The 229,113-nt window shown below is 40.5% G+C and overlaps 8 protein-coding genes across 18 annotated transcripts; 5 read left to right on the top strand and 3 right to left on the bottom strand.

The window, feature by feature from the left end:
- The first annotated feature begins 22,983 nt into the window (after nucleotides 1-22,983).
- On the top strand, nucleotides 22,984-25,412 carry socs1a (suppressor of cytokine signaling 1a). The gene is made up of 2 exons (XM_041061612.1): nucleotides 22,984-23,212; nucleotides 24,501-25,412. The coding sequence occupies exon 2, from the start codon at nucleotides 24,558-24,560 to the stop codon at nucleotides 25,266-25,268; it is 711 nt and encodes a 236-aa protein (XP_040917546.1). The 5' UTR covers nucleotides 22,984-23,212; nucleotides 24,501-24,557; the 3' UTR covers nucleotides 25,269-25,412.
- Nucleotides 25,413-30,848: 5,436 nt separating this feature from the next.
- Nucleotides 30,849-66,207, bottom strand: clec16a (C-type lectin domain containing 16A). 5 transcript variants are annotated; one of them, XM_041061606.1, is made up of 24 exons: nucleotides 65,989-66,206; nucleotides 65,053-65,181; nucleotides 63,962-64,095; nucleotides 63,342-63,490; nucleotides 60,789-60,894; nucleotides 58,199-58,204; nucleotides 56,763-56,886; nucleotides 56,271-56,445; nucleotides 55,004-55,054; nucleotides 54,669-54,785; nucleotides 49,939-50,257; nucleotides 48,492-48,603; nucleotides 48,288-48,388; nucleotides 47,497-47,616; nucleotides 47,276-47,385; nucleotides 46,163-46,207; nucleotides 44,714-44,764; nucleotides 44,403-44,531; nucleotides 43,698-43,818; nucleotides 38,578-38,729; nucleotides 37,526-37,730; nucleotides 36,011-36,181; nucleotides 35,095-35,232; nucleotides 30,849-33,367 (listed from the first exon to the last, which is right to left on the bottom strand). In XM_041061606.1, exons 1-24 carry the CDS (start codon nucleotides 66,060-66,062, stop codon nucleotides 32,730-32,732), a joined length of 3,477 nt encoding a protein of 1,158 aa, XP_040917540.1. In that variant the 5' UTR covers nucleotides 66,063-66,206; the 3' UTR covers nucleotides 30,849-32,729. The 5 variants fall into 5 exon arrangements, with proteins under 5 accessions (XP_040917540.1, XP_040917543.1, XP_040917544.1 ...); XM_041061609.1 differs by having other exon boundaries at nucleotides 50,008-50,257; nucleotides 65,989-66,205; XM_041061610.1 differs by lacking the exon at nucleotides 35,095-35,232 and having other exon boundaries at nucleotides 65,989-66,207.
- A 276-nt stretch (nucleotides 66,208-66,483) lies between these two features.
- On the top strand, nucleotides 66,484-70,310 carry dexi (Dexi homolog (mouse)). The gene is made up of 2 exons (XM_041063398.1): nucleotides 66,484-67,444; nucleotides 67,628-70,310. Exon 1 carries the CDS (start codon nucleotides 67,002-67,004, stop codon nucleotides 67,269-67,271), a length of 270 nt encoding a protein of 89 aa, XP_040919332.1. The 5' UTR covers nucleotides 66,484-67,001; the 3' UTR covers nucleotides 67,272-67,444; nucleotides 67,628-70,310.
- Nucleotides 70,311-71,115: 805 nt separating this feature from the next.
- ciita (class II, major histocompatibility complex, transactivator) lies at nucleotides 71,116-87,619 on the bottom strand. 2 transcript variants are annotated; one of them, XM_041063053.1, is made up of 23 exons: nucleotides 86,204-87,619; nucleotides 80,762-80,824; nucleotides 80,130-80,192; nucleotides 79,648-79,686; nucleotides 79,452-79,508; nucleotides 78,783-78,887; nucleotides 78,524-78,589; nucleotides 78,146-78,193; nucleotides 77,193-77,399; nucleotides 76,621-76,671; nucleotides 76,382-76,495; nucleotides 76,234-76,293; nucleotides 75,935-76,152; nucleotides 74,432-75,807; nucleotides 73,688-74,224; nucleotides 73,309-73,488; nucleotides 73,130-73,201; nucleotides 72,951-73,031; nucleotides 72,764-72,847; nucleotides 72,539-72,622; nucleotides 72,361-72,444; nucleotides 71,915-71,998; nucleotides 71,116-71,744 (listed from the first exon to the last, which is right to left on the bottom strand). In XM_041063053.1, exons 1-23 carry the CDS (start codon nucleotides 87,564-87,566, stop codon nucleotides 71,669-71,671), a joined length of 5,112 nt encoding a protein of 1,703 aa, XP_040918987.1. In that variant the 5' UTR covers nucleotides 87,567-87,619; the 3' UTR covers nucleotides 71,116-71,668. The 2 variants fall into 2 exon arrangements, with proteins under 2 accessions (XP_040918987.1, XP_040918988.1); XM_041063054.1 differs by lacking the exon at nucleotides 86,204-87,619 and adding an exon at nucleotides 83,986-84,156.
- A 2,109-nt stretch (nucleotides 87,620-89,728) lies between these two features.
- Nucleotides 89,729-99,303, bottom strand: nubp1 (nucleotide binding protein 1 (MinD homolog, E. coli)). The gene is made up of 10 exons (XM_041062975.1): nucleotides 99,223-99,303; nucleotides 98,151-98,255; nucleotides 97,867-98,000; nucleotides 95,941-96,009; nucleotides 95,654-95,686; nucleotides 95,470-95,560; nucleotides 95,202-95,356; nucleotides 92,286-92,396; nucleotides 91,385-91,571; nucleotides 89,729-90,893 (listed from the first exon to the last, which is right to left on the bottom strand). Exons 1-10 carry the CDS (start codon nucleotides 99,251-99,253, stop codon nucleotides 90,841-90,843), a joined length of 969 nt encoding a protein of 322 aa, XP_040918909.1. The 5' UTR covers nucleotides 99,254-99,303; the 3' UTR covers nucleotides 89,729-90,840.
- Nucleotides 99,304-109,527: 10,224 nt separating this feature from the next.
- emp2 (epithelial membrane protein 2) lies at nucleotides 109,528-122,831 on the top strand. Of its 3 annotated transcripts, none has more exons than XM_041063408.1 (5): nucleotides 109,528-109,723; nucleotides 117,702-118,009; nucleotides 118,100-118,208; nucleotides 118,295-118,435; nucleotides 119,612-122,831. In XM_041063408.1, exons 2-5 carry the CDS (start codon nucleotides 117,932-117,934, stop codon nucleotides 119,779-119,781), a joined length of 498 nt encoding a protein of 165 aa, XP_040919342.1. In that variant the 5' UTR covers nucleotides 109,528-109,723; nucleotides 117,702-117,931; the 3' UTR covers nucleotides 119,782-122,831. The 3 variants fall into 3 exon arrangements, with proteins under 3 accessions (XP_040919342.1, XP_040919344.1, XP_040919343.1); XM_041063410.1 differs by lacking the exon at nucleotides 109,528-109,723 and adding an exon at nucleotides 110,233-110,352; XM_041063409.1 differs by lacking the exon at nucleotides 109,528-109,723 and adding an exon at nucleotides 115,135-115,204.
- Nucleotides 122,832-123,263: 432 nt separating this feature from the next.
- atf7ip2 (activating transcription factor 7 interacting protein 2) lies at nucleotides 123,264-128,257 on the top strand. Of its 2 annotated transcripts, XM_041061678.1 has the most exons (13): nucleotides 123,264-123,320; nucleotides 123,951-124,297; nucleotides 124,508-124,580; nucleotides 124,812-124,943; nucleotides 125,346-125,414; nucleotides 125,702-125,739; nucleotides 125,868-125,908; nucleotides 125,996-126,051; nucleotides 126,253-126,298; nucleotides 126,516-126,595; nucleotides 126,814-126,972; nucleotides 127,063-127,250; nucleotides 127,575-128,257. In XM_041061678.1, the coding sequence occupies exons 2-13, from the start codon at nucleotides 124,077-124,079 to the stop codon at nucleotides 127,783-127,785; spliced, it is 1,314 nt and encodes a 437-aa protein (XP_040917612.1). In that variant the 5' UTR covers nucleotides 123,264-123,320; nucleotides 123,951-124,076; the 3' UTR covers nucleotides 127,786-128,257. The 2 variants fall into 2 exon arrangements, with proteins under 2 accessions (XP_040917612.1, XP_040917613.1); XM_041061679.1 differs by lacking the exon at nucleotides 124,812-124,943.
- Nucleotides 128,258-131,059: 2,802 nt separating this feature from the next.
- LOC121198759 (NACHT, LRR and PYD domains-containing protein 12-like) lies at nucleotides 131,060-139,591 on the top strand. Of its 3 annotated transcripts, none has more exons than XM_041063074.1 (12): nucleotides 131,060-131,146; nucleotides 131,236-131,532; nucleotides 131,661-131,713; nucleotides 131,896-132,129; nucleotides 132,683-134,573; nucleotides 134,737-134,910; nucleotides 135,050-135,217; nucleotides 135,366-135,539; nucleotides 135,628-135,801; nucleotides 136,282-136,455; nucleotides 136,576-136,625; nucleotides 137,663-139,591. In XM_041063074.1, the coding sequence occupies exons 2-12, from the start codon at nucleotides 131,270-131,272 to the stop codon at nucleotides 138,181-138,183; spliced, it is 3,876 nt and encodes a 1,291-aa protein (XP_040919008.1). In that variant the 5' UTR covers nucleotides 131,060-131,146; nucleotides 131,236-131,269; the 3' UTR covers nucleotides 138,184-139,591. The 3 variants fall into 3 exon arrangements, with proteins under 3 accessions (XP_040919008.1, XP_040919006.1, XP_040919007.1); XM_041063072.1 differs by having other exon boundaries at nucleotides 131,893-132,129; XM_041063073.1 differs by having other exon boundaries at nucleotides 131,101-131,146; nucleotides 131,241-131,532; nucleotides 131,893-132,129.
- Nucleotides 139,592-229,113: the final 89,522 nt, after the last annotated feature.

The raw sequence follows: 229,113 nt of genomic DNA, 5'->3' as shown, positions 1-229,113 counted from the left end.
TACTAATAATATTCACAATGGCTCTGTTCCATGTAGTTATCAAACCCAGACATGCCGGCAAACAGTTAGGTACACATACCTGGCACTGGCACACCTAAATGTGCCACCTGAGTTACACCTGTGTTTGAATCAAAATGTCTGTCGTGGGAAAGGCCTGCCTATTCTCTGGTGTTTGTTGAAAAGCATTCTGGGAAAGGTAGTCCTGGAGGTCTGAGTGAGAAATGCAGGTGTATCTCTCCCTCCTCTCTCTCTCTCTCTCTCTCTCTCTCTCTCTCTCTCTCTCTCTCTCTCTCTCTCTCTCTTTGTCCTTTCGTCCCTCTTCAACATTCCTTTCAGCACTATCCTCCAAAAGATCACCTCTGTCTTCTCTGTCTCTTTCTCAGCTGATTTCCATCTCCTCATTTTCTGTCTTAATACTCTCTCTGTCTCTGAGCATCTTTCCTCTCCAATCCTGTGGTCCTTTTTATTCCTCATCTTTTCCTTCCACAAAGGGAGGGAGTTGTTACATAAACCTGTTGTTTTCTTCGTCATCCACTGACTACAGCACAGAATATACTGTGACGCACTGAAGCAGTTACACAAATACATGCACATACACTCACACGCTAGGTATACTGCTTTAGGCTCACTGTTGCATTGAGTTTTGATCGCTCGACTTAAATCTTTGATTTTTTTTACATTCATGTACCACATAATTGAATTGTGCACTGCAGTACAGTTCATAAAAACACACACATGCTCACACATGCGGCCAGTCATTAGCATGCGTACTGCACTTTGAAGGCATAACCTTATACACATAAGCATAAATTACCAACTACCCATGCCTACACACTCCTTGTGGCCTATACCAGTCAGTCTGTGGAGGGATAAGTTCTGTCAATGTCCACCCTCTCCCACCTACTTAGCTTTTATACATTACAAAACTAACTTACCTTAGTTTTGCGTTATGTTGTGAACGTTGTGCTGAGTGAAGAGTTTTGAAAAAGTGAACTCAGTAGTGAAAAATGTGTGCTACCAATTAAAAAAAAAAGGAAAGCTACTTTGGATGTTGAATGAACTCATTTAACAATTAAAATGGTTTAACCTGACACCTAACTGAGTGTTGGACAGTACTCATGTTTAAAGTTCTCAGCCAACACACAGATTTTAACCATTTGAATATGAGTGTTATTTTAAGGAAATAATATCTTTTTTTGAACTTTGGAGACAAATTATTTCGCGAATTAGGTACATTTCCACTTAATCTCCTAACACACACACACACACACACACACACACACGGGTATGCTTAGCAAAAGGTAAGCAAGCAAATGAACAATTACGGGCACAGTTACTAATGTAACTTTGGTGTTCTAATGATTTACCAGGTTCCTCTATTGATTTCTGTCCGTCTCCCACTCTCTCTGCTCTTCTCTCTCTCTATCTCTCTCTCTCTCTCTCTGCACCCCTCACCCCCTCTCTCTCATTTTAAGAGCGGTTAAATATGGCTCAGACAAAATTGATCTGAAACCACAGAGAGCTCATTCTTCTGCTTTCACATTGCATTTGCATATCAGCACTTTTCTCTCTCTTTCTCTTTGGCTGCATGCATGAGTGTGTGTGTGTGTCTGTGTGTGGTTGCATGAATGTGTTAATTTTGCCTAACTGCTTGTATGTTTGAAGTTGTGTCTGCACGTTTGCTGTTTTTTAACACCTCCAGCAGCACAGACAGCATAGGGGTGGATGGTGTGTGTTCCAGTAAACATTGTCTAACCATGTACAAGGCTGCAGTGTAATAGACTTTTTACACTGTGTGTGTTTACAGCAAGTTAATGGTTTAAAACTCCCATACAAGGAACTTGGATTTCATCTCTGGCTGCTGTACTGATCATTTTTTTTGCAATCTTACTGGATAAGATAACATGCTACCCAGTTAAAGCAAGAGTCATTTTTTGCTGAGCAGGGGCAGCAGCTACCTGCCGGGGGTGTTTGAGTTGATGGCCAGTACAGCACTGAGCTAGGTTCTTCTTATAACCAGCTGAAAACCCATAGTTGGTGGTGTGTGACGCAGTGCTGTAAAATGTTACGCACTTCTCACAGGAGATCATGCCCACTCAACCCAAGTTACATTGTGCAAGAACAGCCATTTGGGAATAAAAGAGGCACCATTCTTCCTGTTTAAAGTCAGTGTCCCATGAAAATGATTTTGAAGCTGTTATTTTATGGTATAATAGTTGCATAATGTTGCTTTAAGGCAATTTATTGTGCCCTCTAAAAGCAGAGGGTCATGATGAGGGCAGATGATTTGGTGACTTATGGTTAACAAAAATGACAACTGTGGTTCCTTCAGCTCGGATTAGCTGGCGAAGGATGACATCTTCATTACTAATGAGGTCAAAAAAAGTGCCAGAGATCTTGTTTATTGCCCCTGAGCAGCACAAACAGGTCAGCTCTGGATCTGTGCACAAGACTGAAATTTCTTTATGTTTCTGTGTCAAACAAGGTAAAACATGCGGGCTGGTCACACACACCCAAACGTGCTTGCTTGCATGCACACACCAAACCCAAAATAAAAGCTCCCGAGGTGAAAAGCTCTGCATTAAGGACAGGTTTTGTATTTTTCCAGTTTGGCTACATCAGCGTGCAGAGCATAAAACTTATAATTGTGTAAAATGACAATCTAAATTCAAATTCAATAAAGATCTTAAAAACAAAATTTGAAATAAAAAAGACTGTTAAACTTACAATTAAAGTTATGCACATTTGGCTTATTTAAGTCATGAGTCATCATAAGACCTTTGCTTACATACCAGCTGTCTTCATGAGGGTAAGATCCATCTGTTTTCAGATACTGAGTGATGAATCTCAGGTGTTTTTTTTCCAAACAGGTTGCACTATATGGTGTTTTGAAATGAAACTTTCAAATGTTAATACTAATGACAATCTGCTAGTATCGCTGTTGTGAATGTGTGTGTCTTCATGTCTGAGCACACCTGTGTTAAAGCTGAAAGCACACAAGGCAGTGCTAAAGGACATCTTGCATTTATTACTGTATTTTTCAGCATGATTTCCCGTTTTCTCCCACATCGGAGCAGCCAGTTCCCCTCACACTGCGGTTCTTGTTACTGCTAACTCCCACTGTTGGCCTGGGGAGGGTGTAAACAATGTTTCTCTTCTGATGCACATGGACTTCAGCCAGCTGCTTTGTTTCACCTGTCGAAGAGAAGCTTCAGAAGGAGAAAAATAAAACAGGCACATAGGTTCAGACTAAACCCCTTCACATCCAGCTGCCCTCAGCACAGTGCACTCCAGCCAACTTTTAGGAGTCGCTAGAGCAATGACAAGAACATGATCCCTCAAAAAGCGTGATGCATTTTGTTCCCAGACATGTGCTCAGATTAAATTTTCAACACCCATCTATTATGTTAAATCTGCAAATACAGCTTTTACATTATTACCAACAAAATGCAGGTTATTTCGCTGCAGAGGACGACAATGTGATGGTTACACACGAGCTGCTTATTTCACAGCTTATCTAGATGGAGGCTATTGTACAGTAGTAGAAAGCAAATTTTCCATTGCATCCGCTGCCCACTCAAGAATATACACGTGCGCGCTAACAGTAATTGCTACACTGAAGAAATCCTTGATCCCTGAACATCAAATAAGCGATGAGAAACCAGGAAAAAAACAAGAAAACAAAAGACTGATTACACTGCACACAGCACTGCTATTTATATATGAAAGACTGGATCTCATGGGAGAGACAGGAGATGTAGATGGAGGCAAAGAAAGTGGGGGCGGGGGGAGGGGGGCATTGGGAGAAAATAGTGAGAGACTTTCTACCTCCAGCCTGGTGGCGATCTCCATCTCTCATCTAGCAAAATACACCCACACAGCACCTCATTATGACCTCTCTCTCTCTCTCTCTCTCTCTCTCTCTCTCTCTCTCTCTCTCTCTCTCTTCATACTTGCTGTCTCTCACTCATCTACAGTGAGTCTCTCTGTTTTCTCTCTCTCTGCTGAAGCACAGAGAGACTGAACCAAAATGACAAAATGATGCACTCTAGTGGTTGCCAGTTGTGGCTTTGAGGTTATTCAGTATGCTGTAATTTCTCATACACTGTAGATTTTTGTACTGTTCCAACCTCTTTCTTCTCCTTTTCTCTCAGTTTCACACTCCACCATGCACCTACCACTTCATCTTATTCTTTCCCAGTGTTTGTTGTATTACAGTCAGAAAAAAAGAGGAAAACTTTTTGACTACTGTGCGTACAAGTATGTATTGTAATAAAATCTCACATATTAAAAAACAATGCTACATGAGGAAATTTTACATGTGGTGATTTCTTTGTTTCTTGTATCCATATGTTTTTACATGGCAATGAAATTGGCAAGAAAATTAGCACAAGCTACACCTCTTGTCGGGCACATTTTCACTGTTGTAGTTTGTTTTGTTTTTCTTTGTGTCCCTGAAATAAAGTAGGGGAAACAAAGGTTATGAAACTGGTGCAAGCATTCTTGCCGACCACTAGAGGGAGACAGAGCTACGCTGTTATCATTCATGATGCTTTAGGTGAGCTGTTATTGTCTGTGCTCACTGACCTGACAACAGAACTGTAGTTTATAAAGTTGAATTTCTCAGCCTTGAAGTTTGGGCCCAACATAATGAGCAAACTGAGATAAAGGAGATATAAAAGACTGACAATATAGGATTCAGCTCTTCCATTCCCATCCAGGCCCCCCCAGTTATCTTTAACAATCATAAATTCATTTTAACATGAGAACTTGACAGCTCCATATATGCTTCATAGAGACTAGCAGTAATGCAACTTAGCCATGTAAACTGCTTTTATCTCTAGGCCTGCGTACACTTTCTTTCAGGAGTGCTGTTCCTCCCCTGAAAATCTATTTCTTGTGTTCTCCGTTGTTTTGATTCTCATCAGTCCCCAAAATATACCAGCCCACAGTCTTTCCAGTTTAAATATGATAGTGATAGCACACTTACATATTGATAAATAATATTAAAGTATGATTCTGTCTTATGTTTGAATGTCAGTGGTTCCTCCAGCTTTTCCCAGCAGAAGAGCCAGTTTTTTCAGCAACACCAGCAAAACCACTTTGACAGTTTTTACAGTAGCTCCACCCAGACTGTTGGGAATTGAGTGCGACTTATTAGTAGGAATCATGTACCCTTTCTTCTGCCCATATTCAACTGATGTGACTGACAGGAGCAGGTAACGCTCCCTCCAGGCACGCGAGGGATTTTCTAGTGGGAGGGTTGGTTGTGAAGGCTGTGAAGTTAATAATATTACATAGCTTGTTTTGTTTTGTTGGGCGGTAATTTTTTCTTTCTCTCAACGTGTTTGTCTACATTCTACTGTACCTGATTTTGGGATTCCGAGCATTTCTCAGGCTGCCTTAGCTCAATGTACATCTCAGCATTAATGTAAATATTGTTCCCATTTTTGTTTTTTACAAGCAAATAAATCTTTCTTTTACTATAGAGAAAGGTTTACAGACACATACATGCTATGTGTAAACTGAAAACACACGATTGTTTAACTAATCCCTGAGTACGGGACTGTGCTGGCAATGTCTGTGAAAACACAAAGGTAAAGCTGTTGTTCACACCGGACAGCAGCACCGCCATGTGACCGCACGTGAACCAAAGATGGAAAACCTGTCAGTGATTATAATGACAGGCTTTGTGCTGTCATTACAATCAAGTTGTGACATGGCTTTGTTGAGGGGCACTCACAAAAAGAAACCAAAGAAAAATCTTCATAAAATGTTACTAATGTTGATGCTCATTTCACCAAGAAAGGGAGGGAAAGGAAAAAGAAAACCAAATAAAGTTGAGGCCAAGCAAAAGATGATTTATTGTGCTCGGTGACTCTGTGACAGAGACTTCCTGTCCAGATAGTTTCCAAAGAAGCAGCTGGATGTTTACTTGCCATTTGCTTGAGGAACCACAAATGACGTGTAGCTACTTGTGAAGATGAAGAGGAAGAGAGGTGAGTCTTGTTTGTCCATTTTAACTGTGTATTCATTCACAGGTGTTTCTTCCTTTCTCTGGCCAGCCAAAGTGGTGACCTCTACTATGTACAGCCGCTAAAGCACGAGCAGAGACATGCATTCAATAACACAAACTATAAAATTAGTGTTTTTTAAAGTGTTTTTTTTTCTGTTGTAATACACACTTTAAAGTCACAGTGACTCATTGTGTGAATGATCCCTTCAGATGATTACCTCAGGGTTAACCTATTTTTACATTGCCAAACAGTTTGCCGAACTTTGACATTTTAGGAAATACACTTTCTTGCTGTAAGTTAGATGAAAAAATTGATATCATTCATGTCTGCTAAGCAAACAACTACAGCCAGTTAGCTTAGCTTAGCACAAAGACTAGCTAGGCTGGCCCAACATTGTGGCCAGGCAACGTGACCTCCTGGTGACCTCCTCCTACTGTACATACAAGTCAACCATTAAGGAAACAGGTGGTGCAAGGAGTAGGAGAGTGTAAGGACTACTAAATAAGTGGGTGGTGTGTGTTACTTTAAATACCTACAATAGGTGGTTACGTACAATATGTGCATGTATACACACACATGCACAGTATAGACAACCTGCTTGTATTTATATATAAAGGTGATGGATGATATATTCATGTTGGTGCACAATGTGAGTTTTATACTAATATAAATATTATTTGTAGGTAAGTGGACGTTTCAGTATTACATGGTTATTGCACAGCGATTGTCTCTGATATTACTGATTAACTGTTCATGGGAGTGATGGCATGTGGGAAGAAACTGTTCTTGTGTCTGGCTGTTTGGGTGTGAAGGGCTTGCAGTGATTTTCCCTACCCGCTTCCTGACTCTGGAGGTGTGCAAGTCCTGGATGGTGGGCAGGCCGGCAACAGGACCAGGATGATTGTAGACTTCACACTGCTCCAGAGATCTGCTGAAGGTCTGGGTAAAAATGGGGGCCAGCTGGTCAGCACAAACTTTCAGAGAGGAGGGTGACACACCGTCTGGGCCTGGTGCCTTCCTGCAGGTGGGGAGTCATTGGTGAGGGGTGAGATGATCACAGGATGTGCAGCTGGTTGTGTGATTTCTGAGATGGGGTGGGTGAAGGGTGTGAATGTGGGTTTGTCAAACCTTCTGTGAAACACCTACAGGTTGTCAACCAGTTGATGGTTCTCCACAGCGTTGGGGGATGGTTTCTTGTAGCTCGTGATGTCCTGCAGGCCTCTCCACACTGATGCAGGGTTGTTTGCTCAGAACCTGTTTTTCTGCTTTTCAGTGTAGCTTCTCTTTGCTATTCTGATCTCCTTGGTCATGTGTGTCTGGTCTGGTTGTACAGGATCCTGTCCTCACTTCTATAGGCCTCCTCCTTGGCCTGACAGAGCTGCCTGAGCTCCAGGGCTTGTTGTTGTCAGAAGCGGAGGAAGCCAAAGAGGGCGTACACATCTCCACAAAAACTGATAGACCTAGTGTGAAAGAACATAAAAACAGATGTCATTAAAGATTCATCCAAATGCTTTTACTAGTTACTTGATTTTCGTTTCCATCTTTCCAATCTAATTATTAGAAAACATTCTTTTTTATGTGTATGTTTGTATTATTCAAGTGGCACAGTCCAAATGCTAACATTTATGATTTAATGAACATAAAAATTAAAAACTGTGTCAAATAATTACACAGCCCCCTGTAGGCTCAGCTGAGGAAAAAATGGCCCTGTGTAAATCAGTGCTCTCTGATTTGTACTCCGTCCCCACAGATTTGAAAATTTGCAAATTACGTCTTTCTTCAGAGAACAAGAAACTGATTGTTTTTTCAATTTATCTAGATTAAAATGCTGTATTGTGTTTTGCATTATTTGTTTCACAGCTTTCATTATGCAACGCTGTATTGGTTGTACTTTTCACTCCAAAACCAAAGACAGAAGTCGTTTGCAAATCTGTGGTTTACAAAAGACATTTCAAAAGTCTTGTGTCAAAGGCCTCTGGAAATGTGTGTTTCTAGCACACCCCTTGGAACAACTGAAGAAAAAAAATGGATGACCTTTTAAGCAATACCTCATGAGAGGGACCGTTGTTGCATCATAAGGCCGTGATTCATTCGTAGGCCCAAGACCAGAGGCAGAGAGCTGAAGATAATCAAACACTTTGAAGCCATTGAAACAAGTCTGAACCAATTCTGTGTCAGCAGATCTTGCAGTGATATGGGAATCCTAAAAATGCTTTGCTGAATCAGGAGACTTTGCGCTTAGATTAAATATATAATTCAAATAAAATTTGTCACAGTTATGTGAAGATTGTTGATTGTAAAGACGACCTACCAAGACCAAAGTGTACTTTAAATGGTCAAATGTTTCTACCTTTACACTACAGAATATACACTAATGAAGGGTGAAGGACCTGTTCTAATCAATTGTCCCAGTAAGCCATGACAGTGTGACAGGGAGCCAGCATGCACAATACCAGGACATCCAAACTGAAGCTGATAAATGGAATTCTATTGTTACAGCAGCAAGTATAGCAGGAAGGTGCAAGGACCCCAAATGCAGACACACAGGCGGACCAATAATGAAGATATTTTAATAGCAAGAGAACTGGTTTTCAGAGTCCATTCAGCCAGGAAACAAAACTCAGAGAAACATGCACGTAGGGAAATACATTCAGAACATAAACTCAAAGAAAACTAAGGAAGTCTTTCGAAAAACACAGAAACAAATGCTTAAAGGAAACTCAGGAACTCTTAAGTGAGAAAAGAACCAGTGAAAGAAGCAAATTCAAAGAAACATGAGGAAGCAAACACAGACAAACTTAAAGAGCGCAGAGACTTAAATACACAAGAGCTTATTGGGAACAAGTGACACACATCAGGGCGGGGCAAACAATCGCCATTCATGACACCTATTTGTTGTTGTCCACTTTTGACGGCCTTAAACGGACTGTGAAGGTTCAACAATTTTGACAAGCTCAAATTCAGGGCCTCATGAAAAGACACAGCCCTGTCCCCTTGAAACACTTTGCTTTGGAAAATGTTAAGTGAACTTTACGTTGCGTGAACTTTATTATTGTTTGCCCCTCCCAACATCATCATGTCTTTTTATACACTCTGTACCACACTGTATCGTATTAGCCAATCCACAGGTAACATTTCTACATCATAGTTTCTGGTGTGTGTGTGTGTGTATGTTTGTGTGCGTGTGTGACTGTACTTACTGTAAATGGTTTACATAGATCCTCTTCTTCTGAAATACTGAATTACTATAGAGAAGTCCCATTTCCTTCTTTTCATGGCTTTGCACACCCAAACAAACTCAGAAACACATACACAGTCTACAGTGCGGACCAACACAAGCGTCACCTATTAACCACCTTAAAGAATCATTGTTTTGGTAACAGTAAGTACTTATTCCTGTTTTTGTTAAATGACCAGCAGTATGACACTGACTTCACTTTCATTTCATCATTTTGTTTCTTTGAAAGAAGGAAAGGTGTAATTCCAGGAGTATCAAACATACATTTCTGTGCAGACACTATTTTTAGCACATGAGGTCAAGTAGCCTTAACAAGATAAAACCTTAAGTGGGTGTGAAGCCTGACACCTCTTTTAAAATAGATGCACCCCACAGTCAGTAACAGTGCTACAATGGATGACATGAGCTAAAGGTTAAAGCAAAGAAAAAGAAACAAAAAACTGCTGTGAGTCACTTTTGTATATGCAGACGTGTGTGTGCGCATGTGTGTTTCCTTTAATAGGTTTTAGTGCAGAAACATAGATGCACTCGCTCTCTCTCTCTCTCTCTCTCTCTCACACACACACACACACACTGACATGGATGCCTGGGTTATTGGGTAAATAACACCAAGTACAAAATACTACCAAGTTGACAGGAGGTCACATGACTGTCAGCGAGCAACCACAGAGCTGTGGTGTTTTGGTGCATCTGAGTGCATGTCTTTCTATGGTTGTGTGGACAAATTTTGTTTCGAAAACCATCATTGTGAGGACATTCTGGTCAGTCCTCACAACTTTAAAGGACTCTTTGCGGGTGAGGACTTTGTTTTAGGGTTCAGGTTAGAATTGGGTTTAGGCTAAGGTTATTGTAATGGGCTAAGGAATGGATTATGTCAAAGAAGTGTCCTCACAAAGACAGTAAGTGAGACAGAGTGTGTGTAGGTGTGTGTGTGTGTGTTGGGGTGGGAGGTTATTTGTGTGTGGTATTTCTCTGTGAAGGTTATTTTAGAGGAAAGATTAAAATCACAAATAGGACTATGTACGGTAAGCGTATAACTGTGTGTGTGTGCGTGCGTGTGTGCGTGTTCCTGTAAGTCACTGTTTTTGCCAGTCATGAGCAGAGGCAAAGCAAAGCAAAGATGTGGATGCTGCAACATACATCTGTGACACATATGATGAATAAAGAATGTCTGTGCGGACTCTCAGTCATCCAAGTCATGGTATTTCCAAAAGCTACAGAAAGGCAACTGGACTTACTTGAGGTTCTTGAAGATGTTTCACCTCTCATTCCAAAGGCTTCTTAAGTTCTGAAGAAGCCTTTTGGATACACAGTGGTAAGCAGTGCTGTAGTATGCAAGCAATTTTTTATCTAGTGATAAAAGCAGCAGTCAGAGGGGTAATGTAGCACAGTAATAACTGAAGTACTAGCAGAGGATTTGCTCCTAGTGATAGCAACTCCTCCTGTCACTGATAATGTGCCACTGATAATGTGTCCCCGATGGTGCTCTGGGACGCATCATGACTGTGGCTCAAACTAATATTCAGACTTCAGATAGACATCTAAATGTATCTCTTACGCAAAGCTGTCTATCTCTCTTATGTAGAGATAATTTGTCATGAATTCTGGGTAAAGTAAGACTTATTTTCAAACTGTGAAACAAGGCTGATCGAGGAAACCACACCATTCTGCTCAGCTCTGTTCTCTTGGACAGAGAATTTGCCTTCTGGAAAAAATTAAGATGTTTTACTGGAAAATCAGAAACCCCTGATCAGGCCACTCAGCTGGCGTTTGCCAGCTTTTGCCCCAGCAGAGAACACAAGTTGGGAGCTGACATAATATACAGAGGCAGGAAAATATATGTGAACCCTTTGGAATAACCAGATTTTCTCCATTAATGGGTCATAAAATCTGATCTAAGTACAGTCAAACACAATGTGCTTCAGGACTGTTAAGGTTATTAGCTGAACCTTAGTTTTATGAGTTCATAAAACATTTTCCCAGTAGAGCTTTTCAGTGTTGGGGTGCTTTAAGGCATACTTCAGCTGCACAGTGATTTTTTTTTTTTTTAGGAGATTAGCAGTTGCTTCCTCTGTGGTGTCCTACCACAAACACCATGCACCTAAACTCTTGAAGATGACTCTGTAACACTTTCCAGCTTCATACAAAGCAGCAGTTCTTAATTTGAGATTCAGTTTTTGAGGCATGGTTCACATCAGCAGGCTGCCATGGTATTTATTATAGTAGCAATAGTAGCACACTTGTAATGCTAGTAGTGGTAGTATGCTATTGGTAGTAAGTATAGTATAGTATAGTATAGTATAGTATAAGAGTAAAATAAGTGGGGCTGTAATGCTGTAATACAAATGAAATGGTAAGAGAATATATATCACAAAACACTAAAAGCTGAATATTTAACATTCTTTCTGTGTCTCAGCGTGCATAACTCTGGGCCACAGGCTGCAACAAATCATCTGTGACATCTCCAAATACAGTGTGTGTTTCTTTCCAAGGCACACTAAGTATGAGAATGTAATGTGAGCCATTCAACAATCCCAAAACAAAAGCTGGGAAAATGTGAGGAAACTAACGTCAGCATCTGAGAAGTTCAGCACATATCATGAATCATGTGACACAGTGATGTGAAAACAAACTACAGTCTGATCAAAGCCCAGGTGAAAGGAATTATGGAGCAGATCAGTCTGGGTTAGCTGAATTCACAAGAACTGAGGCCACATTTGGTCTGACTCTCCTGCTATAAATATTTCTACTCCCCATGGGATGGTGGTAGTCTTTGTTTCCTTGAGCAAACCTGAATGAGCCAAAGAAAAAATCTGCGACCGTGAATGCGACCACTCCCTCAGACAGCAGAAGTACTTCTCTTTCACGCACTTGCATGGCCTTGTTATGATGGATAATCAGAGGAGGAGTTTCAGATTAAATCCACAGAGAGTGGGAGCCACAAAAAGCAGCCAGACTTTGTGCTTGTGTGTTTGCAAGTTAAGAATGCTAACCAGTCAAACAAAGCAATGCAGATGGGGACGGGATGAAATCAGGATCCTGGTGTGTCTGTTTTAAATAAGCAGGACATTGCATTGACGTCTGCAAGGGATAGTCAGAACAGTGGAGAATATAGTGCTGCATGCAAGTTTGGACTTGAGAAAGAAAGAAATGTTTATTTTTAAATGTGCAGTCAGAGACGCGTATCAAATAACAGAGATGTTGGCAGGTTGATTCTTTTCTTTTTTTTTTTTATTTTGACAATCATTCAACAGTTTCTTTTGCTTTCTCTTTCAGCAGCTACCACTTGACACACATCTGTTAGGCCTTTTCAATGATGTTGTGTATTAATGAGTTGAAATTTCCGCTCCAGAGGGACTACTCTGTGTTTCTGCCTCACTTTTCATACAAAAAAGAAAAAAATGAAGAAGAGGACTGATTCAAAGAATTCCACAGCAGAGCAAAAGAGAAACAAAGCCAAAAAACAACTGATCATTTTACAGATAATGAATGATAGTGGGAATATTCTTCCTCAGAAATCAGATATGATGACTTATATTGAAAATGAGCTGTTTCATGCACAGTGGCAATAAAAGCGGGGCTGTTCAAGACGACATGTTGTTAAATTAACCAACGTGTAGATTTAGACAGGATTACTGTGTGGGGTGGAAAAGCTAATTGGCAAATGCGGGCATGTGGGCATATGACTGTTGAATCAGATAACCATCTTTACACATTTACCTTCTCCTGAGTGATAAATCTACATGATAGGATAACATGATAAATCCCCCGAAAACTACCTCAATGTCATATCATTATTCCAAGGAAGACAGAAAAATGGTGACAACATTGTTTTTTAGGAACTTGAGCGCAAAGGTATTTCCCTTTGAGTGTTTCTTATTCTTATTTTTCAGTGTATGAGTTAAGACGACATTGTAGAGCTCAAGGAGCAAAATCAACAACACTGCATTGGCAAATGAGAAGGCTAACATCTCACTCTTGATCATTGCTTTAGGTAATTTATCATCAAGTAAGCCTTCTTTGTATATTTTGAACAAAATACAAAAAATACAAATACAAAAAAATGAAGTTTTACATAGATGTAAAAAACTCACAAACCTGCCTAAAACAGTTGCTTAGCTTAGGAGTTAAAAGTGGCATTAAATAAAAACAGCCAATCAGAAATCTACATGCCACGTGACATCATCTGTTGCCATGTGGGCAACAGATGTTGCACAGCTTTCACTTTCACATTCCGAGAAACGGAGCATTTCTAGCACAGTGTAGCTGCTAAAAACTGGATACAGATCACAGCCTGGAATCAGAGCTGCGCCTGCAGCTGTTTAGGTGAGATGCTCTGATAACTGCTTGTCCTTCAGCTGTCTAATTAAAATGTATTTGTCTGTTTGCATGTTTACACTGATTAACTGTCAGATAGCTGTAGACAACAAGATGTTTTCTGTACACTGCAGCCCTTGTCCTTGCCTCAGCACTTAACTGTACCTGTTTTTAAACCCTGATATTTTTCTGTAGGGAAAAAGTGTTTTTATGTAGAGAAAAATGTCAGGGTGAGAAAATTATTTGTGTGTTATCCTCTTGTCACTGGGGGGGGGGGGGGGGGGGGGGGGGGGCGGTGGGAGCCGATTCCAGCTGACTTTAGGCGAGAGGTGAAGTTTGCAGACGACACCACCGTGGTGGGTCTCATATCCAACAATGATGAGACCCACTACAGAGAAGAAGTCCAGAATCTGACACAGTGGTGTAACAGAAATAACCTCATCCTGAACATCAGCAAGACCAAGGAGGTCATAGTGGACTATAGGAGGTCCAGGAAGACTGAACACGCTCCTGTCTGCGTACATGGGGAGGCGGTGGAGCATGTGGACAGCGTAAAGTTCCTGGGCATCCACATTTCCTCTGACCTCTCCTGGTCTGTGAACACTTCACACCTGGTGAAAAAGGCTAACACAATCGAAAGCATCCTGTGTCTCAGTGTGACAGTGTGGTATGGCAGCTGCACAGCACAGAACAGGAAGGACTTAACCCGGGTAGTGAAGACAGCACAGGGGATTGTAAGCTGTCGTCAACCAGATCTGGACTCAGTTTACGCTGCCCGAGTCCAGAAAAGGGCCAGACACATTGCAACAGATCCCACCTACCCAGGCAACGCACTGTTTGTAACGCTTCCATCAGGAAAGTGGTACAGGAACATTAAAGCAAGCACAAACAGACTCGGGGACAGCTTCTTCCCCAGAGCTTTATATGTGTGCCCTAAAGCTGGGAATCTCTGCAAAATTTTGTTATGTTCGCATAATTACAATAAAGACTCTTGAATCTTAAATCTTGAATCTTGTGGTGTGGTACACCCTGAACAGGTTGGCTGACATATAGACAAACAACCATTCATGCTCAAATACACAATTTAATACAATATTTAGAGTCACCAGCCAATCTAATCTGCATGTCTTTGGACTGTGGGAGGAAGTTGGAGGGAACCCTACGTAAGCACGGAGAGAACATGCCAACGCCGCACAGAAAAGCCCCAGCCGGCAGATTCAAAATCCAGAACACTCTTGCTGTGAGGCAAAAGTGCTAACCCTTACATTTGGTTTAGGATTCATTGCTACACTATTGGCCAAAAATAACTGAGAGAGGATTAACTGTTAATGCAGTGGAGCTGAGTACAGGATTTTGTCTTTCATAAGCAGTGCAAAGAGTGTGATCTTCCCACAGAGCCCGATAACACATTTCACCTTTCCTTACAACAATCGTGGGAAACGTGTAGCAATAGATTGTTATTGTGTAATGTGGGACAAGTTTTTTTTTCCACATCTGGGACACTGCAGATCCACATAACACATTATACTAACTGTTCTCATTTTCAAGAAATCATACTGTATAGCTAACACAATACGGATACCAAGAATATTTCCTGGAATAATCCCAAATCTACACATAAGATAAACAACCAAATGTTTTTCATGTACTGTAGTTTTACTATTGCTTGAGTGAGTATCGATCGGGGAACTGGAGACTAAAACTAGAGGAGGATAGAATTCACGAGTCCTCAAAAGGTGCTGGCAAACTGCAGAAATGGAGGAGAGGAGATAACTCTTAGCTGGGTGATTGCTGCCAGGATACTACAGGAATAGTACAGTAGGAAACTTGACCAACTAACAGGAAGTGCCAAGAGGTCATGTCATCATTGGCCACTTATCTGGGTCCAGGCCGAGTCTGACCCGGAGTTGGGGTCAAACCCACAACCCCGAGAGATTGAGGTGCCAAGAGGTTTGGCTTTAAAATGGAATAATGTTTACAACAGGACTGAGAGGATAGTGTTATCTTTCAGGAATTTTAAACAATTTCTTCCCTGTATTATGAGCAAAATGCTGTTTTTGGCATGAACTCTTGGTACTAGTCATCAGGTCAAGCCAAGCCAGGTGGGGTTAAGGAGAGCCAGAAAATCTCATCAGCTCTAAGCTCAAAGGCCTCAGCCATGACTGTACCCCACCCACTGAGAACCAAGGGTCAAAGATCACCAGATCTGTTGTTAATCAAAAGCACAAAGGCAATGAAATAATCACTCTGATAAACAGAAAACTACCATTAAATTGTCAAGAGCACCTGTGGGTGTGGCTTTCACTTCTTACCAATCTTCATTAAGGTTTAAAAAATAAAGTCAGAGCAGGTATCATACACCTTTCAAAGACAGTGTGACTCCAGTAACAGTATGACGTAATGTTAGAAAAATGTGATCAGTCATTATGAGTCTGAGGTGTAGTATATGATCTCATCAAGGACATCTTTACCAAACACAGACTCAGCCACATAAGTTACTGCCTAAGAACATACTTTGTTAGTGTTCCAGTTCATCAGCATAGAGAAAACATCATCTCACGTCATTCCTCAGTACTGCACATTTTAGCCCATGGAGAAATATAAACAAACAAAAGTTCTTTACTCCAGTACAACTTAGTGGGTGTTTGTACCTTACTTCTATTTCTATTTTGTATCTGTTGAGTGAGCTTTTCAGAGGTATTAGCAGTTCTACCATAAAGAAACTTGTCCATCAAACTTCTTAGATGGATTTATTTAATACTGTTGAGCAAAGACAAGACGAAAACCTTTTCTGTTTTATGACCCTCTGGATGGAGGGGCCTGATCCCGACAGTAGCTTAAGAATCACAGAACTAAACTATCTAAATGTTAATAAAGTAGTTAAAACCAGCTCCACCTTGACCAACTATAGCATTCAAATGCTGCTTTTGCATCGATGCATCAGTACTAACAGTCATACATCATAATATATCAGTCATGGGGATTGTTTTTGTCTATTTTACTTTTCTTTTTGTACATTTACTTTTTAAACATTAAGTATATTTTGCTGATAATACTTCCGTACTAAGTAAAGTTTAAGAGACAAAAGACACAAATAAACCATTCATTGATTTTACTAATCAATATTTACCTTTCTTTGCCAGTTGTATAGGCTTGTATCACATATCTGCAGTCAGCAAACACTGCCACATCATGGGCAACAATGAGGTTCGGATATTCAAATTAGTCTAACGCTAATCTTGAACCTTGTAAGCAAACTGATGCATGTTTCTGGTGCAGTGTGTGTGCACCACATTAATAAGAAATGAACTTCTTCCTCAGAGCAAAGACGGGCTGTGAGTTTTCTTCAGAAGATGTTTAGTCAGAAGCCTCATATCATGATGGGAAAGCTCACTGTAGACTGTAATCAGTACAGCTGTCAGACTGGTTCTGCAGAGTTGATCTGGCTCTTCAAATAAACTTGTTGCTTCAATAGCTGCTACCTTTTCACAATAAATGGTTTCACGTGTTGAATGACCTGAATGTCTTGAATGACATGGCCAGAAGGGGCAAGTTCAGCCACTCGGATTTTACTGCTTTAAAATGAAAGTGAATTAATAGTTAGTTAATGTGATTTTTTGACATCAAATTCGACACTGTTCTGCTGCTGTGGGACAGAGCGAGTTGAGAACAATAAAAGGCCATTGTTTTGCCAGAGTACACAGGAAACAAAGACCCTTCAGTTACCACAACAAGGGAAAACCAGCAGAATGAGCAAATGAGAGCTCTGTATATATGCATCTGAAATATATTTGAATATTTTTTTGAGTGAAGTATTTTCCAGATCTTGAAGTACATTTGTTTTTATACAGGATGAACATATATTTAGAGAAAAGTGTCCAGAAAAAGCAAGGGAATGATGGACTAAATGAGGAGGAAAAGAAGAAGTAGAGCAGCAGAGTGATTATTTTTGAAGATGTCCTCTGATGAACAAAATATGAAAAAAATAACAGAGTGAAAATGTTTTAAGAGGAAATGATTTAGGCAGAGGTTTTTCTGTTAACATGCAGAGCTGGAAATAATTAAGTCCTAAGGGATTTTATTGGTCTGTATTAAGGCTGAAGTGCTTCCCATAAATTTCAGGAATTCAAGGAAGACAGTTGTACTTTCACATTTAGCGGAGCTATCTTTATTGGCAGAGCTTATTTACTATACACCTATTGTCCAGATTGCAAAACAGACGTGGCAAGTTTACTTGACTGTTTTGCTTTGTGAATTAGAAAGTAATAAATGACCACATGAATTTCTATAACCTCCTTCTCATAAGTGGTAAAAATTCAATGAAACACAGCTTCTCATTTCACAGCAACTCTACTTCCACTTTCATCCCAACTCAATTACGTTTTGACAGAGGAATACAGGAACCACTGGATCAGGTTTTCTGTGACTGGAAATAAGTCAGCTGCTGCAAAGTTTCTGCTGGTTCTCCCTCCCACAGTCTCATAATCTAGCCACAGAGGTTTCCAGCCAGTGACCTCTGTGCCGGTCCCAAGCCCGGATAAAATAGAGGGAAGGTCAGGAAGGGCATCTGGAGCAAAACAACATGCCAAACTTGAAACGTGAATCGTCATTTTCCAGTGATTCGAAGTGGCAACCCTCAGACAGGGAACAGCCAAAAGTGGAAGACCAAGATGGTAGCTGGCTGTGTCCAAAAACAGACAGATAACAAAGTAGGCAATAATTTCCCAGAATGCAAGAAAACTTCCTTGAAAAGTTCACACATCATACCCTCTTCACAAAACTTTCCTTTCTTGTTTTTTTTTAGTCTGATTAACTTTTTACATCATTTTTGTTTTATTATCCTTTGTCTTTTTTGCCACTTTTATTGTTGTTTCCTCCTTGTAAAGCATGACATAAATGGTTGAAAAACAAAAACAACAAGGATCATACAGCACATTTTAAGAGGATTTAGTTACTACAATTTCCGCTGCCCACCAGGACACTGCCGTAACATCTAAAGCACAAAATGTACAGTACATGGCAAGTGTGTGTACTTTGTAATGTTTACAAGAAGTTGACTCCTAAGTGTTTACTGTAGTTGCCATTCATACCTCAACAATTCAGCAGTAGAGTAAATACCAGTCATCCGTATTAGAAGAACGGCAAACTGAAAGTGAAGACTGTGCATATAACAACCCAGGTTTTGCTTCTTTGGTATCTCATAGCTGTCATCATATTGAAAGTAAATTCTGCTATGGAGCAAGGTCTCATGACCACATGTGGACTTCAGGGAGCTGAAGTCGCCCTTACTGTAAGACCAGTGAGTGTTAACAAGAGTTTTCAAAAGAACTGATGAGACAGTCATTGAAAATGAAGACAATCTCGGTGAGACAGCATACTGAGAACCCAGTGAGGACTGAAAGGAGGACAAACCAACAGAAAACACTGGCAGCAAAGGGGAAGTAAGAGCCTATCCCATTACTGTGAAAGACAGAATTTACTATCAGAGGAAGATGAGGTGTACAGCATGAATGATCAAAAGTCACACACACACACGCACGCACGCACGCACGCACGCACACAGACACACACACACACTAATTTCCCCTCAGCACCTCTCTGTGTCACTGATAGCAACTCTGAAAGGTGAACATCTCACGAAAAGAACACATCGTTCCTGTTTTTCAGACAGGGAGTTGCAGACTGGCAGAATGACACAGGGAGGCACAACAAGCAAATACCTCAGGGATGCAAAAGTTTCAGTTTACCTGACACAAAGCCCAACATGAAGATAAACCCACAGACACACAGCCACCTAATAGCTATCTGCACTGTTTCAAGGTGTGGCAGGCAGAACTGCATGAAACACTATCTGATCGTTTTGTTAGCTGAAAATTGCAGGTCCACAGCACAAGTTGAAACTTTAGCAGTTACACATATCTCTGCAGATTACAGAAGATTAAAAAAAAAAAAAAAAAAAAAAAAAGATAGAAAGCACCAGCTCGCTCCTGCAGAAACTTCCAGAATGCATTTTCCATGACGTTTGTCTCACACAATGGTGATCAGCAGTCGTGTCTTAGTTGGATGTTCTACAGTACTAAACATGCAAATATAACAAAGTTCAGACAGACTCTGATTAAGCTCGTACGGTTGACCGCGAAGGGCCGCTGCAGGAATAGGAGCAACAAAAACAGATTTTTCCCTGCTCTGCATTTTTCATCCGTCACGCATAGAAGAACCGTGCAACACTTCATGCTTGCATGCAGAGGCAAACAGAAACAACAAGAAGGAATGGTTACCAAAGTTTCATGTGGTCACAGCAACAACTGTCTTTTAAGAAGTAAAACTGATCCCAGATCATTCTGACTTCATGTTGTGGCATATATTTTATTATATCATGTTAATGCATGTGTTGAATGGATTTTCTGTCGTGTCCGCCAAATGAATCACTGTATTCAAACTATCAGCAGCCCGTGAGGGTCTGTAATTAGACACAACATGCACTCTGTTAAGCTGGCTACGATTCAGTCTCTCTCCCTGTTTCATAGAAGTGAAACTTATGGAGCATAAGCGTGTGTGCACATAAACACTGAGTGCATCACAAATTGCAAAACAACAGCCATGTGCACGCAGTTACACTGTTTCAAACTGCATTACACGGTATGAGATGATGGTGATTTAGAAAATATCTGCAATGCATGAAGGAAACCCTAAACATAAGAATGCAACACAAAGCAGAAACAGCAGTGGCAGAAATCCAGTGTTACAATCAGTATGTGCTGAGCACGCTGTTCCCCATCCCATCCCCACTGTGTGTAAACATCATGTTCAACACCACTGATACAATAGATTAGATTGCATTTCAGCGATCAGCAGTTGTTCTCAAAGCCACCTTGAAAATACGCAGTTACAAGGTATAGGCAAAACGTTTATGCATTAAGAAGTGAGGCATTTAAATAGGTTTCAGTCTAAGAAACTCAGACATATCACGATATCTCTAAAAGTAACTGAGAGCAAAGGTTAACACATGTTGATAGTTTAGAACAACAAAAGACGCCTGACTCCCTGCACATTTCTATATGCTATTACTTAAGGATATACTTCAAGTCCTGACTTTTTTGTCAGTTATTACAAATGAAAGCAACTCACACATGCACACAACAAAGCAGGCCCACAACAGTGTTTACAAGCTGTGGGGGAGCATGCACAAAATGGGTTGTAAACCTGGTTCTCCAGCAAAAAGAGATGGAGGAACAACAACATTTCAGCAGTCAGCTGATGAATAAGATGAGGGTTACATGATGAGGATGCTGAGAATAATCAGCACCATCAGATACACAGAGAGCTAGCAAGCTATTCTGAGTACTAGCTGAGTAAGACTAGTCCTGATAAAATGAAACTATCATTACACAGTAATGCACACTTCTCTGCCTGCCTGTCTGTCTGCTTCTGCCTCTTTAAGCCACTGGACCATGAGTTAATCCTTAACTTTCTGTTTCCCCTCACTTGCTCTTCTGTAACCTGACTGCATGGCAGAGGTGCTCATGCAGTCAGGTCACAGATGATGTCCTTATTTACATGAACTGTGTGGTTCATGTTTGCCAGCAGCAGACTTCCTGTGATTTGCATCACAGGACTTTATGAGTGGAAGCATAATGCTGAAGCACAAATGAGCTGATTAACAGCAGAAGGTGAGAACTTTATCCAGACTTTCTCCAAACGTTGTCATGCTCATGCACTGCTATGATGTGACATCAACATATGAAGTTAACGTGGATTATATAGGAATTATTGGATATAAGGATTGACTTGTAATGTTGTCATTCTATATTACCATAGTCATTGCACAGCTGTGTGCCAAGCGCTTCAAACATTTGGCACGAAACTCTGATGAAGTAATGTACAATTGCATGCCAAAACATCAGCCACACTGCAAGCAGAGACACTGTGTGCATTATGCATACAGCCAGTGTCCAAACACTGCAAGCACAACAAGTCTGGAAAGATTTCTGTTCAATCTTTGATTCGATTAAATTCAATTAAATAAAACCGTATTCCTCTGAAATGTGTCTTTCATCACAAACCCACTGTGTTTCACATATGCTGCAAGAAAAAAAAAAAAAAGAAGAAGCTGAAGTGAGATTTGAAAATTTCCAATATGAATTGAGTGTGCTATATGTTTGTCTTCTGTGATTTCTGTACCAACTGGTTCCACTTGATAAAATTAGACGTCATCAGAATAGACTGGAGTTTTTGACTGCTATTCAATTTTGAATAAAATAGTCATGTAATGATCACTACATTACCACATCTAAAGAGGATTATGATGTGTCATCTTAATGCCATTAATGCTACATACTATATATGTATATATAACAAAAGATTTACAGTGGAAATGTCCCAGTGTGGTTGTGATGAAATAAAGTGGTCAAAGCCAAAACAGTGAAATGACTGTTAGGATGTCACAATATGAACATCTCTGAAATGAATCACTCACATGTGAGGGCCCCATGAAAGCTTTATTTCTGCAGAAAAGCAGACTATTAACAACAAATGAAGAAGTGCTGCAGCACTGGTTTGATTTCGTTCTGATGTGTTCCCTACTGCTTTTGTTTACTGTAAATAGAACGATTTCAATTTGCCTCCTTATGTGATTTGACATTATGCACCACTGCTATCTGACTGCAACTTCTATGTAACTGTTCACATTCATCATTGATGGAATGAAGATCATTATCTCAACGGGCCTTTTCTGGCTTAGCAAAGGTTAAGAGAAAAAAAAAAAGAATGTGATGAGCCTGATTTTTATCAGGAACTTTATCTGCATGCACATTTCCCTAAACTGACAAGAGAGACTAATGCCAAAACCAGAAATGGAAAACATTAAGCTTAATTTCTCATTTGATACAAACTACTTCTGGCAAGGTCATCCCACATGATAAACTGAGCACATCCTGTGCTCTTTTGGAATGACTGGTGTTTAAAAGCACCCATGTTTAATTTACATACATTTGGAATTAATAAATAAAAGAATGGCTCTAATAAAAAAAATACATGGAGACAAGGAGGGTATTAGCTACCCCCTAAAAAACAAAAACTAAAAAAAATTAAAAAAAAAAAAAAAAAAAAACACCACTCAAAATACCTATACCAAGAATATTTACTAGGTGAGTGCTGCCATTACTCGTATCTGTCACCTGTCTTTCTGTAAATGTCCTACTGTCATGTGGCTTTGCGGTTTTCTTGAAATTCTCCAAATAATAACAGAGTTCAAACGAACTGAAAGAGCGAAGGGGCTGCTCTGAGCTCAGTGGAGCTCAGTTTCACTTTCGGTTCTGTTTCAAGAGAAACTGCCTGCCTGCCGCTAAAAGCTGTTCAAGGAAGCAAGCAGACCCGAGGCGGGGCCAACAAGATATATAAAGTCTGATGAAGTGTTTACCATGCTTCACACACATTAGGGGATGATCTGACGGGTGGAAATCACAGCCAGCAGGTCGAAACGTTACCTCCGAGCTGCGAGCGGCTACAACCCCCTTTCTCCAGATCTGCGCCGCGTCAAGGATTTAACCTGCAGGATATTTACTGGTACCAACGCAGGATTTGCACTTTGGGATTACAGGCCCACGGATCTTTAAAACAGCGCTGTTGTTAGAGCAAAACGGTAAGAGTTTTCAAAACTGTGCCGAGTTATGCCGTGCGGTTGGGTGTTTTAGGTAATAAATAAATAAATAAATAAATGGATTTTAAAAATGGTGCTTTGCAGTGCTCATGGCTGCTTTTTTTTTCTTTTTTCTTTTTTTTTCTGGGGGCTTATGCAGACGAAAAATTCTGCACAAATGGGTAGTAGTAAGTTTCTCTGAATATGTGGCCCCCTTTTTTTTTCTTCTTTACACAAAAATGCATCAAGGTCAAGGGTTTGACTTAGCTGGTTCTAAAGTGTTTGGTTACCACTGTCCAGCTGATAACAGCGGCTTAGCTGTCTCAGGCTGGAACTTAATGAATCCATCAAATCAAATCAAACACAATGTGGTAATAATAAACACTTTAAAATTGCATCTATTGAATTTGTCAGAAATAGGATTAGAATTTGAATTTTAACCATCTCCGTGGCATGTGAGTGTGATCACTGGTCATGAGCCAAAAACTACAGCACAAGTAATCACTTGTTAATCATTACTTTTTTTCCAGTCCAACCTTTTCCTTGAATTAGAAGCAGTTGTAATCAACGTGTAGCGCAAATGTTAGGTACTTCACATTGAACTACACAGTTGGTTAATCACAACGACAGCCCTGATGGTATTTGAAAATGCCTTTTGTAAGATCACCACTCATACTGTCCAGCAGGCTCAGTTTAGGCCCGAGGGATCGTATCGGTTTAGTATTTCAAACCATTTCTATTCTTAAAACAGTCATATGGAGCAGGAGATGTTTTAAATTTACAGAGTTTGTGACTGGCTTCTAAGGTTTGATTAGAACCTGATGTGTCAGTCATTATGTCAGAAGTCATAAAGAAAGCATACAGCCCTTGGTGTGTGTGTGTGTTGGTGGTGGGGGGTGTGTCTACAGACAGTGTACAGTAATTTGGCTGTGGGTGACATCAGTGAGTGGATTCTAGCCAAACCGCAGTCATTTCAAACACAGTGTCGCTCAATGGAATTTCTAACCTACGCTCACAGACATTCACTGAATGGCACACAGACACACACACACACACACACACACACTTCTTTCAGAGCAATGTGGCCTTACATGATCCATTTCTGAGACTTGATTTTAACATTGTGTGGTATTGAGAATGATAACGTTCATCGTCTTCAGGAAGATGTTACTCTCAACTGACTTTGCTTTGTTCAAGCTGTTTTAAAAGTGATGCCAGCAGTTTTAATGATAATAAATGTTGGCTGTGTTTCAGATAATAACCTTTCTCTCTTCTTGTTTGCCTCTCTCAGGATGACAGTGCGGTGGTTAGAGATGGGAGAGGGTTTGGAGCCTCTCTCCCCTGTAGGATGGTAGCCGACAGCACAGTGGAAGGCCATGACAAGACTCACTTGTCAAGCTCATCGTCATCGTCATCATCATCATCATCATCCTCATCCTCATCCTCATCCTCATCATCCTTTTCCTCATCCTCGTCCTTCTCTTCAACATCTTCCTTATCCTCATCATCGTCACTCCATACAGAGTCAGAGCAGCTTCAGCATCGTGCTCCAGAGCCAACCCGTAGGGCTAACTATCTGACCCACTTCCCCACTTTCTCCTGCAAGGAGGACTGCAAGATCATCACAGACACAGCGGCCAAGCTCGAGCGCAGCGGCTTCTACTGGGGACCTCTAGGAGTGGAGGAAGCCCATCGCATGCTGAGGGACGCTCCGCTGGGCAGCTTCCTCATCCGTGACAGCCGGCAAAAAGACATCTTCTTCACACTGTCCTACCACGCCGAGGGCGGGCCGGTCAGCGTGCGCATCGAGTACAAGCAGCAAAAGTTCTCACTGGCAGGCAACAAGCACTCCTTCCCAACGCTTTTTGCCCTGTTGGAGCATTACACCAACTCTCCCAAGAAAAGTCTGAGCATCCCATACAGGAAATGGGAGCCATCGCTGCAGGAACTGTGCAGGAAGCGCATTATGGAGCTCTGTGGCGGAGGAAGCCGGGTTTCAGAGCTGCCAGTCACCCATGTTGTCCAAGACTTCTTGTTGGAATTCCCTTACAAACTATGAGCAGCTTACCATGTAAAATCTTGACAGTATTGTTTTTTATTTCAAGGCCAGTTGTACCAACTAACAGTACGCTGGAGGAGTTTGTAAAGCCTGTCCACCATGTGTTGAAGTTTAAGACTGCATTTCCATGGTTACATATCAAGTCAGCTCCCTGTTTTGAGCTGAAAAGCTGCAAAATGTCTCTTACAAGACATTATCAACACAGTAAAGGAGGGGCTGTCTCCAGTTGGACTTGGTCCAATCATGACATGTCAACATACATTACCTCTAGAGATTCAACTTCCACTTGCACATGGACAGAGTGCCTTTTGGTCTTGAGGAAGCACAGAAAGTTGGAAAACGCTGCATTAAGAGAAAACTACAGAAAAAATGGAGCTATAGTGAATTGTGGAAGGGCTTTAAGAGCATCAGCAGAGTGGACTTTTAGAAATACAAAGACATGGTGGAAGGTACGGTTGAAACCATCACAGGCAACGGTACCAGTAGGATTTATTTTGTAGCAGATTTGAATACTCTAATGTTGTTTAAAGTTTACATCACACATGAATGTTTGCCAGCACTGATGGCTCAAAAACCACTTCATATCTTCAAAATGTGACTAAGTCATGCAGTCTGGTGTTGTTGTACTGTACTATTTGGCCAATTAGTTTGTATAGGTTTCTATCATTATATTTGAAATAAAAAGGTATTTTAACTGATCTTGCTGGATTTGTATTTAGTTACTTTTTAACTGTTGCATTTCTGTTCCCCAAGCCATGTCATGTGGAGGAGTGGTAGGAGTTTGTAGGGGTGGAGCAAGAGGGCGGGACAAACACACAACCTCACAGTCACACACTTTGTCCACATCATTTCACAGACAATAGGACACAGAGACAGACAGACAGGAAGTGTGAGAAGGTAGGGTACAGTATCGTCACCACAGTGACTCATCTCTGTAGGGTAAAGTGACAGGTGGGTGGGGTTACTTTGGTTGTAAATGGACTATTACGCTTAGAAACACACACACTTACCAGAAACAGGGGCAGAGGTGACACATAATGAAGCGTGTGATTGTGTCTGTGTGAATGTGTGTGTGTAGTACACTTATCTTAATGAGGACCCAGCACAGATTAAAATTTCCTAAAGAGGAAGTGGGAAATTTTTTGGGTTAGTGGTTAGACAGAGAGACATGTTAGATCAAGGTCAGGGTTAGAGTCACATATTTAATTATAGAGTCAGGAACAATAAGCTTAATCTATGTAGCATATGAATAAAAAGTAATGAAGAATTTGAGACAAGAAACAAAAAGAAGGAGAAAAAAAACCGAAACATCTTCTGCACATAAAAGCCAGTCTATAAAAGTGGGACAGTGCATGAAGGAGAGATTTAAAAGATTGTCATTGTTCATCATACACTGACTGAAAGATCACGTTTCTGTAATGGACGTGGTGACACTGAAGCAGATACACATACCTGGTTTTGAGTGTGTGACTCATACATGAGAAAGTTGTGAGAAACACTGAAGACAGTGATTCAACAGGAACCTTTTACATAGTCTTACAAAGAGACATCCATTTATCCAAACTGTAGTTTGGAGTTGCAGCACAAACTGTTTCCAGTCTTCTTGTATTAGTAAAAATGAAAATGCTTTAAAAAAAAAAAAAAAAGACGATTAAAGAAAAATTATAACAGGTATTACAGAATGTGCAGGAACTAGATGGAGATAGCCAAAGTAAGCTGTGACTATCTTTAGTAGGCATCATAATTTGGTGTAATTTTGCAGTTTCATGACATTTGTGAGAGTATGTGTCACTTTTTCAGACAGTGTATAGTACACTTCATTTCTCATTTGAGATTGTAACCTGAACTAGCCTCCAACCCTTTCCTCATACCTAACCAGAACTCCAACGCTAAAACCAAACCTTACCATAAGGCTTTGTGATCTTTCTGGGGATTTTTTTTTTAAGTCACTTGGGTCTAGACACACACACACACACACACACACACACACACACACACAAACAAACACACACACACATACAATGAGTCATAGTGAATATAATACTCAGCTTGATTCAAGTAAAGCCTGACTAGTTTGAGGATATAATTATCTCAGCTTGAGGAAGAGGCTGAGCAAGGGTGGAACGAACACACACACACCGCAGTGGAACATGAGTCAGTGATATAGACACTATCACTGTAATATCTTCATTTTTATAGGCGTTATCAATCCACACTTTTTGAAGCTTTACCTAGAAATTGAGATCAGACATTTAGTGTGTGTATGAGTGTGTTCTTATGGCGTAGGGTGAATAATACATAGCAGTTTCATTCATAGACTTTCAGTTATCAGGACATTCCCGACTATTTTGAGAAGTGAAAGGTGAAGTGAGGTGTTTAGTGACTGCGTGTGCTTATCAGCTGATTTCTGTGGAATCCTCCACTGGGAGTTTTCTGTCCTTTAAACACACACATACACACACACACATTCTATGGAAATCAATCAAATTAAAAAATTAGTGTCCCCTCAAGAAGACAAAAAAGGTCTGAGGACAAAGTGAGAAAGGATAGCTTGTGTTTTTTGACATTTGATGTGAACAAGATGCTCTGTTATCAGCATGGTGATTTTGTTTTGCTCTTCAGTGAATTCAAACGAAACAGATCATAACAGCCATATGAGACTTCATTACTCCCACGGCGGAGGATATTTGCCTATACATAGATTATTAGCCTGTCTGGCAGCCTAACTGGTTGCTCGTGTTGTCTTGGTACAATGCTGTCTTGTGACCAAACACCAAATCCCAAGTTTCCTGTAAAACAGTTGTCAGAGCCATACAAATGCACTTCCCTTAAGTCTATTAGTCACCCGTTTTCTTTGTTTCTTCAAGCTTCCTCACTGGAATTCTTTTCCCAACAATTCCTGTTGCTGTGATTTCTCAGAATTTACAATTTGATGATTACTGATTTTCAAGAAACTGGTGAAAAATTGCTCATGGCATGAGAAGAATAGGAGTGACTGTTCACCAAAAGACAAAGAACTCTCAAGGAATTTAATGGAACACCATCACACTGTTTCCCTGTCTGCACAGAGCATACAATGCCCTCTTGTTATTTATTTATTTAACTCCCACAACATGACTATGTGGTAAATGATGTGGGAAAAGCTTATTTCTGCTTTTTCTGGCTAAGCTTCAACTAAAGCCAGTTCTTCTAAAAGCTGCTAGATCATCTCTCCATGAATTCCCCAACTTCTATTTTAAACCTTTCTCATGTCAGTAACATCCTTTTGCTGTAAGTGCAGGGTGTCCTTAACAAATGCGAAAAAATAATAAAGGTATCCTATTGCTCCACAGTGACACAGTGCGCATTCGCCCACTGTGTCACTGTGGAGCAATGTTTTGATCTGCGAGCCTTGTTGTGCTTTGTTTGCATCTCTGTTCTCACGTGGACCAGAATGCACATGTACATGCACGAGCGTTTGAGCGAAGTGACACACACTCCTTATGGTGGTTTCACACAGTTGGCAAAGTCTACACAACAATGAAAACATGACCTTGTACCAGCAAAAGGTAAAAAGGAAGGCGTCTGGCCAATGTGAACATGAATGTAAAAAGTGCAGGTTACAAAATATTCAAAAACATGTGCGTGTGTTAATTTTTCGGTCAACAGTTAATATTTAAAAGCGGTATACGTAAATGAGTGCCATCTAATTTTAAAACCCTCATCAGTGATTGTAACTTAAACAGCACAACTGCAGAGAGAAATCCATCCAAGATCTTTGCTGTCAAACCTTCAATATGGAGCTGTGACTGTGGTTTGGTACAGAAAAAACACACTGAAACACACACACACTAAACCACTTCGGCATCGTTGCAGTACCAGGAACCCATTCACATGTTTACGCACACATAACCAGACTTCCCTGAAGAGAGGAACCGCGATAAAAGAAACACGTACCGACCACAAGATGACTGAGGGCTCCTGCAGCAGCCACAGGAACACAACGCAAAGGTAGAAAGTGTAAAGGAAACGTCATAATCTTAACCTTCAGACCGTCTGACACACACAGTTTTGAATTCAGGCCAGAAGCAAATACGTGCATCACTTTTACACTTAAGAAACTCTTTCAAAGTCAAGTTTACACCTGACTATAGAGCTGCAGAGCAGGAAGTAACACATTCTCCTTCACAGAAATGCTTTATGCTGCAGTTTGAAGGTCACCATGTGGGTGTTCATTTACCTGAACATCCACAGATCAGGGTCTTACAGCCTTTTTTTGACCCATGACTGTTTCGTGCTCCCAACTTTTTTAAGGACCATGGAAATTTGAGAGATTGACTAAATAGAAATTGGAATATTTCCATCCCATTTCTGTTTTTAATAAAACAGCATCAAGCAACATCAATATCAGCCTTGCAGATCTTCTACGAAACCTTCTACGTATTTAGTTACCCTAAAACTGTCACTTCAGCCATGAAACACAACCAGTGGAAGCCTGCACACACTCAGTAATGTAGTAAACAAGGGGGTGTGTGCTCATGGGGCTAGCAGTTCTTTTCTAATGTCTCCTGTGGTTTTCTTGTTCAAACGCTGAGGAGAACCTCCTCTGCTGTTGCTACTGGAGTGTAATTCTGTGAAGAAGGGAGGAAAAAAAAAAGAAAAAAGCGAGAAAGAAAAAAAACCCTCTTCTGCCTGCAAACACAATAACAAGGCTCATGCAGCCGTCTCACTGTTGTTAAGTAGAATAATTTATTGCAGTTCTTCATTTATTCCTCTGTTTTAGTTCATTAACAATAATTACAGGTTTAAAAGCCCAAAGCATTTACAGAGCATACAAACATATTACACACACACACACACTACAATCAGAGACTTAATAGTCAAAGCTTGTCGAAGCATGTTTTGGTAGAGGTTGCCATGGTTACAGGCAACACGGCCCCTTGTCGGAAGACAACATGGCTGCCTGTTCCTCCAAACCATCAGCAGCAGCTCTATAAACTGTGCCAAGCCTCTTCAGCATATCAGTGATCATCACTATCATTCCTCTGCTATTTACAGTAGCAAGATGGAAATACTAAGAGAGAGACTCAAAAAAGAAAGAGTATTGCTCTGAATTTCTCGTTTATAAACTTGATGACTGTACAGAGTTAAAAAATAAGAATGATACTGCTTTAAGACTTCCGCTGTACAACGATGGCACAGAAAAGGAGAGAGTGAGCTGGAAGGAAAAGGCAGAAGAGAAAAGCAGCGAGAATAAAAGGATTAAAAAAACGATTAGGACATGTGGACAAGATTTGTGTCAAACAATGTGCTTTGTTCCTAAGAGTTACAAATCAAGTCATGAATTAAGGTTAAAATGCATTGATTCTATTTTCCCCAAACTGATCATATATAACCCCTCTTTGGAGAGATAAGCTGTTTCTTACATTCATCTCTCCACTCATTGGTTAGCTCTTCAGATTATTGCAGTAGTAAAGCTTTATTCAGCTGATTACAGGGGGGAGGGTGGGGAGGGGGTTGCCCCTAGAGGCTGACCTCAGGACTGCACCTGGTTTCAAAAAACCAAAATACATCCTAATGTTGGTTTTTCAAGAGTTTGTCTTTTAATTAGGGAAATTAAAATTACTTCAATAATTCCAGGTTTTAAACACAGCTGTGGGCCCACTTTTAGACAAAAATGATCCAAACTTCATGTTTTATTTATTTATTTAATTTTTTTTCGGGGCTGTCAACCTCATTATTCTCTTTTTTTCTTTCCTGGAGAGTCTAGAATTGATGTCACCAGCTGCTGAATGGGGGGAAAAAATAACAACAATAACAGCTTATCAAGTTTCAGAGAGGATGCTCCAACAGTCTCTGACTCATGGAGAATAAAACTGAGCACGGGTCAGTGCTTGAGGCGCAGCCAGCAGATACATTCAACCCAGTGCTTGTTGTGGCAATGTGCAGACCAGAAAGACACTGATTATTGTTATTTTCAAATGGTTTCTCATGAGTCTTTTAAGTTTATGCATCTAACATCACACATTGCTATAACACTGCATCGCCCTATGAGGCTGCCAGTTTCATTTAATCAGGCATGTTAACTTTTTAATCTATTTTTCTAAATATATCAAAGAAACTGAAATACCTTAGTTTTTCAAGCAGTAAAACAGCGTGGTACATTTGAGTACACCTGCACTGCTGCTGGCTGAATTGCTCCATGTATATTATGAATGAATGAATCAATGCATGGACTGACTCAAGAGATCCTCAGTCACTCACTACTACTACTACTCAGTGAACACCACTCAGCTCTTTCAAACCATTTATTCTTCCAGTCAGGCTGCGACAGCTGAATTAAATCTGTGAATGAACGCACATTATCTGATCCCCGCAGGCTGTAAATCATGGATTTTGGAAAGTAGTTAATGATCTGTAATGACAGTTGACATAAAAGCCAATCAAACTAAGCTCAGAGTGAACTGATTTCTGTTGCATATCTGAAAAAAACAAAAACAAAAGAAAACATGCTTCTCCACACTGCATTCAAGCAACCAGAGGATCCAACTATCCTACACTGTCAGTCCAGGACATTTACAGTGATGGAAACCAACTGTGTGCTGGCTCACACTCCTCCTGGTGAATTCCCACATGAAGAAATCCAAATGTTCACTAGCAGAGCACAAAAAAAAGATTAGGTTAACATTAAATTAATGTTTACAGTTTCATACCTGCTCCCGCCTTTCTCGAGATGTTGCAGATAATTTAATACATATTATATATTAGACACCAATTGGAAAATGGGAAATGAATGGATCATTAGCTTACATGTGGAAGAATGAGAACCAAAGGCGGCACACGCACACACCTACCCACTGGCAGTTGTAGGTGGCAGTAACTGCTAACAGGTCAGACATGCAGTGGCTGAAAGGCTAGTGCAGCTGACTCTGTGTGTACTAAATGTGTAATGTGTGTGTGTGTGTTAGCATAGTAGTGAGCACCACCACAAAAGATTAGTGGTGAACATAAGATACAAAAACAGAACAGGTTTTCTAAAACCTCCCAAGTGGATTAAAAGCTCACAGCAGCAGCGCGAGAGACAGAGTGTGTGTGTGTGTGTGTGTGTGTGTCTTCGAGCTGATAAACAATTGATCAGAATGAGTAAAAAACGTTGCTGGTTGTGTGCATTGACACACACGTGCTAAAAACACTTTAGCATACACATGACCGGACACACTAGAGTGCGCAAAAAACCCAAATGTGCTTTGAGTTTTCCTTGAGCTCGACCAGTGTTTGTCTCGATCTCTGTTCTCTGTGCGTAAAAAGAGTCTTTCTTCATGTGTTGAAATGCCTCCAAAAGCCTCTTGGACTATTCACATCAAACACTACCTACAGGTTGCAACACGAAAATATACTGCAGCCAAGCTGGATAGTTTTAACTATCACACTGCACTGTCCTCTGTGTGTTTAAGTGCATGAATGTGTGTGTGTGTGTGTTGCTTAATCCAGTTCAGGTGACTCTGGTGTTTCCGTGTTCGTCTCTGCGTCTCCTGTGTTCTCTACCGAGTCGTCTTGTTCTTGCAGCCCTGAAGCAGAGAGATGGTCTCTATTCACCTCTAGAGGTGTGTCTTCACCTTCTGGCACATCTCCTCCCTTCGGCTCCTCTGGTGCCTCATCAGTGGGTGTGACCAACTCCGTTGTCGTGGTTTCCTCTTTTACCGTCGCATCTGTCTCCGTCTCATCCATCGGCGACTCCTCCTCCTCTTGCAGCTCCTCTTCTTCTCTTTGCTCTCCTTTCCTATGGCCCTCTTTCTCTTCCTCATCCTCTTCCTCCTCTGCGATGGAAGAACCGGGTCTGTGGAGGGAGTGCATCGCGGGAATGTGGCTGGCGCATGGGTGCAGGTGTGGTGAGTCAGCAGGGGGCAGCAGCGTGAGCGACTCCACGCTGAGGGTGTCGGCGCTGTCATCTGTGAGGAGGGAGATGGTGGGCTGGGAGGCTGGGGTGAGGCTCGGGGCCAGGGCTGGAGCTGGCACTGGGGTCGAAGGAGTAGAGGAGACTCGTGTTACTTCTCCACCACCTCCTTCCCCTTCTCCTCCTGAGGAGGAGGGCGGGGTGTGCTCCAAAAACGTACCATCATCTAGTGGAGAGGAGAGGACAGAGCAAGGCAGATGAACTCAGAGGAACATTAATTTTTAAGGATTCCCATTTAAGCTTTTCTTTAATAAAACCTTAAAAAATAAAGTTTGTCCTGCTTTGTTCATTTTGTTTGGAAAAAAGTATGGTTTCCTATTGAATTTACTGTGACAAAAAAACCATTAAACGGACCATCTAGGTCAATCATTTTTCCCGGGCAGTGAAATTCCACAATATTCCACAAGGATTTCAGTTCAGGGAAGTTCAGACGATTACTACAAAGATCTATGCAGAAAGTGAAACACACATGTTTGGACAGGCACAGGCAGACAACTGAGTAACACAGCACACTGTGTTCACCAAGTACCTCCCTTTGTTTTCCTTGTTTAGTGTATAGCAAACAGATCGCTTCTAACAAAGGCTGACCTTGCCTCAGATTTAGTAGATGTAGTAGATGTAGAAAAGCTAAAAAGAAGAGGGGAAAAAAAGAGGCAGAGGGTGGACACACTGCACAGGAATGAGACACAAGTAGCAGTAGCTACAGTAGAGGTGCTAATGATCTAACAGTATGGTTTGTGTGGGAGGAACTACAACACAAACTATGCACTGCGATGTCAGTAACTATGGAAACATACTTACATTGTAAGAGTGTTAGGGTGCAGTGCGAAAGACACAACAAAACTGTTTTTCAACAATCATTGTCTGATGTACAAAATTAGAACAAAGCCCTTACTGTTTTCTTTAGCTGTGTGACTCAGAGCACGAATGCTTTTCAATGCATTTTGAGTCTAACAAGATATAAACTGAAGGAAGCGTATAAAACAATCCAGACTATTTTACTTCTGTGAGCAACACCATATGAAAAGCATTTTTTAGTGGAATTCAATCTACACAAAATTCAATTCAATTAAATATACTTTCTTTTTGTGATGAGATTTATACACGGTGGAGTAATAGCTGCAGTAATGAAGCTATGAGATATCGGATATCAGCCAACACTCACTGTCTGTACACATAGACTCAGTTATGAAAATCTTAGCCTATGTAGATAAAACACTTGACTCTTCTGTTTGACTGAGTTTCTGGGAAGTAATGAGTCTTACAATCTTAGGGCAGCTTATGTGCAGCATTCAATCATATATTTATGTAATTATGAAACTATAAGGAGCCCTTTTCGTTTTCGCAACCCAATCACACAGTGTACTTCCTGAATTCCTCATTCTTCTTACTATTGCTTATACCTGCTCTGGTATACAGTTCAGTTCAGCTGAGTTAAGGTGAAAGTGACAGCTTCGAACTAAGCTTGCTGTCGTTATGTCCATAACCATCTATTGAAGGAATCCTTACAGAGGTACGGTGTTCCTCTATAACTGGTTTAACAGGTGCTCTGAAGGGTACAAAAGGATGATTTGATTTACGAACAAACATCATCTGCAGAAGTAGCACAGGTATACATATATGTCCTGCATGCCAATATGCTCAACTGACACCACTGCAAGCCACTGTGGTTTCTGTGGTGTGTGTATAGCACGTATGTGTGTGTGGTAAAGTACATATAGTGCATCCCATTGGTCATATAGTCTCTTTTATGAGATTTCACTTTCCCCAAATTACTGATTTAGATTATGGTCCAGAATTTGTGAATTAAAATGTTCTCTATGTGCGTCTTTGTGTATGTTTCTGTATGTGGGGACTGTACATCTAGTATGTGTGTGTGCTTGTGTGTGCTACCTGTGGGGCTCTGAGCTGATATAGTGCTTGCAGTAACAGAGTCACATCTTCCTGTACTGCCACTCCCACTTGAGGGAGGCGAGGGGGAGGAGAGGGGCGAGGGACTGTGCTGCGACACACAGTGAGCCACCGCAAAACCTGGAATGGCGCGACACATACATAAACACACACATACCTAATGAAAACAGTGGTTTAAATTAAGGGTTTAGTGGACGAATCAACCTAATTAAACCACCTTATGTAAACCATTTAAATGTCACTGTAATTAACGGGCCCATTAGGTAGAAACAAGCAAATGCATGCTAACTTTTTATTGGCTATAAATACATTTCAATAAATACTGACTCAATAAAATATCATTATCATAATCATTTTCACAGCGCTGGAACCTGGATTTGACGACTTTCGCACTTCAAAGTCATTTCCAAGGGAGCAGCTTTCCTTTCTGAGACAAACAAGGAGTCCTGTTCAGGAACTGCAGCGGGTATTATAAACCAGTGGGAGGGATTTAGCCAGAACAGACAGGTCAGCAAAAGTGAATTAGTAAAGTAATGTAGAACTATAGAAAACACTGGTATTTAACAAAAAAAGAAAAGCACGGTCAGGGGAGTTTTCGGCTGTATTCTCAAAGCCAGTTAATCAATATTTCCTGGTAGAAATGAGACAAACTTTCTGTTATACCTCTACACTAAAGATCAAATGATAAACTCATTTCCATTGCTAGACTCTATCACACATTGGTCTGAAGGGCAACCTTCTATCATCTTCTATATTCAGATGGAGACGCTGGGTCTACTATGCCTACATTTAAAGCCAAGAAAAAAAAATGTAAAAAGATGAGTTTCCAGATCTTTGAAGCAGTGTATGCGCTAAAGCAGCACTTGCAGGTGGTGGACTCTTAGTATCTGCATGTTACCTGGCACTTTATCGACGGAGGCAAAGACAGATCTATTTGCCGTGGGGTCGTTGGGGGCCCGTCTCGACTGCTCGTAGAATCGGAAAGGCAAGCCACTCGGTGAAGCGTTGGCTGTCTGTCCAAAACCCAAAACCTCTGTCGCACTGGGCTGCACTGGCAGGTCCAACAGAGCTGTATACACAAGAAGTACAGGGATATAAATAAAGTACCTGCAGTGAATTTGCTTTGGGATTCAAACTTAAATTAGTCTGCGGCGTCAGAGTCACAGTAAAAGACTGAATTCAGACTTCAGTGAGAGAATGACTAACTGGGAAAAATGCTGCCCCTCGTATTCAGTTTTACTATGACTGAATTCAGCGTAACTAGGAAATATTTTTGTATGTGTGACTGTGTTGCCAATGAGAGAATCTGAAACACAGTTTGACATGTAACTGGCTATTTTAGTAGGATTCACATCCTCCTTGACTTTGCTGAATTGGCAAGATCGCAGATATCTGTTATTACTTACTACTGTAATTCTAAAGAATCGGACCACTGAGAGGGGAAGTACGAGTGACTGATGGGTAAATCCGTCAGAATCTACATTACAGAAGGATTCTCTGTTGTATTTTTGTGCAAATATACACTTTGGCCAGTGTAAGATGAAATACCCATGGGTACATATTATATACATTTTAAACAGATTTTAGACATTTAGGATTTTGCATAAAGCTTTTTAAAAGCACCTCACAAAGATTAGGAACTGTAAGAAGGAAAGAAGAGATGTAACTTTCAGATCCCCAGAATTCAATTTGGTCAAAAAAAGGATCTGAACTGTGGTACCCAAACAACATTTCTGTGAATTATGACAGAACTGCAAAAAAATATTAAAGACAAGTAATTTTTTTAAATGAATAACAAGGGGAGAAAAACTGTCTGATTCAGGGAAATACTGAATACTATTTATTATGTATATAAATAGAAAAAGACGTAGTCTTGATTGGAAATTTGTTTTCACAGCCTGTAGAATTGCCACAGGAACACACAGATAACCACACCACAGTGTACAGATGACGTTTATTTCCAGTCGGCCTTCAAGCACATATACACTCATCACACTCACAGACAAATCTCTATACAAGCTTGTCAAGGCTATTTGCTTAGTAAAGCTATGGCAGAAGAGAAAAAAAACATATCTACAGCCTGATGACAGTAGAGTGAATAAAGAGATTATCTTTCACTTCTTTGGACAGCAGTTTCAGTTTTACTACGTTTAGTAAAGTGACTAATAATTAAATGAAATAGAGGAGGATGTTTCTGCTACAGATTTGCTTTAAGTAATATGAGCTGTTAAGCCCTTTTTATGAAACACCTCAAGCGATTTCTGCTAAAAGTACTATACTTTCAAAGCAGCTTCGGAAACACTACCAGACAGAGTGATAAGGGGCAGCCACAGTTCTGTCGTGTGCAAAGACATAATGTCATTTTGACCATTTGAGCGAAGACAAAGGCTCAAAAGGCTTCATACTGACTCACCAGCGATCCTCTGCATCTTCATGCGTCGGGCCTGGATGCGACCTTTGGCCAGCCTCTGCTTGGCGATGATGCAGCGGATGTGGTCGGCGAAGATGAAGTTGGCCTGCAGGATGGGCAGGGGCTTGGCGTGGGGGTTGGAGCTGGGCTTATGGATGACGATGTTCAGTGCTCGGCTGTCGTCCTCAACACCAGACACCTGCATGTCCTGTTGAGGGAGGGAGGGAGGGCCAGAGATGGGGAGAGAGGGTGACAAGGCGAGAAAGATAGGGTTGGAGAGTTAAAACAGAGTGAGTGAGAGAGATGGAAAAAGGTACAGAAAATGGGAAAGAAAAAAGAGAAGGAAAAAAAGGGGGAAAATGGAATGGGAGATACAAATGGGTAGAAAGTGAGTTGAAGGACACATAAATGAGACATTAACTTTGACCTTAGCTACATTAACAAATTGCGACCCAACAACACAAGTTAACATGGCATTCATAAAGCAGAAAAAGGAAGGAATTATTATATTTTCTATAATAGGCTCAAAACAAACATACTGTAATAACACTTTCGCAATATCAGTTGCACAAGAGCATATTGTATATATTCTGCAATTCAGATTTCAACAACTTCTTAGAAAAATGACATTCTATTTCACTTGAACTTAGCTGCGGTGACACTGACATTGCAGAATACACAGCATGACTAAACATGGTCATACTCATCAAAAGACCAAGAAGTGACAGCCAAGTATGTTACTTCATTCTCTGTCATGATATGTACAGTATATGTGTGTATGTATATCTTCAACGAAAATGAGACGAAGAACTCAGAGAACAACAAACCAACATCTGCAGGATGTCACAAAGAACAAGACAAAAGGAGGGAAACTGAAAGGACAAACTGGTGGCACTGTGAGGTGGCAATGGTGAACTGTAAATACTGACACTGAGTGAGGAATGTCAAAGGAAATTAAAAGACAAACCAAAGGTTAGAATAAAAAAAGGAGGAAGACACATGAATCCATGTTTTGTTTTGTTTTTTAAATTTAACTCACACCGCGTTTCTCTTACTTGCAAGAGTCCAGCAAATTTGACTACACCCCATCCAAGGCGTTTTGTTTCTGGTTCGACCAGACTCATCTGGTACACATCTACGGCGAGGAACCTCTGGGCCTGACCGCCATCTTTACTGACCACCATACAGGCTATTAGGTCACTGTTATCTGAAAAAGAAGACAGGCAATGAGGGTAAATGTACTGCTACACAACTCCAGTCAATGTATGTAATTATTTTAAAAGCAGATGTCAGTGTATACACAGACATACACATCCCATATGCATAATGCAATACAGTTCAAAAGAACCACAAACTACAGTCTCCAGAATGATCATATAGATGAATCAACATCTCAATTCAACACAAAATGAACATCATAACATTCAGGAAAGTGGGATTTATTTCAGGACTGTTGCGTTAGACTGCATTGGTTTTTTTTGTGTGTGACAGACACATGCCCACAGAAAGTCAGAACAGATAGACTGCTACACACACTTAAAAGGACAGAGAAGACCACAGAAGACACTTTTCTCCCACATGGGTAGGACACTGATGAAGAAATGATAAGGTCACATCTCAGCATTTTCACTTTAGTTTACCACAAAACCTACTGCAAAGCAAACATGAAATACAGAACTGATAATGACCTGATTTGACACCACTGGTTTTGGTTTAAATATCACCCACCCTGACTGGCTTAAATGGAAAGTAGCAATGACACCCTGACGTACACCACCCTGATGAGTTCATCTCTCTCTTACAGAGTCTCACACATGTCCCTTCCTCTTTATGATATTTACATTCTTTGGTTCCTTGATTTCTGTTCAACTGTCCTGACCAGTCCGGCTTTAAACTCACATGACCAATGTCACACATGTGAAACTGGTTGGATCCAGTTGGTGAACCCGAGTACATGCTGACAACACGGTAGCCGTAGTTTGATTTGGGGGAACACTATTTTCGGTTTTTCCTCAATGTCAGGTAGCTGTTAGTGTAAAGCAAACACAGGGCTTTCTTTTTATGACTCTCTGTCTCACAAATATTAAAAGATCAATGGGGGTTGCCAAGAACTTGACTTTACACACTGAAACAGTGAACAGTGAAAAGTACCCGCAGCTGGAAAGGTAGTCCCCGATTTACTGCGGCAGCAAAGGGACGCTAAAAGCTAAATGGTCAGAGAAACTAGGGGAAGTTTTATGAATGAATCCCCACACTAGCTGGGAAAAAACCCTCTCACCCCCCCCCCCAATCTATACTTAACTTCTGACTACAGAAGGCAGGGGCGGGTCAACCAGCTACGGTAAAATGTGTTAACACATGGCAAGCTGATTTTATCCAGTAGTCTTTTTTTGTGATCACTGAGAAAGTGAGTTTTCAGTGGTCTTCTTTCTATGAATGATCTGGTTTCAGAAAACAGAATATAACTATTCAGGTGTTCGGTCTCAGACTTATCTTTAAGCAGACGAAAGAGGACAGGTTTGTCCAGCTTTCATCATGAATCATTCAGCAACTACATTACAAATGTTACTTATTGCACAAGTTCTTCAAAGTGTGGTTCCTGTATTCGACTTTTCTGACTTGGATGACAGCCTGACTAAAAGTAAGACAAAGCAGAAGTAACAAGCACAGCCTTAAGTATGCCCTTGGCACTCCCTGTCACTGAAAGTATTCTTTTGCGCTATCAAGTCTCATTAATCAACCTGCGAGGCTGCACAGACCTCAGTGAGGGAAGACAATGGAGTGACTGTTTTCACTGGTGTGACTCCAGTTCAGTCTCAAGCCTCAGATTTCTTGAGCATTTCACCCTCAAGAGATGCTGAACAGCATCATTGTCAATTAGCGTCTTTTCATGCTACCTGGTCTGGGTTATATACATGCAACATGTATATAATCCAGACCAGGTAGCCTTGCACAGGCAAGCTCTTTCACACATGATGCAAAGGTCCCGCTGACGGCAACATGACCTTTCAGTTGAGAGACCACCTCTGCAACCACAAATTAATCCACTGGTGATGTCTGTACGGGTAAAGAGACTGGTACGGAGTTTGTGGGTGGAAAGAAACAGGTTTAAATCCCCCAACCCATGAGGAAAAACCCTCCCTCTCCCCACAATTACTCTGTAAGGGTGTGTTCTTAGTCAGCTACCTTGCTTAAATGAAAGTGACAGTGACTCTGTATAAAAATAAAAAAAACACACAGAAGCATAAATCCCACAAAGGAGACTTTTTTAACCACATGACTTAAATGCAAGACAGACAGTTATAACTATGAAACTGATTGTTTAAAATGACCTTTTCAAGTGGCAAAAAATTACTGGAAGTCGTGCCACACCTGATATGGCCGCTCTTCAAAATATCATTACCTAAATCTGCCACACATTCTTTCGACTGGCATTTGGAGTCATGAACACAGTCCCAGTTTCAACCACTGAATCACATTTGAAAGTAAAGCTGCAGTGAGACAACTAGTTTCAACAGGGATGTTTCCATCTGCTTGTCAAAAATTGTTTTTTTTTTTTTTCATGAGACCCACTGCCCCCACTCGAAAAAGAGAGAGACAATCTGGTGTGATTCCATCACCTGGGTTTGGGAAAATAAAATAGGATTCATTAAAGCTGAGTTTAAAAAAAACAAAACAAAAACACATCAATCACAAAAAAAAAACAGTGGCAAGGGACACAAACAGGTTCTGGGAACAGTATTTCAGCATCTTAAAGCATGTGCACGCTGGCGTGTGATTGGGTTTGATCGGTTCATCAACCACATAAGTCAAGTTTACATCTTTAATTGTTCAGGAACTGGGTTTCCAAAGAGTAACGAAACTGCAGATCAGTCATCACAGATAATATAACTCCACTACCTAAATTTACCACAGACCGGTACAGTCATCACTGCTACGTAAACAACCCAGTGGAATTTACAACGAACTCTTCTCTTCGTGTATAATTCTAAGAAATGATTTTAATGATATATTACCACATTTTAAACATTTGAAATCACCAAGAAGATCAGATAGAGATAGAGAAATAAAATCAAATCATAAAAAAGTGTGTGATTTTCCAAGATATTCATCCTGTCGCGTTACCGGATCAGTACAGTAAAAGACGAGATGGTGCGAAATAAAAAGCATCATGAGGAGAGCAAAGACAGTGTGAAAGAGGAAAAGAAAACAGAGACTTTCTTTTCTTGCATCATAGGATACACCTAATATATATACTGTATGGCACTTTCTGCTGTGGGGAATTTGTAGTCAACCTCACTTTCCTTCTGAGATGTTCTGCTAATTAACATGAACTTAAAATAAAAGTGAGGGAATTGGCTCATTTCAAATAAGAGAAGTGGAGTTACTGTCCACTCACCACCTCTCTTGGATTTTAGAGTCACCAGTGCAGCCACCCTGCGTGACTCCGGGTAACTACAATCATTTTATTCCAGAGATCCAGAGACGAAGCAGAAGACACTGTGGCTGCTAATTTCATTATTTTTGATTGGTCAACACTGTTATGCTGAGTCACACGATAACTGAGCACTATGACAGCAGCACATTAAGTGTATGTTATTCTTCTTTCCTGTGTTCCAGGAAAACATTATCTTAATATTTGACTTGAGATGTTATTTGAGAGAGCCATAAAAACAATCACTTCCCAGTAAATAATCAAAACTGGTTACGATGACATTTTCTCATGGCCAGTAGACATTTTTGTCCCTCTAATCTCGCACAAAGACAGTTTTGCTGCTGCTCTGCATCATTCTTCAATGACCCCAAACATACAGCAAGAGTCATAGAGAACTACTGCTATCGACAAGTAGAGGAACGACTTCTGTAACAGATGGTCTGGACCCCACAGAACCCTGATCTCAACATCATGGAAGACAGTCTGAGATCACATGACGAGACAGAAGGCACCGAGACGGCCGAAATCCACAGAAGAACTGTCAATCACCCTGTAAATCTGTGAGCAGGTGTACCGAGGAGAGGTGCTGCTGTTTTACGGGCAAAGGGTGGTCACACCAAATATTGATTTGTTTTAGCTTTTTTATCTGTTTACTGCAATTTGCATGAAGGCATTACACTCCAACCCAGCCCTGAAAGCATCCTCTCTTTACTTTTACTGCCCAAAACTTTTTCTCAGTTCTGCATTTCAGCACATCTTTCATTGTGTTGGTGGCTGTGGTTGTGCCAGTTGTTTTCTTTCAAAGCTTTCTTCACCCAGCCTTTGGGTGAAGCCCAAATGCTTTGGCATGATGGCGTAAGACACATCAGGGCTTTGCAACACAGGCAATATTTGCTAACAGGATAAATTCAGTATTAGTGTTGTTCTTTTCATGGGATCTGTTTGTAATAATACCAGCACGTAAAAATGAAACCACTCTTTCCGTGTAATATACCTGGGCAAGCCGCCCAAGAAGAGCCCGTATGTCAGTAACACTGATTCTGATGAAGGGTAGCATATGCACGCACATGGAAAAAAAAAAAGAAGAAAAAAAGACAGATTTGCAATATATGAGCAATGCAAGTATCAGACAGTGCTATCGCTCCTTTTCACATTACTGTGCAGTTGTACTTGTGATATCTTGCACGACAGCCCTAACCACGTGTAAGTTTCCAAAAGCACTAACACACCTGTGTACATTAAGTGAAGACTGTTTAGGTTATCTGCGTGTGTGGGAAGCTGCGTGCATAAATGCTTGTGAGTGTGTCCGTGTGCTCGTCTCGCTGCCGTTGTGGTTGTCAGCACTTGCATGTGCATGTGTCTTGGTGTTGTTAAGACTGTGCTCGTATACTTGTGTCTCACACAGTGTGTGAGTGTGTGAGAAAGGGAGCAAGAATTCCTGATGTGCGTCAGATATCTACGCTGTAATTGTAGATTAATGGAAGTTCTGTTTGGAGAATTGTAGGGATGGCTGTTATTGTTTTCTCTTGCTGTTGAAGTTAGGGAGGCAATTATCTGTAATTTTCTATCCTTAACCTTCTCAGGTCATACTTTCACTGCACTAATTGGACTCAAGGTTTTCCCAGAAGTGTAAAAAATGATAAATAAGCTGTAGTCTGCTTTTTATCTGAAGAAAGACTGCTTTTATGATTGGATGACTGAAGTGTATAGTAAGCCTCTGTTTCTCTGTATGTGCCTTACTGAGGTCTAAGACGTCATCTGTCTTGATAAGGTCTTCAGGTCTGGTCAGAGGAAGCTGTGTCTCAGGTTCTCCCTGAAGCTGAAGCGACAGTGACCGCAGCATGAAGAACACACGGATTGCCTGTGCAGAGATTGGAGAGGTCCCACACCAACACACACACACACACACACACACACCAACACACACACACACACACACACACACACACACAGAAACATTGTGCTAAATCAAATTTCCTGTCTGAAACTGACAGTTACAACAAATCACTGAAAAAGATAAACAAATGACAGCCATCTAAAAAATCCTGTAAGCAAACACAGGACACAGGTGAGAGTTTGACATCAACTACCTGACGCTCTTATCATGTTAGAATCAGGTTAATTCACTTTATCTTTCATGGGAGCTATGCAGCGCTGCTACTCTGGTGGCATTTATTTACTGCTATGTTGTTTTTGGCAGAGCAAGGAACCAAAAGAATGTAACAAGGTACACCTGCTATGATTGTTGCAGGGTAATTACACGGGTGTTTGAAAATAGCAACTACCATTCATTTAAAATTATTGGGCTTGGTTGACTGCATGCGCCCATAGCCTCAAGAAGAAAGCAAGACCTGCAAAGACCTGATTTCCCAGGTACTTGTAAATCTATCAGACATTAGCGATGCACTGAACATGGACCGAGTTTGACTGCACGAGTGGACCCACCCTACGTGTCTTCTCCACGTCTCCACAGGGCAGTCGCTTGACAAAGTCGATGCCAGTCAAAGGGGTGCCGGTGGGTGGTAGCAGTATTGAGGCATCCATCATTAGATACTCCACATTCAGCGGTTTACTCTGCAAAGCACACGCACGCGCACACACACACACATGCATGCATGAGCACAGACACGCCCACGTATCTTCATCCACCCACTAAATAACAGCAACAACTAATGTATTCGCAAGCTCACGTTCACCATGTTTCATTTTTAAAGGAGGAGAGAAATAATAAAGTCATCAAATGAAGACCAACTCACCGTCATGCTCCTGTATTCATCTTCAAACATGTCCAGAAAGATCTCCTCTCCCTGTGGTGACATAGAAAATTGGAAGTCAGAGAATTGAGTTCATTCATTAAGCACATCTCAGCAGCCAACAAATGAGTAAGACATATTTACACACATCGAAAGATGTTAATGCGCACAGCTACTGTTGTCTCCTGAACAGATTATTATTTACCCAGATTCCCACTTTCATGCTTTCCCTCTCTTTTGTCATATACTACTATGAAATACTCATACTGACTCATCTGTGTGTAAAACTAACGTATGGAAATATACACACTCACAACGCTTTCTGATGACTTTCATTTTCTGTGGACAATGATTTACATGCTCTTTTTGTTTGTGTTCACGGTCATGTTATCACATTCCTCTGTTGTTACCAGAGAACTGCTAAACTAGGAGCATATCTTATCTGGAAATACAAACCGAAACTGCTGCTGGACACAATCCTACCAGCACTGTGTACATAGGGGGGAATTCTTAAATGTCCCCACCATTGACACAATGTTGTGAACCAAAACAGGAAATGCTGCATAGATAAGGTGAATTATTTGGACATGCTGAGTCGAGTATCTAAGTGTAAGAACAGTAATTGTTTATGTATACACGTACATAACCAGTCTGCTTTGTCTAAGCTAAAACATTCCACTTGTCACTGAAATGATAGAAATAAGAAAAGAATAATTCTGCCAATCTAAACATCCAGTGTTTTCTTATGTTTGATGTCAAAGGAACTTTAAAGCAGGATTTGAAAATTATTTTAACCTGCTGGTATTTATTTATTTTTTTTAATAGCAACGTTTGGTCAGTCAGTAAATTGATTGTGGTGATATTTTCCCAAATGTTGTAAGAGAACTCTAGCATCAGTCTACACTGTTAGGCCATAGAGAGTCATCCAAACCTAACCCCAGTGACCTGTGACTGATTCCAAAACTGATATCCCCAGACACTCAAAGAGAAACCAAAAGCACTGGATTCAAGGCATTTGCCTACATTTATATGTCAAATGTTGTATGGTATCTACTGGAAACACTTTCAGTTTTACCTTTTACATCTTCAGGGAAATTGCATCAGTTATAATCAGTAGATGCATACACACATGGTACAATACAATACAGTGTTATTGTATCCAATTCAGGGGATCTGTATTCAGTTATTAGGTTTGAATGTCAGCCAAAACAGACCTGATAGGCAACTGCGACTGGCTTTATGACTTTTTTATTGGCTTTATGACAGGACACTTTATATGAACAACTGTTTGCGTGTCTGGCTTCTTTCTTCTTGTCCCTAAATTATTAACTCTATGCTGTACCTGCCTCAGTGGCTGCCTGCCAGTCTCTGTGTATGTGTGTGTGTACACGCACTGGTTAAATAAGCCATGTTAAGGAGTGTGTGTAAGTGTGTATTATAGTGTGCACTCACCTTGTAGAATCTCCGCAGCAAATGCAGGCTTTCTTCTCTTGCACCCTTCATGAAATATAAACAGAATGCCATAATGGCAAAGACACATTAAGGCGCATCATTCACATGACACACATGAAGAAATAAAGCCATCCTTATCTTCATTACACATATATTATTACATTACATTGATTGATTCGCTAAGTAATGTGTTGTATCTCTAACGTTTGCTCCATACAAAAACCAAAGCGTAAAAAAAAAACACAATTTGCCATTTTATGATGGACTATTTCTTGGTTCTCAGCAACTGGCACCAGGCAATAAAAGGATTCATGGAAATTACTACAGTAGTGGTATCAGTCTTCTCATCTAACTCTGCCAGAATTTGAACAAGCACACTTCCCAATACAGGGGAAATTCAGAGGTGAGAAATTCTCAAAGCAGAAAGCCTGAGTAATGTTACTGACTGAGAGCAACAGTAGGTAAGACCTCGCCTGACCAAGGGGAGGACCCAGTTCACATTTAAAGTGTGAATTTTTTTCAAAAATTAAATCCTGAAAAATCCTTCAGTCGCACAACTACTTCTTGTAACAATATGAAGAAAGAAAACAGGAGTGCAGAGAAAGAGAAGGTGGGGAGAATTACCCTGAAGTGACAGAAGAGGAAATCAAAAATTTTGCAGAAGGATGAGGAAGAAAAAACAAGGGCTGTGAAAGCCAAGGCGTGTAGCGGGAGAGAGAGAGGGAGAAAGGAAGAGGAGTCAGAGAAGGCAGTTAGCGAGATGCAATCTGTGGTTTGGACAAAGTGATGGAGGAGAGGAAAAGGGAGGTCTGACTTGTCAACGTTTTTTTACACCAACCAGTTTTTACAGCAACTGTGCACCATCTGCTGAAAAATGTCGTGGTTCATAACCACAAATGAGCACTCATTGAGAAACCCTGCTGCTAAGGATTCTGAGGAAGTGACAATGTTAAGTGGAAAGGAGCTGCTCCTACGGGTAGATCAGGAAGATCCAACTTTTCACCTGCAGGCTATAACCTTTTGTTTGTGCATTTACTGGGTGTGTCTGTGATATGTTCACCCTACTGTTCTGTATGTATGGGAGAATCGTAGACATATTTGTGTGGGTTGTACCTCCAGGCAGGCCAGATGAACGTCTTTGATTATACAGTGGTTTCCAGACAACACTGACTGCTTTAACAAAAGGCAGCTCAGCTCCAGCGTAGCGAGACGCACTTTACCATCTATGTACATATGTCAGAGAAATACATAGGTTAGTAGTAATGAGGATAACTTACTGTGGATTCATAGTGGCTTAAGAAAGCAAGGTTTTTGTTTGTGTGTGTGTGTGTTACCTGGTTGCGCTGCCTGGCTCATAACTCTGATTAATCTCTCTACCAGCACCAGGCTGTAGGAGCTCCTCTCCTGGTCAGGAACCGGCAGCTGCAGCCGCTCCAGAAGATCACGGTTTATACCTACACACAGGACAGGCAGACTAAGTATGGTAAATGATGCATATAAATCTGTTGGTACATACATGAACAATGTGATGTTGTAGATTTGTCCGAAATTCATGTTAGTGAAATACAGCAGACTTGTCTTTCTTTAACCTGGTGTCTAACCTAAAATAATCTGAGATCTAGCTTCACTATCATTTCAGTTAACCTGGACTCTAAGAGTTGGATAGCCTCGCTTGCTGGCTAATTCAGTAAATCAATTAAATATTAATATTCCAGTTCCTTTTGCAGATATAATGTTCGCAACACTCAACAACAGCATTACAGAGTGGTCACATAAAAAACTGGGTGTTACCTGCAAACGGATGTGAGCATAGGTAAGCTGCAATATATGTTACACTTTCATCCAAAGCGTTTTACAGTTTGCTTCTCCTTCATCCATTCACACACACACACACACTCTCACTCCGATGGTAGCAAGCCTCCATGCAAAGTGCCTTGCCTGGCCTGACCCACATGATGGATTTACTGATTACTGGAACCACAGCAGGTCTGGTAAAAGTACATTAGGCTACACAGTGCTTTATCAGTACTTTGGTCAGCTGCATGCACCTTAATCAAAGGAATACATACTACAGTGCAGAGTGCTGCTGTTTTACATATAATATGAATGAGCAAAAAAGTCCAACCTTTGCTGTGTGAGACAGCATAAAGCAGGCAGAGGACAAACAGGGCGTGGTAGTCATCGTTGGTGCAGTCCAGGGCACTGTACACCATGTCTAAGAACGGTCTGCAGAGACAGGGAAAAGACATCATCAATTGAATACTCAGTCTTTCCATCTCCACACCAATCTAACATTTTCAAGCGTGTGCAGATGTGTGCGTACACGTACCTGCTCCTCTGTGAGTGTGAGCGGGTGGCTGCAGCGGTCTTCTCCTCATCAGTGATGTTCTGCTCCGTCAGCTCAGACACCTTACACTTCTCCATCACCACCATCTCTATCTCTGTGCACAAGATGGCCACAGATGTGAAGTTTTGTTGGCTTTTTATTTTAAATACATGCTGTTCACATCACACACTCGTCACAAAAACACACACATCACAGCTATGAAGTCAAAAATTGGCTCTTTTGACCAGTGATTATGAACATTCAGTCTTAAGTGCTTCCTTCTCAACTTTCACTGATTCATAAAGTTGATGAAGTGCACTGAAGCAGCAAAGGTGTGCCGATCAGTGTATGATTACTATTGATTAGAGAACACACTGATTTTCAGTGCATAAAATTTGCTTTTAAAGTTTATTAGTAGAGGAACCATATAATGCTGGTAATGTTTTAACCAACAGCTCCTCTTAAGTTAGAAGTTACCATCTATCCTCCAAAAAGTTTCTTATTTTATCACCTTTCTTATCAATCAGTTGAAAATGGTAGGTGTCATTTTTCCACCACAAATGGTAGAGGTCTCATTGTGAAACTGTTCCTCTGCAGCCCACGATGGTAAGTGGTAAGTATCAGTTTGTGAAGATCGTGTAGCCCTGTTCTCTACAAAAAGAGTCTATTCGGTCAAAGTAGAGAAGGAAACATTTCAGGTGAGTGAAATACTCACATTTTTACTGTACACACACGTGTGGACACTAACAAACACACACATGCACACAGAGCAAGAGTGAGAGACAGGCGGAGAGGTGAGGAGCACAGGATGGATGGTGGTTCACCGTGGAAATAAACAGTCAGCTGCCATGGAGATTGTGCTGGACATGTGATCAGTGGTAGCCGTGGTAACCATGGGGAAATTAAAAGGTGCCAAACACGGGAAGCAGCAAAAAGAGGGAGGCCTCATCTCAAAACGAGTCAAAGAGGAATTTTTAATTACACTAACTTTCTCTCTGCTTTCGCAATTTTCTTATCCACTTAGCTTTTAACCTCAACTTTACCATGTTCTAACGACAGACAATTGTTTTTTTTAACACTCTTCTGATGAAGAGGCAACATGGTCTAATTTGAATTTGGCAATAAACTATAAATGCGTTGAGATGCAATAAACAGTACAACAGTCATGTGCGCCGAAAATGAAAAGCCAAAAAAAAAAAAAAACACACAAAAAAGAAAAAGCAGAGCACATTTATGGTACAGTAAAAGTTAAACATCATCTAATCATCTTTCATATTCTGTCTTTGTTAGATTTACAGTCTCTCTTTTCTGTTTGGAGAAGAGGGCTGCTGCTGTAGTGGTTGTTGGGTAACCAGGGTGCATCATGGGAGACTGTGTCTGATTGATGGGAGTAAAGAAGCACTCACAAACACAGCCCTGTACTGCTGTGTCCAATGAGACACACACTCACCTTCCGCCGTCTCCCCACTCGCTCTGCTTCCCTTAGAACTCCCACCTCCTCCTCCTACTCCCTCTGTACCTTTTCCCTTCTCCCTCTCCCGGCCTCCCTCCCTCTCTCCTCCTCTGCCGTTGTCATCCCAGCTCTCCTCTCCTCCAAGTCCGCCGCTTCCTCCCCCTCCCCCAGCCCTTTCATCGTCCTCCTCCTCGCCCAGGTTCTTGTAGTTTGGTCTCTTCTGGGTCCTCTTACGGCCACGGTGGCGAGACAGCTCCAGGGAGCGCTCCAGAGACTCCGGGGGCTTGGTGAACCGACGCACGCCTCCTGCACTGGCCTGGGGGGGTTGACAGAGAAGAATCAGACAACTAAGGGTATGAGACATGCGGACACACAGAGTAATTATTTCATTAGCTTATCACAAAATTGTGACATTGTTCTGTTATTGTGTGCTTTATGTTTTTGATTAAAATAAAGCAGCAGCTGCTCTGCTACTTTTGGTTTTTCACATCTACCATGGTAACACAGCACCATACCTCCCAGTTTCTGCTGAAAAAGATAGGAAGGAAGAAAGAAGTGTGAAAAAGAGAAAATGGGAGGGGTGTATTAAGTCAGGTAACGATATGGTGACGTATGTGCACTCAGGGTAAATACTCAGAAGGCAGAAACTGTCCTGTTTCCAGAAAGCAGTAGCACCATTTACTGGTAGATGTGCATGCAAAAACAGACACATGTGAGCTAGCAGGAGGCACATGCATTCACAAAAACACATCTTCTCACAAACAGGCACAAACACAGTGCCTTACAGTAAATCCTTCGTGCACTATCATGTTGATCAAAGTCTGTTAAAACACACAAGTCACTTCCTCCCTGATTCACTTTATCAGAGTAGAGGAGATAATGACCACTTGACACACAACCACACATACATACACGCACACATGCACGCACACACAGCTGATCACTGGCTTTGAGGCCATTTCTGTGAGGCCTAGAAGCAACACACACACAGGAAACAGCTGGTAAATGATAAGATGCTGAGTAAAGATGTTAACACACTGACTTACAGTAAAACTGAGTATTCATACTGACAATACTCCATACTACTACAACCAATTCTAAATGACTGTAAGAATGATACAAAAAAATACATAAAACTTCAAAAAGAAAGAAGTGAGTGTGTGCTCAGGTTTATATGGAGATCAGCAAAAGGTCCAAGCCCCCAGCTGAGGCAAGGTTGTACAAGAATTTGTAGTAAGCCACACAGAAAGAAATAAAACTGCGGATAATAAAAAATAAAAACAGTTAAAACCAGTTAGCAAGTCACAAGGTAAACAGAAAGCAAACTGAACAACTGAGTAAATATAAAGATAAACAGAAATAGGGGAACAAGGAAACAAGCGTGTCCTGTTGGAGACAGACACACTTTAATTATTTGACTCACTATGTGCATGCACATATTTGTCTGCATGTGCATATTGACAGTATATACACATATATGTAATAACTGTATTCACAATGCACTTGTTAAGACTGACTTGTTTGTTTATAGGTGATTGCTTTAATTAGACAGAGAGGTTACTGAGGATATAAGTAAAAGTATTAAAGCTGTAAAAATAAGGGGCCATTGAATACCTGGATGATCCTGCTCCTGTGGTTTCAGTTTGTATCAAAAGCTTGAACTTTGTTACAGACCAGAAAGAGGAAGAGGATAAGGTATCTCACACTGAAACTAGGTGGCCCTATTTCTCTGAACTTCATATGCTGACACAAACCACCAAACACAGAAATACACATGTGAACACACAGGTGTACGTGTGTACAGATATGCACATGTACACCTGATGTACAGATTCGGAAGGTATAGAACCAGACCATGTGACCCTGTGTGCCACACGAATCACAACCGAAAGCTATATTGTATTTTTAGTCAGAGTAAGTTTCTCTGGCTAAAAAGACTTATTGGTTGATGATAGTGAAGCTAAAAAGTATTTTTACCCTCTCTTTATTCCTCTCTCGTACCTTATCCCTCTCCCCTCCATCCCCTTTTGTCCTCCTCTCTGGCTTTAGGACTGTGAATAATAAGACAATACAGGAAAGTGGTAGTCAAATACTAAAATATTTTTAATGGTTTGTGTTTTGGATTAAGTTGGCCATATTTTTAGAATATTACCTTGAAGCCTAATAAAGTTAAAAGCCTTAGCTACTCATTTCCACAGAATAATTACAGAAGTCCTTTTCATCCTTCCTGTGGCCGGAGCCACACTTTAAAAATGCTGACATCCATATCACCTCTCTGTATCACTGGGTGCGTAACTTTACTATAGCTGCTGCTGGTATATAACAATGTATATGCTGTTAGGCATAAACCACAGACTACATATCAGCGCGTGTCGCACCTGTTAGCTGACTATGTTCTGGTAAACCGCTCAAACTCTGAGCCAATGCTGAGAAATTAATGGAGGTCAGGGAGCATGTAAGACAAACCTCCACACATGCGCGTGCTCAGGCAAACTGCACGAACACACCTGGCAGCACATCAAAGTAAGGCACCATTTGCAGGTCAAAGAGGTACTTGCAAATGCACACAACTGAAGTTGCTGCATTTGATTTGGGGAAAAAAGGATGCTGGTACACACATGCAAATGTTGACATCATGTTAGTAACTGGTGCACCTACAAGTTACCGTGTGTGCAAAATAGAGAGAGAGAGAGAGAGAGAGAGAGAGAGAGAGAGAGAGAGAGAGAGAGAGAGAGAGGGAGGGAGACAGACAGAAAGAGAGAGGGGAAGAGAGGCAGAGAAAGAGAGAAAGAGAAAACATACTTCTTCCAGGAAAGAGATCTGGGTTAGGTGAGCCAGCTCAGTGTTCCATCATGTGACCTAATTTCCTGCCACATCACAGACAAACAGGAAGTACCATTTGACCACCTGCGCAGAAACATCGCCCATGCCTTGCGTGTTTCATCTACAATAAATCAAACAATAACAGAACAGCAGTTCTATCTGATGTGGTGAACATAGTCCAGCATGCATGCAGACAAAAAAAAAAAAAAATCTTCAGTACAACTTCTTATTATCTCGCCAGTAATTAGAAGGAGCTGTCATGGGCTTTTACCAGAAAAAAGAAATTATGGAGTAGTGCAAATGAACTTGCCTGCAAACACGCAGAATGACCAATGCATGGAAGTAAACACAGGTACGAGCACATGTAAACAATGAACAAGAACACAAAGACTGATATGCCAGCAAATATCCCCATCCGAATTAGAAACAAGATTTCAAGTTAACTTGTGGTTCATGTTTAAGACTTGTGGTTTATGTTAAAGGATGTTGTTCCTTTAACTATCAAAGTCCCTGTGTGGGCTGCTCAGTAGCAAAGCAGCAAAGAGCAACTAACGTGAAAAAACACAGGAACTAATACAGAGAAATGAGCAGGATTAGCGATCACAAAAAAAAAAAAAAAAAAAGCACAACCATGAAACCATCTCAAGTCTCTCAGGACCATGTCAGTGCCTTCTCTATATAACTGTCCTCTAATCTTTTGAAAATTGCTGTGCTAATGCTTATAAATGCAACGTGCCACCTTCACAATGCACAAACTGCAGAAACAGAGAGAGGCTCAATGAAGAGCTGGCACACACTAGCTTGGGTTTGGCTGTCTCCTGTTGTGGTAGGCCAACACTGCTAAGATATCACGCCTCAACTCACATTCACTGAAAAGGTAGGCTGATTCTTACAACAGCCACAGAGCTGAGACACACACATACACACACGCGCACACACTCACAGCACAGAGAATAACCACAGCGATTCTCAGAAACGCACACCCACCTGGCTTTACAAACAGATGGTCAAAAAAAAAAAATCAAGAAGTGTGGGGGGGGGGGGGGGGGGGGGTAAGGGAAGAGAAACTGAATCAAAGGAGGAGAAAAAAAATGGGAGGAGAGAATTAGAAAATGAGAGGTGAGGGGACTCACATGGGGAAGGTAAGGGGGAGAAAAGGGGAGAGAAAAATACAAAGAGGAGAGGGAAATAACATGAAGATAAAAAGGGAGGTTCAGAGAAAGACGTTAGAAAACTGAGAGAAGAAAAAGCAGACACAATGTTTCAATTCAAGGCCTCGACAGAAGAAAAGGTGGACATGAGGAAGAGAGAGAAAAATGGAAAGACAAAAAAAACAAACAAAAAAAACAGTGTAGGTAATTTGCATGTTGCTGCCTTGATGTGAGTGAATCATGGAGAAAACCATGACCCTGCGATCTCAAAACCACCTACATGCACTTCTCCACGGTGTGTGTGTGTGTGTGTGAACGTACTTGTTGATCTATCTTTGTGAGGACCAATTTGAGCAAAGACCTTAAGGAGTGAGGACATTTTGGGAGAGTGAGGACATTTTGGTCAGTCCTCACAACTTTATAAGGCTGTTTGAGGGTTAAGGTTTTAGGGTTCAGGTCAGAGTTGGGTTTTGGTTATGGTTAGGGTTTGGCATTCTGTTCAGACAGTTATGGTTAGGGTAAGGGGCTAGGGAATGCATTATGTCAATGAGTGTCCTCACAAAGCTATAATTATATGTGTGTGTGTGTTCATTGTATGTTGGTGGTTTTTCATCATGTTTCTGCGAGTGCCGTCTATGTCAGATATGATGTGTTTCTGGTTTGCATGTCGGCCTGTACAGTGTGTTATTAAACACGTTGGAAGTTATTGTAAATGTTTTTCTGACTGTGTACGTGTGTGTGAGTGTGTTTTACCGTGTTTTTATGTGTGCTGTGTATATCGGTCTGGGCCGTGAAGACAGACAAGTCTCCGTTTAGAATGACGTCGGCCAGAGCGTTGACCAGTGGCTGATAGTGGATGATCAGAAACACCTGGAAAGCACACAGACAGGCTCTAATTATTTTCTTAACTGTCAAACATGTCCCTGTCAGAAAAAGCATTTTGAACAGTGTAAAAGGTTTTCCTCTGTACAAACCTTCACAAAATATCACAAAAAATATCTCTCTCTTTAAAACTCTACTAGAAGGCAATGGTCTGCTGGAACAGCCTTCTATTAAAAGCACCTAATCTATTTGTGTGTGTTGCTTACTTGAGACAGCAAGTAGAGGGACACCTGAGGGTTAATTTTTCGCTCCTCGGACTGAAAAACAGAAAAGATAAAAGGCAAAGTCAAGGGTGCCTATCTAGCAGTTTCATAGTCATTACATGATCTGAGTTATAAAATGCATAATGAGCTGAAACTGGGGAGAGTGAAGAGAAACAAACCCTAGAGCTGCAATAATTTAATAGTTGAAAGGACCCACAGGTGGTTTGGCATGTTCAAGCTAAATGCTGAAACGTTCTCAGTGATACGCCCACCTTAAAATGTAGTGCTATGCCTGCCAAAGCACACATCCAAATTTACAGCTCTTTATGAGACTTTATCATTTGATTTGTAAAACAACCTTTTGTTGTGAAAGTTTGTGAAACAACAAAAGGCTGTGAAGGGAGGGGTGAACAACTTTGTTGATTTAACTGTGTGCTTGGCGCAAGAGAGCACTGAAAGTGGGATAGCTTGTCACACATACATTCAATGCATCATCAGGACAGATCCATGAATCGCTCTATGGTTTTGCCACCACTACAACTCCAAAATTGAGCAACCAATGAAAATCAGAGTGGACATGTGTTTCATTATGATGCATTTGCTCTGTTGAGCAAGTTTCAAGGCGCTGCCAGGTGATTCTGATAGTGTGCTAAAATGAACTGAAACCAATGGGCCCATGGACGGTTGGAAAACTGCATTTAAGCATAACAGTGCCACTTCCATGAACTGGGAAATGGCTATCAGCAAGGTACAGTAAGTCATAAGCACATAATGGAGTGATTGTGCAAAACTACTGGTGGAGTCCTTCAAGTTATTAATCAGGCAAAATGCCAAACATTCACTGGGCCCACTTTCTCAAATGTAATTCACTGCCTTTGTTTTATTATCATTGTAAAATTAATATCTTTGGGATTTTGATAAAGCAACAATCAAAGTCCCAAAGATATTTCATTTACCATGACCTTAGACTGTGATAGGCCTTTTTCACTTCCACTCACTTGTCTGACATTTAACAGACTACACAATTCACTGAATAATTTCACACAAGCACACACAGTTTCCCTGACGTGTGTGTCTTTAACACACTGGCTTAGGGAAAAACACATACAGGCCAAGGTGTTATAACAAGCCATGTACTAAGAATTTGGTGCTATAGTGGTTGAGAAATGAATGGAGGCAGACGCTTTGATACAACAAAGGCATTCTACTATTAACCTTTTAATGTCAGCGTAACCTACTTCATGTAGTCATGCACATGAGGGTGACGTACCGTCTCGGGGCTGACCAAAGAGTACACATAGAGGGGCAGGAACAGGCGGTTGAGGAGATGATCTGTCAATACATCATTAAGGAATTCACAGTTGATAATGAGGATGTCATTCAGGTAGTGGAGGTGGTCAAGGTGCTCCGCTACCAGGTCACTTAACTTCCCCCTGTTCTTATGTCTGGAACACAACAAAGATAGGCAGACAGAGAGAGAGAGAGAGAGAGAGAGAGAGAGAGAGAGAGAGAGAGAGAGAGAGAGAGAGAGAGAGAGAGAGAGAGAGAAAGAGAGAGAGAGAGAGAAAGAGACAAAATACATGACCAACAATACAGGAAAAACTATTTCATAAAACAGTTTATACAATGCATCATGCCCTTGTGTAGAAATGCCATGTATTGAGCACCAAAGTAATGGTTAAAAACCAAAGGCAGCCCTGACCCCTACAGGCCACAGGCAGAACTGCACTGAGAAACATTGAGAAAGATGGATGGCACTCACTCTTCGTCTGTCTGCACACACTTGTCCAATTCGATGACGTGGCTGCCGATAAACCACACCAAGTTGCTGAAATATGGGACCGCTGTCTTATCTCGGATGTAGTGCAGCATGTGCTGGTTGTCCACTGGAAAGATTAGGGTCAGGAAGTCGTTACCAAGGCTGCCCACGGCGTTGAATGCAAACACACTCACACACACGCACACACACTTTGTGATCCCGGAGAATTACCAGAATGTGACAGTTAAATATGATTTAAAACAAAAGAAAACATCAAAAATCATTTAAATTAAGAGACAAATTAACAACCACATGAAGTCAAATTAGGTTCAGGAAACTCCAAAGGGAATACCACTGGAGTGGGATTAAGAGGAAAGCCAGTCCGGTTTTACACTGAAACAACAGCGTTGCCAGAGCAGCAGGGGTTTCTCATGCTGTAATTAGACAAGTAAAAACAGATTTTCTGTCTGTTTAATCTGAGTCTGTGATCTGAGCCAGGATGTCAAATCCACTGCTGCTTTCTTAAGCAGATACAAGAAATTTGTTTTTATGTAAACAGGTCAGTAGAAGTAATCCCTGTGTCCTCAATGCACACTGCAAAAACAGCTATGAAAAGGAAAATTACAGAGCAGAAAAATCAGAGACATGTTTACTTCAATGAATGTCTTTGAGCTGACTGCAGCTTAACTTCTGTTCTGTGATCGACAGCTTATCTGACTTGAAATGTGAACAGCCGCGGCGTAGCGACACTTTCAAATGTAAATAAGAGCTGGCCGTTATTTCACAATGCCTATCCACACTGGCCAAACTGAGACAAGTAACGAATGAGCAGTTAAATTCAGTTAATGAATTGCCAAAGAGCAGGAAGAAAATGGACAAATCACAAGGTGCCACTACTCAGAGCCACAGTGTCATTCCAGCTTCATCCAATAGGGGGTGAACTGAGAATTAACACAGAGGGAGATACTGACTCAATAACCCCAGTGCCCAAAACTGTCAACAACCCATCAACATAAATAACAAGCAACGTGAGGCTCAGCTGAAATTAAGTCTGTGGAACAACTAACCCAAGAAAAACCAAATTAAAAAAAGGAATGCAGGTTTTTCTCCATGTATGAAGGTGGGTGATACAGAATGGTATACGAGAACCAGATTCACAAGGATATTCATACCAGTACATTTATAACAAATACACCATTAGGAACAAATAGGGCTGGGTATCAACAAACAGACATGTGATGTCTAATGTCACTCATTTTAAAACAACTTTTAATAATAGTAATAAATTGGAGTCATCAAAGTCAGTCCATATGACAATTCTCCTATTAAAGACAACTGATACTGATGGAACTGGCAAAAGTATAAAGACATGAACAACAATACATGTTCTTACAATACCCAGCCCTAAGAAAAAGACTGAATGAATGGAACCAACTTACATGAAACTGGAGTTAGGCAGATGGGGCGCGCAGAGGGAGGAGGGAGGAGAGAGACAAGGAGAGGAAGAGTAGGAGGAGTGGTTGTTGAAGAGGAGGAGGGAGAGGGGGAAACAGACACAGGGTTAATGTGACTAAAGGGGTGGCTGTGGAGGGAGGGGGGGCTAGAGGTTGGGAAGGACCCTGCAGGTATCTTAACAAATAATCTACAATCAATGACACACCTGGAAAAGGAATATTTTTATTTATATATATATAATTACTGCATCATGTAATTGTCATTGTCATTAAACAAGTAGCAATGCCCCCCCCCCCCTCCCCCCCACCGCAAAAAAAAAATTGTGTAGTACAATAATTGGACTAAAACCGAGACTAACTTGATTAGCTACAATCCTGAGTAAAATCCTTTTCCAGCTTGTCATGTGCTGCAGTGCATGTTCCCAAGGAATCAGTAGGAAGCATCAAACAGTGACATGTTCAACATCATGATGTTGAAAAACCCTACATTTACAGTAGTTTTCACTGCAACATATTACTTCATTGTTTTAACATTTGTGCCTAAAATTTAATTTGCAGGGGATTTCAAGTGTGATTTTTTTTCCTCACAATAAATCAGTTTTCTTACATCGTCTGTACAGCACTTCAATTGCATTGTTGTTCAAAAGTGCGATACAAATAAACTAGCCTTGCCTTTCACTGCATAAAATCACAATGTAATTAATAGTCTGCATTACAGCAGAGTCCTGAACCACCAGGAACAGCTGTCACACTGAGTTGATGCTTCCTTCTCAGTCAGATTCCTTACTATAGAGTAGCCCACGGCCAGCCCAGCAATGGTTTATTTCCCACACCACTAAGTTACTTCATTAATGACTTGTATTTCTACTGTGGTTAAAGTCAGTTGTGTCAACTGTGATGTCAAAAGAAACTGAGGTTGGAGGGCGCAAAGTGTCACATGCAGGACAGGACATATCAGTGCAGAGACAGACAGGAAGCCACAGCTGATTCGCTGCAGTGACTGTATGTTGAGGCAATGTTATGTTATGTGTAGTGAAGCATGATGTAAGAGAAAACCCGCCCAAAGCACCAGCCACCTCCCCTGGAGTGTCAGCAACCAGCTCAGAGGCCTTGAGGAGGCCAGAGGGACGCCAGGAAGGAGAAGGACGTAGCATAGTGCACAAAGCAACGCAGCCATTAGAAAATTCTTGTTGTTCATAGACTCACTGCTATACTGTGGCAGCACTCTGCAGACTGGACATTTAGCTTTTAAAAAGAAACTACAGTGCTTATGTGTACTAGATTTATCGTTGAAGGGCTTTCACTAGGCCACTTTGCATGCTGGGTAGTGTGGACTTGCTGAACAGTTAGTTCACTTGCAGTTAGTAAATATGTGAATGTGAGGTCAATGAAGTGGTGATGCTAACAAGCTGATTACCTGCTGATTCATATGTCCTTGGATTATGACAATCTCTAACATCTGATATTTCTTTTTAAATGTGGTCTTTTTGCATCTAACAAAAAATATTTCATTATGTTCTTATTATAAATCTCAAGCATAACTTAAGAATAATACATGAGAATAAAAACAAAACAATAAATGGACTTCAGGTGCGATATGTGAAAACATCAATTATATAAAGATTTATAGTGTGTACAGTATGTAGTTCTAATTACAAATGTGAATGTGAGCAATAATGAAAGCATATTTGATATTGGCTGACACACCGTGCACATCACAGTCGGGTTGTTGAAATAAAAACAGAAGCAAAGGGTGAATGTTAAACAGCAGATGCTACTGAGTTAATGACAAATGTGTAGAATAAGAAAAAACGATCGTCTGAATTAGTACTTGACATTAGGAAATAAAATCCTTCATCTGTCCTCAAAACAACCAACCATCCCCCAAAGAGGCTTGCTCCTAAACAACCCACTGAGTCTGAATAAACTGTAAATATTTCTACATAGTTTCTGTAATTCTGCCATTTCAGCTGAGTGTTAGAGGTGAACAGCTTTCATCTGTCGTGTTATGAGCAAATGTTTACTGAATTTCCAGTCTGTGCTGTAAACCTGCTGTCTGGAATATCACTTGAATAAACCTGTACCTTATGCCAGATGGTATTGCTGTAAGAAATAAAAAAAGCACTAAGATGCACTAAAACTGAATGTAGCCGCCCTGAGGGCTGTTTAGAGACACTTCTTTGGCTCTAACCATGTTGCTGCATATAATGAACAGATTAGTTGCACAACCTTTGGAAAACCTAAGAAAATATGTTGAATGACACCTTAAAATGTATTATTTGGACTGTGTTACTTCTGGGGAGCCACTCTTTTACTACACTGTTGTTTTATCACTTACAGTAGAAGGCAACAGAACATTTCAGGCCAGAAATTCAGCAGACTGTGTATTTGTGTGTGGTTGTCACAGCATTACCTGTTAGTCATGCTCATGCACCAGAAGCAGCTGCAAGAAGAGGGAAGGAGTACAAAGAGAGGCGGCAGGCAGTCCCAGCATCCCATGAGTAAGTGTGTGTGTTTGTGTACGCGCACGTGTGTGCATGGTTAGCATGTGCGCATGCGTGTTCCCGGCACTCACCTTTGTAGACGTTGAGTGTGATGGTGCGGACTGCGATGCGGACCATGCTTTCAGGGTGGTTGAAAAACTTAATGGCCTCGGTGTACAGGGCAAAGTCATTAGTGTGCTGTGTGTGGGAGACAGAGAGGGGGGCGCCGGTGAGCAAGGCACGGCATTGCACCGCCGGGCACAGGCCACAAACGACCACAGAGAGAGAGAGAGAGGGCGAGAGAGGGAGAAAGAGAGAAAGCAGCTAGTGGAGACAGGAATGCTGGGCACTGTGGGCTATATTGTTTTTTTTTTTATAAGAAAGGGCTTAACGCACACAGAAAAGTCAAAGTTAATTGGAATTTGTTAGAGAATTAGTGTAAGACAACATGATACTAATACCTAACCTCAAATCCTACAGAATACATAACAAATGTCTTATGATTCTTTAAAGCTTGAATAAATATTGACTTATCCATCCAATATATTTTTAAACTGGAATGGAAAAGTGAGCATGTTTTGTTGGAGACAAAACATGCAAGTTCTAGGAAGAACTTGCATTTCATATAAAGAGATTAGTGGAAAAAAAAACCAAAACACTAAGTTTTTGATTTAGGTCTTATTGACCCATCCTGAAAAATAACAACTTTAAATGGTAAAATTATTCCTATGGATTAAGAACTGGAATAAAGGAGCATTTGCTCCTTACAATCAAACATTACTTTAGATGGTCATCACGTACTAACATACCAGCATGCTGCACTTAGTAAATCTGTGTATGTGGCAAAGTGGCAGCTATGCATCTTACGGTCATCTCTCTCTGTGCCAGCGCCTGATCCTCTACCAAACATTCCTCAGTCACTGCGACCTCCAGCCAATCACAGTTGAGGGTCAAAGAGCAAACAGTCACCCAGAGGTCACAGCAAATGAAGAAATCTGACCCTGACACCGAACCCAAACCCAGAGCACAAACTCTAGTTTTAGATATGTGACTTGTGTAGATCTGACAGGAACAGAGACCTAATTTAGCACCTATCCAATGTCGCCCTCTGGAGGGGAACAAATTATAAATCATCCAATGATAAATAAATCATAATAAATGCAGTGAGAGATGAATTATAAATACAAGTAACCTCAACCCAAAACGTGTTGCTATTGTAAATTGTGTGGGGGAGTTTGTGATGAAATTCTTTTTAATCTCATTTTAAAAGAAATTTACCTTCAGACTGGCCAAAGGCCAGTGAAGCAGCTAACAGGACTGGTATGCAATTTTTCTTTTGTCTGCCTTAAAATATCAGTCATATTATATCATAAATATTAGCTAAAGCTTATATGAGTCTTCAACAGTCTGAGTTAGACAAATCGACTTAGTTTGTTAGTACAAAATTCCCATTTTCTCCCCCAACTACCACTGAGGGTATGTTAGGAATGGGTCTTTTAAAATCCAGTGTGAACAGACGCAATGCTGTTTCAATGTACATATGGGTGTTTGGCTTTAAAAAATGTGAACTTATGATATGAGAATGTATATAGAGAAATATCACACTTTTCATTCCAAAGAGGTAGATTTTGTTTTTTTTCCAAACTTGCAAATAATGTAAATCAATTTTGAACATGAATTTAAATAAAATAAACCTGTTATCTAAATCCACAGAGTCTCAGATCTACACACTGGGTCTGGTTTTGGCTTCAGGGCTAAAGCTACCATGAACAGTACACCAATAACTTTCCCCAGCACACACAGGCCAATGAAAAGGACTACAGATACTGCTGAAACAATGAAGGGCAACAACATCATCAGACATCATTCAGGTGTTCAGTAGTCCCTGGTGTTAGCATCCATTACCACAAGCATACACATACACACACACACACACACACACACACACACACACACACACACACACACACACACACACACACACACACACACACACAAACACACACACTGTCTGTAGGATTGATGACGATGATATTATAGCATTATTTTGAAAATAATGACTAATAACAGTTTTGAAGTTCCGTTTCAGAAAAACAAGACTGTTGTGAGCAGTAGCCACTTTTTATCATTATTCTAATAAATTAAAAATTCCCTCAAATGAAAGTAACATCAACACTTACGTGTTTGTATCAGCTAGTGCAGAGAAAGATGCCTGCTGAGGACAAGGTCTGCAAAAATCAACCAATCTGCACAGGAAGTGTGCAGCTGAAGACTGACGGGTAGAAGTAGCCAGTACAAACAAAGGTCGACTTGCACAAAATGCAAGTGACAGATAATGTTATGGATTTTTTTTTTTTCAACAAACTAAGATTTTTTTTTTGACACAACAATAATGTACAGGAAGTTATTTTGTGTACCACTATAAAATTTCATTATTCTTAATGTTGCCTCCTCATTTAGTTGGTTTTAAAAATCAGTTCCATCTTCATTCTCAGTTTCTCATCTTTCATCTCTTCCTTCCTTCCTGTTTGTCACAGAAAGTGCACAACAAGGGCTGCAGACACTGAATGATAGATCCCCTGTGTTTCACCATTCTTTCCAAGCCTCTTTCTGCCCTCTTATACCCCATCCCTCTGTGGCCTCACCTCATTGTAGAAGAAGTGCACAGTGTGGTTGTTGAGTTTGAGTGACAGGGTCTTGAGGAAGGAGATATAGTACGCCATGATCTCCTCGTCTGAGAAATCAAATTTGTGGACAATGATGGAGTTCACGTGGTTGTTCGACAAGAGGTAATCTGAGGCGAAGAGAAGAGAAGAGAAGCTTAATAAACAATCTGATCAGGCTTGTTCCCACAGAGCATGTTTTAGCAGCGGGACACGTGTAGAAGAACACGCTGGGCGTCTAAAGCTGAGACTGGATAGCTTCACTGTACTGGTTTTATTTTCACTCTACCGTTGCTGGATCAGCAGTGAGGTTGGACTTGGACTGTCTCTACAATTTACCTTACATAATTTATCTAAAGATATCAGCCTTCTGTTTAAATGGCAGCGAATCATCAGTTGTCTGTTACCTAGCAACTACAAAAAAATGCAGCAGGCAAAGAAAGGCAGTGCAACACGCAAGTGCATTAACACAGCCTCAAAACATACCATGTAACCCAGTAAAGCAGCAGTCTCAAAAAGTCTTGAAAAAGTTTTTTTTTTTGCAGGGATATTTCACTGCAATGCAATACATCATGCACGTGTACGTAGACCCAAATACTTACATAAGGATGTCTCATGACTTATGTTCTCAAACAGTATGTTGAGGGTCTGGAGGAGCTGGACGCAGACGTAGCGTCCTGACTTCTGCCGCAGGATGTTCAGGAAGAAGGCAAACATGTTCTTTTCCAGGAAGAAGCTGGACAGGTACACAAGAGACACACATAGGATTAGATCCCAGACTCTGGTACATTACACCATAGAAATGTAATATTTTATTTTAATGTAAAGTTCATTATAATAATGTCCCAATGAGACGGCCAAAATGCCAAACAGTTACTCGTCTAGAAAATTATGAGTGACCATTCACATCTATTCATAATAAAGGATTCCTGATAGCAGCAAGCACTCTTTCAACAACCTCTGTGGATTCTCTGCTCTTCAAAGCCATTTCCTGTTTCGCATTATAAAGCCAGAGAAGGCTACTTCTAATCGAAAACAAAACTCTGTGGTTTCATGGGCTTAAGTCCACAGAAGTGACTGAAATGTTTCAGTGGCTTGGGTTGAGCAGAGTTCAAGAGTGTTAGATGAAACTTGAAAAGTTTAACTGAATCTTTGCGCAAAACATTTTGTGGTGCTCTTTCTGTAGTATGTTAAAGTCTTCTCTAGTCCCAATGCTGCTTACTCTGTGCAGAGTCAGCGTGACAGGAAGCAAATTAGAAATGTCTCTGATACACAGCCATAGATTTGCTTAGCTTTAAACAGTTTGCAGTCTGTGTGAAGGGCAATGTGCTGGCTTGGTTCTTAGCAATGCTGTGATAGAGAAAGAAGGAGCGGGTAGGTTTTCCAAGGGTGTCCAAGTTTAAGTTTCTTTGTTCAAAGATTTCCAAAACCGTAAAATTCGGTGTGGAGCAATCTTCTGTGTCTGATACCAAGGCACTCCTTGTAAATAAATCAGTTCATTGGTTTAAAAGTGTGCATCTGTTCAAATGCAGAGATGGGATGTCATAAAAAGGTATGCAAAATTAGCAAACCTGGCCTTCATGCAAAGTATTTTCAACACAAGTAAATAGAAAGCACGTCACATGCACATCACATCTGCAATCTATGTCAAATCTCAAGGATTTTGCAAACCCTAACACTGCTTGGGACTTACTCAAACACAGAACTGTCATTCTGGTCCCCCCAGATGAGGATTTCCGTGATGGAGCGGATGGTCTCTACCAATAGGTTTCGGTTGTGGTCTGTCACTGTGGTGTTTTTAGTCAGGACATGGTACATATACCTGATGGAGAGAAATGAGCACATGAACATTGTGTACAAGACAGTGGCAAACGCACACCTTTGCTTTAAACTGTGTAAGTTAATTTATGTACAAATCTGTGGTTAAACTTAAGACAGTAAGGTAGAAGGAAATACAGATTGCAGTGATCAAAACACATATCCAGAAACTGCTACACAGACCAGAATAATGAATCAATATATAGGACACTGAGAGCCCCAGTGATGACTTTACTGGGTAACGAAGAAATTGTCTGACTGACAACTGTAAAGCCTGCATTTAAATAAAACTCATCCGTTAAAAAAACAAGATGCCATGAACCCACAAATGCAGCCTCTAATTTTGACTCAAAGGCTCATTGCCAAATAGTGTAATGTGTTAACCACCAGATTAAAGCCCCTATATTGGACACCCACATATGTGTTTCCACATATTTGCCTGGTTAGACCAGGCCAGGACTCTGTGGGCGTGTGCAGACTGAGCTTGCCTCATTTCAATCCCACTCTCTGTGTTACTTTGTTTTACTTTGTTGCACCTGTTGGGATAGGACAACAGTTCAGTTTTAGGGTGGATTTTCATAGTAAGGCTAACAGTTACAAGCTAGATAACATGGTAATCAATGTTGCCAAACAGAACAGAGTAGCCACGGCCACATTTGGCATTATTAGCTGAATGGGCCTTTGGACAGCTACAATTAGTTAGTTTCTGTTGTTTTAGCTGTTAATAACTAGGCTAATGTTAACGCTGACAGTCGAGCTCAACCGGTTATCATACATGCTAACGTTAGCTTATCAGATGCTAGCTACTCACTTCAGATGGTCCAAGGAGTGGATGTTTTTCGATCTTCCCTGTCCTCCAACCCAGCTCCGTGACCGCCCAAACATGGTTGTGGTTTTAAGGGGGCTGATGTTTTTCGCAGGCGCGTTATTTCGCTAAGGTTAGTGTCCGCATCTATCCATGACACCCACTTTCCCGTGCAGATAGCTACTTAGCAAACAGAAGGTGATAGGCGGCGATAGCAGCACTGAGAGGGGAATTACGTAACAGGGTCAGTTGATGGGTTGTCTGGGAGTTGTAGTTCTTTTCCTACGACGGCTACTTGATGACACACACTAGAGCGAGTGGCGAAAAACTACCACATTCACTTTCCATGTTAACAGCAACGTTTAAAGCGCGCGACACGCCCTACGAGGGGGGGTGGGTTCATTTTATTAATTGACACCTTTAAAGACCAATCACATGAATGTCTGCTAAGCGGTGAGCCAATTACATGCCGAGGCTTCAGGTGTCGCTGTTTGTGATCAGGACTGTTTTGATGCAGTTGGCAAAGATGATACAAGAGACGTTTAACCGTAGAAACATCGCCAGAAGCGTGTATTTATGAATGTTTTTCCAGGTGCGGATGTGTATATAAGAAGACTCGAAATACTTTGCTTCCAGAAATGTGCGCGTTTGTTTATGATAGCCACTGTTTTTAGCCCTAGCCTAGGGCAAGGCGTGAATTCCGCAAATCCAAGAATCCAATGTCAAGAATGCGTTGAGCTAGCTAGCATATGTCGATACTGCCCGCTGGTTATTATTAGCTATGAACATCACGCCCTTAAGTCTAGTTGTTTTTTCGTCGTTTTTCTCTGGACCCTACAGATAAAAGCCACTCAGTAGCTGCCTCTCAAATATTGTTTGCTGGTCGGGACGAGCCGAAATGGACTCCCTAGCCCCATCACCCCAGACATATTTCTAGCGGTGACACCAGAAACTCGAGTCCGCCACATCCGGGCCTCGCACAAACACAAGAACCAAAACCGTGGCTGTCTTTCTTTTCTATGACACACCAAATTTATGCCCAGCTAGATTCGGTGGAATCGCTCTTGGACGATCTCCCATATATGTTTTATCTGGGCCTGTTCTTTGTGAACGTCTTGATCCTCTATTATGCCTTTCTGATGGAATACATCGTCCTGAATGTGGGGATAGTATTTCTACCTGAGGACATGGACCAGGCGCTGGTGGACCTCGGGGTGCTGTCCGACCCGGCCTCTGTCCCCTACGACACGGACACAGAGCTGGACGTGTTTGAGGGCTATTTGGAGTGACAAGGCGGTCCAGGAGGAAGACAAGGGAAATTTTAGCAGGTGGTGGTGATGATGCAGAGGTCCGGGATAGGTTGGGCCGGTGTGAACACTCCCTGGTCAGTGATGCGGGGAGAAAGTTCTTCCAAGCGGATTCAGCTGTTGCCTTTTTCTCGTACAGACACATCAGTGAAAAAGTAAGCAAAGTAGGAAAAAAGTGTGTTTTTATGATGGTGACACAAACTGCTTTAACTCTGGTGATTCTAAACACAATTTCATCAAGAAAGCTTAACCAACTTTATGTTAACACCTGTATAAACCTTTAATAAAAACAACCTTTTATGTGATTATCCGTGACACTTGTGTGTCCATGTCTTCAGGTTGTCTCGACTCAAAAGAAGGTAGCCTGAGGAAGAGACCCAGCACCACCGGCCGTATGATGAGAGACTGTCCCATGGAAAGAGCACTCTGCACTGGATCAGCTGTCAGTCAGTCTGTAGCCACTCTAATAGCAATTGACTCTGGTAGGACACTAAGGGGTTAGTGCTGGCATCTATGTCCCTCCCTTTGGACACAATGAAAGATGAAAAGGAAGCACAGTGTGCTGAAGGTTGAGAGAGACCGCTGTTCCCTGTGGAAGAAAAATGAATGTTATCAGAGAAGTTCAGACACAGCAATCAACAGTTAACCAGGCTGTGCAAGATCTGGTGGCTGACTGCAGAAGGAAATGAAATGAAACACTGGCCACTTCAGTCACAGTCTGATTTGCTTCACAGTAAGACATCTCAGAAGAACTGACAAAGTGCAGGAAAACAATGTGCACTGTAGGTCTGTTGCATAAATAATCATTCACAGAACAGCTTGTTTTAACTATTTGTTCTTTTCAGAATACAAAATGCATTGCTGCTTTGCAGGTTCACTCATCCTTGAGGCGTCTTTTGAAGGCATCCATACTTACTGTATGTGTGCTTCAGGGATGTGCACACTCTCAGGAGCACAGTTAGGAACTCTGGGCACACTGGCAGGGCATAAGACTGACACTGGACACAGGCTGTGAAAGTATAGGCTATAGGAGAGCACTAAACTCTTCAAGTTCTCCTTAATAAATCAGGAACATCATACTGCACTTGCCACACTCATCACTGTAATGCAGAAAATATTAACATATGTCGTCTGTTAACCTACGTTACATTAGATAATTGGGGTCGTATGCAAATTTAATTTTTCACATAACAATTAACAGTGATGGATTAGTTATGACAGCTGGACGAATGTGCCAAAACTATATAGTATGAGTAGTGTCAAAGGCTGAAACCTCACATGAAAGAGAACCTCAAAACAAGTATTTCAGATATTTGACATGTTCATTCTCTGTTTGTTGCATACATGTTTGTTCCTACCATGTTAAAAATGTGTGTTAGACACATAGACAAGACTCAGTGCATGATATTGGTTATGTTGGGTTATTTTAGCGAGTCAACATTCTGTTTTATTGCACTTTCTTCTCTTTACCTTGTTATGAATTTGGAATTCATTTCATAAAATGTATATTCTTGGCAGCAATAATAAACTGGATTCAAGCAACAGGGTGTTAAAATAGTTGGACAAATGAGATCATGCACAGAATCAGGTTTTTTTTTTTTAATTTCATTATTTTTATTCCATCCATCTGCGAGATTTGGTCGTGGATGGATGGAAGAAAAACACCTCATGTCAGTGATGCTTGTAAAGGGACAGTTCACTTGATTTACTCGATATTTGTAAGCCTTGAACGTAGTGTACATACCGTTGGTCTGTGAAGAGCACTTACAGCCCTGCTAATTAACGGAACGATTTATGGAGGCAATACACAGGAACCAGTATTTTCTCACAGCATACTATAGCTGTTGACCAGAATAAGCAGATTGTGCATAATAAGCATCACACTCTGGTTGTGGTCCACCAAATAACCAAAGGCGTAACGGATGAAAACCATTTTCAAAGCATTTGTACATGCATGTTTCATACGCCAAACAAGCTTTAGTCCAGAATTTCATCAGTGTTTTGAACATTATACTGTACCAGACAACCTTTCCCCAACATGATTCTGCTCTGTTCATCTGTTCACATGACATTTCGGATCTCACTCTGCCACATTGTGTAATAAATTCAAAAGGAAAAGCCATGGTAAAAGTGAAGAACAGGGAGGTAAAAAAAAAAAAAAAAAAAGGTGCAGTGAGATTGTGAAGTTCAGATTTTCTCCATCAGAATTCCTATTCCATGCAAAGCTGTTTTTCCAAGAATTGGTACTAGAGTTCAACCTGTATACATTACTGAGGGCTGATAACCAAACTCTTTCTTCTTTTTGGGTTAAGGCTGCCACTAAGCAATATTTTATCTGGATATTTACAATGTGTGAATTTGTCCGTGTAAATCAGTATGTCCATAAGAAATCTATTTTTTTGCAAGATATAAATTCCTCTGAAACAGCTAAAGCTCAGGATATTAATAGTTATTAAATATTAAAAATATGTTTATATGGAATCTGATCAAATAGAATCAGGTAAGGGCTTCCTGTGTTCATAAAAACCTGAGAAAGCATGTAAACAGTCTGCATCACGGCGGAAATGGACGTCAACGCTTATATCTTATTTTTTTTTAAGTAAAGCTTAATGTCAGTTGATGATTTGGGTAATTCAAATCTAAAAGTCACTCCCTATCATTCAGAAATCAGTAGCAAGTGAAGCTGTTAAATGTGGAGGATTCTTGTTTTGTATGAAAACTGTTAAGAAGTCACAGGTGAAAGACATGATGCCACGCTGTGTTGGCCCGGTTCTGGTGAACACTCTGCTCACAGCATCTTAATGCATTGAAAACTCTATGAGGACTGTGACAGCCGAAAGCCTTTGCTTGGTTTGTTGGATGTCGTCATCATCATCATCATCAACAACATACAACCTTTACCCAGCACTTATGTCCTTCCTCCACATTTGCTTCTTTGCAGACATGCACATTCAACAATAAGCTACGGATCGGAACAGAGTTTTATTTTCCAATGTGTCTATTTAATAAACTTTGAGCGAATGCCAGCTTTTTGCCTGTTTCTTTAACTGTCATTTTAGATGTCTGTTTGTAGAGTCTTCACTGGTAGCCATGTGCTGTGTTGGTGTCATGTTACCTTTTGCCCACAAGAGAGCATCAGAGAGCCACAGCAGCTTTGATGTCAGTGGTACTTGCTGAAGGAAACCCTCAACAGATCAGACGGGAAGTTCTGGTCTGCAGATTTGTTTGAAGACTATGTCAAGGATCAGTGATCTGATACTTACTGTTTAATTTTCCTTTTAAAAAGGAATTTTACTTTAGTAAAGTAATTCCATAATTTTGAAGGACCTAAAAGATTAGAAAAAGAAAAAAAAGTTAAAAATCCATGTCTTTCAAACGCTATGCCCATCCGTTAGTTACTCTGGGAATTTCTACTGAAAATTGTTGTCTCCAAGCCTAAATTAGACTCTGCTTTCAGAGCCACAGATAAAACTGTTTTCACAATGATTAACACCCTCTGTGATGAGTAAACTAAACTTTCAGTTATAGGTACTATTCTTGGAGTGCCCCTTTAAGGGTACCGTAATCCTCAAGCGACACCAGAGGTTACCATGTGGAACACTACCGGAAATAACCATGTATTTATGTGGTCAGTACAGTTTAGTTTTCCCCCAACTATTTTACCATGATATCAGAATGATGGAAAGTCGGCCCTCACTTTGTTCCACCTGAACTTTATGGCTCAAAGCACGTAAAGTAATTTTATCAACTACGAAGACTTGCAGACAACGTAACACTGTAAAAGGTCAGTTGGCTTTAAAACGGAGAACAGAAACCTGTTGGAAAGGAAGTGAAAAGAAGTTTTTAATAAACCGATGACTTCAGTAAACATTTGAAGTGAGTAACAAAAAGGAAGACAGAAGACATTTAACTCGTGACAACATGAAACAACATGTATTTATATTTAAGTTTCAGGTGATTTTTTAGCTTATTTACATAGAATTTACAGCTATAGAAAGAGTGTAAACAAATATATCATTATTTCCACAAAACACACATAAAAAAACAACAACATATCATTTAGACAAATACGTCAGATAGAAAAATATATATAATTGGTAACATTTAAAAAATTAGTCCAACATCTTAGTGCAAATGTGCTTCTTGAATTTGAGCTAGCATTACCACAAAATGTATACACACATTCAGTACTGTGCGGTGCTGAAGAATGAATTATTTCCCTGTAACAATAAACTGATTTGTTTGCCTTAGGCCCTGTTCCTGCTTGTTATCTCTAATGCATTCATGCTTTAGAAAATGTACAGTGTAGTGCAAACATGTGAGCATGAGGTGCATAGTAAATAGTCCATAGCCTTTTAGTATAAAGGTTTCATCTTGTTCTAATGCCAAAGGATCCGGCTGTCCTGCTGCTGAAGACGCTCAAACACTCCGTATGGAATACACTGATTCCACATCCTGAGATGAGATGAACGTAATATATGGATAAAGATAAAAAAGTATATGATTAAGTAACAAGACGTCACAGGCAAGGAAATGAAATAAAACTTTAGTGATGGTTTTGATGGTGGAGTAATGAACACAACAATGATCACAAACTCACACAGAAACAAACAGGGTTTTCTCACCTTAAAGTCTTTATCTTTTGACAGTTTCTCAGACTGGCCCCGAGGCTCTGCGCTCCGACATCTGTCAGCTTGTTATACTTCACGCTGTTAAAGCAGTTTAGATTTTAATGGCTGTTTCTGATTTCTGTACTAATCTCTTTACACACCACTGAATTCCTCATGAACATCTACCTGCATCTAATCACATCTCAGAGGTTCCTCTTTTAATGTTACCTGACTTACATTGATGAAACTTACATAAAAAAAAAAATGACAGTACATTTCATAGTATTTTCCCATTAATTAATAGAGGCATTACAAACAGAAACTCCTTGTTTGCATAAGACATCCACAGCTGGAGATACATACTGAGTCATAAATGAGTTGTCACGGCAGACAAACACCTACACATTAATACAAGCGGTTGTCGTTAAGGTCTAATGAAAATGTGAGACACATAGACTTACTCTAGGTCAGTGAGAGAGGCCATGTGTGGGAGCACAGCTGCTAAACTCTCTGCCCCTTCGTCAGAAATCACGTTACTATAGAGACTGGAAAAAAACAGAGGGAGGGACAGGGAAGTGAAATTCTGAGAGTTTACAGTATGTCTGTGTGGTTTTCTGTTGTGTTGGTGTGATTATATACCTTAAACAGTGCAGGTTGGGCAGATCCCTCAGTGTGATGGCCAGTTTCTTCACCCCATGGTCTCCTATACAGTTCTGTGACAGACTATAAACCAGACGTAGAGAGAATACACTTAGTTTAACCAGATTTTTTTTTTGTGAGTTTCAACATGGTGCTTTTTATATCACCAGCGCCAAGAGGTAGATTAAAAATAGGATGAAAAAGGGGTCAATAATTTCTACTTACTTCAGTACCTCCAGGGAACAGAGTGAAGCTAAAGCATCAGTCAGTTTGTCTGCTCCTTCGTCCCCTAACTTACTGTTCTCTAGACTGTAAGGAGAGAGAGAGAGAGACAGACACTAGAATCAAATACACAAACACAGAGAGACATGTGCACTAAGAGAGAACTAGAAGTAAGTGTTCATATACTTACTCTAAGTGCTGTAGGTTATGCAGACCTGGCAGGAGCTCCCACAGTTTGGGAAGACCCAGGGGACCTTTCTCTGGACCAAGCCTAAAGGGACACACATCACCATCATCATCATTATAATTATCATCACCATCATCATCAATATCATCATCACCATCTTAATTGCAAATGCCATGTCTTACTCAAACTCCAGCTTGTGTAGCTCTTTGACCGCTGGTACTCCCTCCGCCAGGATGGAATCTGATTGGCTGCCACTACAAGCAAACACAGCACACACTTCAGCAGCAAGACACATATAGTTGAAACGTATAAGTAGGAGATATCTGTATGTGTGTGGGTGTGTGTGTGTGTGGTGTATTACCTGTCCGAAAGCCTCTTATGCATATGTATGTTCACCAGCTTAGCCAGGTGCTCTACATGACACACTTGTGTGGCTTTCAAAGGGTGGATCTTGAACTTGGACACCGCCCCTTGTAGAAGCCCCTCCTCACCATTCTGCTCTAGCTGCTCCCACAGGGTGATAACGTCAGCAATGCACGCCCTAGGGGGACACCCAAAGGTTCAGTTTCAAAGGGTCTGCCATTTGTATCAATGAACCATATGGGACACTGATGAGTGAATAAATTGACAAAAAAAATGCAGGACTTGTATTTCATCAAATTGGGGCACTTAATATGAAATAATGAAGAGAGTTTAGAGAAATCCAAGCAGCTTTTTGAGATGTGGATTGTAACCAGTACCTATATGTGTTGATGTTGTTGAGCCCAACCAGTGCTCTCAGTCCAGAAACCTGTATCCCAGAATCCTCCAGATCCAAGCAGAAACTTCTCCCTTCAGTTCCGCCCCTTTCGAGAACATTTTGCACAGTGAACACATCCGGTGGGTTGAGTGGAACTCCATGAAATGTCAAGACTTCTGGAAGATTCGCTGCTAGGTGAGCTACCAGTCGTGTGCTGCCACTGCCTCTGCTCCCATTCCCATGCGTAAAACTTGCTTCATAAACATAGTGACATGCCTCCAAGACCTGGGCAGGACTCAGGTCACCATAAGAAAGACCTTCAAGGTGTTTTGCTACCAAAGCCTGCTTGCTGCCCAACATGTCTCTGAAGGATGTCTCTGTGTATGAGTGAAGTCTCCGCAGCTCTGTTCTGTCGTGGAACAGGAGGCCGACTGCAAATCGTTGAGTGAGCTCGAGTTCCTCTCCTTGAGGTCGCCTTCGTCCCTTGGGGCCCGACTGGAAAGGGAGGGTCTGGAGAAAGGTACGGTCTGATACAGTCCTAGGGAAACAGAAAGTGAGAGTGGGTCAGGGAAATTCAGAGCACTGAATGTGAAAGAGAGAAGAGGATAGGAGTGGAAAGGGATATGTTTTTTCACTTTTAATCAAATAAGGGAAATAGAAGCTAACCCTATGCCAACTTAAAACTAAGGTTTATTCATTTTTACATCAAGCTCTTCAGTCCAATCAGTCCAAATATTTTTTTTACCTTGACAAAGACAGATGGACACCTGCCAGATAACTCTGAAGGAAAGGGTTAGCCCACAGCAGGATGTGGTTATTACTGTCATCAAGGTTTCCAAAATCCGTCCTCTCTCTGTCCTCCTTCCTGTCTCCTTTCTCTCCCCCTCCCATTTCGTCTTTGTCCTGTCTTCCTTCTCCAACTCTGTCACCACTTGAGATGTCCAATCTTGTCCTCAGTGGGTGGGAAAGGAAGAGCCTTGTCCTGAGGCCAAAAGCCTTGAGTTTGGCAGATAAGGTCCGTGCTGTGGAAAGGACGGACGAATTGGCTTTGACCCCTTCCCATGCCAAAGAGCTCAGCTGGGACAGTAACTCCTTCTCCTCTGTTCTATCTACCTCCCTTTCAGCACTGTTCATCTCCAGTGCATCCACTTCGTTTTCCTCCTCCTCCTGTTGGGTTGCTTTCCTTGCTCTAGGGGCACGAGTACGAGTGCGAGACGGAGCCTGTGCTTGGGACTTCGTCTGAGTATTTTTGTGACCTCTTTTCTTTTGATTATTGCTGGAGATTTGTGTCTGGGTTTCTTCTTCAGATTGCAGGGATGTTTGTGTTTGATCTTCAGCCTCTGATTGTGTGCTCCCTCTGTCCTTTTCCATTTTCAGACGAAGCACTTGATGACAGAGCCCGGTTAAAGTTTTTGGTAAGACCTCCAAACTTCTGGACTGTTCCAAAACCAAACATACCAACCGACACAGTGCGGGATTCCAGCAGAGGAGATGCAGATAGCTGCAGTTTTTTAAATAGTCCAAAGCAGATGTTCTGAGGGCAGGATCAGTGAAGTACTGTGACAAATATGTCTCTACATCTGTGGGAGTAAAGCCACACACCTCCAGAAAGCTGTCTGCCCTCCGCAGAAGCTGGCTGGCAGTGCCTCTTGGCCGTGTAGAGAGCAGAAGAGTGCATCCTGGAAGAAGGACCCTCTGAAGGATGGCGGAGTATAACTGTCTTACTGTGTAGGTTTGCGCTTTACTGTCTTTCTGCAAAGCTGTTATCAAGTCTTTTTCTTGAGTCTGGAGTAGATTTTCATAGTGCCGCAACTCATCGAACCCATCAAAAATGATGAGCACCCGCTTAGGGGCTGCAAGGATTTGAGCGTACACAGCCTCGGGATCCATGCAAGAAGGGGCAAAGGAAGAGAGGTTTAACAGGAGGGTCTGAAGGCTGAAGGTCGGTTTTGTTAAAGTGACTGCTTTGCCGTCTAATAAGAAGACGAAGTCAAACTGTGGGATGCAGTCTCTGGACCAGTCAAGACACAGCTTCCTGATCAGGGTGGTTTTCCCCATGCCCGCATTGCCAAACAGCAATATGTAGCGCTTGGATTTATTTCCATTTGAGCCTTCGAAGATCTAAGAGGAAAAAGATCAACAGAAAGGTACTAGTGAGTTGCCGCCAGTGACTTCAGCAATGGTTTTGACCTGTTTCACACATGATGTACAATCAAAATACTCAGCTCAATAAAAGTGATACTCATACCTGACTCTGTCCCAGCAAACTTGTTTGCCGATCTGTATCTCCCATGATAACCAGCTCCTTGTCCAGGCATTTGTTTGTGTTTTTTCCAGAGCGAAGAATGTCTCTCTGGCACACTTTCATATTCACGTAATTTGAGTTCATGCTTAGGCCCTCCTCCATGTCTTGGCAAGTTTGAATCATGTGGGCTTTGATTTCCTGAATGTAGTCCTTTACAACCTCTGAAAAACAAAACGCAATTCCATACCAAAAAGCCTCTTCACTAAACATGATTTGTTCTGAAATTTTTAGATCAAACTTACGTGGAATATCCAGGACAGTGGGAGACTGAGGAAGAGGTGATTCTTTACATGGAGACGTGTCTGAAATGCAACAAATCCTGATGTTTATAACACTTTCTCTACAGGGAAATTTATGCACATCGAAGAAAAAAATGATACTGACACACACCATTACTGGGGGAGAGTGGTGAGGTAGAAGGGGGACACATGGCTTTGCTAGCGGTGTCTGACAGAGATCCTGGTGGCGATGAACTCATCTGGACTGGCGCTACAGCACCGTCCACTACAAACACAAGAGAAGAAGAACATAGCATTTGGTTGACATGTTTGTTGCTTAAAAGGCAGAACTAAAACAGTAAATGTGGAACCATAACCAAAAACACTGCCAGACAGTTTTTTTTTCCTCACCCGGGGAGAGTGGTTGCACTTGCCGTTTGCAGGGTGGTGAGGTAGCAGGAACTATATTAGAAAAATGGGTTAGAGTATGTACTTGTGACACAGTATATGTGCAATTAATACACAATCATGAGGGGGCAAGGCCTGGCAAGTTAAAGTATATAATATATTTCATACAGTAGGTGCGCTTCATAGTGCAGAGAAAACAGTAACAGACTACTTACCAGCCATGACACCATGGCTGGTAGTTGCTGGTAGACAACTTTTGTTCCATTATTTTACATTCACACAGACGACTAAATCATCATAGATGTGTGGTTACTAATCTAGCTGTATTTAGGGCACACTTCTTAGAGGAAGCTTAATGGTACTGTTTTCTGGGAAATTAAAACTGCATATCAACTGAATTTTCATTTCCTCTATCAAAATAGCACCTCTAAGATACAATATCAAAAAACAAAACAAAACAAAAAAAGAAAAACCAAACGCTGTAAGTGTCACAAACAGCATTTTTTTTTTGCAGTATTGGAGTGAATTAGATTGAACAGGTGTACCTAAAAACTGATAACTAATATTTAACTCACCGAATATGTATGTAGGTGTAGCAGCTGTATTGGGAAGAGGAATTCTAATAACCGGGGGAGAGAGCCTCAGAGTCTGAACAACCTGATATCCTGGAGCATCTGGGATGGTGATAAACTGAAAGGAGGGATGAAGGTGAAGGATTCTTGGTGGAGTGGTGGTAACTCCTGCTGTCTGTGCAGGACTTGGCTCTAATCTCTCATCAGTACCTGCAAAACAACCAGAAACAACATTCTTATCATTCCCAGGACAAATTTTGTTCACCTTGAGTGTTTCAAGAAACAGGAGGTCGAACAAGGAAAACAAGCATAATAGTTCAGTTTTCCAGGAAATAACAAGGGATTTAGAGTCAAACACTGCGTGTTGTGAATAAGATTTTCAGACATTTTCTGACATTAAGACTAATTAGACCATCAACTTCAGCTTACGTGTACGATGGCTTACAACTATGTCAGTAACTACATGGTTACTATGACTGTTAAGAACTAAATCTAAAAGTACCAAACAGACCTCTTATCTGCTATCAACTAAAACAAAATTATACTTCCTTGTTCTTGATCTGCATTCCAGAGCCATGATGTAACTGAGTTGCCAAATCAACATCCCTTTCATCCACAGACCTGATGATAACACTCTGGTGTGCAGTTTGTCTTGTCCATAAAATGGCACTTTATTTATATGGCAAACTCTCATTAATATTTAATATATCACTGAATAATATGTGCACTTAGTAACCTACTTTGCTAACTTAGCAGTAATACTGATACAACCTTTCTCGTTCGTTTCTCCAAGCCCTTTATTGATAGAAACATGAATCCCTTTACATTTTCATTTCTGAGGGAGATGATTTTTTTCCCATGATGCCCCTTTAAATGTTTAAAATGTGTGCCTGTCTGTCGGTCCGTCTGTTTACCTGTACCCAGTTGAGGCAGACAGGGAAGTAATAGACACTTACCCTGAGTGACAGCTGGCTCATCCTGTGCTTCTTTTGTTTGTGGTTTGCCTGCAAAAGTTGAAGGATCACTGTTATGATCTTGGTAACAGTCTGTAGTTCTGCTTAAATGACATAGAATATATGTAGCATTGCTATCAGATTATTTAACAAAAGGAGAAAGGATTAATGTTGACAACAGAAACAGTATTGCTGTGTTCCAATTTCTTGCTTGTGTTTACATAATTCCAATGGGCTGATTTGTAAGGTCAAGTAAATACACGAGCCTAGATTCTGTGCTGGAACAACATTACTATAAAATTATTATTTAAGTGATAAGTGACTAAGAGGATAAAACTTTTATTTGAAGGCTAAATGTCATAAACAGTCTTGGAAGGTCACCTGCTAATCTGTTCCTTTTTGGTCTGGATGGCGTGTTCTCATCAGTGCACCGCTGTGACCGGGAAACTGGACATAGAAAAACACAGAGTAAACAGAATATCTAAATCTGCTACACGAGCAAGAAAAAGCATTATGATGCATTAGCTCAGGCTTGAGGGTCTGCAAAGTTAAGTTTTGTATGACAAAGGGCAGTTTTCACAAAAACAGAGATGATACTGAGCTGCAGTTGCTAAGTTCTAGTTAGAAGGTGGTTATCTACCTCTCTGTCTTTTTCTCCTGTTGTCTCTTTTTCTTATCAGTTTGTCCTTCTGTCTCTGCTGGTGGCTGCCTGGGCAGGGCAGCTCTACTGGCACAGCAGCGTCACCTGAAGTGCATGAAAGCCACGATAGTGAAGCATGTTCTATGAAAGTCTTGAAGATTTGAAAAAGGAAGTTGCAACATCACGTAAAACTCAGGGCAAGTGCTGCCTGAAACACCACAAGAAACATGAAAAACTGTTTGTCAACCCCTGTCTTCATTTTTTCTTCTAACCTTTTTTTGGAGAGCCCAAACACAAGTAATTTTATATAGTGCTGTTTTCTGCCTTCTGAAACATTTAGTCATTTCAAAATGAGGAAGCAATTATAAGTAATTGATAAAAAATTCAGAAAAGGTGGCAGCTTGTTGGCAGGAAATTCATATTAAAACCAAATTATGTGATACTACGTGTTATGTTACCTAGCTAGGAGTAGCTTCAACACCTTTTGAGAATCCAACAATGAATAAAATAATAAAATAATAATAAAATAATAAAGTCTACCATCTAATAAAGGTTGAACCTTTTCATCTACAGTTTTTGATGTTGCATTATTGGACCTTTTTCCCCTTTAGTGTCTCTCATTGCCGGCCATGTATCAACAGTTGTAAAATGAAAAGAGGAGATTCTTACTGGTGTCGTTCAATTCCTCACAACTGAACCACAAATCACCGAAAAGCCCATCTGAAGCTGGGTAAGAAAACACATAAAGGGAATTAGATGATAAATCACTTTTGCAGCTGTATTTGAATATGTGTGTTTGTAAGTCACCTGATAGATCATTATTCCATACTGTATTTGAGTGAGAATGTGAATCAGTTCCACTTACCCATCAAGTAATCATCGTTCAGGAATTCAGATAAATCATCTAAAACACAAATAATCAGCATCAGAAGACAAAGCCCTGGCTACGGTTTATTAGCTAATGAACCATTAAAATTTCACAAACTTTTGGACCTGCATGTTTTTGTTTCCTAAATACAGCATTTGTCTGAATCAACCAAGGTTTTACATTGTGCTAGACAAGGTTTCCATGTTAAAAATCCCACTGTTTCCCACATTTTACACCTGACTTGATATGTAGCTAAAACAGTCGGGGTGAGTAGATGTAATAAAGGTGGATGGTCAGTGGTATAGAGGGGGTTACAAAGGTAGAGAAGACTACCTGCCAACTCTGAGCAACAGATGTCTTAAACCCAATTCTTCATCTCCTCTTAATGTTTTATCAGTACACAGTATCTTGCTCTGTTGATTCATAGACAACCGTCCTGCAGAGCTCTGGACAGGTAATTGAATTCAAACAACACTAACCTGGAAGATCTCCATAATCTATGGTGATTAATGCGTCCTGATCTGCTTCCTGCATCTTGGCACCTGATAACAGAGAGAGAGCAAATGAAAAAAGATAGGTTGATTTGATTTGGGATAGATTTGATTTTGGGTAAGATACCAATCATGGCCTTTGGGTGTGTCGTAAAGAAAACTATAAAGCCAGTGTTTAAGTGTAACAATGGCAGTAAGGTACACAAACATGACCGTTTTGAAGCCTTATTTTGGAAGTCATGTAGTGTGAGAGACTCACACAAAACATAGATTGATCTGAAAACAATCTGAGATTTCAAGAAGAGAAATTCTTCAACTGTTACTGTTGTTACTGTTACTCTAAAACCGTCCAGGAGGGGTTACAGCCCCCCAGTGCCCTATGGGATATCAAAGCTGCTCTGCTAATTTGCACCTGATGCAGATACACAGCTTAAACTGTCAGGATGAATGAAGATTTTTCCAGTTACCCCTCCAAAGGTGATGTATTTGTAATGTTCCAGCAGCTTTATGAAGCAATCTACAGCAGCTTTTAATCATCAGTGTGTTGATTCATGTTGAACCATTCTGCAGAGCTGCTTTCTACAGTCTGGACACGTAACTCAAATTCAAACAATACGAACCTGGTAGATCTGCAAAATCTGAGGAGATTAATGGGTCCTGATCTACTTCCTGCATCCTGGCACCTGATAACAGACAGAAAATGAGAAAAAAAAAATAGATGAAGAAACAAAGATACTGATGCATTGAAAGCATCAGTTACTGCCTCACATTCATAACTGATCAGCAGTTACTCCTGATTTGTGTCACAAACTAGCCAAACTCATATGACGTTTTGGTAGTGTCACTGCTTTAAGAACAATTTCCTGTTATCAAGATTTGCACATGTTCCCACATTAAGTCTGCGAATTTCCTCATTGCTCAGTCGAACTGTAAACACAATGCTGCTGTGGTTGTTCTGTGTCAGTGCTGCAGTGATCTAGGATAGTAAAAGGGTTTTTACCCTTTTACTATCTGAGAAAAACCTCTAGAGCCCCAGCGGTTAAATTTATTCATATTTAAGTATTTAAAATATATACAATAGACAGCTAGGGGGATTTTTACTTACAGATGTCACTTATTCTAACATGTCACTGTTAGTGAGTTGATACATAGAGAGTAACCAGCCTGAGGTTGGAAAAACAAACCAACAAACCAAAAACAAAGTTTAAGTCACCAAAACCAGAAAAAAACATGTACACTTCATAGAAAACAGGCCTTTTTTTCAGGGATTATTGAACTTGTTAACTTATAACATTCCTGTGGCAATGGAAGTAAATGAAGCCTTGAAAGTTGCCCCAACTTTTGTTAATTACTTAGAAACCTTTTGTCTGCACCAGCACAGTCTCCAGACGTAAACCCCATGGAGCTTTTGGAGGTTTGGGATGTACAGGACAGAAGGTGAAAGCAAAGTAACTTGTAAGTGCAACACGTTTGTGGGAACTTCTGCAACAATATTGGGACAAACTTTCTGAACAACATTTGATTTTCACTGTAGAAAGAACTCCAAAAGTGTGTTCAGCTGCTATGTAAATTTCAACTAGAAAAATAAAGGTGTTCGCTTCTCGGCGAGGTCCCGACACCTTCCATGAACCGCGGTACAGTCTTTTTTTCATCTCTCTTTCTCCCTCTTTTACCATCATCTCTTTTATGGCACTGTTTAATAATTTAATAATTATTTCCGGCCTCTGGTGCAGAAAGAATGCACCAGAGGCCGAAAAACAATTGCTTTCTTTGTTCAGTGTTGAGAGCTACAGACCCACATGGAACTAGCCAGCTTGTGCCAAAGTTGCTACGGGTTCCACTGGTGCTATTTTGATGTCTCTTCATTTTGATTTTGAATGTATGCAGAAACGTGTCATAATCAACACAGAAAGAAAGAAAGAAAGAAAGAAAGAAAGAAAGAAAGAAAGAAAGAGATATTTTCTTCTTCTCATACACCTACCTACACACACAAAAGTTGCTCACAATACACACACAATACAGTGTGGTGCATGTGGATACATGTGGGCTATTTTGTCACGATGCTGGCTTATTTCAGGGGCAGACCCACTGGTGTAATTCTGTCAGCTTAACCTAAAAACAAAGCCAAGCTAACGTGACCCATGAGGCTATCTCTAATGTTTGGTCGTAAATACAAAGGAAATACAGCAGCACCTTTACTCTGTGCCCGCTGGTGTGAATGTTTTGAGCTGTCTGTGTTTCAGTCTTGAAAAAGACTTGACACCTGCGCAGTGCTTGGCAACAGACTAGCTCCCTCGAATAGTATATTATGTCCACCAAACATTTCAACATCAAGACCAACGGTTTCGTTTTCAAGTAGAGACTCTATGGGCACAACAACAGTTTTACCTGTGGTTGCAATAAAAACACTACAGTGATGACAACTTTTCTCTCTGTTTGGGAGTCATTTTATCTGAAGATGTATGAGTAGTGAATCACCCATTGCTGTAGTTCAGCGTCTTTGGTGGTTTTGATGAGATACTATCTTTCTGTTTGTCAGCTGCTTGGTTGGCACTGTTTGCTATCCAGTGGGGTACCTGTTCACCCTTTACCAAGACAAGCAGAGACCACTCTAGAGGGAAAAAAAAATCAGATGCAGGTATCTGCAGTGCAATCCTAGATATACTGTTTGATGTCCTCTCGGGTTACACTGAGACAGCAGCTTGTGGTTAGATCACTGCCTGGGTGAAACTAATTGAAATGCAGACCTGTACTATGCACAACAAGACTGTGTCCCCACACACACGCTTTCTATACATCCTGATGATAAAACTAACCAGAGCTCTGACTGACAACCAAAACTCAGACCCACTGCTCATCCTGTGAGTAACAGTTAGACACTTGTTTCCTGTTACACCAAGCAAAATGTCTGCACTTGCTGTATAAGTTAAAAAATGTAGGGTAAAAAAAAAACATAGTACACCTGGTGCTTATGTTATTTTGATCCATTTCAAGAGAAACAGCAGCGGCTTGACGCTTGATAGCACACAAAACAAAAAGCCTCAGTTATGAGGAACTTGCCAGTTTGAAATGCAATACAATGTTAAATGCTTCCTCACAATAAGAACTTCATCAGTAAAAGCAGGAGACGGTGACCACATGCAACAGAGAGCATGGCCAGCGTGGGAAAAAAAACCCCCAAGGAAGCAGGGAAAAGATTTCAGAATTTGCAACTCTTCAACGTGAAATAGTGAAAGTGTTTGGTTTTGAGGTGTTCACCCACGCCTGTGCGTGTCGGTGGTGAGACAGTCCTACTGTGTATGAATTTGTTGCCAAAGACTCTAAGCAACGTGATGATTTTCTTTTAATTCTCTGGAAGTTCCCCCAGCTTCCCTGTTGCCACCAACTTCTTATGATATCAACCTCTCAACATTTTACACTTAGGGGACCAGCGAAGCCATATTTGGCCTGCACGCACACACACACGCGCGTAATGGAGTTTACATGCCTTATGTCTGAAGCGTAAATTCATACAAAACACCAGTTAAAGAACATAGAAAACTATCAAACTGATACACCTCTCTCTATATATGGAAATACACACACACAGATTTAATATTTATACATATATGCATTTTGGCGTAATTAAAGTTATTTAAAGGCAGAAAAAAAAACAAATCACTGAGAAAGCTTTTTTGTGTGCATAATTGATTAAAACAACTTAAAATCAATCATTACAACTGACTTATATCCATTTCACAAACGTTGAAATGGTGAAAGGGAAACCCCCCCGGCATATTTGGCAAGGCATGGTTGCGCATTTTGGCTAAACGTTGCCAAGCATCAGAGTCGGGATAGCATTTACCTGTCACGCCGGCCTCGCTGTATGATGCTCAGGTCCGATGAAATCCTGCGGTATATCTCCTCTGTGCATACACTACTGTAAAATACACCAACCGCCGCATTTATCCTCAGATGACCCGCTCCGCCGAGTGCGCGCAACCTGCTTCACAACAAACTCGTGTTTTAGTTTCGCTTTTATCGAACAAAGACGCCAAGCGGAGGCAGGTTAATAATCAGAGACGGGGAAAGCAGTGGTGGTGTATTTCGGACGCAAACTGCTGTTTCGGTTTTAAGTCACCATCATCTCTTCTTTAAGTTATCAGTTGAAGCAGGACAGCACAGAAGGTGTGGGCTTCTCACTGATGTGACAGAGTAAAGCCAAAGCTGAAACACAGCCTGATTATTATCACATTAACCGCACATTCAAAATAGGCGATTGTGTGAATGTGTTAACTTTCCAGACTTAATCAGCGCTCTCAGTCCAAAAGTCTATGAAAGAAGTAACTTTTACAGAACAGAATGCAGCTGCTTTTCTTTTTCCTGGTGGAAAAAAAGGAAAACGCGCACACACACATTTCCTCTTCTTAAATCTGTCTGTTCTGATTCTGATTCTTGACTGCGTACACAGGTCCTTTCCTATTAATATCAACTTTGGTATTTGTTGATTTTTTTTTCTTTGTGGTCTGTCCCTGGTCAGTTCACATCTTTTTTCTATTCCATTCTTTCATTTCTAAGGTCTTCTTTCCTGATTATCTAATGTTGCTAGGGGGAAAGTAATAGTAATAGTTTGGCAAGCAAAGCGCTTTCAGTTGTCTCTGATTTGTTTCTGTTTGGATCTCTTCAGAAACACCCCCCCCCCTCTCACTGCATTTGTCCTTCAAACTTAGTTACATAATGACCATGATTACCTTGAGTTAAACAAGTTTTATTGTTAATGTTGCAGGTGGTCTTTTAATGTTTCAAAATTTAATGGGTTACGCAGGTGAAACTTAATAACCTCAGTGACATGGATGTGCTGAAATGTTATAATTTTTAAGGTTGGCTCACATTGCTGGGAATCTGCTATTGAGCCCTTGAGTACCAGTGTGACAACAACACAGCGTGTGAAAAACCAACAACAAAACACTTAACAATTCTCAGACTGGACAAGGAAATACAGGGAGTTTTGGTTATGAAGTGGAAAGTACCTGCTCTACCTGTTCACCAGTGCCAATCAGTTCAGCCCTTTTTTTATGTGCTGTGCTGCCACACATAACAAATTATATCACACACACGCTCATACCATTAATACAGGTTTCTCCAGTTGGTTATACAATACTGACAAACTACTCATTTTTCCTTTAGAGACAATAAGAAACAATGCAACAAATCCTAGCAAAATGCGGATAAATAATAACTTTCGACTGCGTGGACAGAGACCAGAATATAGGTCAGAAAAACTCCGCCCTTTCATTTAACAGCAGCAATATCAACAGAGATAAACATTGGTGGGGCCAAACATTCTTCTCCCCTGCCAAAACTTTATGTTGATATGTTTCCACCATGGCTCTGTAGTGACCAGTATGTAGTAAATATAAATGAATATTTTAAAGAAATTATCATTTTGCTCATTTAAACCTACAAGCCTCGGGGCTGAGTGGTTCTCAAAAACAGTGCCCTCCTTAAGATGTTTCCAAAAGCTCTTTATTTCCTGATCAGAGCTCTAGCACTGCCACCCTAACAGACAGCAAAGCTCCTCTCTGGTGCATTCTGTGATTTACACTGTCCTTCAGCCCAGACAGGGAACAGCACAGTGCACAGAGACTGTGCAGCTATAGGGAAAAAAATAGTGTTTGGGATTTAGATGCAAATGGCAGTCATATTCAAAATGAAACCGAAAGAAAACTACACCCTAACCAAACCCAACTTTGGCATTAACCTAAACAAAACAAGGCAAATGCTGCCCTGGCTTGTAAAAAAAAAAAAAAAAAAAAAAAAAACTCAGAAGTCTCACACAACAGAAGCTAACTTTCATTTTCAAAGCAAGAAAAGGAAAATGGAAAGCCCCTAGGAATCTTGAACAAAAAAAAGGAAGTTTCTTCCACACATTAATTCATGGCCAGACATTTCAGGTAAATGGGAGGTTACAGAGAGAATTTAGGAGAACAAAAAACATTACAGAATATATGAATATTTATTATGTGTAGTATTTGAAGCAGAATTAAAATAGGTAACATGATGATTATTGAGTACAAACTTACCCCAGTGTGAATCCACTCTCTCCTCATCCACTTTGTTCTCGAGCAGGTCTGTTATGCTATCAGTGCTGTAGCTTGCTGTGCTTTGAGCAGTGAGAACATTTTCTGAGTTGTCTGTAACTCCTAATGTCAGGCTATGATCTGTTTTTGAGTAACATGAGTTATCTTGTGCATTCGTGTGAGTCTCTTCTGGAGAACAAGGTGAAAGCAAATCTGTAAATCCATCTTCTGTGCTACATTGTGCGTCTCCTATCAAAAGTGCTAGGCCGTCTGTCGTGTCTATTGTCCCGCCAGCTACCCAGCAGGCACTGAGTTGGTCCTCCAGAAAGGTGTCTGCGATGTTGTGGTTGGTGCCTGTCGCTGTGCAGGCCTCAACAGGTGAAGTATTTCCTATTGCTGTGGGGATGCTGTAATGGTCCGCGTTCCACCCAATTGGTGCCACACTCTCGAATGGGGAAAAACAGAGGCCTTTTAGTGAGTCACCGACTCCGTCTGTTTCCAGAGTGAAACTTGTGTCCGTATCCTCTGCCCCTGTCCACATAAAGTCGTCAGTGTACAAATCCAGCATCCTGCAAGTGACAGCGAGCTCTCTTTCCACTTCCATATTCAGATCAGGGCATTGTGCTTCACAGTCTGCCACTGTGTTTTCACTTGTTTCACAGCCGGTAGTCAGACAGGGAACCAGTGGCAGTAACATCCTCCATCCTCTGTCCCAGTGCTGCCATAGAGGCACAGCCATCCTCCTAGCCACCTCCTCTAACCTCTCTAACCACTCCTTCTCATTCTCCAAATTCCCCTCCACCATTCTTTCATTATCACTTATTGGTGTCTGTGGCTCAATGATTTCATAACTGAATCTTAACTTGTACTGGTCTTCACATGTCGGTGTAGGCATGATCCCGTGATTAAGGCAGTGTTCGTCCATCTCTGGTCCCCGACTTAATTCCTGAATTAGTTTAGGATCATTTCCACAAGCAACTTGGTCGACAGACACACAGCGCATTTGTGGACTGAAGCTCGTGCCGTGATCTTCATGCACTGTCTCCAGTCTTGTCTGGTTGTGGTCAGTGACGGCTGATTCTCTTGACTTTGATGACCCAGATTTCCTCACCTGGCTAAGATGACTTTGATGGGTGGTGGATTCTCGGGAATGAATCTGATCAGATCCTGGTTTCCATGCTGGTTTTCTGCGAATAGACTCTGGTGCGATCCTCTTAATAAGCTGATCCAAACATAAGCTCTTGCCGTAGGCCTCTGAAATTATCCGCTCCTCCACCAAACCCTCCAGCAAAACTTGGATCTCAGCAGGAGAGGCCCTGGTCAGAGCCAGCCGCACTCCATCCAGAACCTCCTTGAACTGGGCCATGGTGACAGCGTCTACTCCCCAGACATTGATGTCTAGCAAAAGAGGCAGTAGTACTAGTACTAGTAAAGATGTGTGAGATTTGTTTTGTTTTTTTAAAGGGACACAGGATGCTTTTGCTTAGGAGGCGTTGACATTAATGGGGGGAGGTGTTTATGTGGTTGGAAGGGAGGTCTGAATTTTTTTTGGGGGGTTGGGAATGTATGTGAGATGGACTTTTAATTGGTGGGGGCTGTGATGTCATTATTATCAAGAAGTGAAGTTACATGCTGACACAAGGAGAAACGATCATGGCAACTTTCAGTTTCACACATTTCATGTAAAAAAAAAAAACTTTTTTTCACTCCAGGCTTTTTCTTGGAACTGTTAATTAATGTTAATTTTTGTCATCTTTAATAGATGAAAACACACACACATTGAGTCCACCACCACCACCACACACACACACAGATCCAAGAAAACCATGACCTTCAACAGCATTACACAGTACACACAGCCGTCCGTTTATGTATTGTTTGTTACGCCATTGTTTACAATACCTTTCACTAGTTGCTTCATTGAGAATAAGGTTTGATGAACTATTGTTTTGCTCATTTAGCAGCTTTTTCTTAGTGTAACACAATATAACAAGGAAGGCTATACGTATGTTTATTTCCTCTCCTCTCCTCCTTTCCACTCCACCTTTCCATTCAACAATTTTGAATGTTTTATTGTTCACACAAAACCACGGATGGATACACAGTGAGCTTTGATCCTTAGTCGCTGTACAAATGCAAGCGTTCAAACCTGTGTCACCACGAGCAATGAATGAGTCTACTCTGCTCTGTTTTCACTCTTAGAACTGGTTTGGCAAAACGAAGCCAGCATCACTGCCACAACCATTATTTAGCATTTTTAATTTGCTTAGTATCATGACTCTTGTTATACCCTCTGCACCATAAAAAGAGTACAGGTTATTTGTTGTTGGGAAGACAGCTGCCAATAAAAAACTCTTGTAGTGTAATGTAATAATTCCCCTCACTGAAAACACTGTAGTTGCTTCCACTGCAGTTTTTTTTTTAGTGAGAAACCTGTTTTGTACCCAATGTATAAGGTTTCCCATGAACTGATTACTTTAGGCACCATGCCTTTATAGAAGTAACTCTCACTGAATGCTCAATAGGCATGGTAAAGGATGATTCATGTGACCATGCCACATTTATCTCTGTATACCAGTGCCTTTGGTTTTTGAACCACAGAACTCTCAGATGTGGATTCATCTTTATAACGAAGGTTTTATGCACAGCAACCCTACTATAATATGTTCTTGTCGATAGACTGTTCTCGCTGACACAGTCTCATCATGTGCTGCGTTGACATTGAGCTGCTCTTACGTCACACTGTCATCAAACGTGCTGTCGACCACAATCTCCGACTCTATTTACTGACGTCTTTGCCACAGATCTAAAGACAGATGTCGCTTTAGTCACTGTTCCTGCTGAAACATCAGCCAGTTGAACAGTCTCTGCGACTGAAGCTCCTGCTAGCCGTGCCTCAACAATTCTCCTCTTTCAAACTCACTTAGATCTTTTCCTCTTGCCATAGTGATACACAGTCAGAATCAGCTGAGCCTACTCAGTCCTTTCATACATGCCACAGAGCATGATGGGATGTTGATAGCTTTATTGTATCATGCAATGCATCTGTGTGGAAGCATCTGCATTCGTTATGTTTTTCTCTTGTCACCACATCTCTACACTTCACACTAAAATCAAACTCATACTTTAATAACTTGATGGACTGCTACCAACACTATCAGGTTATAAAACTAGATCTACGAGGAACCTAGAGTCTAATATGTGAGAAACACCCTGTGTGTGTGTGTGTGTGTCTGTGGTTGTGGCTGCTGTTGTTGTCTGTGTTAGCAGGATGCAGATGCAGTTTCACATGTGTTTTTCAATGAACCCCTGAAGGAAGTACACATGAGGACGCATGTGGAGGCACACATACACACACAGTTGTGCTTCTATCACTTCAGAGGGCATTACGTTGACACGAACCAAGCCTTTTTGTCCCTACGGCTCGGTCCCTCAAATGTCACTGTGTCCAAACAGATTTATATCCCCATAACACAAGCAACACAAGTACACACACTCGCACAAAGAGAAAATGTCCACAAACTGTGGTCATCATCATCCTTACTCTCAGTATTTGGCAAAGTATATAATAAAAAGAAACTGTGAGTTTTAACATTAAAGACAAGGTGATCCCAAGGAATCCTACATTCATAAAGCAGATCAACAAAAACTAAAACAAACCTGTAATAAGGGTTCAGTAGAAATAGACGTTTGGTATTATATTTTATAAATCAAAACATCTGTCCAAAACACTTTTTTTTTCTTTTTTTTACAAATCATTAATCAAATCATAATAAGCTGTGATTCAAAACAGGGAATCCACCTTTACAGGTGTATTGAGTAACAACGGAGTCACATCTCTCTACAAAACTCACAATTACAGAAGAAGCAAATGCAAATGGGAAGCTTCATACCATACTGATGATTCTGTGCTCTGCATGCAGAGAACTTGTTCAACTGGAATCTGTTTTCATCTTGTAAAGGAACTGACATAGTTTACATGTGTGTTTGTTTCAGAGTGAGCCTCTGCTACTCCACATGTAGCCCACCTTTACTTTAATTTACGTAAGGATGAGTCTGGTGAGATTCTATACTTCTCTTATTGCAAACAAATCCCATAAAAACACCTAAACCAACAACAAATTGATCCCATTAACAAGCACCGTCTTATTCCTCCGTGCCATAGACCCACTGGGTACTATGTTCCTTCATCACCATTACTGAGGGCACTGCGGGTTATCTTGAGTTGATCCCACAAACACTATTCTGCTGCTGCAAATACTCACTTGAGCAAATGTGTATTAATCCACAGCTGAAAGCAGTGCTCGACAAATGTACTAGTAACTCCTGTTGAGTACAGCGCCCAGCTGTTTTATTTATCTTGAAATTGAAAATATATATTTATTCATGACCTGTTTTTAGAAATGTATGCTTTCAGTAGGAATGACATGTAAAGCAAGCATCAGTATTCAAAACTGGATCTGGCTCGCTGAGATAATATCAAAGCTACTACCTGTCATGAATTCAAATTATACAACTTCTGACAAGCTTTGATAACTATAGCACACTGATGTTATGGACCTTTATATGTGCGTTTCATTCCTTCCACATGCTCATCATGTGTTCTGTCTCAGTGTTGTGGTTCCCCCATCGGAGTGGCCTCATGTGGTGCTCTGCTCCTCTGTCTCACCGTTAGAGCAGTAGTCCTGGATACCTGGTGGAGGAGAGAGGATGGCGTGATGGTGATGACATGGTAGTTTTGATGAACACGATGAAGATGTTCAAGGACACAAACATACCACTGTTGTTTACAACCTTTGATGTGCATCTGCCAGGCAAAAGCCCAGAGTGAATCATCAGTTACACAAGCCAGACTTGATTCCCCAACTTTAATCTCACGCTGTAAGTACAGTTATTGAATTTCGATTCAAACCTACTCCTTCCCCTTTAGTCGACTGGTTCCCATTTGTAAAGTAATCACTTCTTCTTTCATTACGTTTATCAGGAATTGGGCAGTCTAGTAAACCATCTAGTCATCAAAAATAAGGACTTCAATGGAAGGTGAAATATGTTTATGCATCATATATAATGCCATTACCCAGGAATCTATCAGAACAGACAATATGATGAAAGAGAGGCATAAAAATGGACACTGGAGATGTTTGTGTATGAATCTGCTGTGCTTGGATTCCTTTGAGCACTCACTCTGCACAATTCTCTGGTAGACAGCAGCAGCAGGAGAGTCAGGTACTTCGCTGAGGAAAGATTTGCCCTCGTCGCAGCTTCGTGCTATCCTCGGGTCCAGAGGCACTTTTCCTAACAGAGGTAGATTTAGGTCTGCACACATTTGCTCAGCGCCTCCGCTGGTGGGAGGGAAGATTTGTGATGTGTTCTGCAAGTGTGAGGACAAAGGAGAATCAAAGCCATATATACATTTTCAGACTCTACGGAGCCTAAATTACATTGGATCTGCGCTGCTACAGACATCAATCAAACAATATGATGTCAGACTTGACAAACCCTTGATTGGCCAATAAATGTGTTTACAAGGTGAGCTGCGTGTGGTTGAGAAGATATGTGCAGTGCATCCTTGTTGTGGGGTTGTTGGCTTAGCCCTCTCTGGCAGCCTGTATGTCAACAGAGAGCTGCTTCACAGTGCTAGCTAGTGTTTTGACTTGATTCAGACCACAAGAGAAACACCTTTAAATGTCTTCATAGCCCAGTCTAAGCACCCCAAGTACTAAGAGTCAGAAATACTTCAGCTGTAAACCACACAACATCCAGTTCTCTCAGGTTTTGATGTAGCAGAAGAGGTAAAAGCTCTGTGGTCAACCTTGTTGTAATACTTCTGTTAACCCTTTGATGTTTGACTTGTACCTACTGTACCTCTTTGCTAAGTGTGTCCATTATTACATTGTTTGTACTCCCTGAATTACCCTACTTAATTAAATAGTTTTCCCATTTCTGTGATAGATGCACTTAAACTTTACTCAACTCTCAACATGCTTCCTCAGTTTATATGCTGTTCACTTTCATGGTTTTTATCCTGTTTGTTTTTGAATGCATCTGTGTCTGACTGGCATGTGCATGAAGATCTGTCAGTGACCTTGCATTTAGGACAGACAAAGCCGCTCATGTTCTCCACCACTCCGATGATCGGCAGCTTGACCTTCTGACAGAATCTGATCTCCTTTCGCACATCCTGCAACGACACCTCCTACAGAGGGAGGGAGAGAGAGAAACCCAAAACAGAAAGAGAAAAGCAAAGTAACAGAGGAGGGTGAGGGAGACAACAGGTACGAAAGAAAACAGGACAGAGATGGGGAGGAAACAGTGACACCAGTGAAAAAAGGCAAGATAAAGCATTGGTTTAGATACCTTTTCTTTCCCTCGTGAAAAGCTGCCAGATTGACTCTCATGTTTGTGGGAGTGTTTGTGGGAATGTTTTGAAATACTTGAGTGTGAAAAAAGAAAATACTCTTCCATATCACGAGCTTGGGAACTTGTCTCTTTATATAAAAGCAGAGAGGCTTCTTTGCTTGGGTAATGCCCAATTCAGAGGTGGTTAGGTCTGGTTCAGTGAGAGCTGATGGATTGAGGAAGTGATTCTACTGCTGTCTGACCTCACAGGTCCCAGCCTAATTTGAGTACCAGGAAGCATTTTCTCAAAATCAGAGGCAGAAACAACGAGCACAAATTCACTGTGACAGAGTGCGTGCAGAGAGTACCATCTATTTTAACATACTATCAATAGATTTGTTTCAAAACTCAGTTTCTTTAGTGTACACTACAAAACATTATGGCCTAAGTACAGTTAGCTGTTAACCTGAACACATTTTTATGTTATGTTTATGTTTATTCCTTTATTGGTCCCTCAAGCTGGGGAAATTTATTCTCTGCATTTGACCCACACCAAGTGAATGAAACACACACACAAGCATGCACATGCACTAGAGACGGTGGGGCAGGGGGCTTCCTAGTGAGGAGCTGGGGTGGATCAGTGCCTTGCACAACAGCCATGGTGACAGAGGCGGGGGTGGGGGGGGGTCATGTCTCCTTCACCACCACCCATATTCGTTGTGCATATCCATTGTACTTGGTCGAGGAATTGAACCCTCCGATCTCCGGGCGGTCCAAAGTCCAAAGCCGCACTCTTAACTTGCTGCGCCACACCCGCCCCACATAGAAATGTTAGGGACGGTCAGTGTGCATATGTGTGTGTGTCTGTGAGTCTTAAAGTCAGAGTCTGTGTTGTTGCTAAGGTAGCAGATATCCTGGTGTCTCTTTGGTACACAAACCCACATGGGGTTTGCGCCCTCATCAAACAAACAACCCAGAAGTTCTCATTAAACCAGGTGTGAAACAATATTTGATGATCTGAAACATACAGCACTGTAGCAGATTTTCAGTTTTTTGAGAGAGAAGTTACTTTTGTTGAATAAGAAATGAAAATTTTCTTTTTTTTTTCTGTGTTCCTTATTTGGAAGGTCTGCTTTACAAATTGGGATTTGGATGCTTATTTCATAAGGTCATTTTAATTTTTTTTTTTTTACAAAAACAATGACCATGTTTGGTGGGTTCACAAACTTTCAAGCAGCGCTGCATGGTGTATTCTACTCATCCACTTTCTAGAATATAAATATCATAATTCTGTATTTTACGATGGGTGTTGAAACCATTTTATTGCTTTTATTGTGTTTTGTGTAAATAACTAACTACCAAACCTGCTGGATTTTAACTTGATATAGTGCCATGACTGTTAGTGTAGACACCCTGTGGTCACTGTAGCATAGACTTTTATAGGTTTATGATAAAATAGCATCCTCTGTTGGTTGCCATTTTATAAAAACATTGAGTGAAATAAAAGCAGCTTATCTGACAGTCACATAGCTTAAGTTTAAGAGCATCCTGGAAGTGAAAAGAAATAAATACAATCTCTGTAGCGACAGAAGGTTCAAATGAGTCTTAAATCAAATGAATCAAATGAATGAATCAATCAATCAATCAATTAATCAATCCATAAATAAATAACAGTGGCATGTGAAAAAGTCTGGGAATTCCAATTGAATACTTAGTAACACTTTGATAGTTATAGCAGAATGCAAATGTCTTCCTAGTCTTGATTTAGATATTTTCACCCACTCTTCCAGTAGATCACTTCCAGTTCTGAGATAATTTTAAGCTGTCTTGCACATGACATGTGCAAGATAGACCAATCACGAATAAAAACTGACAGCGCCTTCACGTTAGAGGAAAGGCTCATTCTTTTAAATGTCTGTCTACTGCAAAGATTTTCACGTCAAAAAGCAAGAAAATGTGTCATTTTGAAAGTGGCCCCGCTTTCTTTCATTCTGCCTCACTTACTTTGTCTTCCTAGAATTACTTTCTGCTAGCACCCAACAATGTTTGGGGACTTACTGTAGATAAATGTGGCCTAAACATGTAGGTGGAGAAAGGACTGGTGACAGTTGCAGCAGTAGGGGAGTGCGGGGTTTTCCAGTTGAGAGAAAATAAGATCCCCATCCTACTTAAATTACTTGCTTAAAACACAACTACATTGTATAATAGACTTCCAAAGTTAGTGCTCTGTTCTTCTGCAGTGCTTTTCTTCTTTTTGCTGAATATATTCTGGGGCCAATTGTAGGTATGGTTCTTTGCTTTTTACTATTGGAGAGATTACAACAAAACCCAATGTGTAGCAGAGACACGTAGCGGCAAAATCTAATGCAGCTGTGGCAGTGTTGCATTTTGAGTGAACGGCTGATTCTCTCTTTTAATCCCTGTGGCATATCTAATTTGTTGTCTGTTAATCTGGTTGTGGCTTTTAGACTTTAGACTACCACTCTCATTATTACTCCCTAGTGTTACATAAAAACCACCAGATAAACGAACAACTGCAGGTGGCCACAGTTCATTCTATAGAAAATCACTAACTGAAGTACAAGTACAGAATTTCCCTTTACAGTTGCTGTTATTTAACTAAAGTTCGAGCATTTCTGTGTGTGTGTGTGTGTGTGTCTACCTGTGGTGTGGTGATGATGACAGCTCCATCAACATGAGTGGAGCTAAGGTACTGGACAATAGACAGGTGCTCGTCAGAGGTGCCGGGGGGCGTGTCCACGATAAGGTAATCCAGCTCCCCCCAGTCAACGTCCCTCAAAAACTGCTTGATCATTCCTGATTGGGGACGAACATCGCACAGGTTACAGTGGTATGACGTGGAAAAAGTAAAACAAATTCACACACACACACACACACAAACACACAAACACACACCCACAAAAACATACCGTTCTTCTTGGGTCCTCTCCAGATCACAGCGTCATCGGGGCTACTGAGCAGGAAGCCAATCGACATGACCGCCAGGTTGTCATCCACATACTGCAACACACACACACATTTATGATATATGCAATAATTTACTTGAATAACGAAACATTAAAAACTACAGGAGCAGTATTTGAATTGACTCACCACAGGAGACCAGCCTGAGCCACTCTGGTGAACCTGCACACAACACCACAGATTACACACCTACTCCGAAGTCAAAGCTTGATTAAAAACAAACAACAACAAAAAAAAAAAAAACAAGGTATGGGTGGAGAGAATGAATGCTATACGTGGTGAGTAAAGTTTACTGTGATTAATTTAATGAAGAATTTGAACATGGACACCGTCCCTTGCACAGATTTGTGATATTCCCTATACTATTTATGTGTTGTACTATTCTAAATTTTTCGATAAACTACGGCTAAACTTACTTGTTCTCCCTCTAAACCCATGATCCTTGGAATGGATGGACCACAGATATCTACATCCAGCAGGGCAACCTAAAGAGAGGAGAGAGAAAGCAGAAGAACAAGCACTCTTTAGTCCCCAGTGTAGAGGAATCTGTGTCAGGCTGAACTGATGTTAAACTTTGGTTCAGTTTTGAAATCCTGTACAAATCTCTGCAACCAGCACTGAGAGGGAGGACGGTGACCTCCTGACATTCCTCAAAGGCTACACAGAGGGGAGGTGTAAGAGGAGGGAAGATGGCTGACAAGGCTGTTAGCCAGAGACATTGTGAGGGGTTCACATCACATCACAAAACTCAACACCCAATGCCACAGAGTCAGGGAATGACGCAAACATTAGGACCTCGGAGTATGAAAACATACAGAAGTCACATATGTTGCATTCGCTTTGAACCAGCTAAATATGACTTTTTTTTTTTTTTTTTCCAAAAATCCAGTTTGACCTTCAATCCTAAAAACAGCCAAAGTCAGTTTACATGTTACACACTGACTTATCCTAAGTTAAACCGTGAACTGAACGTTGCTCTTGCTGCTTCACTGACTTGCTTAGCTGCAATTTAGTTAAACTAGAACTTACAGGTGTTTTAACTGCAGCTGCATACTGAGTTGGACCTAACCCCTTTGTCAAAAACAAACTGGATCACAGCTATACTTCAGCTACACAGGGTACATGATAAATGTACCCTGTCAATTCCATTGCAATCACTGTGCATTAACTTGGAAGGTGCTAATTAAGGTAACTGGTTTCTGAAAACAGACAACTCAAGAAAGAATTTAGAAATACGACAGGAACAATGGAGCCTACAGTGTTTTTAATCAATACACTTAAATTCTAGTTGCACATTTCACTATCACAACGCCACATTTTATATTCATATATTCATTTTATATCATCTCATGACTTTATAATTTTGAACCATTTAATTAATCAATTATTTTATTTGCACTTTTCATGCAAAATCATTGCAGCAAAAAGTGCTTCTCACAAATCCCCCAACCCCGGCCCCCATATTCCTCCCACCCACGAACACACATCTTACACACTCACACACACTCTCTCTCACACACACACACACACACACACACGCACACACAAACCAATCAATAATTAACAGTTTAAAACAAGGTTATAATAAGGAACCCAATAAAAACTGGAATGAGGAAAAGCTTTCATAAATCTCATAATTTTGCAATGAGTGAACACAACAGGCAGGATAAAAATTTTACATACAGAAAAGCAAAAATAATATAAAACATATACGTGATAAATAAGTTTGAAAAACAATAATAAAATGCTACAAGAGAAAATCTGTTGAAGTGAGTAGGACCAGAAATCAAGGTACAGAATTAAAAGGAAAACAAAGACAAAGATAAAGTAAAATACTAAAGAAGAGGAGATGAATTAATGTGAGTACAACCAGGAATCCAGAAAAAAAAATTAATAAATAATAAAACAGACCAAAATGTGTGAATAAATAGACAAATAAACTTCAATTAAAAGCAAGACTAAAGAGGTAAGTTTTAAGATTGCTTTTCAAACATGTCTGCAGTGACCTCTAGTGGCATTTAGATGATCTCCCCAGCACACAGCACAGACTAAACCTCAGACACAGCATAAACCACAGCTTCAAAGAGCACAGCAAAAATCTAGAGTGGTTTTGTTTTTCAGGTAAGTTTGAACTCGTCTTGAACCTTAAAAGAGGAAACTGTCAACCTATCACACCTCCATCTTTGACCCTCAAGTGAAAAATATAAGATGGGCAATAATATGTGTAGCTCTGAGTTTAAACAAATAGGTTGGTATCCTTGTTTTGTTTGCTGAACTTCAAACACACACACAAATAGTGGCTGACTGATTTCCATGGCCATGAATGGAAACCGAAATATTACCTCCTTTGTGCTGTCACTCGCCAGGGCGTGGGCCAGGTGAGCACTGAAGGTGCTCTTCCCCACTCCTCCTTTTCCAGACAGCACAAGGATCTTGTGTTTGACTGTTGACAGCTTGGCTCCTATCTCTGCTATAGCTGAGGTGAGACACAAAGGAAATCAGCTTGATCTTGATTCCTTAGATTCAAATTTAAGTTCAACACTAATCCCACAAGTATAAGTTGAACAGACTTGCCCTTGTGCATATATCCAGTGACCATAATATCAAGATTTGAGAACAGTCTTACCGGGGTCGGGAGCCTTGGTGGCTCCAGAAGCACACAGCTTCTGGTTGGGGCAGCCCTGACATGACGCTGACTTTCCTGCTTGCTCACTCGTTGTTCCTGGACAATCTGAAAGCATTACAAGGAGGCCAGTTATCAGTGTTTTGGCTTTATCAGAGCTGAGTAGATGCTCTTGGCCTGGTCCGAGTGGCTAAAACTCAAGTCTGAAGTTGAACTACTTTTCTTTAACCTCGTTAGCCCCGGCGCCAACTGGTGGGTCTTTTCAAACTCATGCTGTGCCGAATAACTTTGATCAAACCCACATGACTTTTTTTATTCCAGTGGAGAAGCTGAAGTTTCCAAACTCACTAAACATGCCAGGCTGAATTTGGGGAAATGTGTATCTGACACTGCACTAGACATCTGGAATATTTTCATTTGACTTGTGTAATCATCAAAAATATGAAGATGAATAAGATCATTTTAAGCTAATAAAGCTGATTAAAGGGGGATGCGGCTCATATTAATAATGCAATTTTCATACTGCAGAATAATATGATTAAATGTGGTGTGTTATCCAGAAACACCAGTTGGTGGTTTACCACACTGACAACTGTGTCACAATGACTCAGCAAAATTTCAGGCAACACTGTGGCATTTCATTACAAATTCATTCAGTACTGTTTAACTGGCCTTTTGTATTTACCATCTATTCTTGCTCGGGAAAATATGAACGATTTCTGCGTGGACATTAATCCGCTGACACACTTTAACACACTTTAATAAGTGCGTCACTGAACTTCATGATTGAACAAGCGGTTTGTTCTTCGTTTATTCGTTTTAACTAAAAGGCCCCAGCCCTGCACGTCCTGATGGGAATATGACAACCGACCCACCTGCGTGGATATAAAAACCCTGACAAATAACAGAACTACCTGAAGTGTAATTAGTGTTAGTATCGGAATCGTCTGTTAAAAAACAAAACAAAACACAACACAGCTTCACAGTGAGACAATTTTACAAAACGCCAATTCGTGAACTAACTCCACCGTCTTGAAAGCAAATGTCGAAATTAATTTAAGTTTTAAAAACTCACGTTCTGGAGCATTATCTGGTACGTCGGCCATCTTTGCACGAGCGTCCTCCCTTTAAAGTCTTCCCCCTTCGATGGTTCCGGATTCTCACAACACAAAATTTCAGTGCCGTCGCAAATATCAGGTTCTCTGGTAACAAAGATGCTGTGTGAGAGATAACACCGTGTGAAATAACATGTTAATCGGGGCAGAGTAAAAGTGCCACGCACACATGCATTATATTCATTATGCAACTGAACTGTACTTTTTTTTTAATTGAACGAATTCTAGGAAAAAAGTTAAGTCCTCTTTTTTTGTAAAGATTTCCAAGCATACGAAACAATGACACTAACTATATAAACGTCGAAAAATAAATAAGAAAATGAAGTTAATATTTTGAGGGAAAAAATGTAATGGGAATGAACTTAATTCTTTTGTGAGCAAGACTTGGACAGTAAAATGGTATATACAGTGTATATACAGTTAAAGGCATTGTTAGATGAGTTAGGTATGGATTGAGGTAACCCCTGCTGCTGTCCCAGTCTGTGCAGCTGTATCTATCACTATCTTCAACCTTTTCTAAAGGGCTTTCCACCCAAATCCTTAGTTAACGCTACCAGTTGCACAGTCTGTTATAAAACATGGCTTCTATCAACTACAGGGCTGAGTTTGTTTTCTAGATAGCCAGTTACAAATAATAAATGAAATTTACAGTTGCACGCTAAAGGATAAAACAGAAAGGATGTTGGTCTCAATCTATTACAGGACTAAATTAATTATTAAACTTTAACACACTTTAACACGTTAACACATAATCATTTTCATTAAACTGAATTAGCAGTAGAAAGTTGATTTACTGTCCAGCAGCAATTACTTGAACTCAAAATGACTAACTGTGACCACTAGGGTGTGCTTTTGATTCAGTTATGCCAAAAGTTTCAGACACATACACACAGGAAAAGAAAGAGAGACAGGGAGAAGGGGATTATATTATTGCACACATTCAGATTTAACGTTGTTGTTGTGAAAAGATCTGAATTAATTTTTTGACAAGTTATGCTGTCACAGAGGATACTTTAATCAAGTGCAATGAGGCTGTTATAAACAGCAATGAGTTGAACGTGCTATTGATGCAGAAAAAAAGGAAATAAAAAGAGAAAAGTCCTAAATGAGTGAAAGCTTGGAGAGATAAAAATAGACATCAAAAGCGAGATAGGGACAGACAATGAGACATAAACAAAGCACACAAAGGGTGCAGCACAGAGAAAGCAAAGATAGGGGCGTCATTAGGTGTGTAATTCCCCCCCTCAAGGCTACATGAAAGTCTCAGCAGACAAAAAACAACAGTACAGTTGGAGAGCTGTAGTTTGCAGGAGTCATTTGTGAAATGGCTATAATGTCCTTCCTCTTTCCCCCTCGCTATTCCTCTCCTGCCTCTCCACACCCGTTTAAAGAAGTGCTAAAAAGGCTGAATTGGTTCTTTGAATAGAGAGAGAGAATAAACTCAAGCCTGACGTTATCCAGTGTACAATGCTATGCCAAATCTTCAGACAGCGGGAAAACGGAAAATATGGAACTATTACCTGGGAGCTGTTCCTTCAGTTTCTGTTGGTTTCAGATATTCGGCCATGAGCCAAAATACTGAAAAAAAAAATCATGACCTGAAGATGGCGCTACATGAAAAATCAGGGCCTCACCAAACTCATTAGGATTCATCCACTGGGGATCATCAATGTCTGTACAAAATTTCATGGCAATCAATCTAACAATATTTTGAGATATTTCTGTCTGAGACCAATCAACACTGCTGTGGCTAAAAGGGATAACAGTGGGATATATTTATAGCCTACCATTGACTGTAACTGCCCAAATATTTGGGGAGTTTTGCATGTCTCACACACACACACACACAGAGTGTTCAGTTGACTAGATAGTCCATCATGAAGTCAGACACATTCTGTCCATTCAGCAAGTAGTCTACACACGCACACATACACATACTAATGGACTCAGGTCAGATTTTGGTCACAGAGTTACTCAGCACAAAAGTTAAGCCTTGGCTGCACAAGTGGTCATCACGCTGGGAACAATGCCACGCACACACACACTAGCCTTAACAAAACTCACACTTTTTCTATAAGGATTAACTGAAGGGGCTTTTGCGTGTGTGTTTTGGAGGGAGGGCGTGTCAACGCAGAAATGTCATACAACACAAGAGGAAAGAGGAAGTTAGTCGTTTATGGAAAAAAGATGGGTGTGATCTGGACATGCTGCTCTTAATGAGCTGCATGTGAAAAAAGAAAAAAGAAAAGAAAAAAGAAAAACAGTAGGAAACAAAGTGTGCGTTTAATTAGATTTTATGAAGTGTTCACCCCTCCTTTTCTGTCTTTTTGAACAGATCATGAGAACAAAACAAACTCTAATTGAATTTTTTTGTTGGAAATTTTATCAGAACAAAGCTGGTGAAAGAAAAATTAAATCTGTACTGAGCGAAAACAACATTTCTCAATGCTCAAGTGACAAAACCCTCAAGGGCTGGTGGTAATCATGATTTCTGTCTGTCGGGAACTAAGGAGATTGGATAGGTTGGGGTGGATGGATAGTACAACAAAATATCTAACTTCAACACGGGAGATCACTGTTCACCTCTGGTCATTTAACCAAGACAACAATCGTTCCCTAACCTGTTATTGTAACCATGACGCCAAAGGTCTCCTCATCTCAGCAAAGTAAGTCATTTTGACTCAAATCGAGATGTTTTTACTTATTTTAATTTTACCTATTGTGTCAATCTGGAAAGCAATTATCAACAAAGTATTTTTTGAGTTTTTTGAATGAGCTCTCCTCTGTATCACACTGCTGTGCCAGTGCAGTGATCTTACCGAAATCAATGGGAGTCAGTGTGGACTGGTCGTTGTAGAGACACTACCCCAAAAAAAGAATGACAGAATCTCACAAGTTCACTTCTCCATTGTTCTCCAGTCTGAGATTCTCCCCTCGTCCCCTCATCCTCCTCCCTCAATTCCTCCTCTTTCCTCCTTCTGATATGAAATTCTCAGCTGTTAGAGTCATGTCGGGTCACCCCCTCGGGGACTGCTTTAATTGTTTTCTTACTGCACATTGTTGGCCAACAGTCTGATCACACAATACGTGAAGAGAGTGAAAGAGATTTTGACATTTGCGTTTGACCGTTCAATTTAATAAACTTCAAGCAGCTCACATGCCTTTGTTTAAAGTTCCTTCCTCTCTCCAGAAACAAGAACGTTCGTTGTTCTGTCCACACCTAACGAAAATGCAAAGTGATGCACACGCACAAGCACTAAGCACTGGCTATGCAAAATCATTGCTCAACATCATAAGGAGCACACTGTACACATGCATACATTTTTGTTTATGCTTTTGTGTGTGTGTGTGGGCACTCCCTGACTGATGACACATGCAAATCTACAGTATATAATTCACCCAACTAGATCACTAAATCAAAATTAAGTTTTGATTTGTTTTGCACATATCTCTTCAGAGAAAAAGGCAGATGAAGACTTACACAGACAAAGAAGTGATTCATTTCTGGGTTTGCTAGGAAAAAAATGCCATAAATCAAAATCTGGGAGTGTCCCGTGGTTTTGCTTCTCTTGTTGTAATGATTAAACAAATGAGATAAAATGTGTTAATAAGTGAGTGCTGATTAGTGAGCTGGTAGGCAAGGTTTTGTTACCTTCTGACAGAGCCTGACTAGGTGTTTGCCCCTATTTCCAGGCTTTATGCTAATCTGGGCTAACCAAGGACATGATCCCACACCAGGTTCCCACACACACAACAAGCACTGCTGCGAAACCCACTAGGGTCCATCTACAAAATCTAGTCTGCTGGCAGACTTTACAAAATCCGCTATAATGGCAAAAAGAATCGATTACTCTTCTTGGTAAGAGTCTTGTGTTTTTGTTTGGTTTTTTTTGCCAAAATTACTCAAGTTCCCTCTCGACAAAATGTCAAATTGTTCATGTTAAAATACTAAAGGCAGCGTCTTTACAGAATTGCACTATATACAGCAGTTGAGCAATAGCCAGCATGTCTACACACAGTGGAAAAGGAATTTTGGATGCTTCTTGCAGTTATTCTGGTCAAGCTGCAGCCAAAGGAATCCCAGACATCAGCTCTATCCTCATGCCTCCATCCCCCAGCCTGTGTCTCACCAGCCCGCAACGCGAACCAGTGACCACATACAGCCCCCTACTCCTGGAGACCAAACTAATCAGACTGAGCCCCTTAACTCCCAACAGGTAAAACCAGGGCTGACCCTCCAGGGCTGCAGCTTTTTTGTACTGCTTGTGTGTGAGAATGTGAGATGGTGGTCTGTTTTGGTGTGAGGATAGCACCTGATTGACCTTTGACCTGCCACGACCTTCATACTTCCAACAGCTTCCATCACAGTGCTGAGAGCAGGAAAACACATAAACACAATCTGAAGACGAGGGAGGGCAGGTCATATGTTGGATGATGGGAGGCTGGGTGGTGTCTCCTGCTGGGCGGTGTCTCCGGCTCCCTCTCAGCTGTCCTAAACAGAATAACCCCAGAATAACTGTTATCTCTCTGCTGTGACCTCAACAGTTGGGGGGCAGTTGTGATGACAATGAAAATATCTTGGTTCCAAGGAAGGAAAGCCAGTTATGTGTCTGTGTCCTCACATGTCAGAGTGTTTATGTAAAGGAAGGAAGATTAGCTGGGCTAGCAGCCTATTTCTGGTCATGCAGTGTTAGATAGAAGTATTTTCCTCTGCACTCGTGCACACACACACACACACACACGCACACAGAGTAGTTTTACACTTTGAGGGACACGAGGGAAAGCTACATTGCATTTATACCCTGCAGACAATAAAAAAAAATATGATTCTAAGTGAAAAATATAATCTCTGCTGTATAGTAAATAGAAATATACACATAGTCACTGTCAGTCATAAAGAAGCTGTTGATTTTACTCTTAAAATCTGATCTGATGCACACACACCTCGGCCTCTGTATGATGCCTGTGTAAATTACAGAGCCTTCACGGCAGCCCTCTTATCAGTGTAGCACTTGTGCCAGTGGTCATTTCCCTGTTGACACGTAGGGTTTGGGTGGCTCTGCCCTTTTTATTTTTGTGTGCGTGTGTTTGCAAAGGAACAAACCCTGATATTGTTGTGCTCATAACCTAAATCTTGCAGTCGCCTCCAGTTTCTTCACTTTCTCCATTTTCAGTTTTCAAGTTCCAGTTTTCCAGTGTGCTTCTTTTGGTTCTTTCTGTGTCCAACATTGCCTCCTGTGGCCAGGTGTTTAAGCAAATGAATGAAAATACAGGGATGCAAATGCAATGGAAAGTAGTATGTGTTTGTGTGACTGGTCGGGTAAAGACACACACACTGCTGGCTCATTGTAACCTTGTGTCTCCTGCAGGCTGTTAATGCAAAAACAGATGTGTTCCCAGTCAACTTAGCTACATGGTTGAATAAGACAAGTATCATTTCAACTTTTTTTTCATTCTGAGACAGTATCCACCCTAAAGCATCTAATCTTTAGGGCATGTGTTTCCTCTTTTCATTTTAGCCAACAATCCACTTACTTAAACAGTTGTTTTGAAATTGAAATTGGATTTCCAGAGTGGATACATTTGAAAAAATGTCTTGTGTTGTCATGTGGAGGGAAAAGTCTCTTTTATGACTGCTTTATTATTTATGACCCTCTATAAAGCCACTATTTCATACCTATGCAGCTGTTTGACATCAACAGAAAAAATGTTGCCATGACAGTGCCTCAAACAGATTTGGACGATAGCATGAAGGAACATCTTTCATTAAACTAAAAATAGACCTTTAACATGTTTTAAATTGTTTTATGTTTCACACTGAGAATGGGAAACCTTCAGAAAACATCCCAAAAATGCAAGAAGTGTTTTGCGCATTATCTGCATCAGTGTGAACACTGCCTGGGCTTCACCCTCCCGGATCACCAGAGGAGAGGAAGGGAGGGAGGATAGAGGTGTAGAAAACATTTTGACTGCCAGCATTGTTCCATAATCACATCTTTCTGATTTGGTCACTATCTGTGTTCCTTTCTCTCTGTGTAATTTTGTGTATATTTTTTTCTCTCCAGTAATAATGCCTCTATCCTCCATTATCTTCTATCTCATTTCTTTGTGTAGTTTTTTTCCTGTGCTGTTCAATCTGCCTCCTGCCGATTGTCAACGGTAGCGGGACTCAAGTGGACACACACACACACACACACACACACACACACACACACACACACACACACACACACACACACACACACACATGCATGCTGTGAGAAACAGGAACAGGGGTGGGTGGAGGGGGGGGGCGGTGCTTCCTGTCTGGCAGTAGACCTGTGTGTGTGTGGTAGAAGTGCTGGAAGCACCACTGTAGATAAAAGAAGCAGCAGCAGCCTGCTGCAGGCAGCAACAGCAGGCTCCCGTCAGTGTTTGTTTCATCAGAATACATTTGGTTTAATGTTTGGAAACTCAGGAGCAATTCAAAGTTAAAGGCAAGAAAATGCCTTAAATGTGTACATTTTATATTTATAAAAGAAAATCACCTGCTGCTCCACATCACGTCAGGAGTGTGGAGCTGTAAAAACTCTCATGTACCACAATTACATTCGAGCCACAAGCTCTGCATCCTTTTCTTTTTTTTTTGAAAAATAAGCACCATGCAATGTTGGAAAATCAACAAGGTCTATAAAAAAACTTGCCACCATTCTGAAGTCAGCCAGAACTCCATCCATCATTTTCTAGAGATGTGCTTTTCACACCACTACATTTACTTGTCAGCTATAGTTGAAGAATTTATACAAAACATGAAATGTTTTATAGTTATGATTGTAATTACATTTCAGATTCAACGACCCAATGTTATTTAAAGTTTTAAAAATACCTATTAACCAGTTACAACATTAAGGTTTTTTTTTTCTCATGTACTGTACATTATATCATTTCTGTCTACTTTGATAATCTGCAGCAGTTGGGCCTCTTCCACTGTGATTATGCAATACTCTTCACTTCAGTTACCTACTGTAGAAATGGGAAAAAGACTGGCCCAAACCATGGGTTTCACAATTTGGGCTGGGTCTGTCATGCTTCTGCAACTAAGATTGATTTTTTTTTTTAATAATTAAATTTTAGATACTACAGTATAATTTGTGTTCCTACCACAGGGTTTTAATACTTTTTAATACATGACTTTGTGTTGATGGAGGATTACAGAGAATAAAGCGTGGCTTAAAACAGAATCATCTCTAAAGGAATGTCTCAGATGTGAAAACTACACACAGAATAGCACAAGGCAGCAATGATCTGTTTCTCCCTTGGGTGAGATAATACGCTGTCCTACAATGCGTTACTGTGGAGTTACTGGGTGGTGAGGTGTGCACCTTATTGTTTCCACCTATAGATCTATAACAATTGTAGGTAATTGATATGTGTAGACAGTGACGTACAGTGTAATATGCATGTGTATTCGTGTGAGTGGGTCTCTAATGTTTGCAGTGTGTTTACCTATGGGGTAGACATCTGACACATGACACCTGGCTGAGAGGTTAAACCTGTTCCCAATGCTCCTGTGTGTGTTTGTGCATTAGGTATTTGGGTGAGAGCGGTGGTGGTGGTGGTGGTGTTGGTGGGCGGGGGTCAGTTGCCTGAGGAGCTTTGGATGATGTGATTGCTTTGTTGTTTAAACATGCCCTAACTGTAGGCCAACGTGTGTGTGTGTGTGTGTGTGTGCTCTTACATGCAGCAATGTGATGTTGAAATGAACAACAAGCGTGCAGTAGCCTGACACACAGGTGACAGGAGAAACAAAGTGATGCAGAAGTTTCTGCTATTCACCAAAAGACCACTCTGTTCATAAAAAGTCCAGGTTCTGGATTTTTTTTTTTTTTTTTTAAAGAAATCACCTCCCAGGAGAGCTAATCCTGCAGTTCCGTGCCAATTAACGAACACTGACTACTTATTGGCTGTAGGAAGCATTGAAGCATCATCAGCTCAGCATACAGATTCCATCTGTCCCTCTCCTGCCTCTCCTGTGGTCTAATGAGAATTTTTGACCATGGTAACCTGCTATTTGTACACAGCAACATGAGCAGGGCGTCTTGAGGCTTCTTTAAAGAATCCTAATAACCTTTCTTCCTGCTGTCTGCTACAAGAACATGAATACATGGTGAGATTGAGCAGAATCAAAGCAATTGCCCAAAATTGCCTTTTTGGGGCCATTTATTCAATTAGATATTAACATGACACTTCTATGTGTCATAATCCCCTTAATTCTATACCACTGTGGCACTTGATCGAGGCAGTCCAATCCCATCTGGCTAACCTACGTGCTGCTCTTGCTTCACTTCAAATGTATAATCTGTTGACACATGGCTGAACCATGCACATTCATTCTCAGTAGCAATCCTCTGTTGTGGCTGCCAGGAAAATGCAAAGAATTATACGCTGCATAATTCTTGACAATGCCCTGTTCATTACCTCTTGCCAGTTGTAACTAACCATTTCCATATGACCACACAAAAGAATCCTGTCCAGTCACAGTGGTGAGCTCAGACAACTGAGCACAGAGGACAAAGAAGCTTACGTCCCTGGGTCACAGTGTGAACTTAATCAGGTATAAAACTGGTAACAGCAAACTTTTGCATCTTCGATAACTGGTGAGGTTTGAGTTAAGTGTTGATTTTTCAGTTACCAATTATTTGCAAATGGCAAACCTTGATGGGAGAGTTATTTGCCGACCCAGAGCTGATATGCCTTTAGAGATGGGTGTGGCATTGTATAAACACTGGCTTTTTACACTCTCAGGGGAAAATTAACACAAACACTTATGCAGTGACACTGGGAATAGTAAAAACTTTTGAGAGTTACTCAGTTGGAACAAAATAGTCCTAAGTAGTCATATTTGAAAGTATGACCCCCCAAAAAGATACCATATCCCTACTGCACCACTCATACAGTTCTTGCCCGGCCTTCATTTATGTATATGACCTTTATTTAGGTCGGTCGGCCCCTTGAGATTAACATTTTAAGTTTAAAGGATAGTTTGACATTTTGAGAAATATGTTCTCTTGCTGAGAGTTAGGTGAGAGAATCAATACCACTTGTACATCAATCGGTTCAATATGATGCTGCAGCCAGCAGCTGGGTTATCTTAGCCAAGCATAAAGAACATATACAGGGGGAGACAGCTGGCCTGAATCTTTCCAAAGGTAACAAAAATACACATACCAACACCTTTAGAGCTCACTCCTTATTTCTCATGTGTTTAACCTGTACAAAAACCGAAGCATAAAAACGACACGTTGCAGTTTTACAGGGATCATTCTTGGCCTAGCTCAGGGGTGTAAATCTTCTCGTCTAATTCTGAACAAAGGAAGAAGCAATAAGCAATGAATAAATAATAAATAATAATAAGCAATCTCTGACCACATATGCTCTTGCGTGCAAGAATGACTTCAGAAACTGCCATACAGAAAATTTAATGCAAGAGCTGGTGGTGCTTGACAAGCAAGAGGACAGAAGGGGGGGGGGGGGGGGGGGGGGGGGGTTGAGTAAAATAACAGTAGTGTAAAGATGATAATGTGCAAGGTTTCTAAAATGATAAATGTACATGCATAAGGGAGCATGAGAGTACAGAGAAAAGTATGTGCAAAACCTGCTCCTATTCATAGCTCACCTCTCCATTTCATTTGTATCCACATCCCCCTCACTCTTCTGCTGTCCCCATTTTCAGCATTTCTTTCATTCTTCATGCCTTCCTTCCTCTCAACTTTTCATCCCTTTTCATCTTTTTAATTTCCTCTTGTCTCCCTCTTTGTCTGACCTCTGCTGTTTGTTTTCTTTTCTCTTTTTCAGTCTGTTTGCCATGTGAGGAAAGAGACTTTTATACCTCCCCTCTTACAATGATTTTTTTAGTAGACACCTTTCCCGCTGAGCTTTAAACCAGTCCTCTCATGTGTCACTTCTACACACACACAAGTTTGTACTTCTATTTTTGTGAACACCCTCACTGACATTACACATTCCCCAGTCCCTGCCCTAACCTTAACCATCACAAATAAATGCCTAACCCTAACTCCTTATCACAAACGTAACTCTAACCTTTGAAATGTCCTAACAATGATGATTTAAAACTAAAATCTGTCCACACAACCATAGAAAGATTTGTTTAGACACACACACACACACACACACACTCTCACTACCCAGCATATTAAACCCCAAACCACACCCAGCTCCACCTCTCGAGCCCTCCCACGCGCGCTCACGACATCCGTGCCCGAGAACGTGCGCTTCTATCTTTTTTTATTTTGGCGCTGCTAGTAAGACCTTCAGCCCCCGATTTGTCACGATAGGAAGCTGTTTTCTTGCAATATTTTTTCAATTTACTGTCCCATAATTTCCTCCCTTTTTTTTTCTTTCTTCCCCCCCTTTACTTAGCCACACAGTCACATTTGGAGCTTCCTTCTCGGTCTAAGCTCGGTGAGTAAACTTAGTATTTTTAGTTTGCATATTGTTTGAATGCTGCACGGAACTTTCTATATGGCATTTGTTCCATACAGAAAGTTCCCATTGTTTCCATTCCCATACAGAAACTTGGGAAATGTCTCTTTAATATAACAATAATACTCTTATATTGACTTAAAGCGTTTTTTGTTGTTTTTTAGCCTAATTGCCCTTTCCCTTGCGAGCTTAAAATATTTCTAAAATTTCATTCAGCTCTCGCTCTGTCAGGATTTTTGTGTCTCTTTGAAATTTTAATAAAGGTTTATTTTATTTTATTTGATAATATTTGATCACAGAGTAGTTTTGAGGAGCGCTTGCTGCCGTGTTTTCCCCTGTGGGTATTTTTACACAGATCATAACTCAGCTTGTGGCTCCAAGTTTTCAGACGCTGGAAATGAAAGGGGCGTTGTCAGCCACCAGTGTGTGCGCGTGTGTGAGAGTTAAATTTATTTGTCTGTCGGAGTGAACGGAATCAATGTTTAGTGCGTCGCGAGGGAAGATAATCGCTCTTTTTTTCAATGAACACAGGAAATGTGTAAGAGTGTCTCATAGGAAATTAAAAAACATCTGTTCTATTACTCATTCCAATTTCCACTGAAGTCAAGGTATTTATTTATAAGTCCACCCACATGATATTCATATGAACCTTTGCTTTTGTAGTTTGCTGTAACTTTATTATACTATACTATATCATAATTCGTTTATTGTTTGTCTTGCTTCTTGTAGTTTAGTGTTTTTACTGCTGTTGATGTGAATAGAATCAGATTGTCATAGATATAACATTTTTCAGTACTCATTTAAGTTTATTCTTTGCACTCTAAGGCTGAATAGCGTTTCCCCAATCTTGCATTGTTGACGGAGTTGGATTTTAGTTTTGATGAGGCAGTTGTTAGCTGTCTCTCTTCGTAGGGGGCGCCCTCTTGTGGTTGAAAACAACAACAACAACTTACCCTGGTTTTTGAGACTGGATTGCGGAGGTGGAGACTCATTCTCATCAGACAAAGTAGAAACTGTAAATTGCATGGAATCTGGGGAAGAACGAAGTCTGCAGAAAGCTGAGGAAAAAAAAAAGTCATGAAATGGGAAGGTTACGAATATCCAACAATCTATTGGAAAGTCATTTGCACGCCCCTGTAGACAGGGACAGTGGTAAACTGTTGCACAGAATAGATGGAAAAAGGCAGCGATGGATGAAAAATAATAGATCCAAGACTATGAAACCTGATTTTGAATGTCAGTCTAAGTCTACAGGAGAAACTTCATGTAAGTCGGAAATGAAAAACCCAACATTCGATCACCTCTTAATTTTAAAAGGTCAAACAAACATTTGATTTCATTAAAGGTAACTGGAGAAATGTAGCTAGACAGCCAATGTTAATAATAGTGCAGATCACCTTCTCTTCTCTTCCAGCTTGTAAATCACTTTTACAATCTCCACAGTCATCAAACATACAAAAGTGTGAAGTAAAGTGTAAACGGTCAATGAAAGCAGCTAAATGAATGAATGAATGAATGAAATTTTAAACTTGCAACTTGATGGACACTGTTGTCCATTCAAATATTGTTGTGGTCATCAGGAAATAGTCTGTGGGGAGCAGTCGATGGCGCATTACTGGTCCTAAGAAAGTAATTTACAGTAAAGGTGGTGTGTTTGAGTCCCAGCAGAGTCAAGTAGCAAGAAGTAGTATCAAAGCCCCCTAAGTATTTGGACAATGCTGCGCATTTGTTCTTTGCTCTTGCTGTTTTGACGCAATGTGACAGAAGGCCTGAGAGCACCCGGTGCTAATTGGAAAGCATTTTCTGTCATACCAAATGCAGCAGGAGGAGAGAGGTGTGTGATATTTAATACGAGGAGGATTAGTTGCAGGTTTAGTGTGAAATTTTAAATGGTGCTGACAGAAAAAAAAAACTATCAGGGACAATGTGTGAAGTGACTGAGGGTAGAAAAGACAACAGAGTGTGGAGATATGAGAGGAGCTTTCCTTTTTACCTCTCGATCAGGTGTTCCACAGTCTCTCTGCCATGTGGGAGTCATTATTCAGCGCATTATTCAGGAGTCTTTAAACAGTTGTGTGCATATATATAGAAAATTGGTTTGTGTGTAAAAAAAACAAACAAACAAAAAAAAATATATGTGTGTGTGTGTGTGTGTATGTATATGTATGTGTATATATATATATATATATATATATATATATATACACACACACACACACACACGTGCCTTTGCAACCATGTACGCTTCATTGTTTAGAACAATGCCAGCTGTGTGGACTCTCCAATCTCTCTTGGTATTCAACAAAACCCAACACAGCCAAAATATTTTAATTCTAAGCCACAAGTCAGCCATTGTTTTATAACTTTATAATAAGAACAATGCAGATGGACTCATAGATGTAACATGCAAACTGATGCCTGACAGCTATGATATAAAGTTAGCCTTAAGTCATAAGCACAGAAGAACAGATAAATCTGAAAAGCTCAGACTGAAGAAAAGAAAAAGAAAAAAAAATGTAGATCTGAAACTGACAAGACTGAGATGTTGTGAAAAGTTACTGTAAGCCCTCTTTAACATCATCTGTGTCTCAGTGTCTCAGTTCTTGGGTGGGAACCAGTGAGTTAGTGTAAGCCTCGCCCCCCATGCGGGATGGTCTAGCCACACAGACACCAACAATACTGTGCATTTGTTATTTATTGTTTGTGTCCACCAAAAGCAAAGGAAGGCTGTGTTTCTTGTCAGCATGTGAATGAGTTGTTGAAATGCGTCAGCCATGATGAACAATATTTGGTCTAGAAATGAGGTCCTTCCTCTGGTGACCCCCTCAGGCCTAACTGTAAATGTTTTACAATGATAAAGATGTACAAATAGCAAAGTCAGGCAGCCAGCTCCTGTCTCCAGTCTGTAAAAGAACTTCTTGTAAATCCTTAATGCAAAGGTTATAGCTGTCTCACTGGGCAGTCTGGTTATATTTATAATTCTGTATTTGCACCATGACTACTTAGATGACTGCTCATACGAACAAAAACCAAACTCTGTTTTTGTTTACATTTGTGCTTGTGCATCTGCTGAAGGTTTTTGTGTGCTCTTCCTAAACAAAGCTTTGCTTGGACACTGGCTTTGTTCCAGGGAAGATGTGCCTTTTGTGTTTTCTCTAAAAATAAACTTCAGCTTGGCTGTTGTTGCTCTGCACACACACGAATTACCGCAGATTCATGTAATTTAGATACTATACACAGTTTTTATGGATACGGCCAAGTGTCAACACTTTACACACCTAAAAACTACAATGCAAAATATCTTGAAAAGGGGCAGACTGAACAATTTGATATGAATATATATATAGAAGGTTCCATGCAAAGCAAAGTTCACTCATGTCTGAGTATCCCCTTACAGTGAATCCCAACAAGTATTCCAGAAAGAAGTTTTGGTTGAGAGGAAATGTTGTATTTCAGTCTCAACTCTATGGCCTCGTAAGGGGCCAGAGGGCTCCACGGGAAGCCTTCTTGCCTTTTCTCTTCCTCAATCAGTTTTTCCATGGCCAAGGGCAGAAAGAGAGAGAGAGAGACAGACAGACAGACAGAGATACAGAGAGAGAGAGAGCGGGACAGTGAGAGAGACGGGGGAGTGAGATTCGGAGGCCCAGTTAAGTCTGTGGCTTTGTGTTTTATGAAAAGAGTAAAAAAAGGACATTAAAAGTCAGCATTTTCCACCAGGCAAGGGAATCAGTCAGCACACACACATGCACACACTTGCACTCTTGCACTGAGTCCCCCAGCCTCCTATTATAAGGCTGAGTGGAGAGGAGGAATGGCAGCATTTGTGCCTGTTTGTCAGTGTGTGTGTGTGTGTGTGTGTGTGTGTGTCTGGAGTCTGACAGACTTTATCAGCCTACCTATGAGATTACACAAAACTACAGCCCACTTTTTTTTGTATTTGTATCCACTTAGTCATGTGCCAGAGATTCCAAAAGTCAAACATAAAGAAAAACTGAGACATCAAGTACAAACAAAACATAGGATAATATACTTACAGTAGCGACATGGTATGTGCTGCTGTTTATGCTGGATGAAAAACTCTGCTTCACTTTTGGTATCTTTCCCTCTTGCCACTGAAGTAGGAACTTTCCGTGGTCATTTTTATGAGTCGAGTGGGTTTCATGAACCTAAAACCCCTGAAACCAGATATAAACCCACTTAGTATAGCTCCAAAAACATTTGCTTTACAGTGAAAAATAATAGATTGCAAAAACCTGCTTCTTTACAGCTTCTGAGTTTTACCTTTTTCTTCTCTCTTTTCCTATAACTGCAATAGATTTGTCTTTTTTGATTAGACATCACTTCATTGTAGACAAGATGAGTTAATTAATAGCCTGAGTGATGAATGGCTAATACAGGATGATGGCTAACTTGCTTGATGAAGACTCTTCACATATGTTCTGCTGTTCTGCTGATTGACGCACCACAGCTGAGGGGAAATACCCCGTACTGTGTGGATAATGTATGTCGAAAGTGATAGATAAGGCATGAAAATCTGTGAAATATCAGTGTTATGCATACCAGACTAGCGGGGCTAATATATACAGCATGCATGTGCATATGTGGCCTGTGTATGTGGCTGCAGCTGTTGCCTGGTGTCAGAGGTGAGCATCAGTGCTTTCACACATTATTATCAGCGCTGAGTGATACCTCTGCAAGGCGACACCGTTCCCAAGGATGCCTGGGGAATACGGGGATCCACATTTAGTTTAATGTGTGTGTTTGCTTGTTTCTTGGAAGGGGTGTGTGCAAGAGAGAGAGAGAGAAAGGAAATAAATGGAGAATGGTAAGATTTGTAAAGGAAGAAGGAAGGAAGTACCATATACAAAGTAAATGGTACAGCAGTTTCTGTCACTTGAAAGAGGGACATGATGTATAATGAAGAATAGTTGCAGTTTTTGGATAATTATCCTCATATAGGATAATTACAGTTGGGACAATCAACGTAATAAATCTTTTTACAACACAAACACACAAAAAGGGCATGTATATATATCATTTACACAAACAATAGTCTACATAGTCATCACCAGGCTTTCATGTCTGCAATCTACATCCTTTAAATTAACTTTAGTTGTTTGAACTGTCTGAGAGTCTCATTTTTTGTGAGCTCCTTGGCAGGCTATACATTTGTGGTTTTGCATACTTTGTATTTATGTGTGTGTACATCAGAGTGTGTGTATGTGTGTGTGTGCGTGCACGTTTACTCTCGTGTTTTTGTTTTTCTCTCTTCCCTCCATTTCCCCTCCAATGGGGTTCCCTTCTTTTACTCTCCTCCCTCCCTCGCTCCTCCTCCCTTTCCTCCTCTCTCCTGAGGCGAGAAGGCAGCTTCAAAAGGAATCAGATCCAGCTGTTTTTGTGTGTATGTGTGTTTGTACGTGTCTTGGAGATTATATGCTGCTCCAAAGAGTGTTCCTGCAGGTCAGATTATCCTCCAAATACTGATGAAATGCTTTGTTACGGCTGTAGTGAATTAAATAGTTGGTCTTTGCTGATTTACCTGTCTTTCCAACTCTTCCTGCTTCATTTTCTCCTCTCTCTCTTTCCACCATCATCGTTGTACAAGGTCAAAGCTGTCGTCTGATTGGCCACCCTAGGGACACAGTGATTGTGATTTGTTATAACAGGCTGAACTTCTGGGAACTTATAGAGCCAAAACACCAGACCTCTTAAAATGTACAATGGCTGTATATTTTGTTGTGTGTTTTTAATGACTATGGCTGTTTTGAATTTTTATTGTTTTGCAGATTTAATAGAAAAATCTGCAAAAGAACATACAAATCCTTTAGTATGTTGTCTCTATAGGCTGGCATTGCAGCCTTGTGTTAACATATTTTTGCCATATCAAATGCAGGCTTACATGTGATCACTTTGAGACCCACATTCCCCATTCATGTTGTTGTTTTTTTTTTTTTTTTCCAAGGTTTAAGTGCAAATGCAAGTGTGTGTTTCCAGGTCTTTGTCTACTTCTTTTTCATTCTCAGAGCATTATGATTAGGAAGATTTGGCTTGCTGCTGTTGACATTCCTGTCTAAACCCTAAAACTCATGTGTAATAAATCAAAGTGTATAGCTTACGTTTGATGTTCCCCCACCACCTTTTTACTGTAACCCCCCCTAGTTCCCCCTTCCCTCAACACAGACCGGGGGGGTGGGGGGCATCCTCTGGCACACCCCACGCAGCCACATGCTTACACACAAAAACTGTGGCCTGCTTCCTGTCGGCGGGGAGAGGCTGTTTTTACTGTGACTCCATTTTGGCAGAGAGGGCTAATTCCTCTGCTGTCTGGCTCTGTGTACGTGTGTGTGTGTGTGTGTGTGTGTGTGTGTGTGTGCCTGCACTCACATGTGCTTTTAAACATGTTTGTGTCTCTGCCTGCTTAGCTTCTGAAACGTTGGTGGGATTTTAGGCAGTTCCAGAAGTCGAGATCATACGTGTGTGTGTGTGTGTGTGTGGGTGTGTGTGTATGCACATGTGTAATTTTATGTGCATTATCTCCACGGGATGGTTAGGCTTAGTTTGATGTGTATAGTATACACACAGGGCAGACTGCAAGCATAGTGGTATCAGAGATGTAATCTTAGCTGAGCAGTCGCATTAAGTTGTAAAACAGCCCTTTAAAACAGTGTTGTATTGGAAAGAAATGATAGATTCAGACTCTTTTCTTATAGCAGTATGAATGTTAAACAGAATGATGCCAACAAAGCATTTTACATGCTGAGCAAAACTCTTCCCTTGATAAACAAACGCACGGGTTTGCTACTTTTAATGGACTTTCCCCCTTGAGACAGTTTATAGTAGAATAAATGAACAAACAAAAAAAAGCAACACACACAAAGTAGAAAACATCCGTACAAAAAAAAAAGTTCTTCAGAAATAGAAAATTACACAAACAACATTCAAATCTCAACAGATGATCATTTCTTAAACGGAGGCTCACACACCAGTTACTACTTTCAGCAGTGTTTTCTGAAGCCGTACACCTCTTTTCCTGTGGATGCATCATTGTTAGCATCTCCATATGCCGTTATTCTTGGAATCACTGGATGACATTGTCTGTTAATGCTGCTCTGCTAGCACAGTTTGCTTATTTGAAGATGTAAACAGTTGACCCGTGGTTACTATCAACAAGTCATAGCCAGGATTAAGGCCTTCAATCACTGCAGTGTAAACACCACACTCCCACATACTGTAACTGTGCATATACTCACACATGCACTCATTGTTTGGCATACATGTAGACACAGAATGTTTTGTCTCACATCTAAGTAGCATTTTCTGTAATTTGAGGGAAGACTGGGAGGCTGCAAATATTTCTATGGCTGTTTCATTAACTCAGCATTTTTCATGGTTGTTTGGAAATGTTGTGTTTTGGTAAATGGTTGCAGATGTAACAGTTGCTACGTGTGCATAGAAACTCTACTTGGATTGTCTTTACACTATTTCCTTTTTGCTCTCAGTTATTTTAAATTTTACACAGTTCCACTTTGAAGTCTGCATAGATGCTGCATTTTAAACTGTTCAGTACTGCGCAGGTCTGAAATACTTCCACAAACATGTTAAAACTACACAGAGAAAGACATGCATAATATATATTAATATTCTTTTCTGACACTTGTAAGATAAATGAAAACAAAATCAAAACTTTTGCATATTTGTAAAACAGAATAGGGAGACAGACTTTTTTCTTTAGTATCATTCACTTTAAAGAAAAGCAGAAAACTCATTGTGGTAAATATGAATATTCATTCTGCAGTTTCTCATGAGTTCTGGGTATATGTGAAAATTTTTACAAACTTGTGGACCTCTGCAATAATTGCACCTGTGTGCTTAATGTAACCTGATGGCAGAAAAGGGATTAATCTTTTGTGTGCTTGTGTGTGTTATTAAAGTATTACATTTGTGTTGCTTCCAACAGACTCCTTTTATGTGAGAGACCTTGATCCGCCCCGGACTATCAGGCTGCAAACCCCCATAAACACACAGAGGCTGTCATCCAGCAGGACCATCACCCAACAAAAGCTAAAACTTACATTCCACACAGTCAGCCAGTGGGAGACACAGCCACTGAAGCAGCTTGCAAGATATTTATCTGGCCTGACAAACAGGCAACAAGCAGCAGACAAGTTAGCAGACAGAAAGGCAGCCATGTTGATCATCTTAGCCGCCATCATTCTTTTCCATCTGGCTGCAGTCATTCTACTCTTTGTTGCAACCATTCACAATGTGAGTATAAACCAAGTGTGAACATACAACTTCATGGCAGCGCAGGACATTTCCATTATTTTAACCATCGCTTATCCCGCCCTGTTGCAGGCATGGTGGGTGGTGACGTCACCCGGACGTGACGTGATCTACACTGACCTGTGGTACTCTTGTAACGCTACGTGCTACCCTGTGGAGAACAGCCATACTGTTGAAGCAGGTAAGACAGTGTACAACACTGTGAAGCCTATGTGTGTGTAAGTTTGTGTTCCTGTGTGTAATACCTCTTTTCTTCTTTTTCCTCAGCCTACCTGCAAACAGTCCAGGCCTGTATGATCTTGGCCACCATTTTATGTTGCGTCAGCTTCTTCGTCTTCATCCTTCAGCTCTTCAGGATCAAACAGGGAGAGAGGTTCATTTTCACTGCTATTATCCAGCTATTGGCCTGTGAGTGACACACACACACACACACACACTTAACTTTTCAGTGCAGCTTTTGTCACTTTCTTTAAAATGAATTACTACTGCCTTTTTGCTGACCATTACATCAGCCAGAGTTAACATACTATAAATGAAAAATAATTCTTGCAGTGTCCAAATTGCGGCAAGACTTATGTCCACACATTTCTGCGGCTGGATGAGAATGTCAGATCTGATCTTAAATGCAGCCAAGATCTAACCTACGAGCATCCATGTACACATGTGACTTGGTATGATAAGTCACTCTGGTTCCCAATGAAAAGGTTCATTCTGTGACTTAAAATCAGTTAACTGATTTAACTGAAGTGTCCTTCATTCAAGCCATGGACTGTTTTGAGTCTGAGGCGTTTTTGAGGCATTTCTCATATTTATGGGAAGGTAGCAGAGTATTTAACCTTTCTGTCTGTGTTTTTTTTTTGTCTGGGTTTTTGCTGAGTGAAATGTCATTGACTTAACAAGAGACATGAAATCAAATATACTGTTTTTTTAACTTTAATGACATTGTAAACCAGGACAGATGCAACCTGACAGTCCTATAAACAGTGGCAGAGTGTAGAAAGCTTCTCAGCAAATAACACTCACACACTGACAACCAGTTAGATTTATGAAACAACAGATTTCAGCTTCAAGGCAATGTGATGTACTGTAGCAATGCAAAATTGTCTGTGGGGAAAGCTCTCAGTAAGTCAGCGCTTTCAGATGCTGAAGCTGACTGTCCGAAGGAAATTAAGCTAGTCATTGCTAACATGTGATACTGTGAAATCTTAAAATCTATGTTTAGTACTTCAAAACTATATTAAACAGGGGACGTGTGGAGCTTTGGAGGTGCTTGTAAGAGGTTTTTGTTAACTTTGGACAGAGGGAGGCAAGCGGTTTCCCCTAGTTTCTAGTCTTTGTATCAAGCTAAGAAGGCTGTAGGCTTATTTGTAACAGGCAGCTATGACAGTGATATCAATCTTCTCATCTAAGTCTCAGCAAGAAAGCAAATAGCAATCAAATATTACCCAAAATGTCAAACTCTTCCATTAGGGGGCCCCAACTGGTTAAAGGGGATAAGTGGTTGAATATGTCAAGAGTTTGAATGATATTCACTCATCAAATATTGAGTGTAATTTCTGTCCTCCTCCTCTCTCCTTCACCCAGCTCTATGTGTGATGATCGCAGCGTCTGTCTACACAGCTGAGAAACACACCTTTCATGTGCCAAGTCTTCAGAAAGGCTCCTACGGCTCCTCCTATGTCCTGGCCTGGATCAGCTTCCCCATGACCCTCATCAGTGGCCTCATGTACCTGGTGCTAAGGAAACGCAAATAGATGTGACTGGCTTGAAGCATAGGCTCGCAATCATTCAAATGTATAAATAGGAACACTTGGACACAAATGCATAAAAACATACACTTGTCTTCAACAAACATTCCTGCACACGCTCTCTTTTCAACCTTTAGATTTTATAATACCATTGGAGATAAAGAAATGTGCAAGAAATGTCAAATCCATTTTAATTTAAAGTCTCAGGTTCAGGGCCAGACACACTTTTTGTCCACCTTAAACACTCAAAACCCCAAGTAGTCACACACTCTTCTCCTTCCTGATGGGACATTGTTCTCACTAAATGCGGCTCAGAAGCATGGCTGACTCTTGACTGACCAACAGTTAGCTGACAGACCCACAGAGATAAGAGAGCCACTAAGATATGTTTCTGTAAACATTTAAGGTGAGAAATACACCATTATTCACATATGATTAACAGTGCCTACTTCAAAAAGTATAGACATGACTTGCTTGACCTGCTAGAGACACAGGGCTTACTAGGGCATTTGCATAATCTCTATGCAAATGCCCTCATTCACTCATTGCTCTGCATAGAGCATAAACATGACATGTTTAGCTGAGACTGCATTTGGTGAGAACATACCTTGACTGTCCTCTTCTTTCTATTCCACTGTGCCATTACACATGACATGAGCTCTGTTACAACACACTGATTTGCCCCCTACTCTTGTCTCATTATGTACTGGCTCGCTCCCACACCTTTCATAGAAACTTGTTTAAAATACATGATCACAGAGGATAAAGGCTGAGGAAGAAAAGCAGGGAGGTTTGCCGCACTGCCAACACAGCCCCTGGACTTTCCAAAGGGTCCATAATTTTTTTGTGAAGCTGCAGTCAATGGAATTTATTTTGTAAATACTTGCTGTGTATGTATAGTTCAGATAATTGCCAAAAACCTATTTCTAAGACTGAACTGTTCCATTTATATCTATATATCTATATTTATATATATATGTGTGTGTGTGTGTGTATACACACACACACACACACATATATATATATAATAAAAGAAAAATAAAGAATATTATGTTAACCGTAGCCTATAGGAAGTGTAGTGAAGCAGTAGTTGAGGTATTATATGTAGGATTTTAACCCTTTGTTTGTATTCCTATGTTACTGACTTGTATTTTATTGGTGAAAAAGGAACCAATGATGTGCTGTGATATTTGGGATTTAAAATGACAAAACAGAAACATGCAAACTTGAAATGAGAATGAATATTTCTTTGTTACTATTATTCCTTTTTTGCTCACAGCTTCACTGAAAAAACAAAATAACAAATGCTATTTATTGTTTAAAACCACTGTTGTTTATTTTAGCATGTGACAGAGGATGTATGAAGTGATTAAGTCTTCCCTCTTTGGCCAAGCTACTGTCTATTTGGTCCCTTACTTAAACATCTCCCAAACCCTAATGGACATTTGATGTGGCATTTAATCATAAAGAAAAAAGAAATCATTATTGTGTTGTACATGCCACTAATTTATAGTGATATAAATTGATCCCACTTTAGCACTGAATTAGAAACTGGCTTTCTTTTCCTCTCTCTTGGTGTTGGATTGGTGGCGACTTAGGGGAGACCAGCTGGGTATTAACGTGGTAGCTGCTAGGACCTGAAACATTTCTAGGAAATAAATAGTTTTTAAGTGATAGAAATATGTCCATGTTGGACAGACTTTGGATCGCAAAGCCTGGTAACATAACCAGCTCACCAAAATGAAGATTCAGGGGATAGGAATGGAAGTAAAGATTTTGTTCTGTTATCTCGAGATGATACTTGAAAATGATCAAAACAGCGTACTGGAGGCCAATGATGTTTGTTGTTCTTAGTTTTGTGAAGTTGTCATCTTAAAAGTGTTTCACTAAACAATAAGCCTCCTGTTTGCATGCAAGTTTTTGTCTTTCAGTGAATCCCTTTAACTTATATTGACACGAAAAGTAAGTTGTTGTAGTAGCATAGACTGGAAAATTAAGTTTATTATAGATTATGTAAAGTTTGGATTTATTCAATTTAGCTTTGATGATTTCAAAAAGGATCTAAATTATGAATAAACCAACTACTTGAACATAAATTCTGTGCTTACTCTGTTGCAGATATTCAACAGCAATTGCGGCAATCTGTCTTCAGAGTCGACTAGTTAGACCTACTCTTAATTTGAAATCAAAAATATTTTGTTATGGTTGTGATTATTTTCCAGTAGTGTGTTTTATTTCAGTGTAGATGTACTGTATCATAGTAAATGTAGATCAACACAAATAACCACAGGGCCATGCTGACAAATAATTATATAATTTGTTGAAACCAACACTGTATGCAGATTTTTTTTTTGCCATTGAAATGTTTCTAATGCTTAATGAAGTATTATTGACACAATGAATGAGTCTCATTTTGCTTTTGAATGGAAACATGTTGAAATGGCCAATGTTTTAAGAACTTAATCAACAGTTTCCTTTGTGGCCTTTTTGTTTTTTCTATTTTTTTTGCCAGCTTTGATACAGTCTTCAATGTCATGGCAAATGGGAGTGTCTCTGCTTGTTACAGGCTCTTTGCTTTTACTCTTTTAGGCAAATTCAATTACAGCATGCTATTTATTTTGACCTCTGTTGCAACATCAGCAGCAGCTTCTGTAATCTGAAAGATATTACTGTATCAGCCAACTGAAATATTTGTCTGCTTTTGACACCCAGTGGGCTGACTGAAAACTACACCATGTGTAGCTGGTATTTTTATCGCTTCAGGCTATTGACTAGACTGCTGCAGCTCCTGTCAAGCACTCCTGAAGAGAATGAACTTGTTTCTGATGAATCCTGCTGCTCTAATCTCAGAACCAGCGATTGGGCAAACAGATTCAGGAACAAAGACTCACTACCCCTGAAAGAATTTATAGGTGCTTGTTTTTTCCCCCAATGTCCCCCATGCATCAGATGTAGATCTCAAAAAAATTTAATTTACAATAAATAAAACTTCTTTGTTTGTGCCAAATCTGTTACTGACTCAGGTATCCCTCTATACTCCTTATACACTGAAGTGCCTGCTTACACTCTTCCCATTACCTCCACTTTCCTGCAGAGAAGATCAGTAGTACACCCCCATACTGTTCCATACTGCAGCTCGATATTACAACTTTCATATTTTGAATTTTCAAAAGCTGAAATAATCCAGCACAGGAGACAATCTATCTGCAAAATGAGACCATTTGACTGCAGTTATATTGTGCTTTTTTTCCTGATTCTACCCTGTAATCTTTGATATTATCCCTGACCTTTGTACTTGTTTTGTTGACTTGAGCAGCATGAATTTGGACAGTAAGAAAGAAATCAATGAAGACACCAATGATAAAAACGACAAAACAAACGTTTTACATTGACAATCCAAAAGCCTGTCAAAATTACGCTTTTATTCTGAAGGAATGGGGTCGTAAGTGTTATTACTGTAAATTCTGGCGAGCGGAAGTTGAACAACACCGGAACTAAACTTCTTGCCAAAACAAGCAGATGTTTCCTCTTGTTGATTGTTTGAGGTAATGTCATAATAATTTGTTCTTTAGTTGCACTTAAAATATTTCTCTTTAACGTAGGAACCGTATGATTGCTGTTTCTCTTGTTCGTTTACGTTGAGTATCTTGTCGTTTATTTCCGAGCTGGATGAATGGTTTGCTAAAAACTGCAGCTAAAGCGCAGCTAGCCCCATTAGTAACTTGTTTCTCTATCGAAACAAACGTGGGCACTGATGCGCCTGAGCGCTGTGGCCTCCTTCATTATGAGGCACAATCATATCACAATTGCTTTTCATACTGGGAGAATCATTTTTAACGTAAAAAAAAGCATTTTCTAGCCTCTGGCTGCTTTATGAGTGTTAGACATTTTATTTATTTTGGAATAAACAAAAAAAAAATCCTGCTGCAAGAAATACATTTAGAACATGATTGATTCTTTCTGAGAATTTCATTAACATTTTTGAAGCTGTGCTTACCCCTTGTAGTGTCACATATATTTGGATAATAGGGGGCTCTCACACAATATTTATATATTTGTATTCTATTTATATTTATATTATGTAACAGGATTGTATTGGATAAGGGGTTTACTCAGCCTAGAGTCCAGTGATTTTGGAGTGAAACAATATTAACAGTGGCTGTTGTCATTGCCAGGTTTCATGACAGTGTCCGCCAGTGGATGACAGCGTCAGCCCCTTCTCTCAACTTGTACATTCTCTGACGAACCCCCGCCCCACATACAGCTTCTGTCTTGCCAGCACACGTCAAGTTTAGTGAAAAATGGAAGAGGCTCAAGAACAAATTCAAGGTTGCACAGGGCTTTATACACCAGCTCATGCCACCAATCCCAAGAAACGCAAACGTCTGTCTCAGAGACCACTGCTCAGATCATGGGGGAGAGCTCGAGTGGACATTGGCTTGGCATTTGAAAGGTGGCGTGCACTGAAATCAGCAAAAGGTTTGAAAAGTGACGCAGAAGTGGCCTTCTGTCTTCTGGATGTGTGAGTTAACCTCCAACAGCTTCATAACTACAGAGCAGCTTCATAAATGTTTCTAGTTTGCAAAAGCTGTTTTGTAGCTTAGTCTGTTATACCTAATGCTTTCACATATGACAGACGTAAATGTTTTTATGCAGGTATGGTAAAGTAGCAAACATGTCCAGTTTAATACTTAATGAATCTTCACATCCTCTGTTTGTATTTTGCATGAAGAATGAAGAGACTGCCCTCCATGTCAGATTCCTCTGGATCCAGTGACAAGAAGATAAAAATCTCCCAGTCTGAAGTAAGATACAACACTGTGTGATTGTCAAATGTATACTTTTACTGTGCATGCTTATATTTGGAAATCCATGTTCAGTGCATTCAGGAAGTATTCACAGTCCTTCACTGTTTCTACATTTTGTTATGAAGGGTTCTGAAGGTCTGAATACTTTCTGAATGCACTCTACATCTGAAGTTACTGATTTCCATGTGCCTCTATGTGCCTGTATGTTTGCTGTGTGCGTGTCCACAGGTGCAGAGACTGATCGAGCAGGAGGTTCGCAGTGCAGCAAAAAATAATGAAATCAAACTGCAGGGTTTAATAGAAACTATTCAAAAGCAGGATCGTGCAGTTGACTATGAAAGTTCCATCCAAAAATTGGAGGTTGGTGGAAGTAGTGGTACATGTTTACCTCTTTCTTTTGGCTTATTCACCACCTTTCTTTTCTCTTCCTTCTTCTCTTACATCTTTTTTTAATTTCATCCATCTGTTTTAAAATCAGTCTCTTTTTTTCTCTGCCGAGAAATTCAACAGCTACTAGTAAATCCACTTTATCTGTCAAGCTTCACCCATTGTTACCATAATTTTCTTTCATTTTTTTAATCCATTAGATTAAATCCAACTGAACTGTACATTCACCCATATATCCATGTTTTTGACATCCTGACAAACAAAAGGCCCAATATGAATGCATTGTGTGTATGTTTCAAATTAGAACTGGTGCTAAAAAAAACCCCCAAACTTTAAACCCAATAAATCTTTACCGAATGCTGCTCTCTTCCTCAGGCTCGAATGAAGACGTTGACCAAGAGAGCAGAAGCAGCTCTTGCCTACGCGACAAAGACACAGAAAAAGGTTTAATGCAGATAAACACATATACGCGTGAATGCACTTGAATTGTGAATGGACTGACATGCCTATTAAGTGTCAAAGATGTAACACACACAACAGTGACAGAAGATTTGTTTTTTTTATAGACTGATGTTTTTTCTGATTGTATGGTAACTTAAAATAGAAAATGGGATGATAAATAATACACACTAATAACCACTAAATACATATGTTCAGTTTGACATGTAAACACCGCTCAGTGTACTCACACACGCATACGTTCACACACTCTTTAAATGTTTACCTTTCAGAGTCCACATCCATCTCTTGTTAACATGGACGCCAACAGGTATTTATTAACCAGCTTTGGTTATATTTGTGAGAATTATGGAAGCACTTCAGGTAAAATTGTACTTTTTGCATTTATTTGGATTTAGTAAGTTTTGAGACAGTTTGATTTTCTGTCCAATTCTACAGGACAGGGCCTGAGGATGAGACTATGGAAACCATATCACAGGGTAAGAGCCCAGCAAGCACGTGCACTCCATTGAATATTTACATTTGTTGGTCCTGTGTATTAATTCAGTAAAATTTTAATTTTTCAGTAGACAAAAAGTGCACGGATTTCATGGACAAGAGTGGAGACCTCTTTCAAATGATGGTACATTTTAATATTTGATCATTATATCAGTAATAATTAACCTTCAACAGTTTTCACATAGGTCAGTGTTAATTGCAATTTGGACAATAATATTTAGTTGAGTCCTTGTGGTCTAAAATGGGTTATTAATGTAGTGGCTTACAATGGTTTTTAGTAACTTGAAGAGTGTGAACTTTGATTTGATTGGTCCTTTCTGTCCAGGAAACCACAACAAAGGTGCTAATGAAGATGCGTACAGATAATGAGGGTAAGATCATTTCATACAATGTCTGAACAGCTCAAGTTTAAATTAGGTTAAATGTCTGTCTTATGTATGAAAAACTGACATGAGGGGCTATTATATAAAGACCCAAATTCAATAATATGAGTCAGTCAGTACATGAATAAATAACCACATCTTTTTTTTTCCTACTCTTTCCTGTCCCTTCTTCTGCCACTTGTGATTGTACATAATCCTTGTTAAGCTTTGACGGCTGCCATAGCAAATTTAAGAGAGAAGCCACCTCCTCCACTTCTCGCTCCCTTTGGCTCTCCTGAGTGTAAGGTAGGATTTTCATTTGACATTATTTTACACATTTTCAAAATGCGCAATGCATAAATGTTACGTGAAGCTAATGACAAACTACTCAAGCAAGTGAAAAAAATCAGTTAGTTTCCATCAAATCTTATATCACCCCCTTTTTTTTTTTTGCATTTACTGTGAGTTAGTTTGTGTCTTGCCTTTATCTGCTGAGTCCTGTTTTTTTTTGGTCTGTTATTCAGGGACCCATCAGGTTCGTAAAGAAAGAGCCAGAGGAGGAGCAAAAAGAAAACAGTACTAACAAGTGCAAGCGGTTAGAGGAGTCAAAGGCTGAGATGGCGAAAGTACAACGTGTCTCTCCCAGCAATAGTAACATTCCCAGGCACACACGCTCTGAGAAGGTAATGCACACTCACTCTAACCCATAGTAGTAATTTGCTTGACTGTTTGCTCACATTACCTTCACTCCCTCCCCCTTTTCTAACCCAAAGGACAAGCTCTTGTATCCTCCTCTTCCCTCCACTACTTTCCCCTCCACCCTGAACATGGAAGCGGCCTCATACAACATCCCCCAGCGGCCAGAAGTACATCTGGCCCTCATCAGGAACCCTGCCGGCCTCTCTGTTCTCTGGAAAGTGGAGGAGGAAGACCCTTCTGCACCGCCTATGGATAGTTACAGGTGTGAATCAACACAGAGCAGAATCCAGAAGTATTCAGTTCATGCTTATATACAACAAAGAGATAATTTGAGAATGTGTAGCATTTGACTGAAACGGTTAATCCATCATAAAAAGCGTTTACTGATTCTGAGACAAGCAGCCACTCTTGACGAGGGTGAGCACAGGAGTGATAACTTTTCACACGTCTTGAAGAATATTATTATACTGCTCATGTCAACATACGACCACCAGATGGAAGCAGAGTTCAGCCCGTTAGCAGCCTTCTCTACAGCTGCCCTTGCCTTTTTACAGATTGTTTTTTTTCCTCTGTCCCCCCGCTGTAGCATCTTCATGACTACGGAAAAGGTTAAGGGTAGCAGTGTCTTCCCAAATTGGAATTTGCTCGGTGAAGTGACAGCCATCACTCTGCCCATGTGTGTGATGATCAGAAAGTACAAGCCCGGGCACAAGGTGTGTGTTGCTGTGGTGGGCAAAGACAAGTTTGGACGATATGGACCCTACAGTAAAGTTGTGACTGCAGCCATACCCGACTAGTTGGGAGGAGGATATGGGGTCAAAGGAGTGACAATACAATCCCCTACTTCAAGTGGGTACTCCATGCTTTGTCAGTGCTAAGTTATAATTGCAAAGTTTTCAAATGCCCAAAGGTTGTTTTTTGCTTTGTCATATAGACACAATTAGAAATCCTTTGGAACAGAATGGAATTGCACCAAAATCTAAATGGGTTGTTTGCTGCTTCTGCTGTGATTTTTAGTTCCAATGGAATCAGTGTATGTAGCAGCGTTTAAGGCACTCGTTTCTCTCTTTGTCTACCACTCATGCAAAAGATCACATAGAGTTTTCATATTATGTGTTTACTCTGCTTCTAATGAGGAAACACAACACACAGGCAAGTGCTAGTAAACCAGAGGATGGTTTAATAGATAAAGAAGGCATTGTTAAACCACAACATTTTAACTGTGGCTAAAATGTTCAATTTTTTAATGAGCCAATAAAGTTGACTATGTTTAAATGGTTTAAGTGTATGTTTTTTTTTTCTCTTCAATTTTCATAACATAAGACTCCTTATTCACAGTATGTGGCATGTTCTCATTTGTCACACATTTCAACAATCACACTTGACATGTAGTGATTGAAGCTTATTTTTGTGTTTGTCAGATGAAAGAAACTGATGATTTGTGAACTTAAACTGCAGCAGCTGTGCAAGGATGGAACTGCCTTTGAATTATCACAGTAGCACTGACATACCTGAAGGCTGCCGACAGAGGGAGGCGTCGGCTCTCCGTGCTGGGTCTGGATTTAATCCAGTTAAATACAGCTAATGTTGATGAAGTACAGGTGGTTTCTTTCATGTTACACTATGACCTTTTCTGTCTACCTCTGCCCTCACTCCAAACTTTACATTCTTTTGCTCCACTTCTGATAAGGATTTAAGATGCACTGTATTCATTTAAGATGAATGCAGTGCATAATTTCATGTGCACACTAAGCTACAGTTACAGAGCTATTTGCTGCTCCAGATGTTTACATTTCTTGCACAACAGACCTTGACTTTCATGCTAGCTGACTGCTGCCAGTTGGTAAGACAGATTTCTCCTGTTGCTGTTCCTAAGGGTTTTTACATTATGTGTAAGTGAGGAAGACACAGGGGCACAGTCTCTGTTTATCACCACAAAGGCGCACACAGTCACAACTGGGGAGACTTGTGAGACCAACTTGAAGACCTGGTTGGATCTGAAAGTGGTCAGTTTACCCAAAATACACACAAAAAATAGTCTCCCACTTGCACAGTGGTGTCCAGCTGTCTATCTGCCAGTTCTCCTATGAGATGTACCTCTAAGTAATGGCGATCATCATCACAGTCAGTGTATGAATCCATCATAGAAATTAGGGTTATTTAGTTATTTAGCCTCTCACCGAGTCCCATCTCTTTGTTGCTAAAATCGATGGAAAATTTTGCAGTGGCGTCGCTGTGTGTGAGAGAGGGAAAAACAGTCAAGAAAAGCTAAGAAACAGTCATTAAAGTTCAGAAACTAACATATCAAAATGTATTAGTTTTGTGTAAGATTTAGTTAAAGCTAGGTGCCAGTGGTGCTTTTTTGTGAATTTTAAATGTCTCAAAAAAAGTGACTGCAAAAAATATTCAACACGGTGAAATGCATACAATATAATCACATAAGGATAACAAGCTGAAACATTATTCTTTGGAGTACACATGACAACTGAGTTATTCCCTCTCATGCAGGCCAGAATATGGGTATAATACATGTATAAATGGCCAGATTTAGGCTTATGTGTTTCAAAGAGGGTCTGCTTTAATTCTTGGTCAGGCACAGTTTGTTATTATGCTGTGTATCAAGGAGTGGGAGTGCAGCTGTAAAGGGAGTCATTAGACCCACATTCAAAGTCTGCTCCTAGCATCAGCAATAGTCTCTGTATATGTGTGTGTGTCTCCACTTGACCAGTGGGGAAGCACAGCAGAGTGATGAGCCTCCAAAGACTGCTTAAAATCACACACCCACATCCAAGCTGACACACACATACGGACACACACAGTGGCTTAATTAGAGCTGACAGCAGTGGAGAGAGCTTACCGAAAGAAGGTGAAGGACAGGAAAAAAAAATTGAAATAAAAAAAAAAAGATGGCACGGAGAAGCAAGATAGACAAAGCAGAGGTGGAGCAGAGAGAGTGATTAGGGACCAAATGCACTCTTTAAAGTTTTAAAGTGAAGTGTTGGCAGAATGGTGGCCTGCTTTTTCAGTCCCTTCCCTCCTGTAAAATGGATGATGTGTGTGAGATATTACACCTCTCATAAATGTGTGCTTGAAAACACAGGTTGACTTGTCACCTGAATTTTGTGAGGTTTTTACCTTTAAACACTTAAAATTTATGGAATACTTTAACATTCATTCAGCCATTTTCTAGGAAAAATGAATGAGCTCCATTATCTGAGGTATAATTATTAAAGTTCTGAGATCGGTTGGAAGGAGGATCAGAATAAATCATACTCCTGTCACTGTCCACATTTTAGATTAGGAGGTTGCAAAATGCTTTGTAACTTTGTAGACTGATTATTTACTTTTATATGCTCAGATCATTTGCAAGACGTAGACCTCTGTTTAGCTCTTGCAGAACTGTTTACACTTTACATAAGCAGCAGCAAAAGGTTTTGTAAATAACTTCTAGTGATACCTTTCCTTTGTAAAAGGCAAGGAGCACTGATAAAGGTAGGTTTCACTTTACCTTTACAAATGATTAATCTATTTGCAATCAACATTGCAAGACATAAAAAAAGTGAAGAAGCTGATGTTGGTTTGGGCTGCCACAAATCACAAACACTTCAGAGATCTTTGTCAAATGACAGATCAGACGGATGTGATACTGTAGCTACTACACACAGCACTTACGTGAGATCACTGGCCACACTTAAGTTTAAATATGATCCATCTGAATCACAAAAAAACACCACCCCAAAATGCAGCCTAGTCATGTGAACTTGTGGCTAATCATTAACAAAGGAGAACTGCCAACTGCTCGGTTTTAATGTATCTTGTTTCTGTTCATGTCATACAATGGGCAATAAGTTCTCATGCAAAAGCACAAGCACTGATACAGCCTGAATGGACTTGTACGGTGCACTAACATTAGAATTAAGTTTGATTTTCCTCAGCAAAAAGAGGGGGTTTGGAGAGTCAGTTACAGTTTCTGTACAGCAATGGGGAGATCTTAAATTTTTTTCTCTCTCTCTTCTTCTCCCTCCCTTGCATACACACACGCAAGCACATACTTCCTCAAATGGGTCCACCCACAGACTGCTTGCTTCCTGTGTATGGTTAAAGTTACCCTTCTCAAGATGGTCTCATTACTGCTGCGTCTTTCCACAGGACCCAGAGGTAAAACTGCACATTTGAATGTATCTGTGTGTGTGTGTGTGTGTGTGTGTTTTTACTTGTAACTCAGATAGTTTTACTTGTGTCCATAGGACAGATTTCCTGAGCTGACACTGCAGAAATAACATGGGGAGCCAATGCTCTGCACTCAAGAGGGCTAAAATAAAGGAAAAGGAGGATTACAAACCTGACCAAACGGACCATGAGGTTTTCCCTACAGTGAAAAATGGACAAAAGTCTCCTCTCCTCCAAAGAAAGTCGTCTCTGCATGAGGAGGGGGGAGCCATAAAAGAAGGAACCCAGGAGGAGACTTCTTTTGAAAAACTGGCTTCTAGAGAGAAGAGCAGCTCTTTGGCACACGAGTACACTGTCGTTCAAGTTAACACATGGTGAGACTTGCATCATGTTTGCACTGATACAGCATTTCTGTGTGTACATTTACAAATAAATGTGCACAATATGTGATATTAACAAATATTTGCTAGCATGTGAAACAGCTGTTTTTGTCATTTGTCAGTTCTTTCCGCTCTGAAACACATGATCCTGCTCCAATCAGCACAGAGGAGAAAGGTGAGTTAAAGTTCATGATTTGAGGAGCAAACATCTTGATTTTAACTGGATTATAAAATGCTAATAAAATGCCTATGTACATGCTTCAGAGGCCACTCTGAGGCCGCTGCATGCTTGTAATTAGGTACCCGTACTGCCGTAATAATGACATGTGCCATAATGTGTTTATCTTTATGAAGAAGCTTCCTGGGTGGACAACAACAGGGCTAACCTCATTCAGAACGTCACTTCAGTAATGCTGATAGCGGATCAGATGCACCAGCAGCACATGATCCATAAAGAGGTCTATGCCAACATCAAGGCTGCCAGGACCAGTATGGACCAGATGAGGGAGCTGTACAAGGCCCTAACATCTACAAAAGTTAAATCTACCTTCTTCAGAATCCTCCATGAAATTGAGCCAGCGACATGTGAAAGTATGTGAGGTCTTTGTCTAAAGCATGATGATAATATAATGTTGATTTTGCACATACTGACTGTTATTATTTATTACTGTTCTGCACCTTAATAACTGCACACATACTGCACTGTTCACATAACAGTTCTTTTGCACAGTCTTCACTCTCAGCTGAATTTGCACAACAGCTGATTTGTATATATCAGTACAGTTTATATTTTGTGTAACTTTTTTTTTTTTTCACTTATGCTCTTATTAATATTTTGTAAATACTATTATCTATTTTATTTACTTACAACGTTTTGTATGGCATTCTGGGTGAAGAGCGAAGTAAGAATTTAATTGTACAGGGAAACCTGTTTCCTTACTGTGCAAATGACAATAAACCCTTTGAATATTGATAATAATAAGATACTATACTCTATAGTCGATTTAATGGCACAGCTAGCCGATATAACATTGCTGCAATTTCAATACATTAACAAGTTCAAATGTGCTCCCCAGTCCAAAATATAGTCGAAGAAACTGCTGCAATTATGTTTTGATATCACTGGGTTTTTTTTTCATTGCAGCAAAGGATGTCATCAGAGAAGTCATCAAAAAACACAAGGCACAACTGAGGGACAGGCTTTGCTTTGAGTTTCAAGGCACTAAAACAAATCATGAGGATATAAAATCACTGGACAAAATTTACACAGAGCTTCACATTATACAGGGAGAGAGTGAATCTGTCAATCAAAAACATGAGATCTGGGAAATCGAAGACAAGGCGACCAAGAAGATTCAAACAGCTGAGGGCCCAAGAATCAACTGCAACGACATCTTTAAAAGTGTACCAGAGGACAGTGTGTCGTCTGGGCAAGACAGACGAGAAGGGAGAGCTATCAGAGCTGTGATGACAAAGGGAATAGCCGGAATTGGAAAAACTGTCTCTGTGAAGAAGTTCATCCTTGACTGGGCAGATGGGAGAGCCAATCAGGACTTGGACTTCATCTTTTTGCTACCATTCAGGGAGCTAAATTTGGTCACAGATCGTAAGCTAAGCCTTGAGACACTTGTGAGAGAATTCCACCCAGAACTTAAAAACACAGCAATCACAAGAATATTTGCGAATCACAAAGTTTTGTTCATTTTTGATGGTCTTGATGAAACCCAGCTTCAACTGAATTTCACAACAACCCCAAGACTGACAGATCCCACAGAGGAATCGTCAGTGGACATTCTGGTGACCAACCTCATCAGGGAGCATCTTCTTCCCTCTGCACTTGTTTGGATAACCTCAAGACCTGGAGCAGTTAAGCGCATCCCCCGTCGGCACGTGTACCAGTGGACTGAGGTCAGAGGATTTAATGATCAACAAAAAATACAGTACTTCAGGAAGACAGTTGAGAACAAGACGGTCGCTGAAAAAATCATTAACTACATTATAATGTCACGGAGCTTATACATTATGTGTCACATACCCATCTTCTGCTGGATTGCAGCAAAAGTTTTTCAGCATTTGCTGCAAAAAATGGACGACATTCAAAATGAGACCATGAAGATACCCACAACGCTTACTGAGATGTACACACACTTCCTTTTTATTCAAATGCAGGTAGCAACTGAAAAGTACGACAACCAGAATGAGTCGGACACAGACGAGATCTTCAAGTCAAATGAAGAATTCATTTTCAAACTAGGCAGGATGTCATTTGAACATCTGACAGAAGACAAAATCATATTCACTGCCACGGATCTGATCAAATATGGCATCGACATAGACAAAGCTGGAGTTTATTGTGGGTTGTGTACAGAGATATTCAAAGAGGAGAGTGCGTTCAACAGAAAGAAGCTCTACTGCTTTGTGCATCTGACAGTTCAGGAGTATTTTGCTGCTCTCTTTGTGTACCACAGTTTTGCAAGTAAAAAAATTGATTCTCTTAGCCTCAAGGATTACCTGCTGAAAGGCTCCGAGGAAGAGTTGAAGTCTACTTTGGATGAAGATCCAGTTGATCTACCTTTGCATGAGCTGATGGAAATTGCAATGGCTAATTCGGCTCAAAGAAAGTCAGGAGAACTGGACATGTTTTTAAGGTTCCTTGTGGGCATGTCTCTACAATCAACTCAAGAACTGCTTCAAGGCCTGATTCAGCAGACAGAGGATCACTCAGCAGTTGTTGAGGAAATTAGGAAAAGTCTACTAGAATTAGATTTATTGGACTGCTCGCCTGAGAGGTGTCTGAACCTTGTCCACTGCCTGATTGAGCTGAAAGACAGTTCCCTACACGATAAAGTACTGAAATATCTTAAACCAGAGAATCATCCAGAAACACAGCTCTCCCCTTCTCAGTGCTCTGCTCTGGCCGACTCAATTCTGATGTCAAATATGCCTCTAGATGAATTCAACCTGAAGAAATACAGACCATCAGCAAAAGGTATTTTTAGGCTTCTCCCAGCTATAAGAAACTGCAGGAGAGCAAGGTGAGTTGGTTATTCAAACAGTGGTACACATTTTTCTGTACAAATTGCAAAATTCTTTACAAAAGAATATAGTGCTGGCATAGTTCCACTGTAGTGGCAGAATAATTTTATTCATCTAAAACTTTATCAGATCTTCCATGATTGTCTTTTTTAATATCTGCAGAATATCAGGGTTGCATCTGGATGGCTGGCTGGGTCAAACTATTTCCTCTGCTCTTCTAATGCCAAACTCTGTGCTAACTGAACTGCACCTGATGAATGGTCGCTTTTATGGGGAAGCTGCAAAGATCTTGAAAGATGGCCTTAAAAACTCTCAGGCTAAACTAGAAGTTCTCAGGTTAGTAAAACTATTATACTTAATGTGTTTGTTTTTCTAGTTGTCTTTTCATTTATTCTTTTAGGCTTTGTGGGCTTAACCACTCATCCAGGGATGGCAATGTCCTTAGGTCTGTTGACCTGTTTTTTGTACTCTGTAGTCTCTCAGGTATGTGGCTGTCACAAAGTGAGAGTGAAGATTTGGCAGAAGCAATCAAATCAGTCATCTCAAATCTAAGAGAACTGGAGCTCAGTGGCGACATACTGGGTGACTCATTATGTTTTGTGTTTTCTGCTGGGCTTCGCCACCCTAAACTGGAAAAGCTCAGGTCAGTCTCAGACATATTATTCCCCTGAACACTCAAGTATTAATTGTAAATAAAAGGTTCATCAACTGATTTCTTGGATACTAACAGTATGTTCTGGACAGTGTGACCTATGCATATATTTCCATTTTTGTTGTCTGTTCATCAAAAGACTAAACCGAAATCACTGCATTACAAAAATCTGTAAGGAGTTGGAGACGACATTCACATCCAACCCATGTTATCTGCGAGAGCTGGAACTGAGTTACACCAGGTTTAAAGACTCAGAAATGGAGAATCTCTCATCTTGGTTGAGAAGCGCAAACTGTACACTGGAGGTATTGAGGTAAAGAACTGTACATTGCACCGCATTTTAAAGAAGAATATTCAAGTAAGTTAATTAACTCAATTATATTCCTTCATTTGTCATTCAGTCTCAGTCACAACGAACTCACTGAGAAAGGTTGTCAGAAGCTGGCCCCAGCACTCAGTGCTGAACCTTCGCACTTGAGAGATTTGGACCTGAGCTCCAATGACCTGCAGGACTCAGGCGTGATGGCACTCTGTAATGCACTGATGAACCCGCACTGTGGTTTGAAAAGACTAAGGTCAGTGTTACAAATAGCTCCAAATACATAATACTAATTCAATTCACTTCATTTACTTACCAAATACATGTAGTGTGGTGTCCGACACACACATTCCTTTTGCAAAAATAAATGTACTGCATCCAGCAAGCTTTTATTTACTAAAGCAGAAATTGTTCATATATGATCTGTTACAACAATATGGTGTTTTCTGCCCCTGAGAAATGTACTTACATTATCAAGATGATTTAATGTGTTAGAGGAATTATTTGATAACGACCAAAATATATAATAATGCTAGCATAAAAGTTCTTTTCCTCACATACTGTGCTTCCTTTGGTCTGCTTTTTTCTTTCAAAATGTCATGTCAGCAAATCCAAAGGGCCAGATGCCAGATGAATGGCAAATCAAAGGGGGCTCATGTCGTGTTAACAATTGAAAATTGCTGCTGATAAGGGCATCTACCACACACCTAAAATGTCAGTTGTTTGATTTCTGTAGGCTGTCATTCTGTAAAGTGACAGGAGATGGATGCGCCTCTTTGGCCGTGGCTCTGAGGTCTGACCACTGCAGCCTCAGGGAGCTGGACCTGAGCTTTAATCACCTCGCAGATCAAGGAGTCAAGCTGCTGACTGAAATACAGAGGGATTCGTGCTGCAGTCTGGAGAAACTAAAGTAAGCTCAAACAGGCTGTCTAACAGACACGCACATTTTTATTTACTCTATTCATTTTATTTGAAATGCATATGTGATAATAATTTTGTTTTCACTTTCTGTTCCTCTATTTCCCATAAGTGTGGACCAAAATGAAGAATACTGGTTTGACATGAAGCTACTGAGACAGTGTAAGACTTTTTGATTATTTTCTAATGAAATCCTAAAGCTGTGACGTTGTAACACGTATCCATACTGCAGTATGTCTGCAACTGGTTTAAGTGGAGGCCTAAAATCTACATGGGGCAGGGGTGCTGGCATTACTGTGCTATATTACTGTTGTTAACAAGTCACTGATTCCCAGCCAGGGGAACTTGTTCCTTCAGGCTGTACTACTGCAGTTGACAGGGGGGTATGTGTAAAGATTGTGGAGTAGCTCAACTAATTTGAAATAAATAGCAATGTCAATTCAATTAAAAAATAAATATCCTAATATGCAGTTGTAATGCCTGAGCATGTGTTGCAGTTGAGATGTGTGAGAACTAGTCAACAAAATTGCAGTGAGGTTCAAAACACAATTAATAAACAGTTCAAATAGCTAGATGGGAATGGTTGTGGATAAATTGCAAAAAAAACTAAAAGTAATTGTTAAATTTTTGAAATGTTTAGCTAAAAGTAGTCAAAATGTTGAAATATAGCTACAACTAACATTGCCACGGGGAAAAAGTGTTCTGTTTTAAGTCATTAACAATTTTCAGAGTGTGTTTATTGTAATTTTGAATCACGATTAGGTCAGTTTAAGCATATATTATTATCTGGTAAGGCAACATCTGACCATGGTATGATGCTCTTTGTAAAAAGTGACTCTCAGGTCATCCTACTCTGCTTCACTCAAATGGATGTACAGAGGTAATCAGATACTACACAGCCTGTACAGGTTTTCCTGCATTCCTTCTCCACTCCACTTATAAAGTTTAACTTTAAACAAGTATCACACCTGGGAAAGAACAAATGAAACCAAATGTTCAATCTCAAATGCGTAGTTGCAGTTAGTGGGTAAACACTGCCACAGACTCACTAAAACATCTGTTTTTAAGTTTGATGACAGAACATGTTGACATTGTACACTGTATGATACAACACTGTTAAAAAAAAAATCAGAGATCAAGAACGACACTAACATTGCTACTACACCATTCGTCAATGCTTTGCTCTGTCTACATTGCAGATGCCTGTGATCTGACACTGGACCTCAACACAGCAAACTGGAATATAATTTTGACAAATGAGAACAAAATGGCAACAGCTGTCACAGAGAAACAACCATATCCTCATCATCCAGAGAGATTTGCCCAAAATCAGGTGCTGTGTAAAGAAGGTTTGACAGGTCGCCACTACTGGGAGGTTGAGCGTGTTTCAGCTGATGTTGGCGTGGCATACAAAAGTATAGACAGGGATGCAGACTGTTCAAGTGACGTTATATTGGGAGGTAACGAAAAGTCTTGGTGCTGGAATGATGAAGGGTACTTTCATCACAACAATTCCTATGTGAATTTTATGAACTGTTCTAGACAGGCACAGACCATAGGAGTGTATCTGGACTGGCCAGCAGGTATTTTGTCCTTTGTTGCGGTCTTTCCTGAAACACTGACACACCTGTACACTGTCCGCACAACTTTCACTGAACCACTCCATCCTGGTTTCTTTCTTTACCACCCTGGATCAATTTACCTGCGTAAAATAAAGTAAATGCAAATTTAACTGTCTGAATTGTGCCATCACTGAATAATTGAATAATTACTGACAGATTCGTCTCACTGGGCATTAAAACAGTGAGCTTTAAACAGTAAAATGACAATTAATTACATGCTCTAAAGGCTATGTTACACCACAGCAGTTAGGGGTAAGAAATTTTTCTTAAATAATCACAAAACAATACAAAGATGGACACAGTCCCATACAATGAACATTTTCTTTGAAACTCAAAGTAGGGTCCAATTCATTGGCTGAAATTGACCACAAAACGGACAACATCTGGGGGCTCAGAATCACAGAGACATCTCAGTGCCTAACGATGGCCTTAATTTTATGCACTGCACACTGTGTGTTTATATTTACTGTTCGAAGGAAATGCATTTAAAATGAGTATTACAAAGGCGTACCTATTTGATGGGAAGAGCAACAACCAAAAACAACCAGCAACATCTTTTACATGATTTATGAAAACTTTTTTCAAAAGCCTTTTATTAATATTTGTCCGTTTTGTTTTTTTTACGATTTTTTTACGCCTTTTGTTCATTTTATGGATTATTTTTTATACTTTACAATAGTTTGCTAGTTCATTCGCTGTACTTTTATTTGCTGGACTTTTATGTAAATGTGGTACTGAATTGTTTTAATTTTTTTTCTCATGTTAAGTTCTCTGTAGCATTGTTTTTGAAAGGTGATAAAATTGATACTGCAATTTTCACATTTTCTTTTCAATACATTACAATTACACTTGTTTTATTCCATTTATTTGTCAGTGGTGACACTCCCACATGGTATAACTAATCTGCGTTCCATGGGAGTGAGGTAAATGAGGGAACGCAGCTTGTACAGGCAGGTCTTCATTCCTTCTCACAGTTCTCTCCTTCCTTATCTTTTCTACTTTTAGTTTTTCAACTGACATGTCAGACTTTGTCCATCTGCGAGTTTACTGCCTGAATGTGATTTTTATCATCAACAGGCTAGCTAACACAAAAATAAAAGATCAAATGGCACAGGAAGACCATAACTGAAATCAGTTATGATCTCTGGAAATCTTATCTTTTTGATTGCAAAATGTTTAGTGAATTCACTGGGAACTAGGAAAATATTCTCCTTTTTCCTCTACTTCTTAATATCAGTCCTTTTTTACATATACATTTACCTGTGGGTGCATAGTTGTGAGTGCGTGTGTGTATAGTGTGTATAGTGTGTGTGTGTGTGTCTCTCGATACGGATTCTAGAAAAGAAAAAAAATCTTCCTAACTAAAGGCTAACTGTTTTCCCCTGTATCAAGTCTTTGTGCTAAGCTAAGCACACTGGCTTAACACACACATCTTTATATTTACTCTAAAGATATGAGTGTAATCTTGGCCTTCTCATTCCCACTCTCAGCAAGAAAGCAAATAAACTAATTTCCCAAAACTATTCCTTAGTAGTTACATTTTAATGATTCCTCTGTCATCCTTTCCAGTGGAGTCAGAGATCAACCCAGATATGTGAGACTGGTGACATGTCACATATCTTGTTTGATGAACAAATGGACAGACAGGCAGATGAGAGGACACAGTTGATCTCACATGGGCCTGCTGCACTTGCACTGCATTCTAATGATGTAACACTAGAGGGGGATACTTGACAGGATATGGCATACCAGACAAGCCAAGGTTGCAGGCATGTTGGTTTATTGCATGTGTATGTGTAAATGATGTTTCAAGGCATATTCATATTTTGCATATACCTTGATTGATTAAGGAAACACATGCACAGGTGATGCCCTACTTCCATTCTCCCTCAAAATTTCAGGGTTACTTCTGTGACAGCAGTGTTTCTGCAGTCTGCTGTAGATTCATTTTCTGAAAGAATGAAGCTCATTTAAAATGGTTTGACTAAGTGAATTTGATAAATTATCCACATCTTTTCCTGCTTACTGCTTATTATTTATGTATTTATATTTAACAATTTAACACAGGGACCTTGGAACAGGTGGAAGCAGATGGACACACACACACATACTGTAGAAACACAGAGGCAATAAACTGGACCTAAACACCCTTTTAGAAAAGACAGGACCAAATCCTTCATGCATGAGTCACCTTCTGTTTGAGGTTGTTTTTGCATATTATTTATTCATATTGTCATCTTGACTTACCCATATGTTGTAAAGGTCAGGGCCTATCAACAGTTTTAGAAGTTTGAAAAGTTAGAGGATCACCTAAATCATTAAGATTCTCTGGGGATCGTGTTTGTCCTCAGAGAATGTGATTTCCAATCATAGCCTTAGAAACTGCAACAGAGCACAGCAGGCCTATCAAGCTGTGGATTTTTCTACCTGCCAAAGTGGTGTGCACAGGGCTGTAGTAACCAAAAACAAAGGGGAAAAGTGTAAGGAATGAATTGAACTGTGTTTGTTCACTCTAAGCTGAACTGCAAATGATAGCATCTCAGGCTAACTCGCTTACCGCCATCAGCAGCGACAGGGTGTTACTTTCAGAACCAATGAGCACATTATTAACTAAAGTTACATTCACAACTGGCACATCCACGATATTTCCCTACTATGAACCAGCTGATTATGGCAACTATTTCACAAAATGTCAAACTATTCCTTTGTGTGTTTCAGTGTGAACAGATCGTAATGAAAACGACTTGCAAATTTGCAGCAGACTCTGGTAGTTTTACACTTAAAATATATTTGTCTTGTTTAATTCTTTGTGTGTGAGAAAGTGTCTGCGTGCATGAGTGGCCACTGCATTTAGAGTGCAGTCAAACATGGTTTCAGAGGGGTCTGATGGCCAGAGGAGCTGCTGGCAGCTGAATTAGCAGCGCATCAATCTTCCATGGTTGTTGTTTTAAAGTTGCTGTTATCTCTCTCTCCCTCTCTCTGCCACTCTCTCAGGCCACACACACATTCTTGTCTTACTAAAGTTGTGAGGATACTCGTTGACATAATACATTCCCCAGCCCCTTACCCTAACCTTAACCATCACAACTAAATGCCCAACCCTTACCCTTAACCTAACCTAAACCTGATTCTAACCTAAAACCTAAAACCAAGTCTTAAACATCAAACAGCCCTTAGAAGTGAAGACCTGCCAAAATGTCCTCACAATGATGGTTTTGCACCAAAATGTGTCCACACAACCACACACACACACACACACACACACACACACACACACACACACACACACACACACTGTAAAAACTGTTACTTAGATTCAACTCAAAAAAATAAGGCAACAATTTCCAACTACTTTTTGCAAGTTTAGTGAACTTCTTGGTATTTTGAGTTGATAAAAATCTGTATTATGTATTTTACTGTGTGCTAAAAAATGAAGGAGAGTGCATTGTGACAAAGAGCAGGATATTGACCACATCATACTTAATTAAAATAAGTAACATTTAAAAAAAAAAAAAAAAAATTGATTTGAATTAATTCATTTACTCTAATTAATTTAATTAATTTAGTGGTGGACAACCAGCCTTTGTTTTGTGGACAAGAAAGCTTCTTGCCACCAGAATCTCCTCTGTTTTCAGGTCAATGCTGTAGTGCTTTGCAAGTTTATCCAAATGTGATTCACTCAAAAAGTTCTCAGATTTAGGGCTGCATGCCTGGATCCCTTTCAGAAGCCCTGCATCCACACTTGAAAATCTTTGCTCAAGTTCACCAACCATTCCATCCACACAAGGGAAAAGCTGCTCTCTTTTCAAGGTGTCTGAGCTGGTCAGGTCAGTGCCTGAACCCACGGCTGTCATAATCACAAAACTCCCCATTTTTATCTGTTAATGCCTTTTCTTGGTATCTGGTTCTGGGATACTGTGTTTGTGGCACAGTGCCTTAGTTCTCTCATATAGCTCTGTGGCAAATTCGTCTGTGCGTTTGCCTTTCAGTGTGTCACATACAGCTTGCTTGCAGATAAAAGCTTCTGCCAGTTACAGACAGAAGTGACCGAAACATCAGCAGTGCATAGACTGTTGAAAATTTGTAGAGCTTTTCTCTGAGACATAGAGCTGTGGGGGATCCAATGGCAGAGAGAGAGACTCCAAAATGGCAGGTAATGTCTCAACAACTGCATTAATTGATCGCAACTGGCATGTCCAGTGAGTGCTTGAAAGTTGCACAAGCTCAACTGCTGACAATCCAAGCCTGGACTGAGCTTCTATGATCTTATGATGATGGACTAGGGAGGTGCTGAAAAAACAATATACACACTTCAACAAGCTGAAAAGCACCACGGCATCAGAGACAGCCCTGCAAGTATTGCACAAGACTAGGTTTAACTCATGAGCATGACAATGCACATATATAACCTCAGGGTGGAACTTTCTAAAATATGCCTCTATAACTCCAGTGGATCCACTCATCCCAGCTGCAGCTCTGCCAGTCCAAAACTCCTTTAAAAGCTCCATGCATGCAAGAAAATTACCAGCATTTGTGCTTTCTTCACTTTCATCATTGCCACGAAAAGGGAGTCCGTCTTCCTAACATAGAAGTGACAATTCGCCTGAGATACTCCCTTCTCTCTGCTATCTCACTTGCATTTACAGATGTTATCAGCTGTGCAATGTTTCCTTGTCTGTTAGTAGCCTGATAGCTTTTCCATGCGACAAAACTGTCCTTGTGTGTTTGTGTCTTCTCATGCTTGTCGAAGATAGCCAGAGCTTTCTTCCAATTCTTGCAGCCACTACTGACCAAACTATCATGTCTGATGTTTTTGCCAAACACTCTGCATGAATATTCTAACCAGCTGTGCTTTTCAAACCAGCTATGGTGAAATGCCCTGCTCTGTGTGCCAAAATGATTTTGTGAATATCCCTGTTAATCTCCATAAAATGCTGTCTGTATCAAAGATGACTGACAGATCACTTCGACCCACCTTAGCAGCAGAGACCTGTCGCTCTCTCTCACTCTTCCTGTCATCTGGCTCTAACTCAGTCGGTGTCCGGATGTGGAGAGGCGTGGTGGACTGCTCCTCCCAGTAGATCTGATGGTCTTCTGAAGAAGCAACACAAATGAAAGAAGTTTACTTTTATTAAGTTAAGGAATATGCAATTCATTTGCAACCAACAATTACTGAGAATATTTAATTTAATTATGTACTATATACCAGTATGTAATGGTCATATGTTTTGTGTAGCAGTCACATTTAAACCAATAGTCTCTGAAAAAGTATTTATAATTAGCTAGACTATTTATGACCTTATTCAAAGCCAATGCGCATGTGAAATTAAGAAAATCAAGCTGATAAAACAATGTAAAAGCGACTAGGTCCATGGACAGCTGCTTTGCTGAACTGATGCGGCAGGTGTGTCCACTCAGGGTGCGAGCCTGCTGCAGTTCTGGTGCTGCTGCTGCCTTTTTCTTTTTTTACCCTCATTCAAACAGAAAGCGGGGAGAGAGAACAAGACACACACACACACACACACACACACACACACACACATTGACGCATTTTCATGATATCATGTCCTCATCTTTTCCCATCATGCAGGGACAACAGTGACTACAAAGCTAGCAGTAAACGTAACTTTTAACGGACACGAGGATGAGAGACCATGCTACTAGTGTTCTGCTAGCTAATTTCTGATGAAGTCCAGGTATTGCTGCCACAGGATGAATGGCCGATTAATTAAAACGTCGGACTCGTTAAACGAACAAGAGGACGAAAATGGCAATATTTGACAATATATCTCACATATACCTATCCTACGTTAACGTTAGCGATAGCTGTTTGAGATTAATGTTAGACCTTCCGTGAGGCCTCATGGCGCCTGCATAATTGGCAAAACTTAACGTTACTGGATGACACTGGGCGACTATTTTGCATTTTATAGTGCGATACATGCGTGCTCATTCAACTAAAACCTAACTTTAAGCGATGTAAATAGTTTCTTACAGGTGTTGCGCGTTGTATGTAGCCCTCACAGACTCCACACAAATCCGAATTAATGGCACTGGTCCGGTACAGGTGACAATGAGAAAAGGTCTCGTTCTTCTGCTGCTCCGTGTGGGCGGGTCGTGACCTGGTCGTGACGTTTTCCTTTGGATATAAATCCGTAAATGGAGTTTTGTAGAAACAATTTATTGTGAAGTTGAGTTTATATAATAATTATAGATAATAATAAGTTACCAAAACATTCACACTTTTTACCTATGTGTAACTTAAATGAATTCAAAAAGAAAAGGGAATTAATTTATTGGAATTTTAAAATAAATTCCTATAGACAGCACCATTGAAGGGCTTTTTACACACACTCACACGCTATCCGCTCTTACATATTTCTTTTTATCCCTCTGTCATTCTCTCTTCCTCTCTTTTCTCATCCAACTGCTTTGGCTTGGATGTGAAAAGAGAGATGCTTTAATCCAACTTAAAATAACCATTACAGTACTTGTTTTCTATTCATTGTCTATTCATCCGTTTTGATTTCAACTTATATGAACATATTTTTGGCAACACATTCTTTGTCATATCAACCATCATCATACATCATTTAGCTGCTGAACAAGTCACGTCCAGAAAATCTTCATTTTAATTTCTTTTTGTTCTGTTATTCTCGCACCCCCTCCATTCTGCATCTGGAACAATTTAACACAGAGCGGACGCAATTATATAGAAAAATCTAATCTGTAGAAATGTGTTGGTCGTTTGGGGGATATGTCTGTGAGCGTAAAGGTTGCGTACGTGTCTAACAAATGAACACAAAACACATTAATTTATGGGGATGTGTGAGCCACGTGAGTTTTTACATATCACTGCTGCAGTCAATCTATTGGTGCTGCATTAGGTTGTAATATTGGCCATAATTAAGAATGAGGATAGGTCACATGCACACATTTATACTTTACACATCCATGCAGAGTGTATATGTGTGTGTATATACATGTATATATATGTATATATATGACTATGACTATGACTACATGTTTGATGTACTGTAGCCTGGCTCCAGTGAGACTTAAATGAAACACAATGGCAATTTCGTCTGTTCAGACTAAACCAATCATGTTGTTTAGCTGTTAAATTGTCAGTCTTGTTGCATCTCCTGAAAGTCAAGTCTCAGAGCAGAACAACTTTAAGTCAAGTTTCACATTCTCATTTTCCTGACTTACTGTAAGCCTGATTAAGACACTTGTTTGCAAGTGTTAGATGAAGATTGATACCACTCTCACATCTGTTCTTCCAGCATCAAGCTGGAGCCAGCAGTTGTTTAGCTCAGCTTATCATAAAGACTGGAGACAGACATAGCTAACCCAGTTTTTTTGTTGTTTTAAAATCTGATTGCTTCAATGCACAGTAGCTTGCTATATGCATCCATTCTGGAAAGCAAGAAAATAAATGTCACAATTTCATATCACTTGTCATATCACACTTTTCATTTATAGATTTGTTCTGCTGAATTCTTGATTTACCTGTTGTGTTTTGTTGTTTAATTTTGTGAGCTAGTATCCACTCTGTAGAGTGGTTATTTCTGTATCATCTGTGCAGTGCAGTCATTGTGGGAACAGTACTGTATTTTTGAAATGGAGCTCTTCAGACACCACAGGCAATAATTTAGTGGTCCATTTTAATCCTGCCTTACCCTACCTGCTTTGAAAAAATAAAACACAAGCATGGGGGTAAAGAAAGATGGGGGGAGGCAAGCAGGCTACTTGGTTAAGAATGTTAATGCAACATCCTTGTTTGACAAGATTTAGCATTAATATTTCAAAAAGCGAGCTTTCAGAAGTAAAACATTAAATGTAAAAGCCTTGTTTTTTTCAGATCCTCTGAGCAGAGAGATATGGACATGGAAATCAAAAAGATCAAGATTTGTTTCTTGACAGATAATACACAATGGTGAATCAGAAGTTTATTTCAGTTTATTATGAATGGAAGGAAAAATAATCTTTTTTTTCTAATAGTGAAACTAACCCTAACCCTACAAAGGAACATTTCCCACTTTAAAACTCACAGTCACAGAATGATTGTATTGTCTAAGACTAATCAGCTTACCTGTAGGGGTAAAAATCATGGATTACACACAGTAACAGATGCACGTTTTATTTCTCTTGTTCTCTTTTCCCTGCCACACAGTAAGTGCGTGTGTGCACACTGTGGTGCTGGGAGTAGGCTTGTAGAATTTGATGTTTCCTTTCTTTGCTATCATGAATATTTGATTCAGCTCACCATCCCCAGAAGGTTCTATCCAAATGAAAGCTAAAATAACAGCATCAACAACAACTACAAGAGCAGCAACAGCAGCAGCCGCTATGGGAACATGCAGCCTATCACCTATAGCCTATAGGGGGGGATGTGTGTGTGCTAGGTAGATTCCATAGCTTTCCCCTTCACTCACCCTCACTGGCAGAAAGTATATGAAAAGTTGGGGAAAAAAATGCAGTATAGTTATCGACAGGAATATGTCTGTCTGAGAGGTAGAAACACATCTTGAAAAATATGAAGAAAAAGTAACACCTTGCGCCTTGATCCAGAGGAGTTATCTGTTTTCATGTACACACACACACAACACGGTCATTAGGAGGCAGTGCTGTACCTTCTAAAGTAGTGCACGTGTGCATATTTGTCTTTAAATTGAAGAGACAATGGGAATTCAGAATGTGGAGTCATGCTTGAATATGTATGTTCAGTTGCTATTTGTGCAAGCTATGTGTGTGACATTGCTTTATTGGTTTATTGTCCTTGAAGGAGATAAGCTCTGAAAGCTCTGTGCAGAGTGTAGATTGCAGGGATGTGAAAGACAATGAATTCACAAATGTAGAAGAAGAGTTTAGAGTGAGATAGGGAGCAGAGGAGAAAAATGCAAGAATAAAGCGAGGAAGGACGTAAGGAAAGACTGACTGCAAGACGGAGGGATATACAGACTTATTCTTAGCCTATGACAATCATGTTCACCTGCTGAAGTGACAACTGATCCTGAATTGCTGAATTGAGCTCTAAGCAGCCAAACTACAAAATGACCCTTTGCACCATTTATGATCAGCCAAGAACAATTTCCTACAGAACAAACATCACTCTTTGTTACTCTGATACACTATAGCCCCATTAACATCCGTCACTTCAAGTGTCTCACACTTGGAGAAACCCTGGATGAGATTTATTACACTGCATATACATAACAAATCTGATCAGCCCATCTTTATTTGGCTACATACAGGTGGTGTGATGCACCTTAGGCTCTTTGGTTACAGTTTAGTTGGAAAACGTAGTTGTATTATAGTTTAGCTATGTAGCCAGTAATGTATGGATATGTATAAACTAATGCAAATACATGGAGGACTTGCATGGATGTATTTTAGTCGAAATAAAAGTTGGGTTTGTGGGTACTCGCTCATGTCACTCCTTCAACCACTTAAATGATTCAGTGGTCCAACTGATCAGGTATCAGGTAAACACTACAGCAGCATGTTGTGCTGCCTGTATAACATTATGTGTGAAATTGCAGGGGCTGCTTTTGTCCTGTGGCTTTGTGACAGTGAGAGCAAACAGCAATATTTAAGCATGTTTCAGTATATTTAATATATTGTATATTCAGCAGCACAGACACTGCTGACTGATATTAAAGGAATATTATAGGAAGTATTCCTATATTATTCCTTTCAGGCAGCAGTGTGTCTCTACAAAAAGACTACAGACTACAATATAGTAATAGGATTGAGTATTCAGGATCCAGGATAGAGATAGATCCAAGGAAAAACTGACAGAAGGGAGGGGCTGAGAGAAAAAGGTACAAATCCATCTCCCACTTCAGCACCAAGGACAGCACCATGGATTCCTCAATACACAAAACTGTAAGCGGCTGATGTTTCAGAGCCATGGTCGGGGCCATAGATTATAACTTAAACCTCATAAAGGATCAGATAAAGGATCAATGAGTCAGGCAGACTGGTACTGGTCCGGTACAGGTGATTAAATATTCAATTACACAAACCCTGTATTGTTGCATAGTTTGGGCTGGTATCATTGGGGGTAAATCCCAGCAGCTAGGTTCCAGAATTTGGTGGACAGCCTTTGCCGGAGAGTGTAGACATTTTACAGTCAGAACCTCCCCGTCAAGTTCTGAATTGGGATCTTCATGTTTTACAGCTGAACAGAAACTCTTCCTGTCACTCTGTGAAGCTAATGTTAGCTCTAGTAGCTACAGCGTACAGCTGTCAAGAGGATAATTTTACTCAGATACGACTGGAAATTTGTCTTTTTTATTTATTATTTTTTATTTTTTTTTTACCAGAAGTGGACAAAGGTGAGCATTTGTTACAACTCAATACTGTGGTGTTTTCACACAGGTGAGAAACTGGTAACAAACATCAACTGAATCTTGGCCAGTTTAAGAGTGTAAGTGTGTCTTAAATCCACAAAATAAGAGCATAGTGTCGAGTGTGAGATCGATTTCTTGACCTTGTTCACAAAGCAGTGGGAACAATGAAAGCGCCAAACTGCACTTATTTCACATTTATACAACATCAAACATGTTTCTCAATGTGCTTTTGACAGGTTGACATGAATCTGCTGAGTGTGTGTGTGTTTCTGTGTGTGTGCACTTATGTGTACTTACTGTGGTGTCCTAGTTTTCGCCTTGCAGTCTTTGAGGTCAAATAAGGAGCAAACTTTCCACATCGTGTAAGGAAGAATCATGTCCACAGGCACACAAGCACGCTCACATCAGTACACGCAGACACACACGCACACAATTAATTTCAGTTCTAAATTCAGACTGGTCATGCTGTCAGGATACATTTTCATAGACGCAATTAAAGCAACATCATCGTCCACATAATCAATGACAACCACAAAACAAACAGGCTGCCACTTTCCACAGGTCCTGCAGGCTGGAGAACACACAAAAACACACACACACACACACACTGACGCTTACACATAAACATAAAATTGTCCACATTTTCTGAGCCATGCGCAGACAATGTCATGCACATGAGACCTAAATCACTTTAAAGAAAGAACATACGCACAGAGGGCAGAGGGGTGTCACATACCATCACCAGTGACAGGTCAGCATACGATGACATGGTCAAGATGGACACCAAGGCCAACAGGCATGTGGTTACCCAGCATACACACACGTACTCACTCACTCTCAAAAAATTTATTTATTGCGAGCGAAGTGCAGACGTCATGGGACCTGACGTGGGCCGAGGGTTTTCATCTGACTGGCCGTCACATGCGCTCTGGTTGTCGTGACAACGACTGTCCCTGCAGGACACTGGCAGCCTGAGCTCGGCATAGAACTAAGCTGTGACACTGATGAGGGAGCTGGAAACTTTTTAAGCCTCCATGTGGGTTTGTGTGTGTGTGTGTGATCATGGCATATGTGACATCTACTGTAGTGGGAGCTACCACTGTGGCAGACAGGTTTTGTCACTGTGTACGGGTGTGTAGCTGAGGTCAAAATGAAGGCCGAGGATGGGTGAAGACGGGCGTGGTCCGATCTGTGAGTACTGAGTACTCATATAATCCTAGGTCAGAATGGGTGTCGCAGCTGGTGTGATCCCATTGCAATCGTATTGCTTTTTTTTTTTTTTTAATCTCTTTGTGATTGTATGAGCTGTTGGGCTCTGGATGTTTACTGGAAATTTAGCAGGTTCGACACTGTGGTTTCATTATTTTCAAACTAAACAAGTTAAATGGCGCTCTCTATTGGGATATTTCTACAGCAGAAAGTAGTGCCAGGAAAAAAACAAAAAACAGAAAAACAATGACTTGTCAGTCTGTTCCTAATTTGGACATAATACTGAATGTTCTTACAAGTTAAAGACCCAATATAGATTTTTTCACTTATTCTGGCTGATTCTGAAAATTTAGTTCATTTATTAATTTATATATTGCATATATTTTCTTTTAAAAGAATAGTTTGATTTTAAGATGAATGAATGAATCTGTTCATTACTCATTTACACTTAGAGATGCAGATGAGAAGATTAATAGCTCTCTCATGCCTGTATGGTAAAGATGAGGCCTTTTGTCAAGAACATGTGGAGAAACAGTCCTGTTGGACCCTGCTGCTTTGTAAATTCCATGGTGACCTTTCACAAGGATGCTTCAGACAAGCTCTGTTGCATTTTGGTAAAAAATGTGCACAACTTACTGGTTAGTTTACCAACAGCACAGCCAGCTGAAAAACCCTAATGTCTCTGTAAAGAATGTTGCATTGTTGCTGATTGTAAATGTCTTATTTCACTGGAGTGTGTGTGTGTGTGTGTGTGTGCGTTGCCTTATCTCATTCCTTTCCATTTTACTGAAAATAGTCCCATTAAAAGGTGATTCTGCTGCCTCAGTGTGTGATTCTCCTGCTTCGATAATGAAGCCGCAGGAGACACACATTCAGAGCAGAGTTAAATCATTTCACACATTCTCTCTCTCTTTTTCTCCCTCACATACATACACACACACATACGAGACACACAGTCTGCGATTGGAGTTAAATCACTTGACCCCTGACCTCTCACTAGACCAATGAGAACATTTTCGACAACCCGGGTGCAGACCCGACGACAGCCTATAAATAGCAGGCAATTTAGAACAAGAGAGGAAGGGGCATCTCTAAGATTAATGACTCCTCTCTGCATGCATTTTACTACTTTTTGTTCTATCAGTCTTATCTCTCCTCTTTCCTCCCACCTGCTCCACTTTACTGTCTCGCTCGCTCTTTTTGTGCTCTTCCAGCACTCTTACAGTCTTTCTCTCCTATTGTCTTTTGCGTATTTTAACAGCTTTGTGTGTATCTTTGCGTGTCCGTGTGTGTTGGTCTCATTGTAAATGCATTTACTGTGAAGTATAAGGTATAAGGTTGCATTTGTTAAGCTGCTGACGCTGGCTGGAAGACGTTAATCCCAGCAGCCAGGTTTGTTAAAATAAGACGTTAATCTTCTACTACCAACATATTTCCCTGCTGGATTTTGTTTTTCTAAAATTTGATTTGCTCAGGCAAGGTTTGCTGAGAATGTAGCCTTTCTCTCTCGTTTTTCGCACTCATAGACACATTCACACCTGGGAGCAGCACCTCACTGTTAACAACAAGCCTCTCAGCTGGAGCGGTTCAGTAAGTGCTTCACTCAGAGGACCTAAACAAAACAGGGGCAGGGAGGGAGGGGACGGGGAATTTATCAGAAAACATACAGTGACGCGTTGAGCACGCATTAATTTATTTTCGCATTTATTTAGTGATTGGATGAGAGATATTCAGTGTTACAATGATTTCTGGTTCCCCTCTGACCATGGGGCAGATGGTGCAGATTTTACCTGAGTATCCTCTGCTCACAGTATTCTCAATCAAGCTGTTCCTAATGGAGTGAAAAATGTTTTTGCTGCATCACCCCATTCAGTGAGAGAGAATAAGCAGAGATACAAGCATTAATATTTTGTAAAACTGAAGTTTTGTTGTTTTGATTTGTTGCTAATGTCACCTGTTCTCAAAAATGAGCCTTGATGAACTTTTAGTAACAATGCACCTGAATAATGATAATCAGGATGATCCGCTATATATGTGTGTGTGTATACACACACATATATATATATATAGTGTCCTACTTTCTATAGGTTCCTGTCATTCTGAATGAGATGTTTTCAAATGACTTAGCCTACCTAGCTGTATAATCCATTTATAAAAAGGTGGCTCCCCTGGAGTCTTCATGTCCCTTGAATCTGCCTCCCCAGATCAAATCTAAAGTTCTATAATCCTCTAGAATGTATCCTCTGGTATGTACAGTCTAGACTTTCCTGTCATATGTCTAAACTAAAGGGCTTTCTCTGCTGTCAAACTAAATTTTCTGATGCAAAGCCCCAAGACCCTATGGGCAAGTCCCAAACACTACTTCTCAAATGAGGTACTTAGGGTTTAGGGTATTCTTGTTCTTCTTCTCCTCATTACTTTATGCTATGAGTTGGCTAATTGTATTCAACTGTGTCCAGGTCTAAACAGGCTCTGTCAGAATGAAAACAACTCAGCAGAATAAGAACCCTGCAAACCCGTGGCCTCGAGGACATGATTTGTGGACCCGTGCCTCAGACAAACCAAAGGTACTCGGCCTGCCGGGCCCTGGCTGCTCTCCAGCTGATCGGGTCTTTGCAAAACACAGAACTCTAACCTTGCATGTCCAGGCAATGGGAAAGGTTAAGCAGAGTCTTAAACACATCTGCGAGCTAACAGAACACATTTGAATTGGAAAAACTCAAATCACAAATTGGTGTGGCACTCACATTAAAGGGTCAGTTCAGCCAATGCACAAAAAAGAACATTTTTTTGCTCACTTTCATCTAGTGCTAATCATGCAGATGGTTTTGGTTGAGTGCGTGTGGGTTTTCAGATATCCACTTCTAAAGCTCTACCACTACACCAGTGAAAGAGGGATGTGACAAGATTTTCATTTGTGGAAGTCAAAACGTTGAAAAATGACATTTGAAAAACTCAACCGGGCAGAAAACCCATAAATATGGCCATTTCAAGCTTTTGAACAGACAACTGATGCTTTTGTTTTTCTGCTAAGGACAGTCTCAGGATGGAGGGATGGTGGAAGGGATGTCAGAGACGGTGGTGCTCTGTCACCTTTGGTTAGTGTGACGGGACCTTTTATAATGCCCTAGTGTGTGTGTGTATGTATGTGTGCACAGTGTATGTGCACGTGTAGCTGCGCTTGTGTGTGTGAACGGGCATACAAAATGTGAGGACGTGTCTGTGCACACCCATCTGTGCATTTGTGTGTGTTTTATTTGTGCATGTAGGTGTGTGGGTAAGTGTGTGTGTGTGTGTGTGTGTGTGTGTGTGTGTGTGTGTGTGTGTGTCTGCGCATGTTGCTCCCTGCACCTGCCCTCTGGCCATGGCTTCATTAAACATTTCATTAACGTCAAACATCATTTGCATCGTCAGATTAAACTAGCCCACACACACACACACACACATATACACTCAGACAGAGACCCACCCACGTACACACACACACACAAACAATATCAGGAAAAACTGAGGTGACACGATCACAATGAGACAACAACATTAGAGCTATGCCCTGTAAATTACGGTATCATACAGGATTGTGCGCAGACACAAATGCCATTAACAGAGTGAAGTGGATACACAATTTCTTTTTTTGTTTAGCATTTGGTTGGGTGTCTGCTTGTAAGGCTATTTTTGCAAATATGTGTAGTAGTTTGTGTGTATGATGTATGACTCAGATTTGTGTGTGAATGAGGGAAGGAGAAGAAAGAGAGAAAACGGATGGATGGGGCAGAGGTTAAGTGGACTCAAAGATAGCATCTTAAACATTAGCAGTGATTCATATCCCAACAGAAAAACAGGAAGGGAAAAACAGACCAGGCAACAGAGACAGAGTTTAAAGTGAAATTCAGAGAGAAAGTGCGAGAAGCAATAGCAAAGGAGAGGAAGAAAAATTACTAAATGAATGTGACTGGCTCAGGTGTTTATTTGGTGGTTAGTTTTGCAATCACTGCTCTTTTTTCTTTTAATATTAATATGATATTGATTCTTGAGCATTTACATGTTCAGTTGCCGTCCACTCAACATTGCACACACATCAGTGGGATTCTTTAAAGATGCCATGATCAATGTTTTTTATTTCAACAATGGAGTGAATATTGAATTTAACTTATACCAGCACTGTATCTGCTCAATATGATATAGATAACTGAAATAAAAAGTTTTAATTACATGATGATATGTTAGGTGTCAAACCTGTCACACCTCTGACCACACCCAGCATCACTGGCAGCTGAGGTAGGATGTTTTGGTGCACCTGTAAGCACACCCAGCACTGATGTAACAATGTACTGAAGCTTGAAGCTTGTCACATGAACAGCTCTTTATTCACACTATTCACAATTCACACTATTAACAATTTCCAAAGAGTGAGCAGGGGCACAGAGATGGAAAGGCCTGACTAGACTATGCAACACCGTATTAAGTAACAATTATACCTTTCTTACTCACATGATGCAGAGACAGAAGGACTTCATGTACAGTTTAAGAGGAACAAACCATGAAAACCAGTCAGACTTAAAGAATATAAGTTACCTCCACACAAAAGTAAAAGCATTTTATCATCATGTCCATATACTGAGTAACATGGAAAATCCTGGAATGGTTCACAAATGCCAAACTACACCCATAAATGATTTAAATCTACAAGCAAGTGATTTACAAGCAAGTCTGCTCTAACCAGACAGGATGCAAAGTGCTGAAGTGGCAGGAAGCCCTAATGAGGACACTGGTGGCAAGTGTGTGTCCGTGTGTGTGTGTGTGTGTGTGTGTGTGTGTGTGTGAGAGAGAGAGAGAGAGAAAGAGAGAGAGACTGAAAAAAAAAATCTTGCTTCAAAGAGCCAATTGCCAGAGCTTTCATCATTGAGATGGAGTAAAGCAAAGGCTTGAGAATCTGAAGTCTCAACACACATGAATTTGCAGAGCTATTGTCCTGCTTTCCAAATTCTTAGAAAGAAGAGACCTTTTAATGATAGAAGCAAAATGTCTACAGACCGAACAAGACGCCATCTAATCAACAAATACGGTTTAGTTAGCAGAAAGAAAGAGGGAGAGGAAGAGAGAGAGGAGTATGGTTGTGATGTTAGTAGAAAAGGATTAATGGGAGGAAAAGAGCTTCCACAAAATGCATGATTTCTAACTGGGGCTAGTGCTGCAATGCATACAAATAACAAGCTTGTGCTTGACGGACCTACCTCTCGTCCTTGCTCCATCTCTGTCAGGTGTCTATGAAGAGGTTAATTTTCCACTCCAGTAACAAGCTTAACTGATGACAGACCATCTCCTGGGGATTTTCTCGCCCCCTCGGCCCCTTGCGCCCTCCAGGCTTTATTTAATATTTAGCATTAGAGAAAAGTGCTGTGATTAAAAGGAAGTTAGGGTGGATTTGATTAAAGGGGACATGGAGTGGACCTGACTCAAGGGTTTATTTTTCTTTTTTTTCCCCCTTTACTGATTAATTGGGATATTTCTCATCCCACTCCTGAGGCCATGGCAGAATGCAGCGTCAGTTTTTTTTTTTGTTTTTTTTTGTCTTACAAACCACAACCCACAGGAGTGAGTTTTCTGAACCGTTTAAGTGTGGCTTAAATGCAATGTTGAGCAGATGAAAGACAATCAATAGTGGAAAGGGGGCGGTTGGGGGTGGGACTGGGAGAGATCCAGATTCACTGAGTGAAGGGAAAGTTCTTAAAAGTACTGCAGTATTATAAAAACCATGAAGAACACCATCATAGGAACAAGCACTGTCACATGCTTTGGATTATAGCAGCAGTTCAAAAGCATTTTTAAACCTAGGTTCATAATAATGTAATCAGGTGAACATGGTATTATGGAAATCTATCTATCCAAGTCACAAATTCATGAATATATCCAAGAAAATGTAGTACCAGAGTGATATCGTGCCATAGGTGTATTTTTGTATGTCAGCTGGAAGAAACTTTTCCATAGCTGAGCTGTAATTTTTAGTTCCTCCCTCATCCTTCACCTCTGTATCCAGCAGAGACAAGGGAGGTGTGGGTGGAGGCCAGCAGTCCTCTGCAGCTCAGTATCCCTCGGTCTCTGTCTTGCTAAGTCACGCCCACTTTGAGCAGTCAAATCAGATCTGAAGGAATTGATTTAAATCCTTCACCTAACCACACCCTGCCCACATATTCCATTTAACACAGAAAATGAGCTGAAATCTTTCAATACATTCGTAATTCCTAGAGATACAAGGCTGTTGATGAATTATCTTACAGCTCTTCTTCAGTATTTGAAATGAAGTTCTCTGAAACAACATCCACCTTTTGGATTGAACCTTATTTATTTTAAATATGTGGTTTTGAAGAACCAAGTGTGTTCCGTTCTGGTGCATGACTTTATGTCCTACTTATTTCTTTTTTCCTTCTCTGCATGTCTCTATATTTCTAATGATTGTGAGAGAGGAGTTAAAAGGTCAAGCACAGTAGACTACTGCACAGCAGACCCAGCGCTCATCTCGACTATGCCTGAGTCGAACAGTCCATTAGAGCCTTAAATATCAGAGGGCTAAGCTAACATTTAGAGGGCCATATTTATGCATGAGTATGAATGAAATGACCTTCAGCAGGCGCAAACAAATCAGTGAGTCAATACCTGTCATAGAAGATGCAACACAAAAACTATCCAGCCTTTGGAAAATAGTTGAAACGAACAAATGTTAACTCTGTTAAGGCTTTATACTGATGTTTGTTTGGCATTTGAACTGTTGTTCATGTAATGGAATGTATACATTTCTGTAATGACTAAACTTCATCTGATTAACATTGCACCTGCGCTTTAGCTTAGAGCAAGTCCACAACTTCACATCAGTTCTTTAGGACCTGACCATTGGTCCAAACACAATCAGGCTAATGGGACAGCTAATCTTACCGACTTGAAGCAGCCTGCTCATTGGATTAGAAACCAAATTACACAGAAGAAAACAAACTAGTCTAGACTTGAGAATTCCAAAGTCGGAAAATGAGTTTTTAGAAAAAGCTGACAGATACTGGGTGAGTAATGAGTGTCAGACGCTGTTTAATGCTAGAGCCTGCAGGGTAAAACACCAAGTAAATAAGCGGTAAAAGCTAAAAACTGAACATTAGAAACCAGTGTAAATACTAGGTCGTCATAGTCAGAGACAGAACCCAAGACGACCAATTAGAAGAAAACACTGGAGAGAACGAGAGAGCAGGAAATAAGAGAGTGAGAGGGATAGAAAGGGGGGGCTAAATGTTGAATCTCTAATTGGTCTGAAGTAGGAAGATGTGTGGTTGCATGTGTGTGCCAGCCTGTATGTACAACAGTAAAGTCAAGTAATTAGGTCTGAGAGAGTCCCTCCTTATAAAAGGCTCCAGCAGCTGTTGTTAATTAAAAGCAGCGGTCTTCCAGAAAGTGCCATACAGCAGTAATGTCACCAAACTATGGCTCTCTCTACATATCAAGTTCAGCATCCTTGATCTTTCAAGGAATGGTCACTGTCACCAAAGACCACACACACACCAAAGACCATACCAAAGACACACAGACACAGACACACACAGACACAGACACAGACACACACACACACACACACACACACACACACACACACACACACACACAGAATACCACCAGCACGTTATTCACTAGAAAGAACCAACTTTTAATGGGAAAAAGAATTTGGTGGCATTTCTGGTACTAATTGCAAGGGTGCTTCTGCTCCATCAGAAGATCATTTATCATTCAAACAGTGTGGGGCGTGCTGTAACAATGATTTTCTGAGAAAACATTTTACATGTCACAGTAGGAAAAGCACAGGTGTAAACAGTAAAATTAATGACTGCTGAATTCCTTTCAGCTGCTTCATTTTCAGGGTCCTCATAATGTTCATGCTGGCCTGTAACTGCCTGCTGAGGGACAAATAAATCATCTTCAACTGAACTGGTCAGGTATTGAGACCTATGACTCCAGATGAATGCTCTGCTGGATTACCAAGCAAGCAGCTGTTTACTAACACATATTAACTTTGTACGGATACATTTTCAGCCATCTCTGTCCTGTCATTATTATGGACAACTAACCGCGACCCCTCAACTTGTTCATGAAGTTACCATGATGTTGAGCCTGCTAACACCTAGTATGTATGGAATATAAATATATATAAATATATATATATAAAAGTATAAATATTGAATAAACAACAATATTTGAAAACTACTTTCTCTATCTAAACATATGAAGCAATCTTTAATCTTAATTGTGTTAATTTACTATTACTATTATTACAATTATTTCACTGATAATTGAATTGAACTTGAATTAGGCATAGAAGAAAGTTGTCACTGGTCATGCTCAGGATTTCATCCCGTTGTTGCTGCTTGTGATACACACCACTTCCTTTTGTGAACTATATATGGGATGACTTGCTCTTGTGTTAAACCAGTCAGTGAAAGATAACCAGACCTGACGTTTATTAACATGAAAATTTCAATGAAAGTTGTTACTTTCAATAAGTTATGTTCATTTGGCAAAAGCTTTTATCCAAAGCGACTTTTACAGTAATTTCATTTTACCTCCATAGGACAAAGAGCTAGATGTTGCCACAATAGAGCATATTTATTAATAGATCTCAGAGTAAGGATCCTAACAGTGTTAGGATCTGCTGCAGCTGCCAACAACTACAACACTGTATGAATGCACATGTTGACAAAACGTTGAGTGTAAACATGTAGGGTTATATTATTATAACAGTGCGATTGTTGGGTCCCATGCCATAAGGAAACATTTTGCTCTTTTGTCACTTATGATTTCACCTTCTGCACTGATCTTAAATTCATGAGAATACATACAATATAATGGGCACACACACACATAACACACACTTATGCATTAGGAATGCACTCTGAGCCTCACACACTTGACAGCCAGTTACAGAATGACTGTGGAGTTTTGGGAGTGCCGTGTGTAGGTGTGTGCAAACAAACACTGACACATGCATGATTTAATGTATGTAAGCTTAATGTAAACTGTTGTATGGAAAAGCAACATGCAACATGTGATGCTGCTGCTCAATAATATATCAACATGTGCAAGGCATTGTGTATTCAGGTTACAGCAAGGCCATGTGTAAATAGTTAACCAGATTTTATGGAACAACTGCTTTTATGTGATTTAGTGAATAAGAAGAAAAGAAGGAAAGGAAAGAAAGTAGCTGGGGATTAAGAGAAAGAAGGAGAGAAAACTGAATGGAACTGAAGAAAGGAAACACAAAGGGTGAGATAAAGGAAGGTACAAAAGAAGAAAGAGATACTGCAGACAGGAATTCATGAAGAAAGGACCATTTGAAGAAAATAGTGGAATGAAGATATAAAGGACAGAGGGATGAGAATGATAAAAGGGGAAAAAGTAATCACAGCATTTATGTTTTATGGTGACAGCACAGAGAGGAAGGAACAGTGATACAGACTCACAAACACGCACACACACACACACGCACACCTCACAGCAGTCTCTGAGCTCCAACACATGTTCCCTCTTAACCTCTAATAGTCCCTCATGAACTCCTGGATGATACATTACAAAGTGCATTCGACCTAGACCTGTGTGTGTGCATGTGTGTGTGTGCGTGTGTGTGGCTTGTCCCAAATACAGGCCACAAGGGTGTGGTTAATATAGGATGAGTAGAAGGTTATGTCAACATTCTGTCTATTGATTTCTCCTCAGGCTCCCTCTCTCTCTAACCTTTTCACTTACATCCTTTTTAGCCTGGATCACATGTATTTCTCTGATTCCTCTCCTCCTCCTGTTCTCTCCTCCTCTCCTCTCCTCTCCTCTCTTCCTCTCCTCTCGAACCTATAGGAACAGCATCAGCACCTCCATGTTAACAACTGAGTGAAATCAGCAGTTCATGAGTTTATTGCAGGGTAAATGCGCCATTAATAAAAATCATTGTCAAATAAATGTGTAACCCTGTTAATGCTCCCCCTTAATTAAACTGACTTGATTTATTCAATTTACAGTCATTAGCTGAAAACATGTCTTGGAAGTGTATTTGTGTGTGTGTTGAGACCCTTCACAGATGATTAAAGTTAATCAAAAAGCCTGACCAAGAAACCTGCTCAAAAAGAGCCATTCCCATAAGCTGACACTGTTCAGTCATAAATTTAATGCTATAAAAACATCAGTTGAATCATACAGGACATTCTTTACTGTGTGCTGTAAATGTCTCTTTAATGGAAATGATATAAAATAATGAGAATGTCCTAAATTTTGATTGACGTATTTCTCTCTTTATGATTCTAAACACTCACATTAACAGTTTATGGACACAAACATTAGCCTGTTTGTACGTTGGTGTCAGGAGGTGCTGCATGTGAACAGACATGTATTCAAGCTTGGAGATTCATTCTAAACCTTAAGCACAGCCCACTTACTTAATTACTCCTAGGACATTAGCACATATCCCACCAAGAAGTCCACCAAATCAAATGACTAAATACATTGGTTATAATGTACTTCCAGAATGTCACATGGAAGCGATCAGCACCGATCAGCAGGACAACATTTGTCTTGATAAAAATGAATTAGTCTGATATTACTATGCTATGGTTATGGTTATGGTTAGGTTCAAGAAAAAACATGAATAGGTTTGGGGTTTAGGGAAATTACTACTTTGTAAAGGTCGCATGTTTTGTCGCCTAACCCATTTACCCCAACCATCTTCCTTCTCTGTGGAGCTGTATAATTACAGTACTCTACTGTTCTTCCTCCTTTGAGTCTGTTGGTGTGCGAGAGGGCTTTGTCACTTGAACGTAAACGTGTCATTTTTGGACATTTGCTGAAATAACTGCTGCTGTACGTCTTTGGAAGACAGTCTCTCTCTCATGACCTTCTCTGGTTCATGGAACTAGATCAGGTGTCACCATTTGACCTCAATGCGGGATCTTAGTCACATGATAGTGTAAGAAGTTGTCCGTGGTTAAAGGCCACATACACTGCATTGCAGCTACAGTACAAGGATCAGATTTTTCACCTTTGTTGGCTAAATTACCAACAGTAAAAAGTGCTGCTTTATTCTACTGTCTACTCTACAGTATGGATTGGATTTACAGTATAGAAATTAGTTAGAACGAATTACCTGCCAGTTCAAATTTGCTCGAAGTCGACTGTTTGGAAAAGTGAAAGCCTAAAGGGATCTCCTTAAAACTAAAGGGAGAGGCTTTGTCTGTTTAGTCATCTCATACACTTTATGTAATAGCTACGAGCTTCTATTGAATTAGAATGTACAGTATAAGTGCCGCGTGTACATCCATCAGTCATCACTGCTTCCATTTTGAGACATTAGTATAATCACCATAAACAAGTGAGACCATCAGACAATAGGCAGCATCTGGATTTCTTTCTATGCCTTGAATTAGATGGAGTGGCGTGTTCTTCCATCCAGGCAGAACTAATCGTTCAGTGAAGCAAAAGAGAAAACAAATGCACACAGTGGTTTCGGGGAAGGGGGGAGGCGTGTGGCCACAGACGTCAGAACTTCTGTTAAAAAAAATAAATGCATAAATAAAAAGAACATTGCGTTAAAGAAATTTTGTTACAGAGAAATCTCACCTACCTGCCTGCCCACACACGCATTGGACACTTTACCAGGAACATCATATTCATACTGATAGGGTCTCCCTTTATCAGAACAGCCTTCATCTCCTGTTCTACCACATCCTAAAGGATTCCAATCTGATGACTGAGGGGTCCACTGAAATACACTGAACTGAATTGACATGTTCATGACAACTTTCACTTGGTGACATGGTGCATTAACACGCTGAAACTAGCCATTGGAAGATGGTAAATTAAGGCCATAAAGGGATGCACTCAGTCAGCAACAATACAGATACTCCCACCATTACACCAGCAGCAACTGCCTGGGCTCTTAACATAAGGCAGGTTGAGCCATGGATTCATGGCGCTGATGCTAAATTCTGACCCTCTCATCTTCATGCCCCATCAGAAATCAGAAAGTTTTGGTGAATCTGTGCCCACTGCAGCCTCAGATTTCTGTTCTTGGCTGACAGGCGTGGACCCTACGTGGTCTCCTGCTGTTGTAGTCCACCCCCCCCAAGGTTCAACGTGTTGTGCATTCTGAGAAGCTTTTCAGTTCACCACAGTTGCAAAGAGGTTATCTGAGCTAGCGTAGCCTTTCTGTCAGCTGCATCCAGTCCGGTCATTCTCCTCAGACTGCTCTCATCAACATGGTGTTGCTATCCACAGAAGTGCTGCTGACTGGATGTGTTTTGTTTTTTGGCTCCATTCTGAGTTAAACTGTTCAGACTGTTGTTCCTATTAAAGTGCTCGGTTAGTGTACATGACTGTCTGCCTGCCGTTATACTGCAAGTCTTCCATAGTAGAACATTACATTGGTATTCTGAGCATTAGCTAGTCTGCCTTCTCATTTCACTGTGCGTGCATGCATCCTGAGCTTCCCAAAACTATTACCTACTCTGAGGTGTGATGAGCGATCAGAAAACAGTAATTATAATAATGGATGTGAAAGAAGGACACAGAATACTACAGTTCATCAGCGAGCCTTTGAGAGGTTTATGTTTTGATGATGCAAATTTCCTCAAAACGATGGAAAATGGGAAAGAGGTCAGTTGTGAAGGCCATGTTCATATCATTTGAGAACTTACTGTTGATTACAATCAGCCAACAAAAAGAAGCAATGTAAAGAAAATCTATTTAGGAAATTACATGAAGAGAATTTCCTCATGTTTAACAAAATGAGGTTGTGCTATGTGTGTTTGTGTGTGTGTGAGCGCGAGTGTGTGTAAGTGAATCTTTCACCCTAAAGGCTTAGATGGAAACTGATGGACAAGATAGCAGGAGCGAAGGGAGAATGAGAGGGGCGGCATCAGGGTGTGAATGCTAATAGTCTCCTAGCTAAGACGTCCACAGCATTTCTCCATCGCATCTCTTAACCTTGCCTGACTCCCCTCCCTCCTGCCTCCTATCCCTCTTCCTTCTTCTCTCCGTTTTTTCCCATCAACTTCTCAACCTCACCCCTGCTCTCTTACCTCAACTTCCCTGATTATTCCTCTTCCCATCCCTCGTTCTCTCTCTCTCTCACGGTGTCCAATTTGCATCCTTTTTTCGTATCTCTCCTTATCTACTTCATTTCCTCCCTCGTCCCCCACACTTCTCCCATTTTTCTTTATCTCTCTCCAGAAACAAACACATTAGGCGAGATCAGAGAGGGAGTCACGTCATCTTTAAGTTCTATACCCCCTGCTGTTGCCCAGCAGGGTACTTCATGGCTCAAATTTGTGCGTACGCAAAGTGCCTTTTTTGTGTTAAGTCATGATTAAGCATGTGCGTGTTTATTCGTGCCCAAAACTGCAGAAGTTACAAATGCAAGTGTGGGGGTTATGTGTATTTCGGTACGTGTATATGTGTGCGTGTGCCCTGAGAGGAGGCTGTACAGTACTCTCCCATGCTGCAGGCATTGAACAGAGTGTGGGGGAATGTGCTTGCCACTGCAGTAAATGAGAAAAAAAAAAGAGAAGAGAGGGAAAAAAGAAGTGCTGTAAAAGTTGCTGAGGCACACAAAAGAAAGGAGAGAGACAGAAAGAATCTCTTATCCTTAATTAGAGCTTCCGCCTCCCCTTCTTTCGGAGAACCAAAGCATGCACCCACTTTCCTTTTTTCCCTCTTCTAATCTGTCTTTTTAAAAACGTTTTCTTTTTGCACCCATCAGATTCATTTCTACTCCAATTATACATTCACGCCCTTCTGTTTTGTCATCTTTTATGTCCCCTCTGTCATCCAATTTGTCTCTGAAAAGAATGGAGTGGTATAGCAGCTCTCTCACTGCATATATTTCAAGTAGCTACCTCTGCGTTTGTGTCTAAACTAACCTTAACTGACGTAGCAGTTTCTAAATTTAATCCTGACGGGTATCTGTGTGATCCTTATCCTTGAGTATAAAGTGTGCAAATGCAATAACATATACACACACTCACACACGTGTCGTGGCTTTGACAATGAATCTACACCCCAGCTTTTGTCGGTGGAGCGTGGCAGCTGATGGCTTATTATGGTGGAGATATATAGGATCCTGTGCCTGGTAGAGATTAACCTTGAAGGAATTGAGATTTATCATATTTTATTCTGACATTCTCCATGCAGCGCTGCACCTGCCATACATGCACACTCAATCATGCAAAGTGCACTTTGCACACGCACACGGAGACACACAATGCGTTTAACACATGAATCACAGGCACACATGCAACACTATGTTAACAGTGATTGATTATTTAAAAAGCTTGTTGTCAGTTGACCCATTTTAATCATTATTAATAGAATATTAAGTAGAAACTGGCCCAGTCATTCTAAGTTCATTTAATAGTTTCCACTTGTTAGCTATGTGGCCTCTCAGAGTGAATGATGTGCTTCTCATCCAGCCATAGTTTAATGCACAAGCTCCTTAAAGAAGAACTGAAATTAAAATTCTGCCTTTCGAAAAATAAATACTCATTACCCTGTAGAGTTGTAAGGTGGCCCTGATTGATGAGAACATTTTGAACATATAGATCAAGGACGAGAAGTGGATTATGCTCTTATTTTACATCTCAGTTTTGTACATTGTGTTTTTTTTTTTCTTATAACAAATTATTAACTGAACTTTAGAGGTGCTGGTAGGTGTATTTTGCTAGCTTTAGACAGAGTCAGGCAAACAGTTTCCCCCTGTTTTCAGTCTTTATGCCAAACTAAGAAGCTGCGCATTTATCATACAGACATGATATCAATCTTCTCACCTTGGCATCTGGCAAGAATCCGAATGAGTGTATTTCCTAAGATGTTGATCTATTCCTTTAAGAGGTTTTCTTGGATATTTTTGATGTGTTTTGACATTAAAGTCTTGGATGGTTTACATCAGTCTTGACGTCATTGCTCAGATATTCCCATTGGACAATAACCAGATTATACTGAGAATCTTAAAACTCTTGTTCAGCATTGAGTGGTAAATATTTTGAGAACGGAGTGTCTATTGATTACTTCTGCAAAACCACAAAATTGATTTTTTTTTTCTCTCCACAACATCAAATCGTTTTCACCTTTCTTTAAAAATCTCCTGCTTTTTACTTATTTTACACATTTTAGTTAATTTTAAACTTTCAGCACCTTAGCGAGGCTATTCCAGAGAAAGCAATTACAAGTTCTCCATCTCTGATAAAAGTATTTCCATTTTTCTAATGTCTAATACAAGCTAAGCTTATTATTGGTGTTAAGTGAAGACCTTCCAAATTCAGTTCAGCTTCTCTTGAGAAATTTTCACACCCCACTGGACTACGAAAACCCCCAGAAGTACATGACAGTCAGGCCAAAAAGTTGATGGTTAGGAGACTGAACCTCTGACCTTCCTCGGGTCAGTGCCAGAGTTTGCAGACAAAACACTGTGACCTGACCACAGAGTCCTGCAAAGTTTGCTGAGCTCCTGTATAATCAGTGTATAACGGTGACACTGACCCCTCAGTGTGGCTGCTGTCAATGCTCGATAGACGACCTGAGCCTCAGCGTTTATCTGAGAAGAATTATAGCCGGGCCCATGTTCAGGTCACCTCTGTCTGCCTTGCTGGTTGTGTGTGTGTGTGTGTTTTAGAGGTGCAATCACCTCTAATCACCACTTTTGGACCCCACTGCGGACTTAAGGTCTCTTTTAATCACCATGACAACCATGGGAGACAGGGGTGAACATGGTGTGATGAGGTCAGAGACAGATAGAGAGACTGGCTTTTTGTTTTCCTCTCTCTGTCCCTTTGATTGTCAAGGTTAGGGGTCTGTCTATCTATCTATCTATCTATCTATCTATCTATCTATCTATCTATCTATCTATCTATCTATCTATCTGTCTATCTATCTATCTATCTATCTATTTAAAAGAATGATACATTTTACTCTCTCTGTCTATAAAAGAATTGCCCACTGAGGACACTCAACCAGCACTTCATTTGTGTTTTTGTAACCTAACAAGTAGCTAAGCATACTTAATTCACTGTTTTTGGAATAATTTATATTCAATCTAATGGACTAATGGCAGGTGTGGAGAACAAGAGAGAGAAAGGGCAGGGCAGATAAAAAGGAGGGAGGGAGAGATGCAGACAGAGGAGAGAGGTTGGGTGTTCAAAACATGTCAAGTGTAATACGCCCGTTAGTGTTGAAGGCCTTTGTCGAAATCTCATATTTTAGAGGCAGCAATTGAACTCTTCCCTACAATTACATTTATCAGCAATGTGTGAATCACTCTCCCTCTGTCTCTGCGTGAGTGGTTTCATTAACTCCCTATTTTCACTGTGCAAGATGTGTCACTATACTGTAGACTGAGTGCTTATTGAGTAGACCTGCCAGGCTCACTGTCTCCGCTGAAATTACTCATAGTGAACTATTTCTAGACCATTATGCAGAATAAGCTCAACTGTCGACGGCTACAGTAAAGTGATTTCATTTTCAAACCAAACTGTCATCCCTTCTATTCTACCTCAGGCAGAGAGAGACATACAGTAAATGGATAGACACACACACACACACACACACACACACACACTCACTCACGCACAAACACGAGATGATTTATAACTCCAAATTCTACATCTGGTTAAAAATGCTGCTGCTGGTGTACAGCTGAGCTCAGACTTTGTGGAGCTCTCATCTAGACAGGGCTACCTTTGCATGTCAAGACGGAGCCTCAGTGTTAAAGTCCAGTTGGGAAAAGAGTTCACTATCATCAGTCTGTAAAATAATAAAAATCGGAGTGTGTATCGCATCAAATGGAAGTTGTTCTTAAGTTTGATGTTAAAAAAACAAACAAACTTGTCACTGGCGTGGGCAGGTGACAACCATAAAATTCAGTTTCATGGTAGATTCAGTTGAGACTTAAATTATAGTCTAAAGGAAGGATTACACTATCCCACTCCTAAGGCAAAAAAACAAAGTGAGTAGTACTTGATACCAGTAGCTCCCAATCTTTTTTGGCTTGTGAGCCCTTAAAACAATATGTTGCAAATGTCAACCTGTTGTCAAATGCTCCACCAAACAACATTTTTTTCTTGTTTTATTTAAAAGCTTTCCTGAAGGCCCAGACAGATGAAACTGTCCAATAACTCACAAGAAATTTTTAAAGATTAGAGCAAAGTCAGAAAAATAAAAGTCATTGTACAGTGTATAGCAGAACAGCACAGGTTATTAGATGCACAGGTAAACAGATGCTTCGTTTTGAAAATTACCCCACCCTTATTCAACAAAAGGGAAAAGAAGCAGGTTGCCTCCATTGTCTACACCAGCTGTCATTGTCCTCTGGACTGATCTATTGTGTGCAGCACCTGATCTAAATCTAATCAAATTATATCAGGTTTTATTACATGACAGATGGTGTTGCCAGCCATGTAACGCTTGAGAGGTTCATGCACCCCCCCAACGGTGCAGGTGTCCAAGAAAACCAGGAGGAGTCACAAGTGTAGTGACAAGGGCTTTGTATGAATTCACTCCCTGTCAGTGCAGTATAATGGCTGTACTCCATTCTATTTGAATGTCCAAATTCAAAATGTGTGCAACTTATGCTCCATATATGTAGTAGCCTCAATAGTTTTCACAATGCAATAAAAAAAGTAGTGTCCATGATATGACGCACACTATTCTCTGCTAACAATCCCACAATGCAATGCAATCACATTTTTAAAGGCAACAACTGAGCTGTCAATGATGACGCATACCGACAAGAGTCCATAGTGTCCCAAGTTTCAGCTTCCTGTTCTCTATTTAATAAACTATTGCGAGTGTATTATAAAGGGAGAGATAAACGGGTGAACAGGGGAGTCTATAATGAAAATCATTACTAGTTTTCCCAACCACAAATCTGTCCGGCTGTGTTGTTAGAATGCATGACCAGTCTTGAGGTAGAGTTAACAGTCTAAACGCGGGTGTTGACTGCAGTAGGTGGGAATTTAACATTGCACCACCTGTCATAAATATTATAAGTAGATTTATTTTTAAATGTAAAAATGTTTGGTCTTGCTGTGTTTTGCTGTGGTGGCTCTTTCCATCTTTGGAGAGGGAAGTTGGGTCTGTCATTTAGCTGGTCAGTCAGTAGTCTGTATATTTTCACTAAACATTACATCACATTATAGATGGAAATCCATGTGTGTATACAATAGTGTGAACACAAGGTAAAACTTCACATCCTCACTATGCAGCATTAACCTTATGTGTCATTACATCACTTTGATACGAGGTCATTTAAGGTGAGGGTGCCTTGGGAATCTTTCCCCCTCAGTCTCTCTCTCACACATACAAATCTGTCAAATCTCTGTGGTGGCTGCAAGCGTAAGGGGTGTACATACAGTGTCATACTGCTGACAGCAACAGGATGATAAATTTGTCACCACAGATATAAACCAATAGCCCACACTGCCACACCACCAGTCCATACCATGAAACACGCCCCTGGAGTTTATGTCCAGGGGCGTGCAAAGAAATTGCATTTTATAAAACAGTTAAAAGGGGTTGCAAAGAGATTTGTCTACCCATGTAAAATGAAATGAATGGGCACTAAATGGTGATATTATTGTATCCACAGATGAAACATATTATCCTTTTGTTTTTGCCGAAAGGAAAAATATCCCAAAGCAGTAACGTTGATAAGTTTTTCCCTATTGAAAGAAGGGAAACAGCAAATGATGGCATTTCTCATTAACCTCTGAGGGGTTTTGTGTTGTCTTACACTTTTCAAGGCGTTAATAAATGATTGATGATCCCTCTATCAATATTTATTGATCATCAAGAGGCTGCGATGAGGCTCCCATGCGAAGCCTGATAAAAGTTTAATCTTCCAATCAAAAACTGTTCTGAGTCTTATCTTGCCTTTGATAGAAAAAGGGGGGAAGTGTCCCATTATCTTCTACTGGAGCACACACAACCTCCCCACAACACACACGTGCAGATATTCTCACACAGGAAAAAACTCATTTGCAAAAAGGACTAATTTCTACAGTATAAAAAACAAAGTAGATGATTTCTATAAACTGCATTATCGCACATATTTTATATGTGTTTATTTAACCAGTGGTTACTTTTTTTGGAAAGAAAACCTGCGAATGGTTAAGGTTGGGTAAAGTACTGGTAAAACAGGAATGAGCAGTGACAGACTGAAACCAGGTCATCAGAGTTAAAGGTAAATGTTTTATTCAAAACACTGCTGAGATGTGTTTCATGATATACACTTGGGGTCTTAATCATTTCTCAGACAAGGATCTAAATGAAAAATTCAGCCTCTTGCTCTGGGAACCAAACCATGAAAACATTGTGCAAATTAGGAAATTAGGCGAGGGGATTGTGCTGGAGTGAGCTGTGGGGTACATTACAAATCTGGGTACCTTCCTGTTTAACTGTTTATCAAGCAGGTGGGGAAATCAAGTCCAAAAAAGACAGTACACAGTCAGTGCACCTATGTTACCCTCAACTAAATTACTGCTAACTAAATTACCATGTTGTGCATCCCAAATCATAATTTAATAAACATCTTTGCCCAAGTAGGACACAAGGAATATTTTTTTTTGCAAACATTTGGACCTGCTCATTAAGAGTGAACTTTATGCTTTAGTGTGCTTTATATTTCAATTGACTTGTTATGAAAAGTCAACAGACTGTAAAATGAAATAGTCTACAAAGTGTTCTCAAGGTGATTCATTACCCCCTGACCCAGCATGCACGGTAATGTGCATCATGCTTAACTCAGTCTCGAAGGGAGCCTGACTCTGAGCACAGAAATACAACACTCACGCATAAACACAGGCACACAGAACACATCTCGCCACCTACAGTTGCATTTTGGATTGAATTTGCATATGCCCTTGAGACTGCCTCCACACCCTGTTAATATTCTCCTCGCCATTAAAAGCGTTATTGCATTCACAAAATCTCTCCCTCCCTCCGTCCCTCTCTTCATCCCACCATCCCCCTCCTCCTTGTTTAAATAAAGTGTTTCTGGTAATAACTCCCTGTTCTGCATGGACTAGCTCTTTTTGTCCTCAGAGAGAAATCGCTTTGTGTTCAGGTACGCACGTGTTTGTGAGTGTGTTGCGTTCCATTGTGTACATATTGTGTACATGTGAATATTTATTATTCCCAAATCTAATTGCTTGTTTCTGCTGGTGTGGTGGCCTTGCTGGGGATAGTTTCCAACCTGATTAGCTTCAACACAGTCAGCTATACTTAAACCTCAGGCTGACGTCAACTCCCACACTTACTTATTAGTCCAGCAGGGTTAAAAGTCCCTGACAGTCACAGACAGTAAGTCAGACAGAGACAGAGGAAGCAATAATGAGGACAGGGCGGAGGAGGTGGTCATAATTGACGGACCCCTGCTTCTCTGAGCATTGGGTGTTGCTCTCTGTCCTCTTGCTCCTTCAGCGCCTCTTCACTCTTTCCTCCTTCCTCCAGAACAGCCAAGCCAGCACTTTTGGACTGCGACTCTAAAAGGAGGGCACAAGTTTACCTCACAAACAAGCACTCTCTCTCTCTAGCTATCTCGCTCTTCATCCACTAAGTTTGACCTCTGGGAACAAGCGAAACAAGACTCAAGTCAAGTCCTTACTTAGTGGAAAGTGCACTCCGGCACAATTCTCTAATTGCCTAAACAAAGGTGCAAAGAGATGAAAATGGACAGACAGAAAAGAGTGGGGGTGTGAAAGATTGCTTCTTTTTCTTTTTTTTGTTAGTCCAGGATTCCTAACGGTTACAGTTCACTTTTGTGAACTGCAATGATCATCAGCCTATAAACAACATCCCAGGCAATTTGTACAGAAGAAAATATCCCACACAAGGAAGAACAGGAGAAAAAAACAAAAAACATGATAACAGCTAAGGTTAACAAGCAAAGAATGTTTCTCTTCAAAGACTTTTCTTAGGTAAAATGCATCTGGATCTTTCTCGGTCCAGAGTTTTTTATTCTGTCATTAAGACTTTATGGTGTGCAAGAACTTTTTGAATGATGTATATGCAAGTAGACTGAAGCGAACAGGCCCAAAACAAACTGTATAATTAATTCAGTGTTTTTTTTTTCTCCACAACATGGCTTAACACACTCTTCAAATGTCATCCTATTACCTGCTCTTAACTCTGAAGCTCTTGCCCCGAAGTAACACCTTAGCAATTCATTTGCAAAGAAACAATTGTATGAAACAGAATGGATTGTGCTGCAGGAGTTGGTTTGAAAAGTTTTAATGGACATTTTGATGTTTTTGTTGCCGTGAATCAGGATTCTTTTTCTGGTTCTTTTGGTCCACTTCTTCACACATTCTATCTATCTATCTATCTATCTATCTATCTATCTATCTATCTATCTATCTCTCTGCCTGCCTGCCTGCCTGCCTGCCTATGATTCTAGATTTAATGAAATTATGCACTTAAGTACGAAGACACTGATTCACTGAAACACTGATTCATCTTGTTGATTTTTCGTCATTTCACCTTATATTTGAAATCCCCTCCTCTTCCAAATTGGGCTGCTTGTCGCAATCTGTTTGTCTCAGTCTCTGGCTCCCTCGTCTCTTTCTCTCAGCCTCAGAGTGTGACACAGTGTTGACACCGGATGGGCTGAGACAGACAGACGATGAGATGAAAGTCAGACGTGATGAAAGCTGATCGAGCCAACAGCAAACTCATTTACAGACCCGTCCCTGGACGTCTGGGAAGACCTCCTTTTATCAATATTTCCTGGAGTGTGACAAAACGTTCAAATTGAGATATTGATTTGGATATATCAGCGACAGCTCCACAGGACTCATTACAGTCAAAAGTTCAATTTTAATAGTAGAAGATTAAAGCCCAACCCACTGGTCAGTGTTTTGTCTGATGAATTCAAACCTCATTTTACTAAAATGTGTAAAAACTCAGCCGAAGGTTATTAAAAGACAACGTTCAATTTTTGCTTTTGATTGCAGCAGAAAAAATAAAAAATGCTTTGTGCACTTGTTTGTGTTTCACTTGACGTCTTTAGACCTTTAAGTGAAAACCATAGGGATGATATTTCAGTCAGTGTTTGTCGTCACTTTGTTCCCTCAGAGCTGACAGGCATCTGTCGCTTGCGTCAGTGTAATTCTAAACCGACGTAATGTGTGTAGTAGTGTTATGTCAGTGAACTTCCAACATTGTAGAGATGCATTGATTAATTTTACTTTGATATAAGTTTAATTCAATTAAAAACATGGCTTAACACAAAACTAATAATGATTGCCTTGCAAGGAAACCTGAAGGCACTCTAAAATAGTGGTCCCGAGCTCTTCTGTCTGATGTACACCCACAGCCATCACCTTTAGATAAATATTTCAATTTATCCACTACTTTGTGTTATCGTAAGTTCCGTCTTTTCCAAATACATCCTTTAGCTTTTGTCGTAAATGGTTTTATGTTGACAAAATATCTTGTGGTTGTTGTACTGTTCCTTTAACAAAAGAGCAAGGTGACTCATTAATTCTGCCATCAACATCAGTTCAAGGTAGAAATTGCCCCACCGTCTTTACAGTGAAGTTGATCAAGCATTTCACAATGTCCATGAGGCCATTATGGCTCCTTATTTTCTTAAGTGCCTCCTCAGCCTTTTTAGCGTGTGCTGGAGTGTTTCACTGCAGCAAGGAGAAAAAAAAAGTCTTGTTTTCTAGTTCTGCCAGATGGAAAGACACGTACGCACACACTAGTCAGCGTAGGGGTTTCTGCACCAGTGAGTGGTTTCAGTGAGCAGAGACATGATGTGTGTGTAACGTGTTTGTTCTGTAAAGCAGAAATAAATTTGGGACAGTGTGCGAATGTGTGTTGTGTGTGTGTTTATCTCAGAGAGCAAGAGAAAGTCACGGATTGACAAAGAGGGAGCGGGAACGAGCTACTTCCACATCACACTGAAAAATTAACACCTGTTTCTTTTTCTGTCCTCTGGTGTCCAGACCTTTATATAGTCCCTCTGCCTCCCTCTTTATCTGTTTACTGTGCCCTTTGCCTTTATGTCAAGTCACAGCTCAGGCAGATCCTGAGGCAGAGCCCTCCATTCCTGCTCATCCCTCACAGGCATACTAAAGTCCAGCTGACATGATCAGACCTTTGCTGTCAGTGCCTAAAGGCCTTGCAGTATCTTATCTGAAGAAACCCGTTCCTAATTATTGCCGTCAGATTCATTGTTTCTAGTGTTTCCCAGTCCGTAAAGCAGTGTATATCACTGCTTTGATAAATTTCCTGCAGGTAAAACTGAAAAGCATATTAACACATTTGCTGTCATTTTGTGTTCCCCCAAGCTATAAGCATTCAGTTTATTAAACTCACTCTCCTGAGTCTGACTTATCCCAGCTGAGGCTTATGGTAGCATTGCTCTATTAGACATTACAATTGTAGGTACAAAAAACAGTGGGCTTTACTTTGCATTTCTCACTTGTTCTTGTAATGTCAGCAGCTTACAAATTCAAGCTTTTTCTTTGCTCGCATGTGTAAATCTCACTGGATAAGAGCTCCTTCAAAACACCTGAAATATAAATGCAGAAGAAAATGCAAAAAGAAATGAGGGGAAGCAAGAAGGACTCTAAAACTCTTCCATTTCGCTTCTCAAATTTGACTCATCTGGATGTTTTCCTCTGCTGCTTAAGTGTGCTGTTACATCACCAAGGGAAGTACAATGTGTTTTATCTACTGAGCTTTTTGCAAGACCCAGTTTAGTTTTGTTTCTGTAGAGGAGAAAAACAGATGTGGAAATGCAAACACATTTGTGGTGGTTTCAGTGGGTGCACGGATGCAGTGGTTCAGTGTCAACATTTCTCCACAGAACTAATATTCTGTAACTTCTCAGTAATGAAATAAACACAGAAGATCCTGATGTAGAGCTGTAGTAACTGGAGGCATCCAAGTGCGGAGCAGAAATGAGGTTTATGTGAGAATATTTTGCAAATGGATCAACGAGTTGGTTAGAGCTCACTCACATATATTTGCTTGCTATAGCCTTAAAACCGCAGACAATGTACAGCATGTTGGCTGTCATGTGTTTATTCGTTCATCTTCTATACAGCTTGTTCACGGGGAGCTGGAGCCAATCCCAGCTGACTATGGGTGAGAGGCGGGGTACACCCTGGACTGGTTGCCAGTCAATCGCAGGGCTGACACACAAAGACAGACCACTCACACCTAGGGGCAATCTAGAGTTGCCAGTTAACACAACTAATGTGTGTGTATTTTTGGGATTGTGGGAGGAAACTGGACCACACGGAGAAAACCCACACAGGCACAGGGAGTAACATCAGCAAACGCCGCACAGAAGACCGGAACCCTCTTGCTGTGAGGCAACAGTGCTAACCACTGCACCACTGTGCCGCCTGTTCTCTTTGAACAGTTTTTAGTATTTGCAAACAGTTATGTTTTTCAGTTCTACTGCATTGCTGTAGTCTTCTCCAGTCAGTTCAGGTAAACCAGCTAATTATGGCAAATATCCCTGCTGGGACGAGATGAGTATTCCATGACAATATCAGGATAATGGAAATCTTTACCTTTTTATCAGCTATTTGGATGTAGGAAATGATACGCACAAATCTCTAAACCGCAACACAGGATTTCATGTTCCAGAGCTTTGTTCTAAAATCAAAGCTGAGCATTCAGAGGTCAAAAGAGTGAAAGTTCTAACTCACAGGTAGTCACTGCAGAAGCACATCAAATCTATCTGACAGCCAGTGCCATTTTTATCCCCTACCTAATCTCAATGTTACATGGTTGAGTTTGTGACTGTTGTTGTATGACACAGGGGTTATCCATCCATCACAGATGCTTCATTTAATCAGACTCACAACACCCCCAGAAGGCTCAACAGTAATTTCTGCTGTCCTAGAGCCAGCCTCCACCCACACCCACTCTCGCCAAATTATACGGCTACAATTGCCTCCACTACCCTAAAGGTAAAGGTTATTCTTATAGTTACCAGCAGCACATACTTTTTCCTAAATGTGCTATTACAACACTGCATCCTCCAAACCTCCTTGGACTGTTGTTTCACCTTTTAGAAATTACACATTACATTTGCTTTCTGAACAAGAAAGGTGTAATGCACAACTCATCACAAGATCATCTTCTTTAGAGCCTACACATACATACGTTTGGATTCATTTGTAAAGCTGTCTGAATATCACAGGTTATTTCTCCTAAAATAGTTCCTACTACAGGAATGAACAAACCTGTAATCGTTTCACACGATTCTGTTCCACATGAGACAAAACAAACAAAAAAAGAGTCAGTGAACTATGTCCATAAAAGTTACATTACCCGACCCTCTGCAGTAAAAGTTCCTCTGTTCTGACAACACTAATGGCTGCACTTTCAATTGCACTAATCCACCAGCGGGCTCATGAATTAGAAAAAGGGCAGACGTGTCTGAAAGAAGAGTGGGTTTGGCAGAATATTACACTCTTGAACCTCTGAAACCAACTGAATCCCAAAATGAACAGCTGTATCTTTCCTCCTTTGCTGCAGGCAGCAATCCACTCCTCTTCGTCAGGCAGCAGGGTGGAATGTTTTCACCCGATGGGTTTTTGGTTCAAGTCAGTCCCATGAGAGCAAACATCTGCTCAGCTGAAGTGTCCTTGAGCAAGTCACTGAACCCCTATCAGCTCCATGGATGGATGCTGGTGCCCAGCTGAGCCACTCTGACCTATCTGTGCTAAGAGATCAATATTGTATCATAATATTCATTACTATTCATGAGGGCTCATTAAGGTTCATAGCCCTGCTGTGGACGATGCCCTGTCAGAAAATGACAGAGGATAAGAATTCACCAGAAGTCATGTACTTCCCAGTGGCCATCAAGTGCAGCTGTTTCACGATTTTCTTTCCCAACCAAATGTCTAGAGTCTGTTCACATCACTTGAAACGTTTTTGTGGTTAAAGTACGGATTGGTTGAATTTTAAAACCAAGTGTTCCACAGAAAACACATTTCAAAGCCATACTGAGCACTTGGTGACATCTCAACTCATCTCTCACGTTCATGTGAATTGATAAATAGGGGTTGTTTGATTTCCCCTGTACATTATGCTCATGGCACAGTAAGCTTTTTTTTCGAGAAGTGTCTACTAAATGATTTAGAAGGTTCCCATCCAGACTTCATTATCAATGAGAATACAGCTGCATGAAGCAGAATGAAACGCAACAACCATTAAGCATTTTAAATCAGCCCCAACCTTTTTCCAAAAACCTTAACCGTTGACTGGCCAGGTTTGAGGAGTGAAGGGGTAGAGAGCACAAGGCTGCAGTACTGCATTTTGCACAGTAGATGGCAGCTGGTGCCACTTTTTCTTTGAAAAGGAGAAGGGAAGCACTGCAGTGAGAGTGGAGGAAAAGAGTGACTACAGTGTATCAGAGGGGGGACCAAAAAGCCCTCTCAATCTAAGTCCCCAACGGAGCAGAAACACTGGCGTGGTCAAAATCAAAGGGCTTCTTCAAGGTCGGCTGTCCAACCAGACTGATTGAGACTAAATAAAATAAATAAATAAATAACTGTGACTGTGACTGTGACTGTGTGTGTGTGTGTGTGTGTGTGTGTGTGTGTGTGTGTGTGTGTATGAGTAAGTGAGCATGTGAGTTTTTTCTTTCAGGAAGAGTGAAACAGTGAAAGACAAAGATAGTGATCTAGACGGACAAACTGGCAGCCCGAAAGGCAAGCGGCTCACCAGCCAAACGCACAGCTAGACTGACAAATCAACAGCAGGCCATCCAGCGGGACGAAGGGGGGGCGAGTCAACCTGACAACCAGTTAGACAGAGACAAGGAACAGAGAGAGATAAAAAGACTGCGGGACAGAGAAAAGCATTTAGCTTTTCCACATCTTCAGGGTTGCAGGAGAAAAGCCTACAAAACCACAGTTTTGTACAACCTCTCTCACTGTTAGGGGTAGGGTCAGTGTCTCGGCCACTCCACTCAACACAGACTGGGCTACCTCTGCTTTTTCTAGGATAAATCTGCATGAATTAAATAAATCTGCACTTTCTGTTCATGGTTGAAAACTCTGCTTTACTCAACTCGAGCTGATGAGGACAGTGGAGCATTTAGTACCAAATATTTCCCCCAGGAGTTGGTGGAGACCAAAACAGAGCTTAAAGAAGAATGAATACTTGACAGTAAATATGAGGGTTAATTTTGTCAAACTTTGGAAAGAAAGACATACAAAAACAATTTTCTCAGGCTGAGAACTTGTGAAGAGTGAACTGAACTTCATGTGTAAAATCAGTAGACTGCCCCTTTAATAGTAATTTGACAAACAGGTAACTTGTTATCAATTAAAAAAACGAAAAACATTTTAGCAAAAAAAATATTGCAAATGACCCTGCAATGTTATGTAAACTATGTAATGTAAATTTCTCCCACAGAGATCAGGCCACATGATGCTCACATGGTGGGAACAAAACACCAACCTGCATTTGTCAGACCTTGGACCAGCTGAGTTACTGTGTGTATGTTCTCTCTCTCTCTCTCTCTCTCTCTGTTCTTTATAGCCTACTTTCCACCAACTAGGTCACATCATGTACAGTGCCTCACCCATAACCTCAGTCTGCTGCAGTATGTGTGTGTAAGAATAGTATTTAGGTGTGTGCATGGTACAAGCTGCGTTCACACTGACCATCTATTTATACTCACTGTCCTGTCCCCAAAAAATGGTGCTGGCTCTGTGGCCATCCTCTTTCCTTTTTTCCCTCCTTCCCATCTGCTCTGACTTTTCTTTTCTTTGCACCATCCGCCTTCCTGTCCCTCACTCCATCACTCATTTTGTGAGTGGCTGTGTGGTTGACACAGAGTCAAAAAAGCATACAGACAAAGAGGGATGCGCAGAGAGAGAGAGAGAGAGAGAGAGAGAGAGAGAGAGAGAGAGAGAGAGAGAGAGAGACAGAGAGAGAGCGTAAGCAGAAAATTAGAGGTGATGGAGAATAAGTTTGAGATGCTCTGAACATTAAATTAAAAGTGACCCATCTAGTTTCCCACAGAGAAGAATCTCTGTATGAATGTCTTTTTGTCTGTTGGGAGCTGATTGTCTTTTTGTTTGCTTCAGTGTCATTTAAACTCTATTTCTCTCTATGTACGTCTCATTCTTGCACTAAAGACCCCTTCATATCTGTCTTTTTTTCACTCAGGAAAAACACCACTCAAAACCATTGCTGTCATCCACCTCTCGATCTTTTCACATTATCTCTGCATCAGAATACGGACTCTCTTTTCTCTCAGCTGTTTATCATAAGTCCCTAGCGCTCCTTTGATTTCAGATGTGGTGAGGCGAGCTGAAGCCCTGTGTTTCATGCACTAAATGCACTAATCACTGCTCCTGTAGAGCTTGGGGATGATCTGCTATTGGGCCATGGAGAAATTAATATTTAAACATTAGCTAGTGGCTGTCGATCATGCATGTGATTGAATGTATCAAGCTAAATCACTTGTGTAGTGGAAGGTGAGTGTGTGCAGGAGATGCCAAAATGGGTTTCTATGTTTGCAGACTTCCTCATACATAATAGTACTGCAAAAAACTGAATTTAGACAAATGGTTGTTGATCCTGGAATAGCGGCATACAATACCCAGGTGGCTGCATTTCTGAAGAAAACTGTACGTGGAAAAAAAAAAAAAAGCATGAGTCTCTTGGGACAACCCAGAAAGATTCCCTGTGGATTACTGTACATTGTTTGCTGTTTGCATTGTAGTATATCACACTTAACATCTGAAATAATAAGTAGGGATTTTTTTTTCTCCTTTGTAACTCAGGCCTGTCAAAATGCACTAATCTGTGTACAATTTAAAATCAGACCAAATTTATTTATCGTTTTTGTGTTGAATATCTGAGCAAGATTCCTAGTCAGAGTATTACAATCTGAGTCAAATTGGAATCATTTACAATGATATATATTATGCCAAAGAGAGTATTATAGAAGTTTAAGAACATAACTTAAGGCTATATAAGCATCTCTTAAGTCAGTCATAAGCATCTGAACTTCAGTTACTGTTGTCAACAGATATAAAGCCACTGTTTGCAGCAGGTTGTCTTAGCTTAGCATATAGAAACAGGGGGAAATGCGTAGCCTGGATCTGTCCAAAGGTAACAAAAGCAGCCTATCAGCACCTCTAGAACTCAGTCAGTAACACGTTACATGTTATTTCTTTAATCAATACAAAAATCTACATGTAAAAACAATTGCTCATTTTACTGGGGGTTTTCAGCCGAACTGTTTCTTGGTCGAAAGAAAAAAAATACTCATGTAACCTCCCATTAAAGAGCAAATTGTTGTTTTTATACTGCAGTTTTTGTACCAGTTAAGCAAACGGCATGTAAAATGTTAATTAATGAGCTTTTAATTAATGAGGTGGTGGTTAAATTTGCATAAAGTCAGGCTAACTCTAGCCTAAGTAGCCTTATATTTAACACACGTGACAACTGCATCTTCTAACTGTCATTCAGAAAGTGAGCAAGGGAAATTAATGTAGGTGCAGTATTGCATTATAATGCTGAGTAACAAAAGAAGTCTTCAACAGTACAAAGGTAAGAATGTGTGTAACAATGTGAAGAAAGTGATAAAGACCATGTACGCTGTGTTATACCTGGATTTATTTTACTGAGCGGGGTGGTTGATTCTGATTTAAATTTCTTCTTTGTCTGAAAATGACTTTGTCATAACTTTTTGCACACACAGCTCCACAGGAGACAAAGCAGTCAACCTCTGCCGCCCTAGGGAAATACTGTCATTGCCCATATTGAGACTATTTTTCTCCCCCGCTGTCGATACCATCTACCACATGGCAGAATAACTCATTGAAAAGTCTGACCTTGGCTACAGAGGTAAACACCTGGCACTGCTTTGCAGGGATTCTGTTGGAGGTGTGAGTTTTATTATAGGCTTTAGAAAAAGACAGAAAAATTACTGTTTTTCTGTCTTCTAATTAACAAATTATATACCTTACCTACTTCCTCTGCTCATCTTCTCTGCTTAAATGCCATTTTACTGTGTATCAATGTGCGTGTTTGTAGCTGTGACTGACAGATTTGCTAAGTGACCAAAGAGCAGTGAGTCTGTGGCTGTCTACACTGACCTGCGGGAGTGTGAGTGTGTTTGTATTTTCCGTGTCCAAGGTGAAATGAGCTGATGGCTGATGGCAGGCGGAGTGCTGACGAGACAAACGCTTCACCTTTCCCTTCTTTACTTTGCCCACTGTTTCTCTCACTCCTGTTGCACCAATGACCTTCCTCTATTCCCCACTCACATGTACAAAGCTGCACACATGCACACATTATAGCCCTGAGATTCACAGGCTCATAGATCACATGACACAAAAGCTGACAAGAGTTCTAAAAGACAGCAGCCTCTTTGTGCAGTAAAGTACAATCAAACATGATAGTGGAAAAAAAAAGATTCTTGTCAGCATTCACATGGTGTATCTGACAACAGAGCCTAGTTACTGCTGGGGTGTCATTTGAACTGACATCTGCATGTGCTAATACAGTTCATCTTACATCTTACAGTGAAGTATATATAAGTGCGTGTATGTTCCCAAGCAGTATAAACCATCAATCCAAGTTTCCCTAATTGGAGAGAAAAACTGAGCTCATGACAACGCTCATCTGTCTATAGTCTATTTTTTCCCTAATCTGTCAGTCTATTCCTCCCTCTCTTCATCTCTCTATCGTCCTTCCCTTGTTCTGCCTTCTTTCCACCCCCCCCCAGCCCCCCCTCCCCTTTCTGTCCAGGAAGACAAGATAACATGATTTCATGCTCAGCTGTTGGAAGATATTCTCATAATTACTGCAGTAAGAGATGAAGGCTAACAGATTCCTCCATCTCTCCCTCCCTCCTCTCTTTCTGCCGGTCATACACTAAATTAATTATGCAGACAGAGTCGGTGATTTGTATCGGTAGTTAAACTAAATTTAATGTATAAACTGCAGGTAATCCGTAGGCTGGCTTTCGGTCGGTCCAAAGGATAATTCTGGTTTATTACAATTTTGATCTTAATTTCAAAGTTTGGTGCATCGTGCCTTTGAGTAATAATATGATTGGAAACTCCTGAAAAAGAATTATAGGTAGTTTAGATGATCTAGCTAAAAAGTTTGCTTGTTTGTAACTTGTTTCATCACCTGATCGCTTGTGTTTCTTCTCCTCTCCCTTCTGGCTGCTTTATTATACTTTAATGTCACATTTTTCAGACACTTAACATTTCTCTCCTCAAACCATTGTCTCCCTCGCCCCCTCCCTTCCTCCCTCCGCCTCCACAACTTTCGCTCACTCATCTTCTACTTCTCTCCCTCTCATCCTCTCATTCCCTCAGCCACTCCATTAACCAGAGGGTCACTTTTCCAGCTGGTTAGCCCGCGCCAAATCTCCATCAGGTCGCTGACGTACGAGACTGTCCCGCCATCTGTGTGTTGGTGAGTGTATGTGTGCTTGAGTGTGTGTGTGTGTTCAGATAGACAGGTTCATTTGTCAGTTTTACTCCACTCTTGTCCTCCAGTGTGATGTTGTAATGACCCGAGGCGGCCCAGACAGACAGAAGAATGACATTTAACACTGCCCCTCTACCACACACACACACACACACACACTAACTCCCTCACACACACATACATGCATGGATAAGCGGAAACAGTTTTGGCAAACTGATTCCCCAGTAATCCCAATTTAGTAACATGCTGTTTTGCAAGATGAAGTTAGTCAAAGTTTTTCCAGAGTTATGTGGTGACTGTGGTGCTTCTTCATTGCACATTAAGTTTGAGCATCAATAAAAATAAAAGATCCATTCTGAACCACGCTTGTTTTTCTACAGCAACAACAGGCAGGTGTAAATGAATATTAAAGCTTTTATGAGGAAACCAAATCAATACTTTATAAACATTCTGGAAATTCTTGCTTCGGGACATTCAGCCTGAGCTGGAGGATCCACACAGTTGTATACAGTGTGTCTGTCAGCAGCCTCAGGCTGCTGTTTTCACAAGTTACATACTGCTGTGCAAACAATCCCGAGGTGTAGGGGAGACATTTTTGTTTTCCATTACAAACAGACACACCGTTGGAATATTTATCATACATCTACAGTTGGTGAATACTTTTATAGTCTGGCTTAGTTCTATGACTCTTTGATCATGTCTGTAGTTCAGTGGTGTTTGGTTCACTTGACGCCCATGATGCCTTTACTTATTTAGTTTCGTTTGATTGAGTTTATTTTAATCCTGAAAGGAGGTGGAAAACTATCCACCAACACTAATATTAACTGTCCTCTGTCCTCTCTCACTTGCTGCTTCATCTACCTTTCTCTCTCTTCATCTGTGTCTTTCACTCTACCAAGCCTTCCTTTCATCCGTTCTGGTTTAGACTGTGTGTATGTGTTGAAACTTCAAAGAAGGCATGCAGTTCAGCAACAGGTATGAACAGAGAACATTCATTCATTCATTTTCTACTGCTTAATCCGTTAGGGTCGCGGGGTAGCTGGAGCCTATCCCAGCTGACTATGGGTGAGAGGCGGGGTACATCCTGGACTGGTCGCCAGTCAATCGCAGGGCTGACACACAAAGACAGACAACCACACACGCACACACACACTCACACCTACGGGCAATTTAGAGTTGCCAATTAACCTGACCCACGCATATTTTTGGGGTTGTGGGAGGTACCAGGAGAGAACCCACGCAGGCATAGGGAGAACATGCAAACTCCACACAGAAGACCGGGGTTTGAACCTGGAACCCTCTTGCTGTGAGGTGACCACTGACCACTGAGGTGCTAACCACTGCACCACCGTGCCACCCTGAACAGAGAACACATTCTATGAAATGCTGAATGCTCCTCAGTTCTTGACTGTTTTCTCAGGTGTGTCCAGGTGAGCTGCAGTTACCCATAATTCACAAAGGTTGGAGTACGTCACAGTCTTGCATTACTGTTTTATCATTTCACTGAGAGATCATTGAAAATGCATCAATGAGCCATGACTCAGACCAGTATAAAGATAAACTGTAATTTTCTTTAAGTGTCTGAATAATCCAATTTTGGTGTTTGAGGGCTTCTCTTGTCTGTCTTGTCCCTTCATTGTCCTTTTGTATAAATCATTAGTGACCAGCTGAGGTGGTGAGTACAAATATGATGACTGTGCCAGGATGTGAAGTGCCCCACTGCAGCTTTAATATAAAATTTATCAACAGTTATTATCTGACTCTGCAAAGCACAGGGTACAGCAGTGGCTGAGAGGCTCTATAAAGAAAGCAATCTCATAACGTTATCTCGCAGCAGCTGGGAGACTGTGGGTGTGGAAGGTGCTGGAGACTGAACAGCCCTTTAGGTAGCGGAGTTCACTGTCATCTCCCAGGTGTGAACGTGTGTAACTGTGATGAAGAAAATAAGTGTGTATGCCTGTAAACTTCAAAGTACAATATACAGCTGCAGACAGCAGTGTGTTAGGTAATTAGACCTGACATTACACATACAGACACGTCCATTCAAACACACTGAAGACACAGTAGGTTTCAGCTGACTGATGAAGTCAGATTCCTTTAGCAACTTACCACTGAGAGACAGAGAGAGAATGAGAAACTGGGCTCAATAAATATTGTTTCAGGAGTGAAGTCATCTGACATTTAAGAATCAGCCAGCCATGGCCAGCCTGAGCGGTGCGTGTGTGTGTGTGTGTGTGAGAGTTTGTGGGCAGACAGGAGAGCCCAGAGGGCACGCAGCTCAGACAGAGTCATTATTTAGTGACACACAGACGACGGCGTGGCCTTAACAGGGACTGCAAATGTACACAAGCATATACACACATACACACGCACACACACTTACACAAACATTACGTCTATAAGGCCTGAGGTGTCAGGATTTTAACGAGAAACATCAGTAATGTTACCTGTTGCTGCCTTCTCTCTTTACCTGCTCTCTGCTCACGAAAGAGCACATGCAGCCCTAATTTTAAGGTAATCATTAAAGCCAGATGTTTTCCTCTGATTTAATATTTCTGAATCTGAGGAAAACATCTGCTGTCCATTTGCATCATCAGTAGATTTCAAACGTGCTGCATTTAGCCAAAATATGCTGCTTTTATTTGTAAATTCTGCAAAGAAAAAGCAAAGATTTTTGAATAGATATCTTTGGCCTTCGACCAAAATACCAGATGGAACCTAACAAATCCAAGGCTGAGATACACCTGTGGCATATAAATAAAATGATTTCATTATCGATAGCATACAAAGACCAGAAAAAGGTTATATCTTTTCACAAAATTAAATTGCAAATCCCTCCAATGGCCGCCTGACATTGACACAGACATTGTAGCGGGGGCAGGTAGCCTGTTAAATCTCCATTGCTGATAATACACTCTGAGGCAAGGTTATTTTTACAGTTTGCTACTAGAATGAGAATTCATTTTTTTGATGTTTAACAGGGGTCTTTACCTACTTCTGTGACAAACTATAAAATGTTTTCAGGACTCTACACTTTCCTATAATGTTTGTGGCTCGTTAACATGCCTGTGATATTATCCATGAGCCACCTTCTCCTATTGTTTGGCTGTCTTGCTCCCCCAATCCCCTCCACGAGTCAGGGATAAGAAATGACCATGCATAACTACACTGACTCCTGAGCTGGAAAACTTTAGTAAGAATCAGTTGACAATGGCTTGTGTGAAAAGTGCTATCACATCAAATAAAAACAACGTTAAAACACTGGTGTGACAGTCCTGCCCTTTGTATGCCCGCCATCCACCACAACCGCTTCCTGGTGTCTCCAGTGCAGTTCATAAATGTAGACATTGCCTCTGAGCATTATCAAGCCAGTGATTATGTTTGCCACCACAACGTAATTGGGAAAACAAATCAGCAATATCTAAACATAATTTCTCGGAGACAGAGTTGTTGGCTGCACAACATATGCTGAGACTGTCCTCCCATAAATAATGATCCCATGGGTTGTGTGTGCGAGCAGCTTATTGCAGCCCATAGTTATGTTTAATTGTTAAGTGACAACTAGCATTCAGCAAACGCTCCTATGGGTTACATCAGAGGGCAGGGGCAAACGACCTATGACCTTTTAGGTTGAAGGACGTGTTGGCTGTGCACGGTAATGTAAAAAAAACAAACAAACCCAGCAGTAATCAATTAAAGAAAAAAGTGTTTGTGTTATGAGATGCACTGCTCATTTCTGCAACAGACTGACTAAAAGTTTGGTGAAAAAGTGGTTTAATTCAAAAAATGCTGAAAAGTGTGCAGGGAAAGATATCCAGAGAGTGCAGCTGTGTAAAGAGGGATTTGAATGTGTTGGGACACACAGCACACTAGTGTAGGGTTCAGGTCTGTGTGTGTTGTGACTAGATTTTGGAATGTATTAGTGAAGGAGTCTTATCCTTAGTATGACTCTATGACCTAACCCTGGGAGAAACTGCATGGTAAAATGGCAAACACACACATGCACACAAACACACACACACACACACACACACACACACACACACACACACACACACACACACACACACACACACACACACACACACACACACACACACACAACAGACATTGCTGGAGGCAGCAGTTGATGCACACCACTCTGTGATCGTAAGCCAAAAGGGGTGGGAGGGAGAAAGGAGGAGAGAAAGAAGCCCAGAGAGTCAGCATAGCTAAAATTACAGCCCTGTCACACCAAATCAGTGCCGATGACTCTGTGTGTGTGTGTGTGTGTGTGTGTGTGTCCATACACTTGTATGCAAGTGAAAGGGAACGTGTTTGGCTCTGCCTAAAGACATTGGGAGAAAGTAAACAAAACAAAACATGCATATGCACACATGAACACTGTACATACACTTGTATGCACAAACGCACATGATGATGTTCTGCAGTCAATAGAGATTATGTGATGGGAGGATCAGAGCAGGGCCAGAGTCAGTCAGAGTCTGTCTGAGCCTCTATTATCTACTGAACACACACACATACACGCTGCGGTCGATTCACTTCTAATTTACTCTGTTCAGAATGGACATTTTGCAATGGCTTTGCAAATGAGTGTGTATTTTCAAGTCTTTCTTAACAACAGTGATGTGGTAACAAAAGTCTTTTTTTGCCTAAATAAGAGTTGAATTCTATTTACTGAACTGTCTGAAATCAATGCAAAATGAAGCTGGACCTCTCTATCTATATCTGTTACAAATGCACATGTTGTTAATCATAAGAATGTATGTACACGCACACATTGTGAGTTCATATGTCTGTGGCATCACCATATGCTGGAACAGGTGGTTGCTCTCACAGAACTGCATTCCCTAGTTATCATTAAAGAATGGCTCTCCCCTCACAGCTCAAAGTCACTCTAACTAGGAGCTGTTAGTCTGTGTTCTGTTGGTGTTGTCATACAACAGACCCAAAGTCAGTCTATTAATTTTCAAACCAAAATGCTGCTGTGTCTAAATACAAGCAAAGTCAAACAGTGCTGTGAGGCTTCAGCAGTCGCTTCTTCATTTTGAAATATGAGAGAAAATGTTGACGCTGTCTCAGCAAGAGCAGTCGTGTCATAACTTCTCTAAACACTGGTAAAACAGCTGAGTCTGTTTTTTTGTGTATCATAGACAAGTTCGGATATTTCTAGTTTAGCTACACTGGAGTTTACACTGGAAAAAAAAAACATTAATATTAAAAAAATGAAATTGGAAATCCATGGTAAAAGAAGGCAGGGATAATTATCTTGAAATAATATATGATTACTCCCTGTAGTTTTTCCTGTTCTTGCTATTCTGCTGATGTGGTGTGAATACAGAATCATGCTCAGTTGCAAAGTGCGTCACTGCCAACTGCATCCTGGGAGATGTAGTATGTAGTATCTATATCCCCCTTTGCATCTCATTCTGCAGCATCCTGAGCCTATTGCTGGGGGAAAAAACAAAAAACAAAAACCAACCAGACAAACAAACAAAAAAAAAACACTTATTAAATGGAGCTAAGTGCCTTATTTCTATTTCAGCTGCATATGCTTAACACAACTGGATCTCTATTATTAAACTAAAATATGCACTATAAGTAAACAGCTAGATACAAATCAAATGAAAATACAATGAAAGAAATTAAAGTCAAACCTGAAAGTGATCCAAAATCATATAAGAGAAATATTTAGTAATATCTGAGAAATAATATCTACCAGGTTCAAAGCCTTGTGTCAGCAAACAGCTACAAATGCTGAAGTGCCCCTGAGCAAGAAATAAGGAACCCAACTAGCTTCAGGGAGCACTGGTCCACATCTGACCTCTGACCTGTCTGTGATGGGAGAGGAGCAGAGAGTCAAAGTAGCTCAATGGGAGTCTTTAAATTATACTGTCTGTCCTGTATATGTGTGTTTGTGAGCATTCGTGTGGTTATGTTTGTACGTGTGTTGACTGTGTGTGTGAGAGTGTGTTGACATTGATGAATGAGCCCTACATCAGAGCAATCTGCTACCACGGCTCTATAAAACAACCACAAATCACTTCAGGAAACATGTTTTGAAGAGGGCCTCCAAGATGTTGTCGGATGTTGTCTAGTGTGAGTGCATCTGTGCATAAATCAGCGAGGATAGGTGTGTGTGTGTGTGTGTGTGCGTTTATGTGAGTACAGCATGCTAAATGTTGTGTGTGCATGTGTGCGTGCACCGTGTCTGGTTTCCAGTTTAGCTATACTGAATCCAGCGTATCTTAAAGAGGGGATGGATTAGTTTCTCCAGACAATGGTTTACAAGAACCAGTCATTTCTGTTGCAGTTCACCTTGGTTAAACTCCTGCCGTTGACTTATGCATTTAGAGAATCAGTCACTGAACCTCTCCGAACATAAAACTGTGGCGAAACATAGATCAGGGGAAGGGTATAAAACCATTTCTGAAGCTTTGGGTGTTTCATGCTATGTGCATTACATCATACAAATGTATTCACACATAACACACAAAACAAAACTAAATGTATTAGTTTTTAAATACAATTTGCACAGAATTGTTAATTTGTACATCAACATTGATAAAATGATAAATGATAATCCTTTCATCTTTAAGCTTAACAAATGGTAAGACTAAATAATCATTAGGCCCTTTACTGTGTTTTGTGTGTGTGTGTGTGTGTTAAATAAGGTCCACTTTGACAGTTACCTTCTCTGTGTGCTGAAGGGCAAAAGCCCCGCGTTGCTCGCCCCCCTGGGAAATATTTCTGTTCTAAACCTGGAAACAGAGTGGAGATTGTTCCTTTCATCTCCCTCCCCATTTCCTCCCAACTCCTCGTTCCCTCTTTTTTTTCAATCTCTCCCCCATTTTTCAACTCTCTCTCTCTCTAACTCTCCCTCATCTCTCTCTCATCTCTGTCGTAGCACCTGTAATTCCTGCTTTCTCCTTTAATCAGATCCTAATAAGAAAAAGCTTGCAGATGTCAGCACTGGTTAATTAACACCCTTTTCCTCTTCCCTCTTGCTGTCTCTCTCAATATCTCTCTCATACACTCACTTATTATTTCATGGCCAGAGTGAAGGCCCACTGGATTCCCTTATGTAGTCATACACTGTGATCTGAAGGACAGAGCACATGTGTCACTGTGCCCACAATAAGCTCTATAGGTCACCGATTTGGACAAAACATTAAATTCTGAGTAAACCTGCTTTGCTTCTCGGATCTGACGCATTTACCTTTTGTTGTTAGGAGGGCAATTCAATGTATCCTGTTCAGTGAGGGTAACAATTTTGTTAGAAAGAAACACGGCTAAGACAGAGGATAAGTAATTCACTTTCTCTACCTAGATGACTCTAACTGCTGGGAAAATAGAAGCTTTTCCTACTGGTAAAAATGCATTTGATCTTTGATCAGCACTTCAGGTTGGATTCCACTTTGGCAGCTAGTATGATTTATTTTTTTAGTTCTAAGTTTTTTAAGGCCATTGGACATTTACACACATATAGAACTGGAAGCACTCCAGGTATCCACCATTCCATTTTCTCTTGGCTTAGTTAGTTTGAGATTTGAATGGTATGCAGTAAAGAACATTTTGTTTTCTCATAGTCATCAGTTATTTATATTAAATCCAGTTGCAATCTAATTACAACAAGTCCTCCAAATTAAATGATGAAATACGTCATTTGTAAGTGCCCTCCAGCACCACAGATGTCTGTGCCTTCCAAAAGTGTTACAAATATCTGTTGCAAAAATCAGAGCCTTTTCTGATCTGACAGTGCTGTGGATTTTGGTCAGGTTTAGCCACAAACATTACTTGGTTAGAGTTGGAGAAACTTTGTGGTTTTGGTTACAATTACTATCCTGTTGACCCTGCAATAACTTTTTTTCTTTTGGTGGAAACAACTTGTGAAAACAACATTGACACACCATTATGTTTTAAGTTGATATGGCGAACTTGCTAGCAACCAGATCACACATCCAGTATGGAGAGACACTAAAGCTGAGGGGAATTATAGATTCAGATAATAAATCTATGTAGGTTCATCACTAAGAGCAACCCCATTACCGTTAGAGTTACAGAACATTGATCGTGGTTTAAAAAAAAAAAAAAAGTATTTTTGACTTTTGGCAGGAAATGGGAACCTAACGCTGGTCTCCCTTGGCAAAGTCCAACATTTTGTTGTCCCATCCATCCACCCTGACCCTCCTCTGCTGACTTTTTGTCTCTACAATAACTTCCCCTGACTTCCTCCTTTGCTCCTCACAGACAAGAATTATAATTCCTACGGCTGCTGGAGGGCTTTGTCACTTTGTCACATCACAGCATAAAAAAAATTTAATTTTTGACCATTTGCTGAAATTACTGATGCTGTTCTTCCTCTTGGGCGGAGAGTCTCACTGATTAATGCTCATGATCCGCATGTGACCTCAGAAAAGATGAATTAAATCTTCATCTTCTCAGTAATATTGATAGCAGCTCATATACAAACTTTTTAATATGCGCCGTTCATTTAAACAGACATATGGAATAGGCAAAAATTAGTAGACTTATATTACAACACACTGTAATACAAGAAAAATCTTGTCCCTTTTACACCACTTTTATGAATAAAATTTCCACATATCATGCATAATATAATTAGAAGTTCAATCATGAACGTTTGCTGAGGAGGAGTGCGGCAGTCCTATTGTTAAATTGTGTTTCTGAATACAAATAAACCCATCAGAGATGCTGTAAACTTCCTTTTAACGCTAGCTCATAATTCATCCTGAAATTCTGCATTAACTCTGACATTATGCAACCAGACAGTTTTGGGCTGTCATCCATCCAAACAGCTAATGCTTGGTACAGTATGAAATGTTAATGAGTGAGTGTGATATTATTCTCTGTGACCCTTCCACAGTCCTGCTTCATAATTGCCCACAGTGTAGCCCCTGCCAGATGCATGTGTGCATGAAAAACACACGCATACTTGCCGAAGAAGCTGGAGACTTCTGTACATACATCAGACATACTAGTTGCTTTACATTCGCAAATGCCACACATGCACACACACAGGAGGACAAACAGACATATGTACCTACAGTCTGTTGCCAAATATATATGTACACACATTTTCCCCAAAGAAGCCTTATGTAATAACTACACCCATAAAGTCTTGTTCAAAACAAACTATTAGAGCTTAATGAATCTTCGACCAGTGCAGACTCCAAGCTAAGGCCCAACCAGATAAATCACTATTACGTTTACTCTCTGTAAGAAGGCCCTAGTGAGTGTTTTTAACAAATTATGTTGCACTGTGTTATTAATAAAGAATCACATCGTTTCTTTGTGAACATTCATTCCACATCCACAGCTGGAAATGTTTGACTATGTGTTTTTAATGACAGCATCTGCCAAAAGCTGGTGTAACTTTTCTGTCTTGCAGCGTCCTCAGCTTTATCTCACATCCTCTCCTCCCACATCTTTGATTTTTCTCTATTACTCTCTGTCCTCTCCTTCAGCCTCTTCCTTTCTCTGGTGCAGCATTTGACACATGCACACAACAGAAAAGCAATTTTAACTTGGGTGTGAAACCATCAAATATATAGCATTTTTTGAGACAGCAACTTTGTGATCTGCAACTAAAAACATCAGCACGCCATCCATATAAACACATTGTGGAGACATCCATCACTGCTGTAAACTTATAATGCTGTAGTCAAAAGTGAGTCATACAGCAAGTGAAAAAGGGAGAGCGAATAAAATAAAATACATTATAATCACAGTAATCTGTACATTACTGCACACAGCATCATTTCAAAGAGAATAATTTTTAAGATAATGCCTGATAAATTTCACAACCAGTAACATTTTTGGAAACCAAATGGGTTTTTGCATTTTGAAGTGAAAGCCTTCATGTGGAGCATTATGCACCATTCCAATCTTAAAATCATCAAAATCTCATTATCATCATAGCTCTGTATTTTATGGAAGACTACCAGGAAGACAATCATTTCTGTTTCTGCGATTAGCTTGGAAAGCCAGGAAATTAGTGAACTCATTTTTCATGTGCTGTAATGGTTTATTCAACTTCTACACAATTTTCAACCACATGTAGAGAGTCTAAAGTGCTAATCACGCAACCCCTTTGTTCTATCCTTTGTAATTACAGTACTGTGACTGATGTGGCTCAGTGTCCTGTGTTTCTTCCCGTGTTTTCTGTCTGTGCATGTATAAGGAGAGAGTCTTATTTCATCCATTACGCATCGGCAATACAGCCACTAATAACCGATATAGAGGAAGAAGACCCATGAAGGTCTTTATGTAGAGTGGAGCGTGGAATTGACATTTCCTCCTTATTACTTCACAAATTGCCACCTCTGTGTGTGTGTGTGTGTGCTGCTCACAATAGATTAATTCGCAAAGTCTCACATAATCACTGCGTATAGAAAATTACTTGCAATTCATCACCTCTGTAGCCCCCGTGAACCGTGCACACAATCTACCTTAATCTTCTGCACGTTTACACACACACACACACACACCCATACAATACAATCCCCTCTGATTTCTCTCACACACAAAATCATTGTCTCCCTGCATCTGACATGTACCTCACCTTCTACTTCAGATAGATAGATAGGTAGATAGATAGATAGATAGATAGATAGATAGATAGATAGATAGATAGATAGATAGATAGATAGATAGATATGCTACCCCTTTTTAAACTTTGTTTGAGTTAGAAGTTCACAAAAAATCCCCAGAGCAAAAAGCCAAATGAAGACTGTTTCACGTGTTAGTTTGTTCAGGGCTCAGTCTCGAAGATCATCAGATTTTGCTCTTAATGGTAAAGCTGCCTGAAAACCGACCCTCAAATCTGTGTTTAAGGGGAAAACTAACTTTTTTTCTGCCTTTAGTGTATTTTATGTTTTCGCCCCGATACACTGCAGCTTTACAGGGCTGACAACAACCCGACCAAAAAATAATTGTGAGGTCCTCGCAAGGCAAAGTCTGTGTCCACACTCATTTAATGTGCACGCATGTGTGTTTTTCTGTGATTTTGCATGTACAGCATGACTGAGTGTGTGTGTCTTTTGCAAGACAGGGAGCAGAACTCCTTCTAAGTCTAAGTGACAACTGTGTCCACAATGTCAAGAAAACTGATGCAGGGACAAAACCTCAGGGTCACTCAGCCATCTGCTGTTGTTCCTCATGTATATGTATAGCCTATGCCTATGTGTGTGTGTGTGTGTGAGGTGGTGTGTTAAATACACAAAATCTTCCAAGTGTATGTGCACAGAATAGTGTGTCTGTTAGCATGTGTATAAGTGTGTAAGGATCTGTTTCTAAGTGTGTGTTTGTGAGTGTGTGTGCACATAATAGGCATGTGTAAATGAATAACGCTGACAGTTTTATTAGTTTACCGTTACTGTGTAATCTGCTTTTAGAGCATAATGGCCAATCATTCTGAATAGAATCTTAATGTGTGGGGCTGTGTAGGTGAGTGTGTGTGTGTGTGTGTGTGTGTGTGTGTGTGTGTGTGTATATGTCAGTGTGTGTGCGCATTTGGAGGTTGGGATGGGGGGTTGCTATTTGATAAGGAGCTAAATGGGAATGAAGACTCCAAATTGCCTTTTCAGTTGAAGCTCCAGCGTTTAGGCTGGTTATAATTATTACACTGATGGTGTTTCTCATAAAATGCGCTTCAACATAACACAGTGAATCTGCCATGTTTATCTGTTTCTTTTACATATGCTCGATAATGGCATAAGGAGAATAATCGCTTGCTAAAACTGTTACTGCAGATTCACAGACGTTGTATATTGAAGTATTTGTGTATGATCACAGCAGTTTGAACCAGCCGTGTTTTTCATCTGTGAAGATTCTATTGTCAAGGTGAAATATCTGCTATTTGTAATACGAGACGTTTGAACCACTTAATTTCCCTCTGCAATCACTAAGATAAATTAAACCCTACTACTTATGGAGTCATTAACTGTGCTCATTAATGGATTCATTGGTAAATATTTCAATTTAAATATCACTCACAAAACACAAGTCTCTGCTTAAGTGGTGCATTGAAGTAGAATTGCTTGTAATTTTATTGCTGTTTGGTGCAGACTCTCGTTTTTGAATTCTATCAACCTCTACAAATAAATCCTCAGCCTGCGGGAAAAAGTGATTTCCTTCATTTTAGTGATTTAAAATGTTTTTGCCTGTGTGAACATGTAACTTATCTGGCGTGAGGCTAATAATGAAGGAAGTAAGGGTTGAAATGCTATGAGAGTAAGTTTGACGCAGGTCATACTTAATCACCTGACACAGTGTTTCCTTCAGTTTGTAAATATTTTCAAAACATAAAGCTTTAATTTTCTCCAAAAAGAACAACTACGTTGCCTGTTTACATTCGTCTAGTGAATGAGGAATTAAAGATCCCTTGCATCCCCTCAAAGCCTTGCCACTTCCCTGAGCTGCATCTCTTTATGCACAGTCCTCTTTGCTGCTTGCTTCCTGTCCTTGCCAGACCAAGTCAAACTCTGCTTTTTTTTCCTCTCTTTCCTGTCCTCGTCTTTACTGCCACCCCCCAAGTGTAACTTAATGACCTTGCAGTAGAAAGAGAGCAAAGACAGCCAGAGTGAAATGGAAAGAAGAAAGAGGACAGAGGAGGAATGTCAGTGATGCAGAGACCTGACTTCGAGAGCCCTCTCTTCTCCTATCTGTTTCTCTCTTTTGCTGCTTTCATCTTTATCTCTCCGTGTACATAGATTCGCTGATTTGTCTCTTCAAAGAGCTCACTAACTATAGAAGATTATCCAAATTCAAAGCCCTACATTTATATGCTCTTCACACCAGCTCCCTGTGTGGGATGTGTATATGTGTGTACATGTACTGTACGCATGTGTGCAGCCATGTAAAATTTAATGTCAAAGAGGTGTAGCAAATCTTCCAAGAGTGTTTTGTTATGGCAAAAGCCAAAAGAAGGGAAGGAGGGCAGGAAGAGAAGAGAAGAGAAGAGAAGAGAAGAGATTTTTTTCTCTCGTCCTCCCCCCCTCCTTCCCCCTTCTCTTTGAGATGCTCCAGAAGATAACAGGGTCAGGGATGAAAGGATGCACAGTTGGAGGACAAGGGAGAAGAAGTAAAGAACGATAGAGGAGGAGAAAAAGAGACAAACAAAGGTTGACACAACAGTGAAGGAGTGACATTGTATTTCCTTTGCGAGAGAACACTTGATAGCGTGTTCATGTGTCAGAACCGTGCTCAAGTGTGTGTGACCTTGTAAATGTTTGCATGCATATGTATGTCCTTGTCCTGCATATGTGTGTATGTGTGTGTGTGAGCATGTCTCTGAGATTGTTCAGGGAATCACTGTGGTCAGCAGTGTAGAATGAGTAGTGTGTGTGTGTGTGTTTGTTTGTGAACATGAGGATTTGCTGTTTGTGAGTTTGTATTTGTATTTGAATGTGCATGTGTTTTCTGTGTGTCTGTGTGTGTGTGTGTGTGTGTGTTTTCCTCAGAGTTATTTTTAACCGCACATCACAGAAGGAGCTGGAGTTTCACTCCAAGTAGGTCAGAAGTGATGATCTCAAATAAGAACAAAATAACCCAAGAGTGGGATGTTATTACGTTATGTGTGTTTGGTATGTGTATACAGTGTGCACGTGTGTGTCATGTGATCAGATGCAGTCATAAATACAACATATTCATCTATATATATACACGCACAGTATTTGCAAACACGTACGATTACATGCATCCAAACACACAGATACAATCACACATGCATGCTTACTCACATGTATCGTGACACACACATGCATGCATCAGCAGTCTGATTTTTGTATATCTCCTGTGGGGAACACAAGATGGCGTCTCATTTTTACTGTTGCATGCTCAGTTTTATTATTCATGTTATTCGTGTTGTTTTGATTCGAGCTTTTGTTGTGAAGCACTATAAACTGTCGAGGGTGTTACTGATTGTGGTTTTTTTTTGTGATGCCGATACCGATGATAGTTAAGCAGGCGCAGGTGTGATGAATTAATAATACATTAATGGGTGCCATAAATAGCCGCAGTAATGTAGTCATTCATAAAGGTGGCTGAGCTTGGAGCTTGGAGAGCCTTGGAAATGTAACATTCTGTGAAACTGCCCTTATTTTCTGATGTTGTCTTCCTTGTTCTGGGGTAGTGGGAACACGTCTTATTGAAGGTGCTCTGGGAATATGGAGGACCAGAGCAGTGGTCCACAAGACCTTTGTTTACTGTATCCTCAGCAGTAAGTGAAGCGTGTTTGTTGCGGTTGTTTAGCTCCAACAAGTCTGGGTCTTTGTCACCAGATCTGGTTGTGATTTTCATGGTCAGAATCTCAAGGCCAAGCAGAGCAGGGGACAGTTTGGTGACCTGCTTTTTGCTGACGGTGTAGTTCTGCCAGCTTCATCAGGCTGTGACCTACAGTTTGGTTTTTGCAGTGGAGTGTGAAGCAGCTGTGAGAGTCAGCATCTCCACCACCGAGGTCACAATACTCTCTTGGAAAACGACGGTTTGCCTTGTCTGGGTTGGGACCAAGTTTCTGCCTCGTGTGATGGTAAGATGGAGCGTGAGATGATGTCATCTGTGGTTACACAGACCTGGCACTAAACTGTCATGGGAGAGAGAAGAGGAAGCAGAGCCTGAAGGTGATCTTGTCTGGATTATGATCCCAGAAGAAGAAGAAGAGCTGAAGGATGTACCTCTGGAGGACAGTGTCTGAGTTGTTTTCCTTGGCTTACAGCCACACGGACCCAAAGCAACAGATTGGATGGATGCATGGAAATGATATCACTTTCAACAGCAGGATGTGTTTACCACTGTATCTTTTAGGAATTTGCTTTTTTCTTTTTCCTTCTAAACTATGCTCCTCTGGAAATCTGCTGCACTTTCACATGTCTCACATAGAAGATTGGAATTTTGTAATGCAGCCTGGTTTGAAATTTTACATTAAGGTTCATTAATGACAACAGAGGAGAGCTGCACTCATCACAATAAAACGCCTTTTATGTCTCGTGACATTTCAAAGGTTTGTAACACTGACTTGCAGTGAGCGATGGTGGAAAGATACATATGTCGACAACTTATACATGTGAATTGCTTTCCCTTCACCATATATGTGACATACAACATCATTACAAGCACAAGCATTTGCTTCTGGACACTATTTGGTACGACTGACCAACTGTTACTGTTGCTGTCCCTACAGTTCACCCACTGGTTGGTGTTCTGGCAATAGATGATGGACTTCATTCCTGCTCTGTCTCCATCCCTCCCTCATGGGATTTGTCTCTCCCAGTGTGCTCTTTGTTGTTCCTCCTCTACAGCCTCTAGCCAGTAGCTTGTACACCACACTTCAATGAGTTGCAATCTGGTCGGTCTACATTTCAGAAGGAAACCATATAGGCGACAGTGACACATTCAAGTAACATGGATGTCCTACAGGATATGTCCTACTACAGAAGGTCTTTACACTGTGCTCTCCAATGCACTGGGGTTAGGGTATGTTTAGGAGACATCTCTGTTGGTGCGACACAGAATATCCAGACAGTGTCTCCTGTATCCTGCCTCACTCACGCTCAAAGTTAAACTAGGGCTTACAATACTTCTACCTCAGAGTAGGACATACAGTAAGCGTCATTAAAGAACTACATCCATTTTCACAAAGTAATAAAAGTTGAGGAGTTACTGACGTTGTTTCAAGAAACTCAGAACTGAAAAATTAAATGAATGAGAATGGTGTCACAGTTTTCTGAGTAATTGAAAAGCCCGGTAACAGTAAAAGACAGACAGGCTGATCTAAAATAAAATGTAATCCAAAAAAGAAGCACAGCTTGTATCACAGGAAAATTGCACTTTGGTAAAGAATGAAAACATATTCTGCCAAAACTGAAGTTGCAAAGTAAAACCGTGCTAAGCAAACAGTAGCAACAACAACAATAGTTCTCCCCACTCTTCTGGGAGTAGACACTGTTCCACATCACCAGCAGTTCAGGTGGTAGGTAGGTGAGGTAAAAAAGTGCCCTGTTACTGACCCACTTCTCGACACTGAAAAAGCAGGATCAGCACCAGGTTTGCTCGCTGTGAATAGTTTCAGCGTGGACCACGGAAATGTCACAAGCTTTCTAAAATACCAACAAGACAAAATTGCTTTCACAGCTAAAAAGACCAGACAGACAAGTGGAAGTGGGTCAAAAGATGGCATTTGTTAAGCACAATAATAGGACACAAAATAACTACATTTCCTATATGTTGTAGATTTCTGAAACAAGACACGAGAAATAAATATCCCAGAGACAATGAAAGCGATGGCCGATAATGATCAACAATAAATCTGCTACACACAACTACACACATTTTGTTTCTCTGGTCTTTGGACCCCCCCAAGAGGCCTTGTCATATCTTAAATGCCCAAATTAGAGGTATAGGGTATGTCTGTTTTCTTTACATTTTTTTATTTCCTTTTTTTTTTTTTATACTTCCTCACAACCTGAAGAAGCATTTAATCCCCTTTAAACTATTGTGTAGAAATAGAAACGCAGAGATGAATAAAACATGGATGTGGTTTGGCCTAAATTAATCTTGCATAGCCAAGTTTACAGAGGTCTGGAGAATTCAAGCACAAAAGTTAGAAAAGGGCAAAGACTCAGTGAACTGTCATTACACTTTAAACCCACAGTATTATGCTTGGGAGAACTTGTTTGTACTCAGAACAGAAAACTACCCTTAGGTGCAGTTTCCAGAGGCATGAGCTTTAACACTCACAGTTTATAAGTATTTAAAAACTGATTTCTCTCTCTGGTTTTCTCTCATCCTTGATGCAGTTTTGTGGCATCAACAATCAATAGATCAGACAGTCACAGAGGCCACAGATGTTAATCTACCAGACTAGTTGAGAAAATCCACGGTAAAAGTGATTAACAAATGTTTTCCTCCAGCTTCAAACCTGTGATGCAGGAAAACTAAACCTGTAAAATGCTTTTCATGTGTAATATGAACACATTTAACACATTTTCTACCATGCTATGAATCCTGCCTGAGGTAGGCATTTTAATTATGTTTTTTTTCAGGGGGTTGCAAAACACAGGAGAGACCTAATAACAGAGGAGAGGAAGAAAGCAGTAAGAGACAGAAGAACAAAAACTATTTCAAAACACGGTAAACATAGACATTGTTTTGTGTTTTTTATTGCAGGTTGGCTGCATTTGCCATCTGTTTCTCCTGCAACTGTGGTGGTTTTATGGATGCGTGTAACCTCAGCCTCAGGTAGATGGCAGCTCATCAAGGTGAGTGACAAGCATGGGGCCATGAACTGGACTGATTGATGGGGAGGAGGGCGGGATAAACAATAGCAGTCAGTAAAGTTGCATATTGTGAATGTAATCCCTAAATGCTGCAGGGGAGCTACAGAGTGACCAACAGCAAAAGACTCTTATTGAAAATGCACTGTACTGTTACCAGCTGTGGAGTATGAAGCAAGAGAAATTCAGTTCAGATTCAAGTGTGATCAGCAGAGGGAGGTTGCTCCTGCCTGCATCCACACAGGTGTATTTGATTCCTTATTTGAATTTTTACCATTGGCTTGTGTGTCAGCTTCTGCCTGATCATGGGTTTGCACTTTTCTCCTTTGGTAGAAGGACATAAATTCCCTCAGGGTCTGAATGGAAAATGTGACTCTTTCAAATGTAACCTAATTTGATGTCTACACACACACACATAGGCACACACAGCATGTCAGAAAGTACACCACACTGACAGAGGGACTGACAGAAGAAGAAAATGAGAATGACAGACAAAGAGGAAGATAGTGAGGGGAAAAAAACAGGGACAGAGAGAGAAAGAGAAAAAACATTGATAAAGATCAAAGACACAAAACAGACACAAAAAAACAAAGCCATACTCTACAAAATGATTAAACATACATAAAATCTCTATTTCCCTACTTGAAATATTTATCATAGTTTGGATTGTGAGCTGTTTCCCTGTCATCTGGATCTAAGGAGTAATGACTTTCAGTCCTCAGCCATGAACCCATATAGATGCAAATGTGGCAGCAAGAGGCAATCGGAAGAAAAAAACTTTAATCGGAGTAAAACCTGAGAAGGGATCAAATCTGAGTTTTGCCTGAATATTGTAGATTGAATTATGTTGTCACAATCCACCCCCTCAATAAAAATATCTGGATTTTTTTTTTTTACTGAACAGCTTTTTGACTCAATTTTAACATCTTAGAATATCAGGAAATGTGAAGCGGAGTGGGAACCTTTTGAAGACATGGCCATGCCTAAACATCAAACCACATTTTCAACCCTTTAACTCATTTAAAATTTACACACTGATAAATTGGCAACAATCCTCTAAAACCAAGCAGCCTCTAGCTTCAAACCACAAAACATAAAAATTAAATGCCGCCTGTTTGCCAGTGATCTGGTGCTGCTGCGAGGCTCTGGCAAAGGCCCCGGTAACTGATTTCAAGTCTGGACCTGGATAGTCAAAAAAATACGATAATACTAAAAAGGTGCAAGGAAAGAAATTTAAATTTATGCTTGGCTCCAACTGAGCATTTATATTGATGCAATTATCTGGGACTAGAGTGTAATTCATGAATTAAATTGGGGGATAAGGCAAGAATGTCTCTGGCAAATTCAAAATATCTATCTAAACTGATGGACCATTTGATAAATTGATTCCAAGGCTGCGCTCTCACTGCAGGCATTGTGCACAGCAATTTCAAACAGCTGTTCCTTTCTTATTTTCTAGATGACAGCTGAAACACCACTTTATCTATGTCTGATACGTACACCTGAGAGCAATGATTAACATCATTCAGTCTTGATTACCCTTCAATAAATCTTCGTAAAACATGTGATGTTCACTTCCTGGTTACTGGGTAATATTGGGGCCATAGTTGTTAGTATATTCAATTATGGTGTTTCTCATTTTTCCTCCCTAAAGTTTATATAGGGGGTGGACAAAACATAGGAAAAGCCATTCAATATAAAGCAGTCCAATACAACACAAGCACCACAGTACCATCTGCAAGCTTTAAAAAATATTCCCTGAGTTTCCTCAAGAGTTCTGACACAGGTGTCACAGTTTTGGTGACAATGATTACGAGCATTGTTGTGCAGGTGTATATAATAAGCTGGTAAGTAAATGTAGTTTGCATGTTTGGGTAACTATTTTGCACCATAGAGTAAATCCACATGGTCTGGATTAGAATAGAAAACTTTTTTGCAACTGCCTACAGCGTCATATTGTCAACACTGATGCAAAGTGCAAAGGAAAACTCACAAAGTTTCTGTGGTAAATATAACTGGGACTTTTTTTTGGTTTGTTTTTTCTTTTAATTCAAATGAATTAAAGGAATGAGGAACCCTCAGTCCTATTATGGCTAAGCCTTCATATGCCAAAAGAAGAACAGAGAAAGGATAGAGAAGTAATAACACAGCATTTAAAAATGTCAAAATTCTGTATCATTCTTACACCATCTCTGAAAATGGACTGTACTAAGGGACAGACAGCAAACAGAGAGACAGGCAAAGAATGAGTAATGAACAGTTGATAGTATCTTTTCCTGCCTTTTCTTGATCTTTTTTTTTTGCCCACATTTTTTGTGCCTCCCCTCCTCTCCTTCAGCCTGCGTTATTCTCAGACTCTTCTCATCCCCTAACCTCATGCTCACCTTACTTTATCATCTCCGCTTGCTCTCTCCCTCTGCCTCCTCTCCTTTCCCTTTCTCTTCCTTCAAGCGTTGTTTCCACCGTTGCTCTCTCCTGCCTCTTTCCCCAGTTTTCTGTCTCATCCTTTCATCTCTGTTGTTCTCCCACCTCATTCCCCATCCTCCCCTTGCTCCCTCCCTATGGCCAACCGCTGCTTAAACAAAGTTTCTGTTGAAAGTTGAGAAGTTGAGCTTATTGGTCAGGCCATCACAGAACTAGATGTTCACACACACACACACACACATTCACAAAGATAGGGAGAGCTCTGCTGTGTTCTGCTTCGGTTCCCCAAAAACAAAAATTGTAGCCACAGGCAAGTAGCTGAGGCTGATGTTATTATACGCAGATGGAGAACAAACAAAGTTTTAAACCTTTTCTGTCCAGATCCCTTCACACTATGTGAACACAGAATAGCTGAACATTTGTGTAATGTTGTCACAATTAACATGGACATGAAGAATTGCTGTGGTGTTTTCCAGACAGGGCTGAAAATGAGAAAACTATGAAATCTGGTCTTTATTGTTCCTGATCTTACGCTTCTTTTCCTTCAGTAAATAGTGAAAGTAGGCAAGTATGTGGAGGATGTAGCTTTAGCATACAAGTGAAGGAAACAAGGAAGGATGTACAAGACACTCCACCCTGCAACGTCTCCTTCACCTCCACCCCTCTGTTTTCTTGTCCTCCCTTCCTCCCTCTCTTCTTCCACCCTATCCCTGATGAGATGCTTTCTGACACTGCCACTGGCTGCCGGTTCCTCTAGCCATCTGCAACAGACACACACAAACACACACACACGCGCGCACACACACATGCTCGTAGACACGCAAATTCTCCTTAACAACACATACTCAAACACATATTCACACAGTCAACGAGTTAAAAAAACAGCACAATACACTGCAACACTGTGGCATTTTACACACCTTATCTACACAAAAAAAAGAAAGGAAAAAAATCAACACCAAAACAGACACACACTTACTGTGTTGCCTTTTTGGGGTATTTAACGGTTTGTATTTTTTATATATACTATATGAGAACATTTGTACTTGAGAACCCTTTTCTAATGTACTTCACTGAACCACAACTATTTGTTTCACCGTAGGAATTCCTCTGACCACAAAAGAGCTTTATCTGAGATGATGATTGTCACTTTCAAACCAGATCTGCGTTCATTGGTTTTCAGGATTGATGAAGACTGACACTCCCAAATACAACAGTAACACACAGGGCCAACTCCGGCGATGCTGAAAGATGTTGTGCTACGTTAAATGCAAAACCTAAAAAACACAAAGAAAATGCAGCATTACAAATAAAATTAAATGTAAATGTAAAAGTATTACAAATGCAGCTGTTACACTTGTTGCTTCAATGTATGCTGCGTCACCGACATACTACATCTGCGGCTCTAAATAGCTACTTTACTTCCCTTTAGGTGGTGCATGTTTGCATGCACAAAACTGATCTTACAGTCACAGAGCAGCTCCCCCTTGAGGAGAATCAGCAGCCTGCTAATTGTGACTCTGTGAGTTTATGAGGGAGTCAAAACCCAGTTCCGCAAGGTTCCTCACATCAGTGCTTCAGCAGTGGTTATAAATAACTTGCAGTAAATATTTGCTGTTATTTTTCCAGTGCCGTGTACTTGTTTGTTTATCACCCACTTGATGTTTGCGATGGGAGTCAGAAGGAGGCAGCCAGAGTTTGCTGGCATCAGGCTTTTTATAGACTAATTCTGTTATTCCATGATGTACATGCTGTACTGTATTTTTTTTTGCCACTGATTAGGCAAGAGCCGTGTGGGATCACAAACGATGTGTCATTAGCCGAGGCAGCAATCACAGACATCCTAAACACAGCTGTGCCTGTCCTCACAAAATTCAAACCGTCAAGTGTTTGCAGAGAGGACACATCAACTCTCTGATACTTCAAGAATTATTTCACATTGAAGGGGTGAAATTTTCACATTTATACCAATTGCCCTTCAGCAGGCTTCTTCCACTTAGGATTTCTAAGACAGCTGTTTGACAGCCTGAAGAAAATGAATCTGAGCATGTTGCACTGAACTGTAGTTGCAAAAATAAAAGTTAAAGTGATCATGAGAGAAAAAAAAAGAAATTTTTTTCTAGATGAGAAATGGTTTTATTATGCTTCAAAGAGCATAATAAAGAAGGGCAGTAAAAAGTAAATCATTCCTCATCTTGCAATAGAGACACTGTGCAATGGAGACACTACTAACATGTTTTTATATTATATATGTGTTAAATAGAATCATCAAAGCAGCTGTGTGAAAAGTGAGTAGTTGGAGTTGCAGTTACATCTACTTCACTATTGAGTGGGGAGGACACATGGGAAAAAGCAGGACACAAAAAACACTTTTAACAGGTTTATAGTCATCCTCTGTCTCTCTGTCTCATAATGGAGACGCTTGTAGTTTAGAGTCATGAGCTGAGCTGAGCTCCAGCAGGACGCGATTTGGACCTGAGGATGTGGAGCTGTGCTCAGGCTGGCTCTGGTCCAATTAGACCCATAGCTCTAAATAATCTGATCAGAGTGTGCCTGGAAGACTCTCTGTCTGTCCTCTAAACTCAACATGTCTTGTGGCTGTTTTGAATTCTGTTCTTTCAAGGTTCTTGCCAATGTAGAAATGTCTGACTGTTCAGAGACGGCGTTCTCTCTGGATGACAGCTGATATTTTAGATATCTGTAAAATGTTTTCCCTTCAAACTCCTTTTTAGCTTCAGCTTCTTTGTCAACACTTTACCAGTTAGCAGTCCTGTGCACCCACACAAGTATTTATGGTTATTCGGGCTAATTAGGTCTATTAAGGACGTAACAGGTGTGAACATAACTTTCTGACTGTTTAACCAAGCTGGACTCAGGCTGTGTGTGGATGAACCCATCATCTTGTCAATCCAAAAACTGAGATTTTACGTTGCTTCTAATGGAGCTGTTGGATCTGTGGCAGCAATTATGTTGCCATGTTTGAGCTCACAAGTTCTTAATATTGTTGCAGGGGCTGCAACTTTTCAGGACACGTGGGGAAATCATGGAGTTGTATGCATGTTAACATCAGCAGGAAAGTCAATAAGTTATATTTACAAGTTAGGTACATTTATATTTACACTAATCTTACCTAAATCAACAGCTTCTCTTTACATGAACATAACCACACACGCTCACACAAGCATCACTGCCGGTAAAAAAAACGCACACATATACACACACATTCAGTCAGAGGGCTGAGTTGATTATGCATGACCTCTCCAAATACCAGCAAAATGCCAACGAGGAACACACAGAGGTCTGAAATGGCACTGGGCACAATTAAGGGACACACTATTATATACAACTGTATATACATTAGCTCAGCCACACACAATGATTTACACATACACTGTACCTCAGATGATCACTCAACCTTTGCATTGAGGAGGAATTTCTTCTATCTTTCCTTCCAGGGGTAAAGTTTTTACCTAAAAATTGATGATTACAGGCTGAGTGGCCACATGTACGATTTGAGGTACATTTGAGGTACAAAAACACAGACACACTCATACAAAAAAAACCATACAAACAACATGAACACAAACATGCTCCATGCAAACACGAACACATACAAACACACACACCATACAAAAAGTGAATCTGGCATCATGGCATCTCCCAATAAAATCAGATTCTACCTCCAGGTCGTTATGACTCAACATCCCCCTTAATGTGTGTGTGTGTGTGTGTGAGTTTGTGTCTGTCTGTATGTGTGCGTGCAGTGTGGGTTTGTGGTATTTGGCTTACTGACTCACCCCTCTTGTGTCCAAAGAGTGATTCTGCTGACTCCAGTGTTATGTCTTTAATCACTGTGTGTGTTTGTGTGTGTGTAGGTGTGTGTGTACAGCAGTCTTGTGTCTCTCTGTACAGTGTATTCTTGTTTGTATGTCTTTAAGTGTGCATGTTGGTTTGTGAAGATCCAGTATGTGTATGTGTGTGTGTTTGTGTTTGTGTTTGTGTTGGCTGTGTTCATGTGTTGGCTAATGGGTTTTGTCAGTGTGACTGAACTGAACTGAGGTCAACACAGTTGATTAAAGAAGCGAGCTGTGCCGCTCTGCCTACACATTTACCACCACACAGTCTACCTCTCCATTCTAAGCCCCCACTTTACTGGCACTCAAAGATTAAAAATTTACTGCTTGCAGTGACAGACAGTAAATCCACTGCTTCACATTATTAAAAGTCTGAATGTCTGCAGGCAAAATGAGCATCTGAACTGGTATTAGTGGATGGAGATGGATGGGAGAACAGCAAACTCTCAGACTGAGGGAAGGATCATCTTGCAGTTCAGATCTACAACTCGCTTAAAACTGAACGGTTCTCTTTCAGCTCCATTTTGAAATGGGATTATAATGTGGCTGCACTCAAAGGCAATATTGTTTTTTTTCCTTTTCGTCTTCTGACATTAAACTAAATATCTTTGGGTTTTGGAGTGTTGGTCTGTCAAAACAAGCTACTTGGGCTTTGGGAAACTGATTCATGGTCACATTTCCACCACTCTTTCATCCATTTCAGGGGCCCATCAAAATCATAGGATACACTAGTTTTGCATTTGGAAATTGAAAAAGTCATCTGCTTTTCTCTTCTAATTTGATTTGTCTCTCAAATTAGTTGTTGGTGTGGACTTCTAACTGTGACTTTACCATTTAAATTCTCACACATATCAAATATCCCCTTTAAAAATCTTAATCGTTTATTTAACCCCTTAACGTACAATTTTCCCCTTTATTTCTACTTTACTAATTGCTTTAACTTTGGGGAAAAAACATTCTGCAATATAATATATTCTGCATCAGCTTCTTTATTGAAGCTATATGATGTTTACACTGAGTGAAATATTCAAATTCAAGACCCTGTGTTTTTATAGCTGAAATATTCTAGATGGCTTGTGCTTCATTGTATACATATTTCCCCAGAGTTCATGCAGTCACTTTCTTTTTATTTATTTATTAACTTTTGAAACATTGGGATCTTTACTGGAATTTAAAATACAGCTCTGTGGGTTTAAACAATGTTCAGCTGCACAGCATGCGTCTGTTATGAGTGGATCACCAGAGGATCAATGAGGTGAGGGGATAAATTCCTGAACTTCAGTTACCTTCGGGGCAAAATCATGAACAAATCATATGGTACGGGGTTAAATTTGGTATTTTGATGAGACAACAACAGCCCTGTGAGTGATTCCACGTGAGGGTGTTTTTAGCAGTGGCAGGTACACTCATGAAGACTGCAAGACAAAGGGAAAAATGTGAGGTACCAAAAAACAATAACAAACAAACAAAGAAGAATCCTTGAAAGGTTTGAACTTTTTGGCTTTCTGACAGCATACGTGGGTATCATTTTTAAAGTCTCATGCAGATAGCATTAGAATTCCATGGGGAAGGTGGGTAATAAAATAATTTGCCATGCTGTTCTGACCATTTGACCAAAATACAATTACATACCCTTTTTTTCTGTTGAATTACAGGAGGTGGTTCATAATAACAGGGATATTTCATGGTAGAATCAAGTGAGCATCGTCATCAGCAGGATTTCAGGACTGTAATCACACTCAAGTGCCATGGACAGGATTAAAATGACTGATTAGCATTATTAGCAATTCTAAAATGGCTCTTTAACCATCCCTAAGGAGAAATAAATCCTGTCAGCTTTATTTTCTGTCACAGTAAGAAAACAGTGAGTTATTTAAATAAACAGTGAACAGCATTATATAAATACAATCAATCACAATCACAAAAGACATTCAAGTCTTTTCAATGTCTATTTGATCTGGGCTTGAATGCCATATTTAATTTTAGGACTGAAAGATGCACTGACTGAGTGCTTCAGTCTAACCTTATTACATCATGGAACTCTGCATCTCCGGTTTGATGGTAATAGTTTGTATTCACTGTATGGGACATGGTTCAGGTCAGAGACAATGTTGTTGCCTTAATATGTTACTATAATAGGCTGATTCATAGAGTTTCTCAAGGTGCTGGCCTACACCCTTTGAGGAGATTCCTTCCCATATTACAATACTGTAAAACACTCATCATTGCAGAAACAAAAAACAAAACAAAAATTTGTCCACTTGCCCCAAAAGTCTGCAGACAGACTGTAAAGGAGAAAATCTCTTCTCTCCTCTACAATCATCAATCTCACTGTGGCGTTAGCCCCTTGTCTCCTGTTTGATCTTTGTATTCCTGTCAGTGAGTGGAGCTGACACCTGACTGCTCACACAACACACATTAGTCACTGAACCCTATGTCCCGCTGCGACACACACACGCACATAGTATATAACTCAACAGTATTTATGCCTCAGAGCACTTCCCAACATCTTGCTCTCGCATTCCGTTCCTGTTCCTTGTCTATGTCTACTGTACCATCTCTGTGTTGGTGTGTGTGTGTGTGTGTGTGTGTGTGACTTTAACGTGTGGGTTATTGTGTTTTGCTGTTTGTGCTTCCATGTTATTGTCTTGCAGTGAGCAGTGTTGGCATTTTGCTGTTGTTGCATCCGTTTGCTTTGCATGCCTCTGTTCATGTGTCATGTATTAAACATGGCTTTCTGAGTTTTGGCTCACATACTCTTGTGTATGTGTATGTTCATATATATTCATATACATAACTGTAATCCACAACAGTGGATAAAAAACATGCAGAATAGATTTGATGAATTTATTTACCATAATTTGTTGTCATATTTAATATATTTTCATAGCACAAAGTCCAAGTCCAATGACAAAGTTTTCTTCTTCACATTTAAGGAATAGATGAGGATGGATGGATCAAGCAAGCTTATCGAATTAAAACGAAGGGTACAACTACATCTAGTCCACAAAAAAAAAAAAAAACTGCTACAAATGTATGCACGGAGAGATACAAATACGAGAGAAAAAACAACGAATCTACTGTGAAATTGTTCACAAGCCAATTTAAAATGAAAACTGTTCACACGTATGAGTAAAACGCTCGACTGAATGAGGCTCAATGAGGCTTTCACACGACTGTGGTGATTCTTTTTTATACTTGAGTAAAACGCAGCAGAGCCCTGGTCAAACCAGAAGCGCCCCCGTCTCATGTCACAGCCTCTGCATATGTCCCAGGATGCACCGGGCCTCGTGGGCAAGTATGGATATCGCACAGCTCACAGAGCCGACATCAACACAGCTGTACAGTCAGAGTGTGTGCGTCTGCGATATGTGGTTTGTTTTTAATCCCTCTTTGCCTACAGTTTTCCTGTCTTCATTTCTTTCTCACTTAATTTGTACACGAATCATATTTAAGATTTTTTTCTTCCATTTAGGTCATTAAATTATTTCGGTCCGTCACTTTAATGAACTTGCAACAAATTTTCCAACCTTCCAAGACGTTCCCCTCACATCAGAGACACAAAAGATAACTGACATTTTTCTTTAATTGGAAACAAAAAAACAGACAAATGTCAGCAAGAATAAAAGGTCATCACTCTCCTGTAGGTTTCACATTCATTAGAAATCACTGCAACCAAAATCTTCAACTTCAGTATGAATTTCCACGCACATTTAAACAAATGTGTCCAAATGTGTGTGACTAAAAATAGAGAAAATGTGAGAGAAACAGAGAAATAAACTCAGGGCTGTCAGTGCATTTGAGGCAGAGTGGTCGAGCTCGCAGCTCAGTCATGCCTACTTTGAGGACTCGTGTACATTGTGTATATTCTACATCACTAATTTTACACACACGCACACACACATTATTTTCACATAATGCACACAAGCCCCCAGCTTATAAACTCTGACTTTGTTTTTTGTTGTTTTTTTCTCCTCATATTTTGTACTTTTTTTTTTTAAATATAAGGTTTCACTGAAGGCTGAACTGAAAATTTCCACACATATTGTCTGATTCAATCGCCCCCACATACACACACACAAACAGTGGGCTGGGGTGGTCAAGCACGCAATAGAGGACATAAATCAGTGTGATTTGTTGGAGGTGGGATGAATAGAAGAGCCAGGCTTTTCATCCTGCTGTGCTGCCAGCACAAGTGGACAAATCCTGATAGTACAGTAATAGTTTCTGACAATGGAAGCTGTCCAAGGCTCTATATTTAATTGATCCACAGCACAAATTAGTGTTGACAGTCAATGCACAAGATTGCAACGTTCAGAGAAAAACTCTCACCTCAGAGGTTCAAAAGAAGGTTAAATTTGCGGGCTGATCGGGAACATGTCCACTGCTCAGGTGTCACTTTTCTGTGCTATTGACGCAGTAAATGGCTGACTGCTCCGCTGGCTTTGCTCTGTAACCTACAGGACAAATGTGTGACCACACAGGACCTATCCCAGGTGTGACTGTGTGTACTATATGTAACCATAACTCCCTGTGCAACTACACCTCAGGCCACAGCTATAAATAATAAAGTTTGCTCTCATTTCCCCTGTCTCCAATGCTTGCGGTAGTGCTACCGCAGCGTTCTCTGTAACTTCACGCCATGAGAAAGTATTTAGACGATCTAGTTAGTTTCTCCACTTGATTTACGTCTAATAAAGTAGCTTCTGAAAATTAAACACCCAGGAATTACTTCAGCCAGACTAGAGTAACATGAGATAGTGAGGAACACCTGACGCAGAATAATATCAGGTGCACTGGCATTAATGCACCCATGCTCAACCATAGGTGTGTGCTGTAAAGAATCTAACACACAACTACGCATGAACAAACTCAGAACCAGACACACACTCACATGGTAATTTACAGTAGACTGTGTCCTTGATGTGAGGCCTGAGGAGCTATTTTGAGTGTCCCACTTAGGCAGTGAGGCAGCTAAAATCCATACATCCTTCTGCGGCACTGAGAGACAAACACAAATGCACACATTTAACAGGCTCACATGTATCACATTCACACACCTATTAGAGTAGACTGTCTGTTGGATGTGCATTTTCTATCTATTTCAGTTTGATTTCTGACAATAAATCAATGTCTCTAGTCAAATGATGCAGCAATTGATGTTCTTGACCCCTCAGAGAACTTTCTTGACCTTGTACGGCCAGCACAATGTTCTCTTAGGTTTTCATGGTATAATGTAGTATCGTCTTTTTTTCAGCATGCATCACACTATCCCCTCTGTCACCAAGAGGGGTTGTTTGGAAATGTCCTGTTAAACAGATTGTCAGCCATTCAAGACACATGAGAAATTAAAGCACAAAAATAAGCTAATAAAGATCATTAGCGTAAAAGGACATCACTGAGAGATGAGTACTAAGCTACAATCCGGGCTGTTAAATGGACAAATGAAGGACACTACACTATTTGTAGTCAAATGTTTTCATAAAAATTTCAGAAAACATGCCGCCGTGCACAATTCCACACACCACCTGTACACTTACTCCTGCAGGGCATGAACTTAATTTGAACTTCACACACTGTAGTGACCTTTACATAAGAGAGAAAAGAGAGGGGGAGACAGGCAGGGAGAGGAGGCATGGAAGCAGACACACAGAACAGGGAAAAAAAAAAGCAGGAAACAGAAACGGGCAGAAATTTCATTCTTATTTAATTCCTCAGAGAAATAACAAAAGGCAGGCAGTTAGGTAAACTGACTTGGAAAACTGCTGGGCAGCAAGAGGAGGAGGAGGAGGAAAATGGGTGTGTGTGTGACTGGGGGTTGACAAGGGGTTTGGAAAGGGGAGGAGAATAAAAGTGTTGGTAGAAAGAAGGAGGGTAAAGAGGATAAATGTTGCTCCCAGATGAAAACAAAAGGATGACAAAGGATTGGAGGAGGCAGATTATGCAGGTAAACGACAAGGAGGAAACAGAGCGGGTGGAGGAGGTTATGGAGGAGCGAGGGAAATAACCAGATAAACACAGAGAAAGAGGAGAAACTGAGATAGAAGAAGAAAGAGCAGCTGAGGGGCTGGGAAACAGAGAATCCAGATATCAGAGAAGAAGAGATATCGAAACACACAACCACAAAACAAAAGACTGTGTGTGTTTCTGCACACTTTTTTTGTGCATGCGTGTGTATGTGATTGACAAAACACCTGCATACCCTCGTGGGCTTGGGCGTCACTGTTGCATCTTTCTCTCTCTCTGTGCTTCTATCTGTGCATGCATGCCTTTATCTGTGTGTCTCATTGTGCTTGTGTGAGTGTGTGTGTGTTTGTGTGTGATGGCCTAGAACAGTAATGTATGCCTTCTCCTCAGCTGGGTTGATCTCATTGTGTCAAACTCAGGGCTTTGACTAATCACTCTCAAATAAGAGGACTCAGCGAACAGTCGCATACACACTTACATGAGCACACACAAACACACACGCACAATAACACAAAGTCTCTTAGTATTTTTCCTCTGTCCATACCCCCCATTGCTCCATCTACTGCTGTCTCCGTCATGCTTTCAACATATCTATCTTCTCTTCTGTGCCTCCCCATGTGTTTGCCATCTTCTGCCAACACCAGCATCTTCTCATTGGGACTCTTCTGTCCCTTTGCTTTCTTCCCTCTCTATGGTAAGTTTGGTATCATTACATTACAGTTTTAGATGGTAAACAGTGTTGAATGACATGAATGAATAAAGTTGGGGGGAGGACAGTACATGTGGGAAAGGTCACTGAGCTGAATTTAAACCTGCACTTAACGTGATCCTTTTCCTATGTGTCTTTTTCAAACGAATATCCAGAAATATCCTTAATCCAACCACGAGTGTGAGGCTTTGTTGATCCGCATAGGAAATTGCCCTCTGCCTCCATAGAAAGGTCAGAAGGCAGGTTCAACCACAGAACACGCTCTTTGTCTTACATAAGGACACTTCAGCATGGGGATGGCTCCTTGCCGTCAAGGCAGCTTGAACAAGCCATGAATGGTTTCTTTTCTCATAACAACCGGCTGATGCCCTAAATAGAATTAAGAACAGTAAAATCCCAAAGGACTAAGATTAAAGGAATAGTTATACATTTTGGAAAATACATTTATTCATCTCCCGGCTGCAGCTTCATTTTGAACAGGCAGACTTCTTCGTCTTAACTCTCGGTGAGAAAGCAAATAAGGATATTTCCCAAAATGCCAAACTATTCCTTAATTTTTGTGTAACAGCTGAGAGGCACAAGAATACAAGAGAAATTGTGGTTGGATTCAAAGTATATGGTTTTAGAGGGGGGTTCTTAACCACTGCAGCTCACAAACTTCTCTCATTTGAATTCTGTTTCCATTTGATGCCTTCACTGAACCCTGGTAAAAGGGCTCTGAAAATGGTTCAAAAGAGCTTGGAAGAATATAAATAGCAGTTTCATTTCACCACACTCTGAATTCACCATATCACAGTTACACTTAGGGCACTGTATGAAAACTAATAGAAGTTGGACAGGATCAGAAAATGTTTTATGTATTTATTTAGTCTTCATCCTAAATTTGTTTTTATACACATGCACTTTGCCAAATGCAGCCAATTGCCTTGTCTCTGTTTATTAATGTGAATTCTGGTGGCACACACTAGTTCCATTAAGCACCATTAAGATATTAAGGTTAAAATTGGGGTACATAATAAAATAAATGGTACCATTTTTGCACTGTTGTACTAGGGGTCTGAAAGGTTCATTACCAGTCACCATCCTAGTCATTTTCATATGGTCCCTTATTTGAATTCAAATCTAATCTGAATCTGAATTTCTAATCATAGCATATAGGACACAGGACAGGATCAGATATCAGGTCAGGTATTGGGTGGGACTGAGTGTGTGTAGCCAGTGGTCTAATTTCTGTGTGTCTTTTTAAAATCTCAACTCTGGTGTAAATTTACTTTGTCCTGGAAGCTCAGGTTTACTATTACCTTTCTAATACATGCTGAGGAGCAGGTGCACGCCTATCGATGACTGTGTGTGCATGAGTGTGCATGTGTGTGTGTGTGTCTTATGAGTGATTGCAGTTCGACCTTTCCTTCTGGCAACCACTCCTGGATTGCACTCAGATCAAGATGGCAAGTATTCTAAATGTGTGAGTGTGTGTGCGGGAGGGCGCGTGTGTGTGTGTGGTTTGATGGATGCCACAGATCATGGCTGTTGGATTGCATTGTGGTTTGCCAGCCCAGGCAAGTCACATCACATTAACACACACACACCTACACACACACGCAAATACACTTCTCATGAATGGATGAATGAATGAAGGCTGAGATGATAAAGAATGATTGGAAGGTGGACTAGTGAAGGTAATTTCATTCCTCTGTCACATTTTGTCTTTAAGTATGTGTGTGTATGTGTGTGTGTGTGTGCACAGTGACTGGATATATGCAGATATGTAATATCTACCAGACTGAAGGTTTATTTGCTCTTATTAATTTGCACACAGAGATAGCAACATTCATTATACATATTATGAAAGAGTGGAGGGTCTATCTATCTATCTATCTATCTATCTAATGTTTGTATTGAACTATTTTAAATCGAAAGCCTAACTGAAATGGGATCACAGCACTTACAAATAATATACAGTGTCAGATCATTTATTTTGTATTTTAATTGTATCTCTGTCTTTCCTATATCGGTGCTGTGAGAAGTTGTTGTGTGTCATATGCATATCTATTGTCTAGCCATACATTGCGTCATCTCACAGCGGGGAAGTCACGAGTGCTGCTGCTACTGCTGCTGCTGCTGCAGCAGCTGGCCTTGTCAGGTTGAGACGCACTACTCATTGCAGCCTACTGGGGGCAGTGTGAGCCATACATTACATGCTGCTGTCAAAGTAGAGCAGCAGAAGCAACAGCAGTGTAACAGCTGGGTATTTGCAGTATTGTGTGTGTCTGAGTTTTTGGGCTGGGTGTGTGTTCAGCAGGGCACTGCAAAGAAAGAGGAAGGGAGGGAGAGAGCGAGAGATAACAGTTTCCAAATAAGTAGAAAGGTGCAATTGCTTTTGTCCCATAACTGCTAACTACCCACTTTTCCATTGCTAGGAATCTACACTGCAGAGCCAAATGTACGGTTTCGTCATGTGTTATTAAAATCTCATTGTTTATAACAATAAGTCTTGTAATAACTTTCCATAGCGCTGATTTACACACCTATAGCATAATTTTTGAGGCAATTTTTGAGCCTTTGTTGGATGCCTTTGTTCTACGCATCTATCAGAGCAACATGCATGTAGACTTTTACAGCCAGAATGCCTTATCTTGGCATTTTGGTAGCACCACGCTGCCTTTGAGCTACACATGAGCCCTTGCCAAACCCCCTATGTCAACCCCCTCAGTGTAACGCATCTGCTCTGCTTTCAACTACTGCCCACATAACAGGGGTTTAATGTCACAGTCAATTGATTCATTTATAATCAGTGTGGACAAGAATGTCAGTGAAGACATACAAGACATCCTGAGGAGGTATTTATCAATGATTAATTATTTAAAGACCCATTATTCGTTTCTGCCAATCAGCCCTCATTTCCCTTCAACACAGCTGACAGGACAAAGATGACATACATGTGGTGCACATGGCCTTGAGGTCAGAGAAGTCGAGACTGTGAATGTTACATATTAAAAATTATTTTATCAATATCATGTAGAATAACACAGAAAGCGCACAGAAAGTGGATCGTGGAGGTTTCTCTTGTCAGTTTTCAAGTGTGACAGGATGGTAAACACAGTGTAACAGGGTTAACACACATTCTGGACCTTACAGTGGAAGGTAGAATATGATGAAAAGTAGCATCATGTGTTGTTTTCTGCTTGCAGTGAGGAACTGGAGGAATCTGGATTACAGAGTAGAACAGAATGGAATAATACAGAGTGGAGCAGAATAGAAAAGGCCTGATTACAACTGAGACTAACGAGGCTTTGGCAATTCAAAAGGCTTGATATGGACCAACGTGTGCCAGTTCTTGGACATGTGTTTGTACGAATGTCGGTCAATATGTGTGGCTGAATGTGCATCCTCTCCATCTTAATCTGCATTAGTATCCATGTGTGTGAGTGTGTATGTGTGTATCTGTGTGTGTGTTACACACAGAGGGTTTGGATTGAGCATCAAAGGCCCATTCACAGTGAAGTGGCCGAGGCAGTCTCTCTGCCTGCCACCAGCTCTAATTAGTCATTCACACTGGTTATCGCCAATCAGCATCTTCTTTAAGCTCTCAAGAGCCAACACTACACAGAGAGGCACGCACACACAAATATAAACACACAAGCACTCGCAGAAGCACACTCCCTCCAGAAAAAGCGAAGATGGCTCAGAGGGTACATCACAACATAAAGAGCCCAGGAAATACCAAAGAGTCTGAAGCCTGACAAATACGATGACATTAAGTGTGATACAGAGCATATATGAGTAAATGAAATGGACAGGAGCATAGGAGGCAGAATGAGGTGCCTCTGTACAGGTCTGAGACTAAACTTCTCATTAGAACAACAAATTAATTTTTTTTTTTTCTAAATTTAGAAAATGCCAAGACTCTGAGAGGTTCACATTTATTTTGACAAGAAACAGGATGACATATCCACAAATTGATTTTCTAATTAAATGTTACCAATGATGTCTGGAGTCCTCTTTCAGTCGTCTCTAAATACCGAAATGTAAATGCCTTTCTGTTTACTTTCTCAGAACTTACTTTATTTGGGGTTTGTCCTTCCAGTCCTAACTGACAATAATTAATATGCAGTTATTTTTCTTCTTCTTTACAAGAGGCCTCTTTTCGCAATTTCTGATGAAATATAGTTAATCAGAAATCAGTGACAGCAAAACCATATAAAAACATTTAATTTCAAATGAATGCCCATGTGGACATGCAGTGTATTGTGAACAAGACAGCATGCAAGCAATCACCTGAGGCAATTCAAATTTTCTTTCTAATGCTAATGATGTTTCCTTCCATCCGCCACTTTTTTACTCCTCTCTATCTCTTACCAGTTTGCTTAGTGGTGATCATCCATCTGTGCAAGGCTCAATTACATGAGAGTTTAATGTGTAATGCAAAGACACATGAAACTGGCAAAAAAACAGGAAAGGTGAGAAACAGGTGAGCTGAAAAAGAAAGTGCAATGAGACAGAAATAAGCATGCGTTTTCATTAGACTGTCAAGTCTGCACCGAAGCACAAAACAGGTCCGTCACTGGGTTACAGAGAATCATATTTATACCTTATGGGAAGCGCAGAGTTCTGCATTTTAATCTGGGAAAACAAATAAAGAAACCCTACAGGGAGGGCCATGGAGAAAGAGAAAACAGTGAGAGAGAGTGAGAGAGAGAGAGAGAGAGAGAGAGAGAGAGAGAGAGAGAGAGAGAGAGAGAGAGAGAGAGAGAGAGAGAGAGAGAGAGAGAAGGGTGCTCACTTGGGAGTTAGCGCCTGGTCAGATCATCTCTTTCCAGGTCAGTGTCTCCACTAGCAGCCACTGATGGGACATCAGCAGTGAACATGTGCACTTGCCTCCATGATGTGAAATACTCGCGTGTGGATCTAATTAGGAATGTGTAACGCACCGAAACACTCTTTTGTGGCACCCATCCCTCCTTCTCTTCACACTACATTTTGTCCTTTCATCCACTCTCCCTCTATCCTAATGTGCCCATTTGTATCCTTAAGTTTTTTTTTCCCTCTTTTTCCTCCCACCCTCTTTCCTCATCCGTTCCTCCCACCCACACTCCCAACCAGTTTTACGTCATCAAGCATCAAAAACAGTTTGTCACATTAGTTAGCTGCTGAGCAGAGAAGTGAGAGAGGTCGAGAGCGGTAACCTTCCTAAGGACAGCGGCTTCCATCTTAAACAGCGAGTGGTTTGAAAAAGCTGGAGCTTGCAGGTGGTTTCTTCTCTGCTTATACGCCAGGCTATTATCATGTTACAGTCCACTGTCACTGCTGTCACTACTCATCACATACACACACATTCACCTAGAAGTACTGAAATTCAAATTAGTCTTGAGGAAAACCATTTTCATAGAGGCTATACATTTGAATATACACGATTACACTGTGAACAGAAAACTCATTCAAGAGAATAATGGAACTACAACTCAGTTGCCTTTTTGATATCAAATTTCCTTCTCTGGCAATCTTTCTGTCCCTTTGTGCCCTGTTGAGCCTCCTCTCTCCCCTTTTGTGACTATGCTGTGAGTAATACCATCAGCGATGCCATGTCTCAGCAACTTCCAGGCTGCTGAAGGTCGATCAGCAGCCAGTGGGCCTACAGCCCTTAAACACAGTCCTTCAATTAATTTCTCAGCAAAAATGTACAAACACTAAAAGTGATTTTAGCTCAGTTTTTCGGACATGAATGTAAGGAAAAACTGTCCGTCTGTCACTCAGCTGGGACTGTGGGTTTCTCACCAATGTGTGTTTTGAGTAAGGCCTCTCACCTTTACCATTGAGACTAACAACAGAGCAGCTCTCCGATGAGCTTTGTGGATGTCCTGTTAGGTGACTACACCTTTAGATCTCTAACAGCTGCTTCACAACAAACAAATACACACACACACACACACAAATAAAATGCCACCCAGCCCTACTTGGCATTCCCTTTTGGGTAACACCAGTTTGTGTTAGAGGGGTATGACAGCGCTGATTGAACCACAATCGGACAATGAATACCAATCTGTGCATTCCCAATCTGTTCTGCCTGTCTTTCTCCTTCTCTGTCCTTGTGTGACAAGACTCTTAGGAAGAGCAGCAGCAGCAGCAGCACAGCCACCATGTCTGTCAGTGTTATCTGTGACACAGAGACTCTAGATACCCTTTAGGGGTCCTTCAGGAGGATTCACGGGGTGCCTAGCAAAATGGGGACATTACCAGACAGTATTCCATGCAGAATAAGAATGACTTCTCTTCTCATACAGGTGCATTTACTACTGTGCTTTTACCACTCTTTTTTTTCCATGGCCCATTTAGATCACATTCCCCTAGAGGCAGAAGCTGAACGCCCTGCAAATGCACTACCTACTTGTTTGGAACAACTTGTTTGCTGACAGTGCAACTATGCATTTGATCCCTATGACCCCACACGCTAAAGTAAAAGTCATCACAGTTTACATAAGAAATTTTACAATTACGGGACTAGTTTTTTTTTTAACTTTGCCATTTTAAGTTATTAAACTTTCATTGTGTTCCCTGTAATATAAGAAAAAAATGAATTCACATTTTCAAGTGAATGCATAAAATTTGTGTGATGTAGAGCATGAATAAAAATGGAATACTTTAAAACTGAATGTAGGACAATAAAGTACGGGTATAGCAGGTATAGCAGATCATCAACTAATCTCTGGGTTGGTGGATGGCTCCCATTGAGTAGACCAGCGACCTGCTTGGCAGCTCCCTCGCCATTGCTCTGTGTGTGTGTGTGACTGAGAGGTAAAACAGAAGTAAATATACTGCTCAGGTAAATAGGTGCTATACAAGGGCAGTCCATTTACCATCTAGATTGACAGAGTCTTTATTTAACGCAACGATGAAAGCTAATCTGAGATTCCAGCAGTCGCCACCAGCTCGATTGTGTTTTTATGCAAACAGTATATTCTAAATATTAGCTAATATCCTGCTTGTGGTCATTTTTTAGATAAGCTATTTCTATTCATCTTCATATCTTGCTCATGAATACATCTGAATATCCGAATAAATACAGGGCACTGGACATTACCATGGAAATGAAAGTCACACAAAAATAAATCTAACAGAATAGTGAACAGGAGAAGCGGTGTTCATGGGACTTACTGTCACACTGACATTCACAAAGATGAGCACATGGTACAAAGAGCTGAGATTGAGATGTTTATGTATACCAAGTCAACACCAACCTCCACCACAATTCATGAAATTCTCTTTAAACGTTTTGAGCCAAGACGCTTTATGGAGCTCCTCATTTTTTGTCACTATAGTTTTTGCCTCCATATCAGAGTTTGAATCTTTAATGCCTTTCTTCTCTTTATATATATATATCCGTCTGCTCTCAGTTTCTGTCCATCCCACCGTGTCTTCATGCACTTCTCTTTTCATTTCAGCCACTGTCTGAACACTTGTGTTGCCGTTGCTGTCAGAGACAATCTCAAAATAAACCTAGACGCAAATGCAAAATGTTGTGGAGGGAAGAAGAAGGAGAAAGGGGTAAACAAAACACAAAGAGGTAGGAGAGAACAGTTGGGGTTAGAGGAGAAGCAGGGGAGGGTCAGGCTGCCTTGAGCAGAGTTCACTCTAGTTATTTTCCTCCTTTGATTCGCCGTGTTTTAGTTCCCCCCTCTTTATTATTTCAGTGCACCGAGTACTTTTGCTGCAGTTTGGAGAGACAGACTCATCATTTTGGCCTGCAGGGGAGAAATGCAGATGGCAAGATGCTCCACTCCTCTCTCATCCCTCACTTGCCTACTCATTTTCTCCCCCTTTCCTCTCCTCCATCCCTAATGAATCAAGAGAATTAATTAGAAAAATATAAAATTAGATGACTGGGGGAATGGGGGAAGAGAGGATGGGGCAGAGAGAATGACACAAATAAGTTCTTTTTTTGTCCTTTTTAGGGCATGTAACTATGTATTTGAGCGTGTGGACAATCTGCCCACGGCCAGAGATATTAGACTATGTTGGGTAAATGTGGATGATTTTACAGTGTGTTTATGTGAGTTGTTTTTAACATTATATCAGTGCCCACAAATGAACAAAGGACTATAATGTCCATGTTAACCAGGCTAAATGTGAAGATGCTGTTTATGTATGAAAACAATTTATGTCCAAAACAGCATTTTAAAAGACACCTTTGCTTTATCTAAACCTCAAAATGATGAAAACATACTTTATAAGTATTTCATGGAAAAGCAGCAAAGCTCCGCATTTGAGAATCTGGCAGCATGCGAGGTGTGGTAGCTTTGCTTGAAAAATGACTTAAACGATTATCAAAATACAGTTACCAATTAATTTTCAGCCAATCAATTTATTGATTAGTCATCATAATGTCATCAATCACTGCAGCAGGCGTAAATGTTGGCAAGGGAATTTGGTTTCAGACGCTGTTCAGTCATTTCAGTCAGTCACCTTTAGAGGCAACAGAAAGTTGTCCTCACAACTTTTCCTGCGACACAGCTTCTGAACAGACTTATGTCATTGTTTTCCAAACACTCTTTCTTTTTCATCAATTCTAAAACAGAAGCCCGGCATTTTCAGATTCATCCATTTTACTGGCCTCCTCTTCTCCAAGCGTCAGAAATGCCATTTTAGTACAAATGGACGGGCAAAAAACAGAGAAAAGACACATTTTTAAATTTAGCTGGCTTATTGTGGACATCCTGAGAGATGACAGCAGAGACACACACACACACACAATCCATTTGACCTGTCCTGGATGTGAGAGAAACCAGCACATTGGGACTGTCTTACATCAACACCAACATGACTCAGTCTCACCTCCTACCCTTCAGACTCTCTCCTCCTCTTTTTTTCAGTAACCTTTCCTCTCTTCTTTCTCCTATTACCTCTATTCTTCTCATGCTCCACTCTTTAATACTCTTTACACCTCCAATTTTCCTCCTTATTCATCTTCTCTCCCTTTCCTCCCCTCCCTTTTACAAGCATCGCCTTGTCCTTTCATGTTGTCACCTTTGCATCTGTTCTTTCCTCTCCCTTGCAGCTCTCTCTTTTTTCCTCTCCTCTCTCTCTGTCTCTTTGCTGTTGCCAGTCTTCCGCTGTCTGTCTGGCTCCCCGAGGGGATACAGTACAAGTGTTTTTGATTTGGAGCCAGGGTAAAGAAGCATCAGACAGCGACCGCTGTGTGTCACGTCAACACACACACACACACACACACACACACATATTCATGTAATCCCAAAAGCAAGTACACCCACAGATCTACATGTGAGAAACTCGAACACATGCACACCTGCCTGCACACAAGCATGCACACTTACAGACACGCACAGATGCGTTCGGCAGACAGGAGCGGTGAAAGTCTTGCAAAGTGTTTTGCCCTTGTTCACAGACAGAGGGGAGGAGAAGGGGGCAAGTGAAAGGTGAGGAGGAGGAGAAAAAGAGAGGAAGATATCACCACAAAGGACAGAGAATAGCAGTGATTGTGGTTCCCAAGTGGTAAAGAAGTGATTGTTGGCGTGTCAAAGGTCATTAGAGGTTAAGTGTCTATTGATTCTCTCTGATTACGATGTGATGGTGTGTTCAACATGGCATTGTTTGGTCGCATTTATTGACCAGAAAAGACATCACACTGAAAGAGAAGTCATTATACTGACACTCTGCTAAAAGGCAAATGGGTCCATTCACTTTCAGGGGCTTTTGCATAATGAGCTACAGGTCATTTAGGTATCTGTCTCTTGGCTATCTTTCTCTGTGTTTTGCTGCATTACACCTGCCTGAAAACATTTTATTTTATCACTTTATAAGTCAGTAAATCCTACTATCCAGTGAGTTTATACATCTTTTTTTTTTTTTTTTTTTTTTAAATGAATCCCCAGGTAACTGTTCAGGTTCTCTCTGTGAGCCCTTGAGGACCAGTACAGCTTAAAACATAAGCATAAAGTTGAATCGGCTCCACAGTGTCAACAAAAACTTCACATTAAAAGGTTGAGAAAGATGAAATTTATTACAGGGATACTGCATTGCTTCTGAAGTGTGCAAGTGTACCTACCATTATTTACAAAGCATCTTTTTGAGATGGCCTATCTGTCGTTGTTCTTCTTTATATACAAGTTTGAAGTGCTCTGATGAAAACAGCTTTGAAAGTTGAGTCCACAGAACAAAAAGCTGAATTTGTGGTGAATATTTGAAAAAAGAAAAAAGCATGGCCTTGAGGTGGAGAAAACACAGAGGATTTGCTTCAGTAAGTCCTACTGCAGCACACACTGTTCCTGAGAAGCCATTATGAGTTACAAGGGTTTACGTGTTGGCATGCACACAGGCTGTCGAAGCTCACTGCTGGCCTTGATCCCACTGCACTTCACAAATATGAAAAAACATGCTCTCTCTCACACATAGATTAGTGTAGCGCAAGTGAAACAGCAGAGAATTTTCAGCTTTTTGCTGTTCAGCACTTCTCACCCTAAACTCTACAGTTGTTCTAAACTGTACCCTTAAGCTTCACTCTGACGTAAACCCAAATTTAGTCTTTATGCATTACAACATTAACATTAACAAAACCAGGCTTAAAAGTCATTTTGAAGAAATCGGGAGGCAAAAAGTTGGTGACTCCCCTAAACTTTCCAAGAGGACATTCTTCTAATGAAGACATTTGAGTTATGACACAAGGAGTGAACACCTACCACAATCTGACAACAGGCTATGGTCAGCACATAATTAAAAATAAATAAATGCATTAAATTAAAACACAAACATTAAAAATGCACTCATTCATCCTAAATCTTCTTCCAAGTGGAGGGGGGGTCTTAGACCTTGTTACCGTGGTGATATTTCTTGCTGGTGTTACTCTGACAGGAAACAGAGGAGGGGAAACGTATCAGACCCACACTGTCAGAGCAGCCAAATGTCACACACATAAGACCCACCTACATCTACACAGGCGCACATACTGTAGCTACACCAACAGAGAGACACGTTTCTCCATCCTGCCATGCAGACACACACACATTCATGTTCAGGTATTCTTACACACATACTCTCTATACATACACAATGGGTCATATGCATCTACAACAGATTAGCAAATATGCTTGCACCCATATGCATGCACACACAAGCTTATCATGCCTTTGCCAGAAGCCTCTGGAAATGCAAACATTTACAGAGGCCCTCTTGGAACAGCAAGGTGCTGCACTGACTTTCCAAAACACCACAAGTTAGAAGTGGCAAGAGGAAGGCGAGAGCAGGGAGAAAAGGGGTGAAAGAAGAAGAAAGGAGAGAGTGAGAGAAAACGGGAAGAGAGAAGTAATAACATTAACACAGATTAACATACTTTGATTTAAAATTTAAGAGGGCTATTACAAGCTAATTTCACTAAACACGCATTTAAATTCAGGCAGAATTGATAGCTTAATTAAATATTGGAGGGAGGGGGTGAAAAAGGGGGAGCAAAATGAGTCAAAGAAAGGAGGATGGAAGAGGAAGAAAAGCTGAGGGAGAATTGGGTGGATATGTGCTACTGACAGAGAGGAATATTTTCCATGTCTTTGTTGCACTGAGTGTTTTCATTCACATTTACCCTGAAGACAAGAGATTTAAAGTCGATCTAAGAAGTATTTTTATGGATTTGCAATTCTGGTCTACAAAAATGGGTTCATGACACTGTTGTATCAAAGGAGGAAAACATGCTAACTGGAAATGCTCACTTTGCCCTTTATGTGATGTGACCATGAAGTGTATGACAATTATTCATGTTTACATCTGGTGAGTGAAACCCTGTTTCCTCTAGATGCATTTCCCATGTGTTTTTCAGTCATCTGTCTTATTTCCTATCTGAGAGAAGACATTTCAGTGTTAAAGAATGAAGCCATCTACTCCGCCCACATTCACTCACATTTGTTTTAGTTACAAGAATTTTTTTTTCTTTTTACTTATGCACCAAACTACATGCAATGACCCCACAGATGGACGGCTCACGTGACCGGTGTGGAGAAAGTGTAGAAAGGGTAAAACTGTGTACTGAAGGAACAGATGTTTTAACCACTCTCTCCAAATCAGTTCTACTGAAAATCAAATATGCATCTTCTGTGCAGTGATCTTTCACAGGTTTCCAACACCCACCATGTTCAGTCAACAGTGAAAGTACCTACGAACAGTTTACATCAGATTCCGAATTTTGCATTTAATTCATCTACATTTCAGCAATACTCTGCACAAGCTTTACAGCTGCTGCAAATTCTTAGTTTTTCACTTTTGACACAGTGCTTGTCGCCCACCATCGTTCTGCTAATACATTAACATGGATCCCCCATCTCCCCTCCTCTTCTTTTTGCTTTTTCTTTCTCCCTCCAATACGACACTAAGCATTCCAAAGGAAAAAAGACTACTATACACAATGCTTTGCACCAAAAAACCTCCTACACACACACACACGCCTTTAACGATTCTGAAATTGCTTGAGAAACAGCAAGAGACAGTCATGAACCCTCTCCAAATTGCTGGTCCGACTGTAGACGAAGCACATTATACGCTGCGTCTCTCTTCTAAATTGTCTTTTTATGGAACTAATACCTGACTGAGATAGAGGAGACTACTACCCTAACACGAACGAGGAGATCGTTTTACCTCCAAAGAGGCTGCATTTCCCTACTTTATGCATGAATTGAACAGAAGTGAGAGCGTGTGAACATGTGCCTGTTGCCAGCGAGCTAAACAACTTGCAAACGTCTGTGTATATGTATATGTCTTCTCTTTGATTCACCCAGTACGTGTGTATGTGATATTGCTATGTGAGAATCGAGCTTATAGTTTCCTGCACCCTAAAACACTTTCCCACAATCAAAGAGAAATAAACAACATTGTCTGATTCTTCTTGGTGTCTCTACCATCCTTATGAACACGCTCTTCTCTTTAATCTTTCAGCCAGACAATCTTTTCCCATATTTTTGCCCTCATTTATCTACACCCATCTCCACCTCTCTCACCTTCTTTCCCATTTCTCTTTCCATTTCTTTTCTTCTCCCCCTTTCTTCTTTTTTTCCTGTGATCTATTCTTTTGACAGTGTGTGTTTTCAACCTCTTTTCCTGCTGCGTGCCTGTTTTATTGTGGTATAGAACTGTATCTGTATTGTTGAGCTGCTATTTTGAGCCGATTTCATACTGAAACATATGGCTGAGGTAAGAGAGAGAGAGAGAGAGAGGAAGAGAGGGAGCGACTCCATTGCTGCTGATTTAAGACTTAGTAAAGAGAATGAATTGCTACTATTCATCCTTGCTCAAAGATGTAGCTTGACTGGGCATTATGCTGACACGTACCGCCCATGTAGGTACCAAGCGCGCGCACAAACACACACACTCACACTCACACACACACACTATGGATAGATTTAAAGGGCAGTAAAACGGCCAGCGCTGCTGTGCAATCTGGTAAATGACCTGGCCATCAAAGCTGAACCACAGCTGAGAGCGGAGGTAGAGAGTCAGAGAGAGAGCGAGAGAGCAAAAGTCACACTGGCAGACGTAAGACTTTACCTTCATGGATTCAAGCTCAGGTTGGATAAAGTACAAATGTGTAAGCTTTTCGATTCAAGTTTCAATTCAGCGTATCAGTGAAAGTGAAGGTTGGCAAATTATTGTTAATGGCCTAAATCTCCTCTCTCTCTCTCCCTCTCTGTCTTTCTCTCTCTGCCTAGGGAAAAATTGTAGTTTGGGTTAAAATGAGAACTTAGTACAGGTTAGGCAAACATTGCAATTTGGGTGAAGATCATTTAGTTAGGTTAGGGGATCTTTGTCTTCATATTGACTATAATAAACTCTTTGTTTGGGTTAGAGAACAATTACAGTCATGGTTGAAAAAAACAATTGTTGACTGTCAGTTAGAAAATAGGAAATGAACAGGGGACTCCTGTGAAAAAGTCAGATGTCTTGCTGACCCTTCCATCCACCCTAAATAGATGGATTTGACACTTGGATGTAAACATGCTGTTTTGGGCTATTTGTGTTACAATCAATTGCCGAAGACAAATGCAGGAGAGACTCTCCGAACTTGAAAGGGGGTTTATTTTTTTTTATATATGAAGCAATGAAGGTGGATGGGGAATGAGGGTTCTGGCAGGCGAATACAGAGGGCAGAGGGGAAGTGGTGGCTGGCATGGCAGCGCTGAGTGGAGGAGACAGGCAGAGGGACGAGCAGGCAAGCAGGTGGACATACAGTGATCCTGGAGCACAGTGAGACAAGGATTAGCTCAGAGCAAACACAAGAAAAGAACCCAGAATGCACTATTCTGATTAATATCAGTGTTCATCTTGTATCAGAAAACATTTCATGTCCATGATGGTGTTCCACTGCTGTATGAGAATTTCAAATCATGTGTAAATTGCTGTAGTTTCACTATTACACAGTAAGGAAGAGCATTTCACTGTCTGACTTTGTCTAAAGATACATCTATCAAATCCCTTCCATGCAGAGCTCAGACCAACACGCGGCTAAAAAGAACCCTGTTTTTCCATATTTTATCATTTTCTTAAAAATGTTCAACCCACCTGGGTTTGATATATAAGTGACTTTTTGTTCTGCCTTCCAACACAGCATGTGCTGCTGATGCACATGAAATGAAAGTTCTGTAAAACACCTTATCCCATTTGCACACACTGTGCTGAGAAGTGGCAGCATGTGTTTTTGCACAGCTAAAAGAGGTGCTGAAAATGACTCATCCTTCTTAAAAGTGTGGTGTGAGTGATGTTTGAGCGTGACTCTGGCACTAAGTCAAAGTGAGAGCACCAGTGTGGAATACTGACCTTTAACATTTAAAGTTTCGTATTTGCTCACTCTGAAAACCACCAAAGAACTGAGTCACCCGATGTTTATGTGTACGTGTGTGTATGGGATTGCATCTGTTTTATGAGTTTGCATGTGTGTATGTGGATGTCTGTGCGCTTCTCTGTGTATGTTGTATGCTGTGTGTGTGTGTGTGTGTCTCTGTGTGTGTGATGTAATTGCCAAAGACACATTACGCTGTGGGGAACTGGCAGAGTCATGATGTGCAACCTCACATGGTATGGAGGTGATGTGACAGATCTCGGTGCATGCACACCACGCTGCATGCGCGCACACAAACACACAGACTCAGATATGGACATGGACATGCACACATGCAGGCAGACACACACACACACACACACACACACACACACACACACACACACACACACACACAGTACAATGTGTCACAAGACTGTCATAATATCCTGCTTAGATGTGCATCTTCTGCACTGATGTGCCACTGAGTAAAGCTCTATATTTAGATCCTGTTGATTCTTTCCCACAAACTCTGTTCAGTATGGAGCTTATAAATGGCGGTGTCCAAAGGTGGACAGAGTCAGGTAATCCTACAAATGTCTTCAATGTCTTCGTTCCAGCCACGTCCTCTCTGGGCTTTTAGACTGAAGGAAACCTGCAGGTGCTATAAGTCATTACAACAGAGGAAAGCTGATTAAAATATTCTATCTTTTGCTTACATGCTGAGGCATTTATGTGTTGTCACAGTCACATGGTTGGCACTGTCATTTTGATTCGTTGCCCAGTGTCAAGAGGATGTGGGTATTATCTAACACAGGCCTGTCAAAACAGATGCCAAAAAAATGTGAGAAGGAGGAGGGAAACACCTGATGTAATAAAACTGGCATTCTGTGGAGTAGCATGCTTTTGTTGAAGTTGTGATGGACAATGAATAATAATATCCTCAGCCCTGAATCATTTCTGTCTGCCTTTACTACCTGTGCTATGACAGTATAAAGTATGATCATTTATCATAGCAAATGTGGAAATAAAACATTTGACATCAAGCCATTTTAATAACAGATGATTATTATTCCTTCTTCCTGGCTAATTATTTAAGCCAATTAGAACTTGCTGTTTAAAATGTTCACCATGTTGCTTAATATGTTTAGATGCCCCATCTTATAATATAAACTGCTTTGTCACTGTTGCCCAGTTACATATCTTTACCCTCCGTTGTCTTTTCTGTGTCAGTTATTAGCTGTTTGCTCCCTCTGAACAATAACTGCATCTGTTCACACACTGCACGCTGTAATATCAAATTATGATGATCTTTTGCTGTCTGTGCCTCTGAGTTATAATGACGTCTGTTGGAAATTACATTAGGCAACTAGGTTTTCTACTCATAATGGAATGTTTCCTGGTGCTCCGTGAAAGATGATATGATTTCTCCTCTAATCTGAGCCACATCAATGTCTGCAGCCAGTAAAGTTACTTGCAGTTGCATGTGAGATTAATGCATTTTAACTCCCTGTGCTTAACTCCTTAAGGGTGCAAGTTAGATATTAGGTGTAGTACAGTAGTATTTCAGAGCCTTAAAGGTTTTATGTGTTTATGATTACTTTAGGGGTCTGTAAATATGTGAAACTTAATTGTGAAGCTGAAAGCCCCTTTTCTAAACGAATAAATAATAAAATGCTGAACTGTACTAATTTATCATTTAAGGTCCTCTGTTTCAGCATTTGACCAATAACAAAAGAAAAAGACTTTTTCCATCTCTAAAACCAACAGCATTTTAATCCCACTACTTCCTTTCTTTTGTGTTACCCCACTGTCAAGGCTGTATGACTCTGCATTATTATTCTAAGCCTCTCTCTCCGCTCTTATAATGCTAACTCTGGCTCTGGAGCTCGCTTGTCCGCCAGCAAGGCTCCAATCAGTCTGCTGTACGGTGTTAAAGTCTTTTTAATCTGTGCAAGTGAAGAAGAAAGATAATTGGAAACAATCGAGGAGAAAGTAAAAGGCAGTGAGGCGAACGCGGTTAGGAGATGTCGGTGTGGGAAAATGTTGGCTTTTATCACTGAGAGACAAAACAGAGATATCAAACATAATGACGCACACACAAGCCTTCATGCACCCTCCTAAGCAAACACACAAACACACACAGATATCAATAGGGGTAATGATTATGCGGCTTATCCCTTTACTGTTTCTCAGAGAAGGCAATAACAAAGCTCGAACAATAATTAAGCCATTAGAAATCAAAGCGTCAGGTTCCAACACAGTCACTTTATCGCTTTCTCTCTCTCGCTCTCCTACATACACAGACACACAAACATTTATTTTTTTCATGGTCCTTTTACTACAAAACCTGGTAGAAGCGGCTTGTATTATTCTGCGACAATTTTGTCACAACTAAAATTATAAAACAGAACATAAATGACTCAAACTGTGTTTCTCACCCCGTCCTTTTCTCAGGCTGTCTTATCATAATTTCTTTCACTGTTTTCGCTCAGTTTAAATGCTAATGTATGCAATGTTCCATATTTCGGCAGCACTTTCAGGTCTTCTGTTGTATTTTTGTGCTGCATTTGCGACAAATATCTTGTCAATCAAATTGTACAGGATGTACAGGGCCAAAAAAAAAAAAAACGAAAAACAAAACACCACTTCCTGGGCAGAAAATTTTGTCTTGAAAAAGGTACATTATCAATGGATTGTGCTGTTTTTCACATTTCAAAAACTAGTATGTTATGACTTCTACTTTTAAGCAATTTTGAGATTAAATCCCTAAATTGAGACTTATTGTCTTTCCCTGGTATATGGTGTATTTGACTGATCAAAATGCTGTTCATCTGAAGCTGCAAGTTTCAAAAAACAAAACAAAAGAAAAAAATTGTCATAGAAAGGGAAAATATGATAATGGTT

This window comes from Toxotes jaculatrix, chromosome 18, assembly GCF_017976425.1.
Source record: "Toxotes jaculatrix isolate fToxJac2 chromosome 18, fToxJac2.pri, whole genome shotgun sequence".
Taxonomy (NCBI): domain Eukaryota; kingdom Metazoa; phylum Chordata; class Actinopteri; family Toxotidae; genus Toxotes; species Toxotes jaculatrix.
This window is presented reverse-complemented; position numbering and strand designations above follow the sequence as displayed.

What these genes read in the sequence shown, in the direction of transcription:
- socs1a (XM_041061612.1), top strand. Translation starts at nt 24,558, where the DNA reads ATGGTAGCCGACAGCACAGTGGAAGGCCATGACAAGACTCACTTGTCA.
- clec16a (XM_041061606.1), bottom strand. Translation starts at nt 66,062, where the DNA reads ATGTTTGGGCGGTCACGGAGCTGGGTTGGAGGACAGGGAAGATCGAAA. An exon ending in TGCACTTCTTCTACAATGAG is followed by an intron (nt 60,895 to 63,341) that starts GTGAGGCCACAG and finishes TCCCACACACAG; the next exon opens with CACACTAATGACTTTGCCCT. An exon ending in TGCTGCGGAGATTCTACAAG is followed by an intron (nt 44,765 to 46,162) that starts GTGAGTGCACAC and finishes ATGTCACCACAG; the next exon opens with GGAGAGGAGATCTTTCTGGA.
- dexi (XM_041063398.1), top strand. Translation starts at nt 67,002, where the DNA reads ATGACACACCAAATTTATGCCCAGCTAGATTCGGTGGAATCGCTCTTG.
- ciita (XM_041063053.1), bottom strand. Translation starts at nt 87,566, where the DNA reads ATGGCCCAGTTCAAGGAGGTTCTGGATGGAGTGCGGCTGGCTCTGACC. An exon ending in AGATTATGGAGATCTTCCAG is followed by an intron (nt 79,687 to 80,129) that starts GTTAGTGTTGTT and finishes TTTGTGTTTTAG; the next exon opens with ATGATTTATCTGAATTCCTG. An exon ending in CATAAGAGGCTTTCGGACAG is followed by an intron (nt 73,202 to 73,308) that starts GTAATACACCAC and finishes GTTTGCTTGTAG; the next exon opens with TGGCAGCCAATCAGATTCCA.
- nubp1 (XM_041062975.1), bottom strand. Translation starts at nt 99,253, where the DNA reads ATGGCCGACGTACCAGATAATGCTCCAGAAC. An exon ending in TGGGTTTAGAGGGAGAACAA is followed by an intron (nt 95,687 to 95,940) that starts GTAAGTTTAGCC and finishes TGTTGTGTGCAG; the next exon opens with GTTCACCAGAGTGGCTCAGG. An exon ending in TCATCATCACCACACCACAG is followed by an intron (nt 92,397 to 95,201) that starts GTAGACACACAC and finishes CTCCCTCTGTAG; the next exon opens with GAGGTGTCGTTGCAGGATGT.
- emp2 (XM_041063408.1), top strand. Translation starts at nt 117,932, where the DNA reads ATGTTGATCATCTTAGCCGCCATCATTCTTTTCCATCTGGCTGCAGTC. An exon ending in TTGTTGCAACCATTCACAAT is followed by an intron (nt 118,010 to 118,099) that starts GTGAGTATAAAC and finishes GCCCTGTTGCAG; the next exon opens with GCATGGTGGGTGGTGACGTC. An exon ending in CAGCCATACTGTTGAAGCAG is followed by an intron (nt 118,209 to 118,294) that starts GTAAGACAGTGT and finishes CTTTTTCCTCAG; the next exon opens with CCTACCTGCAAACAGTCCAG.
- atf7ip2 (XM_041061678.1), top strand. Translation starts at nt 124,077, where the DNA reads ATGGAAGAGGCTCAAGAACAAATTCAAGGTTGCACAGGGCTTTATACA. An exon ending in TAAAAATCTCCCAGTCTGAA is followed by an intron (nt 124,581 to 124,811) that starts GTAAGATACAAC and finishes GCGTGTCCACAG; the next exon opens with GTGCAGAGACTGATCGAGCA. An exon ending in GAGACCTCTTTCAAATGATG is followed by an intron (nt 126,052 to 126,252) that starts GTACATTTTAAT and finishes CTTTCTGTCCAG; the next exon opens with GAAACCACAACAAAGGTGCT.
- LOC121198759 (XM_041063072.1), top strand. Translation starts at nt 131,270, where the DNA reads ATGGGGAGCCAATGCTCTGCACTCAAGAGGGCTAAAATAAAGGAAAAG. An exon ending in TGCAGTCTGGAGAAACTAAA is followed by an intron (nt 136,456 to 136,575) that starts GTAAGCTCAAAC and finishes ATTTCCCATAAG; the next exon opens with TGTGGACCAAAATGAAGAAT. An exon ending in CATGAAGCTACTGAGACAGT is followed by an intron (nt 136,626 to 137,662) that starts GTAAGACTTTTT and finishes TCTACATTGCAG; the next exon opens with ATGCCTGTGATCTGACACTG.